Consider the following 288358-nt stretch of genomic DNA (forward strand, 5'->3'; position numbering starts at 1 on the left):
TTAGCAGCTTGCAAGTTTCACACAGAGAGGGAGAGAAACAGTACCAAAAACCAAGAGACCTCTTAATTAGTAATGCCCTGGAATTTAAACTCTGGGGAATCAAACTCATTTGTGATTTTAAAACAGAACTTCTTTAATATGATCCAACAAAACAATATTTCACTGAATGTTCTAAGAGAGATGCAGTTCATGTGCTTGCTCTTGTAAAGTATTCTACTAGAGCAGTGGCAGCATCTCTTGCTTGCCTTAAATATGTTCCTAGTGGGGAAATCTGTAAGACTGCTACTTGGAAGTCAGTCCATACCTTTACCATACTAAACATTATGTTTTGGATTTTTCTTCAAAAGTGGATGCCAAAGGTGGTAGAACGGTGCCTCAATCATTATTTGATGGGGGCTCCATTGCTTCCTCCTGAGTTTTCAGCACTGTTTGCTAAACTACAGATAAGTGGGAACATGCAGAGCCACTCAAAGAAGAAATAAAGGTTACTTGTAAGTGGAGTTCAGGATGACTCTTCCCACTCACCTTACCCACTTTCTCCGAGTCCTACCTTGGTTCTCCGGGTTAGTGGAGGTAGGAACTTGTGGTAGAGAACACATGACCCCCTTATATAACCTCCCTCTCAGACTGTTCAAGGACATTTGAGGGGAAGGATAGGAGGGGGTGCACTTGCCCTAATGGTCACTATTTGAAGAATGTTCTACCATTAGACACCATCTGGCAGTGCATAACCCATAACTGAATATGCAGAGTCATCTTGAAGAACTCCAGTTACAAGTAACTTGTTTTTAAAGGTTGTCTCTCTTGAGTTGGCTCTTCCTTTTCTTTCTCTCTATCTTTCTAAAGGACATGATTGAACTATATGGGATTCCCCAGGTGAAATTTCGAGAGATGGAGGATGTTTCCCATAATAACCCATCAGGTTTGTCTGAGAAGGAGTCAAACCATTTTCAGGTGTTTCTATTCACCCCTGTTATCTCTTGGTGGAAGCACAGGAGAATTTAGTGATCCACAGTTCACCCAGCAGGAAGAATAGGGATGTGCTTCCTCTGTCTATGGCTCAGAAGTGGCCATCCATCAGAGCAATAAGGGCTTGTTGTGCACCATGCTCTGGCTTGAAACCTCTCTGTGAGGAATGCAGGAGACTGGCTTCTGACAGATGGCACTGTAAACCATTGAGCTGTGAAGGACCTCAGTGCTTTTCACACTGCTGATCTGAATGAATGACTGAGTTAGGGTTGGTTTCTTCTGCCTGATCAGCATTCCATTTCCTGGCAGAGGGAGAGGACTGTAGATCAGACAATCACAGTAAGGGAACAGCTTATGCTTTGTCTACATTAGGCACAGTAATCCCAGTACAGTTTGCCCTAAGGGTATGTCTATACTGCAGCTGGGAGCAAGCCTCCCAGCCCAGGCAGACAGACTCACTCTAGAGGGGCTTGAGCTAGTGCACTAAAAATAGCAGTGTGGACATTGCTGCACCAATGAAGGCTTGGACTGGCCACCCAAGCTCGGACCCAAAGGGTTGGGTGGGTCTGAGCTTCTGACAGTGCAGCAGTGTCCATGCTGCTATTTTTAGCACACTAGCTCGAGCCCCCCCTACTGTGACTCTGTCTACCCCCAGGCAGGGAGGCTCACTGGTTCCTCTATGGGCCTGATCAAACTCCCATTAAAGTCAATAGAAGTCATCTCATTGACTTCAACAGGCATTAGGTTAGTCCTTCAATGCACTTTCTCCAAATACAGCAAAAAGTTGGTCGTGCTTTATGTGAACATAAGAATGGCCATTCCTCAGTCAGACCAAAGGTCCTTCCAGCCCAGTATCCTGTCTACCGACAGTGGCCAATGCCAGGTGCCCCAGAGAGAGTGAACCTAACAGGTAATGATCTAATGATCTCTCTCCTGCCATCCATCTCCATCTTCTGACAAACAGAGGCTAGGGACACCATTCTTTACCCATCCTGGCTAATAGCCATTCATGGACTTAACCTCCATGAATTTATCCAGTTCTGTTTTAAACCCTGTTATAGTCCTAGCCTTCACAACCTCCCCAGGCAAGGAGTTCCACAGGTTGACCGTGCGCTGAGTGGAGAAGAACTTCCTTTTATTTGTTTTAAACCTGCTGCCTATTAATTTCATTTGGTGGCCCCTAGTTCTTATATTATGGGAACAAGTAAATAACTTTTCCTTATTCACTTTCTCCAAACCACTCATGATTTTATATACCTCTATCATATCCCCCCTTAGTCTCCTCTTTTCCAAGCTGAAAAGTCCTAGCCTCTTTTTAATCTCCCCTCATATGGGACCCGTTCCAAACCCCTAATCATTTTAGTTGCCCTTTTCTGAACCTTTTCTAATGCCAGTATATCTTTTTTTGAGATGAGGGGACCACATCTGTACACAGTATTCAAGATGTGGGCGTACCATGGATTTATATAAGGGCAATAAGATATTCTCTGTCTTATTCTCTATCCCTTTTTTAATGATTCCTAACATCCCATTTGCTTTTTTGACTGCCATTGCACATATGAAACATATAACATCTATAAAACATATAACAATCTTACACGTCTGTTACTTAATTTTCAATAAACATTTTTAGATTTTAAGGTCAGAAGGGACCATCGTGATCATCTCCTGCACATTGCAGGCCACAGAACCTCAAACTCCCACTCCTGTAATAGACCCCTAACCTCTGGCTGAGTTACTGAAGTTCTCAGATCAGGGTTTAAAGACTTCAGGTAACAGAGAATTCACCATTTACACTAGTTTAAACCTGCGAGTGACCCATGCTGCCGAGGAAGGAGAAAAAACCGCAGTGTCTCTGCCAATCCGACCTGGGGAAAAATTCCTTCCCCACCCCAAATATGGTGATTAGTTAGACCAGAGATCGGCAACCTTTGACACGCGGCCTGTCAGGGAAATCTGCTGGCAGGCTGGGCTGGTCTGTTTACCTGCAGTGTCCTCCTGTTCGGCCGATCGCAGCTCCCACTGGCCGCGGTTTGCCGTTCCAATGGGGGCTATGGGAAGTAGTGCAGGCTGCGGGATGTGCCGCAGCCCCCATTGGTTTGGAATGGTGAACCGTGGCCAGCTGGAGATCGGCCAAACCTGCTGGAGCTGAACTTTGTGGATCAGACCCTAATTCTGGTACTCCATGGTAGTGCTTGTTGACATTGTCCTAGGTCACCTACTACAATCAGATGGTGATTGTATGACGGCTTGGGAGAGTGACTCGCTATGATATAACTAACAACCGTACTATCCAGGAACAATACTTCCTTATCCTGGTTTGTGTATCAACAAACATAGGTGGAGCTGAGATCCAAACCAGCTGTCACTGTGACAACAGATGTTTTATGTGAGAGGGGAAAAGGCAATTAAATTACTAAGTCCTTGAAGCAAGATTTACACTTTTTTTTAGTTTGTGGAATTATCCTCTGAGAATCCTCCATTCCAGTATACTTTGTAACTGGATTTACCTGTGATATTTGATAGATTCCTTTTAAAGTTTGATATGCCTTGAATGACATTCTTCTAATATTGCTTAGCATTGCCACAAACATATTTTCATATCATTTTATGATAATGCATACAACTGTGTCTTATATGGTGGGCAGTTTACAAAGTTTATTTTTAACATTCATACTCTTTAGTATATTTAAAAAAGCTTTGCACAAGTATTGTAATATATAATAGGCAAGGTATTTAGCTGATTTTCTCCTGCCCATTAGGCAGGTTTCAATGGAGTTCTGTGGTGGGTGTGGCCTCACCCTAGCCTACTGCATGCTGGAGCTTTTTTTTTTAATGGTGAAGTAGATTTGAAGCATGTAGCAACCGCCAACTATAATTCCTCAATACTTAGAGATTTTTATTCTCAATCTTCCCTGTGTCTTACATTACCTGAAACTGCATTTTTAATAATACCCCATTTCCCCAATGTTTTTACTAAATAACATAATGTAGTTTTTGTTAACTTAGGATGTTGAATTTCTCAAAAAGCTTTTTCCCTTCTTTGTCAAAGCTCTTATATACCCATACAAGGTGATCAATTGTTTCTTCCACCTGGAAGAGCGCACATAGTCCATCTTTTTAAACCACAATGGTTAGCAAGCACTCTAAACAAAAGTATTTCATTAGTTCTGTGCAGGCCCTGAAGTATGTCATTATCCTCAACTCTAGGACACAATTCAAAAAATCTTCTTCCACTTTTTTTCATTAATCCAGTGTTTTTTGCCATTCCTCTGTTACATTTTTTCTATACTAGGCTTTTGAATTCCTTCTATCTACTGAGAGACACTTTTTTTATTGCCATAAGACCTGACATTGAATCCAAAAACATGACCACCACTGCTGGGCATACATCCAATTTAATTCTAGCATTATTGCTGCTAATTTGGCTGTCATGAGAGTAATTTAATTGAACATTCTTCAGATGTACTAATTCTCAAATATGGCTTACAATATGTGGTCCCCACTCTTCCTGTTTTTTCTTGTTTGGATCCATTTTTATATAGTTGACAAAACAGAATCCACTTTTCATCTATAAATCTTTTCTTAAACTTACTGTCTTTTTTTTTTTTTTGCCTTAAGTTTATAAAATAAATCTACATCCATGTTTGGACATGCAACTTTCTATCTATAACTAATTTTGCCATGACCAAAAGTTTTGACTTCATTCAGCTTTTCCTTGTCTTTCAACTTCTGCATCCACCTTTAGTAGTGTGTAGAGTTCTAACATTGTGTGCTATGGTTTGCCTATCGAATTCCCAACAATCCTCATATTTTTGTTTGATACTTTAACCATTGCAGTTCCCATTAACTTTGTCCCAGAAAGTTAGGCCCAGTATCCAGAGGCAGATTAGGGGTTTGTGGGGCCCTGGACTAGAGAAAGTGAGGGCCTCTCCCAACCCCTTTCGCCTGCATTACCTTCCCCGCCCCCCCCCCCCACTCCAGAAAAATGGGTTCAGTGGCTAATCCACCACTGCCAGTATCATCCATAATGTAACTGGCATTTCACCAGAAGGTATGTGTAGCTGCTTATAGCTGTTGTAATAAATACACTGCATGCAATTCATAGTGCCTGGGCTTGTATTAAGTTCTAATTTTGATGCTGACCCAAAAGCTTGGTAGCCATAGTCAATGTAACTGTTCTGATTAATTTCAGGTTTCAGAGTAGCAGCGGTGTTAGTCTCTAAGGTGCCACAAGTACTCTTTTTCTTTTTGCAAATACAGACTAACAAATTTATTTGCATCCGATGAAGTGATCTGTAGCTCACGAAAGCTTATGCTGAAATAAATTTGTTAGTCTCTAAGGTGCCACAAGTACTCCTTTTCTTTTGTTCTGATTAAGGCTCTGTATACCATCAGCAGTGTTTTCTTATCTGCCTTCCACTTAGTCTCAGCAAGACTTAAGCAGGTTAATCCTCCTGTACATTTATCTTTAACATATTTATATGATCTTTCCAAAGTAATTTAATATCTAATATTACCCCTAAGAATTTAAACCTTGTAACTATATCTGTTTGTTCTCCATATAGATACAGTTTATATTCCTTTGCAACTTTCCTTTTTGTAAAGAAAGCTCAATCCTTTGGTTTTATCAACAAAGAACTAGAAACCCCATGCATCTCCCCAATCAGAGGTCTCTTGTAATGCTTTGCTGATTCTCTTTTTCTGCTATCTCCGCATTCCCGCTCCGAATCCACAGAGCAAAGTCATCTACGAATAGTGACACCTGCCCTGGCGCTTTTTCATTTTTGGAGATCGTTTATCATAATATTAATAAGTCAGGCTGCTGATACTTCCATGCAGTAGACCATTTTTAACATTTGACATAATTTTCGCAACTCTCATATGCCTGGTCCTTTTACTCAAAAATTCTCTAATCCACCCATGCATTCTTCTCCTTATCCCTAGTGCACCTACTTTGAACAACAAGCCTCTCCTCCATAGCGTGTCATGCACCTTTTCATAGGTAGAAAGACGGCTAACTTGAAACCTTTGTGCCTCATACAAAAAAAGTATTTCCATTTCTAACTTAATGTGATAAGGGGTGCATCTTCCTCTCCTAAAACCACTCTACACCTTATCTATACTACCATTGTTTTCCACATAGGCAACCAATCTGTCATTCACCATTCTCTCCGTACTTTTACCCAGACCAGACGTAAGAGCAATTGGTCCATAGTTTCCTGGATTTCGTATTGGAATTACTACTACATGTTTTGTGACAGGGCAAGGCCAGATGGCTATAGAAAAGTAGTGGGAGATAGATAGATATATTAGCTCCAGGCTAAACAAATCCCTGGTACCAGGATAAGTTAAATGGCAGCTGCTCCAGGTCAATTAAGACACCTGGGGCCAATTAAGAACTTTCCAGAAGGCAGGGAGAATGCTAGGTTGATTGGGACACCTGAAGCCAATCAGGGACTGGCTGAAACTAGTTAAAAGCCTCCCAGTTAATCAGGTGGGTGCAGATGTCAGGAGCTGTGGGAGGAAGTTGCGCTGTTGGAGAGACGGAGCAGTATACACCATATCAAGCACAAGGAAGGAGGCCCTGAGGTAAGGGTGAAGTGGAGCCTGAGGAAGTGGGGGCTGCTGTGGGGAAGTAGCTCAGGGAATTGTACGTCTCATTTTTCTAAAAGGTCAGCTACCATAGCTGATACTATTAGGGTCCCAGGGCTGGAGCCCGGAGTAGAGGACGGGCCCGGGCTTCCCCTTTTGCCCTGCAAACCCCCAACCCTCCCCCCCCCCGATTAATCACTGAGACTGGGAGACAACAGAGACCGTGCAAGGGAGGATAGCTTCTCCTCACCTCCCTCACTGGCTTATGATGAAAATGGCTCAGTAGACTGTGACCCTTGTCTCTAAAGAGAGAAGAGTTATGTGGAGGGTCACAGTGAGCCTCTGAGACTAGCAAAATCTACCAGGAAACGCAGGACCCACAGAGACAAGGACAGAGCTTTGTCACAGTTTCTTCCCTACCAGTATCGCTCCTTTTTTCCCTATATAGCATTATAATTCCAAGAGAACCCTCAAACTGCTTCCAGAGAGAGATTTAAACATTGTTACATATATTATCTTTACCTGGAGATGTATTCTTGCTGATATCAATAGCTTTCTAAAATTCCCTCAGCCAAAATCACTCATTTGGTGTAGTAACTTTGTGTTTACCCCCAACTACATAATAGATCATGACTTTCTTCAGTGAATTGTCTTTTAATCTGGTGGAAAACTTCAATGTGATGTTCATCATTACTCGTCCCTCAGAAATTTTCTGCTAAATTTCTGCTCTCTCATTATCAGAATTTCTAACTCTATTGTCAGTCCCAATAAGACCTGGGACGGGACTACTCTTAGTCAGAATTCCCTTCATTCTTCTAATTTGCCTGTATATTTCTGATTTCCTGTTACCTGGGGTAAGTGACTGGTTCCTTGGGACTGGGAATATCCTGAATATTGTTGTGATATTTGATGTAAGGGACCATCTACCACAAAGGCAAGTTTGTCTGGGTGGTAAGATGGACTGGACTGTGAGGGGACTGCCTGTGAGTACATGGTTAGGCTGCTATAGTGCTTGAGGAGTTCACACTTGATACTTGGTTGGAGAAATGGAAATATAGAATTCACAACCAGTCAGGGGTTTGTGCCCTGCTTTTTGATAGTCTGCCCTGAAGTTGGCACTCTCAGTTGTGAGCCACTCCAGACAGCGTGACAAACTCCTAATTAGCTTTCTTAAAAAAATTAGCTTTCTTAAAATCCCAGGTAGGTAATTTTCTATAACCTTCAATCTTACTTTGTCCTTGAAAAATAAGAAGTGTAGGGAAATGATCATTCCCCATTGCTTCTTCCTTATATATTTCCCAGGGGCATTTACTTGCAATATCTGCTGTAATAATTCCCAGATCCAGGAAAAACTGCCATCTGCTGTATTACACTAGTAGGAGTGCCATCATCTAAAACCATTAGATTGTTTTAATTAATTAAGTTTTCTAAGCATGTACCATTTTTATCTGTTGTCTTACTTGCCCACAAATTTATGACGACTGTTTAGGTCACTGCATATAATATATGGTCTTTTATAATTCTTTGCTATTTCTTGTCGCTCCAAGCTTCCTAATTTCCCACACGGGTTATAGATAGTATAAATCCTTAAAGATGTATATTTCTCCTTCTGTATTGGGATCTCAACAGCATCATATTGTAAGCTTACTTCTTTGTTCTCTGCTACTATGTAGTTTAATCCTTCCCTTACGGCAGTATAAAACCATCTTCTTCCTACTTTTCGGTCTTGTCTGAAGACAATATATCCTGGAATTTTAAAAGCAAGCTTTTTAACCAACCATGTTTCCTAAATACATATGATATCTGGTTTAGTTTTCATTTCCGGGATATTTTCTTTTAGTTCTTGACGATGTGCTATCCAGCTGTGCGCATTCCAACAAAAGATTTTGATCCCCATACTAGTCATATTTCACCATTAGCCTCATTCAAAATTGCATGAATACAGTCCATTGATAAATTGCTAACATACAAGTATTTTTCTGCTGCCCTTGCTATAATTTTCATTTTTTCTGATTTTTCTGATTTTTGATGTAGTTTATCACCTCTATCATAAATGTACAAAACCTTTCTATTGTATTATAGCCTATTCTTTACACAGTGTTTATCATATTCTTTATAAAATGAGTCTGTCTGCATTTCCCCTTCTATTGTGCTCTTTGTCTCTTCCTTCTCCACCTGATGCTTTGAGAGTCTCCTTATAGCTTCCACATAAGAGATGTTATTTTTGTCTTTTTGTATCTCTTTTTAGTTTGTCATGCAGCAATACTCCCTCTATATGCTAGTCTGTGATTACCACTGCAGTTACTATATATGACCTATGTCCATTCTATACAATTTTCATAGGAATGCTCTCCCCTACATTCACTGCATCTTGTTTCCCCTTTACAACCAGTTGCTACATGCCCATGTCATTGGCACTTAGAACACTTTAGGAGAGGGAGGATATATGGCTTTGTTCTGAGTATCTGAAACCCTAGTGCTTCTTTCTCATTCTGGCAGGTCTACACTTAATATACTGCATTGGCGCAGCTGCACCCGTGTGAGCGTCTCCAATTGGCCTAGTTAATCCACCTCCCTGAGAGGCAGTAGCTATGTCGATGGGAGAAGCCCTCCAGCGATGTAGTTCTACCTCCACGGAAGGTTAGGTTGGTACAACTACATCGCTAAGGGTGTAGATTTTTCACACCTTTGAGCAACATAGTTATATTGATATAAGTCTGTAGTATAGATCTGGCCTCAAGTAGAGTCCCTCTCTTAAATGTAATCAGCACTGCTGCTGATGGCTTGCTTTCTGCTAATTTACTAATTACTAATTTATTTACTACTATCTAACCCTTCTGCCAGGTGGACCCAGCAGCAACCAGGGCCGGGTTCAATATCTAGGGGTTCCTTTCCATCGATACAACACAGAATTGGCTCAAGCCTCCACCCAGTAACCTGGGAAAATTACACACCACCCCAGGCGCCTCTGAGAGGCAATACTTCCCCACTCGCAAGCACAGAGTCTGAGCGTAGAAAAGAAACTTTTAATAAAAGGAGGGAAGTAACTCGGAGTTACGTTGCGAAAACACAATAAACAGGGTTCATAAACATAAACCATGAGTAAAAGACCCACCCATGAGTAGGTTGGGCAGTGCCCTTTCCCCCTCAGGTTCTCAAGTCCAGCAACCCAAAAGTCCCTTTCACATGCCTGACCCTTCTCTGCACCCCACTCACAGTTGCTCTCCTTGGTCAGTGCAGGCCCAGAGTTCAGGGGTGCATCTGCAGAGTTCACCTCCCACCCTGAGTGTGGAGTAAAGAGGCATCTTACTCACTCCGCTGGCTCCTCACTAGCCACCTGATCACTGCTCTCCTCGCACTCCACCACCAGCCACCCAGCTGGCTGCTTGTCGCACCTCTCTGCCGTCACCCTGCTGGCCGCTCATCATGCCTCTTCACTGCCACCCTGCTGGTCACTCATTCACCAGCTGACTGTCAGTCACCTTCTGCCTCTCTGCTGTGACCTCTGCACATCAGTCTCTCAGTGATTTTCAGCTCTTTAGTAGGCTGGGCAGAAACACTGCCCCATCTCAAGTGATTTCAGCTCTCAGTGATTTTTAGCTCTTAGCAGGCAGGGCAGAAACACCGTCCTACCACAACTGGTTTCAGCTCTGATTGAGCAATGAAAATAACAAGAGATTCCTAATGAAGCCTATTTAGCTCTATTCTTTGAATAGTGGGGAAGAACAGGTTAAGCTAGTCTAGAGGGGGCAGAGTTGTGCAGTCTCCTGACCAGGACTTCTGTCCCCACCACTCTTACTTTCACAGGGCTTTGGCAGTCAAACCCCTGGTTCAATGAGGTCCTCTTGACTCTCCCCCCCCCCCCCCCCGACCTCATTTGGAACAGGTTAAGCACAGTCCTGCTTCCCTACATTCCCACAATAATCACAACATTAATAACAGCATTTCACTACCCCTGCATTCAGTACTAACGTGATTTGTGACTCTCACCAGCCAAGTTGATTACAATGAGAAAAACACCGCTCCATCTGCCGAATATCTAAGCAAAGCAGGAGCAAATTGTATTTACATAACTACACCCAGAGTCTCTCCCCCTCCCAGCTAGGTGTCAGGGAACATTCATTCAGAACCTGATTACAACTACTTTACCTTCTACTATGCTTTTGGCAATCTCATTATTGGTCAATTCTAATGGCACTTCATATATTGCTCCTTTCATTTCAAATACTTTGGTAGCTGGCAACTCATTTTAACTTTCCCTAACATTTTAAGGTTTAGCAGTTTGTCCGCTTGCTCTTTGTTCTTATATTCAACTGAAAGATCCCCATCTCGCAGCCTCCTGACTCTTAATATATCACCTGTGCTTTTTTTATCCAGTCAGCTACTTTCACAGGGTTAACATCACCTAATCTTATTTCTTTGGCTGAGGAATCTTAAAGTTATAACATTTTGGTTTATTTCTTTCCTTAGCTTTGCTTTTTTGCTGATATCATCATCTGGTTCTGATTTTTCTCTTTTCTTTTTTCTCCTGCTTTGTATCCGTTCTCCCTTTCTAACAGGCTCTTCTTCAGTTTCCAGAGTGACCTCATTTGGATCAGAAAACCATCTCCCACAAAAAAACCCAAAAAACAAACAAACAAAAAGCCTAACCCTTTTTCAGCCCCGCTCCTTCAGCCCAGTATAGGCGCATCCTGGGGAGCAAAAGCATGTGACCTCAGAGAGCCTTAAAAAATACTATGGAGGACGTAGCGAGTTATAAAATTGTTTACGTGCTGAATGTCTTTCTTAACCTTGCTAGTTGGAGCACTCAGTAAGTAAATAATATTTAGCATTTATAACTGCTTTTTTTCTTCAAAACCCTTTATAAATATTAACTAATCAGTCCTGTAAGCTAAGCACTATTATCTGTAGGGGGAACTGAGCCAGAGAGGCTCAAGTGCATTTCTACTCTGTAAAGTGCCCTAGCAGAAATGGCATTGTCGGGTTATGTGTTTATTGCATCTCAGTAAGCTGGGATGACTAACTTTTCTCCAGCATTGACGTCAATGAAGTTATTCCAGATTTACACCAGCGTACTTTGAGAAAATTATTCTGCCTTATGTCCTTCCAGTTGGAGAATGACTATTATTCCTGGGGGGAAAGATGACAGTTTCTGAATCCAGTTTGTTTATTGGAAAATCAGAAGAGTTTTCCTCAGGTGAAGATGCTGAAAAGATTAATTGATACTAATTCTTATTAACAGGTTTCAGAGTAGCAGCCGTGTTAGTCTGTATGCACAAAAAGAAAAGGAGACTAAGGTGCCACAAGTACTCCTTTTCTTAATTCTTATTGGAATTACTTTTTACAACATTGTGGGAAACTAAGCAGTCTATATACACAGCACCAAATTCTGTTCTTTAATTATTCCCACTTTACACCAGGGTAACTCAGCCCAGAATTTGGCCCAGAGTGTGCACCTTGTATTTATTCTACTTTCAGAATTAAATGGCAGAATTTTATTTTTTTGAAGAATGGTGCAGCTTAACCTGTCTCCTCGCCCTTCTGCTCCTACCATTCATCATGTTCTGAGTTATGGGAGCTCCTTGAATCCGTGCACCGTGAGTTTTATTTAACATGGATGCACTGTACGGACATCCACAGAGCACTCATTAAAACTCCCTAAATTCTGTTCCAGCAGGTGCTGAGTACTGTGTAAAGCATGAGACTAGTTCTTCAAAGACTTCTAACAACCTTAAATTAAGTAGATTGCCTCGGCAGCATGTATTGTCCTCTGATCATAGAACTAAGAGTTCTTGTCACTCCTAAACTCACATGGCTTGCTGCTGCTGAGAGACATGAGTGGCTTTTCTTTTTTCCCCAGAGATCAACACATTTTTCTGTCTTGTATTGACGAAGACATCCTGTGCCTACTGGGAGTGATTAAGTCTTTATTAAATGTCTGAGGGATGTTGCTGATTTAGCAGTACAATCTGTTTGCCATCTCAATCTCCATATGGTATTTTGCACACACAACAGCTAGGTTGTAATAACTCAGTATCTTTTGTTTGCTATGATTATCAAAAAGGCTTGGCACTCACTTGTGCTGGATTACATGCTGTTTCTCTCAATCTCCTTTCACTCATGGAAGGTGGATCCCCCTATCTGAGACTGCCTCTGTAGCTACTGTGTCCCTTGGCAGGCCCCTTCTTTTCGGATCCCCTGTGCCTCAAGGGGTCCCCAAAGAACTGTGCTGGAGGTGCTGGGCCTTTTCTCTTCTTCTCCTACCTCTTCCAACTAAACTTACCTCAACTCCATTCCCACTCCTCTGCCTCTTTTGAACAACACTCCATTGAATCTACTGTCATCTCCTACTCCATTTAGCTGTTGTCTACCGTCTTCCCCTAACTCCTTCTCAACTTCCTTCATCTTTCATCCTTACACCTTAATCTCTCACTCTTCTTTATCCCACCATCCCCCAGCTCTATCTTTGGTGACTTCAACTTCCATATTGATGTCTCTTTTGACCCATTGTCTCCTGCCTCTTCACCCCCTTTTCTTTCGATATTTAAATTTGAATCCGCACTCTTCCTCACCAAAACAGCCACTTGCTTGACCGTGTCTTCCTTTAAACGCTGCACTTTCTCTACCTTCTGTCTGCCCACCACCACCTCATCTCCTTCATCATCACCAACTTGCCTCCACCAAATCTTTCCATAACTTTTTAATCCATCATTGTCAGTGACATCTCACCTCCCTCTCTTCCACTGACTTTTTTTGTTGAATCCCTCCATTGCTGTCTCTTTTCCATCTGTGATTTTTTTTTGTTCTGCCTTGTCTATATGAGAAAATTGCAGAGATTTAACTTAAACCTGTTTTTAAACCAATTTAGTTTAAACCAGTACAGATCCTTGTGTGGACACTCTTTTTTTATTCAGTTTAGGAATGGCTTATTTCAGGTTAGCTTACACTGTTTCCTAATCAATTTAAGCTCAACTGAACTCAGTCACCTTTAAACCAAAATAAATGTGTCCCCAATAGGGGTTTGCACTGGTTTAACTAAATCAGTTTGAAATCAGACCTATAGTTAAACCAATGCAACTTTCACATGTAGACAAGGTTTTCCTCTCTCCCACTGCAAAGTTTATTTCACCAACTACCAACCTTGGTTCACCCCCAATATCTGATTCTTTTGCCCCTGCTCATGTGTTCCTGAGTGCCATCTCCTCAAACACTGCACTTGTCTCAGCAACCCTATCCTTGCACCTCCTGACCAACAGATCTGGGCAACAAATTGAATAATTTAAACAAAAGTTGGCTATCTCTAGAGTTGGTAGTCAATTGATTTATGATTTACTGAAGTCACAGGGCCATTATCTCTGCGTGCCATAGTTTACAGTAGTTTTTATTGATATTGCTGATCTGATGGGCTGATTTTAATAATTTAAAGTAGTTCAACTTTGTTGCCACATCGGTAATATGAATTTTCTTGGTAGTCAGTTGAGCTTTTGCACATCAAAGACATTTATTCTTAATTGTTCTTAATTAATACTGTTAATTAAGTCAATGTTGGGGAATTGGTCCTATGGTTCAACTCCAATTAAGTATAATAAAGGTTTAAATTAGCATAGAATATCAGGGTTGGAAGGGACCTCAGGTCATCTAGTCCAACCCCCTGCTCAAAGCAGGACCAGTCCCCAGCTAAATCATCCCAGCCAGGGCTTTGTCAAGCCTGATCTTGAAAACCCCTCCCTAGGTAACCCATTCCACCCCTCCCTAGGTAACCCATTCCAGTCCTTCACACCCTCCTAGTGAAAGTTTTTCCTAACATCCAACCTAAACCTCCCCCACTGCAACTTGAGACCATTACTCCTTGTTCTGTCATCTGGTACCATTGAGAACAATCTAGATCCATCCTCTTTAGAAGCCCCCTTCAGGCAGTTGAAAGCAGCTATCAAATCCCCCCTCATTCTTCTCTTCTGCAGACTAAACAGTCCCAGTTCCCTCAGCCTCTCCTCATAAGTCATGTGTTCCAGTCCCCTAATAATTTTTGTTGCCCTCTGCTGGACTCTCTCCAATTTTTCCACATCCTTCTTGTAGTGTGGGGCCCAAAACTGGACACAGTACTCCAGATGAGGCCTCACCAATGTCGAATAGAGGGGAATGATCATATCCCTCGATCTGCTGGCAATGCCCCTACTTATACAGCCCAAAATGCCATTAGCCTTCTTGGCAACAAGGGCACACTGTTGACTCCTATCCAGCTTCTCATTCACTGTAACCCCTAGGTCCTTTTCTGCAGAACTGCTGCCAAGCCATTCGGTCCCTAGTCTGTAGCAGTGCATGGGATTCTTCCACCTTAAGTGCAGGACTCTGCACTTGTCCGTGTTGAACCTTATCAGATTTCTTTTGGCCCAATCCTCTAATTTGTCTAGGTCCCTCTGTATCCTATCCCTACCCTTCAGCGTATCAACCACTCCTCCCAGTTTAGTGTCTTCTGCAAAGTTGCTGAGGGTGCAATCCACGCCATCCTCCAGATCATTAATGAAGATATTGAACAAAACCAGCCCCAGGACTAACCCCTGTGGCACTCCGCTTGATACCGCTGCCAACTAGACATGGAGCCATTAATCACTACCCATTGAGCCCAACGATCTAGCCAACTTTCTATCCACATTATAGTCCATTCATCCAGCCCATACTACTTTAACTTGCTGGCAACAATACTGTGGGAGACCGTATCAAAAGCTTTGCTAAAGTCAAGGAATAACACATCCATTCCTCTCCCCTCATCCACAGAGCCAGTTATCTCGTCATAGAAGGCAATTAGGTTAGTCAGGCATGACTTGCCCTTGGTGAATCCATGCTGACTGTTCCTGATCACCTTTCTCTCCTCTAAGTGCTTCAGAATTAATCCTTGAGGACCTGCTTCATGATTTTTCCAGGGACTGAGGTGAGGCTGACTGGCCTGTAGTTCCCTGGATCTTCCTCCTTCCCTTTTTTAAAGATGGGCACTACATTAGCCTTTTTCCAATCTTCCGGGACCTCCCCCAATTCTCATAAGTTTTCAAAGATAATGGCCAATGGTTCTGCAATCACATCTGCCAACTCCTTTAGCACCCTCGGATGCAGCACATCTGGTCCCATGGACTTATGCTCATCCAGCTTTTCTAAATAGTCCCAAACCACTTCTTTCTCCACAGAGGGCTGGTCACCTCCTCCCCATGCTGTGCTGCCCAGTGTAGCAGTCTGGGAGCTGACCTTGTTCATGAAGACAGAGGCAAAAAAAGCATTGAGTACATTTTCTTTTTCCACATCCTCTGTCACTAGGTTACCTTCCTCATTCAGTAAGGGGCCCACACTTTCCTTGGCTTTCTTCTTGTTGGTAAAATACCTGAAGAAACCCTTCTTGTTACTCTTAACATCTCTTGCTAGCTGCAACTCCAAGTATGATTTGGCCTGCCTGATTTCACTCCTGCATGCCTGAGCAATAATTTTCTACTCCTCCCTGTTCATTTGTCCAATCTTCCACTTCTTGTAAGCTTCTTTTTTGTGTTTAAGATCAGCAAGGATTTCACTGTTAAGCCAAGCTGGTCGCCTGCCATATTTACTATTCTTTCTACACATCGAGATGATTTTTTCCTGCAACCTCAATAAGGATTCTTTAAAATATAGCCAGCTCTCCTGGACTACTTTCCCCCTCATGTTATTCTCCCAGGGGATTATGCCCATCAGTTCCCTGAGGAAGTCAAAGTCTGCTTTTCTGAAGTCCAGGGTCCGTATTCTGCTGCTCTCCTTTCTTCCTGTTGTCAGGATCCTGAACTCTACCATCTCATGGTCACTGCCTCCCAAGTTCCCATCCACTTTTGCTTCCCCTGCTAATTTTTCTTGGTTTGTGAGCAGCAGGTCAAGGAGAGCTCTGCCCCAGTTGGTTCCTCCAGCACTTGCACCAGGAAATTGTCCCCTACACTTTTTCCAAAAATTTCCTGGATTGTCTGCACTGCTGTATTGGTCTCCCAGCAGATATCAGGGTGATTGAAGTCTCCCATGAGAACCAGGGCCTGTGATCTAGTAACTTCTGTTAGTTGCCCGAAGAAAGCCTCATCCACCTCTTCCCCTGGTCTGGTGGTCTATAGCAGACTCCCACCACGATATCATCCTTGTTGCTCACACTTCTAAACTTAATCTAGAGACACTCAGGTTTTTCTGCAGTTTCATACCGGAGCGCTGAGCAGTCATATTTGCTCTCTTACATACAATGCAATTCCCCCACCTTTTCTGCCCTGCCTGTCCTTCCTGAACAGTTCATATCCATCCATGACAGTACTCCAGTCATGTGAGTTATCCCACCATGTCTCTGTTATTCCAATCACATCATAATTACTTGACTCTGCCAGGACTTCCAGTTCTCCCTGCTTGTTTCCTGGCTTCTTGCATTTGTGTATAGGCACTTAAGACAAATAGCTGATCGTCCTGCTTTCTCAGTATGAGGCAGGAGTCCTCCCCTCTTGTGCTCTCCTGCTCGTGCTTCCTCCCGGTATCCCACTTTCCCACGTACCTCAGGGCTTTGGTCTCCTTCCCCCGGTGAACCTAGTTTAAAGCCCTCCTCACTAGGTTAGACAGCCTGCTTGCGAAGATGCTCTTCCCTCTCTTCATTAGGTGGAGCCTGACTCTGCCTAGCACTCCTCCTACTTGGAACACCATCCCATGGTCAAAGAATCCAAAGCCTTCTCTCTGACACCACCTGCATAGCCATTCATTGACTTCCACGATTCGACGGTCTCTACCTGGGCCTTTTCCTTCCACAGGGAGGATGGACGAGAACACCACTTGCGCCTCAAACTCCTTTATCCTTCTTCCTAGAGTCACGTAGTCTGCAATGATCCGCTCAAGGTCATTCTTGGCAGTATCATTGGTGCCCATGTGGAGAAGCAGAAAGGGGTAGCGATCTGAGGGCTTGATGAGTCTCGGCAGTCTCTCCATCACATCGTGAATCTTAGCTCCTGGCAAGCAGCAGACTTCTCGGTTTTCCTGTTTGGGGTGGCAGAGAGATGACTCAGTCCCCCTGAGGAGGGAGTCCCTGACCACCACCACCTGCCTCTTTCTCTTGGGAGTGGTGGTCGTGGAACCCCCATCCCTAGGACAGTGCATCTCATGCCTTCCAATCGGTGGAGTCTCCTTCTGCTCCCTTCCCTCAGATGTATCATCTAGTCCACTCTCAGCATTAGTACCTGTGGAGAGAACATGAAAATGGTTGCTCACAATTATGACAGTCTGTTACTCATTATACCTCTTTGGTACAGCAAAGGGGCCTTAAAATGAATATAAGTATAATGTGTACCAAATTTCAGGTTCCTTCATGCCACCAGAGCAGAGTAATGGGGCCTTAAAATAAATGGAAATCAAGCCCTGAGTCAATTGCCAAATTGAATCATGAAATGGGGAATCAGTACCCAAAACCAGCATATGTAATGACAGCTCAATAAACAATACATGAGTGAGAGCAATTGGTAATTTATATTTGGAGCATTTAAAATGTAGATTAAATGTATTTTTTTTCAAAATGGAAGGAAAATAGCAACATTTTATAGCACAAAGTACTGCATTTACTTGTAAGTGCTTGAAACAGGCTTCAGAGTGGTAATCAAGTGCTTTTTGCCATTGATTATCTTTAAAAGGAATCTTCAGATCTCAAATCCAGGGTGTAGAATTTGGAGTGTACACTTGTGAAGTGTTTTTCAGAGAAGAACTTGTACAGTAAAAATAGGAACTTATTTGGGTTAGGCACCCTCTGAGTGGTGGTTTGTTTGCTTTGCCAATAGTGCAGTTTTTTTTTTAGTAACCGTATCTAGGAAGTGTCTAATTTGCAAGTACATATAGAACACTCAAGAAAGTAGACTTAATTTAATTCTGAGCTGTTCAAAATTTAGTCGTGTTATGCTCGAAGTCTCCAATGGTTGATAGTCCTTTAATATAAACATCTTTTAAAGTTAGTGTCATTCTGTCCTGTAGGAAAACATGGGAGCCTGACTATCCAGGAAGTTGGTGAGAATTTTGGCATTACACCAGGTACCTGTTTTTCTTCTTCCATATTTTTAGAGTAGTCTGCTAGCATAGGATGTTGTTTGGTCTCTTGAGGGAGAAAAGTTTCTTTCTCCATATTTGCAGTGTGGTTCTCTGGGGTAGGATGTTGTCTGATCTCCTGAGAGAGCAAATTGTCTTTGCCATAAATCAGGCTGGAAGGAATAAAAAGAGATAAATATGCTGCTTCCATGCTTTGGCAAGTGAGGCTGTTGCTTTGAGTTTCTGTAAAAAGTAATCTTGTTCCAAACATATTGAATTACAGCTGTCCAGTTATAGAATTTCTAGTTGTTTTCTGTCTTTAAAACCTCGACAACTTGTTTTTGGTCTCCATGCTATAGTATTAAGTAGATATAAATACTAGGTGGACTTTTGAGATGTGCAACACTCAAGAAAGGACATTCACTTTTGTCAAGCAGGCTGGGCCTAACATAGATAATGGTGAGTTATGCCAACTTTTAAGGTATATAAAATGGGTTACAGGTTTAGCATTATTAGTATAAATAGGTGAGGTATTTGGATCCCTCATAGAAACATCAACAAGGAAAATTGAACATTCTTACTGGTTTGTCTCTGATTTGGTCATATTTACATGAAAACTAAATGAGACTTCTAAGATTTCTTTAAGGAATTGAAAAGAGGCTTATGTTTCAATCAGATAAGGCAGATGCCATCCCCAAAAAAAGGAATTTTGCATTCTTTATCATGGATTGTTATGCCCTGACTCTCTGGAGAATCTCTGACAGCTATTGCAAGTGGTTCAACACATAGAGAAAACAGAAGAAGTGACAAAGGGGCACTTTTGCTTTGTGCTGCTCCTTAAGGAGAAAATCCCTGCTTGGTACCTGTTCAGATAAAGGAATACACATAGAGAACAATAGCACCATTTATGGAAGTTATACATTGATGTGCAAAATTAAAGTTCTCCAATACTACAGAAAAATAAGCCTAAAAAATCCTATTAAAAGTTTTCTCTGCATCTAATGCTAGAAGGATGCTGTTAATCATTTGTATTATACGATAAAGTTTAGTATTCACCAAATGTTATGATTTGTTGCTCTCCCTGGAGTAAAGCTACATTGGTCAGTATGATTTGATAGTGGTAGGATCAGAGAGAGCTGATTTTGCCAGTATTTTATTGTGTAGCTTAATGAATGAGATTTGTCAGAATGATCTACAGACTTCTGGATTTTTATCTTTGTTCAGGAGTATAGTTATACTGGTTTCCAAACAGTAACTGGACAGTTTTCCCTTTTCAAAGAAGTTCTGGAACATTTCTTTGCTGCTTGTAACATTGTTGATCACTTCTTCCTTGACAACTTGTCCTCCCTTGATTTTTTTGTTCAGTGTCCTCCCATTTTTCCTGCTTCTTTATCATCTCTTTTGATAGATGCTCCTCTTTCCCTCTCCCACTTTCTGTGGGGGTCCTACACAGTTCTGTCCTTGGCCCTCTTCTCTTCTTTCTGTATACCCTATCTCTAAGTGACCTTACCTGCTAGCATGGCTTTGAGTACCAATAAAAAAAATTTACCTTTCCACTTCTGATTATCTCCCTTCCTCTCTCCTTATTAAAGTGCTCATTTCGACCTCTTTGACAACATTCTTCAATGTCTCACCATCAACAAAAACTGAAAACTGAGCTCCTTGCCATTCTTTCAAAACCCTCTCTACCCCCCATGTTTCTGTCACTATTGAACACAGCACCATTCTCCCTGTCACTGAGTCCTGTAAAATAGGAGTCATCCTGGAATCTTCCCTTTACCTTTTACCCCATGCATTCAGTCAATGTCAAATTCTTACTCCTCCTTTGTACACAACAAGCTAGATTCTGATCCATGGTTCCCAAGGGTAAGGAGAAGTACCTTATCAGGGCAGGTGGGTATTCCTCTGATGTAAGGAAATCGTGGGTGGCATAAAGCCATAAATCTTATGGGTGGCATAAAGTGTAGATGCCTCCATGTCACCTACCTCTCTCCCCCTTCCTCCCAGATAGAGGGGGCATTCCTGGGCCAGTCAAGCTGTTGGAAATAATTTCCCTTCTAAGTTTATTAATGTTTACCATGACTCAGCTTCCACACAAGTATTTCTTTATTAGTCCAAAGGCCACTTGATGCTAATTACATCCAAAATACCAGTACAAGCATATATTTTATATTTTAACAGCAATACACTTACAAGCATTGGCCAAAATACTCACAACAGAATCAAGTTCGGGATATTCCTTCCCAACATGGTGTAACTACAAGGGGTAAGGAAAAAGCTCTGACCAAAAAAACTTCTGGAATTCTTGCTTTTTATACACAACAACAAACCATGTTATTGCTGGTTGTTGGACTTTAGTCAAAGACCAAAAAGGGAATCTTAGGACTAAACTTTGCACCTGATGCCCAGTCAGCCATGTTTTCTATATTTCTATTACTTCAGTTAAGACCATCAATAAGATAATGCTGGTATTTCCAGGATCACTTCACATTTAAACGCAGACAACTCTTTGTTCTCATGATCTTATTCTTTTGGTCACATGCTTTGAGCCTATTGCTCATGCTAAAATTCCAACGCAGTTTAAAACCAGAGTTTACTTAGACCCAGTGTAGGGCCCATACTCCTAGGATTCATAGAATTTAAGGATGGAATATAACAATAGATGATCTGGTCTGACCTCCTGTATATCACAGGATGTTAAACTTCATCTAGTTACCCCTGTATTGAGCCCAAGAACTTGTGCTTGGTTAAAGCATATCTTCCAGACAGGCATCCAGACTTCATCTGAACATATCAAAAGATGGGGAATCCATCACTTTCCTTGGTAGATTGTTCCAGTGGTTGATCACCTTCACTTTTCAAAATATTTTAATTTGAATTTGTCTGGCTTCAGCTTTTAGCCATTTGTTCTTGTTATGTCTTTCTCTGCTATATTAAAGAGCCCTTTAGTACCCAGAATTTACTCCCCAGGTAGTTATACACCACAATCAAGTCACCCCTTAATCCTTTTTTCCCCATAAGCTAAACAGATGGAGCCCTTTAAGGGTTTGTCTACATGGTGCATTAGTGCGCATCAGCTGGGGTGTAAATTCTAGTGTGCACTAGTATGCCATGTCCTAACTGTCCTTGTGGACCTTCTGGCATGCACTAAAAATTACCTAGTGCATTTTGACACAGTACTGTTTGAAATGGGATTACACGAACACAAACTTTCAGTGCTCACCAGCAGGGTCTACACAGACAATTAGTGTGTAACATGCTGGAGCACACTAATGCACCATGTAGACAAGCCCTTAATCTTTAATTATAAGGTATTTTCTCCAGCCCTTGAATCATTTTTGTGACTCTTTTTTGCACTTCTCCAATTTTTCAGCATCCTTTAAAAAATGTGGACACCAGAACTGTACATAGTATTTCAGTATCAATCTCCCCAATGCCATACACAGAGGTAAAATCACCTCCCTACTTCTACTCACTACTTCCCTATTTATACATCCAAGGATTGCTTTTGCCCTTTTTGCCACAGTGCTTTTGTTGAGTTGCCTGTCCATTATGTCCCCTAAATCCTTTTCATAGTCAGTTTCCAGCATATAGTCCTCCATTCTATAGGCATGACCTGCATTTCTTGTTCCTAGATGTAGGACTTTGCATTTGGCTGCATTCAAGTGAACTTCTCTTCTATATGGAGGGAAGGGATTGAATGTTGGGGAGGAATGGAAAGGAGCATCAAAGAATAATTAACATTTTAATTATATAATATCTTTCATATAAATAAATCCCACAACGTCTTAAAGAATTATTTAAATGATAAAATATAATAGAGCAACTTCATAATTACCTAGTAGAAGAAGGGAAATATTAAGAGGCAGGGCATAAGGGAGGTAATAACAGGTAGTGAGATAGAGCAGCATTTCTCAAACTGGGGTCTGTGGACACCCTGGGGGTCCACGAGGGCACTCCAGGGGCCCTGCGGGCCCCGCTGATCAACTCTTCCCCTTTCCTCCCAGTGCCTCCTGCACGCTGGGAAACAGCTGTTCCCAGCATGCAGCAGGCAGTGGGAGTGAGGGGAAGGAGCAGGGACGGGATGCGCTCAGGGGAGGGGACGGAAAGAGGCAGGGCAGGGGTGGCGCGGAGGTGAGGAAGGGAAGGAGTGGGGGTGAGGCCTAGGGCTGAGTGGGGGGCTTAGGGGTCTGAAAAATTTTAAATCAAAGTGAGGGTCCACAGGTTGCTAAAGTTTGAGAACTGCTGAGATAGAGAGTTAGTAAGGATAATAGCGGCAGTGAGGCTAGTCACCTGGTGAGAGCTGCAGAGGAGGTGGTTGCACTAACAGTGGGGAAATGGTGGGCAGGTAGGACAGAGGAATCAAATTTTAGATGAATTAAGAAGGCCTTCTTTTCCAAATCCAAATAACTAAGCATGTATCAAAAAGTCAGTTATTTTCTTTTGTTATTGAATCCAAGTACAAAGTAGATCATTCCTCTTAGTTTCTATAAAACTATAAATACTGCACTTGATATCATCTGTGTTAGGGGAAAAAAAGTTCACTAATTATTAAGAATTTGAAAAACATCCAGTGATATGTGACACACTGAGAATGTAAAATAAACATTAAGTACTGACAACCATGTCACTTACATTAATTCTAAGCCATAATCTTGGTCCTCATTTACCAAAGAGTGATGGTGCTTCTGTTAAGAGTTAAGAAGGGGATGGGGGGAATGACTATTTTTAGTGTCCTAAATTGTAGTTGGATTTGAAAAAGCAACATTAGAGACACATATCTTTTTGGATGGATATTCTAGCACATTGTTTATGAGCCATTAGAAGGGTACAGGCTAGTGCAGAAAGTGCAGATTAAAAAATAATTAAAACCAGTTTTCTGCATGTGGAGTCGGCCAGAAACTATGAGTGAGTAACTGTCTAAACAAGCACTATTTTCTGAACTTCATTCACCTTCTGGGTATCTCATGGGGTTTTTTTGTGGGTTTTTTTTTTTAAATAATATTCATATCTGCTTCTCTACTTTCTTTCACTGCAGTTCTGTTTTATTTAGGATATAGTGAAAAATCACAGGGGGCACAATCATGTGCCAAGTATCAAAATGGACCAAAATTCAGTATTGGCAGATAAAAGCAGCTGCAGGTCACTTAAGAGGGTGTGTGTAGTGTAATGGAAGAGAATTCAACCATGGAAAAAATATTCCAGTATTCCATCATTAAAGCAGCTGTTAAATTAATAGACAGGAAACTCTCTCTTTATGATCCTTGAAATCTTCAATCTATATTATGCTATTCTTTGTAACAACATCTAACTGTATAACTGAAAGGCCCTGTTTATGAACTTTATAACACAGTACATTACAACTAAGAGTAAATTATCTGAAAGCAAATTCTGTATCATTAGATGTAATCATAAGAAGCTAAATTGTTGGAGCTGACAGCCTCCTTACAGAGTCTTCACAACTATCACAAATTGCCAGGCAGCAGCCAATCAATAGCAGCTGTTGAAACTTACTTCTGAAGAGGCTAATTGTTCACCGTAGAGGTCAAAGTTCCACAGGAGTGGTGGTCAGCAATTGATAGTGAAAATGGTGAAAATTGCAATCCTAATGAAAATAAATTTCCACTAGAAACAAAAATAAGTGTACACGTACTCTGAGATTGTGCTTTTCTCACTGTTGTACCATCTTTTCGGCTGTCAAACTCATAATATTTTGTGGGTGGCAAAATGATGTCATTTAATTCAACAGCTTGTAGTAATTTCCACTCACAGCCCTTCATGAGAGGTACAAATTACTGAAGAAAGAGGGATATAAGCTTACATATGGCAGTATCACTTTTCTTTTCCATTGAGATCACAATATCCTTCTTTCTAGCTGAATGACAATTGTGCTGTCACTAAAATTACATCATGCTATCTTCCCTCAGAGGACATGGTTTATGATTCAAGGGACAGCTGTCAAAATATACTCTACTATGGGCTTTGGAAATCTCTTAGGTACATACACATGAGTTTCAGAGTAACAGCCGTGTTAGTCTGTATTCGCAAAAAGCAAAGGAGTACTTGTGGCACCTTAGAGACTAACCAATTTGAGCATAAGTCTCTAAGATGCCACAAGTACTCCTTTTCTTTTTACACATGAGTTTGTTCTTTTTTTAGAAGGGTAACTATGGATTATAGCAAAAGTGGAATGTAAATTGGAATCCTACATGTAAATAGCAAGTTGTAGAATAAATCCAAGATATAAATATCACTGATTAATGTGACTAGTGTTCTTCTACCCTCTGGGTACCCGCATTTTAGGTGTGCATGTGCCCATATGCTTTCCATGGGAGACTTTTCATAGCAGTGTCTGTGGGTCCAGGCTTGTGTCCTATATATTCTCATGGGCCGAACCAAGGGCATATAGGGGAGGATGGACCCACTGCCGCTCAAGCTCCTTCTCAACTGCCTGTGGCTAAAGATAGAGCCTTGCAGTGTCCATTCACTTTTTAATCTTACCTTTTTTAATTGCATTTAATTAATTTTATTGTTCCTCATACATGCTGGGGGCTGCCCCCCATATCTTTTGTCTTTGCAGTACACACACACAATCCAACCTACACCTCTTCTTGTCTGTGGCCTTCTCTTTCTGGGGTATGCCCAGAACCTGAGGCTTCAAACCCTGAGAGATCTGTGACAGGTCTTTCTCCTTAGCGATGGACGTTCCAGCTGCCTCCATTGTCTCAGAGAGTCCAACATTCTATCCGAGTGCAAGGTCTCAACTGGATTTAAAAGCAGATCTAGGAAGCTGAGGGAGGGCAGGTTGCAGCTTATGGAGCATTTCTGGCAACCTGCTACTACTTTGGAGCCTGATTTTCCCTCGTACTTCAGCCTTTTTCAGCCTGAGCATCCCAGCAACTTCCATGGCTCCAGTGCCTGCAACCAGACACCAGAAGGCTGCTTCAGAGACTTTGAAACCTTCTAGGAAGAAAAGAACTAGATTCCCCCAACAGAGTTCCTAAGAGGTAGGAAATGTCACCCTAAAAGTCAGGGAGAAAGGAGACCTTGTATCTGCGTATGGGTACTGCCGAGGCTCCTACTTCCTCCGTTACCAAGATCCCATACCTATGAAGAAAACCTTCAGCGCTTCATGCATTGAAAAGTCTCTCAGAAAACAGCCCCATTCAGAACCAGCTCTGATACTCTTCTCAGTCCTCCAAACACAGGAACTCCTAGAAGAAACCACCTTCAACCCTGACCCCAGCACTCACTTCTGCTGGTACCAGTGTACCCCCGCAGTGGCTGAGATGAAGGCCCTGCTGCCAGTACTGATGCAGCTGTCAGTCCCAATTTGACTGCCGATACTGATGCTGCCACCAGTACCAATACCTTTTCCCTGACAACACTAGAAACAGAGGATAACACCTCTTCAGATTCAAAGATCTCTGTCTAACTTTCCACTGTCTTTCTGTTTGAACTTCCCTCCCCTGAGAAGAATCCTGAGGAAGAGACCCCAGGAACCAGTTGACAACTGACCCAACAACCTCCATGGCAGGAGTACCCTTCCCTTATGCCTCACCACATTGGGTCTTCTGGAAACCTTGGGTACCATACGAAGACCTGTTCTAGAGGGCACCCTCATGATCACCAGTGCCCCAGGAGGACTCCCCTTCCTCAAAAGAACTCTCTAGAAGAACAAGAGCTGAGAGTGGAGGAAGAGGTAGGGCCATCTAATACGTCCTCTTCCTTAGCAGATGAGGCAGTTATGACCCTCTCCCCTGTCCTATGTGCATGACTTCAAAGTCTTCCAGGGACTCATGAAGAAGGTTGCCAAATCCTTACAGATGCCCTTGGAAGAGGTGCAGGAACCACAGCATGCCCTGGTAGATATCCTATATACCGATTCCCAAAGCAATATAGCCTTACCTGTTAATGAGGCTTTGCTGTCACAAGCCTGGGCAATATGGCAAATGCCAGCCACTGTCCCACCAATTTGCAAGAATGCAGAAAATAAATATTGTGTACCTACCAAGGACTCAGAATACCTCTTCTCCTATTCCACCCCAAATTCCCTGGTGGCTGATGTTGTAAATGAGAGAGACGGACAACATTGCTCCAGATCAAGTCCTCATGACAAGAAACTGAAGCACCCGGACCTTCTCAGCTGCAAAGGCTGTTCTTCAGCTGCATTACAATTCAGGATAGCTGGCCACCAGACCCTAGTGGCAAAGCAGAACTACACAAATTACAGCAAGTTCTCTCATTTTATTGCTGCTTTACCACAAGACCAGAAGGACTAGTTTCAGGCTCTCATCACTGAATGTCAGATGACTGCCAAAGCCTCTTTGTGAGCCTCTTTGGATGAGGCCAAAAACTAATTTCTTTCTATGGCATCCACTATAGTTATTCACTATGCTTCATGGCTATTCTCCTTTGGACTTTGTAGGGAAATCCAGAATACAGTAGAGGATCTTGCCTTTGAAGACTTAAGCTCTTCAGCAATGCCACAGATTAATTCCTTCACACAGTAAAGGATTCTAGAGTGACCCGTTGATCTCTGGGCATCCACATCCCTGCAACCAAAAGAAAAAGTAGAGGTCACAGATAGCCCAATGTTCTCAATTAATCCAGTACCAAACCTCCCAAAGATCTGTAGAGCCACCCAACAAGGTCCCATCATCTGCTATCACCTTGCAGTCAGCAGCTTCTTCTGACCTTTCTTTTGACCCTTCTGTTGAGGGTCACAAGTCAGTCCACAGTCGGGATCTGATGCAGCACCACCACCCCTGCCTCCCACCCACCCTACGGAGATCTCTCCTATTTCAAGCTTTATTGGGAGTATATTACATCAGGCTATGGCATTCATGTAATTTCCAACCCCACTCCAACCTCCATTCAGCTTCCTCTTCCCTTTTCAGGGGCTCTCACAAAGATCTCCTAAGACAGGAGGTACAAACCCTCTTGCTCCTGGGGGTGATCCAACCAGCTCCTCCTTCTTTCATCGGAAAAGGGTTCTACTCCAGCTGCTTCCTGGTATGCAAGCAAAAAGGAGGATGGAGACCAAGACTGAACACATTCATCCAAACGTGAAGGTTCAATATGGTAACCCTCGCCGCAATAATACCATTATTAGCTCCACGAGGCTGGTTTGTGAGCCTTGACTTTCAGGATGCATATTTTCAGGTAGCAATACATCCAGCTCACAGACACCGCCTCCAGTTCATCATCACCAATGACCGCTGTCAGTACTAAGTGCTTCCCTTTGGCCTCTCAACTGACGTGGGAGTCTTCACAAAGGTTATCTCAGTTGTCATGGCCCATCTGTGGCAAATGGGAAAAGTCACCTTCCTCTATCTCGATGACTGGCTCCTCAAGGGTTGTTCCCTCCATGAGGTACAGTCAGCAGCAACAAGGCCCTAGCACATTTCTACTCTGTGGGACTCTGGTTCAATGCAATCTTTGACATCTGTCCAACACATCAACTTCATAGGGGTCACCTTGGACTCCACAACTGCCAGGGCATACTTCCCCAGGGACAGGTTTGTCATGATGTCCAACCTCCTCTCCACACTACAGCAGAATCCTCAAACCATCAGAAGGACCTGACTTCAGATTTTGAGCCATGTGGCAGCCTGTACTCTTGTAACATCTTATGGCAGTCTGCACTCTCTGTGCCCAGTGCTCAGAGTTCTCAACTCTCTCAATTGGTGGAGGGTGTCACAGGGTACAGTCCTCGTCGCCAGACTGGCACCTCCTCCTTGTCATGATGGGGATTAGCTCAAGGCCAACGCCCACATCTGCGGTCTGCACACTGGCACACTGTCTCTTTTCCCGCCTACAGCTCCTCTCTCAGCCAGAACCGCAGGGTCCTCATCTTGACTGAGCCATCCGGCCGTGTCATTGTCTATGGTTCCCCACTTCCTGGGGAGAGTATCTCTGTCCAACAGTCCAGCCACTTCCCTAGTGGCGAGTGAGGGGGTCCCAGGCCCAACGACTACTCTGGGCCCCAACCCAAGGACCCTGTAAATAGCAGCCTCCTATTGCTCCTCTGTAACTCTGTCAATACTGCTCTATTTCCCTCGGCCACTTCCCCACAGCTCCAGTACCTTCTTTGCCCTCAGCTCAGGGCACTCAGCTGCTCAGTCCTAAGAACCAGCCACTGCTCTGTCCAAGGTGCTTACAGTTCTCTCAGCCCTCCAGGGATACAATCCTTAGTCCCTGGGCTCCCAGCAGCAACTGAACTATTCTTCCCTGCAGCTCCCTTTTATATGGACCTGCTGGGCCCTAATTGGCTGTTCCTCGCAGTCTGGCTGCTTCCCAGGCAGCCTTCCCACGGCTCTGTTAGTCCCTTCTCTGCCAGTGTGGGGTTGACGCCCCATCACAGAGGGATCCCCACAAGGTTTGCCTGGGAGTTCCATTCTCTCATACCCCCCACAAAGATAAGCACCACAGATGTCTCCCTACTAGACTGGAGAGCTCATCTCCAGGACCTCATAGCACAAGGCAGATGGATCCCTGAGGTGTCTGCTCCTCACATCAATCTATTGAGCTCAGAGCAGTTCAGTACATATGTGACCACTTTCTACCCAAGATTCAGGGTCACTTAGTCAGAGTCAAGAGATAAACAGAAAAACCATGTACTAAATAAACCACCAAGAGGTGTAAGGTCCTTGTGCACAGAGGCAATAAAACTTTGGAACTGGGGCATAATGCACCAAATTGACATCTCAGTGGCATATCTACCTAGTCAGCAAAACACCATAGCAAACATTTCTCCAGCACCTCGAATGGGAGTTGAGTGATCTTATCCTACAGAAGATTCTCACCTGGGACATCCCAAAGATAGATTTATTTGCGACACCATCCAACATGAAATACCAGTGATTTTGCTTGATGGGAGGACACAACCACAAATCATTAAGGGACACCTTCCTTACCAGTTGGCCTTGAACTCTGCCATATGCTTCTCCCCCAACACCATTGCTCCTCAAGGTCCTAAACAAACTAAAACAAGAGAAAACGGTAATCATCCTGACCAAGGGCAGGTAAAGTTCCTGGACCTGATACACCTGTTGGTGACTACCTTTTCACTTCCCTCTGACAGCTGACCTACTGACCCAAGAATTGGGCACAATACGCACACCACAATGCCCATTTCTCCATGCTATATCTCAAGGCTTGGCTCCTTGATGACTCTTGGGTATAGAAATCAGTAGCTGTTTTGAAGCACAGAATGTGCTGCTGAATAGCAGGAAACTCTCCACAAGAAAGAATTACCTGCAAAAGTGCAAGCAGTTCCAGTCCTGATGCACCCGCCAGGCATTATTTGCTGCCGAGTCTCACCTAGAGTCATAGACTTTAAGGTCAGAAGGGACCATTATGATGTTCTAGTCTGACCTCCTGCACAACGCAGGCCATAGAATTTCACCCACCCATTCCTGTAATAAACCCCTAACCTAGGTCTGAGCTATTGAAGTCCTCAAATCATGGTTTAAAGATTCAAGGTGCAGAGAATCCTCCAGCAAGTGACCCATGCCCCACGCTGCAGAGGAAGGAGAAAAACCCCCAGGGCCTCTGCCAATCTGCCCTGGAGGAAAATCCCTTCCCAACCCCAAATATGGCGATCAGCTAAACCCTGAGCATGTGGGCAAGACTCACCAGTAGACATCCAGGAAAAAATTCTCTGTAGTAACTCAGATCCCACCCCATCTAACATCCCATCACAGGCCATTGGGCATATTTACCGCTAATAGTCAAAGATCAATTAATTGCCAAAAATTAAGCTATCCCATCATACCATCCCCTCCATAAACTTATCAAGCTTAGTCTTGAAGCCAGATATGTCTTTTGCCCCCTCCACTCCCCTTGGAAGAGCTTCCAGAACTTCACTCCTCTGTTTGGTTAGAAACCTTCGTCTAATTTCAAGTCTAAACTTCCTGATGGCCAGGTTTTATCCATTTTTTCTTGTGTCCACACTGGTATCTCACTGACATACTCAAGTACTTGCTGAATTAAAAATCCTGGATTTGTCACTGAGCTCCATCAAAGTCCACCTGACTGCTATTACAGCATTTGATCTACCAGTTCAGGGGCTTTCAGTATTCGTACACCCTACAACTTCAAGACTCAGTAAGGGCTTGACCACCATTTTCCTCAAATTAGAGAGCCTACTACATCTTGGGACCTTAATCGAGTTCTCAAAGCATTGAAGAAAATACCCCTCAAGTCCATTTATCTTTCAAAACCCACTTTCCTCATAGCTGTCCCTTTGTCTGGAAGGGCAGGGGAGTTGGCAGCATTTGAGACAGACCCATCCTACAGAGTATTTTACTGGGACAAGGTGACTCTACGTCCCCATCCTTGCTTCCTTACCAAGATTTTACTGGACTTCCACATCAACCAGGATATTCAGTTGCCAGTCTTCTACCCCAAATCTCACCTTCAAGAGAAGAAGCCAGTCTTCACACTCTTGAATGTGAAAAGAGATCTTCAGAATCGTTCTTAGACTCAGTTTCCTTTGCAGACAGAATGAAGGAAGCCCCTATTTCCACCCAAAGACTATTGAAATGGGTCTCAGGGTGTATTTTTGGGGTGTGACAAAGCTTCTGGAGTGCACCAGCTAAAGTGACTACCCATTCCACTAGGGCAAAATCCACCCCTGTTGCCCCACTTAAGAATATACCCATTGCAGGTATTTGTGAAGCTGCCACCTGTTTGTCTGTGTATGCTTTTCCCCCACCACTATACTTTTGTGCATGCTTCCAAAGCAAATGTTGCCTCTGGTGTGGCTGTTCTCTGAACTGTGCTAAATCCCTTCCCTCAACATCCACCTTCAGTGGGACACTGCTCGGGAGTCATCTAAAGTGGAACACACAAAGGAGGAGGAAAGGTTACTTACCCATATAGTAACAGCAGTTCTTTGAGATGTCATGGCTGATCTGGTACAAATATCATCTAATGATTGAATTTCAATCTGTTCAGAAACAAAAGTATCTGAAGTCCGAGAGGAGCACCATAAAAGCCTATATCTTCCTCTCCCATGCTAACCTGGCAGGAGCGGAAAACTTATTTGCATCCGATGAAGTGAGCTGTAGCTCACAAAAGCTTATGCTCAAATAAATTTGTTAGTCTCTAAGGTGCTACGAGCCCTCCTTTTCTTTTTGCGGATACAGACTAACACGGCTGCTACTCTGAAACCTTGCAAACATCTGTGGCTTTTATCAGTTCCATGAGTCCCTTACTTTCTCTTGTCTGCTATGGAGGATGGCAACACTGTGGAGTGGAACCTTCAAAACCTGTGTTGGCCAAGGTCTGCAGAAACACACGTGGACTACATGAATCTCAGACCCACTGAAAAGTCTCCTCTGCGATCTAAACAGGTAATTTACAAATAATGGCAGCATGGCTCTCAAAGTTGACCTGTTGTCCCTATCCTTTATGTATGTGGTCTCTGAAAGCACAGATGGGGGAATTAAGGCTCTTTAGGGCAGTATCTTAAATGTGTTTTATATCTTATATTCTGCTGTATGGAGGGGGATACATGGTATGCAGAGTGGGTTACCCCAACACCCCTCACAAGTTTTGTAGAGTAAAAGCTCTTGTATGGTAACTGCAGAAAATCAAAACAAAAGCCCTAAGGTTAGGGGATACTATTCTTTAGCTGCCATTCCCCATACACTCACATAGCCTGTAACCGTCTCTACACCACTATTTTTAACATGTTAAATATGAACAATATAAACACTATGAATACGTTGAGGTGGGCTTGGAGACTTGCTGCTGCTGGCTGTGTTGTCATACACAGCACCAATCCATATTACTAGTGTCCTCCTATCACCTCCCTATACTGTATTACATAAGCAGAAAAGAGCACATGGGCTAAAATCCTATGGGCTAAATGGCTGTAAGTGTATCTGGTTCCCATGTCACTGGACACACCATTACAAAAAGGAACCTGAGCACGTCAGAGGTTTCTTTCAGAGGCAAAGATCTAAAGCTGGTTTTCTCCACTTACTAGGCATCTGTTACTTGTCTTCATTCCTATTGTTAACTAAGGATGGGCTAAGGGTCTATGTACCTTTTCTTCATGGATTTCCACAAAGAAACTTTTTATGTGATTTAGCAGAATTTCTAGATTTACACTCCTGGTGCAGTATGTGTGGGTGGGTGGATGGGTGTCTTTGCGTCATCTTATTTGTTCATGTAAAAGGTCTGTTAGGTGATTCCAAAAGTGATCACCAGGAACGCCCATCCGCTTCAACCCCACCAGGTTTATAGCCTGACTGGTCCATGGCCCTGACAGAGAGTTTGCAGTGTGAGAGGGAAGGGCGTAAGGAAGGAGTAGCGGAGACGTGGGTGGGCAGCAGCAGCGGGTGCAGGGTGGGCTGGGGAGGGTGTAGATACAGTGAGGGGCAGGAGCGAGGGTGCAGTGAGGCAGAACGAGCTCGGGGCTGAGGTAGGTCACAGGAACGGGTAGGGAGGGTGTCTGGGAAGAGCATAGAGAGGAGGTGGGGGAGCCGGCTACAGGCGGTGGTGGAGAGTGAGTGGAGCAGGAGTAACGGGGGCGACTCTCTCGTGCTCTGAGCCCCCCCCCGTGCCCTTTGACCCCGGGGAGGCGGGGCCGGAAGGCGCCGGGCAGGGGGCGGAGGCTGGCGCCGGCACGGAAGGAGGCGGTCGGCGGACGTGGCCCGGCTTCTCGCTGTCTCTCGTGCTCCGCCATGGCTGCTGCTCTGTGCGGCGGCGCCTCCCCCCGGCTCGGCCCGGCGCGGCTGCTGCTGCTGCTGCTCGGAGGCCTCCTGTGCGCGGCCCCGGCGCGGGGCGACGCGGAGCTGGAGCCGGAGCCGGAGCCGGAGCCGCACGCGCGGCACCGTTACAACGCCGAGATGCTGCGCCACGCCGCCCAGAGCGCCCCGCACTTCGTCATGTTCTTCGCCCCCTGGTAACCGGGCCGGGCGCGCGGCGGCGCGTTTCCCCGGTGACGTGGCAGCGGCCGCTGGGGGCGGCTCCTCGGGGGTCACGCGGGTGGGTTTGGGGCAGGGCCCGGCGCGGAGCCTAGGAGACGCAGCTGGCCTCCCCTTAGCCCCCGGGCCCCCTGCGAGCCGGGACGGGCGGGGGCTGCAGCCAGGGGGAGCCGCAGGCCCGCGTGCGCGGAGCCCGAGGGGAGCCGGGCCCGGTGCTGCCTGGAGGCCGCGGCACGACCCGCCCCCGCGGTGCCTACGTGGCCTGCCCCAGCACAGGCCCCGGCAACAGGTCCTAGCCCTAAATGTGCCCGTTCTCAGCCGCCGCCCCGCCAGGTCGGGGCGCGTCACCGTCCCCATGGTACGGATGGGGGAGCCGAGTCACGGGCAGGTCAGGCGCGGGGTCTGCACAAGGGGGAGTTCACCCGCAGAGCGGGCCCGGTGGGGCTCTCTGAATGCTCAGCCAGAGCGCCCGCGTGCGAAGTGACTTATCCAAGGTCTCACTGGAAGCCTGTGGAAGAAAAAGGAATCGAATCTGGGTTTTCTGAATTCCGGCTTAACACCGGCCCCTGGACCATCCTTCCTCTGGACTTGGCGTAGCTGTTAGTAAAGTCTGTTACTAAGATTGGCTAACACGTTTTTAAAAAATCACCTCCCATCCTCGTGGAGACAGGCCCTAAGAGGACGGTGTAATAACCCTTTTTGTGTGCTCTCAGAGATCCCTCTGTTATCCTGTTTCCTTGAATCACTTTTGAAAGGGGGCTGATGGAGCCTCACTCCTTTTACTGATTAATGTAATAGTAAAAACCATGCTGATAGATTTGACAGCTGCTGACTGAGCTTCCAAATGAAGTTTTTCAAAACTGACTTCTAATGATTCTGTGGGTTTTCTGTTTCCTCCTTTCTCCATGAATATGAACAAAGTAAATGGCATGTGTTTTGTGTGTGGTTCTTAAGAAATGGATATTGTTCCAGCGCACTTTTTTGGTATCATGAACTCCTAAATTCTAATCCAAATTTAGCACTGTGTGACATTGGACAAGTCAGTTAGGGATGAGCAACCACAGTTCCCCTTGACTCTATTTGGAGTTGTGGGTGGTCAGCGTCTCTGAAAAAACTGGTCCTTAATCTGTCTCTTTTTACTCATCAGAAAAATAGGGATAATACCTTCCACATACCTTGGGGAGTATTAATGTTTGAGCAGAACTCTGAAAATACAAAGGGTTGTATAAGTAATAAATGTTATCTGTTGCTTGTGAATACCTTCAGTGGGACGCATCTGTGAGAAAACCTGGATTTGTGCTGGAAATGGCCCAACTTGATTATCATACACATTGTAAGGAGAGTGATCACTTTAGATAAGCTATTACCAGCAGGAGAGTGGGGTGGGAGGAGGTATTGTTTCATGGTCTCTGTGTATATAATGTCTTCTGCAGTTTCTACAGTATGCATCCGATGAAGTGAGCTGTAGCTCACGAAAGCTTATGCTCAAATAAATTGGTTAGTCTCTAAGGTGCCACAAGTCCTCCTTTTCTTTTTGCGAATACAGACTAACACGGCTGTTACTCTGAAACCTATCTGTATTTCATGTTGGTCCTGTTGGGTATTCATATTTGGCTTACTAGTTACTTAATTGAGAAGTCCCCTGGCACCAGTTTTAGTATATGACATGTTATAGCTCTAGTTCTGCAATGAGATCCATACATGTTCCTTTCAGGGAGATCCCAAAGAGGAGTTGTGGGGAAATAATGTTTGTCCCCACACTCAATTAAGGGTGGTCAGTTGACTGGTCAAATATTGTCAAAAATGGTCAAACCACTGATTTATTAGAACAGTAACAGCAGTCACAAAACAGAGTAAGACATTATGGTCTCCAGTAGGATTAGCCGTAGATAGGTAGGTAGATAGATAGATACACTTAATTACAAAATACAAGTTACTTACCTGAGTTACGTAACTCAGAAAAATGTGAACCACGTGGGGATGTCTGTGTGTTTGAGGGATGCATTATGAAGAGGCTTTTTGTTAAGAGTTGAGGAGTGGGAGTTTATTTACATCGGCATTCAGTGTAGATTATTTGTTTGCTTTTTTTGAAGAGAGGGATTTGCGGGGGCGTTAATAGCTGTGATATTAAGGAAGAAGTTTAATGGCTAGACATCTTTTCTTTTTGTTTTAGGGGAGGAGGTTTAATGGTTGTGTACCTTCCTCTCCCTCCCCCACTCCCGTCTGAGTTAATTTCTGTATATTTGTCTAGTCAGGTTAGATTGTAAGTTTTTTCAGGGCAAGAACTGTGTCTTTTAACTTGTGTGTTTTGCTTTGTAAACCACCATGTGCATTGATGGTCTGGTATACAAGTAGAGATACGCATACATATGATCTTTGTTCTAGAAGATTCCTGTCAATCAAGATGTTCCACTTTCATTTAGTTAACCTTTTTCCCAACAAGTGGGATTAGCATATACAAAAGTGAGTGATCAAGACACTTAAGTAGATGTGTTAACAGATGGCACTATGGTGAAATCCAAAAGGTAGGCTGCTGTCTACATCAGGGCATTCTTGCTGGGATATTTGACAATATTTTATCATGATCAGATAAGCAGCAGTCAATTGACATTATTTATCAGGTCAACTAAATGGTCAAAATCAGACCAAGTCAGCTAAATCAGAGAATTGAGGAACATCTGTGTAATGTGATGTCTTAATATTAGAATATTTGTTTATACATATTATCTTATGGTACACATTGCCATTGCATCTGAGTGCCTCAGCTTTAAAAACAACAATTAAAAAAACACATAATTTCACTGCCAAACTGCTGCCTTCTTGGCTTATTGTTTGTGATTTCAGTGACCCCCTCCTGAACAACTTATATAAATGTTAGCCAAAAGCTTGAGCAGATATTTTTCACTGTTCTCCCGAGGTCACCAAATCTTGGCTCTAGTGAGCCAGATGAGGAAGTGCATTCTACATTCAGACCTTGGACTGAGAGTGTTGTGATGTGGGTCTTAAAAAATCACACTTAGGAACAAAGAGCAGAAGCATTTCAGTTGCTGTCAACCTACCCTCCTCTAGTAATAGGGGAAAGGGCAGTTTTTCAAGTAGCCAGACTTCTTAATGGCTTATAGATCATAACTAGGACTTTGATTTACATTTGTAAACAAGTGGCAAGTCATTGCAGAGCACTGAGAGTAACAATCGTGCTCATAGCATCCCCGCCCACGTAGGAGGTGAACAGTAGCAATCTACACCAGTTGACACTTCTGGGCGATCTTCAGCGGTAGCACTAAGAGCACAATGCTCAGTAATGCAGCATGAAAATGACAGACGCATATGACCATATAAATACATGAGACTGATCAGGATAAGCTTTCTTGAATTTGTGGACTTTTCTGACTGGACGTATATTGCTTCTTCATATTACAATCTGTGCTAAAAGCATTTCAGAATTCATGGGAATATCTGGCCAAAGAATGATTAAAATCCATCAGTGAGATACCACTACTCCATGTCAAAATGAGGCTGCAGCAGTCAAAAAACCAGAGTCTGCAGCAGTCAAAAAATCAGTAACATTTGGAGAAGAGCAGGAAAGAGGTGGATGTAAATTTGGGCCCTCAATTTATCAACCAACTCCATAAAGTTACTTTCTTGTACTGGATTGTCAGTGTGTATGAACAGCTACTGTTTGGTTAATTTTGGTTTACTGACTCAGAGTTGAGCATTGCTTTCTCCTTCCTTTATACAAATTGAAATTTTGAAGTAACTTTGAAGGGGAGAGCATTTAGGAATAAAGACATTAAAAGTAGGGGGGTTTTGTGTTTGTTTTTTCCAAGGCCCAAACATTTAGAATTATGGAAATGCAAAGTTTAGGTACCTCACACAGTATCAGCTCTGTCCTTATATCTGTATATACCTTCCACTCATTCATAAGATAGGCTTATCACTTGTATGCCTTGCACTTTCAACATTGAGCCATACACCACTAGTACTGTCACAATACTATCTTACACTTAAAGTGCTAATAAATGAACTAGGCATCCACAATGCAAGTGTCATCTTTACTAGCAAATTCTCTTCCTCCCCCAAAGAGCTAGGTATGCCAATATCATATTACTTGCTCTTCTTCAGACCACCAAAAGCGTGTCCTAAATCTAACCAATCTTTTCAAGAAACCATAATGTGTGTACACACTCAGCCACCAACATCATTCAGTATAAACTTCAAAGCGGCAGAAAAGTTATCCTGTCTTACTCCGCAGTTTTACAAATTCTTGAACCTACCTGATTGATCCTTACTAGATGAATTCCTAAGGGAGTACATCACTAAAAAACAACATAAGCCAGTGTTGAATCAGTGCATTACAGCAGTGGTTCTCAACCAGAGCTACACCAAGGTCTTTTAGGGGTAAATCAACTCATCTAGATATTTGCCTAATTTTACAATAGCTACATAAAAAGCATTAGTGAAGTCCGTACAAACTAAAATTTCATACAATGATTTGTTTATACTGCTCTATATACTATACTCTGAAATTTAAGTACAATATTTATGTTCCAATTGATTTATTTTATAATTATGGTAAAAATGTTACAGTAAGCAATTTTTCAGTAATAGTGTGCTGTGACACTTCTGTATATTTATGTCTGATCTTGTAAGCAAGTAGATTTTAAGTGAGGTGGAACCTGGGGGTACAAGACATATCAGACTCCTGAAAGGAGTAGAGTAGTCTAGAAAGATTGAGAGCCACTGCCTTACAGAATGGGAAAGCACAGTAGAGAACTAAAGTTTTTGGGATACCTTTGCTATATTTCCATACTCAAATTCTTCCTTAATTACCAAACCTCATATGACATTTGAAGTGTCAGGCCTTTTTTGGATTACTTTATAGTTGAGTCCAGAATTAGCCTTCTAATTGAAGCCTTGTTACATACAGTTTTAACTATGGAGATACAACAGTCTCTCTGCAGTAAAGAGTAATTATTTAAAATAAATTTTGGATTACATTCTACTTCTGGGTCTTGATGACTACACAGCCACTATAACTTCCTAACTTTAGTCCGACAAAAAAGTTAGTTTCTTGGGCTACATCTACACTACAGCCAGGATCCATGCTCCGAGATCGATCCGCCAGTGGTTGATTTAGCGTGTCTAGTGAAGACCCGCCAAATCGACAACAGATCACTCTCCAGTCAACCCCTGTACTCTACCCCCGACGAGAAGAGTAAGGTAAGTTGACGGGAGAGTTTCGCCTGTCAGCCCCCCCTTTCCCCCCAAGCGGTGTAGACCCTGCGGTAACTCGACCTAAGGTACGTCGACTCCAGCTACATTATTCATGTAGCTGGAGTTGCGTAGCTTAGGTTGACCTATTGCAGTAGTGTAGACATAGCTTTGGTTGCCTGTTATATACAAAGACACTTATGTTTATATTTAAGTCTGAACTAAGTAGATTCAGCGTGGATAAAAATCAATGATTGTTTTAAAAAAATCAGATTTTTTTGATAAAATGCTTTTTGAGGAATAAACCTATCTAAAGATTGATTTAATTAAGATACATTATAGCTCAAAGATATCTCAGCATGGAATAGGAATTATAAATTCTAATTCTATAGTATGAGACAGTATATTCATGTAATGTTTAAGAAAAGTTTTGTAAATGAGTTCCAGTAGTTCATGGATGTAGGAACCCAATCTTATGGGGTTTTACAGGCTTCTGTATAAATTTAGTTAATCTTTCTATCTACCTAAAGAGGCTCAGTCTAGAAGATACCATCAGAGATGCTTAGTTTTGCAGTTCTCAAACTGTGGATTTGTGTCTCCAGAAGTAACATGCTTGTTAACAGCAAAAATGTTTTAAATAAATAAATAAATATATAAAGGTGAGAAATAATAGACCTCAACTCTATTGTCCCTCTGCAAATTTGTGTACACAGAATCAATCCCTTACCTCTCTCTAAAAGTGAAAAGTTTCAAAAAGTTCAACTAATAGAAGGTTGTTGCTGGCAGAATAGATCTGGACAAGGAGAAGAAGTCTGGAGATAAATGTGAGACACGAGAGACATATGCTTGTTTTGTTAAAATATTATGTGTTTGCTGTTGAAGAAAAAAACCCAGAACACTTAACGTTGTTGTTTTGTTAAATAAAACAATTTAAATGTCTATCTGGTGACGTTCTCCTCCTAATACAGCATAGCAAGAAAATCCTCCAAATATTAATGATTAACCTGTTGAATTGGAGATAGTTTACCTCCCAATGACTTCATAAATATTTGCTTCAATTATCTTTGGTAAATGAAATAACCAAACAATCATTCATTTTCTGATATAGCTGTAAAACTCATCTGAAAAGTTTTCAAAATAAATCACTGTTTAAAAATGTTTAGTGTGTACTTTCTAAAAATGAAACCTACATCTATCTCTGAGTTGTGAAGAATATGTATTAAGGTTATAACAACCAACAAGAATGTACTTTTGTATAGAAAACCGTGATAAAATCGAATCTTCCTGACTAGTGATTTAAATCATTATTTAAATCAGTTGATTTAAATCAAATCCACCCTGACTAGATTTATTGATTATGGCGTTTTCTTTAATTGTGCAGTGTTGGTCTTGTACCTTGATGTTCAATGAGATTTCTGCCTTCTGGCTGAAATGCACACAACCAAAATTTCTCCAGTAGCTTTAAATGTAACATGTAGGCAAAGGATTCAGAGTGGTAGTCGTGTTAATCTGTATCAGCAAAAACAACAAGGAGCCCTTGTGGCACCTTAGAGACTAACAAATTTATTTGGGCATAAGCTTTCGTGGGCTTCTGATGAAGTGGGTTCTAGTCAGTGATGAGATGCCAAAATCTTAACAACTGGTTCCCTCCTCACTCCACGAGGGGGTCGTTGCCCACTCCCACCCCCCGGGACTCCTGCCCCATCCAACCCCCCCCCCCCGCGTTCCTTGATGCATTTCCCCCCCCCAGGATCTCTGCCCCATCCCCCCCCCGTCCGCTGACTGTCCCCAGAACCGGGCAGGAGGGTCTCGTGGGTCACCGTAGTGGGTGCCCACCCCACTCCTAAGAGCCAGAGGGACCTGCCGGAGGGCGAGGTGGGGAGTCCCGGTGGTGCTTACCCAGGGCAGCTCCCAGGAAGCATCCAGCGGGGAAAATTTGGTGGGTGCAGAGCACCCACCAGCAGCTCCGCGCCTGGCCGCAACTCACCTCCGCCCCTGAACGCGCCGCCCCACTCTGCTTCTCCACCCCCGGCTTCCAGCAAATCAGCTGTTCGGCGGGAAGCCTGGGAGGGCTGAGAAGCAGGCGATGGCTAAAAGGGCTTCTAAATTTAACAACCGGTGAGAACCAGCTCTAGCTCACCACTGGTTCTAGCCCACAAAAGCTTATGCTCAAATAAATTTGTTAGTCTCTAAGGTGCCCCAAGGACTCCTCGTTGTTGTTTTTATGTAGGGAAAGGTAATTTGAACTTTGAGGTTTGCATAGAGGCTGGTTAGACTTCTTTAACCTTAAATTCTGGATTATCTACTATGCTTTGCAGTAAAAAGAGATTGTATCATTTCTTCAAAAGCCAGATGTTCATTTGGTTCATGAAAATAAAGGTCTTCATAAGTACCAATCAGAGAAAAACACAATGTAAATGACTCCTGGTGCTATTCTATGCAACTGAACAGATTCACTAACTACCTCATACTTTCTAGTCCTGCCTGAGGTCCTCTCATCAACTTCTAATCGTCCCGGCTACTGTGGTGGTGGCGGCTTCATGATTTTTGCTACAAATGTCAACTAGACTAGGATGAGACACTTTTCTCTCTTCTTTCCTGATTTTTGCTTGAGACCCAACTTAGTCAAGAGGTGAAAACAGGTATCCAGAGGTGAAAATCTTGAAAACTACCTCACCATGCCATTTAGCCATCACAAGCAATGTTTCAGAATATGTAATTGTGGGAGGATTTTTTAGTAGTATATTGGAGAGCCTAGGTTTGAATCAGGTTTTTATAACAGAACTTTTTGAAGCGGGCACGGTGCACTGTAAACTGAAAGGAAGGAAAAATATTTTAAATGTAAAACTCTCATATGCACCAATATATATGCCAAGTCTGGTTACATGAGACTAGTTTGAAAACAGTCTTAAAATCTTGCTTTCTTGTACATGGGATTGTTTTTTAAATGGGAGTTCTGTAGGGAGTAAGAGGTAACTTCCTGCAAACTTCCTTATTGTTGTGTTAATTGTTGCATAAAAAGTAGACTTTGAAGGACTTGTCAAGAGCAAACAAAGTTGAGGATATTTTAATTAATCTAACAACATTTTTCGCAATGCCTGTAAAAATCAGGAACAGCAAGAATGGCCATTCAAGAGAAGTTGGCTTTGGCTCTTTTAAATAGTTTTACCATATTTATGGTGTTAGTGTCTTTGACAACACCAGTTTGTATTTGCCAATAGTATGACGTCTGATTTTCAGTTTTGGGGGAATTAGAATGGTGTTTTCAAGAACTAATAAATCTCTTGATTGGCTGAACATTTGTAACACTTTAAATTTGAATTAGTATGTTATGGGATGCCAAGCAGTAGGAAAGATTACTTGAATAATTAACTGTTCCTTTAAGAGGGAAGCAAAATAGCAATTATTTGTTCTGAAACCTGTTTTAAGTCCAATTTGTGTGCATATGTCCTATTTTGAGACTCATAGGATATCACTATGCAAAAGCAGTTGTTCCTGGTTATAACACATTAAAATTAGCATCTCTTCAGGACTTTGAAACAGAACTGTTCTACTTCACTGACTTAGGTATTCCATGGGTCTCATGAGTCACAATTCTGATGTTAAACGGAAACACAAGTGACCTTCTAAAAAGAGTACAAACCATTATCTCCTTACCAGACACTTAAAAACATGGTGCTTCCAACTGTAAAAGCATAAAGAACACCAGGCATCCTCTTATGAAACTTTCTCTTGGAAAGTTAAGCTGAGTGCTCTCTTTTCAGTATCCTCATTAATTTAATAGTCTTTTACAATGAACCTGGCTAGACTTTGTATTACAAAAGTACTTCTCTAACAGTCAGGGCTGTGTTTTAGATTTTTTGGTGAATTTTGTGTCAAAACTGCTTACAAGGTTAGCCTTCTACAATAAAAGGCAACTCTACAGTATTAACTGTTGCTTAACTCATTCTGCTTTTATATGGAAGAGGTTTCTGATTTTTCATTTCTCTATCATCTTTCAAGTATATCAGATCCCACCAACGTGTATATATACTTTTTCCATAGATTCATTCATATCTAGTCTTTATATTTATATTTAAACACATATTTGTTAAGTATAGAGCATGCATACAAATCAGAACAGTGACCTTATTTCTGAAATTTATTTTATCTTTTGCTCATCCTGTTGTAGGTGTGGACACTGTCAACGTCTGCAACCAACTTGGAATGATCTGGGAGACAAATACAACAACGTGGAAAATCCATCAGTCTATGTTGTAAAAGTGGATTGCACTATAGATCTTCCACTCTGCTCTGAATTTGGAATCAGAGGATACCCCACGTAAGTACAAAAGGATGTGTGCTTCTATTATTTTGTATGTTTTCCACAGTCCTCTGCCAATTTGTTGAGATCAACTTCTAAGTTATGATTTTTGGTCGTTTCCTTTATAGCTCTTCAGTCTTTAGAAGATAAATTTAAGCTCTCATCATGTTACCAAGACAAGATGATCTATAATGTCTCTTTTTTTAGACACCATCTTACAGCTTGGAAGATGGCTGTGTTTAAACAAAGTTCAGAATAGGCCTTCCCCTTCCTCCCCCACCCCAAGAGAACAAGTCTGTGAGAGAGTAACATAACGTATAGCAGTAAAGTACTAGTAGTTCAGGACTATTGTAACTACTTTAAAATCATTTCAGTTGTCTAACTGTGTACAGCACAGCCAATGTAGTGTGTATAAATGGTCTCTCAAACTTTTGTGTGAATTTGGTGCTCATAAAACTGATAGATTAATAACACCATCTAAAGCCAGGCACATATGGATGCTGGCGCTGTGCAAGTTTCTCTACGTGGTTTTACTTTAGCAGGGCTTGACAAACTTAGCAGCTGCTCATGAACTCGAGTACTAAACATATGGGGGGGATAGCTCAGTGGTTTGAGCATTGGCCTGCTAAACCCAGGGTTGTGAGTTCAATCCCTGAGGGGGCCATTTAGGGATCTGGGGCAAAAACTGGGGATTGGTCCCGTCATGAGCTGGGGGGTGGACTAGATGACCTCCTGAGGTCCCTTCCAACCCTGATGGTCTATGATTCTGTTATCTTTTAAACCTTTCCTATTATGATAGATGAGGGTGAGCAGGTTCCACCAGTAAGGGCCAGAGTAAGGTCTTGGTGAGAAGGCTCGCATCTTGCCTCTGAGCTGCAGGAAAAGAATGTGAGCTGAAATTTCTACCAGATAAGCAAGCCTTTGCTTAAAGTACATCAGTCCAAACTCCAGCACTCCTGCTAGCCTGGTGCTGGACCTCTCTTTAGCAGATTGTCAATTGTGTAGCTTTGTGAATAAATGTCCTACAATGGTAGGGTACGTCTACACAGCCAAAAAAAACCCCTAAAACCTATGGCAGCAAGTTTCACAGTCTGGGTCAACTGACTTGGGCTTGTGTTGCAGGGCTAAAAATGTCAGTGTACGTGCTTGGGATGAATCCTGGGCTCTGAGCCCTCCCCACTTGCTGGGTTTCGGAGCCCAAGCTCCAGCCTGAGCCCAAACTTCTACACTGCTATTTTTAGCCCTGCAATGTAATCCTGACGCAGTTGACCCAGGCTTTGAAACATACTGCTGCAGGGGGTTTTTTTTTTGCTATGTAGACGTACCCATAGAGACCCCAAAAGCTTATGGTCAAACCTGAAGTTAGTATTTTTACCCTTTCTCAAGAGGTGGAAAATAATAACAATTCACTACTCTGCCTATTCAGTTGCACAAATATTGATATTTATGAAGATGGACCAGTAGAGGTTAAAAATAGTTTACTGTTTTTGTAGTTCATATTAATATAGACCTTACACCTTATCAATGCCTTTTAACAATTGAGTATTCCCTCTTTTTGAATGAAGTTTGTCATTTCCACGTCACTGCCAGAGCATTTTAATTAGGGGTAGGAATTGCAGCAAATATTTATACAATAAATTTTGTATGTTTTCCACAGTCCTCTGCCAATTTGTTGAGATCAACTTCTAAGTTATGATTTTTGTAACTGTAACCTTGGAAATAATGGGGCAATAGGGCAAAGCCTAATAGTAGTTGGCACAAAGCTGAATCAGGTCTGAGCTAGCTTTGACATATGAATGTAATAAAATGTATGTGATAGAGACTGGCGGGACAAGACAAATACCTGTGGCACCTTAGAGACTAACAAATTTATTTGAGCATAAGCTATGAAGTGAGCTGTAGCTCACGAAAGCTTATGCTCAGATAGATTTGTTAGTCTCTAAGGTGCCACAAGTACTCCTTTTCTTTTTGTGGATATAGACTAACACGGCTGCTACTCTGAAACCACACAAATACCTGTAATACAGGTATCTCCCTCATTCTCCACAGGGTCACATGCTGAAATTTTTAAAGGTCTGAATTTAAAATTAATTTTATCTTCAACTGAGTAACAGATTTAGTTGAAAATCCTCAGGACATTCAGTCTTTACATATTGGTTTCAAGTATCAGAGGGGTAGCTGCATTAGTCTGGATCTGTAAAAGTGGCAAAGAGTCCTGTGGCACCTTATAGACTAACAGACGTATTGGAGCATAAGCTTTCGTGGGTGAATACCCACTTCGTCGGATGCATGTAATGGAAATTTCCGGAGGCAGGTATATTGCTTGCATATTTATACCTGCCTCTGGAAATTTGCACTACATGCATCCGACGAAGTGAGTATTCACCCACGAAAGCTTATGCTCCAATACGTCTGTTAGTCTATAAGGTGCCACAGGACTCTTTGCCGCTTTTACATATTGGTTGTATACTGTACAGTTGGGGAGGAAGATATGCTGTTGTTTTCATACAAAACAAAGAAATTGGATATACAGATCTAAGTGGGGGGGAAAACTGAACCTCATCTTAATAAAATAATAGAGATGCTACTATGCCTATAGGATCATTTAAGCTAACTTCTTGATTTCTGTTAGGTTCTACTCCAGACTGTTATCAGAAGATGTATGAAAGGGAGAGATGATAAGCTATTCAGATTTCATAATTCTTTTCTTTATTTTTTGTTGACTTGTTAAAGGGACAATATCAACTTAAAAACCACACACCTTTCTGAATGTTTTTTAACCTACTATTGTAAAAGCAATAAAGGGAAGATTTTTTCTTATTTTAATTTTTATGCATCGTGCTTTTGAAAACACTTTTGCATAGTAATTTTTTTAAGTTGCAAGGGCACTGAATAGAAAAACAGGAGAGAAACATTTAGAAAAATGTGGTTGTAAAACCAGCACAAAAATTAGCAAGGGAAGTCAAGGGCAGATGTAGTAACTGAAATGAATTTTAACTCACTCTTTAAAAATAAATAAATTTAAATAAAAAGACGATCTCAATTTGATGGTATCCCTTTAAAATTCCAGTATTTAAACAAATATGATTTCCAATTTTAAGTTAGACATATATTTAGTGGGAAAAGATGTAGATATTTTGTTAAACAGATTTTACCACAAGTATGTATTTATATAATCAGAAAGACTGTCTTTGCAACTATCCATCTATTTTCTCACCTTATTCATCTGCTTTAAGCTACCTTTAATTAGTTTAATACAGCATGAGAAGTGGTATCTGATCAAGGACGTTCATATTTGGCATGGCACAAAAAAGTGAAGATAAATTCCTGGAAAATAAACTTTTTGTTTTTGTGCATACTGAAAGAAATTAACTGATGCTTTTTTGGCAAACTGAAAAATAGGATTCACGAGCATAAACAGGGATTAACCTCTGAATTATTCTTTCTAGCATTTTATTCACCATTGCATGTTAATTAAGGACATCTTGGAATGTTAATGCAAAATATGGTATTTCTATCTGTACTAAGTTTAAAGGAGAAGAACAGAATTCTGGTTAGTTACAGCGCCCAGTTCTGCATCATGGAAATCAAAGGAATGTGTGATTTTAGTGATAGGCTTGAGGACTGAGTATGCTCTGAGCTCAGTTATGATGTTATTAGAAAAAAGTTCATTTATTTCCAGATAATGTTTCTTGTTTGTATCTATTCGAAAAGTTTTGCCTTACCTCTTTGTACTGTTTTAATGTTTCAGCCTAAAGCTGCTTAAACCAGGCCAGGAACCTGTGAAATACCAGGGTCCTAGAGACTTCCAGGCACTGGAAAGCTGGATGTTGCAGACACTAAATGAGGAACCAGCTGTAAGTGAACAGGAAATATTCCCTTCTTCCAGAGTCAGACTGATTTCTTGCCACTGTAGGGGTTAGGTTTTGCTTTCCATGAGGAAAACCTCGTAAGAGTAAAAATTGGATGATGATAAACTGGAACAATGGCCAAATAGCAGTCAAACCCATAACTAAAACTGGCATCCTTTGACTTGCCCTTTGTTTCCTGTATTTAAAACTAAAATTCATAATCTTATTTCAAGGAAATATTAGCCTCTTGACATTTAAGATGGGATTTCCTAGTACATGTTCAGTTGACAAGTATAGGCCACAATTACTTTGTCTTGACTAGGAAAAGTGGTTTAGCTAATACACGCTAGGTAAGTCCAGCATAAATAACCTTTTTCCTAATGAAGATGCAGGGCAACAATTATTAGCTGGTCATGCTGTAGTTTAGTTAAGGCTACAACTCAACCAGCAAAATTAAGTTACAAAGTGCTACCCTATATCTACACAAGGAAAAGGCTTGAGTTTAGGTCTAGCTCATCTGGCATATTAGATGATCCTGGTGTAAACTTAACTACTTTTCCTAGTCAAGACAAGCCACAATGATTGCTGAGCTCAGTGGATTAAAATACACAGTTATGCTTAAACAAGTTCCATATTAATGTATCTTTAAAAAATTGAAACGTCAAATGCAAAGAAGTTTTAGCAGTGTAGTTTCTAGTAATGTTTTTTCCAGCTCTGATCTAGTTCCTAGAAAATAGTCTTTTTTCTGTTAAGTGACTGACTTAATGTTTGTGACTATTGCAATTTAGTTATAAGATGACTAAATTCTAGTTTGCTCCTTTTCTAATATTGCTGGTTGTGTGGGATTGGGAAAGAGTACTCAAAGTGGATTCTTGAATAGCTTGTAATTTATAGATAGCTGAAAGACCTCATAAACTTGTGTGATGGCACATGTGGTTTCTGTGACAGGAGTGGGCCTGATATCTGATAATTAGGGCTGCAGATTTGTCACTGCATTTTTTTAAAAATCAAAAAGTCACGGTAATCTTAGTGAAAGTCACTGGTTTGGTGACTGCTCTGTGACTTTTTTTTTTTTTTAATTAAAAAGAAGCCCTGACAAGTGAGGGGGCACTGGTTACCCACATCTGCACCCTTTGCCCCCATACCACAACCCTAATCCCAGCCTGGTACAGAGACAAGGTCAAAGGAGTGAGGGGTAAGGTTGGGGCTGGAGAGAAGGCCTGCCTGCGCTCTCATCCCAGGCACAGGCAGCTCCTGTATCCTGTGGGACTAGGTCCAGGGTTGAGAGGAAGCCTGCACTCACCTCAGGCATGGGCAATGGCAGCTCCTTTGGGGCTGGGCCTAACTCCCTGCTCTGTGTGTTGTGACCATGTGGGCATGGTTGCAGTTCCATTCATGTTTGGTCTGTCCCCGTCATGACGTAGGGAGTCAAACCTGAGTGGTGTTGTGTTCCATACATCTGGTTGCAATGCCTGGTGCAGAGAGCCAGGCCTAGCCACGTGGGACAGGAGCCTCCATAGCATGGTGAGTCCTGGATACACAAATTAGTCACAGACAAATGGGAAAATCACATTGTGACTTTTTGTCCTGCCATGACAAACATGTAGCCCTAGTAGTAGTGTTTTGTAAATAGTGTAGGAGCTATTGTGTAATAATTTAAGAAGATTGAGATGTTACAGTTTTATAAGGGCTGTATGTGATCTGGTCACTCAAGGGGGAATTATTGTATATTCAATTGTAAATCTTTCCTGTATTAAGCTAGCTGTTGATGTAGCTTAATAAGGGACCGTGGGAAGAACAAACAGAAAGGCAGTGCAATGGATGTCCAAATGAGCAACCTACATTCAGACACTTGGGATGGGAATTACAAGACTATATGGCATATTTCCAGGGTCCAGTCTGAAGTGACCCTCCTTTCTTGCCAGACTGGGAGCTACAGAGCAAAAGTACAGCAAACAGTTAAAAGGGACTTTTCAGTAGAAGAGGGGGTTGAGAGTCGATTGTAGGTGAGCTCTGGCAGAGAGACAAGTGAAAGGCAGTCTCTGTGCAGGAGTCTGAAGGAGATGGACCTTCTCATATCCAGGTAATGGTAAGCCTTAGGGGAAAACAGGCATATGTATAGGCTGGCTTATCAGAGAAAAACATATCTTAAAAACAGTATGCTTTTGGTTCTGTATAAATAATACTTTGCTTTAAAGAAGCTGACTGCCACTCTTATTGTGCCCGGAAGGGAACAGAACTGCAGGGTCTGAGCCCAAGTCAGACCTGCTGAGGTAATCACATTTGATATACTGGGAACTGCAGCCAAGGCCCAATTTGAGAGAGGGAGAATCCTGTGGTTCTCCCCCAGGTCAGGTGACTGTTGGAAGTTTGAGGGGAAAGGAAGGTACGCTTGAAGAGACCAGGATGGTGGATCACCAGGAGGAAAGACCAGATGCAGTTTGACCAGTAACTGAGATAGTTGCTTTCTGTGTAATATAATGTCAGTTACAAATAACTGCTTATTAGTGTCCACTTGACACAGACCTTGATACAGAATAAAGATGGAGTAGGAAATATTTTGGGGAATTGGAAAATTGACAAATGGGGATTGTCTTCATTTATACTGCCACATGGAAGCATTATACATGGCCCACTATGTAAGATAGACAGTTCATTTAGTGTACATCTTTTGCATAAGACAGAAATAGTAATTACTTTGTTTCTTTTTAATAGGAGCAAGAATCTGATCTGCAACCACCAAAACTTCCGGAACCTAAACAGGGAATGCATGATCTCTCAGCAGCCAATTTCAAGATGCATATAGCAGAAGGTAATTTAATTATTTTCTTGCAGCTGTGATTGGTACAAATATTTAGATCTAATTAGTGAGAAGCCTGCAATATTTGCTTGATCTTGTGAGGCATATTAGAGAAATGGTGGGTTAGTCTTTAAAAGTATCTTTCTCCCATCTTCTTACCCAAAAATCCGTAACAAGTGGAAAGACAACTCACAAAAAAAAAAATCAGTGTTATTGCATATTACACACAATAAATATATTAAAGACATTAGGGTTGTGAAGTCAAACACTCAAAAGTTAGGAAATCGCAGTATTAAGGTTGCACAAGCAATCTTAAATTCATCCCCTAGTTGCATATACATTACGATAGTCTTCAATTATGTGATTGCATATCATTTTTCCCCCACAGGATACCATCTTCATTTAGTACACAGGATGGACAGTGCTCAATTAATGAGCCACCCTGCACTATTTTGTTTTATGCTCATGGTTCAGTGTGTGAGTCTAGGCTTTATTTACTGTGTATTATTCAAACTCTTCTATGGAAATACAATTATTTATTTCCTTATGGGCTCTTGTATGGTGCTCATCACTATAGTATCTGAGTGCTTCACAAGCATTAATTTATCTGTACATATTCTACACAGTATATATATATTTCAGCTTCTGCTATGAATGAAGCAGAGGTCCTGCAGACAGCAGCCTCTTTTACTCCACAACCCTAATTCATCCCTAGAGTAAGTATATCCTGTGCATTGAATGAGACAAGCATTCTGTGGAAAAATAGTACGTGATCAAGTAATTAAAACTGTATCATAATACCTACACACATGAGGGGTGAATTAAGGTTGCACTGGCAACCTTAATTATGTGATTTTCTGATTTTTTTAGTGGTTGACTTTGCACCTTAACATTCTTTCAATAGGTTTTGTGTGTATAATTTCCTAGGATTTAAAAAAAGCAAACTGAAAAAAAACAGAAATTCCATCGTGGGATTATATTGACACTCACATGGTTTGTTGGTAGAGTTGTAATATTTAGATCCACCACACAGATTCCTGCAACTTGAGATAACAGAGTAACTGATAGCAGTAGTAGATTGTCATCTTATATGTAGCCCAGCATTAAAAGGGGATGAGACATGCTCTTTGCCAGTGGGTTTCACAGGTATTGGCTGACCGCAGAGGAATAGTGAGACTCAGGAATCTTGGGTTCCATTCTTGGCCCTGAAGGGGAAAGTTCTCTAGTGGGCACAGACTCTTTTGCCCATTTCTGGCAAGCTTGACCTCTTCTTCCCCGTCTCCTCTAATCTGGCCCTACCCTACTCCTGTCTCTCCCCAGCTCAGGCTTCTTATGCCAATTCCATTCTTCCCTACATAGCCTCTGCTTCTCATTCCAGTCTCATTCTCCTTGCCTAATCAGTCTTAGTTTCCCCTCTCTCTGTTTGCTCTCAGGTTCCCAGTGTCCCCCCTTCTTCTTGCTTAAGCAGTCCCACCTCCCAGCTTTTTGTCCAGTCTGTCTCTCCTTGGCCCCCTCCTCTTCAGTTAGCTCTGAGTTCCACACTCCCTTCCTAGGCTCCCCCTCCAGTCTCTCTCTCTCTATTTCATTCCTGGCTTTTTGTCCCAGTATCTTGGTTCAGCAAGCCCCAGCTCTCCCCACGCACTACAGCCCTCATCCCATCTCAGTGTTCCCTTGCCTAGCCAAGTAGTTCCCAGTCTCCCCCGTCTCCAGTTTCCCTCACCAGCTCCCAGGGTCTCCACCCCACGTTTCCCTTACTGGCTCCCTGGCTCCTTGCCCAGCTGGTCTCAGTCTCCCCTCCAGTTTCCAGTCATAACACTGTGGCCCGCCGCCCTCCTCCCCCGTGCCACTCTTTCCAGACTCTTTGTGCAAGTCTACTCCTTTCCCTCCTCACTGGTCCAGTTCTTGTCCAATCTGCATTCAAATCAGAAGGCTTGCTTTCCTACACTGGTTAGGGGCCAGCAGGGTTGAGTCATTGGGACCACAGGAAAGGCAGATTCCCAGCTTTCACTTCTAGTGCCTGCCACTACCCTGGTCCAGAGCAGTCATTATAGGGAAAGTTTATTCTGTGCGCCATTGCTCTGTGCTAGAGCATGCTCAGTGGATGATGTATGAGGAGTCCGGTCACATGTAAGAGCTGCGATATGGTCAGTGAGGATGGAATCTTCAGAGATTTTAACGCTCTCTATATTTAGGTTGCATAATACTTCCAGTTATAGAAGATTCTTGTAACTTTACGAAACTCTCTAGCACCTCCATTGTTTGGAACAGACCTTTGAAATTCAATACGAACAACACCCTGGGGCTGGAGACGTAACTTTTTCTTAACCCATGGAATTCCATTCAGGTAGCATTCGAGTGGGGGTCATGGAAGGAGAACTAGGTCAGACCTCCCCCTTCCCAATGCAGCCCATTGCCCCCGTGGTCCATCTCTGCCCTCTGGGACTATCACATGGGTCAGGCACTCCCCCAACTCCACGGTTTGGAGACTGGGCTCCCCTCAGTCATCCCTTGGACCCAGCATACCCTGAACCCAGTGCCCCACTCGGGGATAATAGCCTTCCTCTGTTGCTAAGTAATGCAGTTATTTCCATAGTTCAAGTGATAGCAGTTTGTGATGCAGTGCTGAAGGTTCTGGATTCAAATCGATTTCAAAAACCTAAGAAATTGTAACCTAAATTTTTTTGGCATTTTTTTTTTTTTATACAAAGTTCAGTATTTGAAAGTGAGGAGATACCAGATTTAAGATTGCCTTCTGGTACATATGCATTATAAGACCGTTTTTAATTATATGATCACATGGTGTTTTTTCCATTGGATGCCTGTCTCTTTCAGTGCAGAGGGTAGACACATAAGGGGGCAGAATTAAGGTTGCATGGGCAACTCTTAAATTTGGCATTTCCTAACTTTCAAGTGCTCTGTTTTGCAAACTACATAATCTTTTTCTGTAGTTTTGTATATCTAACATTGTGCATACACCATACAATTTTGCTGTTGTTGGATGAATATTTGGAATTTAAAAAATTAATAATTCTGATTGTATAATCTACATCATCATTGCATTAGCTACCTATTCTAAATGAGAAACGTCAACTTAATAAACTTTAAAAACTCTAATGTTTCAGCTTGGAAACCACATACTAATTAAACTCCCCTATTGTCTGGACCAAAAATATAAGTTAATAGTTTTCCAGTAAGGATTGAAATATGCCTCACAGTAATGGCATTGTTTTTTGCGTGCGATTTCTCATCCCTTTTTAAAACACTAAAGCACATTGAAGCTTTCACTTGTTCATCATTTTGTGGGGACAACACAGAGTGGTGTGAAATGTCAAGTTATTTGTGGCTGATGGACCACAAAAGAGAGATCAGGGGGCAGCAGTGATAAGTGGTGGGCACATTTGCTGCACTTGCCAACTCAGAGGTTCATTGGAGATAAAAAGCTGGACTGAGTCATTAGGATTCCTTACTTTTTAGATCTTTGTTTATATGGTTCCTGGTTAAGAAACTCGACTATAGAGTAAAAATATGAAAAAGGCAACAATCCCAGACAGAAAGTTGTACCAATAAATCTTATTTTCATCAATCTTTCCTTCTGCCTCTCAAGTTTTCTTTCAAATATTTAAACTGGAATGGAATTACAGTAGAACCTGCCTACAGTGAATCTCCATTTATAGTGAAGTTCTGTTAGGAATATTTGCGGGAGGTGAGGGAGGATGGGGGAAGCAGTGAAAAAGACTTAATTTTTATAAGAGGTTTCCATACTTTCGTTTCTCCAGTGACTATACTTTTTCTATGTCCTTGCATTAAAAGCATTTGACATTCTTTTCTCTGTATTTAGTTCCTTTCTGTTTTGTGTTAATATGGCGTTGCCTTGATGTTGGTAGAGTGCTTCTGACTTGACTGCTACATCTACACTAGAGAGTTTACAGCGGACGAGCTGCAACAATGCCACTGTAAGCTCTCCCAGCCGACGGGAGAGAGCTCTCCCATCGGCTTTATTGCTCCAGTCCCATGAGCGGTGTAGCTATGTCAGCGAAACGCTTAGGTCAGTGTAACTTATGTTGCTCATGGGGGTGGCTTTTTAACACCCATGAGCTACATAAGTTATACCACAGTAAGTGCTAGTGTAGACATAGACTAAACTACTTAGGCCCAGTTTTTTAAAGTTATGTAGGCATTGCTTTGCTGTCACAATGCCTAACTGATTTAGGAGCTTAAATATCATTTTCAGAAGGGATCTAGGCACTTAGGAGTCTAAATCCCATCAACAGCCAATGGGGATTTAGACTCTTAAGTGCCTAAATGATTTGTTAATGACAAATCCATGTTTGCTATTACTTATAATTCTAGCTATTCCTCATATCTTTTAGGTGCTTACTAATTGATTGATTGTTGATTTTTTTCCAGCATCTTTCCAGGTGTCAAAGTTAGGCTGCCTGATCAGTAATTCCCCAAGTCCTCTTTTTTTCCCCTTTTTAACGATAAGAATATGTTTGCCTTTCTCTAGTTCTGTTTATCTAAATAGTTTGTAACCTGTTCTTTCCCCATTTTGACTTGTGTTCCTTCCCCCATTTTTTAATATTAATCATGTTGAGTATCTGGTCGCTATTAACCTTTTTTAGTGAAATAGGCATTAAATAGCTTAGTCTTCTTGATGTCATTAATTATTAGCCTTTCCTTCCCTGCTGAGTGGAGGACCTACACTTTCCTTCATCTTTCTCTTGCTCCTAATATACTTAAAGTTCCATTTGTTACTACCTTTTATGTCTCTTATTAGGTGCAACTAATTTTGTGCCTTAGCCTTTCTGATTTTGTCCCTACATGCTTGTGCTATTCTTCTGTACTCTTCCGTAGTAATTTGTCCATTTTTCACCTTTTTGTGGGATTCCTTTTTGATTTTCAGGTCATTAAAGAGCTCCTGATGGAGCCATGTTGGCCTCTTACTATGCATCCTATATTTCTTTGCATTGGGATAGTTGGCACCTGTGCGTTTAATATTGTCTCCTTGAGAAACTGCCAGCTCTCCTGAACTCCTTTGTCCCTTAGGTTTTGTTCCCATCGAACCCTATCTACTAGGATTACATGACAAAGATTTAAAAAGTCCTTGTCCCAAAGAGCTTGCAATTTTAACTTAGATAAACACAAACATGAAGATGACAGAGGATCAATGCAAGGAAAAGAGAAGAGTTAATTCAAATAAAGAGTTTTATAGGAATTGAATTCCCATCAAGTCTTTATTTAGAAATGTATTCAGTGTTCGAAGTTTCTCTTTAAATTATGCTGTTTACTTTTTTCTTCTACTGGTTTCCACTCTTCAGCAGCATAGCTGACCCACGTAAATTCTTGTTAGAATAAGAAAATTTAGCAAATGGTTAGATGAAAATTATGCTTTTAATAAATATCTAACTTTGGAGGTGGTTTTTGTGAAGATGGATGGATGGATGAAAGACATGAATTATGCACTGATGTGCTTGGATATGACATTGAAAAACGAGTTCCTGAAATATTTGTGGCCATGTTTAGTTTGTGACATTTCAAACTAACTGTAAATATAAGTGAAGTACTGTACAATGGATATCATTTAAAAATTAATGTTTACTGCACCACACTATTTTATTTTTACTATTCTATTTTCAGAATTACCTGTACTTAAGCTGGAAAATACCATGATAAATTTATAATTGGTGGTAAATAGCTACTCTTTAATGACCGCCACTGTTTCAGGTACATATGAATTAAGGCTTTTTTTTTTTTTTCTTTCTTTCTTTTAAAGGTAATCACTTTATCAAATTCTTTGCCCCTTGGTGTGGCCACTGCAAGGCTTTGGCTCCAACCTGGGAACAGCTGGCTTCAGTTCTTGAACATTCTGAAACTGTCAAGATTGGCAAGGTAGGTTGAAAGCTCTTATTAAACTGTAAATATACCTCCTTTATATTAATCAAGTAGCACGCTACTCATCCTATAGTCTCTAAGCCAAACTTTATTTACACTATTTTGTATACCACTTGATAAATCATTTCACCTTCACAGATCCCATTTCAATTTTGAGCTGGCTATTTCTCTGATATGCCACATAGACCCAAATATTTTATTTATCCTGACGAGATGAATTCCCAACGCTGAATTGACAAGACCTATTAATTGTAAATAAGGGCATGCCAGAAACTTGTCTGTACCCAGATTACTGTGTTTCAGAGGTATGAACAAACAGAGAGGGCGAATACAGTAGATGATGAGAGGAATATTTTCAGTTTCGATTTTTGTATTGCATTGCCCTTGTCTGTTGCCAGGGCTTCATAAATTTCAAGACTTATTTTCCGTAGTAAAAATTACTCTTCCTCTTCCAATATACTGTATACAGCTGGATAACTTTTTGTAAATTTTAGACCCAATAAAGGCATTAATGATGGGTTGTTTCTCATTATTCACATCCTCCTCCCACCCATGCCCCACCCCCCAAAAAAAATAGTTTAAACTTCTGGGAGACTTCTGTCTTAAAAACTGATATCTTGTCCTGCTTTACTATTTCCCTTAGGGATGATAACCAGATTCTGTGGTGTATTTACCATGGGAGCTTATTATTTGTTCCTGAAGTGACTTCTATGCAGAGGTATGCAGGTGGTCTGGCAACTGCAGTTACTCACTTTATTTGCTGACCCATGCTGAAGTCATGCTGGTGGCTAACAATCTGAATCCCTCAGTGTTCTCTGATGATGCTAAATGTATAGAGGCTAACTTTTTTAAACTCTTAAACCTTCAAAGGTATTAACTTGGTATTTAAAGACTGCTGCCATTAACTTCTAAGTAAAACTGTTAATGACAAAGAAGCTGCAGTCTCTCCTTTCTCTAGCTTAGTAGCACTTTGGGTTGTCACTGGTGATAAGTTAGCCTTCTTATGTGAAAAGCTCTTGGAAAGTTCTTTTTCGCTGTAAGAGTAAACTTCTCTTATGGTGTAGATCAGAGTGAATCTATTGAGAAATTTAAATGTTTTGAAATCTGGCAACACATTTGAGATTGCTCAGAATAAAGTACCAGAGGATTTTTGTCCTTTGGTACTCTCTGTATTAAACAATGATTACTTTGTGAGCATCTGGAATGTTTGCATGAGCTATCTGGTGCAGTTATTGCTTGGTTTAAGTATGTTCTTACTACAGTATTACCCAGTCTTTCTTCATGGAGAGAGTTATAAGTCCATTGTTTTCAAAAGTCCTGTTTTATCCAGTGTTCTATCTTGCATGTTTTAGCATTTTTTTCCTAATAAAAGCAGTTAGTCTTGTCTCAATGTCTACCTAGTTTTGTGTGACAGGGTACCATGAAACTATTGGAAACTTGTTTTGGCTTGGACTGTGATTCCCTAAGTAGGCAGGAAACATGACCTTCATGTAATCCAGGTGAATGTCAGTAGCACCTTTTTATTTGTGTCTGTAGTCTGTTTACTTGTCCTCACTTCAGTGATCTGTGGCAAAGAATTCCGTATGTTAACTTTAAAAATCTAAGTGCTGTCTCAAGCAGATGCTGAAACCATGCATGTGACATGTAGATTATTTATTTGCTTATTAATCAGATTTGTAAATTAAGGTATGCCTACACAGGGATTAAAAAAAATTGCTGTCCCAGGTCAGCTGACTCAGACTACTGCTTTGGCTCTGGGGCTAAAAAAATTGCTGTGTAGACATATGGGCTTGGGCTGGAGCCTGAGCTCTGGGACCCTCTGAGGGGGGAGGGTCCCAGAGCTCGGCCTCCAGCCAAAGTCCAAATGTCTACACAGCAATATTTAGTCCCACAAGCCCAAGTCAGTTGATCTGGGCCATCCACAGCTGTACTGCAGATCTTTTATCCCTGTGTAGATGTAATCTCTGTCCTTACAAATTGGCTTGTGGCAACATTAGAATCTAATTTGAATTCCAGTTGCTCAGCATTTGGAATTTCCCTTGTACTGAAGTCAAGTTACTAGCTGTTTGATTTCTGATTTCAAAGTACTTCTATATGATTTAAAAAATAAGCAAAATAATAAAACAGACCAGTAAATCCTTGTACTGAAAATTTAGGTTTCAAATTCTTAACATATGAGTATTGGGTGCCCTCCTGCCCAGGTTGTAATTTTTTTCACTCTGCGAATACTGAATACTTGTTTTAACTAGCATATTAAATCTTAGGTCCTTTGTTCTTTTCTGCTCCTACCTCTACTTTCCCTGAACAGCTTGAGAGAGATTTGGAACACAGACTTAAATGGCTTTCAAGACAAGACTTGTAAATTATTCCAATTAGGTTCTGACAAACCTTGCATTTCTCTGTAGATACATATTGTGAAATATGAAATATAAAGGGTATGATGCTATGTTTGGAACAGGATGGATTTTATTCCATATGAGTGAATGATTATAACTATTTTAAACTTTAGGTTGACTGTACACAGCATTATGAAGTCTGTTCTGAAAACCAAGTTCGTGGATATCCCACCCTCCTCTGGTTTAGGAATGGTGAAAAGGTAAGGCTGCAAATACAGTACAAGGTCAAACCCTTTATTCCTCTGTGAAGACAAGCAGGCTTATAGAATGTTCTTGCATGTTGGGAGAAGTTGGCTTATTTGAATATATTTTAAAACCTCTTTATAAGAGATGTAAAGATGGACAATATGAATGGGGCAGTGTCTGGGATGGGGTGGTGACTGCTTTCATTTGTGCCACAAATAAAACATCTAACATAGTTGTGCATCCTGGTCTGCAAATAACCAAAAACCATACATTTGTTCATAAACCAGGGATAGATATCTCAAAACATACCAACTTATGAGAGAACTCTGGGTATATTTTCATCTTCCAACTTTATCCTTACATGTAAAAGTGTCTAGAAATATAGATGAAATAGACCAAATAGAATCTCCCCCTCGCCCCTGATGTTGCCTCTCCAGATTCACATTCATGGGTATTGCATGGCCTTGGAGCCATCAGCTCAGAGCAGTGCCTGTTGAGTTCACAAGTCTGAACATTTGAAGTGAGGTTATAAGAATCCTGTGGCTCCAGTTGCGAAGGACTCTGAAGAGGTTAGGGAAATGAGGAGTGCAGATCTGCAGAGGCAATACATTTGAACAACACCAAATAAGCTTTACTGTAAGTAATATTTTCCTCCTAAGAGAATTGCCTCTGAAGATCTTCACATTTGGGAGATTTACCAGAAGTAACTCTAAAGGGGGACTAATTAAACAAGAATCACAGAACTGCTTTCAAGTATTGGGGTAAGATTGAAATTAGTGAGAATAGTGCTGCATATGAATAGAGCTGAAAGTGCTAACTTTACCAATTAAGTCATGCTTACGTAGTCTATTAAGTTAATCTGCCTTAGAGCTAGTGGAATGAGCTCTAAACTTGTTATTTAGGAAGACATCAACTCAACTGCAACAAGTCTAAACACAAAGAATAACCCATTTCTGAAGTCTTTCAGGTAATTTGTTACCGGACTATCACAAAAGAGTGTGAACAGCCTCGATAACTTTCCAATGGGTGTCATTGTATCTAAATAAGTTATCACTCTGTGTCCAGTTTACGCATCTATTTCCCCAAGTAACTGGTATTAGGAAGAAAACTGGAAGGTTTGTGTTGCAGTGCAAATTAGCCTACAGCCACCTTAAGTAAAAAGTTTGGGGTAAGGATGTGAATCTTTGTGGAACATAGTCACCAAAATGGCCATGAAAGCCTGTAACAGAATTTTCACTTCTACTCTGAACTTCTGGCAGGAGAACTACAGTTGGGAATGGTGATTTAAGCTGACTGCTGTCTCCACAGCCTTAACAGCAGAGAGCAACACAGCAAAGGCTCTTAAGCACAGGGAACATTCTGACCTTCCAAAACAATTTCCAGGATGCTTTATGTTGTTGTCCCAGGAGACTATTGGTGGCCCCAAATAATAATGTATTTCGTCAGGAGCACCACACATTAATAGCCATTACAAAGAGCTATGGTCACTTCAGAGTAGGCTTTCCTGACAAGATGAGTATTTTTTGAACTACTTATCCATTAGTGAAGATAAAGTTGCTCCTATTCCCTTGGACCTTTCAGCTGCTTCCAAAACCAGAACCTGAGAAGAAAAAAAATAAAAACTCTACTGTTATGCTGGGTAAAAATGAGTCTCCTTTTTAGCCACTGCCCTGGGGAACTACGGATCTGGCAAGGTCAAGTTGGCCTTTATCAACATCCTGCTATTCCCTCAGCTGGACTCCCCTCAGAATCAGAAAGATGTTTCTTTGGACAAGTGTGACATCCAGAAATAAAACTTCCAACCATTTGACCCAGCAACTCCTGGAAAATTGTATAGTTGTCCAATGGGAAGGTCATGATACTGTTCAATAAGGGGGGAACTGCTTCAGCCAGTTGAGCATTGTCACCATCGTTGTCATCATCTTACTCCTCATAATTGAAATTTGGCATGTCATCAGTACTGGAAAGAGGTAGGTAAGGTCTCCAAGGGTGGTGGAGGAGAAAAAAATGGGCAGAGCTCTGTCCTGCTGAAATGGATGAGAATGAGCAGGTACAGACTTCTTGGGATCTTGGAGCTCCCTGGTTTAGACTGGGGGTGTCGGGGAGGGACAGAAGCAGCCACAGCTATTTGGACATGGATCATATGAATGGCAAAGATGCGAAGTCTGCAGTGTTCCCCAAAGGCGTAGGAGATGACTAAAGAGGCATGTCTGTCTCACTCAGAAGGTGTAGGAAAGTTTGTAAACAGTACGTTGAAAAGATATTTCAAATCTAAGGTACATCTCATAGCTCACACCTGAGGGGGCTGAAATTGACCCCAAAGACTTCTGGGACTTACTGGAATCTGAGATTCCAAAACTGAAGACTTGTCAAAGGAAGTACTCGATTTAACCAACAGAACACATTGACAACAGATCAAACTAAAGCATAGAGACTAAATCTGATTGTTTACTGTATTTTTTCTTACACTGTGTTTAACACACTGAAGAGAATCTTTGTGATCCTGAGAGCTAGCAACAAGGGCTAACTTCCTTTAGAAATGAGGGGCCAAGATTTTGAGTGCTTCTAATTCCATGTTTTACTCTAGACAGCCACTTTTTAAAGTCTTGAATCTTTCTTTTAAATGAAAGTTTAGGTTCTAAAATACAAGGGAAGGATTCCATGGCAAATTCTGAATCCTTGGAGTAAACTTAATCCTGTACATATGGTTACAGATCACAGAGCATTTTATTATGAATATGCGTATTACATGATCTATTACAGATATTTACCATGTTTATCTTTAGATAAAATCCAAAACCCCAGAAAACTCTATTTGCTAAACAACCAATATGTTTTTTCACAAATGGTTTAATTGTAGGCTGACCAGTATAAAGGAAAGAGGGATTTGGATTCATTAAAAGAATATGTAGATTCTCAGCTACAAAATGCCAAGAATGCCCCAGAAGCTGATAAGCCATCTGAAGTTCCACAACAGCCTACAGAACCCACTCATGATGAGGTAAGTGGACTGTGCTGTAAAATTGTATCAAAAATCTGTATTTCAACAGATCTACTGCCACTTCCTGTCATTTATCGTAAAGTTTGTGGTGGCTAAAGTGGTAACTTAGTAACCTGTAAACAATAACTTTCTAACCTTGCCAAACATGTTTGCATGCAAAGCTTTTAATAAAGTTAGTATTAGACATTTTAGGTTAGCAGTTGCTGTTGAGGAACATAGAACCTTAAGCCTTTCTAATGCTTTTACTAACCTGATGCATTGGAAAACTTTGGGGGAAAAAACAAAACTGCCCATATGTCATTATAGTCACGGTAAATTGTTTAGAGGGTTGCATGCATATCCATCTACAGATAGATTTTAAAAACAACTTCGTTTTTTTTGTCTACTAAATTTAGCATGTTGTGTGTCTTTCACATAGTCAGAATCCTTGTGACATCATATTTGGTTGTTTTGGAGATGATTGTCACAAACAGGATTCTGACCTGAAATAGGAAAGAGACAGCAGGAACAGGTGAGCATCTGAAAAATAATGATACTGTATTTATAGGGAAAGAAAGGATGGAGGGGAAAAATCCCGCAAAAGGTGGGGGAAGAGCAAGAATTGGGGAGGGAAATATGAATGTGATAGTGTGGGAAATTATGACAGTAAAAGTTTTGAGTTTGGAATGACTGCATTAATTGTGTGTTGGAGCTACAGGGAGTTATGCAGATTGCCAAGCAAATGGTAATAAAACAATAGTACTCTACGTGGTCACACTTCATCACTTTAGGTTTTTGTCTTAAAAAAACCCCACACACTTCTGCTTTTCATCTTTGGTTTTTATTGCAACTAATGTTCAAATACAATCATTGAAAAATTGTAACATCAACAAGTACAGCCTAAGTTCAGTTTATATAATATTTGTGGTTTGCAAAAGAAGTGTTTGTTATGCCCACAAAATGTGGTATGGTAATGGATGTATAAAATTAAAATACATGTGAGAGATAATTTGTTCCTCTGGTAATTTATAGTAGGTCAAAGTTTAATATCTAATTTTCAGATAAAATCAGTCTTAATAAAATAATTACATTTAGTTTCATGACCTAACAATATTTTTTGCAAATGTTGTTAACCAACATCTTTAATATTGTAATGTTGAATTTAAGTGTTTTATCTAAGATAGGGCTTTAGTGATTTGACTTTTTCATTTTAGATTTGACTTTTAATATAAAACTGAGAAATACAGAGAAGTTTTTTAATTAAACTTATTGATATCTTTTCCTCTTTGATTTTTGTTCTCTGAAAGTAAAAAATCCTTTTTTATTGGGGTAAGAAGTAGCAGTGTCAGTTCCCTCTTTCATTTATTCCCAGTTGTAACTTGAGGCTTTTATAGAAAGTAGATTTGGTCATTCATCACAGACTTCTCATCTGAACTTTCATTTGAAGCCCGCCCTCTCCCACACACAATTTTTTAGAGCAGAAGTTTAATCCTTATTTGGTAGACTGAACTCAATTTTATGTCCATTCAAATGACTAAACTGCACATAAAATGTTGTCCTTTTTTTGGTATAAAATACATACTTAGTTGGTATTCTTGTTGGTGTTCATGCGGTGTTTTTTGCATTTACACTTGACATGCACATGTTTGTTTCTGGTGACAAGTCTGTTTACTTTACATAGAGTAACGACACAGTAGGAGAGCTTTTAAAGATATTATCAGAATGGCCTAGATAGCTCATTTAATTTACACATTAGTATTTTTTTAACTGTTCAGACTAATTGTTAGCTCAGTGATTCCATAGGAAGTTGCATGACAGCATATGAAAATGAAGTTGAAGGTTCATTAGCTGCTAGACACTTAGCCTTTCAGATACTACAAAGTTACATATTTGGGTACACTATTTTTCAACAAATGGGTGAAAATGACCTTGAAATATTTTAATTTCTTGGCATATAAGGGAAAAACATCATTTGGGGGTTGGCAGTGGCATACGCTGCTAATCTGATTGAAGAGATCTGGCAGTGACAGCAGCAGTTTTGAGAGTTTCTCTTTAACATATTTCAGGAGTTCAAAGAACTGACTTCTTATACAATTTTGACTTGTGTTTCTCTTGACAGGCTACAGTCCTGTCTCTCTCTGAAAAAGACTTTGACCAAACCATTGCTAAAGGGGTTACCTTTATTAAATTCTATGCTCCATGGTAAGTAGTTTTTGTATAAATTATCCTGAATTATTGGTATTTAGCTTTTTATTCATTATTTGGTGTGAGTTTTGTGCTCCTACATAATTTTTATTTAGATATATAAAATGCATTAAATCTTAACTTGTGTACAAAGCTTGAATAAGTAAATATTTATAAACAAGCAGAGTGGCAGCAAAATTCTCCTATCTATTGTCCCCTGAGAGAGACTGGCAAAACCCACCTTGCTGCATACCCAGAATCAAATCCAGGCACTGGCAGACATGAGGGGAAAGGAGGGAAGTGACATTTCCTTTGAAGACTCACCACCTAAGGATGACTTGACTTGGTTTAAACTGGCTGTTGCTTGAGCACCTCTGGTGATCTCAGTTTTCTTGGAATCATACAAGGGGAGAGGTGCTCTCTGCATCAGAGCAGGGCCCAAACTGTTTAGGACTTCTGAGGTTAGAAACTTCACCTGGAAATCAGTTGGGAGTCAGTGCATCTGATGAAGTGAGCTGTAGCTCACGAAAGCTTATGCTCAAATAAATGTGTTAGTCTCTAAGGTGCCACAAGTCCTCCTTTTCTTTTTGCGGGTACAGACTAACACGGCTGCTACTCTGAAACCAGTGCAGACCATGGAGCACAGGTATAATGTGCTACTACTGGAGTCCTATTTAATATCTTGTCACCAGAATGCAAAGCACTAGCTGCAATTTCCAGGTGGTCTTAAGGTGAAGTTGCATGTAATGCGTGTTAGCTACAGTGACCCACCCTTGATGTGACCAGCATGGATGACCGTGGTGAAGTCTGCATTAGGGTTGCCTGCCAGGTGTCCAGTTTTCGACCAGAATGCCAGGTCGAAAAGGGACCCTGGTGGTTCCAGCCAGCACTGCTGACCAGGCTGTTAAAAATCTGGTCGGCAGTGCTGCAGGGCTAAGGCAGGCTAATCCCCACCTGTCCTGGTGCTGCGCTGCACTGGAAGTGGCCAGCAGGTCTGGCTCCTAGGCCAGGGGCAGCCAGGAGGCTCTGCACACTGCTCTCACCTGCAGGCACTGCCCCTCCCCTCTTCCCCCCCCCCCCCCGAGCTCTATTGGCTGCGGTTCCTGGCCAATGGGAATGTGAAGTCAGTGCTTGGGCAGGGGCAGCCTGTGGAGCCCCGTGGCCGTCCCTGCCGAAGCACTGACCTCACATTCCCATTGGCCAGGAACCGCAGCCAATGGCGCTTGGGGCGGGGGGGCAGTGCCTGCAGGTGAGAGCAGTGTGCAGAGCCTCCTGGGTGCCGCTGGCCTAGGAGCCCGACCTGCTGGCCATCAGTGTGGAGTCGGGACAGGCAGGGAGCCTGCCTTAGCCCCGCTGCCCTGCTGACTGGGAGCTGCCCACGGTAAGCCTGCATCCCACCCACCTCTGCCCAGCCCTGACCCCTCCCAAACTCGGAACCAGCCTCCTGTACCCCCAGCCCAGAACCTGTATCCCAACCCTCAGCCCCCCCTGCACTCCAAACCCCTCATCCCCAGCCCTACCCCAGAGCCCTCACCCCCTCCCACACCTCAACCTCCCACACTCTGAATCCCTTGGCCCCAGCCTGGAGCCCAACCCCCTGCCTCAACCCCCTCCCTCATTCCGAATCCCTTGGCCCCACCCCCCAGCCTGGAGCCCCCTCCTGCACCCCAAACCTCTCATTTCTGGCCCCACCCTGCAGCCCCTCATCCCCAATTAGAGCCCACCCTCTCGTGCACCCCAACCTCTTGCCCAATGAAAGTGAGTGAGGGTGGGAGAAAGTGAGTCACTGAGGGAGGGGGAATGTAGTGAGTGCAGGCGGGGCCTCGGGGAAGGGGATGGGACCTAGGGGAAGAGGCAGGGCTTGGGTGTTTGGTTTTGTGCGATTAGAAAGTTGGCAACCCTAGTCTGCATTCAGTGGAAAAATTCCCAAATGATTAATTTATATTTGGTATGTGCTTGTTACTGGAATGCCCAGCATAGCTGGTACATGCAACAAGACCCCAATGTTGCAAACCTGTGTAACAAATACATCATTGCTCCCCACACCCGAGAGGAGTGACAATTTCATTACTTTCTTCCACAAACTTCAGTCATACCTAGATTGAGCCTCAGGCAGCTAGCTCTCCTTCCTACCCCGATCTGTTAGTGGGCTCCACCTCACTGGCTGTGTTGGAAGAGATGGAAAAAGCTGAATGTCATTGTGTGCAGAAGACAATGTAATTCAAATTTCCTCACCCATCCTCTGATTAACCCCCAAGATGCATTGAACAGGAAGGGGTGATGGAATAGAAAACTGTTATACTTGTATTGAAGTGCTAGTATTTCAGAGCAGTAAGTTAGCCATATGTAGTGCAGCAGTACTAGGCAAAAGCAACCAACAATTTAATATGTTCAGCAATCTCAGATTTTACTATGGTTTATTTTGAGATGGGGAAATGCTATTCTTACCATTTACAAGAAGTATCATGGAATTTTTAATTTGTACCTAGCAGAGTGAGTGATCATGCCTCTCAGCATAGCACTATTCCCTATTTTTAAACTGCAATTTCAGCCCTGGCTGTGAGCCCAAGTCATGGTGTGGGATCCATAATCTACTGACTCTGATGTGTGAGAGCTATCCCTGAGCCATGCTGAGAGTGATGGGGTGCTTCTGCTAGAGGGCCACTAATGTTACCCTATTATGCATGAGAGATACTCTGGGGGAAGAAGAGAAACACAGTAAATTAAATTGTAAAATCAGAGTAGAACTGCTAGAAGACTTGTCATGGCTTTTTCTTACCCAAAAGATCAGCTTCTTATGTCTAGTCAGTATTAATATTGATTTTTGTATACTAAAAAACAGTGCTTGCCTTTGCCGTGTTGCCTTCTGCGCTCATTCCCAGCATACTCTGCTGCTACTTTCTTGATTCCTGTCTAAAAGCAGATTGTATGCTTCCACTGCAGTACAGTAATATTTATACAGTGGTGATTCTTCGCATACTTTGGGTTCTGTAAAATAACTTGATTTCATTGTCAAAAATTAACTGCTTTTTTACTCATCACTGTAGACTCAATGCAGCTAAGAGGAAATGAGGTGAATTCTCTTTAATATATATCATAAGTGGAATTGTCTGCTGTTCACTTTATACCTGTGCAGCGCCACTGAAGGCAGATGTGGTTGCACAGGCCTGGATTTTGCCTACACAACCTTTTACAGGCTATGATGCACAAGGAGGAAAGAATCTGGCTTGATTCAGAACCCAGATGTAGTTTGCAGGGTTGGGAATTAGTTTTCTGAGCTCAATATAAAGAGAATTGAGAGACAAAAGTGGAATCCCAATAAGCCCTTTTCGTTAATTTTCAGAGTAGAATTACACTTTAAATACCTTCCCCTCTTCTCACTGGATTCTAAAAGGGTACTGGTACATGGGGCAAATTCCAGAAGAATGCCAGATGGCAATTGAGGAAGGGTGTATTAAACACAGAACCAACCTATTAGCTGCTGCCAGAGAGGATAGATTGGTTATCACAAAGCTGTAGTTTAGGAAACTGTTTGCTACATTCATGTAGTTGGTATCCTATTCTTAGCTCAAAAATCATGCCTGTGTATACAATTGTAGTTAATTGTATATAAATGACCTTTTCCCTTTCCGAGTAGATTAATTTGTGTTTGGCTAAGCAAACACTATTAGGTTGAGATCTACTTTTGCCCTTCAGTTTATTTTAGGTAAATATTAACATTAAGTTGCACAGTAAGTATGAGACCATCTTGTCTTAATTGTTTTTGTGCGTGGTCAGTAATGCTTTTACACTCCGTGTATATTAACAGAAGAGTTCAAATATATACTTGTTTTCTGAATTGTAGAATGAAAACTCTGGCAGAGACTTGTCACCATCTTTGTCGATGCCTGAATCAAGCCTTAAGATACTCATGGGCTTCTGTAACCACCAACCTAAGGTGCAACTGAGGCAGAACAAAATGAGAAATGCATAGATCTTTAAATTCTAAAGTACTTTTTTTATGGATTTATTTCTTGGAGGCAACTATAGAATTAAAGTTCAAAAACCTACATCTAGAGGCCCACATTCTAATGTTATGATACTGCAAATTAATAATTGTGGTGTAAATCATCCATGGACCTGTCCACTCTAAGTCTCACTTGAACGGAGTTACTCTACATGTACAACTGTGTAATGCAGATCAGAATCTGGCCAGTATGTTGTGTTTGTCTGTAGAGAGCAAAAATCACAGGCAAACAAACTACTTATTTCCAGATTTAGCCAATACGTACAGTAGTAATGGTAAAATAACAATGGAAGCAAATGCTATGTGACTTGCCTGAGGATGGTAAGGGAGAAGAGGACAAAGCTAATGTGTGAAGGATTGTTTTTAATTTTCAGGAAGTTTAAATTTAAGATGGAAAATACATTAAGCTACTTGAGTCCCCTTTATTGCAGAGTTCAGGCTGTGAGAAACATTATGCATTTTTCATTAGCATTAATATAGGAACTTGAATTTTATAGTGCCAGGAGGCTACATTATTAAAAGGGGGGTGGGGTTGGGATAAAAACTTTTGCCAGGAAAACGGAAGTCTCATTTTATGTCATAAATTTTGTGCAATATGACTTAAAAAACAGACACACCCCTTGAGAAGTGACTAATCAATCAGTGTCTTGGGTTAGCTTTGGTGGGAGAAAGGGAAGTGACATGATGGAGAGAATTAATGTACTGTACATGCCCAGTAGCTTATTTAAAACTTTAAAAGTGTAACCTTTTAAACAATTTATCAGTTTGTGGCTTGATACAAGCAACTTTATTTAAATATATTCCGTGATCTTTTTCATGTTTGCTTTCACAAGCTTCTGGTGGGTGAGAGATGTTAATACACTATTTCACACAATACTGTATCAGAAGAGACTACATAAAAGCCAGAAACTATTTTAGCCTTCAAATCATCTGGCTCATTTCAAATACACGAGTAATCCACCTTGTCCACTTACATAATTGTCATTTTGGCCCATATCATTAAGGAGGTAGGAGAGAGCACATTTTATGGATGTCATAACAAAGCTGCTAGGGCATACACTGGAAGATGTCTGCTGAACACATGTCTGTCTGTTTCTAGGTGCGGTCACTGTAAGAACTTGGCTCCAACTTGGGAGAACCTCTCCAAAGAACAATTTCCAGGTTTGACAGATGTCAAAATAGCAAAAGTAGATTGCACCATCGAACGTAATGTCTGCAACAGATTTTCTGTAAGTGTGGATGGTTTAAAATTAATTAGATAATCTTAAATAATTTGTACCCCAGGTTGAAGTCTCCAGTAATTTGCCCAGGTGGCAGTTCACTGTAGAGTGCAGTGATCCTGTCACTGCACTCACTCCAGAAGTTACTCTTCTCATGAAGGGGGGAAAACAGAGGGATGGTTACCTGGTGGTTAGGAATGTCCCTGTGCTAGTGAATATTTAAATATCTTATATAAAGTGGAACAGCTTCAACAAGAGACCCACTGCAATGGTTAGGGCGCTCACCTGGGAGATGGAGATAGCAGAGCAGGGATTTGAATGCCTTAGTATGTTCAGTTCTTTTTCTTAGGTACCCAACTCTCTGCAGCAATTTACAGGGAGCCTGGGTGCCTAACACAGGGCCGTTCATCCCACTTGGTGGCAGAGGGCCTAAAGTTAAGCACTGCTAAGCATGCTGTTTGGGGTTTGGCCCCTAGTCTTTAGGGTGGCTGCTGGTGTTGTAAGGATGCTACTGAAGATACATGATTTTGTTTTTTGTTCCCCCTCTTAAAGGTGAATGGTTATCCAACACTGTTGCTTTTCCGAGGAGGGAAGAAAGTCAGTGAACACAATGGAGCCAGAGATCTTGAAACACTGCATAAGTTTGTTTTGCGTCAGGCAAGGGATGAATTGTAAAACACACATGGATACTTCTGCCCTGACTGTTCTTGTACAGTAGTGGGGAGAGTTAAATCAAGTTAATGCTATTGATTTTCAAATGGTGGGATTGGTTTTTTGTTGTTTTTGAAAACTGAATGTACTGACTTGTGGTATCTTCCTTGTGTGTGTGTTTTAAAGCCACACTGTACTGACTTTTCCATTGTTTGTTAAGGAAAACTGGTAACAAGTAGTTACTGTGCAAATTGAGTATTTTCAGCATCAGTATTTCTACCTTCCCCTGTTGAGATCTAAATGGTTTCCTTTGAGCCTAAAATAGATGAGGAAAATCAAGTTAAGGGACTGGGTAAACTATTTTTGTCTTCAGGTTGAATTTGGGTAAAGGCTTGCTACCAAAGTACAGCTTACAAAGTGTCCACCATTACTAGAAAGGTGCAAGCCACAGCTCTGCTAATAAATGTTGCCTTTTTCAACTGAAGCTAAAAACTATGTCTTAATATAGCAGCTGGTCAAGAAATGGGAGGTTGAAAAAGAAAAAACACACCCCTTTGGAAGATACCAGGCACCTACTAGCTGCTTGTTTCCTGTTAATATTTCTTTAGTTATGGGAGGCCCTAGCCATAGTGGTACTTTTACTATGTGCCTGAATATTACTGATGCCATAGCAGATGAGGGATTTTATAACAGTTCATACAAGACATTTCTCTTCAATACGAGAGGAGAGGACGCTATCATAACAACCACTTAATTATTTTCCAAGAGATGTCTACCTCTTTAACATATTTAGGAATAACTGGTTGCAAACAATTTTCTGTACCATATTTCTCTTGCCCCAGTTTACTGCTAGAACCACTCATCTGACTTAAGCAGCAGGAGCAGATGAACTCATGGTTTATTTAATAAGCAGACTGATACTTCAAAAGTGTTTCTTGTTCCTTAAAATGGAAGCAAAACTCTTCTACAATACCAGTTCAGTTCCTCTCGAGCGCTTCCAAATGTTCCTGTTGCTACCTTTGAATGGGAGGACCATACGCTTCGTTGCCTTGAACGATGACCTGATTGTGTGAGGTGTTCTAATACATTAAAGCCAAAGAATTTACAATGCAGCTACCGTTAGCTTGCTAATGTAGTTGTATCTTTTCTTCTAAGGGGCTAAATTCTGCCCACATTCATGCATCAAAATTCATGGTCATCTCTGGGAATTACATATGTCAACACTTTGCTCTAAGTCAAGCTGTTGTTTTGTGTCCATATGTAATAGTAAAAATTATCTTTACATCAGTAACTTACTCCTTCTGGCAAGGATCACAGGTTCTGTTCAAACTAAAAACGATGTGTAAGCATGGAAAGTGTACAATGAGGGCTAAATAGTGTCTGGCAGATGTATTAGATAAAATGTGTATACATCTGCCTTAAAGGAAGCCTTTATTAATGTTTTTTAAAACTGTTGTGAAGCACAATCTCATGAGTAGCAGCCCAAGCGTTGGCTCATGAGTTTCTTGTATAAAATCAAAGTAGTACAATTGTTTACACTGAGACTTTCGAAATAAAAACTTTTTTTTAAAAAGCCCAGTCTTTCTATAAATGTTACAGCACAAGGATGACAACTGTAATAAATTATAGCTTATATTTACAAGAAGCCTTTTTAAATGCAAGAGTTAGAGGTAAGTGTATTTAATACAAGTTTTAACATTGATCAAAACATTCATTGTTACTATTAATGTTGGGAATAAAACTAGTCTATTAGAAGCTATGGCTAAAATGTGAATATATCCTTTAAACCAACTTCTTAAATGCAATTTCCTTTTTGGCCAGATAGTTTTACATTAACTGCATATCCACTCTCCAGCACAGGAGCTGCTTCTAAATTTATGTATAAACTTACAGTTGTAGAACTGTCCTGATTGCAGCCTCCTCTGGGGTGGTACAGTTTAGGAGCAAAGAATGTTTTGGACTAAAACAGAACAGGCTTAGTTGATGCATCTTGCAGGAGTTATAGAATCTAAACAAGGTGGGAAGCTGCTCAAGAACAAATTTAGAAATTCACTGCCTAGTTGGAACATTCATCTCAAAGCACCAGGTAGGGAGTGGCTTTCTCCTTATGGAACTAATACATGGTGCAGTTAAATATCTAGTCAAGTCTATGGTTCAGCATATGTGTTTGGAGAATGCAGAGGGTCAAAGGCTTGCTTTGGCACAACTGAAGATGCTCTTTATCAAGTTGGCCTCTGGAAGAAACCACTCATATTGATGTAGCAACTATATTCTTGAAATAGAAGGCACTTCCTAACATGAAATGCATGATAGTAAGGTATTAAAATCATTCATTTCTATATTTTACTACTACAGCTTTGCTTTTTGTCTACAGGAGACACTTTTTCAAGGCTTACATGTAGCAAATGCTGGTTTGGTAAAACTGAATTGCAGACTGACCAACTGACAAGGTCAAGCTCCTGTTTTAAGTTTCTGCTACTCTCAGGGGACTTTAATACCATACAGAGAATGATTGACGCTAACAAAATTTGTCAGGACAGATTTCTTTTTTTGCAAGCCTTGCAGATCAGAAAGACTGCCATGCTGTACATCCATTTTTTTTTTTAAAATCCAGCACCTGTTCCCATTACAAAGTGAGTGTATGTCAATGAAGATGTATCCTGCTGTTTCCCCTAATAAGGCGCACACATTGTGTTTTGGAAGTCTGCTTCATCTCGACTTTCTCCAAGGTCAGGTAGGTATAATCTAGAAGTTCATGGTAGAATTGCACAGTAGGTCTGGGTGAAGAATGTTTGTATGTCAGTGACACCCACACGCTCTTACTACCATATTCCTATATTTTTTCAAAATAACGTTGGAGTTATCATCAAAGTAAAGAACGGATATGGCATTTAGTTTGGTAGGTGCACAACAGGGTTTGGGAACGTATTCAGGATTCATAAGATGAACCTGTTTCAAAAAAGAAAACAGTTTGATTGTACCAACTAATCTGATCTCCAACTTCAATGTAGTTTAGCACAAGTCTTTCTATATACTCACCAAAGTTTGTACAATGGCATGATTGGTGGCATTCATGTGTGCATTGAGTGGGAAAGAGCATTCTCCATCACAGTAGTTTGCTGCATAGCCTTTTGGTGCAATTATCCAATCCTTTGTTAGGAAATAAAAAGAAAATATTTCAGTGGAATTAAAGTTGCCTGTTTGATTTTTGTAACAGATGGCATATAGGGGTAACAGTACACAATTAGGCCTGTTGTTGGGGTTTTGTCAAAATTGTGATAAAGTGTCAGCTTTGCATGGAAAACATTATTTTGATCAAAAACTAAAATTTGGATTAAAAAATGGCACCACAGTGCCTTACACTTTCACTCTTGGGGTTGGGCTCTCTAGCTGGGACTGCATCTCCCATGATATACAAAAGCCAGGGACTCTGATGCTACACTCCCTGTACTCACCAAAAGGGCTAAAAATGTATCTAGGGAGATTTAGTCCTTCCAGAAAGCATCCATAGAGAATGGGAGCATAGGGCACCCATTAGCCACTGCGGTGCTGTTTTTAATTTAAATTTGTCCATGGAAAACTTCCCACAAGAGTCTGAGTTTTCTTTGAAGTGCTGCACACACAAAAAAAGTTCTCACCACTTCTGTAATCTGGTTGAAAATTCTGAGAGCCCTGATACGCTACAGAAGAGAAGGTAATATATTTGGCATTTGAAATGGTAGCATATAATTTGAGTGCTGTAGGAAAAAAACAAAACAAAAAAACCTTATTTTTCTCACCCTTGAAGAAACATGACTGAAGTACAGAAGTACCGCTTCCTACCTATATCCTATTTGCTTAAGATGTTAACATTGTACATTAAGTACACACACCAATGCTATCTTTTGTTCAACATTCTGGAATGCTGCATTTAAAATGAACGTCATCACCTGTCATCAAATTTTAATGCACATAGTATGACTTTCCTGATGCACGTGTTTAAATTCAAGTTGTGAGATTGTTTTCCCAGCAACTAGCTATTCCAAATCACTGTATCTTCAACTAAAGTAGATATTAATACTTATTTAAAAGGACAGTTACAGGTACTGTGGAAGCTACCTGTTATAAATTTGATTGTTGGGTGCTGAATTGCCAAACATGCAATTTGAATTAAACCTTGGGCTCAAGGTTTAGAATAAAAATAGTGATGCCATCGTACGTGTTACCTCTTTGAGTAATTACTTGTAGATGTTAACCACTGGCACATGCTTGATCATCATCTTTTAGACATAGCCATGGGTAGGGCTTGATTAAGGTATATAGCATTAACTCCCATCATGTGAAGAAACCAAAAGCTTTCTTTGTGAAAAGCAAGCATCTAGCCCTCATGCTTGTGAAGAGAAACTTAAAAACCATGACCTAAGTATAACAGGTGCCGTGGGAGAAGCAGCAGCCTCCATGAGCCAGTGAAGAAGCTACCTGACCTACATTCCCCCATAACTCCGAGTATTCAATCTGGTGGGAGGAGAACAAGCTTGAAGGCCCTGCTGCACTCAGCTCATCTGCCTTCCCTTGCCGCCCTAGGGTCTGCTTCAGCTCCACAGATCAGATTGAAGGGGAAAGGAGTGGGTCTCTTGCCACCCACCCATAATGCTTCATTTACAATGTCACTCTTGGTAACTCTGTTCTTCATATTATAATCCCCCTCCTCAGCTGGTTTCGAGCAGCAGTGAACATTAACACTGACCTTTAAAACATCATGGGGTATGGGTTAACAGGACAGTGAGATGAGTTTGGGCAGTTCACACCTCCCAGAGCTACTGTTTCAGGTTGGCTGCAGACTCAGTATATTGGTTACATGCAGGTCCTATGCTGACGGTTTTCTGACAACTTTACTTTTTTTTTAAAAGGGACTCTGAACAGGATGGCAGCCTCCAGAAGTAGTTCTGGGTTGTGATCCATTTGAATTTAAGCCTTGGCTACATCTTAGTAAATTGGCCAGCTTCCAGGGTGACGCAGTGCCGGTTGTAGAACTATGCTGGAATTGTGTGCAAGCTACACAATACCCCCCTTCTGTGCTCCCAGGATGAGTACACTTGTGTATGGGGTCAGAAAGGTTTGAACTGAATTATAGTCTCAAAGATTTTAGCTATCACCAACTAGCCCTTGATTTACATTAATTCTTTATCTGTTACAAAAGTGCTCCAAAATTTCAAACAGATGAGAAAAATCTATGAAAAAAAATAATTCTTTGAAAGGGTTCCAGTTTGACATTTTGTGGCCCAGGAACAGCCCTGCTCACAAAAACTTAGTGGTTTAAAAAACAATTTTAGATCAATCAATTTAGTTAAACCAGTGCAAACCTATTGTGTGAACACACTTTATAGCCGGTTTAAACCAAACTGGTAGTTGCACTAGTTTAACTAAAATCAGTTTTTCTATGTGCACACTGGGTCTCAGACTGGATCTACAGGCCTCATTACGATCCTGCTGTCCAGCAATAGGGCTGCATAATACAATACCATGTGAAATATTAAATATCTTAAGATACACCAAACTCCCTTGGGGATCTATCGAATCCCAAAGCTCTCAATATTTGATCTCCCCAATGACTAGTTTTAATGTGGTGGCACAAGGGTCATTTTGAAGCGTGCCAGTAGTGTCTACTGGAATTACCATACCATTGTTTAGATAATATTTCATAATAAGTATCTAGCTTACTCAGAGAGAAACATCACACACCTGCCATCCCAAATCTTGGAAGCTAACGAAAAGTTCGTGCTTTCGGCAAGCTGTTTTTAGGTCACTGCTGTTGTAATCTGTCAGGAGAAAGAAAACAACCCACTTAAAGGTAAAATTTAGGCAATCGTAGCACCATTCTAAAGAGCTACTGGATACATTTTTCCTTGCCCTAAGTGCCGAATTGTGAGAGGTGATGAACACCCTCAACAAATGAGGAGAAGAAATTAACAGAATTGGATTGGGCTTTTCAAAGGAGTGAGGCACTCAACTCTGACTAAATCGGGATCTGGGTGCCTAACTCCTTTAGCCTCAATTGAAAATCTCAGCCGTGTTTCCAAATTCTCTTGACCCTGTGAAACACTTTTGATAAGTATCTGTTCCTACTCGTAAACACAGCACTTGGTAAGCACCTGTTTTGTGCTACCTTCTCATTAGAGCCTCTGGTTAGCAGATATGTTCATGCATTTTATAGAATGCTTCAAAAAATATTCAAGATCACACAGTAGTTGCATCCATTATGATTTTTATAAGTGTCAATCACAACTTCTAATAGATCAATATTTGCTTTGCATATCCAGGATTGCTAAGCCATGAGACAGCAGTTCTCTGTCTTTGAAGAAATACACTACAGCTAGCAGCAGAGACAAGTTTTCCTCCTCCCCACTGTGTGTCTAAACCCAGTCTTGATAGAGAGCACCTCTTCGACTTAAATAGTTTACTCCCCATCTCACCTTTGGTCTGAAAATAACTGTCCCAGCTATGGGATTCAGCCTACTCCCGAAACCTCACAATGCTCTTGTTCGGTGTCATCTAGGCTGTAAATGACATAGTATTTAAAGAACTTAATATTAAAGTTCTAATTGCTAATATAAATTGCAGCTGCAGAGTGGCTGAGTAGCTGTGACACTGATCTTAGTGGCACAAGCTGTAGAGACACAATTTTGGCTACCTACAGGAGGCTCAAAATGATTCTACAAAATGCAGGTTTTAATTTCCAGTGGAGTTTCACGATTTATATTTTGTAGGACATGCTTTTCAGCATGTGAACGCCTGGAACTGCAGCTCAAAAGAGAATGGAAGAGTCAAGCCCTGACCGAGAGGCCTTTCTCTTCCAGCTTGCCAGCACAAATCCAGCCTTGGTTGGAAGCAACTGAAAACCACCAACCTCTGATGGCTGTTTGGCCCTACTGTTTGGCATCCATACCCCAGAAACCAACTTCACAACTAGAAATCTCAGCAATGACGAAAGCCAGAATGGGCCATGGAAACTGAACTAACCTTTCCATGTAAGGTTGGGACACTTTATGCTGCCCCAGTTACCTGGAGAGACAGAGCACTTCAGGTTCCAGCCCTGCCCAGGCAGCAACATGGCTAACTCATGCATTTATTTTTTAATGAAAATGACACAATACTGAGCTGCTACTGCTTTCTCCTGTGGCTACATGCAGCTTGTTGCCAGGGACAGATAAGGATAAAAAATGCAGTACTATTTTCATTCTCTTACAACAGTAGCACCTAGAGGCCCCAGCACAACAGCCCTGGTCTGAGCTAGCACTGTACGATATTATAAGCTCGTTGGAACAGCCACTAAGCTAGGGCAGGGAAAATTTTCCCCCTTTTACAGATGAGAAACTTGCAAAAAGAAACTGGGGGTAAAATTTTCAAAAGTTACTTAAGCCCTATTAACTTTCAATAAGACTTAGATTCCTAACTGCTTAAGTCATTTTTGACAATGGGCCTTACAATAATATCTTCAAAAGCACCTAAGTGATGTGCCCACGGTCACAGATTCAAACTGTGGCAGACCCAGAATTTGAAACGGCTTCTGAATACCAGTCCACTAACACTGTCTGAAAGGCGAATGCAGCTTTCCATGCACAACAGCTGGGATAGAAAAATATTTTACTTACTGTTTCCTTGGCTCTGAAGAAGTTTTAAAAACTACAAGTGCAAATATTTATTCAAAAGAAAAACTAGAATACTAAAGCACATCCTCGTGACATTAAGGCAACATTGCATCACAACTGTGTCCTGTTAATGCTGAGGTCTCAAAAACCCTACACATCAAAACAAACCTAGCCTACAAACCACCTAGAGTTGTTTTTAGTTGCAGTTTGGGTTTTAACTTCAACGATTATATTTCAGACATTCAATAGTTTCACTTCAATCAAAAAATTAATCAAGTTATTAGAGTCCACTAACTGGCTTCTGTAGAATAAATATACTCTATTTCAGCAACACTTTATAGTGAAGACTGAGGTGGCGTTTCTATACAAGTCTCCTCTTTTCAAATCAGACAGACTCACTAGAAATAATCCATTTATGATGAAGCCTTCCTAGAGCAAACTCCTCATCACAAAATGGTTTTGAGTTAACACATCATAAGCGGGAGGTGGGGAGAGGAGGGACTTTAAGATGATTTTGGTGCTCAGCATTAGTCTTCAATGAGAAATAATAAGCTCTTTGCTTAGGAAAAATTTGCAGGGCTTCTGCTGGTTACAAAAGAGCAGGTGAAGGCAGTCATTTTTGTGACATTTGTGTGTGGAGAGAAATGAAAACATATTCTTGCCTTTTGTCAAAAGTAGAGAGAAGATGGGCCTGAATCAAATGTAAAAAGGTGGAGGTCAGGAAGAGTGAGAGACTATGAATTAGAACAAAGGCAGAGTTCAGGCAAGAGGAGGGCAGAAGCAAGAAATGCCAAATAAAACAATTTTGATGAAGCACAGGCCATCCTGAATTTTCTCTCTTACTGGATGAGGTCGTCACCACATGATGCCTCACTTACTGTTTATAAACCTATGTCACTCTACAATGACCAATAATGCATGTTATCTGATCCATATCCCTGAAACAACAACCCCCTGACTGCAAACACAAATTGTCCTATCTTCCTTCCTTTTCAAAACCTATTTTCTCTTGATCTCTAACAATGGCTTCTATTCCTGAGCCCACTCCCCCGCCCACACACACACCTAGTTTCTATTTTAAAATATCAGAACATTTAAGATTTGCTTGGTCTGGGATTCACATTTCCATTTGTTTAACTATCATCCCACCTTCCCCAGCCTTCTTACTTTCTCATCTCCATATTTTACGTTTGTCTTATTTGCAAGGTAAGCACTTCAGGGCAGGGATCATTTGTTTTTTATTCTCTTTAAAACATCAAATAAATGATAATACTACATAAAACTAGGGTGATGAGATGTCCCAATTTTTTAGGGACAGTCCCAATATTTGGGGCTTTGTTTTGTACAGGTGCCTATTACCTTCCACCCCCGTACCAATTTCTCCACACTTGCTCTCTGGTCACCCAACGTAAAACTTTTAATAGCTAGCAATTCTCAAATCTATTGTCATTTAATAGTGGCAGTTTAAAGGCTGGATCAGGGGGTTGGAAGCTCTAGACCTATTGAGCGGGTCCTCTTGATAAGAGTACTGTGGATTGGTCCACCCCTCCTTTCTGGGAGCCCTGTAGCAAAAGCACAAGATGTGGAGTCATCAGATTGGGTTCTACTCCCAGCTATGCCTTAAGTTTGCTGTGTGACCTGGAGCAAATCACTCAACCTCTGTGCCCCAGTTCCCCATCTGTAAACTGAGGATTCCACCACTTACATAATCTTAGCATGTGGGGTGTTGTGAAGCTTGATGAATGGTTTGCAAAGTGCTCTGAGAGTTTATATGGAACACACAATTGAAATACACAGGAGTGATCTACTCCCCTCTTATGCCCCAGAGTCACACATTACCAATTGCAGGTGAGAAAGACAGGACCTCATAGGGTAGAGAGAGAGCCACAGGTTTGGATAATTTAGGAAACCTTTAGATAAGTATCTACACATTTGGATGGTTTGCTAAACAGGCCTCCATGCCAGAGTCTCGTCAAACCTTAAAACCCACGTAAGTTTGGGGCCCTGCTCTTGCGGGTTCATCTAGGCCCCCTTTGGGTTTAGTGAGTCTGCCCTTGTGGTTTAATAGTTAATGCCAGCTCAGTACTTCCAATGTGCTGTATTTTATCGCTTTGCAAGCTATTCTGTCTCAAACTGAAATTTATGAAGCAATTTGTCATTTAAAAATACCTTCCAAGACAGCACAGTTGAGCAGCAGAGTTGAGGTGGCTTGTTTGCACTGAATGCTCCCTTAGTTCAACCCTAGAGAAGCCAAACACAAAACCAACCTTCTGCGAGCACAGATGTCTCTTTTAAAGCTGGACACTGACATTTTTGTTGTTTAACAAGGAGGGAGTATATAGTCTAACCCTAATGATCTTCCTCCTACAAATACTTATGCACCAATCTTAGATTTCCTATAACTTCTCCCACGTTAAGTGCTGGCAGAGAATATATAAATATTTACCGAGGTTAATCCTTCTAAGAATACTCTGACTGCTCCCAAGGTGCCAGTTCACTGGATTCCACAGGATTATTAATTGCCACTATGCTTCTAAATGGCTTTGACAGAGGTCTCCGGGCCAGCCTCTTTCTCTCAATGTTTGACTTAGGTGATTTGCCTAGATAAAGCTGGTGTAAACTGATCATGCAGTTAATAATAACCACTTAACATGAAAGCCATCTGCTTGGGTGGGATAAGAAAAGATGACAGGTTTAAGTACACACGCACATACACACACACATCAGAAGCAGAGAGGAGGTAGGAGAAGTGCAAGCTGTTCTGACTGTGCAAGGCACTCCAGCTGTAAGGCAGCTTTCTCCATTGCATGGCTCTCTCTCTCACACACAGTCACCTCCAGTCTGACACATGGATGAATGTTATGCTAATGGAAGATTCTGGTGCGAGGCAATCATGTTATTCACAAGATGATACATCTGTGACATCCTGGAAATGTCCGGCCTTATTTGTTGCTTTTATTTAGTGCTGCACTAGGAATTAAGTACAAAATTCAGTTCTCAAACGTGCATGCATTTTTCCTCCCGAAAGTGAAAGGAGCCGTGCGGTTCAGGGGCACTGCACTGGAAATGTGATCCCTGAGGATCTAATGTTCCCCAGAGGGTACCTATCTCATGGATCCTCATAGCCTCTGTGCCTGAAACAGAGGAATGCCAAAAGGGGTGTCACATGGGTTAAATTCAAGGCAGGAACTATCAGCAATAGCCAGACAAATCTTGGCACACTCAAAATACTTATTCCTCACCCCCCACAATGCATCCTCTCTTCTGCAAAAGAATAGCACTTGGCCCCAAGCGTAAATTGATGGAGGATCTCATGTCAAAGCAAATACACATCCATGTACATTAGGACTTTCTCCGCATAAATTCAGTTCTGCTTTATAGGTCAGTCATAACATGTTTATAATACAGGGGAACTAACATTCCTGGGGTAAAAATACATACTTTTCTTATTCTGTTTAGGTTCTTATACTATACCCATCACCTGGGTGCCTGAGCACTGGGTACTGAATCCTGAACAACATATGAACATCAGAGAAAGCACATTAAGGCTCCAATCCTGTATTTGACAGCACAGGGACAGACTGCTGTGCCTGCATGGAGCCCCACTGATTTCAATAGGGCTCAGTGCCAACACAGCCGTGCACGTCATGAACTATCAGTTGCAGGACTGGGGCCTTGAGGAGTCAGAAGCAGGTGACAAAATCATTATGCACTCTGATTGAAACTGACAAGCCCCTTGCTAGTAGTGGGGGTAAGTACAGGAAAAGGTGCAGTCCACTATAAAGACAACAAACCAAACATGTTAAGACTGAGTTGTTGAACGTATCAACTTCACCAGGCCTGACAACTTCTCAGCTTCCTTTTTAAACACAGATCAGAAGTTGCAGTAAGAGGGTGCAGGGAAGCAGAGAAATCAAAGGGGAGAATGAGAAGAGAATCACAAGAGGAAGACAGCAACCCCAAAGACAATACACTACCCTGAAAATGGACAAGAAGGAACAAGCCTAGTAACATGAACTCACCATTACGTCCAGATGTCACAGTGCTTTACAGTGGAGTATCCATAATGCTAGGAGATCTCAGGATAGCAGGAGAGCACAGGATGGAGAGGAAGCCTTGGCTCTGAAATCTCCTGAACTTTGGTCCATTTACACCATAATCTTTTCTTTAAGAATTTAGACCTAATTCAGCAAGGTGCTCAAAACACGTGCCTAACTTTAAGCAGGCGAGTCATTCTAGTGACTTCGGTGGGACTGATCATCTACTTACATCACTAAGGGTATGTCTATACTATGAAATTAGGTCGATATTACAGAAGTAGATTTTTAGAAATCGATTTTATACAGTCATTTGCGTATGTCCACACTAAGCGCATTAAGTCAGTGGGGTGCGTCCTCACTACCATGGCTAGCATTGACTTACGGAGCGGTGGACTGTGGGTAGCTATCCCACAGTTCCCACAGTCTCCGCTGCCCACTGGAATTCTGGGTTAAGCTCCCAATGCCTGATGGGGCAAAAACATTGTTGCGGGTGGTTTTGGGTACATGTCGTCAGTTGCCCCTCCCTCCGTGAAAGCAACGGCAGACAATCATTTCGTGCCTTTTTTCCATGCGGACGCCATACTGCTTTCAGCAGACCGTGTAGTCGGACTGCTAACCATCGTCATCCACTGCTTCCGCTGCAACTCTGCTCTGCTGCTATTGTCTCAATAGCGAATTTCTCCATGTTGTCTGTCATGGGCTCCTGGGTACGTGTGTTCTTCCTCAGGAAATGTGAGAAGTGCTAACCATTGTCCTCCACTGCTTCCGCTGCAACTCTGCTCTCCTGCTCTCATGAATCCACCTCACAGGTTCTCTCATCATTCTCTATAAATATCTATTCTCATGGCAACCGTCATCAGCCACCGCTTCCGCTGCAACTCTGCTCTCCTGCAGACACCATACCACAGCAAGCATGGAGCCCGCTAAGATCTCCGCGGCAGTTATGAGCATTGTAAACACCTCACGCATTGTCCTGCAGTATGTGCAGTACCAGAACCTGCAAAAGCAGGCGAGGAGGTGACGGCAGCGCGGTGATGAGAGTGATGAGGACATGGACACAGACTTCTCTCAAAGTACGGACCCTGGCAATTTGGCCATCCTGGTGGCAATGGGGCAGGCTCATGCCATGGAACGCCAATTCTGGGCCCGGGAAACAAGTACAGACTGGTGGGACCGCATAGTGTTGCGGGTCTGGGATGATTCCCACTGACTGCGAAACTTTCGCATGCACTTTCATGGAACTTTGTGACTTGCTTTCCCCTGCCCTGAAGCGCAAGAATACCAAGATGAGAGCAGCCCTCACAGTTCACAAGTGAGTGGCAATAGCCCTCTGGAAGCTTGCAACGCCAGACAGCTATCAGGTCAGTCAGGAATCAATTTGGAGTGAGCAAATCTACTGTGGGGGCTGCTGTGATCCAAGTAGCCAATGCAATCACTGAGCTGCTGCTATCAAGGGTAGTGACTCTGGGAAACATGCAGGTCATAGTGGATGGCTTTGCTGCAATGGGATTCCCTACCTGTGGTGGGGCGATAGACGGAACGCATATCCCTATCTTGGGACCAGACCACTTTGGCAGTCAGTATATAAACAGAAAGGGGTACTTTTCAAAGGTGCTGCAAGCACTGGTGGATCACAAGGGACGTTTCACCAACATCAATATGGGATGGCTGGGAAAGGTACATGACACTCGCATCTTCAGGAACTCTGGTCTGTTTGAACAGCTGTAGGAAGGGACTTACTTCCCAGACCAGAAAATAACCATTGGGGATGTTGAAATGCCTATAGTTATCCTTGGGCACTCAGCCCGCCTCTTAATGCCATGGCTCATGAAGCCATACACAGGCAGCCTGGACAGTGGTCAGGAGCTGTTCAACTATAGGCTGAGCAAGTGCAGAATGGTGGTAGAATGTGCATTTGGATGTTTAAAAGCACGCTGGTGTACTTTACTGACTAGGTTAGACCTCAGCGAAACCAATATTCCCATTGTTATTGCTGCTTGCTGTGTGCTCCACAATCTCTGTGAGAGTAAGGGGGAGACATTTATGGAGGGGTGGGAGGTTGAGGCAAATCGCCTGGCTGTTGATTACGTGCAGCCAAACACCAGGGCGATTAGAAGAGCACAGCAGGATGCACTGTGCATCAGAGAAGCTTGGAAAACCAGTTTCATGACTGGCCAGGCTACGGTATGACAGTTCTGTTTGTTTCTCCTTGATGAAAACCCGCCCCCTTGGTTCATTCTACTTCCCTGTAAGCCAAGCACCCTCCCTGCTTCAATCACCACTTGCAGAGGCAATAAAGTCATTGTTGTTTCAAAATCATGCATTCTTTATTAATTCATCACACAAATAGGGGGATAACTGCCAAGGTAGCCTGGGACGGGTCTGGGTGAGGAGGCTATGGAGCTTGGGGAGGAGGACGGGCGGTTACACAGGGGCTGCAGCGGCGGTCTGTGTTCCTGCTGCCTTTCCTGCAGCTCCACCAGATGCCAGAGCATATCAGTTTGATCCCCCAGTAGCCTCAGCATTGCATCCTGCCTCCTCTCATCATGCTGCCACCACCTCTCCTCTTGCTCCCACAACCTCTCATCTTGCCCATCCCTCCTGTCCTCGCGTTCATTTTCTGCTTTCCTGAACTCTGCCATTGTTTGCTTCCATGTATTCTGCTGAGCTCTTTCAGTGTGGGAGGACTGCATGAGCTCAGAGAACATTTCATTGCGAGTGCGTTTTTTTTTGCCTTCTTATCTGCGCTCGCCTCTGGGACGGAGATGATAGGGGGAGCATTGAAACATTTGCAGCTGCGGGAGGAAAAAAAGGGAGAGTAGTATTTAAAAAGACACATTTTAGAGAACAATGGGTAGACTCTTTCACGGTGAACCAAGCTGTTAACATTACATAGCACATGTGCTTTTGGTACAAGGTCACATTTTGCATCTTATATTGTGGGCTTAATGGTTTGGTGTGAGAGATCACACATGCAGGGTCAGGCAACAGAATTCAGCTTGCAGGCAGCCATGGTAAACCACAGTCTTTCGGCTTCTTCAACCTTCATAACATGTGGGAATGATTTCAAACAGCAGTGCCCTCCTTTCCCATACCAAGAACCCATTGGGTTGGCCATTTAAAAGGAGGGGCTGCAGTTTTCAGGTTAACGTGCAGCACAAACCCAGCTAAACCCCCCACCCACCCAATTCTCTGGGATGATCGCTTCACCCTTCCTCCCACCGCGTGACTAGTATCAGGGAAGATCCCTGCCAGCCAAACACGAACAAACGTGAATGGGCCTCCCCCACCACCACGTGGCTAAAAAAGGGAATGATTTCTTTTCAGCCACAGGCAAACAGCCCAGCAGGAACGGCCATCTCTGAATGTCCCCTTAATAATGTCTCTGGAGGATTTCCACTACATCCCCAGACACGTTAACAGACTTTTCCAGTAGCTGTACTGGCCATGAATGCATCCCAAGTATTCAGGGCAAATTAATCATTAAACATGCTTGCTTTTAAACCATGTATTATATTTACAAAGATACACTCACCAGAGGTGTCTTCTCTGGTTTCATGGTCCGGGAACCCGCCTTGGGAGAGTTGGGAGGGTATTGGCTGCAGGGTGATAAACAGTTCCTGGCTGTCGGGGAGAAGGGTTTCTCCACTTGCCTGTTGTGTGCTATCCTCCTCCTCCTCGTCCCCAAAATCCTCATCCTCCCCCCTTGCAGGTGTTCACGGACAGGGGTGGGGTAGTGGTAGGGGCACCCCCTAGAATTGCATGCAGCCCATCATAGAAGCAGCAAGTCTGGGGCTCTGACCCGGAGCGGCCATTTGCCTCTTTAGTTTTTTGGTAGGCTTGCCTGAGCTCCTTAATTTTCACGCGGTACTGCTGCGGGTCCCTGTTATAGCCTCTGTCCATCATGCCCTTGGAGATTTTTTCAAATATTTTGGCATTTCATCTTTTGGAACGGAGTTCTGCCTCCACGGATTCTTCTCCCCATACAGCAATCAGATCCAGTACTTCCCGTTCGGTCCATCCTGGAGCTCTTTTGCGATTCTGGGACTGCATGGTCACTTGTGCTGATGACCGCTGCATGGTCACCTCTCCTGATGAGCTCACCACTCTGGCCAAACAGGAAATGAAATTCAAAAGTTCCTGTGCTTTTCCTGTCTACCTGGCTAGTGCATCTGAGTTGAAAGTGCTGTCCAGAGCAGACACAATGGAGCACTCTAGGATAGCTCCCGGAGGCCAATACTGTTGAATTGCATCCGCACTACCCCAAATTCGACTCAGCAATGTCGATTTCAACGCTAATACCCTTGTCGGGGAGGAGTATAGAAATAGATTTTAAGAGCCCTTTAAGTCGACAAAAATGGCTTCATCATGTGGATGGGTGCAGGTTTAAATCGATCTAACGCTGCAAAATTTGACCTAAACTCGTAGTGTAGACCAGGGCTAAGACTCCTCACCTGCTTAAAGTTAGACATGTAAGTAAGTGTTTGGTGAACCAGAGGCCTTAGTCTGGTGAACTAACTATTCTGTTCTCCTCACAAGCCTAATGAGGTTCAATACTCTCGAGAGCCACTAGAGTTTAACCGGCTAGGATGGTAACCCTCAAAGTTTGATATAGCACCTAGGGTAACAGCCAGGGCTACATTCTCCTTCAATACCCATGGGAATTCTCCCAGTCTCATTGTATGTCAGTACATGAGGAAAGTGCAGAGGCATGATTACAAAGATTTTTTTTTAAAACCATAGCTTTTAAACCTTTCACTATTAATCATGGACCAAACCATAAAGCACTCCCTGTTTAGTCATTAGATTCCATCATTTTAACACAGGCTATTAAATCAACCCTGGATTAGGGACAAATAGACTAACAGTAAAACACAGAGAATGCACCGGCTAATTTCTCTCTTTCTTTCTCAAATAAGCCAACCAACATCTCAGTTTTAATTTTCTCCTTTTTTTAAAAATCCACAAAAGTTCAACATTACCTTGTTGACTAGTAGTGTGCCAAACCCCAGGTTTTAAATTAAAGTTGGCTTTGAGCTAAAGTGCTCAAAAAAGCACTTGAAACCACAAAATGACTAGTTATTTTTTTCCTTTTGTCATTTTATAATCTGAGTGGTTATAGTCAGAAAAGTGATTATGTAAAAACATCCCCCTTTTGCCCAATATATCTGCTCCCTCTGGGGATTTGAATTGTATCTTCTGATTTAAAAGTAGTAAAAGCTTGTTTTTGTCAACCAGCTCTGCAGAGTTAATGGAAGTGAAAGTGGAGTCTTATTCTGCCTCAAATGTCATCAGCACAAAATATCAGCCAATTTCCAATTCTAGAATGAGACTCTGCACTTAACATTTTAAATGTGCTGTACAAACATTAACAGTCTTCACATCATCATTGAGAGGGAATGAAACACCGGGCTCTGTCTGAATATATTAATTATGCACTTTGTGCTAAATGGCTCAGCATACTGCTTTTAAAATCTGTATGAATAAGATGTGCTTACTTATGTTACTGGGAACAAATTGATCACAAGGATAACCTAGTGAACAAGCATGACACATACCTTTGCAAACAGTCACTGAGGAACTAAAGCTGGTCCCAATGGAGCTAAGTCCAATGATTATATCTGTGGGATTGGATGTGGCTTCTTAAAGGGGATACAGCCTTACAGCCCTGCATGGTGTGGAGCTAAAGCATAGCATGCAAACTAGTTATGATTATCAGGGCTGATGAAATACCAATATGTTAATGCATTCTTGAGTGAGTGACCCCAGAGAGAAAATTCTTGGATTCACACACACACACTCCCCCTCCATCCCTCCAGAGCACTAACACCAGATGGGCTGGAGGCAGCTGGCTGAGAACGTTCTCACCTTCTGATACAAAGCTTTCATTGTACCTAATCTGTGTTCCTGTAAGTAAGCTTTCAGTCATGTTAGCTCAGCTTTTCACAGCAATTAGGCTTTGTTTAGGATTTATCTCATTATCTGTATAAACATTGCTTTTATTTAAGTAACTGGAATTGGCAGAGCACATTATTACATAGGGGATGCTTACAGTCTGGGGTGGGTGTGGGTTGCTCTATGAGAAGGAAACTGGCTTTTGACATTAAGGGAGGCAGAAGCATGAGTGCACAGGCAAGGGAATTGCAATGCCCTTCCTCAAACAATGCAGCTGCAAACCTATGGATTCCCCCACAGCCTACAGACGTCCCAATTCTCCTACCAGTCTGCAAAGAAAACACCTAGTCTATGAGGAAATCCCTGTCTGATTGTCTGAAGTGGAAGAATAGGGGAAAGAAGCCAATCAGAGCTCCTGCACATGCTGATGGATAGCCTAATTGTCATTAATAGTAATGATAATGGCTACAACCCTATTGCAGGTCACCTTTTAATAAGGGTGCACATGCTTTTAGGTTTCTAAAAGTTAATGTAGCATGTGGGTTCATCCAAGCAACTGGCCACAAGTTACTGGGCTCAATACAGGGTAACTGGCTAAAATGTAATGGCCTGTGATATTTAGGAGCAGATGAGCTAGTGGCCCCTTCTGGCCTTAAACTCCATTAATCTATGAATTACATTTTAAGCACAAATTCAAAACCCAGTCTAGCTGTTACAGCAGAACAGGGAGTATATGGACATTTCTAAATCACTATCGTGTGTGCATGGTTGTCTCCTAGGATCCCACTGACTGACATTAGTTACGTTTCAATAATATTCACGGTTTTTTATGAAGATAAATGGATCTGCTGTGAGTTTATTTTGGAGTACAGTAAAAAAAAGCTAAGGAGTTTACTGTGAAAGAAGGGGGAAGTATAAGCAAAATAATAAATCTCAGTTGCTCCAGAAATGTTACATTTTGATCAGGGAACAAAAGAGATGCTCAGTAATTTCACCAAAAATATATCCCAAAAAGGAAGGACTTTCAGCTTTATGATACGATGCAGAGCTGGTTGGAAAACAAAAGATATTTCCACAATTTTCATCCAAATTTTAGAATTTTCCAACCAGCTTCAATGAGACAGCAAATGCTTTTCTCTTAAGCCTGTTCTTCAACCATTCCTATGTGGCTTATGACTCATGCCAGTTAAGGGGTAGGCAAGACTGAATGTGTGTTCTATGATGTTCAAGCTAGACTTTTTTAAAATGAACAAAATACCATTAACTGATGGAAAGATGGGGATATATTGCAAAATTTAAAAAATAAAAAGTCAGCACTGGGGATAAGATGCCTGAGATCAAATTTAAATCTATCAGCTCTGCCTTTGTATCATTGAGCAGCTCTAACAAAAGTTTAAAAGGCACACTCCATCCCTCCATGCGTACCACTCATTTTCACACTGAGAAACCTAGCAGGATGTTGCCTTGAAGTCTAGCCTAACAATGTGATTCTTAGGGTAAAAACTGCACTATGCTACTGTGCTTTTTCTGAATCAAAGAAGAGAAGCCATCACCACTTCTTAGTCAGGCCTGGACTAAAAATGCGCACTACATGTAAATGTTAGTGTTTCAGTACTTAGAGATGTTTGTTAAATACCTGATATTTCATACCAACAGCATACTTCTAGGCAAATGTTACTCTGCAGCAGATCACTGGTCCAAAGGATCTGAGGTGAAATCGTGACCTCATTGAAATCAATGGCACTAATTTAAACGAGGCCAGGATTTTACCCATGGACTTAGGAAGACTCTAGTAAAAGCAAATTTTACCAGTACCAGGTTTACCTTGGCGCCATGGTGCCAGGCCCAGGCTGCAAAGGGGCCTCAGCCCAGCCTGCTCTGCTTGGGCTGCAGTAAGGCCCTGCTAGCCGTTCTCAACCCCCAGCCCACTGCTCTCTGCTGCGGGAGCAGAAGCTTGGTTCGGCCGGCTCCTGGGGCTCCTGCTGCAGGGCAGGCTCCACCCGCACCCACCGGCAGCCAAGCTCCCCCATCCCTGCCTCTTCCCCAAAGTGCGCTGCATTCCCGCCCCTCCCCCTCCTAGCACTTCCTCTGCCGCCAAACAGCTGTTTGCCGGCACGAGGAAAGAGGAGGAGCGGGACTGCAGTGCACTCGGGGGAGGAGGTGGAGAAGAGGTGGGGGCAGGGCCTTGGGGAAGAGGGTAGAATTGGGGCAGGGTGGAGCTAAGGCAGGGCCCCCGCACTCCCCTACACATACCCCCTCCAGCCCCCTGCCGTGAGCTGCTCAGGGCAGGGGCTGGGAGCACCCCCATGACCCCAGCTCACACCCCCAGCCTCCTGCCCTGACTTCTGCACCCCCTTCACACACTCCCATGACCCCAGCCCTGACTCCTGCACCCCCACACATACCCAGCCCCCCCACACTCACACGCTGACTCCTGCATCCCCCCCATAACACCCTCCACACCTTGAGCACCAAAAGGGAGCTCCTGCACCCCCCAACACACACATTTCCACCTGCACCCCTCGCACCAAACAGGAGCTGCCCCAGGTAAGCACTCCACACCCAACCTCCTGCCCCAGTCCTGACCCCCTTCCTGCATCCTAACTCCCGGCCAGACCCTGCACCCCAACCCCCAGCCCTGACTCCTGTACCCCCTCACAGCCCCCCAGCCACCTGACCTCCCTGACTCCTGCACCCTCCTCACACACTCCCAGTCCTGACTCCTAAACTCCCTCACACACTCCCAGCCCCCTGCCCTCTCTGACTCCTGTACCCCCTCACACACACACAGCCCTGACTCCTGCACTCCCTCACACCTCCCCAGCCACCTGACCTCCCTTACTCCTGCACCCCCCTCACACACTCCCAGCCCTGACTCCTGTAGCCCCCTCACATGCCCCCAGTCCCCTACCCTCCCTGACTCCTGCACATCCCCACCTGCACCCCCCACACCAAATGGGAGCTGCCCCAGGTAAGCGCTCCTCACCCCAACCTCGTGCCCCAACCCTGAGCCCCCTCCCTTACCCTAACTCCTGGCCAGACCCTGCACCCCAACCTACTCCTGCACCCTAACTCTCTCCCAGACCCTGCACCCCCAGCCCTGAGCCCCCTCCCGCACCCTAAGTCCTGGCCAGACCCTGCACCCCAATGTTTTTTTACATTATTTTTATAAAGCGCTCTTATCCAAAGTGCTTTACAACAGTTCGCTAACAGTACAAACAATATTTGGAAAGATCATTAAGTGGTCCGCTGAGACCCCCAGCAATTTTCAAGTGGTCTGTGGAAACATCAGTTAGACTACAAGAACAATCAAGGTACCTCACTTTATTTTCATTTACTTGCTATAACTTATAGGAGGAGGATAAAGAAAAAAAGAATGAAAAACAGGGGCAGGGGAGGAGATAAGAGAGAATGTTCTTTTTCTTGGCTGGGTCCCAAGGAAGGGCCCCAAAAATGAAACTGAGCACAGGCCCCACTAACTCTAAATCCACCACTGGGGCTGACTCCTCCCCCACAGCTCCCCATGCTGCAGCCAGGGGCTGACCCCCCCACTCCCTGAGCTCCGCATGCCACTGCCAGGACAGGGGCTGACCCCTCCTTCGCCCCAGCTTCCCATACCACTGCCAGGAGCTGGGGCTGACACCCTCCCCACACTGCTGCCAGGGGCTGGGGGTGGCACCTAACCCCCCCAAGCTCAATTCTGGTTGTGGCTAAACCCCCCCAAGCCCTGCTGCCTGACACCTCGCCTCACCACCACCCCCACCACACATGTTCCTCCACGCCAGGGCGGCGCACCAGATTTTTTTGGTAAACTGGGCATTTGTTCATTTGCTCTTGCCAACTGGTCAGTCGGCAAGAGCAAACGGGATAAATGCCCGTTTTTGTCAAAAAAGTCAGGATGACCAGGACAGAGCTTAAAAAAACTGTCCCGGCCAAACGGGGATGTATGGTCACCCTGTCTCCAGGCAAGTGGGTCCTGAGGGAGTCCGGCCAGGGTGGGGGCAGACCCTGGCTAATCGTGCCACTCCCGAGAGGCTGGAGTGATTCCCCACCCTGGCACTGGACCGGCCCCTGGCCACACTGCCAGCTCAGCCTGGCAGATGCCGTCACCTTCCAGCAGGGCCAGTGAGTATGGCCAGGGGGCAGAGTGTAAGGGAGTGGATCTCTGGAGGTGTGTGTGTGGGGGGCTCTTGGAAGGCAGTGGGGGAGGTCTATGTGTTGGGATGCTGGCTAGTGGGGGGTCTGAGTGGAGTGCTATGTAGTTGTGGTGGTGGACTGTGGGGAAGTGCATTGGGCAGTAGTGGTGCGGCTGTGTGGGGAGGTGCTGGGCAGGGGTGGTGGTGTGCAGACCGCCATGCATTTGTGGTGGAGGGTGTGTGTGTAGGGGCTGCTGGGCATAGCAGTTCCAGGGGATGCTGGGCATAGGGATTTGGGGGTGGGGGGTGGCATGGCATGGGCCCACCCCCGAGGGGAAGGGGCATGCTGACAGCACAGGGCTGGGCAGGCCAATGTGCGTCTAGCAACTGACAGTTTGCATACAGTGCCCTTGCTCTGGGCTGGGTGGAGCGGGGCCGATCCTGCCATGCTATGCCACATTGCCCCTAGCTGGCCCCTTGCTCTGGGGACTGACCTCTCTACACCATGCTCCTTTGCTCCCAGGGGGGCCCACAAATATGTTTGGTGCCGGGTTCACAACAGGTTAATCCGGCCCTGAATGTTACATGAACATTCCCCTCTCAGGCCCTTGTAAATGTAGTGTGCTCCTCTGTGCTTATTTTATTTTGTCCATGCTCTTTTTGTGCTTTTTCACATATCAAAGCAAATGAAAGATCTTAGAAGAGAAAAGATGTCTGATCTCCAGAGAAAATAGATGTTGCAAAATTACCTGTAATACTAGATACCCTGGAAACATCTTGAGCCTGAGTGGAGCGGTTTCGATTCTGCTGCCTGCGCCTGCTTGTGGCTGACCTAGTGGTCCGAACATGAACCTCACTCACTTTGAAAAAGGCCACCATGAAAGGCTGCTTGTCATAAGGGCCATTTCGGCCTATCAGGCCTGCTGCTCTAGGGTTTATATTGAGACCTTCAAATGGAACAAAAATAAATAAATAAATAAAAAGGTGGGTTAAAAAATCAACACAGTCTTGAATAGTTTTTGCTAGCAACACACACACAGCTGCTCTCCCACAAGTAGCATTCCCTTTCCCCTTCTTTTCTGTTCTCTCTCCTCCTTTACCCCCTCCACCATAGACTGTTGTCTTCTTCATGATGTTCTCTAACTTGGACTGTGAGCTCTTCAGAGCAGGGAATTTTTGAATTCTTATAGCATCTCTAATGCTATGTATACACATTGGTATATTACACATATATAATTAAATGCCTAAATCTGTTGTAAAATTAGTGATGCCACTTCTGAGCCACCAAGAATAGAGACATTAGGGAAAAAACCCGGGGAAATTTTGAGGGAAAAGAGGCTGGATACCTTTCCCATAAAGAGCTTAGAGTTGGGGAATAGAGTCATATCAGTAGCTCATACAGATAGGTGGACACTAGCATCCCACATTTCTTTTGGCAAAACAGACACTGGACAGTCTCTGATCTCTTGCTTGAGTTTTATGGAGGAACTCCAAACAGGATGAAGAAAATGGAAAAAAGTGGAAGGCAGACACAATTCCACACCACTCCATGTTGTCCTTCCCTTCTTACATTCTCCTTTGTCTCCTCCTTCCCCATCTTCCATCCTTTTCTTCCACCTTCCCACCACCAACCTCCCTTTTTCCATCTTTCAAAGTTGCCATGGATTGTAAATGTTACTGTTTCTTCTGCAGTTCTCAGTCCCACAGTCTGCAAAGCCATTCTCACACGTGGAATCTGATAAATTGCATCTCAGGGTTAGAGTACGACACTGGGAGACAAACTCATGGGTTTTACCCCCAGTTGTGCTACTGACACTCCATGTCATGCTGGACAAGCTGCATCTGTGCATCAGTTTCTCCGTCTGTAAATTGATTATCATAATACTTCCCTACCCCACAGCACTACTGCAAGGCTTAATTAGGATTTGTAATGTGGATCACAATCCTTCGTGCTTTTCATTCATGTTAGTGAAAATTCTGCTGCTGCTTCTTTCTGGAGGCAATGCTTTTATCAGCAACTGATAGATTGAAGGCAGTGGGTGAAACCCTGGCTTCATTGGAGTCAATGGTAGATGTGCTTTACCCTCTGATGTTTTTAGGGACAGCTCAGTAGTAGGAGGGATTCTGGGGTAGCAGAAACAACAATTGCAGCAAATCTAGCATCAGTTTTAAAGCCATTGTACATCTTAAATGTGGACCTCTTTTTAAAAAAAGTTACACTGGAAAATGTTTCCATGAATTGAAAAAATAAAAAAATAAAACTTATTTGGCTGGATTTTCAGAGGCGTGGAGGTCAATGGGAGCATCAGAAATGTAGAGCATCTGCAAGCCAGGCCACTTGTGGCGTTCCTATGAGCTATCCATGACAGGATCTACATATGGAATACATACAACAGGCAGAACGGGGTACTCAAAGTATTTTAGAGAGATACATAGAAGGCCATCAGACAGACAGTAAGTAGCCTTCCATCTGTGCGCTTGAATGCATTGCCTAGTCTATCACATAACAATTGTACGCTTGGATACATTACCCAGACCATCACATTAGGGCTGATGCTATAAACAATTAACAAAGACAATCACCTGCCAGATGAATCAACTAAGGTGGTCTGTAACCTACCATCCCTGGTCACCACACTCAGCTGGAGTCCCATGTTATGCTGAGGGTTCATCACCCACATGTTACTGGTGGCAGTGATGTCAAACTCCAGCCAGCCTTCTTCTGAGGCCCACACTGCTCTGGTATCCAGCAAAAACAGATCAGAATCTCTGCAAAAGAAAACAGGAACATGGTCAGGCGGGGGTTCCAGTATTCCCCACGTGCTTCCACTATCACAGTAGTGGGAAGAGTCAAAATTAAAATATTACTCATTTGTTACTTTAATTTCACCATGAAAAGGCATGTGCTTCTGCACATATAGTTCAAAATGTTACAAAAATGTAGCTGTTTTCTAGGCTTGTGGAACCCACACCAGCTACAGAAATGCTAATACTTAGGACTGTATGTTGGTAACTGGATTTTAAGCCTTACCTCAGTGAGGCCTGGGTGTAAATATAGTCTAGAGTGTACAGTGGCCAAAAGTTATTACCATGTCTCTCTGTTTCCTAATATGTATCCCAATTTATGTAAAGGGCTACAATTCTTATGTGTGATGAGCCAATATTGCAACATTAATAGGGGTCTCTAACACCAATCCTATCACTATTTCTTTTGCAAAAACACATTACGATTAATAAGAACGTACGGAAAATGAGAAAACAGGTTACCTGTTCCTTTTCTCCCATCAAAGATTAATTACAGAAAAAGTTTTGTTTGAGTTACATTTTATTTTTGGCCAAATGCTATGTCATATTGCCCAGTAGTTTGGTTTACATGAGATCACACATGGAAAAATAAGTGCGTCAGTATATTAGGGCTCTTAGTGCAGCTCCTTTTTATAGTGGAAAGGCTTTGCTCCTCTCTCAGCTAGTGACCACATTCTGTGGTTGACTCAGCAGCCTTTCCCACAGGAGTCTTTGCATCCTCCCTTCCAATGGGAAAAGTGTTTCAGGGGAAATTCTGTGACCCTCACCTCCAGGAGCAGCAAGTGGTGGGGCTGGTTAGCTGCTGTATGCTTTGGAAAAACTCTCTGATTGCAAGAGTTGGGCTTCACCAGGCATGCTGTGTACCTTGGAGCACCACTACTATTGAGGGATTAACTGCTGAATCAGCCCAGAGTCTTGTAATACATCTTCCAGATTGCTCCCTGGCACCCTCTGAAGTGGGCTACACATGTGCAAGAGAGTCCTCTTAGTCCGTGTGCTGTCTTTCCTCTGAACTTCCCTCCTCAATCTGCTTCCTGTAAACCATCTCTGCCCTCTTCCACCCTAACATGCTTCAGCCTGCCTTCCTCTAATCCCCAAACCCTAAATAACTGACACATTACCTCCACCCAAAACAAATGTGTTTGGTCACAAAACTCAGAACCATGTATGGAGAAAACCTACACTTTCACAAACACTCATAAAGTATCAAATTAACAAAGAGTATGAACAGATCAAGTTGAAATTCAGGGCCTGATTCGCCACTATCTTGCATTTTAGAAAACCTTTCACATGTGTGTGGAGTGAGTGAAAAGTGGTGTAAAATGCGACCAAATCAAAATTCTCCACTTTACACCAATGCTTGCTTTTTACACCCACTTTGCACAGGTATGAATGGCCACATACGATGAAAAAAACACTAGAAAAATCATGCTTTTCAATTCAACTATTGTTCACAAATAGGTTTACAGACTATTCAATAGACCTGGGTCAATTTTTTAAATTGTGAAAAAAAAATTCCTCTAAAAATTCTCACCATTTTCCAACCAGCACCACTATTCCACTAGCTTTTCTCCTTGGTACAGATTTATGAAGCCAGCTATTGAAGTATTATTCCACAGATGTTATAGGTGACGCTAGCAGAAGCACCTATAGTTAAGGTAGCCTGATACCTACCACTATAAGGCCTGTTTTCAGCTGTTGTAACTTTATCAGAATAACTACTTGTGCTGAGATTTTAATTTTCAGGAAAACAAAAATGGCTTAGCTGTTTCCAGGAGCAAAATTAGGAGACAATGTTTTCCTCACATTAAAAAAATGTTTGCAGTCATTTCATAGAGAAGCCCTAGCACTCCCTGTTTTGGAGCAAGGGATTTGAAATTTGACAGAAGCCTGCTATAAGTAGGGATGTGCCTTTTGCTATCCCAGTGAAAATTTACCAAAATTTGTTCATGCTCAGTAAAGACTCAGAGTTCAGCAGCTAAATTCTCTGAAGATTCCATCTGCACCGAGAATGCTCCATCCCCACATAACTCCTACATGGCAATCTGACCGTTTGTATGCCATCCCCGCAGAGCAACAGAGCATGCACCATCATATGGTTACATGGCAGAGCAGAACTTTCCCTGCAATTGCTCCTCCTGCCAGCTGAAGGCCACTGCAGCTCCAGGTCCCAAAACTACAAGCAGCCTCTCCTGTGCTTTCAGGCTCCTCTGCTGGCATTCAGGCAGCATGGAGAAGAAAGTCTAAGTGAAATGCAGAAGGGTGAGGAGTGAGACAGACTGAGAAAGGGACAAGCTGGAGTGGTCAGGCTTGGGAAGGATGGGAACAGAAAGGGGTTTGTAACAACTACAGCACACTCCCCTCCAGAAACCAGTATTAAGCCCAGGATTCCCAAGTCTCAACATTCCTCTGCTGTCTGAAAATATCCGTGAAACCCACTGGCACAATATGCATCTGTCTAATCCTCCTCCTGTGGTCACAGACCCCCGCAGAGGATAATAACCTACTACTATTACCAATTATTCGGTTAGCTCAAATGGCAGAGGTCTGTGTTGCAATTCTAAAGGTTCTAACCCTACTGATAGCTCGTGGGGTGAGGCGGGATAAATATGGTTCTCCATGAGTAATTTTCTAAATTTTTGCAAAAGCAAACTGAAAAACTTCACCAATGTTAAGATCATACAATCAAGCACTTGAAACTTAAGAAATGACAAAAATAAGGTTGGCTGCGCAGTCTTAATGTTGTCCCCATCTGTGTATGCATGATGATTGCTCAGGAATTAATCAGGGTTGTGTAGCTAACAAGGCTGTTGCCCGTAAACTCCCTGCCTCATTTACTGAAGAAGTTGGAAGGTGTGCAGTGAATGAGGCAAGGGATTGCAGGAAGAGAAAGGAAGCTCTGATGGTTAAGGCAGCTGAAAGCTACCCTGGGGAACAGGATTCTATCCCTACCTCTGCCTCAGAATAGTCACTGAAGCCAAATTTTTCACAGGTGGTCACTAAATATGTTTTCCTCATTTCTTGGGTGCCCAACTTGAAACACCTGTGGCCAGATTTGTGGAAGAGCTGAAAACTCACAGCTGCATTAGAAATCAATTGAGCCCAGTTCTGAACCTATGAAGTGCTGTAAAATGCTAAATATTCAGAAAAGTTAGGCCCTTAACCATCTCGAATTGGGCACCCAAAATTAGTGGACATGTTTTACTTTAATCTGTCTGTGCCTCAGTTCCTCAATTGTAAAATGGGGGTAGCGAAGATTGATTAAGGTTTGTGAAACACTCAGATTCTATGGTGTTCCTCATGATAAAAAAAGCCCATGAGAAATATTAATTCAGTCTTCAGAGCAGGGTTGAATAGTGTGCCATGAGTAAGGCCTGGCGCCACACATTGAACAATGAGGATAAACAAAATATTTACTAGCTAGCCTTCAGTGAGCACCATTCATCCTGTGCAGTGAATGAGGTAGCGGTCCTGTGGAAAAAAATAGTTTGTGACTATATTATTAAAAACGGTATCATACTTTTTTCATATAGGAGCAGCAGAAAGGTAGGAATGGATAAGGGACATGGACCAGGTAGAGAAGACTGGAGGGGAGCGAAAGAGAAAGAATGTTAGTGGAAGAGTCAGAAATGGGGTGGTCTGAGCAAGCTACCTAGGACCTGACAGGAAAGAATGTCTACAGCATAGACTCAAGACAGACAGAATCTGATGCTATCACTGATTTACGCACAAACTTCTCTTCATTTCAAGGATACTACGTAGCCTCCTACATATGTAGAGAAGAGAGGACTTTTGCATTCAGTATATAGAAGTGAAGTTCCAACACCATAATGAACCATTGCTTAACACTTAGTTAAACTGTCCCTGGTATTTTATATCCACAGACAGTTCTCTTTTTCTGCATTTACACTGTGCTCATCATCACTGTGATATCTGAGAACCTAATCAAGATTTTAATCATACTTAATACTCAAACTCCTGCAAGTAGTTAATTCAGTAATGTTTGTGCAGCACATTAAACACTGTATAAGTGATAGGTTTGTATTATTATGGGGAAGTAAATAAATGGGGGGAACTGAGGTAGTGAAGTGAAGTGATTTTTTCCCAAGACTACATACAAGCCGACTGGAGAGATGAGAGTCAGGAATTCCTCACTCAGTTAGGAGCTCGTTCCTCTAGACCTCATTTTATGGGTCTGACTCAAAACCCACTGAAGTAAATGGGAGTGTTTCCATAGCCTCCAACTGACTTTGGATAAGGCCCTGAAATCAAAGGTCAAGACAACAATTGCAAGTGGCTGAAAGAATCTCACAGTCTAAGGGAGAAGTATGATTTGTCTGTGTGAATCATAAATTCTGCCCTAACTCCAGTACTCTGGAAAAGGATCCATTTATAAATATCCAGATATAAATATCAACTATAGCTACTATTCTTAACACCAGCATCCTGGCCATGTAGTCAGGGCATTTATGGGAGGAATAGTTTGCATCTAATTATGGTGTTTTCCCCTGTAATTAAATATTTCTTTAGCTAAAATCTCAATAAACCTTTCAACAAAATGTCTGTGGGTGTTAATTCATTTTAATTATTTAACTAAACACTAATTAGCTTATATTTTAGTCAAGTGGTTAATTTTTGTTACTATAATTAGTGAAATCGCCAGATTACAATAATTTCTCTCTGTCCTGAGTACACATTATAACCTGGAATTTTGCCACAGGAAAAACACCAGTGCTATAAAAAGCTAAATTTTACAACATATATATTGGAAAAAGGTTTTCTATTTTCCCAACAGTCTTCTTTCTCCCTCTACCCCCTCCCCCAAACTAGGCAGAAGTTTTCCCAAGAAAGCAGTGAGAATAAACAGAGCTCTCACTTTCAAACGACTAAGTTAACGGCCTCTTATTTTAATTACGGATGAGGAACAACATTTTTGGCTCAGCTTCAAAGCTCCCAATTACCCAGGTGTTTAAGGGATTGTTACGCATTGACAGCCATTTACTGAGGCATTAGTTACTATAAGTCCCTAAAACTTTCTTCAGCTGAACATTTTTGTTTACTTTTCTTCAAAGACAAGTTGACATAATAGTCTAGACTGCATAACGTCAACCTCAAAGGAGATTTTTGCACAGAAATGTGAGGGGGTTTTACTGCTTTATTTTTTAAAAATTTAATATCCTTTCTTAATACTTTTTTGTATATCACACTCAATCTATAGTTTGCACTACTTCAGATCTCCAGAAAAATTATTCTGGGTGTGATGCTGCTGATTCTGGGTGTGATGCTGCTGATCAAGACCTTTTCTTCTGAACAACCAACACGAATAGAGTGAAAAATTGTACCCACCATAAAATGTAGTCTTACAGAGTTAAGATTTTGAAGGTATAGCCTAGCCCAACTGTAAATCAAATTCTTTCTGTATGTTATTTTTAGAGTTGCCTAGAAAAAAGATTTTGCTGACATGCAGGACATACTGTATAAATTGTGTGTAGAACATGATACATGCAAAGTTATAACATGGAATATTAACAACATTGCAATTTTAAAGCACTTTTATTCAACAGATCACAAGGAACCTCACAAAAGTTAGGAAATTGGAACTGGATCCTGCAAAGAGCTCAATGCAAGGGAACCCCTGTGCCTGTAAGAAACTAAAAGAAAGTCAACGGGCTCCATGTGGGTGTAGGTTCTCTCCACATGGAACTCTTTGCAGGACCAGGTCCTTAACCCTTATAACCCTGATAGGTAAGTATTATAGTATTATTTCCATTTTACAAATGGTTAAACTGTGAAAAAATATTGCCCAAGCTCACATAAGCAGAGTCTGTCTCTCCGGACTCCCAGTCCAGTGCTTTAATCACAAGACCAATATACTCTAAATAGACCATATCGCATCTCAGAATTCAGTTGATTTTGCACCAACAGGGCTTTTCTTTGTCCTTAAAAAAGAGCGGGGTTGGGAGGGAGCTAAAGAAGTTTCCTTCAGATTTTGGAGGGAAAGATAATTAGCTACAGGACTGAACATTTATCTGCTAAATTCACCCCAGAACAATTTTGACTTTTAAACCACTTTAAACACACACTCACACCCACCCACCCTCCCCTTCCACTCAGGAGTAAATATATGCACACTATATACAAATCTGACCTTAGCTTGAGACAGATTGACGTTAGCTTTGCCATTTGTTTTGAACAAGCCAATTCCAATCCAGTTGGGGACAGTTATTTTCTAAACTATAAACACTGCTTGCAAATCAATTTTCCCTTTAGATTAGAAACTCAGACAGCATTTGTATAAATATCCTGTTGCAAAGAGAAAGACTTTACTACCACTAACTGACAGCTAAAAATAATGAGAGTTTTAACCCTTAACGGAATGATGTTCTGTTGCAGAAGAACACACTATATAAATGGGAGAAATGAAGGACATACCCCACCCCGATTTTATCATGTGGGAGGAATCTTTCTACGCACATCAAGTTACCATATTTCATTCTTGATATGAATGAAATTGTTTAATAAATGTTGACCATTAAAGCACCATATCCTTCTTTTGATCTTCAGCTTAAGCCATTGCTTCATTTTTTTTTAAATAGATTAGCTGTTTGGACAGTGTAGGAGGATTCTGAGGTCTGTACTAACAGGATATTTACACTTGAAAACATAATAATCATCCCAACCAAGGGTTGACATCTTTGATCAACCACAAACCCCCTCAGTGCTCCCACTCCTGACCCAACACCTCACCAAGAGAAAGCAAGAACGTTTCTGAGCAAAAAATATACATAATGGTGTGTTTCTAGAAATAAATCTGTTTCTTCCCTTCACTTTTCATGTCTCTCTTAAATGAGTAACCCACTTCCAAATAGCATTGGAACTCAAATTCCCTCTTCTGCTTCCACAAACTCAGCATTCTATATATATTTGGAACACAAATGTAAATAGGGTTGAATTCCTCTCTGTTCTGCCTCAGCATCATAAAAGGCTGCATTACTACAGTCTGCCGTATTTTATGAAGGAGAATGTCTCCCCTATTTATAATGAAGCTGGTCACAAGCACTTGAAAGTCAGTGAGACTTGTAACCTCTACATTCTTTTGGTGCTTTTGACAATCTCTCTTATTTTGTGTATTTAAAAAATGTACACGCTGGTGCTGAAATAACCCAGGGACAGAGAATAACCTCTCAGAATATGTCTGCACTCCAATCACAGGATGTAATTGTAGCTTAAGTAGACATACCTGAGCTAGCTTTAATCTAGCTAGCTTGGGTGGCAGAGCTGTGAAGCCTTAGCACAATGGACTTCAGAGCAGGCTAACCACTGAAGTCCTGAGGATTCTGGGCAGGCTTGTACAGACAGCACGGAAGCCCATGCTGATGACGCTTCAATGCTACTGATAGCTGAGCTAGCTAGAATCTAGATTATAGCTAGCTCAGGTATGTCTACATGAGCTGCAGTCACATACTATGATTGCAGCATAGACATAACCTCAGTCTTTGAAAACTTAAAGGCTGAAAAGAAGCAGAAGCTGATAGATGCATTGTTTTATAAAATGTTTCATTTCCACCTCCTAACCTCAGACTAGCCCACAATTTGTTTCAAACTTTTAGACTGCTACATTCAAAATAAGTCCAAAGATACTTCAAATCTGTTTTACAAGACTGTTTTTTACACAATCACAAAATCTGTATAACTGTTCAAAGGGGATGCTTAAGGTAGGTCAAATTTCTGGCCAAACTTAAGTTTCATTAATCTTTCCTCAATGTTCTGCTGAAGACATCAGTGGTTTTTGAAATGAAAAAAATTAGTCTGTAACAATGATTTGATTTAAATCAGAAATTCAACAACTAAGCACTGTTTTTAACCATACAAAGGACAGGAAGGGGAACCACCACATTGCTGACACTATTGAGTCAGTATTAAAATGTTTTCTTTTTAAAAAAGAAAATATGCTTCGATCATACTGCCCTGAATGACTGCCTCAATGTCTCCAGGTGCCATGAGTATCATTTTTACTTTTTGATTGCTTTAAATAAAGACAATGTGAAATCGTTCCATAATGATTTTATGTTATTTTAAGAACTGATATGATAATTCACTTCCTTTTTGTTGCTTTCTCAGTACATGCCGAAATACAGAATTATAGAGCATTCATCTATGAGAATTTCAGTGCAAGGTATATATATTGTAACATCTGTAAGCTTGTCTTCAGCCTTCTCTACAATGGCAAAAATAGGACCCATTATTCAATACCAGTACAGTTCCATCAATAGTAAACAACAGAGTACAGAGTACAGACAGGGCTCAAGAGTAGGGTATTTCTGTTTTTTTTAAACCCCTATGTCATCTAACTCCACTCGGGAAGGGTTATTAGCACTGCCGTAAGGTCCTAATAAGCGAAACCTCTATGAAGTCAGTCAGTGGGGTGTTTTTTTTTTCTCCTTAAGAAGAGCTGAATAAGAGTTTTTATTACATGCTTCTGAACCAATGGACACCTTCCCCTTCCCTGCCCCCTACCCCCACCCCACAGCATCCAGTGGCTTATTCTTTTTCCTGGTAACTTCAGGGACACCTTTTTGGAGTGATGCACTTATTTTTGTCCCCTTCCCAGGTCTCTTCCCTGCAGTTTCCCCTTTTCTGTTTCTTGAGACACTCAATATTCTAATCTGTTTCATTCATTAATGGAGGCTTCATCTCCCCAAATTCATGTATTCATGGATTCTCCCTCCCGGTACAGTCATGATTTTTCTTGCTCAAAGACACACAGAGCTTTTCACATTTCAGTGACTTGTTCAAATCCAACGCAGATCAGTAATCACCAAGAATTATCATTGTGACGTTGTACCCCATAATGCTTTCCAGAAATATGTTTATGCGTGTAAATATGACATGACTGGAATATGTTTTATGCTAGATATGCCATGTAACATATTTCTGCAAAGGTTATGATCTACTGGATATATTCATCCTATTTACATGCATGTATCATTTTTGTATTCAAAGTTATGAGTATTGGCTATGTACTTGTTTGATTTTAGGTAGCTTCAGTGAAGAAGTTGGTCAGCTTCTTGAGAAAAGACTATTCTCAGTAACGACAGGTTTCAGAGTAACAGCCGTGTTAGTCTGTATTCGCAAAAAGAAAAGGAGTACTTGTGGCACCTTAGAGACTAACCAATTTATTAGAGCATAAGCTTTCGTGAGCTACAGCTCACTTCATCAGATGCATATCATGGAAACTGCAGCAGACTTTATATATACACAGAGAATATGAAACAATACCTCCTCCCACCCCACTGTCCTGCTGGTAATAGCTTATCTAAAGTGATCATCAGGTGAGCCATTTCCAGCACAAATCCAGGTTTTCTCACCCTCCACCCCCCCACACAAATTCACTCTCCTGCTGGTGATAGCCCATCCAAAGTGACAACTCTTTACACAATGTGCATGACAATCAAGTTGGGCTATTTCCTGCACAAATCCAGGTTTTCTCACATCCCCCCCACCCCCATACATACACAAACTCACTCTCCTGCTGGTAATAGCTCATCCAAACTGACCACTCTTCAAGTTTAAATCCAAGTTAAACCAGAACATCTGGGGGGGGGGGTAGGAAAAAACAAGAGGAAACAGGCTACCTTGCATAATGACTTAGCCACTCCCAGTCTCTATTTAAGCCTAAATTAATAGTATCCAATTTGCAAATGAATTCCAATTCAGCAGTTTCTCGCTGGAGTCTGGATTTGAAGTTTTTTTGTTTTAAGATAGCGACCTTCATGTCTGTGATTGCGTGACCAGAGAGATTGAAGTGTTCTCCGACTGGTTTATGAATGTTATAATTCTTGACATCTGATTTGTGTCTATTTATTCTTTTACGTAGAGACTGTCCAGTTTGACCAATGTACATGGCAGAGGGGCATTGCTGGCACATGATGGCATATAGCACATTGGTGGATTCTCAGTAAGTGCCCAGTCAAGAAACACTTAAGATAACAATGACCTTTAAGAGACACCAATCCACATCTGAGCTTTCCTGGGAATGTGGCAGCGGCTGGTAAAGTTCTGAGTCATGCATGGACATGTGACTTGCCCATGTGACTCCAAAACTCCATCTTGCAGTTGGATTCTGCATAGGAGAGGAGAACGGGTTTCCACCCACAAGAGAAGTCTATTTAAGCCCCTGAAAACTCCTCTATTTTGTCTTCATCTGGCTCAAGAGATAGCCTCTCCACCCCCAAAGAGATGCCTGAAAGAAAGAAACTGGAACAAAGGACAGTAACTATAGGGGTGTGAGTAATTGCTGGACCCAGACTAGAAGGAGGCTAGCCTGTCAAAGAAGCTTATTGGAACATCTCTGAGGGTGAGATTAACCTGCATTTAGTTTCCTACTATATTAGGCATAGACTTGTGTGTTTTATTTTATTTTGCTTGGTAATTCACTTTGTTCTGTCTGTTATTACTTGGAACCACTTAAATCCTACTTTTTATACTTAATAAAATCATTTTTATTTATTAATTTACCCAAAGTATGTATTAATACTGGGGGGGTGGGGGAGGAACAGCTGTGCATATCTCTCTATCAGTGTTATAGAGGGCAAATAATTTATGAGTTTACCCTTTATAAGCTTTATACAGGGTAAAACAGATTTATTTGGAGTTTGGACCCCATTGGGAGTTAGGTATCTGAGTGCTGGAGACAGGAGCACTTCTTAAGCTATTTTCAGTTAAGCCTGCAGCTTGTGGGGGACGTGGTTCAGACCTGGGTCTGTGTTTGTAGCAGGCTAGCGTGTCTGGCACAACCAGGCAGGGCACTGAAGTCCCAAGCTGGCAGGGAAAACAGGAAAACAGTGCTGAGAGGTAGTCTCAGCCCATCAGGTGGCAATTCCCAAGGGGGTTTCTGTGATCCACCCGTCACAATCATCACTCAAAGGTGTTTCATCAGCCTATAGAAATGAATTGTTCCTTTTCCTAGCAGATTTGTGTCTGCATCTTAAAAGCACCGTTAAACTGGCACCCTTGTTGGCAATCTCAAGAGGAAAGATCAATGACTGAATGGACATCTTATCTCAGATCTGAAGGTGAATCTTCCTGATCAGGGTTGAGGAATAATATCTGGCAGCAGAGCAGTATCCTGTGCTGTATCTGTTTTAGATGGATAGATAACTACTGTTCTGTCAATCCACCGCCTTGCACACAATTCACTTTTGTTCACCCCAAATCCAGCTAGAATTTCCCCATACTTCTCTTCAATTTAGCTGCATTAAAGATCAGTGGCTAGAATTCAGGATGTCTACAGACTCTTCTTCATTTAGTACAATGTCATCAAATGTCAGCAAATATCAGGTCCTTATTCAAGCCATTAGTCTAAAGGAAGCAAAAGACAGCTGTTCTTTTTTGGCTTATAAGTCAGCTGCTGGAACTCAATGCAGGTCTTACGAACGTTTTGTTGGCTCCTTTAAAAAAAAAAACTATTGCTTTTTTGCTTTTGAGCCATAAAACACTGTTCCCAATAGGCAAAAAAAACCAATATATTCCAAATGAATCACTAAAGCAAAACTTTAGCCACAACTTCCGCAGAAGTATTTTCATCACAAGGAAAAGAAAATAAGCGGACTAATGATCAAAGGATAAAAAGTTATTCAAACCAAGTGTGTTTCAAACTTCACGTAGGGCATCCAAAGAGACTTCAAGGCAAGAAGATGGGATGTGTTTAAGTGTGGACTTTCCTAGGTACAGATGTTGGCAAGCACCTGTAAACAAGTACCTAGTGTTTCCCTTTAAGAGAAGCAAGGGACAACAAGGGTACACATTACACTAACCTGGTCACACATTAGGCAACCACACCCTACAGTGTCAAAAATGTAAATAGAAGCTAAAGTTGCAGAGTGGTCAGAAGCTTGTGTTTCTTGCAAAATAGTATCTATTTTTTAAAAAATGAAAAAATCCACAACTACTTAAGCTAAGAGTAGAAGAAATAAAGTTTTCTCTCTAATGACGCTGAGAATATATGGGCCTAATTTTGCCCTTGTCATCAGAAGCCCAATCTGTGTAGACAAGTCCTGGGCATGCATCCAAAGTGCATGTTTCTTTAGCTAGAACCCCCCTCCGCACCCCAACATAAACACACACACATATAAAAATAAATAAATTCCCTAAGGGAACAGATGAGTAAGGGATTAGTAAAGAGCTATGGAGATCTGCGTCACCAGTTCAAATCTAGCTCATGTTAACAGTGACTGAAAATTGCTGTCTGTTTGGCCTAGATGAAACTTCTTTAGGATTCTCAGTTCAGATTCTAGCATGCACCTCACTACAGGCACCCTTGTCGGCAGTATCAACAGGAAAACACAACTGAATGGAGAGACTTGAATTACTTTCTTGAGGTGATCACTCCAATTCCGAGTTGAGGTGCTGCTGGCTTCAGGGTACCAGTTCTGTGACTAAACAGAGGGCTGCAGTATCCAGGACAGTCAATCTTGCATGAGTACTAAATGCCCAATAAAAAGGTACATTTATCTCCCAACTCAACAGTGCAACTTATGTTCATTAATATATTATTTGAAATACAGATATGGCTTGTCAACAACATCATATACAGAATTACTAACAACTACTTTGAAACAAAGACTTCACCAACCTCTAAGAAATGGGAGTATTAATTGCTATGGGCCATATCAGAGTCCCATTTCTCTTCACCCATTTTTAAGTTATAATACTTTACTCAATTCACTGTACTATAATGTTACATACAAACAAAAGTTACCAATGCCCTGTAGGGGAAGGAATGTCAGACCTGCTGAAATATGCATTACTATGGCTTGCTCTAGGGACTGGTGCACAGAAACTATATTGAAGGCCTAAAACTACATTAGTTAACAGAGATTCTTCTTCAGCTCCAGTGATGGAAACATGTATTTGTGGAAAAGTCTTGGGATTTGGTCTTTAAGTCTGTGTGGTCACAATGAACAGAACAGCTGACAACTATAAAGTCTACACACACGTCCATATCAGCTCATATATACTTCTAGCTAGCAAACATGAGATTTCAGCAGACCACAACTTAGAAAACCCAACATTATTCCCTTCCAACATATCAAAATCCTCACTGATATTATGCATCCAATTATTTCACTCCTTTTCTACAAATGCCACTCCTCTTAGCTTCAGTTAGTGAATGGTTGCTTGGTCTTCACAACACTTATTCAGCTAAGGCATGGCCCCAAAAATGACATCAATGGAAAGTCTGAGAAAGAAACATCACAAAACATCACCACCTTGCAAACCATCATAAGGAAAAGAAAATATTTCCTTTTAATGCTATAGTTTGCTGCATCTTCTCATTTCTTTTATTATAGGAATAGCATCATTAGCCAATAAATTGCTTGTGTGGCTCAGATTTACTCTGACATTTAACTGACCATTAATTTCATTTTTGTCTTGATGCTTCCCTGACATGAATGTTATTCCTTAAATATATCAAATTGTTTCATATTTCTTATAATTTTTGTGCCACAGGTTCTATCTTCCCTGTCTTTGCCCTCCACATCTTATTTGACACCAGTGGCCTACCAGCTGTCACCGTACTGATTGCAAATGTTGCTGAGTATCAACATGCAGCAAAGTCCAGGGCTTTCTCATAGGCAGTAGATTGTCTATATCACTATATTTTGAATGTCCGTTTGTCTATTAGATTCCAGTTATACAGTAGTCAAAGCCTCATATAGAAAGGAGAGCCTATGGCCTGATACAAAGCCCAATGAAGTTAATGGAAAGACTACTATTGATTTCAAAGGGCATTGCATCAGGCTTATATATATATATATATATATATATTATGGTCATATTTGAGGCCCCAAATAATAAGAATACACTTATATAGCAGGAGACAAAAGCCCATAGGTAAGTCCAAAACATTGAGACCTAGGTGTAGGGTCAGAATCTGGGGCCAACATGGACAATCACGGCAGGAGCAAAGGAGAGACAAGAGGAAATACAGATGGGAAATCTAATGATCATAGATGTCTGTATACTAATGTAAGGAGTATGGGGAATAAACAGGAAGAATAAGAAATACTAGTGAGTAATCACAATTACATCAAACTGGTACCACAGAAACTTGGTGGGATCATTAACATGACTGGAATACTGGTATAGAAGGGTATAGCTTATTCAGGAAGGACAGGCAAGGGAAAAAAGTGAGGAGGTGTTGCCTTGTATATCAAAGATGTATATACTTGCACTGTGGTTGAGATAGATGTGGGAGGAAGACCTGTTGAAAGTCTCTTGGTAAGAATAAAAGGGTTAAAAACAAAGTTTATATTATGGTAGGGGGTCCAATATAGACCGCCTAACCGGGAAGAAGAGGTGGATGAGTCTTTTTTTTAAGCAATTAAAAAAAAATCATCCAAAACACAGGACTTGGTAGTGATGGGAGACTTCAACTACCTACACATCTTTTGGGAACATACTACAACAAGGCACAGATTATCCAGAAGTCCATGGGATGTATTGGAGACAACTTTTTATTGCAGAAGGTGAAGAAAGAGACGAGGGGAGTGGCTGTTCTAGATTTGATTCTGACAAACAGGTAGGAACTAGTGGAGAATTTGAAGGTGGAAGGCAGTTTGGATTAAAATGTTCATGAAATGATGCGTTCATGATTCTACAGAATGGTAGGAGGGAAACAGCAAAATAAAGACAATGAACTTCAAGAAGGCAGATTTTAGCAAACTCAGAGAATTGGTAGGTAATATTTCATGGGAAGCAAGTCTAAGGGAAAAAAGAGTTCAGGAGAGTTGGCAGTTTTTTAAAAAAGAAACATTATTAAGGGCACAAAAGCAAACTATCCTAATGCATAGGAAAGATAGGAAGTATGGAAACTAGGACAAATTATGAAGGATGAATAAAAAACCCAAAACCCCACACCACAAGCATGTAGGGACAAAATTAGAAAGGCCAAGGCAAAAAACAAGATTAAACTAGCTAGGGACACACAGGGTAACAAGAAAACATTTTAAAAATACACTAGAAGCAAGGAGAAGACCAAGAACAAGGTAGTTTCCATTACTCAATGGAGGAGGAAGAGACAATAATAGAAAATGCAGCAATGGCCAAAGCGTTAAATGCCTTTTTTGTTACTGTTAACTTATTTTGTGAAAACTCTGATTGGATGATTAACATAGTGAACTTCGGTATAAATGGGGTAGGATCTGAGGGTAAAATAGGTAAAGAACAAGTTAAGAATTACTCACAAGCTAAATGTCTTCAAGTTGGCAGGGTCTGATGAAATACAACCTAGAATACTTAAGGAACTGGCTGAAGAGATCTCTTAGCCATTATTGATTATCTTTGCGAATTCCTGGAGGACAGGAAAGTTACCCAAGGATTGGAAAAAAGGGCAAATATAGCACCTATCTATAAAAACGGGAATAAGGACAACCCAGATTGTAAGCTTAACTTCAGTACCCAGTAATATAATGGAGCAAAAAATAAATTTGTAAACATCTAGAAGAAAATAAGGTCATAAACAACAGTAAACATGGATTGTCAAGAACAAATCATGTCAAACCAACCTAATATTCTCTTCTGACAAGGGAGAAAACCTTGTGGGTAGGGGGAGAAGCAGGTGATGTGATATATCTCAATTTTAGACAGTGTCAAAAGCCTTACTCTCATGAGCTTCTCATAAACAAACTAAAGTAATACAGCCTACAGAAATTTACTATCAGATGGGTGCACAACTGTTTGGAAAACCGTACTCGGTAGTTATCATAGGTTCACAATCGAGCTGGAAGGGCACATTGATTGGCGTCCCACAGGGATCTGTCCTGGGTCCAGGTCTATTAAATATCTTCATAAATGATTTGGATAATGGTATAGAGAGTTCACTTGTAAAGTTTGTGGATGATATCAAGCAGGGACGGGTTGCAAGTACTTTGGACAACATGATTAGAATTCAAAATGGTCTTGACAGCCCAGAAAAATGGTCTGAAATAAATAGGGTGAAATTCAATAAGGACAAATGCAAAGTACTACAAATAGGCAGGAATAATCAACTGCACAAATACAAAATGGGAAATGACTGCCTAGAAAGGAGTACTGCTGAAAAGGATCTGGGGGTTACAGTGGATCACAAACTAAATATGAGTCAACAATGTAAATGCAAAAACAAGTGAACATCATTCTGGGATATATTAGCTGAAGTGCTGTAAGCAATACATGAGAAGTAATTTTTCCACTCAGCACTGATAAGGCATCAGCTGGAGTATTGTGTCCAGTTATGGGGACTACACTTTTGGAAAAATATGGACAAACTCGAAAGTCCAGAGGAGAGCAACAAAAACATGATTAAAGGTCTAGAAAACATGACCTACAAGGAAAGACAGAAAAAATTGGGTTTCTTTAGTTTGGAGATGAGAAGATTGACATAACAGGGGGACGTAATAGTCTTCAAGTAAACAAAAGGTTGTTATAAAGAGTAGGGTGATAAATTGTTCTCCTTAAACACTAAGGACAGGATAAGGCACAATGGCCTTAAATTCCAGCAAGGGAGATCTAGGCTAGACATTAGGAAAAGCTTCCTAGCTGTGCCGATAGTTACGCACTGGAACAAATTACCTAGGGAGGTTGTGGTATCACCGTCACTGGGGAGGGGAAGGAGGAAGGAGTTAAGAACAAGTTACACAAATACCTGTCAGGGATGATCTAGCTCAGTGATACGCAGACCGATGTTCAGGAGCCACGAATGGCTCTTTAATGTGTCTCCTGTGACTCCTTACAGCCCATGATATTAAAATATTGTGTGATTTAATTATTAACCCATCCAAGTTAGTAAAAGAATCCTGATTGGTCAATATGTTATTAACCAATTGTAATTGATAAAATAATAATACTTGGTCAGTCATTTTGTTGTGAGAATTTAGATTAGATACATAGATGCTCAATTAGACAATAAATGAAACAATGAATGTGGCTCTTTTGGATAATGTTGATGGCTAATTTGGCTCCTGAACCACAGATGTCTGAGTATCACTGGTCTAGATAATTCTTAGACCTGCCTCTCTGCAGGGGGCTGTACTAGATGACCTATTGAGGTCCTTTCCAGTCCTACATTTCTATGATTCTGTGATTATATTATCAACTAACCTTTAACAGAGGGATTTCCTGGAGAAAATAGCCTACATAGTTTTCCAAGTGCATTGAATTTGATCTTCCTGTATAACTAAAGCATTTTTTTCAACCTATCAAGATATAAAGTTCAGCTCCTGTAATTCTGGGGCTGTCTTCTTCTCCTTCTCATTTTCCTTGGTGTAACTCCCCTAAAGTCAATCAAGTTACTGTACTTCTGATTTACAAAGGTGCAACTCGAAGGAGAATCAGGACTACAATGCTTAGCAATGTTTCTGTAGCAGTTTTACTCTAAATTTCCAGGATAAGCTCTATTACATATCCATTTAGTATCTATTTGAAATGGAACATACCCATTTTAGTGTGCATGAATAATGTTAGCAATGCAGAATCTTTAGTCTAAAACTACATGGCTTCACCCTAGACTCTTGTCTCACTTTAAGTCAACAAAATCATATTCCCCAAATGACATTCTGGACTAAGTTACTGCTGAGTTTCTTCAGTCCACATCCATTTTATATTTTATAAAGTCTACTTCCTAATAAATGAAACTTGAACAGTAACAACCTCTATTAACCTGGGCAAAAAATATTCTAAGTGATTTCTGCACCTTCCGAATATTCCCACCTCCTTAAAAAAAGAGTCCTCCACCCCAGGCTTCACAGTTGCCGTAGTTAGTGAAAAAGAGTGACCGTCCCTTATTTACCTGTTCTGATGCTCTTGCAGAACTTGATAGATGCTGATAAGAAAGGTTTGATTTTTAAAACTCCCCACGACACAGTCCTTGTAGATTCGGAATTCCGCAGCAGTAACCGCCTCCCCCTCTGGGATCTGGGACAAGTTAAACTTGAACTCTTTGTGGTGTCGCTGGTGAGGTGTGAACTCCTTGTCATATTCAACTACAACATTACCAAAACAAAACAAAACACAACAGATTGTGACAAACTGAAATTAACAAGAGTTTTCTCACATTCTGTCATTTCACAGCTCTTTACAATATTCATTAAGCTCCATGTTAGCCTAAGAGGAAATTACTTTCATTATTTTCTCCATTCTGACGATGGGGCTATTGAAGCATAGAGAGGGACAGATACAATTAAGTGAGCCCAGTAAGTCAGTGGCTGACCCACAAACACATCCCAGATCTCCTGACACCCAGGTTTATGCTTTAGGCTTCCAATCAAAATAAAATAATATTTGTATGACATTATGTCCAGGGTTAAAGTTAACCAAAACCACCAAGTTCCTCTTCCCTTTGTGGAAGCTTGCTTTAGCTTGAGAACTGCAAGCCAGTGGCCTCGGTTTTATGATGCTCATAAATAGGTATGAGATATGTATGGTAAGTGAGACCCAAATCAGGCCACCTGCATTTATTTAAAGAGGTTTGCACCTTAGGATTTGCATTTTCTTCTCCAGAGGTTTTTCTTTAATTTCTCTTCCCTTGTATACCTTCATTGTGCCTTGTTTGGGTTTTAACTTAATCCACTGTCATTTTGTCTTTGTTCCCTGGATTTTAATTTTATAATAATTTGTTTTAAAATATTTATAAATTACAAAGAATTAAAAAAAATCCAGTAAAGTTGCTCTCACCAATGGAGCTGAAACAGGAATTGTGTCGGTAATAAATAAATCAACATTATGTTATCAATGTGAACATGTAATTATGGATCAGTGGTGAGGGGAGGATTTTCCTTTTAAATCAGCCTGATGCTTTTTCTCCTTAACATGCCAACTTGCTCCTGCTCAGGAAGACAGACCATACCATTCCCACCACCCCATCTTCCATCATCTTCAGATTACTTCCTACCTACGTTGGAATTTATATGGCCTTTACAACAACATTTGAGTGCCTCAAAATGTGCATTAAATTATCCTCACATTATCCTCCAGAGTTAGGAGAGATGCCCATTTTACAGATGGGAAGCTGAGGCAGAGAAGATTAAATGACTTGTCCAAGGACACAGGAAATCTGTGGCAGAGTGGGGAATTGAGCCCAGATCTCCTGTGTCTCAGTCTAGTGACTTTACCTCAAGCCCACTAAGAAAAGAAAAGCCACCCCGGTGTTCTCATTACACACAGTTAATGGATAGACACTCCTCAGCCTTTCATTTCTGTCTATTTACCCCCTCCACCTCCAACTCCAATCTTGGCTTCCTCTCTGTCCTCTCCCTATTACTAATTTGCAGTTGGAAGCTGTTCTTTCATTTGTGGTGCCGTATCTAGCTGGAACTTTACTGTGGTTCCCTTCAAGATATTTAGTCATTTCCTTCTCTTTGAAGCTTCCCTGGAAATCTTTTCACCTACAACTAACTGTGTGCAGTGCACTTTGTTGTACTATGCACTAAGGATGCTTTATAAAAGTTACGGCATAAATAGGTGAATTTGCAAACTGTGGTCATAGATAAAGGACTATTAATTTTGGCACCTCTACATCATTAAATATTGGCTTGATCAGTTTAGAATTTACACAAATGAGAGTACAGGCTATTGAGTCTAAGACAATGGTTTTCAACCTTTTTACATTTGCAGACCCCTGAAAATTTTCAAATGAAGGTGTGGACCCCTTTGGAAATCTTAAGACAGTCTGTGGACCACCCAGGGGTCCACTGGCCACACGTTGAAAACCACTGGTCTAAGAGCTTTCAGAAAGAGGGCTGGGTTGCCCATTGTATTCCTTTATCAATTTTACAAGTAGTGGTATCATTCCCTTCTAATGCTTCAGAATACATTTGTTCAATGTACTGTATCCTTCCGGTCTTCTTTATTGGCAGGTGTTATTTTTAACCAAAAGTTTCATTACACTATAGGTAGGAATTTTTATTTGAGATTGCAATTGCTGTATTTTACTGATGGTCCATGTTGCCACAAAGCATCCCATCTAAAATCAGCTTTCAAGGTGGAATGATATAAGAGATTGAAATTCACCAGTATTAGTAGGCCTTTATTTATTTTGTATGTACTCTGTAAAAGGGGCTGGAATATCTAGTTATTTCTAAGAGCGTTGCATCTATTTTCATCCACTGAAGAAAGTGTAACTGAGCATACTTTTCTAAACACTATGTTGGCATATTTCATAAGCAAGAAGAGTCCAAGCAATAAAAAGGCAAGGGTTAAGATTAAAGAGACAGAGACCAACTTCTGAACATCTGCTACAAGATATGCAGATATATATAGCGATTGGTGATGGAACGATCTGAATCAGCTATTGGGAGGGATGGGATGGGGAAGAATGAAACAATAATTCTTGTCTAGGAACTTATTAGACCTGCATGTCTCATTTAGCATGTAGCTTCTATACCTCTACAGGTTCCCAGATTCTACCAGTGCAACAGATCTGGGCTCTACTCCCCACTCTGTCTACTACACTTGTCACATAGTGTGGGACTGAATCAACATTGTGCTAAACAATGCAGTGTGGGGGGAAAAAACTACATAGAAAGGTCCCTTTTTCCAAGATTTGTTGCAGAAGATGAGGTTGGACGAGCAAAGGTAGATGGAGAAAAGAATGGTATGGAAATACGAAGAAGGAATGGGAAGAAAACTAACAGGACAAGGAAGAGCCCCAGGAAAGGATGCTGAGGGAAATGAGAGAGAACAGGAGAACAAGAAGGAGACAGAAAGACTTAAATCAGAAAAGGAGAGAGACAGACAAGAAACAAATGAAGGAAACATTCCATGTCTCTTGCTAGTCACAGACAGGAAGCCCTGCCTCAAGATCTGACTCAGCATCAGTAAGCGTAGGAGCACAATGAAAGTGCTGTCCCACCCGACAAGTGGTAGGAACACACCAAATATGAAGGGGGTCATTTTTTTCCCATTAAAATATCTCCAGATTTCAATTTGGAGAAGTGGTATGGTACTGAAGTACCTCCTCTCCACCTCAGTCCAAAATGTGCACTTAAAAGCGATACAGTCAATGTGAAATCTAATCAATTTTTAAAAGAGTACAAAGTAATTTCAAGTGCAATACATGCCCCGAGTTCCTCTCTCAGTTTTTATGATCTGAAAAGCACATTTTAAAAATATCTTTGTCTTTCACTGTCATGGTGCAAAAGACCCACACAAACAGGGGAAGTGGACAAAAATTACTATAGGAGAAATGATTAAACTGACTGTACTCAAAGTGCTGTCAGAGTAAAGTAATTGAAACAAAGAAAAAAAAACTTTTGTTCTCCAATCTCTTTCAGCTACAGTAAACATAGGTGTTAATGGTTACAGCAGCAGGTACAATAAATTCAGAAAGAAGTATTATTTTAAGTTGATTTTGTCCCTCTAAAATTAGTCCAGAAAGTGTCCCTACAATGTCACAGGACTAGGAAAAAAAATAAATCAAGCTTGTATGAAACTAGCATAAAAGTTTAACTGTTTGGTTGGAAAGTTTTTCTGAGCTCCTGGCCTGGGAACCTAGCCCCCGGCCCTCCCTGTGGTGTTCCCCCTCTCCCGCTGGCGCAATGCTCTGGGTGGCCAGGCAGCACAGCTGCAGAGCCCCAGCCTGACCTGATGCTCTGGGCAGCACGGCTGTAGTGCTGCCAGCCACCAGTGCTCCAGGCAGCGTGGTAAGGGGGCAGGGGAGTTGGGGGTGGTGGTCAGGGGGCGGGGCGGTCAAAGGGCAGGGAACAGGGGGCTTGGATGGGGCAGTGGTTCCAGGGGGTCAGTCAGGAAGGACAAGGGGGGGTCTGGATGGGGCAGCAGGGGGCAGTCAGGGGTGGGGGGTCCAGGGGTGGTCAGGAGACAGGGAGCAGGGGGTGGTGGACGGGATAGGAGTCTCGGGGGGGCCCATCAGGGGACGGGGGGGTTGGATGGGGCAGGAATCCCAGGGGAGCCATCAGGGGGCGAGAAGCGGGGGTGTCGGATAGGAGGTGGGGGCTAGGCCACGCCTGGCTGTTTGGGGAGACACAGCCTCCCCTTACCGGCCCTCCATACAATTTTGGAAATCTGATGTGGCCCTCAGGCCAAAAAGTTTGCCCGCCCCTGTTCTAGCTGCTGGTATTACACTGCATCAGGTGACCCATTATTCAAAGAACAGATAGTGCACACCAAAACACCAACAAGCAGTCAGAAGGAAAAAACAACTTCTTACACTGCTTTCCAATCTTTTTTCAATGTGAATTTGTTCAGGCTGATCTGATCAGTAGTTTGTGAAAGTCCAAATTAATTTCTAACCTAAGGCTTCTGTATGTATACAAGCTTTATAAGCTGACGACAGAAGAAAAAATAAGGGAATCTTAACAGTCAACAGGTTGAAAATGAGCTTCACATTGCTGGTCATCTTCAGGCTCTGAGTCTAGCCAATGTTAGCAGAGAAGAACAGAAGAAGATACTGCAGGACTATGACAAAAATTACAGCCTTATACAAAAGTTATCCTCTGAGTCACAATATATTTTTCTATTATTACTCATTTATTATGGAGTTTCTTAGGTACAGTACGGACCTGTAGTATCACAAGTAGAAATGGGACTGAGCTGTGAAGTTTGGGAGTGTTTGCATTTGGGATTTTGGTTTGGACTAATTTCTGGACATGACTATTGTTACAAGAAATGTCTATATGTGTATGTGTGTGTGTGTATATATATATATATATGGTTAATAGAGAAGGTGCCAGCAGCATGTTATATCAACTCTTAGCAAATAGTTAAATTACTGTATGAATACAACAATATGAATAAATATTTAAAAGTCAAGAAATTCAAAGTTAAGGTTTTTGTGGATTTGAATTGTGTGCATTTTAATTCTAAACCAATGTTTCAATAGCTATTTTTGCAAGAATTTTCTTGATTTAAAAATAACCAACCACTTGTAACACACTTCCTAATTTTAAAGCACTATATAAGGAAGCTGATTAATTAAATCAAAAAAAGAAAGAACAATCACACAATAAAAGAATCTAACCAAATATATTTAAGTGATTGTACCATTATACTTTCATTTGAATGTCTCACATGTATCTTGCAGTGTAGTAGCTGCATCAGTCCCAGGATACTAGAGACACAAGGTGGGTGGCTCTGTGTGGCTCAAAAGCTTGTCTCTCTGACCAACAAAAGTTGGTCCAATAAAAGAGATTACCTCACTCACCTTGTTTCTCGCACCTATCTTGGAAGACAGTGAAGAGAAGAATAGTGACAGTCATTTAAATAAATTCTCCTTGGGTAACTGATTTTCAAGTGCTTCTCTATTTCTCCATAAAATCATTTCAAACATAACCAAGGCACTAGGCCTGACTGAATAGAGTTGCCAGCTCTCACTATTTTATTGTAAGTCTTGCCATATTTGGCAGGGGGTTTTTGTTTTTGTTTTTTTAAGTCCCAGCTCTCGGAGGCAGGTGATTATGTGACAGAGAGCTCTTTTAAAATAAGTTTCTAGCCCATGTGGTTGCAAAGAAAAGCATGAAGACATGAACTTGAGTGCACCCCACAAGCTCAGAATTCAGAAGGCAAAATGAAAAAGGAATCTAAAAAAAGTAATATATTTTAAAAGTCATGATTTTTAGAACAATGTCAAGACTTTTGGGGGCCTAGACTCATGATTTTTGAACACTATTATATCCAAAGACTGAAATCTGAAGTTTTTAAAAAATTCCATCCTGACAACTTTAAAGAAATACTTACTCCTGTATGTAAAATCACACTTTCATATTTAATAAATGAATATGATTTATTAAAATTTAATTTAATAAACCATAATTTAAAAGCACGTTTCACTTTTTGTCCGGTTACAAACATAAGGAATCTCAGCTCCAAGAGGTTCCCCCTTTCCTCTCACCCCACAAAATTACAAAGCCCATGAAAAAGAGGCCACTTAAAATGCCACAACTATAGCATTACTATCAAATTGAAGGGCCAACTCTGCACTCCATTACACAAGTTTTATGCACTAAAATCAGTGGGGTGACACTGATGTAAAACTATCATAATGATCAGGCCCTTAATATTTTAGCATCAGTATTCCTCATGAAACACACAAACTATGTGGCTAACACATATATACAACACGTACATACGGAACCATACAACCATCTCTGACACCTTTACAATAATGGCTTTCAATGGGTTTGCACAGGATCAAATTAATTGGAGCTTAAGAAAAAACTTGTTAGATTTTGTGCAAGATGGAACAGAATCCACCTCTCTCAGCCATGGTTATATAAGTAGATGTAACAATGCATAACCCCCCCCACCATCTGTTAAGTAAAGAGATGCTATTTTTAACATAAGCACTCCGCAGAATAGGGAAAAAAATCAAAGGGGTTTTACCTCCATTTTCCATTTGTGAAGAAGCAACTTTGTGAACATCTACATGAGAACTTGCATGCAAGTGTTAAAATCTACTAACTGGACATGCATGTGTAAATGACAGAAGAGTAGCATGCTTACAAGTAGAGGTCACTTAGAACATATGACTCATAGCAAACATTTACATTTACTTGTTTTTGTTGATTTTCATGCCATATTTTAAAAAAATATTTAGGTTTAATTAGGAGTTCGCTTAGAAATCAGTTTACATCCAGAAGAAACCACTAGAATCATCCAGTCTGACCTCCTGTATATCACAGGTCACCAATACCACTGTGACGCTACACTCCATAATGCTTTATAGAAATATGCTTATGAGTGTAAATATGACATAACTGTAATATGTTTTATGCTAGATATGCCATGTAACATATATTTGTAAAGGTTACTGTTCTTCTGCATGTATTCATCCTATTTGTATGTATGTATAATTTTTATATCTGAAGTTATGAGCGTTGGCTCTATGCTTATATTTAAAGTGTTTACTATAGAAAGCACCTAAGGCAGATTTGGTCAACATAGTGTGAAGGGTTTATTCAAGTAATTGGTAGTACTTGGTTAACAATGGACCTTGATAGACACCAATCAACATCTGAGCTTTCCTGGGAATGTCCTGTAGAAAATTGAGTCATGCATGGACATGTGACTCCAAAACTCCGTTTTGTAGCTGGATTCTACATGGGGAGAGGGGAGTTTCCACCCACAAGAGAAAAACTATATAAACCCCTGGATACCCCTCCATTTTGTCTTCATCTGGCTCAAGAGATAGCCTCTCCACCCCCAAAAGAGATGCCTGAAAGAAAGAAACTGGAACAAAGGACAGTAACTACAGGAGTGTGAGTGATTGCTGGACCCAGACTAGGAGGAGGCCAGTCTGTGAAAAAAGCCTATTGAAACATCTCTGAGGGTGAGATTTACCTGTTTTCAGTTTTCTCACGGTATTAGGCTTAGACTTGCATGTTTTATTTTATTTTGCTTGATAATTCACTTTGTTCTATCTGTTATTACTTGGAACCACTTAAATCCTACTCTTGTATTTAATAAAATCACTTTTTACTTATTAATTAACCCAGAGTATATATTAATACTTGGGGGGGGGGACAGCTGTGCATATCTCTCTATTAGTCTTACAGAGGGTGAACAATTTATGAGTTTACCCTGTATACGCTTTTTACAGGGTAAAACGGATTTATTTGGGATTTGGACCCCATTGGGGGTTGGGTATCTGAGTGCTGGAGACAGGAGCACTTCTTAAGCTATTTTCAGTTAAGCCTGCAGCTTGCGGGGGACGTGGTTCAGACCTGGATCTGTGTTTGCAGCAGGCAAGCATGTCTGGCTCAAACCAGGCAAGGGACTGAAGTCCCAAGCTGGCAGGGAAAACAGGCTCAGAGGTAGTCTAGGCACATCAGGTGGCAATTCCCAAGGGGGTTTCTGTGATCCACCCATCACAACCACCCACACACTAAACCCAAGAACTGAAGAGACACCAAACTATTAAAGCCCACAGGAGACTAGACTATTATGTACCTCAGCCAAAGAACAAGAAGGATCAAGGCACAAGGTCACTGCCAGTGTGACCTGGAGGAAAATTTCTTCCCGGCTCCACATAAGGTGATCAGCTAAACCATGAGCATGTGAGCAGGAACAAGTCAACCAAGCACTTTAGAGAGAATACTAGGTGCCCCCTCAGAGCCCTGGTCCACCACATCCAATGTCCTATATCTCCAGCCATGGGCATCTGTGATGAGCACCATGGGCAACTGTAAAAAACCCTCCCAGAATACACTGACAGTGGCTGACCCTGAAGCATGAACTTTAGGAACACAAGACAAACTGGAAGTGAGCCTCATGGCTGTTAAGCCCTGCCTCCTACCATCACAAGCAAGCCTGTGATACAATTGCGCTTATAAATGTATCCATCTCTTTCTTAAAACTAATTAAGGGGTTTGCCCCCACAACTCCTACTGGGAGGCTGTTCCAGGACCTCACCTCTCCAATGGTAAGAAACCTTCCTCTAATTCCAAGACTGAATTTGTTCATGGCCAGTTTATATCCATTTGGTCTTGCGCCAACATTGTTTTTTATCTTAAATAGCTCTTCATCCTCCTTGGTATTTACCTCCCTAACATATTTCTAGAGAGCAATCATATCCTCTCTCAGCCTTCCTTCTGCAAGACTGAACAAGTCAAGCTCTTCCAGTCTCCTCTCATAAAGTTAGGAACCCTCTGTGATATTATCTGATAAAATATGACCATGTAGATCATTGTGCTACCACTGTTCTATAATTTCTACAAATCTTGTACAAAGTATGTCAAGTAAGATGTCTATGGAAGGTTATGATTTGCTGAATATGACTAAGCTATTTGTATGTACGTATCATTTTTGTATCTGAAGTTATGAGTATTAACTATGTACCTGTATGTCGAATGTCTGCTGCTGTGGTAACACCCAAAAGGGTGAAATCTTAGCCAGCAATCTTGAAGGGACTATTCAAGTTAAATGGCCCATCAAGGAACACTTAACTCACAATGGACCATGGGAGATGCCTATCTATACTTAATGGACTTTCCTGTGAACATTCTAACTAGAGTATGGGTGATGGTGTCTACGATGACTAAGCGAAGCAGGCATGGACATGTGACTTGCCTGCGTGACTCCAAACACCATCATGTTCCCTGTAATTTTCCCACAGTGAGAACAATGGGTTTCCCTTCACTTGGACGAAGCTATAAAAGGCCCTGGGGACATCTCCATTTTGGCTTCTTTCCTGATCAAACCTCTCAACTATGAACTTATTCCAAAGGAAAGAACGAGGAGTACTTGTGGCACCTTAGAGACTAACACATTTATTTGGGCATAAGCTTTCATGGGCTAAAACCCACTTCATCAGATGCACGGAAGTGGGTTTTAACCCATGAAAGCTTATGCCCAAATAAATTTGTTAGTCTCTAAGGTGCCACAAGTACTCCTCGTTCTTTTTACTGATACACACTAACATGGCTACCACTCTGAAACTTATTCTAATGGGAGCATTCTAACCAAGGGGCTGAGTACCTCCAATGATCTGCAAGCAACCAGAGACTTAACAAGCCAGCAGTTTATTCCATCACTGCTACAAGCCTGAACCAAGAACTTTGTAATTACTGTATGTATTTGATTCCTTTTACCAATTTTAACTCACACCTTTTTCTTTTTATAAATAAATCTTTAGCTATTAGATACTAAAGGACTGGCAACAGCATGATTATTGGGTAAGATCTGAGTTATATATTGACCTGGGTATGAGGCTGTTCCTTTGAGATCAGAAGAATCCTATTGTTTCATGAAACTGGTTTTAAATAACTACTCATCATTAAGTCTAGTGTCTGGGTGTTGAATCCAGGACTGAAATACCTAAAGAGGCTGCAATTCTGACTTGTTAGTCAGTGTGGTGAGACAGAAATTTACTTTTGTTGCTGGATTGGTATAGCTTATGGGAGAATAACCACTGGTTTTGGGGTGTGTCTGCCCTATTTCTCAGCAGCTTGTTCTGAATTTGGTATTCTCAGTTGTGACCGCTGGAGACACAGTGACACCGTCCACTCCCCTAACCATCCTGGTAGCTCTTCTCTGCACCTGTTCCAGTTTGAATTTATCTTCCATGATGGGTAGGACCCTTAGTTTTCAGTTTTTATTTTATTAATTTTTTCCTAAGAATGTATTGGTGTTCATTACAACATCAAAAAGAGCTAAAAATCAGTGTAAAAACTATTAATAATTTTTCTCGGTAAATATTGGGGTTTATTTTGGTGGACAGAAAGACAGATTTTCATTTTCTTCCCATTTTAGTGTCTCAAATTTTTAAGCAGTTATCTGCTAACAGCTTGAAATGTGTATGTGGTGGGCATGAGATTCATCGGTATGTTCAGATGTGCACGCACTTCAGACCTTGCATGCATGTCTGTTTGTTTATTGTACGTGTCTTCTAGACTAATACATGGTCTTACTTCAACAGGTAGATTTGCATATACACACAGACTAATGTATTATCATAATATTTAGTTTCTCATGCAATGTATTGTATTTTCCTAATAAAACAAGTTATTTTTTATATATTTTAATGATACAAAAGTAGGCTGAAAAATCAGAAAAAAAAAGAATAATACTTTTTGTAAACCCAGGAGGGATCAGTAAAAATCGGTTTAAACTGAAAACGAAGGGGCTTAAACGTGGGTGACCAGAATTGTACACAGTATTCCAGATGAGATCTCACCAAGGCCTTGTACAATGGCATCTCTCTCTTTCTCTCTGAAATGCTTCACCTAATACATTCTAGGATGACATTTGCCTTTTTCACAACTGCATCGTAGTGGGAGCTCAGTCATCCTGTGATTAGAGCATACACCCAGGTCTCTCCCCTCCTCTTTCACTTCCAATGGAGTAGACCCTACCTTTGTGACCTGGCACTTAGTACTATTGAATTTCATCCTATTTCTGTCACTCCAGTCTTGAAGGTCATCCAGCTCTTCATGTATAATATTCTGATCCTCCTCTGTATTGATGATGTCTCCCAACTTTACATCCTTAGCAAATTCCAATAGCACACTCCTACTTTTTGTACTAACGTCATTAATAAAAATATTACCTAAGATTGATCCCAAAACTAATCCTTGAGGAATTCCACTAGTAACCTCCCTCCAGTCCAATAATCCACCTTTCAGCAAAAACCATTGCCTTCTCTCCTTTAGTCAATTCCCTGTTCATTTTACAATGTTTTATTGGTCCTCATCTTCCCTAATTTAACTAATTTCCCCTGTAGTACCGTCAAATACTTTACCCAAGTTCAAGTATATCAGATCATTGCACCTTCCCTTATCTTAAAACAACAACAACAAATAACCATTATTTCCTCAAAGAAGGAAATCAGGTTAGTCTGGCATGATTTACATTTGGTAAACCATATTGCATTATATATATTTTTTATCATTTACCCCTATACTTTTAATTTTTCTTGTTGTTGTTGTTCATAATTTGTTCTAAAACCTTGCCTACTAACATTATTACCCAAATCACTCTTCCCCCACCACACCCCCTTTCTTAACTATAGGTACAACGTTAACTATTCTCCAATCACATGGTACTACACCCAAATAGACAAATTTATTAAAAATCCTTACTACCAGAATAGCAATCTCATGTGCCAGTTCTTTCAGTATTCTGGGATGGAAGTTATCCAGCCCCACAATTTGAACACAGTAATTTCTTTAAGATCTTCTATCTCAGATGTGGTAATTTCCATTTCTTGTCGCTCATTTCCATCAGCTGTACTGCCTTTATGCCCATGTTCCATATTATCATCCTTACTGAAAAACTAAGACTGAATGAATACTTTGTTTTTGGGCCATACCTAGATTATCTTTAATCTCCTTCCCATCCACACTGCATAGCAGCCCAATCTCATCACTCCTTATTCTCTTTTTATTTATATAACTAGAAACTCTCTTATTTATTTTAATTACCTTGGCAAGAGCTAATTCAGCCATTCTCACTTTATCCCTACATTTTCCAACTGCCATGATGTAGCTTTCTTTACTAATCGAACACCTTTTTCCATTCCCTATCTCTCTCCTTACTCTGCTCTCTGTTTACTCCTAATACCCTTTTTGAGATGATTATCCATCCAGCTGGGTCTGGAACCTTTCCCTATAAGTTTTTTTCCCCCTTTCTTGGGATGCAAATTTTGGACAGTTTTTGTTTAGGTGATTTGAAGAAATTCCAAGCCTCCTCCACATTTAAGACTTTGAGCTCTTCAGTCCAGCTGACTTCTTTACCTAATTCCCTTAATTTCCCCAAATCCACCCTTTTGAAATTAAAAACCTTAGTTGAAAAGAAACCCAGCCAGTGAAATTTACTGGTGAGGAAAACCTTTTACTTTTAAGTTCACATAGTTTGTTAAGTTAGGTATTAGTTTGCATTTTACTCTTGTTTACTTTTTGTAACCAATCATGACTTTTATGCATCATAATCTATCTTTCTGTGGTTAAACTTATTCTATTGTTTTATCTTAACCAGTGTGTTTGGATTATAGTGTGTGAGAAACTCAATTTGGGATAACAAGGCTAGTGCATCATCATTTTCCTTTTATGAAATGATGGATTTTCTATGAGCTTGTACTGTTCAAAAGGGTATTGAGCAGTACAAGGCGCACATTTCTGGGAAACAAGGCTGGGACTAAGAATTTGCGGGTTTCTACCTCTGTGTAATTCAGAGTACTGGTCAGAGTACTCATGTGTTTAGCTGGAAGTGAATTTTCATGCTCAAGGCTGTGTGACACCACTGTTAAACAGCCCAGATTGTATGCTGGAAAATGTCACAGAGTCTCCCATTATGACAATTGCCAAAAGCCATTCTCTCTCTAATATTAAAAGAGATTTCTACTCATATCCGGGTGTTACCCTGAAGGTCTATAGCAGACCCTTAGCACTATCCCAACAGAACCTCTTTTACAATCCTTCCCCAAATTGATTATGATCTAAACAGATTCTGTTTTGGCCATTGTGTCACTTTTATTTCTTTACAGTTTACTGTTGCACTGATATACCACAGTATCCCACCACCTTTACCTTTATTCCTCTCTCTCCTAAACAGCATTTTATTTTTCAATGTCAGTATTCTAGTCATGTGTGGTAGTCCACCATGTTTCTGTAATCCCTATAAGATCTGGTAAATCCCTGTAAGATCTGGTACTCAGAGTTCCAGTTCCTCCATTCTATTGCCCAGATTTCCTCCACTCGCGTACAAGCATTTCAGTTGTTTCTTCTCAGACCTCACCCAATTTTCTAGCTTGTGGTGTTCCGTAATCCCTTACTATATCTTCATTTAGCTGATTTTCCTGCTCCCACATATTGAAACCAGGTGTGAAGATTTTGTGAGTCTCTCCCAATCTCCTCCCCTCATCTCCTAGTTTAGAGTCTTCTTATCAATCACGCCAGCCTTGATCCTAGAAGAGTAATAGCCCAGATATGCAAGTGGTGTCTATCAGTCAAGAAGAGTTGTCTTTCTGTAAATATCAAGCAGTGGTCAAACATCCCCAAACCTTCCTCATTGCACCAATCCTTGAGCTATCTGTTGATCTTCATTATCTTGTCACGCCTTAGCCCTTCTTCTCTAGGGACAGGAAGTATTCCACTGAAAAATCACCTGAGCTTCCACTTCTTTAAGTGTCTTATACAGCCATGTGTGGTTATCCTTGATCCATTCCAATGGGAATCTAGCCATGCCGTTCATTCTGACCTGCAGCACAATTGGTGGCTGCATCTCCACTCACATGAGGATCCTTTTCAGTCTCACATCCACATCTTGTATCCTTGCTCCTGGCAGACAGCACACACTGCTGGTTCTGCTCTGGTGCAAGCCTGTTGAGTCTTCTGAGCATGAAGTCCCTGATCACATAGACCTGTCTCTTCCTGAGGTTGGTATGAATCTGTCTTATGTTCTCTCTCACAGTCCCCTATACACCATCCTTATTTTTCCTTAGGCTCTGCTCCCTGGCTATCCCCACCATCTCTTCTACAGGGGCTAGCTTCCCTTCTTTTCTTCCTTGCCACACCATCTTCTGCCAGTTTCTCCTCATCATTCCCCTGGCACAAGCCTGTTACTCAACTTGATTTCATCACCACTAGCTGGCCCCTTTCTCTGCCTTGTCCTCATGGTCACATTCTTCTATGGATCACCCTCCTGTTCTGGCAATTTGTCCTCCACATCCTTGTGTTTGGCAAGTGTCTGCAAATCTTGAGTTGTCTGTACCACCACCTCCTCTCTCCTCTTCTGCACTAAACCTTTAAATCCTCATCCGAATTCTATCATTTTCTCCAGCTTCATCTCTAATCCTTCCATCTTCTCCACCGTGAGCTCTATCAGGTGACAGTTCATAGATAAGTAGCTTCCCTCAGATACTCCCCCTCAAGGATGATACATATCCAGCAGCTTCCGCATCTTCAGCGCCTCTCCTCGAGTCACTTCTAATGCTGCTTCAGTAGCCATCATAGTCTTCTCTCCCTATTCTTGAAAAAAAGAAAGGGAAGGAGGGGGAAAAAAAATCTCCGATCTGCATCCTGCAGTGAAGCCCTAATGAAGAACGCGTGTGTCAGGAGCAGCAGCAGCTAAGAGTATTCAGAATTATGCTGGCCACAAATATGAGCTTTTAATATTAAAGGCTCTCATCATCAACATGCATGCTGAAAAGAATGCCCTATCTTTAGGATGAGAAAAGCAATGAAATTCAGATGGCATTTCATCTTTAGCTTACCCCATTGTGTCCTATCTAGAAGTTTTTTTCAGTGCAGGGGAGAGGGAGTTTCCACTTTTTTAACAAATATCAGAAATGTCAAATGATGTCTGTCTTGGTCTGACAGAAAATTCCTCTACTGAGGTTGAAGGACCTATGCCAATTTACATCAAATGAAGATCTGACCCTATATGAAAAGCTGGAGGTGCTAGAAAAGAATTATTCAGACTATAACCAGTGATTAATTTGACCCCAGTACAATTATGGAGATTACATTTAACAATAGCAAAGCAATCTCTTTTTACACAACTTTCTGTAACATATCTTGAATAGGGGATGAGCCTTTTTACCATAGAAAACATTAACTGAGTTGTTCCTCTGTGCTGGGAAACAAGCTGGAACCAGCTAATAAAAACAAGATTAAGATCAATACACAACAGCTTACTTTCAGATTCCTGAATCAGACAGACAGTTTTAAAACAAAATCATGCACCCATCAAATTCACAGCATCTACAGGGTACCAGAAATTATGAAAAACCATTTGCATAGTATCCACTGAGATGCTTACTCTACAGTCAGGATGCGGCATATTAAAACCCTGTCAACATCTTGGACCAGTTTCACTAAAGCTGGCACAGAAAGACCTAAATTACCAATGAGGGAGGTCAGGAGAACCAGCTGTAACTCCTGTTGGAAGCTCCATAGTAGCTAAGCAAATGGAAAAAAGTCACTGAATCAATAGACTTCAGCAATACCCTCTTCTCAGACAGTGTCATGCACTTTGGGGGCTCCCTGGCTCTCTACAACCACAGCAGCATAGCAGAAAAATGAGACCGCTCTGAGACCACGACAGTCCAGTCTGAGGCAGACTTTCCACAACAGGGACCTTTGTCAGTGTAAATATAGGTGCCCTCTGGCCAACTTTCTTCTCAGCCTTTGAACATAACCATTAACAAAACCAGTCTTTTTCATGCATTGGATGACCACACCTACAAAGGATCTGCACCACACTGATACAGTGTAAATACCACCGTCTTGTCTCCATGTACAGTTGCTTCTGAGGTGTCCAATTGGTATATCAAAAGAACCATTGTTTGTATTTTTATAGCAATAGACCAGCTGCTACTTTCCCCATGAGTTTATTAAGATTGGTTATTTATTGGATTGGAAACTTTTTTCTATTCAGTTTCAAAATTAAATGTGATTAAATTACTATTACTCCGTTCAAATGGCATATCTATACTTCATATTCAGGTTTCATATAATGTTTCTTTAAAGAATCATTGTCAACCTGATGATACCTATTAAGATAAGAAGCTCAGAGCTGCAGCCAGAGACACAAAGGTCAGGAGAACATTTCTACAGCTTCTGTTTTTTTCTGTTTTTTCTTTATTTGCTTCTGCACGTATATCCATATAATACTTACATATCTCACCTAAAGCAATCTGTGGAAAGCTCCTACTGTTCCCCACATTTCTCCTCCTCCAGGCTTGTTACATATCATGCTGTATTTCCTGCTAAAATCATAATTAAAATGACAGTTCCCTGGGATTTCACAGCTGCCCAAATCATATCAATAGGTATTTTGAAACATGTTCAGGAATTTTTAAATACTATGTTGCAATTTCCTGGTTTACCTCACACTGTCTGTGAAACTCTGTAAGAACTTAAGGCAGTCCAAGTAAGTCACCACAGTTTTGATTTAAATTTTAATACATCCGTTGTGCAAAGCAGAAAATGTTTTGTTTATGTCCTTTTCTCTCTCCCCCTAATTCACTAGGGAGCTTTAACATTATTAGTGTAACTGTGAATCTAACAGCAGTAAACAGGAAAGCCAGCCGTATAAAAAATGTTTGCAAATTAAGTTATACGCTTTTCATTCTCTTGCACACTAAGCTCTTGGCACTGCATGCAGTTTTGGGTTTTTGTTTAATAGCCCAGCTGAGAGAGATAATTCTAGGACACAATACAGTCATACACTGTAAAAATACTGTAGAGGGTGTTTAAGATTTTATAAATTACTGCAAATGTTTAATCCAGCATTCAAGGAAAAACATCAGTCAGTGGAGTAAGCACAGAAACTATGTAGGAACAAGATATTATTCTTGAAAATTTGCTAAACTGTGACAAAAACCTGTCCCACTGTCTACATGGAACTGGAATTGTAATCTTCAATATAAGGTTTGAGATTCATCAAATCACAATCTAATTCTTTGCTAGATTTTTTGACATTATTAACCTGTATAAACTTGACCCTTCCTGATATAATATCCCATTTTCAAAGATGACTGTACTGCAAATGTTTTCAACTCACCTAACAGGTATATCCCAACAATACAAGACAGCGAACATGGGTATATAAGTGGGTGAGATGCTTTGTGCAAAATAGGCAATAAGAGGAGGACACAGGGAAGGAGCAGGTCAAAGAAATCCAGGAGTGAGAGAACAAGAATCAGCAATGACAGAAAGAGAAGTAAGATAAGAATGTAGGAGACAGAAGACAGAAAAAAAGTCATCCCTCAAAAAGACAGGATGCAGAAAGTGACAGGAGTGATAAGAAAGGCTAAAGTCACCTCTGCTTATCATGCCATAGATGTCACTCCCTTAACATTTAGGTTCATAGATTACAAAGTCAGAAGGGATGTTGGCTTTTTTTATTTTATAAATTTATAATGGTTTTTTTCTCAAATACAACAAATATACCAAAATATGATATTCATCATGATACACAAAGTAAGCAAAGAGGGAAGGGAGAGGGAGCAACGTATCTATCTCAGGGTCTGCACTAGTCATAGACCTTTAGAAAGTCAGCCCAAATTGCTTTGAAATTTTCAAGCATTCCCCTTCGGAGGAATGCCAGCTGTTCATTAGCTGCGAGGTCAGCCATATCACTGACCCAGGCATCAACGTTTGGTGGAGATTGACGTTTCCATTTTTGTGGGATTCATTTTTTTAGCAACCAAAGCTGTATGTTGGAACTATGGCCCCTTGTTACCTAGGTAACCTCCAGGTAGCAAGAATATATCCAAGAATGAAGTTTTAAGGGGAAGGGCTCCAGCTCAGCATCTAATATCAAATCAGTCCTTTGACTCATCTCATAACAGAAATTCTTAATACAGGCACTCCCAAAACACATGAGCTAACGTAGCTCAAGGGAGTTACATTTCCAACAGCAGTCAGAATGTATGAGGCCCATTACCATTAGCTTGTATGGGAACCAATATATTATTTCTAAAAAGCATCTCTTGGTGAATAAACTGTAGTCTCAGGTCTATAGTTGCTTTTTCAAACATTAGATACAATTGTATTCCATTGAGTCAGAAGTAGTTATATACCTAAATCTCTATTTCAAGCAACTCTCAAAATTACCAATCTTTGGCAGAATTTTTTGGGCCAGAAAATTGTAGAAGGATACCACTGTCCAAGTAAATCCAGGAAGTTTCCTCCAAAATATTGAAAGTTCTGGAGGCCCCCCACCCATGCCTCTAGTCCAAATACATTCATAAGGTGATACTATAAGTGGTGATATTTACAGGCTCTGGAGCAGAGCAAGTCAAATTGTTGCTGAAGAGCTACAGATAGTTTACATTTATCATTGTCTATCTGCTGTAACAGCTGTAATTCTGCTCTCCATCCAACCTTTCCACATCAAGTTTGGTCATCAATTTTAAGAAGAGGATTACTCCATAGGACCCCTTCTGCATGGAAGAATGGACGAAAACAGAACTTTCTAGCCATGTTTGACCAAGCTTGCCTCACAGACCTTATATTGGGGGACCTCTGGAATCATAAAATCTATAATAATTCAATTCTACCATGCCAGAAAGTGGGAGAGGAGTATATAAATTCTCATTCAATCTGAACCCAAGGTGGGGTCTGTGCTGTCATATCTGACAACCACAAAGAAGCCTGGCTTATCAAAACAGGAGACCATTTTGTAAATTGGAAAAATGAAATCCCCCCGAGAGATAGGGAGAGCTGTAATTTGTTCAGAATGAGTATAGGTTTCTTCCCTGTGCCGCAAAGGAACATTCTGAATTCCTTAAAACAAGTCTGAGGACTAGAAATAGGAAGATAAACAAATTGGACATACAAATTTCTGGGAAGGACATTCATTTTCAGTAGGAAGGGAAAGAGATTTCAGGGAAGGAAGTTGACACAACTGATTAAAAGAGCTTTAAACTAAGAATTCGGGGGAGGTGCCCATGTAATCTCCACACCTGATTCTAATATTGAGTGGGAGGAAAATCAAGTAAGAGAGGATACAACAATGGAAAAAGGAACAGCAGTGGGTAGGAGAATGGATATTATCATTGGTATTTGCACTAACAGTCAGGTAGGCGATACTGACAGTAGAATTAACTGTACCCAATCAGGTGAGGAATCTGGGTAAAGCCAAGCAAATCCAGCTACAGATGTACACCATTGAAAGGAGCCTGGGTAACAAAATGGAGGAACTAGAACTACTGGTGCAGGAAGTGAAAGCAGATATTATAAGGATAACAGAAACATGGTGGAATAGTAGTCATGACTGGCGTACGGGTATTGAAGGTATGTGCTGTTTAGGAAAAATAGAAATAAAAGATAAAGGCAGTGGAGTAGCAATGTATATTAATGATGAGGTAAACTAAAGAAATTAGATGTGATGGAATAGATAAAACAGAGAATTTGGGTCAAAATCACTTTGGGGAAGAAAACTACCAGAAGCTCCCCTGGGATAATGCTTGGCTTATACTATAGACCCCCAGGATCCAGTATGGATGTGGATAGAGACCTCTTTAACAATTTTTATTTAAATAAATACTACTGGGAATTGTGTATGGGAGATCAATTTCCCAGATAAAATTGGAGGATAAATTATACTAATAATGGTAAGGCCCAGATTTTCCTGGATGTGATTGACAGATTTCTTCACCAAAGAGTCACCAAACCAGTAAGAGGTGATATCATTTAGATTTAGTACTGGTGAGTAGGGAGGACCTCACAGACAAATTGGTTGTAAGAGACAACCTTGGTTCGAGAGACCATGAGCTAGTTCAGTTTAAACTAAATGAAATGATGAACAGAAATAGATCAGCAACTAGGGTTCTTGATTTCAAAAGATTTTAAAAGATCATCTAGGCATGGCCCACCACTTAAATGAATGCTTTCCTTCACTTTTTAATAAGGCTAATGAAGAGCTTAAGGTTAGTGGCAGGGTCGCTAATGAGAACGAGGAAACAGAAATTACCATATCTGAGATGGAAGTCAAATTCAAACAGCTTAATAGAACCAAATCAGGGGGCCCAGATAACCTTCATCCAAGAATGTTAAAGGAGCAGGCACATGAAATTGCAAGCCCAGTAGCAAGGATTTTTAATTACCGCATATACTCATTCATTAGCCCATTCATTTATAAGACAACCCCCCAAGATGGATAGGTAAAAATGGCAAAAACCGTATGACCCTTTCATAAACTGACCCTATATTTCAGGGTTGGCAAACTTTGGCTCCCAGCCCATCAAGGAAAGCCACTGGCGCACCAGGATGTTTACCTAACAAAATGTCCCGGCCCACCAACAGCTCACCCTGACAGGCTGGGAGCCAAAGTTTGCAGACCCCAGTTGTAGATTGCTGATGATGGGACATCAATTCTGGATTCGCTTCTTTAAAAAATTGCTAAAATTTTATTTTTACTTAAATTTTCCTAATACTAGCTGTTTGCTTTTCCTAGTATTGTTCTACTACAGGACTATATAATAATTATTTTTATTGCGCATACTTATATTGATCATAAAAAAATTATTGATGTCAATACTGCAGCCATTTAAAGTGTCAAAGGCTTTGTTTAGTGGACTAGATTGGCTTGAAATGAATGCCAAAAGAGCAGTGCTGCAGAACTGCATGACATTTGACCCATGTATTTCACAAAATGTTACACCTTACAAGTCAATCAGAAAAATACAATGGCACTGGTGTCAGTCCACTATTGTGTAATTTGATCTCTTTGTGCATTTCTACCAATGGAACTTCTAAGTTTCAAGCCAATCTGAAAATATAATGTGCAGAATCGATGGAATCTGTAATAAAATTTAAATACCCTGTTATTGCCACAGACATGCCCATCTACAGTGCTGCTTTGAAATAAACAATGAACAATAATTTGACAGTGATAAAGCAGGTGACATTGCTATATAAAGTCCTACAAAATCTATAGTTAAATTATTATTTTCTAAGATTTTCATACTAGTATTTAAAATGAACAATGGGGTGAAATCAAAAGAAAATGGTCTGCTTATCACGCAGCGTTCAAACTTAAAGTTGTTGAATATGCAGAAGCACACAATAATTGCGCCGCTGCTCGTGAATTCTGTATCAATGAGAAGCAAGTAAGAGAATGGTGAAAAAATAAAACAACACTAAAAGACATGCCAAGAAGCAAGAAAAAATGTCCAACGAGGTGCGTTTCATTTCCTGAGCTGGAGAAAGATCTCAATAATTGGGTTGTTGAATGTTGACAAATTGGGTACGTCATCACTAGAACTGGAATTTGTCTGAGTCCTCTGCAAATGTCGAAAGACGACAAATACAAATCAATAAAGCCGTCAATGTTTGTCACATCAGCGGGTTGATGTACTCGCTTCATGAACTGTCGTGGTCTCCATCTTCATCAGCGAACAAAAATAGCGCAAAAGCTGCCAAGAGATCTGGAAGAAAAAAATTGAATCTTTCCAAAGGTTTATTATAAAACTTTGAAAGGAATATGCATTTGAGTTGTCACAAATAGGAAATATGGACAAAGCACCGATAACATTTGATCTCCTGAGCACCAGAACGGTAACCGGTGTTGGTGAAAAAACATTTTTAATTAAAACCACTGGCCATGAAAAAATCCAATTTACAGTGGTTTTATCATGTTTGGCCAATGGATCAAAGCTCCCTCCTGTTATTTTTAAAAGAAAAACCTTGCCTAAAAACATGAAATTTCCTGCTGGTGTCATCGTACGTGCACACAAAAATGGATGGATGGATGAAAGTGGGACTACTGAATGGCTGGAAAAAGTGTGGAATAAGAGACCAGGAGCACTTTTCAAGAAACCTGCTATGCTCATTTGAGACATGTTCAGGACACACAAGACAGATGAGGTGAAAAATGTGGCCAAAAAATGAAAACTACTTTGGCTGCAATACCTGGAGGCTTAACTTCTGTTCTACAACTGCTTGATGTCTGCCTGAACAAACCCTTTAAAGACAGGCTATGCAAAATGTGGTCTGAATGGATGTGCTCAGGCATGGCGAAGTTGACAAAAGGCGGGAATCTTATGAACCCTGAAATCAATCTGGTCGTCCAGTAGGTCAAGGACGCAAGGGAGTCCATTCCCTCAGAAATGATAGAAAAATAATTTTGGAAATGCTGTATAAGCAATGCGCTCGACGGGTCAGAAGACAATGCCATAATAGATGACGACACAACAGAGGCTGATGATGAGAAGGAATCTGAGTCTGAAGATGACACTGCCGACATCTGCAACGACAATGCAGGTGCAGCTGTGACTGAATCAGAGTTTAATTAACTGTTGGTGAATCGGAGACTGATTCAGACTTTGAAGGATTTTAAAACTTTTTAAATAATGCGCGACTTTAAAATCAGTAAATGGATATTTAAAACATTGACTGTAATTTTGACAGTGAATACATATTTGTTCAGTTATTATAACAGGTTTGTCATTAGATTACATTAAAATAATTCTAGCAAAACTTTTGAGTGTTTCTTGTGACATCAACTTTCAAAATATAGCAAGGGTTGGCAAACTTTGGCTCCCAGCCTGTCAGGGCAAGCCGCTGCCAGGCTGGGATGTTTTGTTTACCTGGAACGTCTGCAGGCACGGAGCCCCACAGCTCCCAGTGGCCGCGGTTTGCAGTTCCCAGCCAATGGGAGCTGAAGGAAGCGGTGTGGGCCGAGGGACGTGCTGGCCACCACTTCCTGCAGCTCTCCTTGGTTGGGAACTGCAAACCGCGGCCACTGGGAGCTGCGGGGCTCCATGCCTGCAAATGCTCCAGGTAAACAAAACATCCCAGCCCGCTAGCGGCTTACTCTGCTGGGCCAGGAGCCAAAGTTTGCCAACCCTGATCTATAAACACAATGTATTAGACATTCAATTCAATAGAGCTTAAAATCATCAACTTTTGGTGTAGACCCATTGATAAGCCGACCCCAGCTCTTTGATGCTTCACTTTTTTACCAAAAAAATTTGGCTTATGAACGAGTATATACAGTAATTCGTAAACTTGGGGGTCATAGCAATGTTCCAGGCATAGGGTAATATAGTACTTGTTTTTTAGAAAGCAAAAAAAAAAGTGGTTCAGGAAACCACAGAATTATTAATTTGAAGTCAATTGTATCCAAGGTCTTGAAACAAATTTTCAGAGAGCAGGTGTTACTGATCCACAGGTCCTGTGCTCTTGCACACCTGTGGAACAGTCCTTGGGAGGACCCCTTTCGAGTGTAAACCCCATTAGGGTCACACACACTCACTGGAGTAAACCCGATGGCTTCACCATCTCCTGGGATTGAACCCTGAAGCCTTCAGCACCCTTGTTTACTCTCTTAGCTCTCCTCAGTGAGTCCATTCGAATTGGACAGCTGACTGAGGCTTGCACACCCAAAGGGAGCAATGCACCCCTGACTTTCTTTGGCTGGAGTGACTGTCAGGCAGTGTGGCAAAAGCAGAAGGGTCTATGTCTGGAACACAGCATAGAAAGTACTGGGTTAGCACAGAGAACAGAAAGTTACAGCAAAGTCCATCTGGGTTGTCCAGAGCCCCAAGCTCTCTCTGACCCCCCACCCCTTGAGTCCCAGCCAGAAGTGTATGTCCTGCTTCCAATAGCCCACACTATACAACCCCCAAAAACCCCTTCTCCATCCTTTGTTGTTCTTCTCAGGCAAAACAGGTCACCTGGCCATCCACCTTAGCTCTCTGTTCTCCAGCTGGTGAAAACTGGCTGGCTTCCTAAGTGTGGAGGGGGCACATGGCAGTCCTGGGTCATTAGTTGCCAGGCACCAGATGTCTGGCCCTCAGAGTGGCCATTGTCTGCTGAGACTCTGCCAGGAGTAAACAACCCTTCCTACCACCTAGTTAAACATGCAGCATGCAGGGGAACTGAGGCACACATAATGTTCATACAAAATATTAAGAAAAATTCCCACTTCATCACAGTACATAGTTAAAGACAGAGGTAGATGGTAACTGGGATAAAATACAACATGGTTTTACAAAAGGTAGATCATGCCAGACCAACCTGATCTCTTGCTTTGAGAAGAGAACTGATTTTTTAGACAACAGGAAATGCAGTACATCTAATCTACCTGGATTTCAGTAAGGCATTTGATAGAGTTCCACATGAGAAATTATTATTTACATTGGGGAAGATGGGGTTTAATATGAGAACTGAAATGTGGATAAGGGACTGGTTAAAGGGGACACTACAACGGGTCATATTGAAAGATGAACTGTCAGACTGGAGGGAGGTTACTAGTGGAGTTCCTCAGCGATCGGTCTTGGGACCAATTGTGATGAGTTGCCGCTCTTTAAGGTGCCACCTGATGTACTGGGATACCACTGAGCCCACCTGTTCTGCCAGGCTAGGCCCCCTTTACCCTATCTTGCTGAGCCAGGCTCTTAAACCTCCGTTAGCACATACACAGGCAGGGTTCCACTCAGCTGCAGAAAGACACAGACACTAAGATCAGCTATGGGAAGACTCAGCTTAAGGAACTTGCCCTAGCACTCAGGTGCTCATCTCCCTTGGAGTCCAGACCCAAAAGTATATTGTCCTGTGCTGTATAGAAAAATCTTCACAGCGCAAGCTCATAAAAATTCGCCCTCTTCCTCAATGTGAAAAGAGATGTGCACAGCTTCTTGCCCCCCCTCCAGATATGGATTGCACAAACTGGGTTATGTTATAAACAAGAAATAAGTTTATTAATGACAAAAGACAGATTTTAAGTGATAAGGGATAGCAAACGGAACAAGGCAGATTACTAAACTAATAAAACAGAAGACGCAAACTAAGCTTGAGTCACTAAAGAAACAGGTTACAAGATGTAATTTCTCACCCTAAATGTGGAGTTAGGCAGGATGCAGAGTTTATGTAGCTTAGAGTTCCAGTTATCTCTTCTTACAGACTGGACCCCTGCCTCAGGCTGGACTCACCCCTCAGGTACTTCCAGCAGTCTTTCTTCTTGGGTAAGCAATGGAGGAGAGTCCAGATCAACCCCTTCCCCAGCCCTTAAAAACGATTTACCTAAGGCAGGAATCCTTTGTTTGATCCCCATCCCCCTAGAGTGAAAAAGTACCAGCAGTCCAAGGGGTATTTTTTATCTGATGACATTATCACCTGACCTTGTAGTGTCAATGCAGCATCCTAGGAAGGTGGGAAATTAGCATCTTCAGAGTTCTATTGTCCTTCTTAAATGGGTCATTCAGGAGGACTGCCTACTGTCTGCTGGGCATTCCCCCCAAGTACACACACAGTTGTAATTATTACATAGTCAATATTCCTAACTTTAGATACAGAAATGGTACATGCATACAAACGGATACTCACATTCAGTAAATCATAACATTTCCAATTATATCTTACATGAGCCATCTTGCAAAAAGTATACCTTAGTTATGCCATATTCATATCTTCAGCATATTTTTATGAAGAATATGAAGTGTCACGCCACACCAATCTTATTTAGCACTTTCATTAATGACCTTGACATAAAAATGGGAGTGTGCTAATAAAGTTTGAGGATGACAAAGTTGGGAGGTATTGCCAATAGGGAGGAGGTCTGGAAAGTCATACAAGATCTGGACAACCTTGAAAACTTGAGTAATAGAAATGGAAAGAAATTTAAATAGTACAAAGTCATGCACTTAGGGATTAACAAACAAGAAATTTTTGCCATAAGCTGGGGACATATCAATTGGAAGTGACAGAGGAGGAGAAAGACCTGGGTGTATTAGCTGATCACATGATGACTATGAGCCGCCAATGTGAGGCAGCTGTGAAAAAGGTGAATGCAATCCTAGGATTCATCAGGTGAGATATTTCTAGTAGAGATAATGAAGTGTTAGTACCATTATACAAGGAACTGGTAAGACCTCATCTAGAATACTGTGTGCAGTTCTGGTCACCCATGCTCAAGAAAGATTAATTCAAACTGGAACAGGCGCAGTGAAGGACTAATAGGATGATCAAAGGAATGGAAAACCTACCTTATGAGAGGAGACTCAAAGAGCTTAGCTTGTTTAGCCTAACCAAATGAAGGCAATGAGGAGATATGATTGCTCTCTATAAATACATCAGAGATAAATATCAGGGAGAGAGAGGACTTAAGTTAGGTTAACCCTAACCCAATATTGACAAGAACAAATGGATATAAACTGGCCATCAGCAAGTTCAGACTTCAAATTAAATGGTTTCTAATCAACAGAGAAGTGAAGTTCTGGAACTGCGGAGCAGTGCTTCAAGACTGAGCTTGATACATTTATGGAAAGGATGGTATGATTAGGTTGCCTACAGTGGCATGTGGACCATCTGCGACTGCTAGTAGCAAATATCTCCAATGGCTGGTGATGGGACACCACATGGGGAGGGCTCTGAGTTACAACAGAGAATTCTTTCCCAGGTGTCTGGCTGGTAGGTCTTGCCCACATGCTCAGGGTTCAACTGCTTACTATATTTGAGGTCAGGAAGGAATTTTCCCCCGGGGTCAGATTGTCAGATACTTGGAGGAGCGGGGAGGAGATTCACCTTCTTCTGTAGCCTGGGGCCTGGGACACTTGCAGGTTTAAATTAAAGTAAATGGTGGATTCTCTGGAATTTGAAGTCTTTAAACCATGATTTGAAGACTTTTGTAACTGAGCCAGACATTATGGGTCTATTACAGAAGTGGATGGGTGAGGTTCTGTGGACTGCAATGTGCAGGAGGTCAGACCAGACGATCATGATGGTTCCTTCTGGCCTTAATGTCTATGAGTCTATTAATTTTACCCCACAAACTGAGGATTAACAAACTCTGTATCTCCAAAACATTAGCCACTTGTGCAATAATTGGTTATAGATCTTAGGGATGTCCTGAATATTACTGGGAATCAGTATATTTGCTTAAGTCTAAATGTGAACAGCTTGCCAGCTCTCTTGCCAGAATTTCCAATAGTTTTGCTTAAAAAGAATAAAGCAAACTCAGCCATCCAGGGACAGAAGACAGAACCATCCAGGGACAGAAGTATGGTGATTGGGTATGTCTACACTGGCAAGTTTCTGTGCCACAAGTTATACCACTTTTATTAACATTCTGGAATTAAACTTTTGTTGTGTGTCCACTCTGTGCTCTTTGTGATGCTGCAGTGCATCCACATTAGCAACTCTTGCAATGGCAAAAACAGCAGTGCACTGTGCAACTGGCCGCAGAGTGCTTTGGGAGAAGTTTGCAATGCCTCCTGGGGCAGGTACAGCATCACATGATGCAGGTTTCCCAATCCCATTGTTCTATGGGCATCCTACTACATTGCCAGCTGCTTTATAACTGAAAATAGATATAACGGGGATGGGGGGAAGAGTGTGTGTGACAGGGAGTGTGTGGGGGGGCAGAGAGAATGTTTTGGGGGACAGGGAGTGTGTCAGCATGCTGTCTTGTAAGTGCAGACAGCAGCAGGAAGCAACCAGTCCTGAGGCAGGGGGAGGGGGAAACCCCGACATCAGCCCCTGCCTCCCTCCCTGGGCTCTCTGCTCAGCAATCTCACACACACACACACACACCCCTGCCTCTGTGTTCAACAGCACGAGCATTCCACATTAATGGTTTGCTTTGTGTCCCTGAGCGATCAGCACAGCGCACAACGGCTGTCAGAAATGGTGCTTTGAAAGGGGAGGGGCACATGTCTCCAGGGCAGCTGAGTTCAAAACAATGAGCAGAGCAGTCACTTGAGGCATTATGGGACAGCTCCGGAGGCTAATTACAATGCAGAAAGCAATCAAGTGTCTACACTGGCAATAAAGCGCTGGAGCCTCTGTGCAAATAGCCTTACGACTCTCATCGATGTGGATTTTTTGCAGCACTGCAACTGAGGAGTTTCTGCGCACTAAGTGGCTTGGCAGCGTGTACACGTCTGCAGTTTGAGCACAAAAAACTGCTTTACTGCACAGAAACTTACACGTGTAGACAAGCCCTTAGATTGATGAGGATTCTGAATTTCTCTGCAGTCAGGGCAGAAGCATAGCCTACATCAGGTGAATTAATTCTATTACTCTCACTGTTAAATACTTACACCTTAGTTCCAGTTTAAATTTATCTAGCTTCAACTTCAAGCCATTGGATTGTGTTATACTTTTCTCTGCTAGATTGAAGATCCTATTATTAATTATCTCCCCCATGTAGGTACTTACATAAAGTCACCCCTTATAAAGTCACCCCTTAACCTTCTCTTTGTTAAGCTAAACAGATTGACATAGTTGAATCTATTCTAATAAGGCATGTCTGCCATGGGCAGCATGTAAACCCCCCTTCGGGAGGCTAGTCTCCTGGTCCTGCCTAGGGTTGCCAACTTTCTAATCGCACCTCTGAGGTCCCACCCTACCACACACTCCATCCCCCTTCCCTCCATTGTTCGCTTTCCCCCACCCTCACTCACTGTCACTGGGCTGGGGAAGGGAGTTGCGGTGCAGGAGGGCTCCGGCTGGGGATGTGGGGTAGGGCAGGTGATGAGACGTTTGGAGTGAGAGCAGGGATTCAGTGGGGGAGGGGGCTCTCGGCTAGGGAAGGAGATTGGGATGTGGGAGGGGGTGTGGCTGAGGGGTTCAGAATGTGGGAGGGCTCCAGCTGGAGGTGCAGGCTCTGGGGTGGGGCAAGGTGTCATAAATATAAAGGGAAGGGTAAACCCCTTTAAAATCCCTCCTGGCCAAAGGAAAACTCCTCTGACCTGTAAAGGGTTAAGAAGCTAAAGGTAACCTCGCTGGCACCTGACCAAAATGACCAATGAGGAGACAAGATACTTTCAAAAGCTGGGAGGAGGGAGAGAAACAAAGGGTCTCTGTCTGTCTATATGCTGCTCTTGTCGGGGATAGACCAGGAATGGAGTCTTAGAACTTTTAGTAAGTAATCTAGCTAGGTATGTGTTAGATTATGATTTCTTTAAACGGCTGAGAAATTAAGCTGTGCTGAATAGAATGGATATTCCTGTCTGTGTGTCTTTTTGTAACTTAAGGTTTTGCCTAGAGGGATTCTCTATGTTTTGAATCTAATTACCCTGTAAGGTATCTACCATCCTCATTTTACAGAGGGGATTTCTTTACCTCTATTTACTCCTATTTCTATTAAAAGTCTTCTTGCAAGAAAACTGAATGCTTTTTCATTGTTCTCAGATCCAAGGGTTTGGGTCTGTGGTCACCTATGCAAATTGGTGAGGCTTTTTATCCAACATTTCCCAGGAAAGGGGGGGTACAAGTGTTGGGAGGATTGTTCATTGTTCTTAAGATCCAAGGGTCTGGGTCTGTAGTCACCTAGGTAAATTGGTGAGGCTTTTTACCAAACCTTGTCCAGGAAGTGGGGTGCAAGGTTTTGGGGGGAAAGACGTTTCCAGCTCTTCCCCAGTAACCAGTATTTGTTTGGTGGTAGTAGTGGCCAATCCAAGGACAAAGGGTGGAATATTTTGTACCTTGGGGAAGTTTTTGACCTAAGCTGGTAAAGATAAACTTAGGAGGTTTTCATGCAGGTCCCCACATCTGTACCCTAGCGTTCAGAGTGAGGGAGGAACCTTGACACAAGGTATGAGGGGTTTCAAGTGCAGGAGCAAGCTCAGGGCTGGGGCAAGAGGTTGGGGTGCGGCTGAGGGGCTTGGAGTGTGGGAGGGGCTCTGAGCTGGGGCAGGGGGTTGGGGTGTGGTTGGCTCTAGCTGCGGGTGTGGGCTCTCAGGTGCCACTGAGGATGAGGGCTTTGGTGCAGGAGTGGGCTCCGGGCTGGGGCCGAGGGGTCTGAAGTGTGGGAGAGGGTTCTGACCTGGGGCCAGGGGTTTGGGTGCAGGTGGGAGTTCAGGCTCCAGCTGTGGGGGTGCTTACCTCAGGCGGCTCCCGGTCAGAGGTGCAGCAGGGCTAAGGCAGGCTCCCTGCCTGCCCTGGCTCTGCACTGCTCCAGGAAGCAGCCAGCATGTCCGCCTCCGAGGCACGGGGCAGCCAGGCAGCTCTGTGCAGTGCCCGCACCTGCAGGCACCATCTCTGCAGCTCCCATTGGCTGCAGTTCCAGATCAATGGGAGCTGCGGAGCCAGCACTCGGGGCAGGGGCAGCGCACAGATACTCCCTGATCACACTTGCGCTTAGGAGCCAGGGCAGGCAGGGAGTCTGCCTTAGCCCCGCTGTGCCACCGACCGGACTTTTAACAGTGCTCACCGGGGCCACCAGGGTCCCTTTTTGACTGGGCGTTCCATTCAAAAACCAGATGCCTGGCAACCCTAGTCCTGCCGCTTCCACCCGAGCGCACTTCTCACCCCCCGGCCACCACAGTCCCTGGCTGACCCAAGCAGTCCCTGGCCACCCCTTTGAGCGAGCGCCTGTCCTCCCACCATGTGGCCAGAGCCCCAGCCCACCCGAGCCCCGAGCTCCAGGCTGCCAGCTGCAGCTGAGCCCCCACTGGCTTCAGGGGAGAAGGGGAGCGGGGCAGAGCCTCGGGGCAGAGTGTGGGCGGGGTGACACCCTGGTTTAGGGGAGGCTTAGCCTCCCCTGGCCTATGACACCCGCTACTCATAATGTCTGCCAATCCGTCAGTCATTCTCCTGGCTCTTCTCTGAACTCTCTCCAATTTTTCCAACATCCTTCTTGGACTGTGGACACCAGAACTGGACACAATATTCCAGCAGGAGACATCAGTCCCAAATACAGAGGTAAAATAACCACTTGACTCCTACTTGAGATTCCCCTGCTTTTGCATCCAAGGATTGCATTTTCCCTTTTGGCCATAGGGTAGCACTGGAAGCTCATGTCCAACCACAGACCCACCACAACCCCCCCATTTTTTCCAGAATCACTGCTTCCCAGTATAGAGTCCCCCATTGTGTAAATATGGCCTGCATTGTTTGTTCCTAGATGACCACTTAGGCATGTTAAAAACATATTGTTTGACCTGGATCGCTTGGTAAGCTGGGTGCAAGCACTCTGTGACCTGTCCTCTGCATTATTTACCACTTCACCAAAGAGGCTTTCAGAGCAAATCTCGTTCTTGGGATACTTGGGACAAAGTTTTCAAGAATTACCAAGACAGCTTCTCCGGGACTACAGAGCTCACAAAGCCCAGGACAAAGCATTTGTGAAGAGGAGAAAAATCATTCTTGGCTGTGGAAGGTTGGCTCCAGAACCATTTGCCTCCAGAGATCAGAATCTCAAGTTTGATCACTTTCAGAGTCCACTGCAGAAAACTTTCCTCTCCAGCAAAGCTTTTCTGCCCTAACCACATTAATGAGGGGAAAAATATAGACCTGGAGGAAGAATGGGAAGAGCCATGTATCTCTCATACATAACCTCCCTCCACTAGGGAAGACAGAAGACTCAAAGTCCATTAGAGACAGCACCACGCAACACTAATTTGCCGGGGAAGTGCTCAGATATTACAGTGACTGGAGCTATAGATAACTTTGAGAGAAATTCCAGAATGTATTACAAAGCCTATATTAGTGTAAAGTTCTTAGAAGTTATCAACTCCTTTCACAGAACAACAATTCCTCAAGAAAATGCCCTTAGTTACCTTTGGTCCTAATTCTGTGGTCAAATCAGCTGGGGCTGAGCCCTAAACCCCCACCCCCAACAGATCTGATTGCAGGATCACAATCTGGGTTTCCATCTAACAATGTTCCAAATCCATACTTAAAAAAAGTAAAGTTAGTGCACTTGAAAGTTGACAAGTTGAGAGCATTAGGGCTTGTCTTCACTGCAGCATTAGCTTGAGGTATATAGTAATTCAAGACTCTCGTGCACACACACACACACGTCTGCAGCTAGAGTCACATGGTACTTTAAACTCAAGCTAGCTGGACTGTTGGAAGGTACAGGTTAAAGCTGAAGTTGATACTTGATCCAGTAATGAAGTGGGGATACAGCTACTCTGTGCTGCTAATCCAATTACTCTGTGTCATTCAAGTGCTGTTTTGCAGTGCAACCGGTCTCACTCAAACTAGGCTAACCTGATCAGAGTTAGCTTGAGTGATCCACACTCTAACACTGCAGTGAAGGCAAACCCTTAGAAACAAGTATTCTCTATTTAGCCACAAAATAGGAATGATTTGGCCAGCAGCTGTCAAGTTTTCCCTCACAATTCTGTGAACAAATGCCTTAGTCTTGAAATGGAGAGCACCTTACCCTACTGTACCTAGTAGAGTGGAGAATTCAGTCTTCACGTCTATTCCATCCGTTAGCTTCCTGCTAATCATATCTGCAAGGATTCAAACAGTGGTGGGGGCTTTGTTCTGTGAAAACCTGTCCACCAGGAACTGAACCAAGACAACTAAAATCATTTTACATGGGCAAAATAGACATCAGACCTTAGCAACTTTCAGTCATTACTGCCTTGGGCTGCAGTTGAACTAGTGAGCTACAGTAGAGGTAAAAGGATCATTAATTCATTATGTATCCCTCAGCCATCCAGTTCCCACCCAGATAGATCTTTTAAAAGAGACATCACAAGTTAAGGATGAAATTCATCCCCATGCAGAGTTAGGAGTTAAGTGGTACATGGGCCTTGTGTAGGGCTTCTGCATGGGGGGTGATTTTCACCTTAAGAACAAAAATCTTCCAGATTTGAAAACAGGAAGACAAATTTTTGTTAAAAATAAATTAATATCCCCCAATTACTAGAAACATACTTAGAATGCTTCTATCTATCTGATAAAGAGATCTGGACACTGCAGTCCAGTTTCAGATACTCTTACTCTAAGATATGTGGGCTTCTCTTTCCAGTTGAAGCTCACTATTTCCAACTCCATTAAGAGACAAGGAGAGGATGCTTTGGGAATAAATAATAAATAATCTTGAACTGGATGTAAAGTTAATGGATAAAATAGCATCTGGGAACAAACTACCGCTAAATGTTACTAAAAGAGGATTCACAGACAGATTCTTAGTCCAAATAATTGGCTTAATTTTAATACAGTAGCATAGTTGGGTAGATCACTTCAAGAGTATCCAGCAGGACAAGAAACAGTCCCTGCAAAGTTCCTACTTCCTCTCTCTCCCTCTTTTGTATTTGGTGAATGGAAAAACAAAAAAAGTTACACTTCGAAGCCAGATGATTAAAAATAAAGGTAACATACACAGTCTTGAAATAGCAGCATAGACATTGACCTGGAAAATCTCAGGTTGGCTAATGGGAAATTAATAAAACTTGGCTGGTTAAAAATAAAGATGAAAGTTCCCTAAACACCTGGCTTTCAATTTATCTAGATCATTTTTCCTCAATGATCAGGTTCCTGAGGATAAAATTTAAAAGGAACAACCACCCCCCCCATAAAACACTGTGTGCTAAGATTCATCACAAAGCTGCTTGTCCACGAATTAGTCTTTAGACATTTGCCTTGTATATTTTTGCTTTGCACATCCCAGCTGTTTGGTGATTTGAGCATTTTTCTGCCACACCCAGTTCTTATAATTTAACTTTGTCATCAGTGATCTTATTTTTCCTCTCTCTCTAATGCCCTCATCTCTTGCCTTGGTTGGTCGCCTGCCATCTTTTTCCAAGCTTTTTCCAACCTAAAACTATTTATATTTTTAAATAAGATAACAATAGCCAACTCCAACCTTTTGTCTGTTGTCAAACGTAAAGCGTCCCAATGTGTCAGCAAGTGAATTGCCCAGAGATTTTAATTTTATGACTCAATGGCAAACACATTGGTTGTAAACAGTATGGCTTTTTAAAATTGTTATTGCAACATAGTAATACTATATATCTGACGGGGATGGAAGGACTCCAGTGAGGTGGTGAACAACACTTGCTTACTTTTTTTTAACTTAAAAAAAGTATTTTGAAAGATTCCAATGTTTAAAAAGCCAGCCCATTTGTCTATCTTCTCATGTTATTATTCCTCCCTCCAGATGCTTCTTATATATAATGGTTTGATTACGTTAAAGAAAAAGGTTTTTAATGCATATTTATAAATTTCTCTTTACCTCTGAGTGCTCAGTCTTATTAAACTACTCTGCTGTTTCAGAACGGCAATAAAAACAGATGTTTATGGAGAGCAGAGCTAAAGCTTTATACTGTTGCACATAAAAAAACAAAAACAAAAAATGCACAAACCAGTCTGGAAGCATTTGCTACCCTCTGCCTCAGTGCTGCCTTCCGCAGAGAAACAGTCAATTACATTGCATGCCACAGTGAGGAACCTCCTCTAGTTAGTATTGGAGAAAATGATCTTAAAATGTATGACTTATATAATTCATGTTATTAGCTCCAGCTGCTATCATGCTTGGAGGAATCTGCAGTTTAGAAACAGCAGTGATGAAATGCTCTGAGAGTGGCAGTAATATGCTTGATAATAAGGGGAGGGGAGAGTGAAAAGGATTCTAAAATATGTTCTTTCTGGCATAATGGACTCCTAGAGTATTGCCAGTTATAAGACACCACAAGATACTGAAACAAAACACACCACATCTAAAGTGTTCTCCAGTAAAAAGAAAAAAAAAACATTTCCTTAATCTGTGTGAATGATTATGCTTGTGTGTGTTGTAACAAGACTGGGGACATCGAAAGCTCTAATCAGTAGGTGTACGAACAGTTATTTTTGATTCATTCCAAGTCTTTGTGGTTTGTAAATCTCTCAAGGGGCGGAGGGGGGAGAAATCAGCAGAGCAAACTAGTCTAGACCACAGTTTTTGGTTATTTTATGCTATTTAAAAAATTACAGGAAATAGGCAGACTACAAAAAAACACCCAGGAATATCTGATGTACATCCACTTGTGTGTAGTTTACATGGAATCTTTTAGACAATAGCCAGTGTAGTACAGAATCCCACATTCTCAATGTTTTAATGAGATACTGATACACACCCCTTTTTGGGTTTTGTTGGCCCTTACTTTATATCTATAAACACCAGCAACAGCTAAGTAACATTAGTTTTATACTCTATACATAAAATGAACTTTAAAAAATTCTAAATAATTCTGAGGATTTTTTAGAACCATTAATACCAACCCAGTTATCTAAAAGGGTAGGAAATCACTTATTTTTTGACCAGTGTCAATTTGGGACTGGGGAGAGTTCTGGATGGGTTGTCTCCCTTACAGTGAAGAGTTCCTATCTTTAGGTGTCCGATAGCTTTTACTTCCAGGCTTGGACTTTCTTTTGGAACTCAGCTGAAGTAGCTGGGCTGTAACAGAGGAAGCACAAGGCAGTATTGCTCAGATCCTTACCAGAGCCTACACTACATGGTTAGGTTGATGCAATGCAGCATACATTGACCTAGCTGTGGATGAGTCTACACTTAAATTTCGCTCCCGCTAACCTAACTGCCCCGCTCTGCTGACATAATAATACCACCATCCTGAGTGGCATAGATTCAAGGTCAATGTAGTTAGGTCGTTGCAGTGTCAGTGTCAACAATGTTACTTACCTCCTGGAGGCCAGTAACAGTTGACGAGTCCCCTAATGCCCCAGAGTGACCGCCCTGGTCACCACTGTGAACTCTGCTGCCCAGGGGCCGGGAGGATAGGAAGCTACTACTCCCTATTAGAGCCCTGCCAAATTTTTGAAATTCCTTTTCCTGGTCTCCCTGCTTGGTGAGCACACCTACCAACTCTCCATTGTTGTGTGCAATTACCCAGCTAACATGTCAGCTACGTGCTGCAGATGTGCTCCTGCCTGGAGTAGACAGGAGATATTAGATCTCCTGGGCCTGTGGGGAGAAGAGGCTGTACAGGCACACCTCCGATCCAGCCATGAAAATGTTGACATCTACGAGAAGGTTGCTTGGAGCATGCAGGGGAAGGGCTACAGCAGGGACCAGCTGCAGCACTGCGTAAAAGTCAAGGAGCTGCGGCAGGCATACTAGAAGGACAGGAAGACCAACAAATTGATCTGGTGTAGAGCCACAGACCTGTCATTTTTACAAAGAGCCACATGCCATCCTTGGCGGAGGTACCTGTACCACCACCCACAAGAGCACCATGGATAAGCCTGAATCATAGGTCTCTGACATGAGCAGCGAGGAAGAGCAGGAGGAGGAGGAGTATGGGGGACAGGCGAATCAGGAGATCCAGCTGTGCAGAGAGCCAGGACAGATTTGTGACTCCACCACAGTCCAGCCAGTCCCTACAGTCGATCAGAGGCGAACCTGGATGCAGGGGAAGGAACCCCTGGTAAGGATGCAATTTGCTTTGAAATTACAGGGATGGAACCCCCACAGTAGCAGAACACCCATGTTGATTTATTCTCTTTTACTTGTGCTCCAAGAGGTAGTGGAACAACCAAGAGAGGTAGAGTTGCTATCTGCTTTTCATTTCCCTCTAGAGTTCGGAAGAGGGGGCCACCCGGAGCAATTAGTTTATGTGCACCAGGATGTCCCATCAACCCTCAGCAGAGATCTCAATGAAATTTTCATGGAGGTACTCTACAATCTTCTGCCAAAGGTTTCTGGGGAGGACTGCCTTATTTCTTCCTCTGCCAAAGGGCACTTTCCCATGCAACTCCGTGATTCCCTCATCAGGCAGCATTGCAGCACACAGATTAGCAGCATACAGGCCTAGACAGCATCAGGACGCTAGCAGCAGCTGTGGTCTCTCTGCCTCTACTACCCTTAGGAGTGAGATATCAGCTAAAATCACCACCGCCTGTGGAAAACAGTGCCAGTATTCAGTTCCATTGCCCTACGCTCAATCACACACACACACACCTGTGAGCCATCCCTTGCTCATTTCCCCAACCTTCTCCGCCCCCCAAGGTCCTTACTCACCATTGCTGGTGCTGTGATTGGAGCAGTGTTGTGTCAGTCCCAAGGAGATGTGAGAATGTAGTGCTCACAACTTTCTGGGATCAAGGGGAGTGAGTTCAGTATCTTAAGTTTAGATTTGTGTTGTGAATACACTGACACTGGTACCTGTGTGTGTTGTATCTGCAGCTGCTTAGATTATGTCCTGGAAGGTCTCCTGCTCCACACCTGCAGAACACCTGAGCCAGATAAGGACAAGAAAGAAGAGGACTCGGGATGACGTTGCAGAAAACGTTTCAAGTCAGTGCTGCATCAGAGAATGAGACCAGAGCCTGGAGAATGACCCTTGCAGACAGCATGGAGAAGGAAGAATAGAGAGGAGAAAGGCCTGGGAGTCCATGAAGGAATAGGAGAGGGAGATGCACCAGGACATAATGTGGCCCCTCAGGCAGCAAACAGAGATGCTGAGGAATATGGTTGCCCTGCAGTTCCAAGAATCCCATGCTCACCTCCCTCTGCACCCCATAGACAACTCAGTGTTGGGACCTCCCTATACCCCCACCTCAACAGTTCACATGGCATCTGGGGCCACTGCACTACCCTTACCACTTTGCCCAGGAGACGTTAAAGACAATCACAGCTGCATGTACACCAACCATGTCTTTCACAGGTCTGTGCATGTGTACCTGAAATGGAAATGACTGTTCTTTCACCTTCATAAGCTGTGTTCCCTTAATTTATTCAGTTTTATAAAGTTCTAAATGCTTTTTTATTTGCCTGGTTCATGTTACAGAATAAATTCTATTTTTTGGAACATAATTCATCTTTATTAGTTCACAACATGTGCGGAGCAGATCTGATACCCATCAATTTACTGTTACTTCATTTTGTCACAGAAGCCATAACACCATTCTCAGACAATATCAATAGGTGCACTGGCATTCCTACACACACAGCACTCACTGCAAGATTCAAAGCAGGCTGCAAAAGAGCAAGGCCTGGTAGAGCACACTACTTTGGCTCACTATTAAAATGACCTTTCAAAGCCTCCCTGACCCATAGAGCTCCCTGTTGAGCTCTTCTTATAGCTCTTGGATCTGGCTGTTCAAATTCAGCAGACCGCCACTCGACCTCAGCCCACCACCCCAACAGAAACTTTTCCATCTTTGCTTCAAAGATATTATGCAGAACACATTAGGATAACCATTGTGATATTTTTTCTACTGAGGTCCAATCTTGCAAGTAGACACCCGTCAAATGACCAAAGGCATAATTCAACTGTTATTCTACACCTGCTGAGCCTGTAACTGAAGTGCTCTTTGGTGCTGTTGAGTTGGACAGTGTATGACTTCATGAGTCATGGGAGCAAGGAGTAGGCTGGGTCTCCCAGCATCTCTACTGGCATTTCAATATTCCCAAAGGTAATTCACCAGATGAGAAAAAAAGTCCTTGCTTGCAGCTTTCTGAACAGTCCTGTGTTCTTAAAGATGCATGAGTCTTGCACCTTCTTGACCAGCCCACGCTGATGTCGGAAAAGTGTCCCTGGAGATCCACCAACGCTTGCATTACCATAGGAAAGTAGCCCTTTCTGTTGATGTACTCTGTGGCAAGGTGGTCTGGTGCTAAAATAGGGATAATGCAAGCTATCACCCCACTGCAGTTTGGGAACCCCAATGCCACAAAACCATCCACTATGTCCTGCACATTGCCCAGGGTCACAGTCCTGTGTAGTAAGAGGCAATTAATGGCCCTTCACACTTGCATGACAACTGCCCATGTGGTGGATTTCCTGATTCCAGATTACTACCAGTCAGTTGGGAATCAATCTGGCATTGCAAGTTTCCAGTGTGCAATCACCACTCACTACTCAACTGTCAGCATGTCTCTTTTGTTGGTGTCCCTTCGCTAAAGGGCTGGGGTGAGTTCGGCACACAGATCCAGGAATGTGGCCTTGCGCATTTGGAAGTTCTGCAGTCACTGATCGTTATTACAAGCCTGCATGACAATGCAATCCCACCAGTCAGTGCTTGTTTCCAGGGCTGGATTAACTTTTTGTGGGCCCAGCGCCAAACATAGTTGTGGGCCCCCCGGGGAGTGAAGGGGCCAGGGGCAAGAGCACAGCAGGCAGGGTTGATTTGATTTAAATCATGATTTAAATCAATAGTCAGGAAGACTCGATTTAAACATGGTTTTCTACATAAAAGTGCATTCTTGTTGGTTGTTATAACCTTAATACATATTCTTCACAACTCAGAGATAGATGTAGGTTTCATTTTTAGAAGGTACACATTAAACATTTTTAAACAGTGATTTATTTTGAAAACTTTTCAGATGAGTTTTACAGCTATATCAGAAAATGAATGATTGTTTGGTTATTTCATTTACCAAAGATAATTGAAGCAAATATTTATGAAGTCATTGGGAGGTGAACTATCTCCAATTCAACAGGTTAATCATTAATATTTGGAGGATTTTCTTGCTATGCTGTATTAGGAGGAGAACGTCACCAGACAGACATTTAAATTGTTTTATTTAACTAAAACAACAACGGTTAAGTATTCTGGATTTTTTCTTCAACAGCAAACATAATATTTTAACAAAAACATGTATACCCCTCGCTTCTCATATTTATCTCCAGACTTCTTCTCCTTGTCCAGATCTATTCTGCCCCCAACAATCTTATATTCATTGAACTTTTTGAAACTTTGCACTTTTAGAGAGAGGTAAGGGATTGACTCTGTGTGCACAAATTTGCAGAGGGACAATAGAGGCGAGGTCTGTTATTTCTCATCTCTATATATTATTTATTTATTTTAAAACATTTTTGCTGTTAATAAGCATGTTACCTCTGGAGACACAAATCCAGTTTGAAAACTGCAAAACTAAGCATCTCTGATGGTATCTTCTAGACTGAGCACTGACTCCCATTGGGTAGATAGAAAGTTTAACCTAAATAATCTACACAGAAGCCTGTGGAACCCCATAAAATTGGGTCCCTAATCCATAAACTATTGGAACGCATTTACAAAACTTTTCTTAAGCATTACATGAATATATTGTCTCACACTATAGAATTAGAATTTAGAATCCCTATTCCATGATGAGATATAATGTATCTTAATTAAAACTATTTTAGGTTGTTTTTTTCTCCTCAAAAATCCGATTTAAATTAAAAAAATGATTTTTTTATTTTTTTTAAATCATTGATTTTTATCCACCCTGACAGCGGGGCATGGTGGGGGGGAAGGATTGGTCCCCAGCTGGAGCAAGGCAGGGGACAGGGGCAAGATGAGCACAGTGGGGCATGGGGGGAGGATTAGCCCCTGCTGACTGGAGCAAGGCAGGGGCAAGGGGCAAAAGTACAGTGGAGCGGGAGCTAGGATTGGTCCCCGTAGCAAGGGAGGGGTGGGGGTAAACTGCAAGTGTAAACAGGATCCCGCCCCCTGCCCACATAGAGTGGATACCTACCTTCTCTCTGGTTCTAGCCCATTCTCTTCATCTCTCTCTGCACTGAGCTGAGGGTGGGGGTGCACTGAGCACAGGGCTGGGGGTGCAGGGTCTGGGAGGGAGTTAGGGTGCAGGAGCAGGCTAGGGTTGGGGTGCAGGGTCTGGCCAGGAGTTCGGGTGAGAGAGGGGGCTCAAGGTTGGGGCAGGAGGTTGGGGTGTGGAGCACTTACCTGGGGCAGCTCCTGTTTGGTGCGAGGGGTGCAGGTAGGAATGTGGGGGGGTGGGGTGCAGAGCTCCTGTTTGGTGCTCAGGGTGGGGATGTGGGGGGTGCAGGAATCAGGGCTGGGGGCTGAGGGGGGTGCAGGAGTCAGGGCAGAGGGCTGAGGGTGCTCCCAGCCCCCTGCCCTGAGCGGCTCACAGCAGGGGCCTGGAGGGGATATGCCCCGATTCCATCCCCTTCCCCAAGGCCCCGTCCCCACCTCTTCTCCACCTCCTCCCCCTGAGCGCACTGCAGCTCCTCTCCTCCCCCTTTCTCGCACCGGCAAACAGCTGTTCGGCAGCAGGGGAAGCGCTGGGATGGGGAGGGGCGGGAACATGGCACAGGGGAAGAGGTGGGGGAGGGGGAGCTTGGCTGCCGGCAGACCAAGCTTCTGCCCCCTGCCCCCGCAGGAGAGAGTGGGGGCGGAGAAGAGTGGGCCGGGCCAGGGCCCCTTTGGAGCGTGGGTCTGGTGCCTTGGTAAAGCCGGTACTGCTTGTCTCTGAGGCCTAGAATCGGCACTCCCCCATCTGCAGTTGCTCTGTGAATGTCACCAAAAACCTTGAATTGTTTCTTTCTTTGTAGCACAACAATCCATTCCGCCAAGGAATCAGGTGTCCTGTTTGTGCAATGCTCGTGACAATAGTGCAGGGCTGTGCAGGCTCCAGGCGTCCATCAGCGATGGTGGACAGCCAGGAGGAATGCCTGGATTTGCAGGAATGTTGAGAAGAGGAGAAATGCATTGTGGGATGCAAATGGAATTATGGGAAGGAGAATACTGCATTATGGGAAGTTGAATCCATTCTCCCAGTCACTACTGCATGATTTGTTGCGGCCCCATGAGCCATTGCAAAAGCTTCCCAAAACACCCTCTGCTGCATGGTGGCGAGTTGCACAGTGGGATAGTGCTACTTACAGTGCACTGCATCCATAAAAACGCTCCTGGTGAGAACGCGCACTGCAGACACAAAGAGCACAGTGTTCACGTGCACAAGCGATGCAATACCTGTGGCGGCTGTATACCAACGTAACTTCGATCAACGTAATTTTGTACTGTAAGCATGGTCTGTGATAGGCACAGAAAGATAAGGTAGGATGTGTTTAAGATATAGGTAAATGCTATGAACTTTCCACTAAAAATTTTGAACAAGATGAAAACAATAGTTTCATTTGAATTTTTCTTAATTTTTCAATTAAATGAAAGCAAAATGAAAAAAAGTTGGTTTCAGATTTCCTCCTCCCTCCCCAATCCTTCCCAGAGAAGTGTTTATTTAAAGGAGGCTCAGCCGAAAAGGAATTCTGTATTTCAGTTGAAAAACAATTTTTCATTGAAAAAAGTGTTTTGACCAAAAAAATAATTGGTCTGCTCTAGAGACAGCCCAAATACGCCACCACCCCCTGTGATTTACAGTAGTCATAAATGATGTCCCTCTCTCGGTTCTAGAGCAGAGTCCTGCCAGGATGATGTGGCAGTACACCCTTGTAAACACCGCTTGTTCTGGACAGACACTTTAAGCAGCGAGCATCGAGAGAGGGTTGTGGAGATGCTGTGTCCAAATTATTCAAAACTAAAAAAACTCATCAGAAAAAAATATAAATAAAAATTTACCGATTGTAAGAAAAAAAAATTTTTTAAGTGCTGTATTTGAGTTTCCAGTTTTCTGATGAAAAGTCACATTTTCGAGGAAAGGCGACACTTTCCACAAGTTTAATTTGGTCAAAAATGCCAGTTTTCCATTAAAAAAAGTTTAAACAGAAACAGGAGGTACCCTACTCTAAATATAGTTTCATTTGCATACATTCAACATGGGAAAAGTCTTGGTATACAGGCTGTCCCGTTGATCACCTTACACTGCCCAAAAGACTTGTCCACACCTTCAGTGGGCCTGGCCATAAGGAGCACATTTTTCTAATATTCTGCAGATTTCACTAACCTTTTGTTGCCTTCCACAAGTTGTTAATATTGAGCTTTGAAGCCCTATATGGTCTGGGTCCTAGCTCCCTAAGAGAGCATTTTTATCCCCATTCACCAGTACAGCACTTGGGACCAGCTGAGACCAACTTTACTTGACTTTGAATGTCTGTCCCCAGTGGCAGTGTTTTCAGATCAAGTCAACCATAACATTAAGAATTTGCTTCCCTCGTTGGTCTGACAGAGCCCAAGTTAGTTAACTTTCAGGGCACAGGGGCAAGGCCTATTTTACTCAGACTTTTGCCTGAAGGCGTGAGGAAGAGTAAATTAATCTTTTTAATGGACTTATTTTTCCTTACATTACAGAGCAGCAGCAGCTACTCTACAATTAAGGTTGCAACTGAACTTACATTATAAGCCTGTTATTCTTTCCCTGTTCCCTTTAAAATCCAACAGAAAAGTCATAAGGTTCAAAATTGGTAGAATACAGCAGATCTAGGGCAGAGACAGAATTTTTCTACCAAGTACGGTGTGAATGAGAGAAGGGGGTTCATGAACTGTAGTAAAAAAAAAGGGGGGGGAGACAAAACTCACATTGCTAGACTTCCTTAATTGACATGTAGTGTACAGAATCCAATGTTACTTAATTAAATCAAATATGAAAGATTAAATTATTTTAAATAGAAACATTGTTAACGATCATAAGCATCAATAATGTTATTTCTTTGCAATATAGTAGCGCACCTAGCAACCCCAGAAAGGTCAAAAGCAGAAGTCACAGGAAAAAAAGGTGAAAAGTCACCCCATTTGACATCAAATTAAATTAATTAAAATTATGTATGTACATAAATTATAAAACCAATGTTCTGTCATGCACAATTTCAATACTCTGCATACAAAAGAAGGGAAGATGCTAGACTGGAATTTCTGTAGGAGACACTAAAGACACTGTTTTCACTATACATTTCCATAATCTCAAAGTTTTGAGTTCCTTGTAAATTCAACCTAAACTCTGAGTTTGCTGCATATATAATTTTAATTTTTTTTAAATCTAACATTGTTGGAAAGTTAGTATATACACTGTACTCTCAAATCGCTGATATGTGCCTGAAATCTTCATTTCACCTTAACTAAGCATTTGTGTATGAGACCTTTTCATGTGTTCCAAGTCCATTGAGATGGATGTATTTTAAAATTTAGAATACAAAGAATATATTCTGCATTTTACTCTGTATTCTTTGCTCAATGGGATATGCACTAGAAAGTCACAGCTACCAGCTTTAAGGGATTAAAAGAAATTGCTGTTAAAATCTTTCCAATTTAACTTCCTTTGTGACTGGAATTAACAGTTCTCTGGTTTCCACATCTTTAGAAAACATGGTTCTTTCTTTATACAGCAGTATTTTCTTCGTCTTCCTCCAATTAGTTTTATACATTACAATGCTCATAATTTGTACAGATTTGTTAAATCAAAGAGGTGTTAATAGGATGCCATATCGTTCCAACCAGTAGCTAAAAATCTTAAATACTGTGAGCAAAATTTTCAAGAGTGTTTAAATTTAGGCTCCTAAATCCATATTTAGGCATTTTAAAAAGTTTTCACAAGTGCTGAGCAGCAGCAATTCCAGTAAATTTTCAGATTTAGAAATGTAAATTTAGGCACTCAGTGTTAAGAGCTCTACGTAAAAAGCTGCATACAAGATGACATTTGCCTTGCACAGCAGCAAATGTATTGGTCTTACAGGACCTATGCTACATATTCTTGATTACCATCTATTGACACCATAGCTATTTACCTATCTACCTACAGACAGAGCACTCCTGTAACACCCACTTTGGAATATCTTGGCCTGTATAGTTAAAAATAGCAAGACAACACTAGCTGTTAAAAACACTGGCATAGGGATGTGAAAGTTGTGTCATTTGTTCCTCCTGTACTGTTGTCTATCATGCCTGCACTCAGAAAGATGGTGGGGGAACTTGCTGCAGTCCTACCAAAGAAATGAACTCAGTTGCAGACAAGAGCCAGAGTTTAGTGGGACAGAACCACAGGTGCCCATGCAGCATGCATATATCCAATGAAGCAAAAAGAAAAGGAGTACTTGTGGCACCTTAGAGACTAACCAATTTATTTGAGCATGAGCTTTCGTGAGCTACAGCTCACTTCATCGGTTGCATACCGTGGAAACTGCAGCAGATATTATATACACACAGAGATCATGAAACAATACCTCCTCCCACCCCACTGTCCTGCTGGTAATAGCTTATCTAAAGTGATCATCAAGTTGGGCCATTTCCATACAAATCCAGGTTCTCTCACCCTCTACCCCCCTACACACAAACTCATTCTCCTGCTGGTAATAAATAGCCCATCCAAAGTGACAACTCTCTTCACAATGTGCATGATAATCAAGGTGGGCCATTTCCAGCACAAATCCAGGTTCTCTCACCCCCCTCCAAAAACCACACACACAAACTCACTCTCCTGCTGGTAATAGCTCATCCAAAGTGACCACTCTCCCTACAATGTGCATGGTAACCAAGGTGGGCCATGTCCAGCACAAATCCAGGCTCTCTCACCCCCCCTTCCCCCCCCCCGGGACACACACACACAAACTCACTCTCCTGCTGGCAATAGCTCATCCAAACTGACCACTCTCCAAGTTTAAATCCAAGTTTAACCAGAACGTCGGGGGGGGGGGGGTAGGAAAAAACAAGGGGAAATAGGCTACCTTGCATAATGACTTAGCCACTCCCAGTCTCTATTTAAGCCTAAATTAATAGTGTCCAATTTGCAAATGAATTCCAATTCAGCAGTTTCTTGCTGGAGTCTGGATTTGAAGTTTTTTTGTTTTAAGATAGCGACCTTCATGTCTGTGATTGCGTGACCAGAGAGATTGAAGTGTTCTCCGACTGGTTTATGGATGTTATAATTCTTGACATCTGATTTGTGTCCATTTATTCTTTTACGTAGAGACTGTCCAGTTTGACCAATGTAAATGGCAGAGGGGCATTGCTGGCACATGATGGCATATATCACATTGGTGGATGTGCAGGTGAACGAGCCTCTGATAGTGTGGCTGATGTTATTGGGCCCTGTGATGGTGTCCCCTGAATAGATATGTGGGCACAGTTGGCAACGGGCTTTGTTGCAAGGATAAGTTCCTGTATTAGTGGTTCTGTTGTGTGGCATGTGGTTGTTGGTGAGTATTTGCTTCAGGTTGCGGGGCTGTCTGTAGGCAAGGACTGGCCTGTCTCCCAAGATTTGTGAGAGTGTTGGGTCATCCTTCAGGATAGGTTGTAGATCCTTAATAATGCGTTGGAGGGGTTTTAGTTGGGGGCTGAAGGTGACGGCTAGTGGCGTTCTGTTATTTTCTTTGTTAGGCCTGTCCTGTAGTAGGTAACTTCTGGGAACTCTTCTGGCTCTATCAATCTGTTTCTTCACTTCCGCAGGTGGGTATTGTAGTTGTAAGAAAGCTTGACAGAGATCTTGTAGGTGTTTGTCTCTGTCTGAGGGGTTGGAGCAAATGCGGTTGTATCGCAGAGCTTGGCTGTAGACGATGGATCGTGTGGTGTGGTCAGGGTGAAAGCTGGAGGCATGTAGGTAGGAATAGCGGTCAGTAGGTTTCCGGTATAGGGTGGTGTTTATGTGACCATTGTTTATTAGCACTGTAGTGTCCAGGAAGTGGATCTCTTGTGTGGACTGGACCAGGCTGAGGTTGATGGTGGGATGGAAGTTGTTGAAATCATGGTGGAATTCCTCAAGGGCTTCTTTTCCATGGGTCCAGATGATGAAGATGTCATCAATATAGTGCAAGTAGAGTAGGGGCTTTAGGGGACGAGAGCTGAGGAAGCATTGTTCTAAATCAGCCATAAAAATGTTGGCATACTGTGGGGCCATGCGGGTACCCATAGCAGAGCTGCTGATCTGAAGGTATACATTGTCCCCAAATGTGAAATAGTTATGGGTAAGGACAAAGTCACAAAGTTCAGCCACCAGGTTAGCCGTGACATTATCATGGATAGTGTTCTTGACGGCTTGTAGTCCATCTTTGTGTGGAATGTTGGTGTAGAGGGCTTCTACATCCATAGTGGCCAGGATGCTGTTATCAGGAAGATCACCGATGGATTGAAGTTTCCTCAGGAAGTCAGTGGTGTCTCGAAGGTAGCTGGGAGTGCTGGTAGCGTGGGGCCTGAGGAGGGAGTCTACATAGCCAGACAATCCTGCTGTCAGGGTGCCAATGCCTGAGATGATGGGGCGCCCAGGATTTCCAGGTTTATGGATCTTGGATAGTAGATAGAATATCCCAGGTCGGGGTTCCAGGGGTGTGTCTGTGCGGATTTGATCTTGTGCTTTTTCAGGAAGTTTCTTGAGCAAATGCTGTAGTTGCTTTTGGTAACTCTCAGTGGGATCATAGGGTAATGGCTTGTAGAAAGTGGTGTTGGAGAGCTGCCGAGCAGCCTCTTGTTCATATTCCGACCTATTCATGATGACAACAGCACCTCCTTTGTCAGCCTTTTTGATTATGATGTCAGAGTTGTTCATAGAATCATAGAATATCAGGGTTGGAAGGGACCCCAGAAGGTCATCTAGTCCAACCCCCTGCTCGAAGCAGGACCAATTCCCAGTTAAATCATCCCAGCCAGGGCTTTGTCAAGCCTGACCTTAAAAACCTCTAAGGAAGAAGATTCTACCACCTCCCTAGGTAACGCATTCCAGTGTTTCACCACCCTCTTAGTGAAAAATTTTTTCCTAATATCCAATCTAAACCTCCCCCACTGCAACTTGAGACCATTACTCCTCGTTCTGTCATCTGCTACCATTGAGAACAGTCTAGAGCCATCCTCTTTGGAACCCCCTTTCAGGTAGTTGAAAGCAGCTATCAAATCCCCCCTCATTCTTCTCTTCTGCAGGCTAAACAATCCCAGCTCCCTCAGCCTCTCCTCATAAGTCATGTGTTCTAGACCCCTAATCATTTTTGTTGCCCTTCGCTGGACTCTCTCCAATTTATCCACATCCTTCTTGTAGTGTGGGGCCCAAAACTGGACACAGTACTCCAGATGAGGCCTCACCAATGTCGAATAGAGGGGAACGATCACATCCCTCGATCTGCTCGCTATGCCCCTACTTATACATCCCAAAATGCCATTGGCCTTCTTGGCAACAAGGGCACACTGCTGACTCATATCCAGCTTCTCGTCCACTGTCACCCCTAGGTCCTTTTCCGCAGAACTGCTGCCTCGCCATTCGGTCCCTAGTCTGTAGCGGTGCATTGGATTCTTCCATCCTAAGTGCAGGACCCTGCACTTATCCTTATTGAACCTCATCAGATTTCTTTTGGCCCAATCCTCCAATTTGTCTAGGTCCTTCTGTATCCTATCCCTCCCTTCCAGCGTATCTACCACTCCTCCCAGTTTAGTATCATCCGCAAATTTGCTGAGAGTGCAATCCACACCATCCTCCAGATCATTTATGAAGATATTGAACAAAACCGGCCCCAGGACCGACCCTTGGGGCACTCCACTTGATACCAGCTGCCAACTAGACATGGAGCCATTGATCACTACCTGTTGAGCCCGACAATCTAGCCAGCTTTCTACCCACCTTATAGTGCATTCATCCAGCCCATACTTAACTTGCTGACAAGAATACTGTGGGAGACCGTGTCAAAAGCTTTGCTAAAGTCAAGAAACAATACATCCACTGCTTTCCCTTCATCCACAGAACCAGTAATCTCATCATAAAAGGTGATTAGATTAGTCAGGCATGACCTTCCCTTGGTGAATCCATGCTGGCTGTTCCTGATCACTTTCCTCTCATGCAAGTGCTTCAGGATTGATTCTTTGAGGACCTGCTCCATGATTTTTCCAGGGACTGAGGTGAGTCTGACTGGCCTGTAGTTCCCAGGATCCTCCTCCTTCCCTTTTTTAAAGATTGGCACTACATTAGCCTTTTTCCAGTCATCCGGGACTTCCCCGGTTCGCCACGAGTTTTCAAAGATAATGGCCAATGGCTCTGCAATCACAGCCGCCAATTCCTTCAGCACTCTCGGATGCAACTCGTCCGGCCCCATGGACTTGTGCATGTCCAGCTTTTCTAAATAGTCCCTAACCACCTCTATCTCCACAGAGGGCTGGCCATCTCTTCCCCATTTTGTGATGCCCAGCGCAGCAGTCTGGGAGCTGACCTTGTTAGTCAAAACAGAGGCAAAAAAAGCATTGAGTACATTAGCTTTTTCCACATCCTCTGTCACTAGGTTGCCTCCCTCATTCAGTAAGGGGCCCACACTTTCCTTGGCTTTCTTCTTGTTGCCAACATACCTGAAGAAACCCTTCTTGTTACTCTTGACATCTCTTGCTAGCTGCAGCTCCAGGTGCGATTTGGCCCTGATTTGTTTCTGAGGCTGTGGATGGCATTGCGTTCCGCATGGCTGAGGTTATGGGGCAAGTGATGCTGCTTTTCCACAATTTCAGCCCGTGCATTATGCAAGGTAGCCTATTTCCCCTTGTTTTTTCCTACCCCCCCCCCAGACGTTCTGGTTAAACTTGGATTTAAACTTGGAGAGTGGTCAGTTTGGATGAGCTATTGCCAGCAGGAGAGTGAGTTTGTGTGTGTGTGTGTGTGTGTGTGTGTGTGTGTGTGTGTGTGTCGGGGGGGGGAAGGGGGGGTGAGAGAGCCTGGATTTGTGCTGGACATGGCCCACCTTGATTACCATGCACATTGTAGGGAGAGTGGTCACTTTGGATGAGCTATTACCAGCAGGAGAGTGAGTTTGTGTGTGTATGGGGGTGGGGGGGTGAGAAAACCTGGATTTGTGCTGGAAATGGCCCACCTTGATTATCATGCACATTGTGAAGAGAGTTGTCACTTTGGATGGGCTATTACCAGCAGGAGAGTGAGTTTGTGTGTAGGGGGGTGGAGGGTGAGAAAACCTGGATTTGTGCTGGAAATGGCCCAACTTGATGATCACTTTAGATAAGCTATTACCAGCAGGACAGTGGGGTGGGAGGAGGTATTGTTTCATGATCTCTGTGTGTATATAATATCTGCTGCAGTTTCCACGGTATGCATCCGATGAAGTGAGCTGTAGCTCACGAAAGCTCATGCTCAAATAAATTGGTTAGTCTCTAAGGTGCCACAAGTACTCCTTTTCTTTTTGCGAATACAGACTAACACGGCTGTTACTCTGAAACATATCCAATGAAGCTGACTCTTGTGCTGTTGTGCAGGCAGAGGCAAGGAGCACAGAGAGCCCTGTGCAATTTCAACAAAAAAGTGCTCTTATTACAGACAACCCAGAACTTAATCATCAGTACGACATAGTGTGCAGTGAGACCTTCCAGATTAACCTATTAGGAGCCTACCTGCACTCTGACAATTACCCTAAACATAGAGAGACTCAAATGCCAATCCTGCACCCAGCTCTGCTAAGGCACAAAGTTTAGGATCAAGACAAGAATGGCTTAATTCAAGCAGTTCCCTGTAAGTAGGTACACTTCAACAGAAAGCACAGCTTACCAAGTTGCAGTATAGCTGATGTAACACCAATACACTCTGCAAACCTGAAACAGTTTTATTTAAAAAAATAAACCAACCAACCAAACCATCAAGACACTTGTTAAACCCTATCCACCCAAAATAATCTCCCTCCAATTGTTCTTCTCAACTCTCTGCAGAATACCCTTGTGTTTGTTTTTGACATTAAATATGCTAAGAATTCTGAAATCCAGATTGGAAAGTACTTAGTGTAAATGTTTTGCTGAATTCCCATTATGCTTTTCCTTTTTAAAAAAAACATTTTTGGGGGATTTTTGACAAATGTATATTTTAAACAGTAGTAACATGCTGTGCAAGCAAGACAAATTAATGATAGAAATTATTTGACTTGATTTCCCTCATTTCCCAGTAAAATTAGCTGAAAATATCTTTGAGATTTTACCATTACTGCACATTGCTGCCAAGCGAAGTTTGACATTTTTGCCTTTTGCACTGTGTGAGTTACAAATAGCTTTGAAAGGATTCAGTTTTATTTAAATTTCATTTTGCATTTCAACAGATACTAGTGGGTCAGCGTTCATGTCATGCTCCCTATTAGAACTGGGCTTGGGAAGCTAATAATCCAACCAGCGGATCAAATTGGATGATGAATCCTGGTCATGTACCACCTAAGGCATGTTGCGCATATGCCAAAAAGACTGATATTAGTGTTTATTTCCAAACAATTTGAAAGAAACTTTGCAATTGCAGGAAGTAAAATTCTGACCACAAAGTTATGTGAATCAAAGCATATTAACTGTAGAAGTCAACATTCGTAACAGGTTTTTTTTAAAAGCATATTTGATAACTGGATACTGCATAATACATTTCTGTATTAGCAAGAAATGCAAGGAGCTTTGCTTTGCCGAAGAGCATCAAACCACAATGACAGAGAGGAGATGCACAGGTTGCAACTATCTCCTCAGTTTTAGTCCATTCTTAAAACCCACATCTGCTTCAGTGACTCAAGAAGTTAGTAGAGATATCTATTTTTAAAACATTTTTTAAAAAAATACAACTCTCCTCCACCTTCACACACCTTCTTTTATCATGTTATGCACTAGCATTTGCCAAGTATCTGAAACCACTGATCTTAGTACCTTTTATCTCCCTCTTCTCTCTGTCTTTTACTCCCTTGTTAGTGTCCAGTACTTATGGACATCAGTAACTGTGCTGCTCACCTGAAGTTAGCAGCACTTCTCAAGTGTTTGCTGGATCAGGCCCTAAAAGTTAAGTGTTTTGGGAGTGGAGGGAAGCCATCACTCTGTTTTGGGTGCATTAGAAGCAATGCTTCCACTGTTACAACACTTAGAGTGACATACAACAAAAAATCTTGCTATGTCATTTATGTTCTTTTGAGACATGAATGCTAGTGACGTCTGACTTCTTGTCAGTGGGTATTTATACTCCGACTCCTAAACTGGCCCCAATGGGCATTTATGCATGTGACAACTATTCCTTCAAAGTAAGTTATTTTGTTTAAAAGAAATATGCACCATCTCTCTCACACACAGAGAGAGAACATAGGGGGATTTTTTCCCCTAGTCAGGGTTTGTGGTGAGAGAGAGAAATTGCCAGTTATGATTTAAAATGAGTCTTTCTAAACTAGAAGTAAGAGTACAACAAAATTATTTCAAACCTTTAATATACTGACTTCTGATCTCTCAGTACAAGAGTAATTTGTGGTGTTAGGGTTTTCCCTTCCCCCTTCCCAGGCTCTTTCTATATTCTCAGTTTCAATTAACCTTTATTTCTATAAACAGTTTATTTCAATCCTTACAGACAATCCCCAAGCATTCAGGATAGTTTGGCCACTCTGAATATCAAATCTCTTTCTGCTTTCCCTGTAAGTCCAAACAAAGTTCCCCTAGTTCACACACAAATCAATTAATCATCTGCAAAAGTATAAAAATATACCCATAATAAACAGCCCTTCAGGAAACAATCTCTTGTCTTAGCCTTTCCTTATGGATTCTGAAAATTCCTACTGGGTGGTGGGTGGAATGCGGTCAGTGCTCAGTAGTGTCTCCTGCATTACTGTTTTCTGTGCAGTCCTCAGAGGAGAACAGCAGTTGTCTGCATTTAAATTTTTAACCACATTTCATCCTTTGCTGCCTTCACACAACCGCAAAGGAAAACAACATTCATGCTGTGCATTCTTTTCCCTAGTCTCGGGCTATTCTTCCATTTCTGCTAAGGACAGCCAATCTTCTACAACACTGGACAGCAAGAGCTACATATACATCTCCAAAACTTGAATAATATAGATCAACTAGGATGTTAACCATTGGAGCACTGGCACTTTTGGACTGCCAGCTAAATTAATGCTTGTGGGGACGGAGATCTATTTCTGCAGTCTACAAAGAGTTATACATTTAAGCCACTTCTGAAAACCCAATTTAAACCAAAGTGGGGGAGGGGGGGAGGAGAAGAGTGGTTTCTAAAGCCTTTCCCAATGTACGCATCAAAGAGCATCATGTATATCCTGTAATTGTTTGAAAGAGAGGGAATTTTTGCCAAATACTGTGTGGTTTTCAAAACTGACTATAAACTTTCTTTATGGTTTCAAGATTTCAGAAGTTTAAGGAAGCATCAGAATTAATGAAAAATGGATGATGCTGGTTACCGTGGTTCAGCCCGTTGTCCAATTCTCTCAGTCTCCCAACATAAATAAGAATAGACATGCCGGGGGACGGAGAATATTAAAACATTTCTTACCTCTCCTATTTCCAAAGAAAATTTTTTTAGATTCAAAACAGAGAATTAAAAATGGAAGCTAAATTGAGTTATTTGCTGCATTAAGGTCCAGGCAATAGATTTTGACACACTGGTTATAGTTTTAAGAAACAGAGCAGTTTCTGAAATAAAATACTTGAAATGTTCATATCCTCATTTCAGAAAGCCTACATGATAAGAATTCTCTCTCTGACACCCAGACTAGTGATGAGGGACAATTAAGAACTAAGACAAAACAGATTAAATTTGTTTCAAAAATACATTTACAAGGCCAGTGTTAAATGCTAAAGTTTAAAGACCTTCGTTGATTATTCACAAAGTTTCCTTTTATTTCTCAATTTAAAAATAAACACACTGCAATTTAATTCATATATAGTAACTTAACTTGTCACTCTCCTGCTATAGACATTGTAAGTGGCAAGTCCTGTCGCTATCTATGACTTTTTGAAAGAAAAGTCTGTGGGCTGATTTCTTTTGGATTTTTTTTTTTAAACAAGTTGTGCATAAGCACTGTCAAATCTATCACTTTCTAAAAGCCATTTGCTGCTTCTCACGTTTTAAACTGCACATAGTCTTTTAAAATTATGAAATTCCTTTGATTCTCAGTTGCATCTCCAAAGAGGTGATTTATTACTTTTACCAGTTTCTTATTCATTCCGTTTTTTCTGAATCAATGATCTTCAGTGATATCAACACCACACTACTAAGAAAACATTGCTGTTTCCCAAGTAAGCCATGTCTCACTACTAAAAAGACTGAAAGATTTTGTTCACCTTATTTATTGTTAATAGATACAAAAAACTTGGCCTAGAGATTTTCAAGAGTGTTTAGTAATTTTGGTTGCCTCCATTTTTTGGTGTCCAACTTGAAACACTTGAAAAGGGTCTGATTTTCAGGAAATGCTCTGAAAATAAGGCCCTATTGAATCTCAGATGAAATACTGAAAAATCACTAGACACTTTTGACAACCTTGGCCTTGAAACTCAAGTGGTTGTACTGCTTGAGACAGGTCCTATTGGACTAGCTTTAGAAAGTTTTAGAGTCCAGTTATGCCACCTTTAGAAACATTTATTTAGTCATACTTTATTTTACAAGTAGACCCATTAATTTCAAGGGGGCTACTTAGAATAGGGGGCTACTCAGTGTGTGTAAGGGTGATAGAATTGGGCCCGTATGTATCCAAGGAAAACCTATAACTTTTTTCAAAAATTCAGTTATCTACTGGATTAATTTTCCAATAATTTCTACATCATCCAGAACTTATTTAATAAAATCAACAATAATTCAGCTAAAACTCCTGTAAATAGATCAGACAGACAGGAGTTTCTCAAGTGTAAACTGACTACAACAAATTGACTATGCAGAATTGGGGCATCCAGTGTCTAAAATACACAGACTATTGGGACAAGTGGCAGTCACCCCACTCTTTTTCCTTGTTAAGAAACTGTATTCTTCTGTGCAAACAAGGAGTCACCCATAACCAGAATAACGTGCCCTTCAAATACACCAGTTGTGTTTGCTCTGGGAATTAGATTCTCTGTTGTAGGTTGTAAGACTTCATACACTGTTGTAGCAATCTTTGGGCCTATCAGGACACGTCTTGTAACATTCTCCAGTGAAGACTGCAGTGAGACATACTCTAGAAATCTCTTTCCCTACCCCAATAACTTTCTCTCTCAGGTTTTGGTAATTAGAAAGAAAGATTTGGAAGGACACAACTTTTCCCTGTTTGGCTTAGCTTCAGCACTTGCTCTCTCCTTATTCTCCACACCTGACACATTAGTAAAATATCATTCTTCTCGGTAGTTTGAGGATACAAAAGCACACTGCCAGGAGTGCTTTGGGAAAAACAATGAGATTCAAGAAAAAAATATGCTTTTGGTTTTGTTACCACACCTCCCTGCCATCAGTTGTTGCACATCCTATTCCTTGCAATGGGATGAATACTACAGAATCCCAACTTCTGATATCAAGGGGGTTAATTTTGTATTTTCTCAGACTTAGCATAAAATGTATTAAACATTAATCCTGTACAATGCAGTGAGCCATAATGCTGACCTGGCCCATTAAAATACAGCAATTCTTATGGGTGACAAGCCTTCAGTCTTTCCAAGCTGACACTTTACACTTCAGCAGTAATAAGACTAAATTCTAATATAGTCATGTGTCACTCTGGTGATAAACAGACCTAATTTTGCTGTACTTTATAACCTACCATAGTGTGGGAAGGCTCACTCAGAAATGTTTCACATATGAACATGTCTAAGACATTGAAACACTTGTGACATTTTTCATTGTATAATATTTTATGCTCTCAGTTGAGCTATTTGATTATCTTCTCTGGGGTTTTATTTTGCCTTATGAGGCTCTGCGAATGCTTTTCTGAAAACAAAAAGACTTTTGAAGTGAATATTGATGCCATGTTTGTTTTCTTCAGTCATAATGAAATATATTGTAATTGATTCATATTCATTCTTGTTACATGAAACTACAACAAAAACCCTAATTAGGGAAAGATCTGGTTTCCCTCCAGAGTATCTGATACATCTGCACAAAATTCCATCCATCTTGAACCATTTAAAATAAGACAGAGATGGGTTCAATTTTTATAGCCTAACTGAGGAATGTGAAAAATATTAGCATCTGAATGTCCCAACTGTGTAAAGCTATAATGGGACACTAGTTAATTCCAGTCTACTATTTAAGTTAATTGCTGCTCAGATAACAATCTCTTCTGTGTTGAATGGATGCAGAGCACTTCTCATACCTGTATGTCAGTACATGATTTCATAAGCCCTCCGCTCCACACACACACCCCCAAAAAAGGGTATGAACTACATTGTTTGAGATATTTACAATGAACTCAGTTGAAACATTTCAGCACAATAAGGTGGAGTGGTTCAGCATTGACAAAAGTTTGTTTTTAAAGAGGACCATACATTTACCCCCTCCCACCTCTCATGGTGGTAAAAAAGTGCCTATAGATACAAGTTTTAAGAGACATTTTGAAGTTTTTGCTATCAGAGGTGGGGGAAAAAACTCTGCTGTAGTACCTTCTTCCACTAAAGTAACCATCAATGTCCAGTGCCTTCTTTAGAAAGGATGAAGGGATCACTACTTATGAGATACTTATCACTGAAACATTTAAATTATTTTTGACACACTATGCTTCTGAACAATTCCTTTGACTAGGTCACAACTCATGAGGTAGACCGCTATTGTGATGCTAGCACTGTTGTGAAAATTAACATGTTTTAAAAACATGATTCACATCGGTGCATGGGCCATAGTCAAGATTATGAACTAAACGCTTTGAAATGTTATTCTTGTTTCCTAAAACTAAGAGGCATTGGACTAGATTCTCTAGCCTCTTCCACTCGTTTTGACGTCTTGGAAACTCCCTAGTCAAAAAACGAGCAGAGAGTCTATTAACTCAAAATGCTTAGTTCTGTATATAAAGAAGTGTAGCTATCCCTAACTATGATTGGAGTGCCACATACTCAGATTTAGAATCAGGACAAAAACTAGGGAGGGCAATAATTTTATTCTAATGGAAACCTGATAGTCTTTGCGATGAGATCTAGAGCAGAGTGAAGAACCACTGTATTTTTGTGAATTATTCCCAAGGGAGGTTATAAGACAGAGTGGCTAGATTTCCAGCCCACATAGAAACAGCAATAGAATAGCTACTAGGAAAAACTAAAGGTTTTATTGGAAAGTCAGAAAGGAGACAAGTCTATCTGCTGTAGGTTCAAAAGGGGAAGATCCAGGCATTTCTTAGCACAGGTAAGTGACTTACCCCAGGCCACAGTGGGAGTCAGCGTTAGAGCTAGGAGAAGACCTCAGGTATTTCTGGCTCCTAGTCTTCTGATATAGTCTGATCAGAAGAGACCACAGGATTTTGTCTTTAGGTTTCTCCAAGCTAAGGAATGGTTGGCTAACAATGTGCCCTTGAATTCCTCTCTTCTTCCTCCTCTCACAGCATTCAGGGGCAAGTTTTCCCCAGGACACACCATATACCCATAATAGTTGAATTGGTGCAGCTCCATTGCACCCTAGGAAGGCACAGGATGATAGGCTGCGTAAGGGATTGTACCTCATGTAGGTTGTCTAAGGAGGTCTGTAAGCACCCCAGAACCCAAGGAAACATGGGGTCAGGCCAGAGATAAGGTAGGGCCAATGAATCTTCAACACACAAATCCATGGCTAGGCGCACCATGGAAATGCAGGGGTGCGCAGCAGCCATCCAAGGCTGCAGTAGCATCTGCAGGGCAGTTCTGCAGCTTAAGAGACAAGGAAGGGAAAAATTCCTTCCCACCCTGGATGCTGGCAGAGCTCTTCAGCACACACACCACATACTCTGGCTCTGCACAGCAGTGAGGATTTAGCCCTATGAGCAGAAGCCCTTACCATACCATACCAATGCTAAGAGCTAGTTGCTTTTTAAACCTTGGTGTACTACATATCCAGAATTTTGGAAAGAAAAACTTTTTTCTGGGAATTTTCTTGCCAAAAAAAAAAAAAAAGTGTTTGCTATTTGGAAAAAAAACACTGCCCACACCCTGCAAGGGATTTTGGATGTGGAAGACTTCCTAGAACTTAATAAAGTGGAAAATGAGTCTCTTTGGAAAAACCTAATCTCTTCAGTCTCAGCAGCCCACATGCCAGTCCATCAAGGCTAGAGTTCTTGGGATTTGAATGCAGCACTCTGCAGGTGAGGAGACTGGAAGTTAGCAGATGGGTAAGAGAGATTAGTCCATAGCACCTACTGCTCTCTATTTAATGGCTGTAATTCAAAGTCTTACTATTAGTGTTTATTTGTAAGAGGTTCAAATGGCCAGGGAACCTGAGGGGACCATTTAGCAGTGTATGTCCCACTACTGCAACAAAAAGTAGCAGAGAGAGATTCCCCGGCTACGTCTACTACAGGTGCGACACAGAAAATTGAGAGCCTGTGTCTGAGGGTCTGGTTCAGGAATGCTCTTTTTCCTCATCATTCAGAGTACAATCTGTAACTTTCAACTGGTCTAAAAACAAGCCTTTATTTCCTTTTCAGGCTGCTCATTTGGACAAGGAGGAGGAGACAATGTTGTTTATAATGGAGTGTGACTACAGCACTTCTTTTCTACTGCTCTTGTACATTATTTCAGTAAGTGTCCCTATGATCGGACAGATCATGGAGCGTCTTTCTGCGCTAGGAAGAATTGATGACAGCCAGTATGAAATCTTCCCTGTGATTCTATCATTTCCACTGTGGAGGCCATCTCTCCTGGATTTTGGAGCAGACCACATAAGGTTGCACTATCAGGAGATGAAGTGTCTCCCAACTTCGTACTGAACTTCCCCAAGATGTACCAGCTTTTGAATTGACTCAGACTTTTCTCTAAGTTTACTATTTGTCCCAAATTATGAAACATTTGCAGAATTGAGTTATTTATAGTGTTGCCAACTGGAAAATGAATATCAGCAATTGCTGATATAAGGTAGAATGACTAGAGTCTTTCTTCCTGAAGGCTTCTGAAACCAGTAACAATAATTTGGTAAACACTTTCAGAGCAATGGAAAGACCTAGTACTGTTGTAGATATCAGAGAGAAACCAGCAGGACTAGAGAAAGATACCATCCTGCAAGCCCAGAGGTGAAATGCAATATCCTGGACCTGTAAGAAAGATCACTGGGTTAGGAGCTTCCATCTCAAAATATTTCTACATAAGCCATTTTATGTCACAGATGGATTGTCAAGTCTTTTGTTGTTTTTGACACAATAAAACAAAAGGAATATAATGCATTATCATATTTCCATGATTGGAAGGAAGTGAAGAAGGGCAAGGTAGACGGCACCTTTTGATCCTGCAATTTCCAGACAAATTCGCTATGACCCACTTGGCTGTAGTGACCTATACCATTTGATTTTTGGCAGAAACACGTGTTGCCTTGTAGGCAATACCTGTAGCCCAGGCTTTGTTAAACAAGCAATTATAAAATAACTTCTCCCATTGCCACCTATAAAGAAGAAAGTCATTCTCCCCATGGAATCCTGTACTTTCCATGCAGGAACTATCACTCACTGGGTTTGCAAGAAGTTGATAGTAGATTTTTCTATGCTATAAACATATTTCAAAACTTGGTCTTTTTTTTGGGCTGGGGCAATGGTGAAAAGAGAGAGTCTAACCTTAATGCAGTAAATCATTAGATTTGATGAGCACAAAGTTAGAAAATTATGAACATCTACAACAGGAATGTATACATTTGTACTCAAACAGCAATGTAAGAGGCTGGACTGAAAAAATATCCAAGTACCAAGGCATGAGGAGTGTAGGGTATCACATGAGTTGCATGTTTTTCTGCTTCTTTCTGGGTCTATGCAAATGCCGCTATAACTAGACAACAGGATTCTGTCCCTCACTTAGATATGGCATCTGGGATTGCTTGAAAAGAATAGCATAGCATAGGATAGGATACTAATTCTCCATTTCTGACTAAGCTAAACTATCTAATTTAGTTCTTTCCAGGAGAAAAGGCTTCTTTTATAGTCTTGGAAATTCTTGATGCTGCTAGTGATACTAATTTACATATACAGAATGTCGTCCTCTTTTGTTTTTGGTAAAGAGCAAACAAGATAGCTGTCAGCAACAATATTTACAATCAGCTCCTAACCGTCAATGACCAAGGAATGTCAAATGACCTATGAATTCAAAAAATGTGTTTCCCATGATGCTACCCAATTACTTTTATTAGTCTACATCTAACTTCCATCTGCGCTTGACAATATCTATGACAGGACAAAGTGAAGATTCCATCCAAGACCTCCATTTAAAGGTCTGAAGTAATCAAAAACATTCCAGAAGACTGTATCCTCTTCAAATTCCAAACAGTGTTTCTTCTTGATCCAGATTAAGCTAATCCTGTTCAATAATCCTGTTACTGAAACTGCTGCAAGGCATCCATGGTATTTTTGTGATGTCTCATAGTCCTATAGCCCCTCTGCAGGTGCTGCCACTGATAGCAACATTCATTGAAATAGTTTCTACTGCAAATTCGACTTACTTCAAGGGGAACACCATCAGCAAGTTTTCTTTCTGTAAGTGCCAAGCAGTTGCAGGTGATGTGAAAGATAACCATGCAGGGAATTAAGTACTGAAATTCATCTGGTCATTTCTAAATTATATCTAGTGTTTTGGTATAAATTGCCTGAACAAAACAAAATCCACTATGTCATCCTAATGGAGCTTTTCAAGCCATTTCTTGCAACCACTTGAGAACATTAAAGAAAACAAGTCTGTAGCTGAAGCATGACTTGGCAGTATCTATTTGTACTCTGTCTCAGTATTTAATCATTCGGGATCTCAGCACTGAGGCCCAAATTCTGCCCTCAGATATGCATGCAAGTCAAGGGGAGTTGCACATGTGTATCGAGGGTACAGTTTAATCCTGAAAGTTGACCAAGAGGAAATGATTTCCTGTTCACCTGGATTTGTTTCTAATTAAGAAGCATTCAGATCCAACTAGGCAAGTGCAGCTTTGCAGCGTCAGTTCTTGCAGATGTGTCTCTATCAAGTTTCAGTGCCTCTGTAACCAACGATGAACAGCTTGATTTAAGTCTAGCAATGCACAATAATGCCAAAAATAAGAGTATTAGGGATTTAAGAGAACAAAAACAAGGTGACTTATAGCAGTTGCAAGACAGATTTATGAGAGGACATGCTGCCCGTCACTTCAATACACACAATCATAAGATTGATATGAGGTTGCAATATTAGTTGCGCTACATTATATTTGTTTATACAGGATTATATATGCAAATTGCCTACTTTCATTTCATGAGGTGTTTCACACTTGACTGATGAGAAAAATATATTTCTAAAATATTTTCTACAAAGTGAGTCTATGAAGCAAAAATTGTTTTTCCTCCCCACCTCTTTTGGGGGTGGGGAAAGAGAAAAAAAGTCTTAGGTTTGGTCTTCATTTGGAGAACCATAAAAGAAATTACATGTGCTGAATTATATTTTCTTTGCAGTCATTTAGGGGCTGAAGATGGTGTCTTTTCTCCTCCATAGGTCACTACACTGCAATGTTTTAAATGAGACCTCCTCCCCCCACTACTGGGCAGATAAATACAGTGGGCATCTATAACATGTAAGTTTTGGGATAGTGCCCAATATCCAGGTGTGTGTTATTTTCGGGAATTGTCATTCTCCTAGGCTTTCAGTTAAGCGACAGGTGGATGCTGTGCTAGGGAGGCCTTCAGACTACTGGAAGGCAGAGAAAGATGTGGAGTCTAATTATCCCCTGGCCTGTCCATCTTGTGTGACCCACTTTCCATCACTGCTGGTTCCTGGTTCTCACCTCTAAGGTCCCATTGACTTAAAAAAGTTAAGTTTGCTCATGCTCTGCTTCATGAATGAGTAAGAGGGGACCACCCAAGATTTAAAGAGACAACTTCTGTATCAACAAGAGAAAAGTACATGACAATTGCAGTGAGTCTTGCCTTTGGTTTCTTTTAGTATTGGCAAAATGTGTTTGCCCATGTTTTTAAATATTACTCTGATCTCCAGTTATTACCTTGAAGCATCTTTATGAAATCTCTCTCAACAGTATATCATGCTATGTTTAAAAAAATTATTTAAAAGGCTATGGTGAATATGAGATTTAGCAGATACATCAAGTAATGTGAAATTTCCTCCTCTTGTCATCTTCAGCATACCTACATGACAAACAACCTGAAATTACTGGGAAATTTCTAGCAGTTCTCACAAATATACATAGTTATTGGCATTGCTATATCAAAACATGTCCTGAATTAGTAACCTGCGGTTAAAATGTTTGTATCTAATTAAATGTGTAGTATGTGAAATGGGATTGGTGTTCTCAGTCCAGGGTCAAGAAGAAATGACAACTTCTGGAAACCAACACAGGTGGAATCTTGTTGCCAGCCTCAGCTGAAAGGCTAGGCACTAAATAAGCACAGAGACTCAACTACCTTCTGAATCCTAAAGGTGACATCTCCAGGTCAGGGTTACAGAAGACTGGTGGAGCAGTGCAGGGAAGCTTGGGCTGCTGCTGCCCAGGCTATACCTGTTCTGTGGACTGATATGTAACTTCATTTTTTGGGGGGTGTCAATTCAGCAACTTTCCTGAATATATTCACTTTTTTAAAAGTGGAAACATTCAGATAGTTAGGGCTTGATTCATGTCTGCTGGTGCCACCAGCTGCACATTGCACATCACTGAGCCAGGATGGGGGATTCACCTCTGGGAGAGAACACATTTAAATTGTGGTCAAGAGTAAACGGGGGTGCCACTGGCAAGGACAATCAGAGTGGTACATGAATCCGGTGGCCATGCTCCTTCTCCAAACTGAAACACTCATTTTGGAGGCTGCAATGTCCAGCTACAGAACCCCAGCAGAGTGGGCTACAGTTGACTTGTACTGGTGCAGCCCCTGACCAATTGGTCTGTCTGCCAATGTAACCAAGGGCTAAATGTGGCCCTATAAATCCTGTAGCTAGATTAACCCAAAACAGACCAGCAAAAACAAGCATAGAGCAATGGATTCCAAAATACCAGAAGGTATATTTTTAAGACATTTGTTTAGAAAAACAAGTATAAATCTGAAGACAAAGTACTATATTTTACCCATTCCCAGTTCCTTCTGATGGTTAGATAAAATCTAGACTCAGTACACGACTGTAACTCTGTGTCCGTACAGCACCTAACACAACAGTCCCGATCCTGATTGAAGCCTCCAAGTGCTACCGTAATACAAACAATGTTTACGTGTAAATGTTTACATGGGTATGAGTAATGACTAAACAGATGGGTAAAGTTCTAAAGGGCAAAAAGTTATTTGTACCTAAACTTTTTTCACATATTTAGCTAGGAAAACTTCTGCATTTGCAATTGTATGCCTCATAAAAGTGAAGATATTTCTTAAGAGTTTCTTGAAGACTTGGTAGTGGCACTTTACCCTTCATAATTTTACAATTGTCAGATGAAGTGTTCCTAGCTAGTTAGGATGGATACAAACCAACATAAATCAAGCATATTGGAGCATACATCAAACTTTAATGAGCTTTCAGAATCAAGTTGTTTGGAAATGTAGCTTCCAAGTTTATATTTAATATACTCTAGTGTTTCCAAGAGGGAATAATATTTTTCTGCTCTAATTCTATTATATAAAAAATAAATTTTCTCTGCCAGTAAAGCATATGGGACAGTTTTTATGTTGTTGTTAATAACTAAAGTCATGCACTGCAGATTTTCACATTTAGTATTTTCTATGTAAGCCCATTTTGGTCTGAAGCTTGGCCAAAAATAATCCCAAACAGAAGTAAAATTAATTGCTTTCCAATCATTTGCATTAGGTGCGAGTTTACATAAAGTAAAAATTTTTATAAAGTAATGAAAAGCAAATATTGAGGGCTACAAACCTTCTGTGTGTAGATCTCCTACAGAAGTCAGTCAGTGGCAGTTCTGTGAGCAAATAGTTTGCAGAAACAGGCCCTAGGGACACGTTTTGTTTCCCCTTCAATTAAGAAGAGGTCATCTGAACCTTTGCAAAGAAGCAGCACACAGAAAGAATTCCCAATATTTGCTCTGTCGGTCAATTAATGTCTCAGTCCTGCAAAGATTTATTCATAAGCTTAACTTTATGCACCTTGAGTTGTCCCACTGAAGTTATGCAACACTATGAGCAGGGTGTAGAGTTAAGGACATGCTTTTGCAGGATCAGAACCTAGATCAGCAGTAGCTTCAGTGACTTGAGGAGGGGGAGAAGTGGCAAATAAAATTCAAGCTAACATATGTGGAAGCTGATATGTAATAATAACTTTTGAAAAATCAAGCCACTAATTTAGGAGCCTAACTTAAGAATTTTTAAAAATTCTAGGCCCACATTATTATTCAACAAGACCATCACACAAAGTTTTGCTTTACAGGTGAATTGCATCATACATGCATTTAACTTACGCGAATTCAACTATACACGCTTGGCAAAAAAAAGAAAAACAACAAGATATCTGTAAGTAGTGCAGGCGATTCCGCCCACCATTCCACTCAATGAGTGTATGCCCTGGAGTGAGCGTATGCCCTGGAGTGAGCGTGAGATGGGAGACGTGAATCTTCTGTTCCCTCAGTTGGTCTCAGTTCCCACATGCCTCTCACAGTGTGAGCATCTCGCCGTGCTGAGTGTGATTCTAATGTTTAAAGATACTGTACGTATTTTTTGCACAACATGGCCCCTAAACGCAAGCCAACATCTTCATCTGGTGCTCAGCTGAAGAAACAGCGATCTGTTCCAATGCTGGAGGAAAAACTGGCTGTGTTGGGCTTATTGAGAGATGGTATGTCGGTCTCCAATGTGACACGTAAATATGACCACCATCAGTCTAGCATCCGTGCCATCAAGATTCGAGAGAGAGAAATTCGTCAAGCCGTGGCATCAAGTGCTCCAATAACTGCTAAGGTGACGAGCCAGGTGCGTGATAAGACTTTAGTGAAGACTGAAAAGGCATTAAAACTTATGGCTGGAAGTCTTGAACCGTAAACGTGTGCCTATCGATGGCAACATGTTGCGAGAAAAGGCTCTTAGCCTCCACGCGCTGTTCAAACCTCCCGCTGAAGAGGGACAGCCTTCTGATGAGAAGGAATTCAAAGCCAGCCAAGGTTGGCTTAACAGTTTTCTGAACCGCTTCAACCTCAAAAACGTGCAGACTACTGGTGAAGCTGCATCTGCCAATGAAGAGGCAGCAAAAGCCTACCCCAAACGATTAATGAAAATCATAGAAGAAAAGGGCTATCTTCCGGAACAAGTTTTTAATGCTGACGAGACTGGACTCTTCTGGAAACAAATGCCTAACCGCACTTACACTTTGAAATCAGAAAGACAAGCCCCGGCTTCAAAGCAGCTAAAGACCATGTTGTTTTGTGCCAATGCGGCTGGGCATTTAATGAAGCCGGGCTTGCTCTACAGGGCTGCAAATCCCAGTGCCCTAAAAGGCAAGAACGAAAATCTCCTACATGTGTTCTGGCAATCAAATAAAAAAGCTTGGGTGACGGCAGGATTATTTCTGGATTGTTTCTACAAGTGTTTCATTCCAGAGGTCAAGTGGTACCTCGAAGAGAAAGGACTTGACTTCAAAGCGTTGCTGATTGTAGACAATGTTCCTGGCCACCCTGTAGCACTCCAGTTTGTGCATAACAACGTTGAAGTCATCTTTCTCCCCCCACAATACCACCTCCATTCTCTCGACCAAGGCGTGATTCGCTGTTTCAAGGCCACGTACACAAGGCTTACGTTCTCACAGATATGTAGCACTATGGATGCTGATCCCAATCTTAATGTGATGGAGTGTTGGAAGTCCTTCAACACTGCCAATTGCATCACTTATATTAAACAGGCAATGGATGCAACCAAGCCTGAAACAGTCAATGCATGTTGGCGAAACCTATGGAAAGAATGTGTGAATGATTCTGAGGGTTTCCCGACCATTGACAAAGAAGCGAAACGCATTGTTCAGGTGGTCAGGCAAGTGGGTGGTGATGGATTCATCTACATCCTTGAGGAAGAAATTGAAGAATTAATTGAGAGCCATAGAGAAACATTGACTAACGAAGAGTTAGAGGAACTGATAAAATCATCTACAGAAGACGAAGATGATGACAATGAACAGGAAGAGCCAGCAACTTGGAATCTTCATAAATTTGCTGAAGTGTTCCAAGCAGCGAAACACTTGAATGATTTAATTTCTGAATACGATCCCTCTATGGAACGAAGCCTCAAAATCACACGTAGTATTATGGACTATTTGAGACCGTATCAAGAAATGTTTGAGCAGCTCAAGAGACAACAGCGACAGTTGCCGATCACCATGTTTTTCAAGGAAAAACAACCAGCAGCAGATGAGCCTATGCAATCAACTTCTCGAGCTGAACCAGAGCCAACCACTTCGTCTGCGACTCGCTCTCTGTCACCTCCGTCTCCTGAATCGACATCAAGCCCTGACAACCCCCTGTAATTAAAAATACAGTACTGTAAAATTATATTTTGCATATGGACTCTTTATTAGATGCTGTACATTACTGTATACATTATACATTTATACATATTACTGTACAGGGTTGTATACACAAAACCATGTACAGTATACTGTACTTTATGGGCGATTTAAGGGATTTTCAAGGGTAATTTTGAATATACGCAATTTTCACCTTACGCGCTGACTTTAGAACCTAACCCCTGCATAAGATGCAACTCCACTGTATTTAAAAAAAAAAACTCTAAAAAGGTATTGGGGTTCTGTATTTGCAGTTTTACAATTTCATACCATATTTGCTAAGATTACAAATATAGTACTGTATAAATTACAGAAGGAAAGGACCAGCTGATCTCCCCCTACCAGTACAGTATTGTACGCTCTGTGCCAACTCTCAAGAGTTTGTAGCAAAAGTAATAAAGCTGTGAAACAAATGTATTGTTATAAATTGTGCTTGAAATGGGGAAGGAGACCTATAGAAAGGGATAACAGCTACTGCCAGTACACATCTAGCTAAGTACACAGTTGAATTAACTGGCAAGGACAATAGAGGTTTTTAGACTTCATGGCTAAATATGCAAAATTAAATTGTATTTATTTGCCTTAAAACAGCTCAGGACTCTCCTGGGGCTCTGTATGAACCAAAAGGGATTTGGAATTTAGGATCAATAATATGACGGCAGCAGCTCACAAAGAAAGCCTTAAAGATACATGTGAAGCATTTCAAGAAATGCCAACTGCAAGCAAAATGAAATTGGGAAGAGAAACAACTAAGCCTGGGAGCAGAGGGATAAAGGCCAAACAAACCTATCATGACTTTTTTAAAAACAAAAATCCTGTCAACCGGAGGTAATGATTTTTAACTATCGCAGTCCTTTTTAGAGTGCACTCTGGAGCCTGATCCTGGATCAAGCCCCTCAAAAGGTATGCATTATGACAAGTGTTCAAGTCTCACTGCAATAGAGTGCGGCAAAAGACAGCAGAAAGGATCCAAGAGCTTTCTCTGAGCCCTTTCTCTTCTTACCCTACAAAACTGTGCGTTCCCTTAATACTAACAAAACATCTCAAAAGCATGGCCCATCTGCATTTGCAATAATAGACAGCGGTAAGTTAAAATAAGAATATATACATTAAACTAGAAGAGTTTGGATAGTGGGGTGGGCTATTTTTTTGCTTTGTTTTTAAGCATTTAAGTTTTTGTGGTTTCAAGCCTTCCAACTCCAAAAGCTCACCCCTGGTTATTGTGGTTAGTTCATAATAATATTTACTTTCCAGGACTGGACTGACATTTTACTCCATGTAGGAATTCAGCCAAATTCAAGCCAAAAGTTCAATATGCACCTTCACCTAAATAGTCTTCCAAATATTTAGTGGAAGTCAAATACCATGGGTATTCATAAAGCTTCCTTTTAGTTAGCAGTATCCTCCATTGTAAATACAGGGACTAGCCACTCATATGGGCATAAGAGCATAGGATGAGAAGGGACCTCCTGGGTCACTAAGTCCAGCCCTCTTCTGTCACAGGCAATCCAATCATATGATCCCATTAATAAACTTATCAAACTCCATCTTAAAAATAGTAAGGCTGTTTGCCCCAACTGCTGCTGTTGTAAGGCTGTTTCAGGACGACGCCTTACATAACGGTGAAAGGAAACATGTTATGGGCACCAGCGTAGTTAAGGAGGTGATGTTTCTGCCCCATATTACCTGTAACATGGCAGGCTTGGCCATTTGTCCTTCCCTCTTTCTCACACGCAGTTCTGATCATAGCCCAGCAAAAATCAGAGGAAGTTATGAAGAGGCTCCAATCCCTTCTGATACCTCACAGTGTTACTAGATGTGTCTTCTCCCCTTCACCTGGCCAGTTCATGCAAGATCCTCCCCTGCTGCTATTTATTTTTGGGATGGGAATCTGAGTGATGATGGAAGTTCTTCCAGGGATCTAATTGTTTTCACCACTTTTCTGATCACTCTAATACAGAATTCCAGGTGCCAATGTATATAATCGGATTATATTTTCTTTTTTTCCCCATCCCATTGTTTATACAGAGGAACACCTTATAGATCTCCTCCAGCATGAGAACAATGGCAAATTAGTGGTTATATTTCTATATTAATAATGTTCTGTTTTGTGAGATTAACTTGGTACTGGATTTTATTACTGAAATCCTGCTACAAAAAAGAATTACTTATAATGCAAGTGGTTATATCATTTGTTGCTTTATTCACAATACAGTTAATTCAGGTACCTTCTCCAATTATTTGGCAAAATACGGTTAGGCATTTAATTTGCTCCTAGTTTATACTGCTAGATTTTTTTTAAATAAAAAAAATTAACCTTATTAGAGTTGCAAAATTGTCATAAAAGGCATACAAATTTTTCATCCACCCTGCACCATGACGACAACAAACTAGCTAAATAGATTTAGAGAAGCAGATAGATATAGGCTGACCCAAAACACTACATACAAACACCTTCAGATCTTTCATCATAATATAGCAACAGGTTTAATGGCCTTACATGACATGATTAGAAAACAAAAACAAAAAAAAGTATAACTAGACTGAACTCCTTTAAGTTGAAGGATAAGATTTAAAAGGGAAGGAGCAGACCGAGCTATTCATTTTCTTCCCCCCCCCCCCTTTTTTTTTTTTTTTTTTTGCACACAAGCAAATAGCACAGTGGTAACCTAATCAGAGAGGGAGTGGGAACAGGGATTCATCTTTGGATGTATTTATTTTTTAAGTCTACAGAAATTTGTCTGTTGAAGAATATGAATGGGAAAAATCCAGCATATGAGCCAAGGACTCGGTCACAAATACCTTTGAATTTTTGACAGCTGGCTAAATAGGTCTTCATGGCTTCTTTTCATTCTTCTTTGTTTCCTATTACCTGGGTTCTAAACATTGTATACCCATTTGGAGCAAATATCTGTACTTTAGGGAACAGCTAAAAGATTTACAGTGTCAGAGTGCGAGTGCACATTTTCATACAAGATGACAGATGTGGTGGGGTGGGGAGGGGAGGGTGAGTCTGAATACTCTAAACGATCATTTAAGTACCCGAAGTGGGATAAACGTTATTAAAGCGGCATGCCTTAAGGAAATGCTTGGCTTAGATCCTTGTGCAGGGATGCGGAGCCATGGCGTCTGCTACACTGACTAAACATTTTCTCAGTTTGTGAATGAGTGCTTTTCCATCTTTTTCTAAGTTGCTTTATGAAATGCTAGATATGTCAGGCTTTTCACTGGGGGCCGACAGTTCTGAGGCTGATTGAATCCACAGAATCTTGACACACAAACAAAATCCCTGAAGCTCACAAGGACAGCAACCTGTTAAATCAATAAACCTACTGTAGTAACAGGTGCTGCTTGTGAACATGCCACTGTGGGGTATGCAAAGGCTTTCACTGAGGAAACAATTGCCAGGGTTGTGAGCTGAGAGCCTTCCTGAGGGATTTGATAAATAAAGGAAAAAACAGACTAAAGAAGGGAAAAAGCAGCTGTTTGGAAGTGAACTGTAAAAACATCTGTAGTGCACCATCAACCTTCTCTAAATCCAGTCATTAAGAATTTTAGAGGGACATTACCTTACCACAGAGGAACTTCTATCAGTCTGACTGTAAAGACACACACCAGTAAAAAAAATGTCAATGTTAAGCGGTTTGATATAAAGTGAAGGAAGGAAACTGAAACTGAAGCCACTGTTTACTCATGTTAAGCCATGCACAAGACGACAAAAACTTAACTTTAGATGAAGTAGTCCATCATCATGCCACAATGCATCTATACCAAACCTGATTGTTTTACACCGTGACCCCTTTAAACTGTGCAGGCAGTTTAGAGAGTTCTTATAGTGGGCTTAAAATGTATTGTAAGTTTACTATTGCAGAGAAGCTGCTCTGACCACTACCGGAAGTGGTTAGTTCACACACAAATGAACTCCATAGCTGACTGCCCTATGCTAGTTTGACAACACACTAAAGAAACATTAAAATCAGTTTTTTTGGCTTCAGCATGCATCATTCCAACTCAATTTTATGCATTAGCTTGAGACTTGGCAGATTTGGGGGGCGGGGGGATTAAGGTTCAAGGGTTTAAGTAGTTCAATTTATTTTTCAGTAACTAAGTTACCAGAAACTTGTAGCAAGATTTTATTTATTTTCTGAACGAGGCTCCAAGTTGGCAGAGATGTCTTTGGAAGTACATATTTCTTCACGTTCTCTTGATCTCAGTGCGTGGAGATTTGCTTAACAGCTGTTTTATGTACAAATGTTTTTTCAGGCATGTCCTCCCTGACCATGAACAGATTTTTAAGAAAATGGTCTTAAAAGAAGTTAAGAAACAACAAATGGCTGAGCCTCTTCGCACCTAGTCCCACAAACTGGAGGTAGGTAAAGCCTGGCAGAGCCTTCAAATTGCACAGTTTAATATGTATTGGGATAATGCTTCCAAAACAAAAAGCAGCGTTATGCCCTCTGTATTCCCCCAAAACAATGACCACATTCACTGAGAGGGTCAGTAAACCCATGTGTGTGATTTTATGTGCCAACAATTATTACCATCTTTATACACTCTTGAAATAAGAAAAAAGATTTTTGGCAATTAGAAAAAGGACAGGAGATACTGTAATTTTCGGTTCAAGGGGGTGTGAAAAACAAACTGACAGCACATCAGGCCAAATTTCTACCACAAAAATTTAGTTTATGAGAGAGAAAAAAAAGTCTAACAGTGCGGAGAACTTAAATTCAATGTTTTTATGGTTTGGTAGGACAGAACTTTTCCTCCACTCCCACAATAGCACTTTTGATAATTTTATAAACACCTTGCAAACACAAGAAATCCTACTTAAAAATAACCCTGTGCATAATGCTTATAAATTTTGTTTAAGAGAGAGACTAGAAATATAAAATATGCATAAACTCTTGGGATTTTTTTTTAAATATATGAGAAAAACGTGAGTCTTGACTTCAAGGCAAACAGATAATTTGTTAATATAAGGAGAGAACACCATTAATTCCAGCAGGGGATAATAATGACATACGCAAGATTTTTTTTTTTTTTAAGTACCAAAAGGAGAAGAGAAGGGTGGAAGCAGGTCATATTTTGGAAAGCATGGTAGTCAGCAACAGAAGACACCCATGAGATCACCTGAACACTGTGCCTCTCCCTATGCACTGCCTCCAAGATAGCCAGGATCCAATGCATAGAGATGCTTTATAGCTCAATGTCGACATTTTGACTTGTGAACTGAAGTGAACAAGTAGCCAGTGCAGCTGACAAGGAACTAGTATAATCTGTTTTCTGTATTCATATTGTTACTGCTTTTGACCTATGCAGACTGTTTTGCAGACTGTTTCCATTAGGAGGAGAAACTGATGAGAGAATCAGGTATTTCTTTCATGCAACAATTTTTATTTACAAAGAATATATACAAAGTCCTGTTTCCCTGAGCAAAGTAGGACTCAAACAGGAGATAATTTCCTTGCTCGATATTCCAAGCCCCTTTTTTCAGCCAGTACTCTACCCAAAAAGCTCTCTCTCAGGGTCAGCTTCTTCAGCTATCCTTTACTTTCTGTCTGCTTGAGTGGTGTTTCTGGCTGAGTCCCCATCTCCCACCTCCCCAGTGCCCTCTCCACCACAACAATACTCAGCCCTCTGTGTTTGCATTCAGCCACCAGTGAAACCCCTCCACATTGCTGAGCTCCTGACTGACCTTGCATTTAACACGTGTTAGGGATGGTGGCTCTTATTGTTTCATCTTTCTTAATCCGAAAATGAGATTATCTGCTTCTTACATTTATCCAAAAAAAAAAAAAATGGGGCAGCTGTTAATGACCACAAGTTTCAATGAGAGATTACCCAACCACCAGCACAATGATACAATGAAAGGGGCAGCCCTGTTTTGCCCATAATGCCACATAATCCACACAGTATAATTTCAGTGTGGCCCTCATAAAAAGACATGCAGGACCACAACAAGACTCAAAGAAACAAAGAGAGAAACAAATAAGAAACCCTTACTAGGTACAGATGGAGGAAAGAATTCTTGCCACCTCACATTCCAACAGCAGATCAGTGGAGGAGAATGGGCTATAATCAGGCTTTGGTGAGTAGGAATCTTTTCCTGGTGACTGTGGGTAAGGACGAGAGCAAGTCATTACAATATAGACTTTTGACCAACAGGTTGAAACCAGACAGACAATCATTACGCTCCCAAATGAGCTTCCACCGGAGGGGGGGGGGGGGCGGGGGGAGGTGGAAACAAAAAACAAAAACACACTATATACCTCCGGCTGAACATTTTTCACAAAGCAAATAACTATATCTGACCTCTCATCCCTCATCCTCATAGAAAACCTGCCTGACCCCTTCAAAAGACAAGCCTGGGATCTTAAAGTATCCCAACTATGGAGAGGGGTGCACAGGAGATCAATTTAGCACAGTTCAGAGAACAGCTGTGCCAGAAGGCTGCATCTGCCCTGGAAGCATGAAAAATAGCATAGCGCTGGGGAAAAGAGTGCACAGATGACAGCTTGACAAATATCTGCAATGGATGTGCTCTTTAGCAGGGACAACAGAGGTGGATGGTGTCCTAGTGGAAAGGGCAGTGCCTTTAGCTGGGAGATGCACTCCAGAAACTTTGTATAATTTCAAAATACACCCTGAGACCCATTTTGATAGCCTTCAGGTGGTATGAGAGTCTTCATGTGGAAATAGGAGCTCCTTTTATACGGTCTATGAAAGGGACAAAAAAGCTTGAGGGGGGCTCTGAAGGGCTTAGACCTCTCAAGGTAGAATGTAAGCATCCTTCTCGCATCCAGAGTGTGAAGATTGGCTTCTTACCTTGAAGCATAAAGTTTGGAGTAGAAGACTGGCAACTGAATGTCCTGGTTGATATGAAAGTTTGATGAGACTTTGGGAAGGAAGCAAGGATGGGGACGTAGACTCATCTTGTCCTGATAGACTACAGCATGGGGTGGAATTCCCCCACCCTTCTAGCCCAAGTGATGGCTACATGGAACGAGGTTTTGAAGGATAAGTGGAGAAGCGAACAGCTTCCCAAGGGTTCAAAACATGGTTTCCTTAAAGGGTTGAGGACTAGATTAAGGTTCCAAAAGGAGAGTAGGCTCTCTGACATGAGGAAAAGTTGCTCACACGCTAAATGAACCTTGAAGTCATAGGATGTGCGAACGCTGAAAACTGCTCAACTGGTAGCCTGATGTAATGACTTCTAGTCCTTTTGCCTAATGTGATATGCTCTCAAGCTTCCTTGGAATGGGAGATATGATCGCCGTAGAATGGGTAGAGGATGGAAAGGTTGAGCGGGATAAGATCCATACTGTGGAATGGTTTGAGACTGATGGTTCATAATGGTCACTCAGAAGAAATCGCGACCATAGGTGATGGGCCCTTCTTAGGTTGTTCCATAGTTCTTTGCAAGGGTTTGGTACTGGAGCAGGATGAGACGGTTGAACTGTCTGTGAACTGCTGAATTTTCTCTTGGTTGCAAGCTTGTAGATGCCCAAAGATCGGAGAGTCACTAGCATCCCATAACTAGCATCCATAATTCCTGTGAAGGAATTTGCCCATGGCATCACTGAAGAGCATGGGCCCTTTGAAGGGAACATTCTCCACTGTATTCTGGACATCCCTAAGGGTCCAGAGAACTGTAGCCATGAAGCACAGCACACAACTAAAGCAGTTGCCACACGAGAGGTTGCGTCAGTAGAGCCCTGCAAATCTGCAGATATCCACTTTCTATCTGCATACCATGTCACAGATCAGGTGCGGATAACGAATTTTGTAACTGTGCAGGGCTCCATGTACAAGTCACATTCAAAGAAGCTTTGGCAATCATATGGCCTTTGATAATGAGGACTTGAAACTGGTTCTTCTGGTTTTGGGGCATATATTCAATGAAGAGGGAGAACTTGTCATAATTTGTAGTCATACTTCGCCAACAGGACACAATAGTCAGATACCCTGAATAGTAATGTGGCCAAAGAGTGGCTGTTGCAGCCAAGAAGGTCCAGGCATTTAAGCTTCTTGTCACAAGGAGTTAATCTGGAACGTTGTGAACATAAATGATTGATATTAGGCATCAACTACCATGGAGTTTAGGGTGGGATGGGAGTTTGACAGATACATAGTATTTCTTGTTAGCCCTCTTGCATCTGGGTGGGATGGTCACCAACATTTGCCATATTATTTCTCTTTGGAAGTCTTCAACATTTCTGATGCAGCACCCTATCTCTTTGTTCACTGGCATCAAAGTCACAAAAGTTGCCAGAGTGCTTGGGTTGGCAGAAGCTAACATATGGGATGGGACAGGGGAAATCAGGCCCCAAAAGCAGTAACGGGTCTCCATGAATGCTCCATAAAGGAGCAACTTGAGCTGGTCCTCTCTCAGTTTCCTAGATCTGCTCTTAACCAGTGCAGACCCTCACTTCTACGGGCTGTGAGACTCAGACAGCTGGAATGCCCATCGCTGAGGGGAAGAGACCTGTGGCAGGTCTGTCAGGGTTTGAAGCCTGGGGTTTGGGGCATAAACTAAGATGGCCACCAACAAAGAGAGGCCAAGAGTAGTGGGGAGGGAAAAGTAGGGGTGACCATGAAAACAAAGACAAAGTGGGAGGAACACTCCCCAGAAACACACAGCAGGTGGTGCGGGGGTGGATTAAAAACAACAAACTAATAAAAGAATTGAGGAAAAGGGAGAAAAAGTAGAAGCTAGTCAAGCTAAGCAAATGGATACTGCAAGACTCCGTCTCTAGCCGCAGACAGCTGAGAAGGAAGGGGAGAGGCAGCAGGTTCACCCTCCTCTATATGCCCTTGGACCGGGGAACGAGGATGTGTAGGGGACAGGCACAGACATAGCAACACTGCTACCTATAAATCTCCAAATGAAAGTGCACAGGGGCGTGCACGTGTCAAGTAGAGCACCTACAGAGACAACTACTTGAAGAATGGTTTAGTTTGAATTGACACAGATCACATGGACCTCAAACCTACAAACATGCCCTGTTTAACTTTAGTCACTGATGCAGTCCCATTAAAAAACACACATTCACATAGCACATCTTTAGCACACACAAGACTTTGCAGGATCATGGACATGTTATACTTCCATTCCTGGATTCAGGGAGTAACTCATCAGGTTTCCAGTGCAAATACTCATTCTTTCACATTCAAAATTCACTTTGTGCAGTTGTTCTCCAGTATTCCCTTAAATGTCACACTTGCCACAAATATTCCTACCAATATACTTATTTGACAGAAAATTTGTGAACACCAAACTTAAAAGGGGCACACACACAGTTGAAGTAAGTTTCCTTAAAAATATAGTTATAAAAATGTATTCTGCAACTTTACCCAACTCTAGTTTCAGCCACTGTGGTCAATAGCAAAGTATTTTTAAAAAATCATTATTAATATATAGCAACAACCCCTAATGCCATTTTCCAGAGCAAGATTATAATTCAGAATCAAACTCCCAGCAACTATAGAAGGCATCAGCGCAGTGGCATTTATCCGTGCAGATGCCTTACCATTGGCTCATTTGACTAAAATAGTGAATGAATTAGTCTCCTAGGACCAAGAAACTACACAAGAGATAGTCTTGCCCGCAAAATACAATGCACAGTGTGTGGACTGAGGCCAGTTTAAACAGACCTACTGTACAGCTTGAACTTTGCAGACTCAGTGGGACTGTTCTACATGGTCAAAGTCGGTGGTAGCGGGAAGTCAAAACAATCAGAACTTTACATACACATTGGGAAAATTCCATTCACTGTGTGATCTGGCCAAGACCCCAGCCTGCTCCAAAATGTAGCTTGCAACCATAGGACAGTGGTATCCACAGGTGCGACCATTATACTGTGTCTCAGCATTTCCATTACAAGTCATTTTCAGGGCTTTCTAATTCAGCCTTGAATTAGAACTTGGCATATAAAACCTTAAACCAGCACCAGATATTTTTATTTAAAAAACAAACAAAATCTGTTTGTATGTTTCTGAGTTGTAGGGGAATTCCAACAAAACAAAGAAGCCACAAAAAGTTCCTAATTCTGTGTCTTCTCATAAAACAAAACGAGCATTAATAAATGCAATTAAATTTTACAACCTATAAACTGGGTATGTGACTGAAAAAAACCCACACCAAAAAACCTGTGTCATTAACATTTAAATATTGGTTGCTAGTGCTCACATATAGTAAATGCTCTCATCTGCACTGCACCAGATCCTCAGGTGAGGTGTGGCCAAACTGCTTACTGCTGCCAGTGTATTACAGCGGCAAAACCTGTCTAAGGCTATGTCGAACATTTGAGCGGGGAGCATGGTTTCCAGCTCAAATAGATATACAAACCTGCCCAGTCTGCACGGGTACATACTCAGGGCAGGTAGCCCATGCCCCCGCTCACCACTGCCACACTACTATTTCTAGCACACCAGTTTGCTAAGACCTAATGCGAGTAGGTCTATGTGAACTGGGTATCACACACACAGCATAGATGTAGCATAAATGACCCAGGGAGAAACCCAAGGGCAAGGGTGATCCTATAGTGGTGAACAGCTGCTGCAGGCGTTTGTTCTTCACACATCCGCTCTCAGCATTACCAAGTCCCGCAATTCTATCATGAGTTTTTTGATGTTTGGTGTTCTTCTGAAAGCTCAACTCCTGGAGCTAATTACCTAAAAATCTCAGTTGTCAACAAAAACAACAAATAGTAAGTGTCTAGCCTTCTTGGTTGCCAAGAAAAGCATGAAATTACAACCACGAAAGGCTCAAACATCAGAAGGCAAATAAAAAACGTGAATGTTATTCTTCATGATTGGTTTAAATATCTCATGAATTGGGGGGGGGGGAGGGCCTACATTTTTTTTTTTAAATTAAAGGAACACATAGGTTGGCAGTACTGCCCTCTGCAGCCAGGATGGGGGCGGAGAAGGGGAAGAAGTCACAATTAGGATGTCCCTATACAACACTGATCCTGAGCTTTCTGTCACCATAATCAGTTACAAGCTGGTGTAAATTAGGCTGCTTTAATACAGCACAGGGAAGACGACGTGCACAGAGCAGCACCAACTGGGCAGTACAAAGGTGAGCTTTAAGCCACCTACGCATGCACTCACTGACATGTGCTGTGTATATGGCCAAAATACACAAGACTTTTGTCCTGTTTTAATATTTCTATTAAAATACACTTTCAATGAATGTGTCTAGTTAGTACAGCAGGAAGTAGAGTCAGAGCTCATCCCTAGGCTCTTTAGCTAGCTCTGAGAACAATCTATTACACCACATTGGGCAAGCTGTTTACAGGCAACCTCTGTGCCTCAGTTTACCCATCTGTAAAATGGATCTCAGTAAATATTTACATATTAGGGCTTTGAGATTCTTATTTATTTGTAAAGAACTTTGATATCTATCCTATCACTGCAGAATATTAACTATCACCTCTATTAAGCAGGGTGAATAAAATTGATGTTTTTAAATAAAAAAAACAGATTTTTTTTCATTTAAAGCATTTTAAAAAAAAAGATAAACCTATTTAAATTTGAAATTATGACCATCTATATTAGGGCCTAAACCTACCATACTCTATTCAAATCCATTAATTTATAAAAAGTAATCTTTAAGCAGTCCATTTGATGCCAAATCACTGGCTCAGCAGTTGGACCCAGTCTGTTGAAATGCTAAACTACCTTCTGACAGCAGTAACCCCTTCTGCAGGTGCAAAGAGAATATTTTTCTTCATTTCAGTTTATTCAACTAGTTCAATTCAATGTCTAGTTCATTAAGAAGCCAGCTGGGAGTTGAAAAAGCAGAAAAGTTGTTTTCCTCTTCCAATCTATGATTAAGAACTTAGTATGAGAAAATGACATCTACTAGCTCTAAAATCTTGAAGGACATGGTGACCAACAACCAGTTAAATTCACTAACTACAGATAGTACTTCCTTTGTTTAATAAAAAAAATTAAATGCAAAACAGGTTTTAATAAACTTTCTGATAAGAAAAAAATATGTATCCAGCAGTTTTAAAGAATAAACATTTTAAAATGCAGGATATGTGCTTTTTAATTGAATTTGGATTTCCATCCAAACAGAGCTTGACACAAACAAAAAATTAACGTAGTGAATTCACCGTACACCATTTCACAATTCACATTCACAATTCACCATTTTCTAACATAATAAAAATGTAAAAATTAAAAACTATATAATTGCTTAAATAAATGTGTATATATTTTCCTGGTTAGCAAAAAGCAGCACCATGTTTCGTGTAAGGGCTATCTTAATGGTTAAAAGAAAAATAATGAGAATCAGCCTCTCTTTGGGGGGTTGGGGGGGAACTAAAAGTTACAAAAGCTAAACAAAATTAAAATTGATTGGTTCCCTGCTAGCTGATTTAAATCATGATTAAAATCAGTGATTTAAGTCATGGATTTAAAACAATCCACACTGCTATTAATCATTGAAATGGTTCATAATACAAATGGACAAGACAAAATAGGCTAACTTCTACCCTCAGATACACAATCAGTTTCCAGGGATGACCTGCTTTCATATCTGAGGACTTAACAGAACCCTAAAAGTAGACTTTTGTAGTAAGTGTAATTATAGCTTTAAGCTCTTACAGTCTCTAATCAGTAACTTAATAAGTCCCTCCCCCACTTTAGAAAAAAAAACCCAACGAGAGTGAATTTGGTGCTGAAGTAAGGGACTGATAACATCATCCTGCAGTTTTGTACCCTCATGCTGCCAACAAACCTCTCAAACTGCTGCTGTACTTCACTACTCCTACTATTAGAGAGAGTCCTAGACTTCTGAGCAAAGAATTACACCAATCTGTAATAAGAAAAGGAGTACTTGTGGCACCTTGGAGACTAACCAATTTATTTGAGCATAAGCTTTCGTGAGCTACAGCTCACTTCATCAGATGCATTCAGTAGCATCCAATGAAGTGAGCTGCAGCTCACGAAAGCTTATGCTCAAATAAATTTCTAGTCTCCAAGGTGCCACAAGTACTCCTTTTCTTTTTGCGAATACAGACTAACATGGCTGCTACTCTGAAACCAATCTGTAATCTTATTTTGTAATGCACACCCATGCTTAATTGCATCAATCTCATATATGAAAAAAATATTTTGATGCCTATAAATACAAACTGCACGCAAATACAGCCTAACACAATGACATATGCATTGCAGATTATAAAGTAAATAAAAAGTAGTAAATATATCACAATTGATACATAATCCATGAAATTGATACAAACACTAATATATCTAAAACGAAGTGCAACAATTTTCAAACAATAAATGATACAGCGTGATCAATATTATGGAACAAGTGGTCATATAGAAAAGACCAATATTCCAATCACTTTTAATATGATCCAAGAAATTCCACCAAAACAGCATTTGTATTCTTGTAGCTTATCTTATATTATAAAATATTTTTTCAGAACATGAAGCTTCAGTTAAATCAAGGTAAAGAATCTTTGCCTTATTCATTACACACCTTCGCTAATTTCTCATTGTGCAACTACATTAGATGCAAATTCCCTGCAGGATCTTGTCAGGCTGCATATTTTACAAACTTTGCTCCTCATCTTGCAATTCACTATACATGTACACTCTGCTGCAAGTCTTTGCTCCCAATACCGCAATTGGATCTGCGTGGGCAGACCCCATGCTCCTGTGCAGGACTCTGTACATGCTCAGTATATTTTAGATGGTTCTCCCACTATGGCTCCACCTGTGCAAACAGATCTAAGATGACTCCAACGAGAGGCTGCTGAACTGGAATTAATTTGCAAACTGGATACAATTAACTTAGGCTTGAATAAAGACTGGGAGTGGATGGGTCATTACACAAAGTAAAACTATTTCCCCATGTTTATTTCCCCCTCTCTCCACCGTTCCTCAGACATTCTTGTCAACTGCTGGAAATGGCCCACCTTGATTATCACTACAAAAGCCCCCCCACCCCCACTCCGCTCTCCTGCTGGTAATAGCTCACCTTAAGTGATCACTCTGGTTACAGTGTGTATGGTAACACCCATTGTTTCATGTTCTCTATGTATATAAATCTCCCGCCTGTATTTTCCACTGAATGCATCCGATGAAGTGAGCTGTAGTTCACGAAAGCTTATGCTCAAATAAATGTGTTAGTCTCTAAGGTGCCATAAGTCCTCCTTTTCTTTTTAAGATGACGTTGTTATCCATTCAGACACACTTTGACATAAACAGGGCTCTGCACAGATACAAGGGTTCATCCATGCAGACCCAATTGTGTGATCTGGGCCATAGTGAACAAAACCACCCAAAATATAATAAATAGAGGTAGGTAGGTAGGGTGTGTGTGTGTGTTCGTTCATTTGGCCAAACCTTTTCTTGACCAGTTAGCTTTTTTGAAAAACAAACAGGTTTTAACAAAAAACCACTAATCTTTTTTCTGACATTTCAAACAAAGGGGAAAAAAGACCTTATTTTTGAAATAGAAAAGTTTCTACTTATTCAGTTCTATTTTTCCCTTTTCTCCCCACTTTTCTTCTCTATTTCCCTCTTTCAAAGGCAAAGTGAAAAAAAGGAGGTAAAAAAAATATAACTAAAATCAACCTTAACACTTGCAGGTTTTTTTTAAATAAAAAATTTTTGAATGTTTTCCATAAAATATAATTTACCATTTTTGACCAGCTCTAATACAGAGCATGCAGAGTGCAATTTTCAACAGGTCATAACTCTGAAATCAAAACCAACATTTGCGAGAACACATCAGAAAGGCACATCCCACCAATGAAGGTTATTTCCAAGCTAAAGTTTCAGCTTTCTACTGCCAATTGTTTCTGTACCAGGGCTGTTCAGAAAAAGGTCACTAGTAATACTCACCTGGAAAAAAAGATCAGCACACCTGTTTTGCTGGGTTGTTTTTGGCGGGGGGATAGGGGGAACATATTAACATTTGATAGACAAGTCTGGTTTGTTAAATATCGTAATCAGAGATTTCACTCAATTTATTAAAGTCACCAGGAATTAAATGTAGTATAAGAGCGCTCACTCTGTAATATAATATGCTGTTAAATTTGGAAATCTGATTATTGTGTTACTGTATAATGTTTCTCTAAGCAGGAGCTCATTGTTGTAATGACTATTGTTTTGTCTCAGATACCTACATGGCAAGGATTTGTAAAACATTAAAACTTCCTAAATGAATAGTAAAAAGAGTCACAAGTATTTCTTGCGCCTACTCTCTGAGCTAAAAAACTTAAATAATTTTTGCTTAAACAAATTTAAAAAATAAAAATCATCAGGAAGACACCAGATTGTGAAAATTTAACTCAAAAGGAAGAACATTTCACAAAGTCATAAGCAAATAAGAACTGACCTTAACTACAGGAGATGGTCCTATTATCTCCAGCAATAATAGATAAAAGTCCTTAGATAGTAAATTACAAAATTGCTCTGTAGGAAAGGTGAAGGGCGGGAATGAAGGGTAAACAAACGGTTCCAAATTCAGATTTGGTGGATGTAATGGGCAGAACTTACCACTACTGCAGCCGCTCAAGGTAGGAGGCAGCATCACAGGGGTTGTTCTACTCTAGTGCCCCCTATTGTCTGCTAGTCTGCAGCTTCATGGCCCAGCCAAATCACCTTTCAAGTTCAGGCCACTTCCGGAATAACAGAAAACTCAAAAAAAAAAAAAAAAAAAAAAAAAAAAGTCTAATGGCATGTATTCTTGGCCTTCAGCTTCTTTGTCTCTTCTAATCCTAAGGCTTTTACTTACCCTCTTGCTGCGGGACGGGGAGGGAAACCCAGGCCCACCTTCTTCTCTGGGTTCCAGCCTAGGGATTCTGTGTTTGGCAACTAATGACTGCTCCTTACAAACCCTGGCCTCGCTGTTTCCCTGGGCTGCTACTTCCTCCTTGTTCATCAGTGTCCCTCACAGGTCTGTGGCCTCCACTTCTCTCATTCTGGACTTCTGTCTCCTCGCGCAGCTTCTTCCCCAGCCCACTATGGAGCAGCAACTTGAGGCCACCGACAGCCTCTCTGGCAGCCCCCCAACTCCAGAATCCTCCTTACTTTGCTTCAGGCCTGTCTTTATGGAACCCTGTCCCACTCCTCAGCTGGACCTGACCCATCCGCCAGATATAACCTAATAGGCTAATTATGCCCTAAGATGCCTGTTAACCCTTTATTTACCAGTGTGGGGCATATACCCCACCACAGTGAAAGCAGTGAGGTAAATGCAATTTCACCTGAAGTTGCACCTGCTAACACCAGGCCTGAATGTAGACCCATGAAAATTAAATGCAAACAACTGTTCCTGGCTGTTACCTAGGTGTAGAGCATACGGAGGGGGCAAAGGATTGGTTCAGACAATCCCCTCCACCTATCACAGCCTACCTTACAGATCAGGGAGAATTACAGACACTGAGCACAAGGACAGCTCCCTTCCTGCTCCCCTTGGATTTCTAGTGTTCCTGAAAAATGCAATTTTAAGTGAAACGATGTTAAAGGAATCCAATTTTCCCATAAGATTTAATGTAAATGCTGGGGGTTAGGTTCCAAGGAAATTTGGGGGGGGGCAGACAAAAGGCATTATATCAGGGGTCGGCAAACTACAGCCCGCAGGCCGGATCCAGCCCCTCAGGGCTTTGGATCTGGCCCGCAGGATTGCACCCCATGGTGCCGCAGGCCCCACACCACTCTCAGAAGTGGCTGGCACCACGTCCCTCGAGCCCCCCAGGAGGCAGAGGGCTCTGTGCTTTGCCCTTGCCTCCAGGTACCGCCCCCCACAGCTCCCATTGGCCGGGAACGGGGAACTGCAGCCAATGGGAGCTTTGGTGGAGGTACCTGGAGGCATAGCAAGGGCAGCGCACAGAGCCCTGTGGGGCCCCCCGACGGGCCACGCAGGGACGTGGTGCTGGCCGCTTCCCGGAGTGGTACGGCACAGCATGGGGCCAGGGCAGGCAGGCAGGGAGCCTATCATGGCCCCGGTGCACGCTGCTACCACCCTGGAGCCACTTTAGGTAAGCGGCGCCAGGCCAGAGCCCAAACCCCTCCTGCACCCCACCCTGCACCTCCCTGCCTATACCTCACACCCCTCCTGCACCCCAACCCCCTTCCCTGAGCCCCCTCATATACCCCGCACCCCTCCTCTGCCCCAATCCCTTGCCCTGAGCCCATTCCCGCACACCGCACCCCCTCCCACACTCCGCACCCCCTCCCGCACCCCAACCCCTTGCCCCGGCCCTGCATACAATTTCCCCACCCAGATGCAGCCTTCAGCCCAAAAAGTTTCCCCATCCCTGCATTATTTACTGTACAGTACTGTACTGTGGTTGGGAAGTGCCCTTGGCTTACCCCACACAGGCACAGCCTGCTGCAGGCAAGGATGCTAGGAATCACCTTTGCAGCAGCAGCAGCTTCCCCGGAGAAGAACAGGCACTGACTTTGCTGGGGGATGTTCCAGGCCCACTTCTTCCCACCCCCACTCTACCTCCTCTTGGGAGCACACCACATCCCCGCTCCTTCCCTCCGCCCCTTCGAAAGTCCTAAGCACTGGGAGGGAGGGGGAGGAGACGGAGAAGAGGAACTTGTGCAATGCTTCCACGTAAAGTCGCTGCTCTTCTACAGAATCTTACAAGCAGTGGACAGAGCAGACAGCCAAACCACGTTATAAGGGAGCACTGCACAACTTTAAATGAGCACGTTCCCTAACTGAGCAGTGACGTAACTTTGAAACAACGTTAAGCAGGAGGACGTTAAGTGAGGAGTACTGTATATTTAATTCTTTACAGAATATGGTTACCACGTATTTTACTCCCGAAAAGGCATACCTGAATTTTTATCTGTCCTGTGCAGCAGTCACTGTTGCATTTGGCGACGTGCGGTGCCCTTTGTAAGATAGGCAGCAGCAGTCTGGAACCCAGATTGAAATGTAACCTGCCTAGACACCACCCAATCAAGCTACTTTATTCATTCTTCCACTCAGTTACTCATCCATCAAGGTATTCATTTTGCAATGTTCTTTTGTCTCCCACTCATTTACTCATCTGTTTACCAACCCTGTCTACACAGACACAAAACTTTCCCATTCACTCACTCACCCAACATGGGTGCCTGACTCCACTCCCTGGCCAGTCTGTAAACCTGGCTCACCACAGCTCTCTTTACCACTATGGCATGTAGACCAGATTGTCACTGCCTGGATTCCACTAGCTTCCACACCACAGGAACACAGTTTAGAGCTGTCTGCCATCCAGCCCACCTCCCAAAATCCACAACGGCCATGCGGTTAGTCAATGCAAACAACAAAATGTGCTGACCAGACTAGGGAACACCACCTAATTAGGCTCATCTTGAACTCTCACCAGATTGTGGTGGATGATGGCTCTCTTTCTGGAAGTGAATCCCCACTTGGGTGCTCCCAAAAAATGCCAGGGGTACAAACTAGACTCCATTGTACACAACAGGGGCAATTCAAGCTCCTTGTTCTTTAGATTCACCTTAGATCTAAGAAAAACCTCAGAGATTGTATACTAACAAACAACAGTCCAATCTCCTAAAACAGCAGATTATAATGGCACTGCATGTTGTACAGTTCCTACACTTACCCACAACTGTGCAGGCCCTCCAAACAGTGGGTGTACTGTATCTGGAGTCATGCCCCATGCACATTAATGGAGTACCTGAGCAAGACAGTGCATTCTCTCTCCACATGCTGTCTAAAGGCAAAGAAATTCAGAGTTAAGACTGAATACACTGGGCCCAGTTTTGCTGCCCTAAGATACACAGATGCAATTTCTTTCAATCTCACTGGCCAAATTCCGTGTGTACCGGCACAGAACTGAAATCAAGGCCACTGCTCAGTGGTGCAAGGCAATAACAAAGGTACACCTAACTCCACACTGCACATGGCTATCCTGGGAGCATTCATTCAACATAGCGGGTTCTCCCACATGGTGCAAAGCCAGCTTCACTAGCTCAGATATTGCCCCACAAAGCTCCTGCATAGGGGGAGCATTCCAGAGGCAGGAGGATCATGACCAGGATGGTTCTGTGCCCCAGTAGTTCCTTGGTGTCACAAGGTTTATAACAGCTATTGCAGCAAAGGGGAAAAGTTAGGGCAGGCTGCAGGGTGCTCCAGCATGGTCTAAGGGGCTCCTCTGGCCCCATGAGCCCTAATTTAAGGGAGGTACAAAGGCTCCCTTCTATCCCTGCTCAGGCTTTGCACTGAGGCAGATATGAGCCCCTCACCCAGTGTTTTTAATTCACCAAACTGTGAACAGCTATGGCAGGGATCTCCAAACAGTAGCATAGCATCCCTACAGCCTACATTCTATATAAAAGATACAACTATGTTATTGCACAACTGAATTTGTGCCACCACTCTCCATTGTTTGGGGAATTTTAAGCATTTCTTAATTTACTTTTTCTATGATCTAATATTATGTGTCCAAGATAAAGAGGGTGATACTTTAGACCATATGATTGACTTCTACGTGGCAACATTTGCTCTCCGTGCAGAACTGGGAGTCAGAACTCCTAAGCTCTCATTCTCACTTTGTCACTGATCTCTTTAGGTCACCACCTCACTACCTCGGGTTCACCATCTGTAAAATGATGATAATACATACCTGCCTCACAGCAGCATTACAGGAATAAATCAGCTAAGATTTGAAAAGCATTAAATATTACATGCTCGTAACAGTGAGACCCACACTATGTGTATTCAAAAGTGTGCCTGATTTACATTCTTGGCTTTTAAGGCCAAGAAATCTACTTTGATTCTCTCTCTCTCCGCCCCCCCTTCCCCCCCCCTTTCTTTCTTTTTAAATAGTCCAATCTCCAAATCTGAGCTGGAACACTAACGTAAAATCTTTGTGCACCTGTATGAAGTGTATATGTTAATGACACTTCACTTACTATGAGTGTGAGCAGACATCCATGTCTCTGCTAAACTCTATTCAATTTGTTATCTTGTCCTCCTACCATTTCCTACCCCTTTTGTCTCCCTGCTGCATCCTGTGAGCTTTCTGGGTCAAAGACTTTCTTCTTTGTTATGTATTGGTACAGCACCTAGCACAATGGGGCCCTGATCCTTAACTACGAATCTTAAGTACTATAGCAATACAAATAGGAAAAAAAACTACTAAAGAGGACACAAAACATACATAAAGACAGAAATATATAAAAATGCTGGTTTCAAATTGTCCATTACTGCACATAGTAGAGACCCAAAGAGCCTTTACTGTTTTATTATAGATTTCTTTATGGTATCCTCAAACAGGAGAGGAGAGATGATATCACTGGGAGTCCTTATTCAAGTGCATATTCACCTACAGGGCATAGATTAAATGACTAGCAACTCACATTAGCAAATATTCAAAATACCAAAATGTGTGTTGTTGTTTTCTAAACCTCAGTTCACCTGAATTTCAAAAGACTTTAGAGTCACACAATTGTGCTTACTCATCTTTTTTCTGTTTCTTGCATATTACCAGTATGTGCTGCAATTCCAGCTTTCCTGGGTGGCGACTGATCACTTCTGAGACATTTCTCCACAGCACCCACCAAACCTATTTCCATCAAGAAAGTTTATTGTGATGAATAGACCTATTAATACCAGCTCAACCCCACACCACTTCAGCCTACCAAAACTTAATGGAAGTACCTGGTTTGGCTCTATGTTGTGGTTGTCACTCTGGAGTTTTACAACCGGAAGACAGAGGAAACATATTATGTATTTTATTGTAGCATTCGGGCACACGTTCCATAAAGAGGAAAATCCAGTTGATCAGAGGTGTGATTCTACAGCCCTTAAAAAGGACATAAGGTCTGGTGAGTAATTCCTTCACACAACCTTTTACTTCCTATTTGGCATCTTCTCCAGTGTGTGTGTGTCTCACTTCCCCACCCCCAAAACACACACACACACCCTTGTACTATCAGCCTGATTGTCACTGTGCCTAGGATGTCACTTCTTTTTCCTGATCATTCTGCCTTCTAATAGCCAGATGCCGAGATCTGGACCACTGCCACTCTGAGGGTACATCTACACAGCAATTAGACACCCACAGCTGATATATGCCAGTTGACATGGTGTCATAAATAGAAAGGGAAGGGTAACAACCTTCCTATATATAGTACTATAAAATCCCTCCTGGCCAGAGGCATGAAATCCTTTTACCTGTAACCGGTTAAGAAGCTCAGGTAACCTGGCTGGCACCTGACCAAAAGGACCAATAAGGGGACAAGCTACTTTCAAATCGGGGCGGAAGGTTTTGGTCAGTCTGTTCTGTGTGCTTGCTGGACACAGATCAAGGAAGCAAGCAATCCAACTCCATTAGAATTAGTAAGTACTAGCAAGGGAATGTGTTAGCTTATTTTTGTTTTGGCTTGTGATTTTCTCTGTGCTGAGAGGCAAGTGTATTCATGGTTTTCTTTTTGTAACTTTAAAGTTTGGCCCAGAGGGAAATCCTCTGTGTTTTTGAATCTGATTGCCCTGTAAGATTATCTTCCATTCTAATTTTACAGAGGTGCTTCTTTCCCCCTTTTTTCAGTAAAGTTCTGTTTCTTTTAGAATCTGATTGGGTTGTTTTTTTTTGTGTCCTAAAAAAACCCAAGGCTGGTCTGTGCGCATCTTATTTATTCTCAGGCCTCCCCAGGAAAGGGGGTGTGGGGAAATATTATGGGGGAGTAGGAACTCCAAGTGGTCCTTTCCCCGAGTTTGTCTAAATCACTTGGTGGTGGCAGCGTACAAGGGAGAATTTGTGCCTTGGAGAGTTTTTAACCTAACCTGGTAGAAATAAGCTTAGGGGGTCTCTCATGTGCATCCCCATATCTGTACCCTAGAGTTCAGAGCGGGGAGGGAACCCTGACACATGGGCTCAGGGCCTGTTTACCTGTGGTATAGATGTTTAGACTTAGACTAGAGTCCAGACTCTAGGACCATGCAAGGGAAGGGTCCCAGAATCCAGGCTCTAGCTCAAGCATCTAACCCACAGTTAAACAACCCTTAGCCCAAGCCAACAGGCATGGGCCAGCCATGCGTGTTAATTGCAGGGTAGACATACCCTGAGTAAGCTGCAGCCTAATGGTTTGCCTAGGTGCATTCCCAGTAACAAGCCAGCAGGGTCATTGCAGTATTTTAGGATACGTCTACCCTGATGTGAGGGAGAGAAGGACCTGTAGCAGCAAGTCTCAGAGGCTGGGTCAACTGATCTGGGCTTGCACCAAGGGGCTAAAAAGAGCAATGTAGACATTCTGGCTCAGGTTGCAACTCTGGCTCTGAAACCCAGCTGCTGGGGGAGGCTCAGAGCCCAGGCCCAAACATTTGCACTGCTATTTTAGCCCCACAAGCATGAGCCCCACAAGCCCAAGTCAGTTGAGCTGAGCTCTGAGGCTTCTTGCCCTAGGTCTGTTTTGCAGTGTATCCTAAGACTGCAATAAGCTATCCCAGGGCACTTCTCACACTACCCTGTGAGCAATTCTACTTAACCTGTTTCTGTAATACCCTTATAGCCACAAGCACACACAGTCTGTTTCTTTTTCCCCACATGTACCTTTCGCTTCAGTATCTCAACAGAGCAGGACACAGCCCAGATATACAGCAGGAGGAACCTTCTACAGCTTTCTGAGCTTCCCTTTTACTTCTTGTTCCTTCCAATTACATATCCTCCCCATTACTAAGCCAATTAACTAATTAGCCCAACCATTGCTACCAAGTGTTCATAATCCCCACCAATAACAGGCTGATTGATCCCAATTAAGCCTGTAGCTTTCTCTGTGCTGTGGCAACTTCAGTGATCAGATGTTACAACTAGCACTCTGTCACATAATCAATCTGTTTTACCATCATAATAGTTTAATGGCTCCTTATTACAGACCAACTCATACAATACCTTCTCCCCATTCCTCAAAATTCCTCCTTAGCATTCACTTTTGTGAAGGCCAAAGCTGTTAAAATGCTGTTTCCCACTGACATAGAAGTAACCCAGAAAAAAGTTGTGAGATTTTCTTTGTCTCAATAGACTGAAAGCAATTTGGGATAGGCACTGCGTTGTCTTCTGACTAAACAGTGCTTAAAAAGTTTTACTTGCATTGCAGTAGCCTCCAGAGGCCTCAGATTGGTTGAGCTCCATTGTGCTACGCACTGTACATGCATACAGCAAGAGACAACCCCTCCTTCGGTATGTGTTTTGTCTCTTTCACCAATTAGACTATAAGCTCTTCAGGGAAAGGAAAGAGGCCAAAGTAACAACAATTCATAAAATCCTAATGAAACATTGTACTGGAGAATTGTGATCATATGTCGCAAGATCATATGTTGCATTTGCCCACTCATTTCAGTCTTTTTGTTTGGGGAGAAAATATACCATACATTTTTCATTAAGCACATATTTGACTTCCAGTACTTTTCAATTGTGAATGCACCAGATTTTAAAATAGCTAGATAGTTGGTTAAAAAGAAAGTCAAAATATTGCAGCTAAAAAAGCCCCACACAGTAATCACTTCATGAAGGACATAGACAAAAAACAATGGCTTATGCTCTTGTTTACCTTTCTCAGCTCTCAACTGCCCCATTTCATGGAGCAAAGAAAATCAAAAGTAAATGACACAGGGACACTGCAACAACAATGCACTCCATTCTGTAGGAGGAGGGAGAACAGATGCTAATCTTGTTCTTGTACAACACAACTATAGGCTCAGTATAATAGTGTGGGAGAAAGCAAATATAACAGGAATTTTTTTAAAAAACCCACACACATGAACAACTATATATAAATCTGTCATTACAGGAAAATGAAGCAGTACATTTCCTCTGCTGAAGGTCAATTGAAACTGCTACCAAAAAGGGTCAGATACAAATCCCATTAGGGTCAACTCCTATCAACTTAAAAGGTTAGAGCCCAGAGCATGTAATTTGGAACAAACAAACAAACATTACAGCCTTGTGTTGTCATGCTGCCCCCTTGCTCTCCTTTCCACTCAAAGTGAGGTAGAAACTGCAATACTGTGCTTTAGTGATTGGCTGATGTGCACTAACGTACTTGAATGGAATATTATTTCCAGGACTTAAGGAATTCTCAGCAATGCATTCCAGTGAACAGGCTGATTTTAGCATTACCAGAAAGCTCATCCTAGAGTGGTGAGCAATAGGTCTGCATACAAATCCAAGAGTTTTGCTTATTCCTCTTTTGTACAGATATTATAAAAATTAAGATCTGGACACTTAAAACATTAGTAGCAGCTGTTTAGTTTTAAAGCATGGCTCAGCTCTTCTTATTATTCCCACTTGCTGCAGCAACATCACCACCTGTTCAGCTTCCCTCTCTCTCTTTAGGTAGAAGGTAGTGAGCATTAGATGTCAGGGAAGGCAGCATGAGTGAGCAAAACTCAAATCCTGTATTTTAAGAGAACTATGAAACAGCCAGGATCCAGAAAAATTAAGGCTGTGACTACTTCACTTTTTCTAGATCATGCTACAGTGCCATTAGTATTGTTGGCTCTGAGCCACGGAAGTGAGAAAAATTGCAACTGAACACTCATGAAGAATGACCAGATAAAACTTTTATATCTACACAGACAGAATAAAACATCTGGCTGGGATCACTGTATCAACTGCACCAGTAAAAATTACAATGCTATTCAAACTATTCCAACAGGGAAAAGCCTCAAGCTCAGACTGGTTCCAGAAGTCTGTAGACATTTTGTGGACATTTTGGCCTCTTTCTTAGCAAAGTTCTTCAATTAATTTTAGACTGCCAGCATTTTCTAGAAGGAGTTATTGGGAGGCCTGTAAAATTAACTTTTCCCTTATCGTTTCAACTGATAGTAGTCTTCACTTTCTGACTTCAGTGTCACTGCCTGGTCTTATAGAGAGGTGCTGCATGGCAGGAAGGCATAAAATTGACAAGTAATGCACCTTAGAATAAGAGAGCTATTGTCTCACTGTTGCTGGTACCATACACTCATCTTACTTGGGACATACCAGTGGAGGGCCTATTACTGTCCAGATTAAGCAAGTGTCTTAATTAAGAGATGTCTCTTTAAAATAACTCTTAAAAGGTTTAAAAGATTCTTTCCTGAGTCAGGACCTTAATAGTGTACATATTCACCGCATTTCATCTTCACAGTTTTATTTGGCAGCTTCTGTATTAAAAGACTAGTGGCAGTTAAATGTCATACCTAGTTATCATAATTTATTATTCCACTGGTGTATCTCCACAGAGCAGATATTTTGTTAATACTCTTTCAGTTAAACTCTAGGTATTGCCATTAACTATCACTAAGTTACACTGGTTCCCTGGAAAACTTCCCAGTTAAGCCAGCCACACTGATACAGGACATCTAGTGGGAACATTTAGTCTTTGCACAATATAGAAGGTCTTTTGTGTTCATTCTAAATGATGGATGCCATATAAATTTTAAGCAATTATTCAGAATGTAATTCATATATCAGAGATATTTATTGGTCTGTGGCCCTCATTGGCCAGTAGTTCTCCAAATATTAATTCAGACACCAACATATTTGCATTGGTGTTACAAATATAACTAAAAAAGCTGAACTCCAACGTTGGTAAAGTCAGATCACAGAGACAGGCAATATGCAACACCTGTATTTTATAGCTCCTACAAGTTGCCTCTAACATTTTGTATCCACAAACTTCAAATTCTTGAGACATGCTCTCCTTCCACAGTGAAAAAGCTTACTTTTTACTTGAATTAGTATGTATGGTCATGAGCATGACAGGGGAAGGATCTGGACGTTTTGTCTATTTCTCCACAAACTGAGTATCACTTTTCCTTTCCTGACTAGATCAGGGCTTTTGATGCACCATTTCTAATAAAAAAAAAACAATGAGTTTTCTGCTTTGATTCACCACCATTGCACTCAGACCATCTCTACTGCAGGCAGTATAAGCAAAAACAGAGAAAAGGGGACATTTAAGGATATCATATAAGCTCCCTTGTGATGCTGAAATTCTTTTTATAGATTGTAAAAGCAGCTAAATGAATTCTTCTCTAGTTATGCTGAAGAGTAGGTGTAGATATAGATGGTCCAACTGTGATGATGTGTGGTGATGTGTTTAATTTGTTCAGGTGACAAGTTTACAAAGCAAGCCTATGAAATGAACATTGCATGAACAAACTCTCTTAAATATGAAGAAAACAAAATCAAAGTGCATCATACATCTCAGTCTTATACAAAGGAAACTCTGCATGCTTTAGATCGGGGATCTCAAACTCAAATCACCGCGAGGGCCACATGAGGACTAGTACATTGGCCCAAGGGCCGCATCACTGACACCTTTTCATACAAAGATACAAAAGCCCCCCTGTCTGCCCCTGGCCCCACCCCCACTCCACCCCTTCCATGAGGCCCCGCCCTGCCCCACCTCTTCCCACCCCTTCCCCATCCCCATTCCAACCCCTTCCCCAAAGTCCCCGCCCCAACTCCGCCCTCTCCCCGCCCCTATTCCAACCTTTTCCCCAAATCCCCGCCCAGCCCCGCTTCTTTTCCACCTCCACCCTTGAGCATGCTGCATCCCTGCTCCTCCCCACTCCCTCCCGGAAAGTCCTATGTGCCACCAAACAGCTGTTTGGCGGCGGGGAGGTCTGGGAGGTAGGTGGAGGACTGGGGACACGGTGCGCTCAGGGGGGCGGAGGTGGGGGGCAGGGAGCTATGACGGGCTGCAGGAAATAACTCTGTGGGCCACAAGCAGCCCGTGAGCTATGTGTTTGTGACCCCTGCTTTAGATCAAGCAGTAATTTGTCTCCCTTGCCTTTTTAAGGGAATATTTTGTTGTTGTTTTGAACTGCACTTATGGTGCAAATGAAACCACAGCAGTTTTATTAATCTACTACCCAGAACTAGCTTATTTCAGCAGCCTTTTAACATGGACTCCAAGCTTGAGTCTATATTCTGAAATACTCGTTTAATGAGAGAGAACAAAGAACATTATGATCAGCTGAGAAGTATATTAACATCATTTCTTTTTAGACAGTTTTTTCAGCCTTCCCTCCCACACACCTCACAACAGACTCTATTCACCACTTACTCATGTAACAATCAAAAGAGCTTGATGGGACACCACCCAATTTATCTCTGTGGTACAGACTCATTAGTCTGTCTCAGAATGAGGCAACTATTTCCCTGTGCTCTGTAGGGAGGGGCAAGACACACACCCATAGGCACCGACTCTGTGGGTGCTCTGGGGCTGGAGCACCCATGGGGAAAAATTGGTGGGTGCTCTGCACCCACCCGCAGCTTCCCAAACTGCCCCAGCTCACCTCCACCTCCACTCCTGCCTCCTCCCCGAGCATGCTGCCATGTCCTGCTTCTCCCCCCTGCCTCCCAGCGCTTGCGCCATGAAACAGCTGTTCCGCGCGGCAAGTGGGAGGGAGGGGGGAGGGAGGAGGGAGGAGGAGGAATGCAGCTCGCTCTGGGAAAAGGCGGGGATTTGGGGAGGAGTCCAATAGAGGCAGGGAGGGAGTGGAGTCAGGGTGGGGCCGGGGGGAGGGGCATGAGCCTGTGCACACACCTGTCTGCCTAGCTAATCAGGTCAAAAAAGCTTAATCCACAAAGGAATGATTGTCTTTCAGTGTGATGCTTCCCAGGGGTACCCAGGGTTGAGAGGCACTTTGCTACCTTGTCTGTGCCTACCAGGAGTCAGTTTCCCCACCTCCACTGGCCACAGGCAACACAAGCACTCCCCTGTAGGCCTCATAAGTCCTGTTGTTACTCCACAGGCTATCAATAGGTACACCCAAACCCTCAAGCATCTCCCTGGAGTGTCCAATCCCTGTTCCACTGGACACTCACAGTATTCACAAATTCACTCTTTCCATAGAAACAATACATCCCAGCTCTGGCAATTCCACTTCAGATCACCACTCTGCTTAACATACAGCACTTAGACATGTTTACAGTGAAATCAAGTGTACATTTATTTAATTAAGCCTAGCGATTCAAGTAATAGAAAGTAGACATATGGGAAATAAATGGTTACATATGAAACAAAAATCATAACACACATTCTAGAACCTAAACTTAATCAACAAGACCTTTCATGTCTTGTAGAATATAACTCACCCAAAATCCTTGCAGCATTTTACAGCCAAGCTGGCTGCAATCCTCCTTTCATGAGAAAAGTACCCTGCCAGCTTGCCTCTCGTGAAGGATTCAGTGTGTTTCCTTACACTCCAAAATACACCAGAACAATCCTTTGGCATCTTTCAGAAACAAGACACCCCTTGCTGTTTGTTTCATCTTGTAGATTTTTCACTCCATTCTGTATGCAAATAGGCATACAGGGAGAGGCATACAATACGCAGTACCCAAATGGCCCGACAGGGAGATAGGTGTCCGTTAGCTCCTGCCTCAAAGGAACATGTTCCAGGCATGTCACCTTCTGGTGACCTACTACTTAACTCCAAGACCTTAAGAACATAATCTTCAGTACAGAGATGTAACTCCTTAAATATTATCCACACCTACATTTCACAATGATTATGACCAAAAGGGGGTTACTGGCTCTTGGTCAGAGACCTTAGATCAGAGGTTTTCAAACTGTGGGACAGAATGTTCAGGGGGGTGGGCAATGACGCTATCCCTACCAGGCAGGGTTCAGGGGAGAGGCAGCACCACCTCCAACCCAACTCAAGCCAGTGGGTCACCAAGCCTGTGGGTCAGTGTCAACATCTGCCGCCACAACGCCAATTTCCACTCCTGGCAGCCGCCCCCCAACCTGTCAATCCAAGGGGGTGTGGGGCAAATATTGTGTCTATTTTCGTCTGGGTTGGGGGGGCACAACCAAAAATTGTAACTCAAAGGGGGGTGGGGGCTCACCTCAAAAAGTGTGAAAACTGCTGCCTTTCATGCTACCCTTTGGTGAACAGTTGTGCAGCTATCTGGCCCAGAGGATCCCTGTAAAACCCTAGGCACTGCCTGTGCTCTCTGCCAGTTGGCATCAAGGGGTCCCTGGGTCACACGCACGTAACGAGGTTCTGAAAAATGCTCTCTAAGAGGAGACACACTTGAATACGATGCAGTCAGAAAATGTTTGTTTATATATCATTAGAAGGCCTAGATAATACAACATTAAGGATGAAGGCATATATAAAGCAATTGTGTTACTCAAAATCATCTACTTCATGCTTCTGAAAGCTTAGTTACAGAGAGAGAAAGTCTTCTAAGCACCATCCTTAGACACATTCCCACTGTGTACAAGAGACCAAAAGCACACACAACACCCTTCACTTTTTGGCTCAACTTATTTATCGTGCCCCTTCGCCGTTTACCCTGAATCCTCCTCCCTTTCTCTGTGGCTGCATCACCCATATACCTGGCTATCCCAAAACACATATTTTAAACACATGATATAGTTAGTACTTATGCACTGCTGAAGAATTTCAATTCCTTACTTGTGGGTATGTCCATTATTATAAGTGAATTTTCACTTCCTTCTGTGCAGTTTTCACATTAGAACTCCACAATAACTTTACTCTTCGGTAATGGAGACTGCTTCATAGTCAAACTGCCCAAACACACACCTTTGATTTTTCTTCCTGAGAACAGTTTTGGTCATCCAGGCAGGAAGCATACAATGATATGTGACTTAGCTAACCAATCACCCACTATGCATAGTGAAAGGAAAATATTCAGTATCGGGTGGCCAAACATACTGACCCTCCAAGCCGCATATGACAATCTTCAGAAGTTTGAGAGCTGGGGCGCTCCTGCTGAGGCTCGGGATGTCAGCCCCACAGCAGGTGCCTACTGGGGCTCGGGACTTCAACCCCGCTCCTGCTGAAGCCCTGAGCCCCAGCAGGTGCGCCCCGCTGGGCTGAAGCCCCAAGACCCTCCTTCCCGGTGGGCAGAAGCCCCTATCCCACCACCCTGCTGCAAGGCACAGGTCCTGAGCTCCCCGCACCCCACAGTCTGGTAGGTGGAGAATGGAGGGAGGGAGAGCGGTGTGTGCTCCACAGGCCACACTTTAATGATAATGGTTCGCAAGCCACAGTTTGGCCACCCCAAAGAGAACAGGTCACAGGCAACTTTGATTGAAATACATTTGCCTGGAAATTTTCAAGTAATTGACAACTGATAAAAATCAAAACCTTTTTGCTGACAATTCACAAAGAGATTAAAGGGTCAAATAGGTAGATAGTCTTCAGTTCTACTCAGGATTTCTCTCTCTCCTTCTAAATGGTTTCTTTAGATCCCCAGTGAGTCTGAATGCCATGGAGCCGATACAACCAGACAAATAGGAGGCTTCTCCTTGATTCCCTTCAACTTCTCTGAAGTTGCTGGCACAGTGAGAAATAATAAAATTAATCCTGACAGGAGACCGAAGTAAGGTCCATGACTGCATGAAATTCTGAGGCTTCACCCATGGTGGATTTCTGCTTCCTCTCATTGTCAGTAAGAGGGTAGGGGGAGAACTGAAATGGATAAATAAAATGATTTCTGAGGATGAGAAGGACTAGCTTCTTCCTGGTCAGTATTATCTGGAAATGGTAGATAAAAGCAAGGTAGGGATTTGGGTTTGTTTGCACCTGTTAAGGTTCTTCCACTCTTACTCATATTATTACTTTATTCCTCAAACAGCATCAATTACGTCAATGGGTTACTTGCATGTTTTAATGGTTATATCAACCAATGAGAATGCACCTTTCTTAGAAAGTAGCTTAAGTACAAATGGAAAAGCTGATGAAAATAAATGATTTAAGTGAGTCCACCCTGCCAGGCTCCCTGCCATCTTGCCTGGCAAGAGACAGAAGAGCTGGGATGCTGGAAGTCCCACTCCACAGCAGCTGCTCGGGTGAGGTGCAGAAGAATCCCAGCGCCTGGAAGCCACGGCTCCACAGAAGACCACCAGGTGAATTGTTGAGGAGCCTGGCAGGTTTCCAAAACCTGCCTGGTTTCTGTTGCAACTTTGTCTAAAATCAAACTATCTCAGTCAAACATTTCTATTTTGATTCATCAGCAATCCATCAGAGATTTTTCAACCAGCTTTATTTCAGGCTCTACCAGTCTAGGCTGGATTTGACCTGGTGATCTATAGCCTGCCATATTTACTCTCCATTTCCCTCTAACTGAATTATATAGTCCCCAAACCTCCTTAGTTTTCTTAAACTAAGTGAGGAAACACAAATTAATATCTTCAGTCTTCTGTAATGAGAAGAAATGCACAATGATACAGCACATGCATTTTATCATTATTTATAATTGTCTTGTGGTAGCACCTAGAAGCCCCAGTCATGGGCCAGGGTCCCATTGTTCAAGGTACCGTAAACACATAATACAATAATTCCTCTGTAAATAACTGAGGTGGCAGGAAAAGAAAACCTCTTTTCTACAGCAGCAACTGAGACCATCCTCAACTTTTTCAGAGCAATTAATCAGTGCAGGGATGTCAAAACATGTTACTGGGCTACAAGACAAATTACAGTGTAAGTGCTGTTGCATTTGCCAGTGACCTTGCAGACTTGACCCCGAGGCTTCTAATGCTCTAATTCTCGTGTCATTTATTTGGTGACACAGGATTTTCAAGGTAAAATGAGAAACGAAAATTACACAACATACACACACACACAGAGCACTTGGGGGGATAAGGGGGTGCAATGAAGCAATGAAGAATGAATTGATAGCATATTGGTAGAAGAGAAATAATTTTAAAGGGCCTCTAATTCAGACCTTCTTCAAAAGTTCAGAATTATCAGCTCAGTCAATACTGAGTTAATACTCTGACAGTCTCAGCTGAATGACCTGGAAAATATAAACATCTTCACAGTCAAGTTAACCTATAGTATTATAAATATATGAAAACATATAAACAGACATAATTAATCAGAACTGAGGATAGACTAGAGCCGTGCTGCAGCCTCATATGTTACATATTTTTTCTGCTGCGATCTCACTAGCAATGCATCACTGTTTTTACCACTTTGAACACTCATCCTACACTCAGCAGCTGTGTTTGTTTACAGAGCTACAAATTAACACAGGACAAATGGACTTCATCCAACAGATTTTTCTTGGCATTTTCCACTACACTTTACAATATATTGGTCCTCATAGTCCAATTATATATTTGCCACTGATGCTAGCCAAAGAGGGTGGATAAGCAAAGATGGTGTTCACTAACAGCACATGGGGAAGCTTTTTTTATTTCTTCAAATAAAGGTCCACTAATTACCAAGACGGTGTAGTCATTTACAGTCAGATAAGGCATTACTTAATTGCCCATACTTTACTTTTTTCACCACAAACATAAAGAATGTCATCATCTCCCATCTTGCAGTTTGCACTATGCCAATCTAGTAAAAGTGATGAAATGCAATGGTATTTTATGTGAAAAGACCTGCCAGTGCCATCCACACATATAATGCAGATCCCAAACACCAATTTTGAAAGACTGTAAACCAAACTTTCATACTGCATCTGACAAATCAGTCTTAAAATAATTTTCTGTTTAAATCCCTGCATGGTTTTCAGCAGGAGTGATGTGAAAAACAGAGACAAATCAATCCCACACCCAAAAAATCCCACTATATTGACTGCAGCCTATATATTTTTAAATTAAACTATTATTTTTCCAAGCCCCCTAATTTTTCACTGTATATCAAGGCGAAAAAGGAACCTGGCTGCTAAGAAAACAAACAGTCAAGAGGGGGGGTTACTATTTTTTAAATCTTTGAGTGGTATGTGATAATGAACAGTCCTGCCACTCTCCTCACATACAATTAGAGTAAATATATGTATTTTAAAAGTCTGTCTTATTTATTCAAACTATTTTTGCAAAAAACCTCTACTTATGCTAGAAGTTACAGAACAGATAAACAGAATCTGCATTAAGTTGTAGTTTGCAGGCTGTTTATATCTTCCAAGCTATTAAAAATGTTTCAGTTCCCTCTTGTAAACTGTATTGTACAGAAACTACCAAACAGTCTCCTGGACAGCTGTAGCATTCTGGTAGTCAAGCAGCTTTTCCATACAAATATTCAAGACTAATCAAATACCTACTAGCAGAGAAAAAAATAACAGCGTTGACCCAATCTGGATTCAACATTTATTTGGGTTTTAAAGAGCTAGTTTTCAGTAGTTACAGGGCATTTAATTCCATTTTAACTGTATTTTATATATGACTTTTTTTTCAAACTTGGTTTCATACAATGAGGTGCATATTCATCTGAAAACTTAAAAGAGGAGTAATTCTGATGTCTTGCCATTATCTTATAAGATGCATGAAGAACTCTGTCAAAGTAATATATTGCACTTTTCTGTGTAATTATGTTATGTTGGATGAGAGTGTTGGAAAACTTAGTATAGTCATTAGCTGAGTGCTGAATGTTTTGATTGTCAGACAGGTTGTATATGATGCAAATATATGACTCAGAAATGATTTCACATAAACATTTTGGTAACAGTAATCTGACTCATAACCTCCAACATAGAAAATAACAAGCTTCACAAAACATCTGTGCACTACAAGCAGTTCAAAGTCCTTAACAACTCTTTAGAAATGTGCAGCATACAGAATAAGGATTTCTGGTGTTCAAGGGCTCAATCCTGGGAGGTGTGAAAATTGCAGCTTCACATGACGTCAGCCTCTCTGGATGAGGGTACAGATCCTCAGCTGATGTAAACTGTTAACTCTAATGGAGTCCAACAGAGTTATCACAGGTTACACCAGCTGAGGATCTGCCCCCGAGGTCTTTATTTAGATTATATGAACACTTCACACTGATTAAATATATTGTTAAATACTCAGTATTACTCTACTCAGAGTTTTTAAGGTTTCAACTAAGTTACAATCAATAACTTACCTTCCATTCATTTTCTCATTCCTTAGAAAATGGCCATGTCTGCATGGGGTTGGCATGCATCTGAATCTGAGCAATTCAAGGGGCATGGGATCTGAGAGCTTCTGCCACCCAATATAAGGCAGAATTCAGGAGGGACTGAGGAAAGGCATCCACTGAGCTGAGCCGCCACTTATTCTCATCAATTTATCTGCTGTTTTCCAAGGAGCCCTTTGGTGGTTTGAGCATGGGATGGAGCAGTGGGATTCCTGGCTCTGCCACTGACTCACTGTGACCACGCACTGATCATGTCACCCATTGGTCCTTCGGTGTCCCCAGCTATTAAACAAGACAAATGGTACTTGACTTGGTTCCTGGGGCAGTTGGGTAATAAGGGTTATCATTAATGTCTGTAAAGTGCTTTGAGATCTCCAGAGAGGGTCAGAGTTTTCATTTAATGTGTAACATTGTCCATTACTCCCTCAGCTGCATGTGTCCCTCAGGGATGCCAAGTGCCATCACACCACCCTAACGGAAAGAGCAGCCAATGCAAATGTCCGGGGACAAGTAAAACCGTGATATTGACTTCCTAAACTGGAGTCAATGTAGGGTTTTTCTTTAAGCCAAATGCTGCTTTCTCCCCATTCTTGTCTGCTAGTGGAACCCTGTGTATCCATGTAAATGAGAACCCGCTACTAGCTATTGTATTTGACTTTTTGTGTGTGTGTGACTATTTTGGGTTGGCTTTCCAGGACCCTTCTAGTGCTTTAGCTCTGCTAGGGAAAATACTCAAGAGTAATCAGTGTTTAGCTCCCAGGTAGAATAGTATAATTAAACAACAGTGCAAATCTGACAGGAAAGTCTGTAATTCAAAATTCACTCTTGATTAGTTGCATAACTCATCCAATCAGGAGACTGAAATGATGGCATGTGATTTCTGTAGCTAACCAGCTCAGAAGGTATTTGGCAGATGAAATTCACTGTTGATAAATGCAAAGTAATGCACATTGGAAAACATAATCCCAACTATACATATAAAATGATGGGGTCTAAATTAGCTGTTACTACTCAAGAGAGAGCTGTTGGAGTCATTGTGGATAGTTCTCTGAAAACATCCACTCAATGTGCAGCGGCAGTCAAAAAAGTGAACAGAATGTTGGGAATCATTAAGAAAGGGTTAGATAATAAGACAGAAAATATCATATTGCCTCTATATAAATCCATAGTATACACACATCTTGAATACTGTATGCAGACATGGTTGCCTCATCTCAAAAAAAAGATATATTGGAATTGGAAAAGGTTCAGAAAAGGACAACAAATATGTTCAGGGGTATGGAACGGCTGCCAGTTGAGGAGAAATTAATAAGAGTGGGACTTTTCAGCTTGGAAAAGAGACAAGGGGTGTGATATGAGGGGGTGATATGATAGAGGTCTATAAAATCATGACTGGTGTGGAGAAAGTAAATAAGTGTTATTTACTCCTTCTGATAACACAAGAACTAGGGGTCACCAAATGAAATTGATAGGCAACAGATTTAAAACAAACAAAAGAAAGTTTTTTTTTCACACAACGCACGGTCAACCTGTGGAACTCCTTGCCAGAGGATGTTGTGAAGGCCAAGACTATAACAGGTTTCAAAAAAGAACTAGATAAGTTCATGGAGGATAGGTCCATCAATGGCTATTATCCAGGATGGGCAGGGATAGCGTCCCTAGCCTCTGTTTGTTAGAAGCTGGGAATGGGTGACAGGAGATGGATTACTTGATGATTACCTGTTCTGTTCATTCCCTCTGGGGCACCTGGCATTGGCCACTGTTGGAAGACAAGATACTGGGCTAGATGGACCTTTGGTCTCACCCAGTACGGCTGTTCTTATGTACCTTTATAATTTGTCTCTGAAGACAAATGTAATGTTTTGAGTGACAGCAGGGATTAATTTTTTTTTCAGATGAGTTTTGAAGGGTTTATCCTGGAAAGCGCTAAGAATTAATGAATTATCTTTTCAGGTTTTAGGGAATCAAAGCTGCCAACTCTACAGATTGCTGCCAGGAGCAACAACATGGTTTTTTGGGGACCCCATAAAATTGTTTTTACCGAGCCAGACAATAGTGAAAGTATCAGATGGCCCCAATTCGAATAGTTCCTGCAATATAAAGGAATTATTATTTTGGGCTCCAGTCATTGTGCTATATGTTATTTGCAATAAACTTTCCTATAAAAAGTAACAGTCAACACAAAACTTATTACTATACTTCAATTTTTAATCTTCTTTCAGCATGAACATTACTTTGTCTCAGTGTGCCTCTTTCATTGTCTTCAAAATTAACAAGACCTTCAATTTAACAAGACCTTCAATTGGGCTGTATGTATAACTCCTCACTCAGTAAGAGTTTATCCAATACCTTTCAAGTTTAAATTGTTTGTTCAATCAATTACCTCTTCTAGTTCTAAATTCAGCTCTTCTTAGAAACCAAGATACTCTTTTGTAAGAAAGTTGCATTTTAAGGAGTATGTAAAAACAGAACTGGCTGGAAACTACAGTTCAAGTAGTTTGGCATCAGAAACAGAGACTAGATAAGGCCAAATTTCAAGTCTCCACACATTGGTATCCACCAAGAAACCCATAGGGAAGAAGATGTCCACCCTGAATCTTACTTCTTCCATTCCAGGATGGGTTCTAGCAGGCAAGGCTTCACTTTTACATGCATATGCCCTGTGACCAAGCAAATGCACTTGTAGACCCTGTACAGATTACTCCCATAGGATATACAGGGGACAAAACATTAGAGCACACTGATGCTGCTTCTGTAGCATATACTTATTTCTGGTTTTGTGGCTAACCTGCATGTTTTCAGACAGTGGCTCCCAGTGAGTATTGAAGTTCATCACTGATCTGGCACCTATCAGCATGAATGGTCAGGCTGTCCCTACAGAGGTGCAGGGCCTGGGGCAGAGGTGACAGATTTGTCTCTTTTAGGACCGACCGTGCAGTCAATTGCACCAGCCCACAGGGCGCCCCCATTGTGTGAGGCCCAGAGCAGTTGCCCCAATTCGTCCTACCCAAGGGACAGCTATGTGAATGGTTAATATCTACTTCTTCCTTCAAAAGTTACCCATGACCCATATTACATTTGGCCAACATTTTGTTTCACTCTGTAATTCAGTTTGGGATGTTTTGCATATGAAGAGCACAGTAAAAAATGTATTATTTACTCCTCTAAGCTTCCCTGATTACAAAGTCTTTGCTATTCTTTGCATTATAGTAACAACTAGAGACATCCTCCCCACCCCCGACCAAGATCAGAGCCGTATTATATTAAGCAGCTATTCCCCTGGTAATATGGGGCAGCTTCCTTGCAACTCTCTATTTTATCACTTAGAAAATTGGCACTTTTGGCAAATTGCAGTAATCAAATATGAATGGACTTTGATATTACGATAGTGCCCAGAGGCCCACTCAGGATCAGATCTGAGTGCAAAAGCAATTTGTAAGACAGCCTCTACTCCTATCAGTCATGTCTAAGAAGTAGTCATAGTTTTCATATAGCAGGTGAATAGACTGTACACCACTTGCAATAGTGCTGATAAATGGTTTGCAGTGCAACTGGAGTAAGGTGTGTATTATCTCCCCACTATTGTTTGCACTGGTCACTGACTATGTCATGAGGAAAGTAACCACAGAAGGTAACCAAGGAATTTTATGGACTAATGATAAAGCACAACTGAATGACCTTGTTTTTGATGGTGATATTGTCCTGCTTATTGCAGTGTTGTTGTAACCATTTTGGTCCCAGCATAGGAGAGAGACAAGGTAGGTGAATTAATATATTTTATTGGACCAAATTCTGTTGGTGGAAGGTAAAAGCTTTTGAGCTTCACAGTGCGCATGATCCAGGAGAGGAAAGCTATGGTAAGTGATCTTTTGAGTAGATGCTGCTTGGTCATTTGAGGTAGAGCTGCCCTTTCCTCTGAATAGTCTAGAAGTGGGTGAAGGGACAGAAATGTACAAGACTAGCTGTGCTTAAGTGTGCTCCACATTCCCTTGTGCAGCTAAGCAGTGCGGTGGAACAGTGTGTTAATGCACACTGAGTTTTCACAGGAATCCTCCAGAGAGATCTCTAGGAAACTTTCCTGGAGGTACTTGCCAATCCTCTACCGAAGGTTCCTTGGCAGAGCTGCTTTGTTCCTTCCTCCATTGTAGGAAACTTTTACGTGCTAATTGGTAATCACTTGTGCAGGGACCAAGGTAGCACACAGGAAAGCAGCATAGGGAATGGGTCCAAAGCTGCACACGTGCAGGAGATGCACCCTTGCATCCTTGCTTACCCTCAGGAGAAAGATATCGGCTTCAATGACCTTCACCTGTGAAAAATGGTGGCAGAATTTACAAAAATGTCCCTAGTTTCCTGCAGTGATCCCCTTGAAAAACCACTTAGACTGTTTGCCCCATCTTTAGCGCCCAACACTCACACACACAGCCATGGGCCCAACTCACCATGTTTAGGGTGTTCGCCAACATGTGTGCTTGCCAAGGGACAGCAAGAAAGTGATTGTTATGTAAAAAAGAGGTGCATTTTACTATAATGATTCAATGTTGTGCGTGAACTAACAATCATTCTTCTGTGCATTGTTTCTTATGCTTCGACAGATGTGCCCTTCAGGGGAAGCCCCTATACAACAGCGGAGCACCTCTGCCAGATAAGGAAGTGACCAAGGAGGAGCGAGGCGGACAAGTTCCAAGACGTACTCCAATCCTCAAAGGCCAAAAAAAGAGAACACAGGGAATGGAGAGAGACCCTGAAGGAAAAATTTCAAATAGAAAGGCAGGACAGAAAGGAGAGTGAGGAGCACATTGTAAAGGAACAGAAGTGGATGATAAAAGTGATGGAGGAGGTAACAGAGATGTTGAAGTTCCTAATCACGCTCCAGCCAGAACACATGCATGCTCACCTGCCCTCCTACTCCTGCAGTCAATACAGAACTGCTTTCCATGCCCTCCCCAAACTCCTCTCACGCATTACTTGTAACTTCATGGAACGTCTCGGTACCCCATTCACTCCACCCCTTCGACAACTTCCAAAATTACAGCTAGACTTAACCACAGCTATGAGAGTCTACACTGCCCTGCACTCTTATCTTCTTTCCCACCAAGCCTTTTGTGTGTGTTGTAAATTGATATTTAATAAAAACAAACTCTGTAGGAGACAAATAGAGATTGGTTGTTGCTGCTGTAGCGATTTGATAATTTGCTGACTACAAATCACAGTCAGGAATCATCACAATTTTCAAGCAAGGCAGCAAGTTAACAAAGCATGGCAAAATGCTGTATAGAAAGACACATTGCTGGTGCTCATTGTCAAAATGGTGCCTCAAAGCCTCCCTGATTCGAATATCCCCCTAGTGTGCAGCTCTCAGCGCCCTGGTATCTGGCTGCTCAAATTCAGCAGCCAGGCAATCCGCCTCTGCGCTACAACCCAGGGAAACTTTTCACCCTTAGCCTCACAAATATTATGGAGCACACAGGAGGCTGCTATGACCATAGTAATATTTTCCTCTTTTAGATCTAACCTGCCATACAGGCAGTAACAGTGTGCTTTTAATCTGCCTAAGGCACATTCAACTGTCATTCTGCACCTGCTCAGCCTATTGTTGAAACACTCCTTCCTGCTGTCCAGGTTTCCTGTGTAAGGCTTCATGAGCCATGGGAGTAAGGGGTATGCCAGGTCTCCCAGGATGACTATGGGCATTTCAACATCCCCCACTGGAATCTTCTGCCCTGGAAAGAAAGTCCCTGCTTGCAGCTTTCTGTACAGGCCAGGGTTCCTGAAGATGCATGCATCATGCACCTTCCCAGACCAGCCCGTGCTGATGTCAGAGAAACACCCACAGTAATCCACAAGCACCTGCAGTACCATAGAGAAGTACCCCTTCCTATTGATGTACTCCATCACAAGATGGTCCAGGGCCAAAATTGGGCTGTGTGCCACCTATCACCCTACTGCAGTTAGGGAATCTCATTGCCACAAAGCCATCCACTATTTCACGCACATTGCCAAGAGTCACAGTCCTTCGTAGCAGGAGGCGATTAATGGCCCTGCACACTTGCGTTAACACAGCCCCTTCAGTGTACTTCCCGATTCCAAACTTATTCGTGACCAAATGGTAGCAGTCTGGGGTTACCAGCTTCCACACAGCAATTACCATGTGCTTCTCTTCCGAGAGGGCAGCTCTCATTTTGGTGTCCCTGCACCACAGTGCTGGGGTGAGCTCCAAGCACAGTGCCTAGAAGGTGGCTTTCCTCACAGAAAGTTCTGCAGCCACTGCTCATCATCCCAGACCTGCATAATGATGTGATCCCACCACTCAGTGCTTGTTTCCTGAGCCCAAAACCGACAGTTCACCGTGTTCAGCTGCTCCATGAATGCCAAAAGTAATCTGAGGAGTACTTGTGGCACCTACTGTGGATATGCTCCGCCGACAAAAGGAGCATTGTGTGAACATGCACAAGCAATGTAATTATATCAGTTGACAAAACTGTGTAGTATAGACAAGGTCATAGCAAAACAAGGCAATTTGTTCATCAGCAAGGAGAAGACAACATATATGCCTATCACTCTCCCAAAACCAACCATCAGAGTAGATGGAGGAACATTAGAACTAGTAGGCATTTTACAGATCTAGGGAGTGAGATGTGCAATGATGGTAATACTCCATGCTTGATGTCAAGCAACAAATATCAAAAGCAGCAAACAATTTTCATGAACTTGAAAAGATTTAGAAAAGTAGCGTGATTGGCACTGATACAAAAAGTCATTGAAATCTACAATGGAAACTGAAAAGAAGAAAATGAACTCATTCCAAAGTAAATGCCTCCAAAAGATCTTCAAAGTCATTGGAAAGAGTTTCTTGCAACATCAGAAATTCTAAGGAAAGCAAATCAACCTAAAGAATCAAACATGTAAGATAACAACAGATATATTTAGGACATGCTTTAAAGGCACCACCAGCACAACTTGCACATCAGGTGATAATATGGACACCACCTGGAAGAGAAAAAGAGGATGATGTAGAGAAACATTATGCAGAACAACAGAGAAAGACTTAATCCATCAACAGGACACTCAGAATCCTTAAGAGACCAGCACAAGACTAAAATAAAAGGTGGAAATTGGTGTATCCCCTATGCGCAGGAGGAAAAGGATGTAAGAATGAGTCTAATGAGAATTCTTGGGTTTTTTAAGACCTTCCAATAAGTGACATTAGGAATTGAAGGTAGATTTTACAGTTCCACTGGCTTGCCATTGTTTACAAGTCTTTTGCATACTTGCCAATACAATAATGGGGAGTGTGGATCAGTGGTTAGAGCAAGGACTGGAAGTCAGGACTTCTGGGTTCTCTCCACTGCTCTGCTACCAATTTTCATGGGTGACCGTGGAGAAGTCACAAATGCCATGCCTCATATTAGCCATTTGGAAAAGGAGTATAATAGATATTTACCTTCCTCAGAGCAAGTTGAGGCTTAATTAAATGTTTCTGAAGTGTTTTGAGAACCTTGGATGAAAGAAAGTAAGATCCTTAGACTTTCTAGTAAGTAATAAACTTTCCATACACTGCAGGGTGGAACATTTTGGATTGGATTGCTGTTACAGTCACTAAAAACCATAAGCATAAAAACCACTACACACCAGAAACGAAATATAGACATCTCTAAATGTGAACTATCCTTTATCGTACTACATGCATGTATATTTTGTTTCTGGCTATCCCCTATAGCATATTAAATAGAAATCTCCTTAAATATGAAAGATTTTTCTCCTCTGCAATTTGTTTTATTTTTAAAGGGAGAAACATTTGAAAGGGGAAGCCAAGAGACTCAATCACTGAAGCTTACAGAGAACATAAAGCAAATGTTGGCAGGACACGCATGTTTATCCTTTTCATATACTGTTTAAATTATTGTTATAAACAAATCATTATCTTGTATAGCCACTGCTTGGTCCCTTTCATGTCAAAGACTTCTGATGTTACAATAATTAACTAAGAAGGTCTGTAACTTTGCATTCAAAAGAATGGCCATGAGGATGGAAGGGGTAGAGGGTTTGTGGGAGACGAAAAATTGCCTTTTTGCAACTGAGACTTCAATTTTCAAATTTCATTGTCCAAATTAGGCACTCATATTCTATGTCTGGGAATCAAGTCTATGCTTAGGCATTCAGATATCATTTTTCTATACATAACTACTGATTAAAATGTCCAAATTTTAAAACTGTGTTTGTGGTATTTTGTATTAAAATCAAATCTGCTAAATATGTAATGTGAGAATGACAGCACTCTTGATGATCAGAAGCTTTACTAGGTCAGTTCCAACTTCATTGTGAAGAAGATGCTTATAAAGAAAACCAAGCACACAGAGAGATACACATCCCTTTTGTAGTTCAAATATGCAACTTGGATTGGGAATTCTATTTTTCCAAAGCCATTATTGATGTAAAATAATAATAATTAATAATAAATAAAAGTTGGCCTGGTAGCGCTATGCTTTAGTATTCTTTGCTGCCATGCAAAAGACACAGGTTTGATCCCTTCTCCTCCACCGTCCATGCTGGACTGGGAGCATTACTGTGACAGCATGATATTTCCCTGGGAAAGGGAAAGCCTGGAATTGCTCCGCAGCAACCTAGTGGCTGTGCTAGATGTTATATTTATGGGTTTCAAAGGGAGTCTCATTTAGCCTTCCTCATTCAAGACAGGTCACCATAATGCAAGGCCTTGAGGGAGAAGTTGTCCATTCTGGAGGAGCCCCTTGTTCACAAAGCTAGATGAGACGTTTCAGTCAATGTTGTGCAATAATGAAAATCTGTATAAATAAAATGTGCATAGTAACGCTGCATTGGTAACTGTTTGTCTCTCTCTCTCTTTCATTATTTAAATACACACACACACTTTGTCAAGATTAAGTGGGATTGAAACAGCATAATGGGAATCAGTAGGAGGGAAGAAACAGTGCTGAAAAAAAATCTACAGTGAAGTGATATCAAAAAAATTACCTTTTCAACTCCCCTACCCCTTTTAATTTGTGCATATTCATTTGGTAACATCCAAATCCACCTTTCTCAAGAAGAGAAATTCTGCTGATCAAAACCACATTTAAATGGCACTAAAAAAGCAACTGTTACTTCATTCCAAGGCACAGGTCTATATTGCAGACATTTCACTATGTCTGAAAAATATTAGTCACACTACAATGAGTGTCCAATTCTAAACAACTTCTATACTGTAGTCTATAAAAAGACAGGCAGACTAGTATTTCTCATCTTGTATGAGCTTGCTACAATTTAACCTTTTTCTTAATCTATTTGGACAATTTTCAGCAGGCTTTTTGGATTTGCTGCTAAAAAATTTATTCTCACAGATTCATATCTCAAACAGTCTGGAAACTCAAGGGATTCTCGAGATACAGTCATGCAATTATGCACCTCTGTTTCAGACAAACTAGAGCCCCTTTTCTCCAACACCTCTTTGCTCATGGCTGTGAATATCGCAACCTTTCTCGGAGCTTTGATCTGTTTTCATTTTTAAGTGCTCCTTGTAGCCTAGTTGGGAGCTCAGTGACTTTGCTTCAATAGACATTATGTCACCCTTTAGCACATATGTAAACAGAGTGTCTAACACCTTTATAGTATAAGCCAGGCAAGTGTAATGCAAAGAAACTGACAAGATAAGTATGCATCTGCACCTGCATAAAGCAATATACTACTAATATGAACACTTATGTTGTATAAATTTTTAATGTACTTTATGACAAAGAAATTGTGACTCATAAAGCAAGATTTTACCTTGATTAAATATATCTTATGTTTACACAGAGGCTACAAATAACTGATACATTCTTGTCTTCTTATTGTAAAAGAAACATTAGAAAAAAGATGAAATGATACATCCTTGCAGTACTGTTTAAAACACTTTCTTCTTTAAAACTGGCAAATCTTGATTCCTGCAGCACAAGTGTTCAAACTGTCTTGATTAATTTGCAAAGCCACTCAAGCTGTACAGTACATTTATACACTGCACAGATTGCAAACACTGTGCTTCTGTATTCTAAGTAGGCATTTTCAAAATGATTCTATTTATACACAAATATTTGATCGACCAATATTCTGAGTTTATATGGAGCCAACTGTTCTGAACTCTGGTTAGACTGGGCATTAGTGCAGAACATCAGGTGATACCACTGGAAGTTTTTAAGGGGAAGTTCATAGGGAAATGTATTCTTGAGATTAACACTACATTGGATCAAGACAGTCATGTGCAGAACTCTTAAAAACACAGCTACTGTTTCAATTTGCAGAACACTTAGGCCGGAGGTCAGCAACCTTTCAGAAGTGGTGTGCCAAGTCTTCATTTATTCACTCTAATTTAAGGTTTCGCGTGCCAGTAATACATTTTAACGTTTTTAGAAGGTCTCTTTCTATAAGTCTATAATATATAATTAACTATTGTTGTATGTAAAGTAAATAAGGTTTTTAAAATGTTTAAGAAGCTTCATTTAAAATTAAATTAAAATGCAGAGCTCCCCGGACCGGTGGCCAGTGTGAGTGCCACTGAAATCGAGTGCCATAGGTTGCCTACCCCTGACTTAGGCTATGTCTACACTAGACTTTTTTGCCAAAAAAAAAAAAAAAATCCCACTGTTGCTAGCACTAATTCAATTCTATCATTGTTAGCCACAGTGAGTATGCTAGTATAGGAAGGGCTCCAGGAAACCACTGAGTTGATTAACTGTGCTCACAGTAGGTACAGACAACATTGGATTAAAACACCATGGCTGCCAGCCATGGCTGCCAGTTACTTACTTGGTTACTTAGTCATCCCACCATTTCTGTCCCCAGTGAAACTGAACTCAATAAGGTTGCAGAGGGGTAGCTAACTATCTTCACTGGAGTTGAGCAAAGGAAACTGAAGGTAGCATTTGGCCCTGCAACTGGAACTGGGTTAATAATTCTGTGGGAACAGAATTCTACTCACTGTCAGAACTGTTCTATTTGCTCCTGTTTCCTATCACTACAGAGATGGCAGATAAAGGGTAAAGTTTCCACAAGTGCCGTTTCAGACACTTAGGACCCTAAGTCTCTCATTGTGTTTGAATGATTCAGGCTCCTCAGGCTCTGATCCAAAGCTCATTGAAGTCAATGGGAATTTTCCTATTGAGTGCAATGGGTTTTGGTTCAGACCACATATGTCCAAGTCATTTTTGAAATGGACTTCAACTTCTAAGTTACTTACACACTTCTGAAAATGTCACCCCAACATTTATTTATGTCACCAAAGGAAGCAATGCTGAATGCACAGATCACAGCTCTGTTAAGCAACAAGATGTCCCCATATAACACAAACTGCAATTTAAAGGGGAAATATTTACATTCTCTCTCCAAAAATAAATAAATAACCATGCACCTCTCTGCCCCAGCCTTAGATCCTATACATACTCCCAAATAAAAAGGGGCTTAATCCAAACAAAATGCCTGGCCACCAAAACATCAAAATCTGTTCTTGAACACTACAAGCCTCAAGCAAGTAGAATGGTCCTTAATGATTTCGTGGAGGTCAAAAATGGACAGTTCAGACAAATCAGGAGACATGGACCCATGAATTGGCAAACCAGAATTTGTAGATCATTTTAGAAGTGTTTGCAGAATAACATGACTTAGGTCAGCAGCAAATTTGGTCTACAATATGAGTGAATACTGTGACATTTTGGGGATCACCCAGCCCCGTAAAGAGTTCTGTTATTGCCTGCCTTTTCCTTTGGGTGCCTTAATGCTCTGCTGCTATAGCTCAGAACTTTGACACCAGTAGCCAGCCTTCAAGCATGAAGGTCTCATCTTGGCTTCCATCCACCTACTTACTCTTTGCAGGATGACCTCAATGACCCCTTCTGGTCTCATGTCTCCCCAAATGCATCCCCCAAGTTCTTAACTACCGGACACTCAGACTTCTCTCTTCTGATTCATCATTCATCTCTGAAGGAGTGAATCCTGCCCCCAAGTCATCAATCCACTCAGGGCTGCACACTGCACTCAGGTTGCACAACAGGGACTTGCTTCAGGTAAAAATAAATTAAAAGTTTATTTAATAGATAAATCTCACAGATTCAAAGGTGAAATAATAAGGAAAAAATGCATACAAGTTACATAGAAGACCATAAAGACAAAACTTCAGGCTTTACACTTCTATGTTAGCTAAATTCCCTGCTCTAATACAAGTTACCTACTGCCTCTGAACAGTTTTCTAGCATGGCTTCTGTCCTAGAGGATATCCAGTGTTTCAGGGACCACACCCCGCTTTGATGCTGGCCCTCAGTTTCTGGTTAGCCTTCACTTCAAACCTCTTCCCTTTTAACAGGGTTTGCAGGTCACAGGGGGAGGGAATTTGTTTTTTTCCTTTCTCTCAGACATGGTAATTCATGGTTACACAGAGGAGGAAAACTCCCTCCTCCCTTAGTTTTCCAGGACTGAGTTTTTCTTTTCAGGTTCAATGTCTTTCTATTAATTTTAATGGTCTACCACTGACTTTCCCTCGGTTGTACAATGCTACATGCGTGGAGTTAGTTTTATGTAAACAACTAGACTGGGAGGTGCTCCTCCTTGCCTGATTGCTTCCCCACATTGCTGTGAGGTGATGCTGTAGCTGCACCCTGGTTACAATAACAATTTTCTATACATATATACACATGCATAACCACAGCCTGTACACATCTCCTAATGACCATCAAGTTCAGAGTATTACCCACTTCCATAAAAGACCTTACTTAACATATATTTATACACAATAACATTGTATACAGCCAGCTGATTCAATTGCTTATTCTTCGGGGTTCAGATCCCTTGTTCTCTCCTTTAGGCATCTGGACTCTGATTGTCACAAATATTAAGAGCACAAAAGCCATGAACAATAGCACTGCAACTATCAAGCCCATTTTTAATAAATGAGTAGAGTTAAGAAACAGCTCCTGATGGCTGATACTGCCACCTTAGGGCTTGATTCTGTCACGTTTACTCAATTTGACCACACTTCTGAAAAAATCAGGCCACTTATTTAAGTAACAGTTCCTTGAAAACTTGCACTTGAGTCCACCAAGCAATCCCAAGATTCTCAATGGAAACAGCAAACAAGAGACCTCTCCTATCAAACTACAAGCCACGAAAGCTAGAAATTTGGGCCTATAAAAGACACATCATAACAAATCTTGCATCCAGCCACCCAAGAGTAAATTTCAGATAGGCAACTTGACAAGAAGGTTATTATTCCAACATATTGTAAAAAATGACTAATTTAAGAATCATCTCCATAATGGCATCAGCCCAAATCATGCCACCTAATAATGGCAAAAGCAAAAGGAGTTGGAAGGAAATCTAAATTGGGAACAATTGCAGTTCAGTACTCAGTGGCCAACTATTGGCGTAGCTACATCACTGCTGATCCCTACATATAGACAAGAGCAAGCTGGGGTTTGCACTAATTTCGTTATTTGAGGCTATTCTCATTAGAAGAGTGCTCTGCTCTATGTTAATAGATATGTAAATAGTCCATAGATAAGGTTTAATTAGATAGTGCTCAAGAATATGTAGCAAAGTTCCTGGGTTTTCTGGAACCAATAAAACTTGATGTTGGGTATTGCAAATGGACTACTTTTGTGCAGCTCTTTACATCAGCTCTTAACAACAAGGTTACACAAGTGTCGACAATTTGCCTGGAGTTAGACAGTTTCCAGTTACATAAAATTTGTTGTGTGATGGTAGAACAATAAAAATTCATTGTTATAAATAATCAAATAGAGGTGCTTATTGGTAGTAGATTAATCATACTTAAAGAGGTCTACTGTTTGGGAAACAGCAGAGATAATCAATGGGGCTTTCTTCTTTCTCTTAAGGAATGAATACTTTGCTCTAACTTCTTAAATTGTTCAAATTAGTAAAGATGTAAGATTCCGTAGCACTAACTACCCCTCTCAATTACATGGGTAGTCTGGGCATCTCTCTTTCCTTATTTAAGTTAAAAACACAATGTACAATGTTCACATTTTAAACTAAATGCAGGAATATTGTTGTTTTGATGGTGCTGGACTAGATTCAACAAGGACTTACACCAACATAAACCCTGGTGCAGTTCCCCAGCGGCAGAAAGTCACGTAGAGCCAGGTGGCTTCAGCACAAGACATCCACAATCTCCTTCATGGCATAGCAGCCATAAGGGTCCAAGACAGTCCAAAAAGACATCAAAGCTGGCCAGGAAATGGGCTTGACCAGAGCAGCCAACAAATGTGAAGATTCAGTGCCCCTCCTCATTGTGCTCCTGAACCTTGCCTCCTCCCCTTTCATTTTGGAATGTCCACATGTATAAAATGTAATAAAGAGCGTGAAGAAGAATTTTTTTCACAGGACTCGTCTAGTAGAGGTGTTTGAAGCTCAAAGAAAAGTAACATGTCTGACACTGTCCAGGTTCTATCTCACTGCCACAGACAGTAAGAGGGATCTGAGGGAGGGCTGTGGCTGCTCCACCTTCTGTGCCCTCACACAGGAGCATGAGAAGAAGGAACAGGGCGCAGGCATTTCCTGATGGACACTGTTATTAAAAAAAAATTAATCTTGCATGCATGAGACATGTGAGCACCTACAATAGGATCCACACTCACAGAAGAATTTATATTTCTGATTCTATTAAAATGACTCTAAAGAACACTCCAATTTCTTTTGTAGTCACTACTTTACCAGTAGTCAAAAGACAACACCTTTAAAAAACACTGACAATGCTGTTCAGAAAACCCTGGACTTCAGAAAAGCAGACTTTGACTCCCTCAGGGAACTGATGGGCAAGATCCCCTGGGAGAATAACATGAGGGAGAAAGGAGTCCAGGAGAGCTGGCTGTATTTTAAAGAATCCTTATTGAGGTTACAGGGACAAACCATCCCAATGTGTAGAAAGAATAGTAAATATGGCAAGCGACCAGCTTGGCTTAACAGTGAAATCCTTGCTGATCTTAAACACAAAAAAGAGGCTTACAAGAAGTGGAAGATTGGACAAATGACCAGGGATGAGTATATAAATATTGCTCGGGCATGTAGCAATGGAATCAGGAAGGCTAAATCACACCTGGAGTTGCAGCTAGCGAGGGATGTTAAGAGTAACAAGAAGGGTTTCTTCAGGTATGTTGGCAATAAGAAGAAAGCCAAGGAAAGTGTGGGCCCCTTACCAAATGAGGGAGGCAACCTAGTGACAGAGGATGTGGAAAAAGCTAATGTACTCAATGCTTTTTTTTGCCTCTGTCTTCACGAACAAGGTCAGCTCCCAGACTACTGCACTGGGCAGCACAGCATGGGGAGGAGGTGGCCAGCCCTCTGTGAAGGAAGAAGTGGTTCGGGACTATTTAGAAAAACTGGACATGCACAAGTCCATGGGGCCGGATGCATTGCATCCGAGAGTGCTAAAGGAATTGGCGGATGTGATTGCAGAGCCATTGGCCATTATCTTTGAAAACTCATGGCGATCGAGGGAAGTCCCGGAAGATTGGAAAAAGGCTAATGTAGTGCCCATCTTTAAAAAAGGGAAGAAGGAGGATCCTGGGAACTACAGGACGGTCAGCCTCACCTCAGTCCCTGGAAAAATCATGGAGCATGTCCTCAAGGAATCAATCCTGAAGCACTTGCATGAGAGGAAAGTGATCAGGAACAGTCAGCATGGATTCACCAAGGGAAAGTCATGCCTGACTAATCTAATTGCCTTCTATGATGAGATAACTGGTTCTGTGGATGAAGGGACAGCAGTGGACGTGTTATTCCTCGACTTTAGCAAAGCTTTTGACACGGTCTCCCACAGTATTCTTGTCAGCAAGTTAAAGAAGTATGGGCTGGATGGATGCACTACAAGATGGTAGAAAGTTGGCTAGATTGTCGGGCTCAATGGGTAGTGATCAATGGCTCCATGTCTAGTTGGCAGCCGGTATCTAGCGGAGTGCCCCAAGGGTCAGTCCTGGGGCCGGTTTTGTTCAATATCTTCATTAATGATCTGGAGGATGGTGTTGATTGCACCCTCAGCAAGTTTGCGGATGACACTAAACTGGGAGGAGTGGTAGATATGCTGGAGGGTAGGGATAGGATACAGAGGGACCTAGACAAATTGGAGGATTGGGCCAAAAGAAATCTGATGAGGTTCAACAAGGACAAGTGCAGAGTCCTGAACTTAGGACAGAAGAATCCAATGCACCGCTACAGACTAGGAACCGAATGGCTAGGCAGCAGTTCTGCAGAGAAGGACCTAGGGGTGCCAGTAGACGAGAAGCTGGATATGAGTCAACAGTGTGCCCTTGTTGCCAAGAAGGCCAATGGCATTTTGGGGTGTATAAGTAGGGGCATTGCCAGCAGATCAAGGGACGTGATCGTTCCCCTCTATTCGACATTGGTGAGGCCTCATCTGGAGTACTGTGTCCAGTTTTGGGCCCCACACTACAAGAAGGATGTGGAGAAATTGGAGAGAGTCCAGCAAAGGGCAACAAAAATGATTAGGGGACTGGAACATATGACTTATGAGGAGAGGCTGAGGGAACTGGGATTCTTTAGTCTACGGAAGAGAAGAATGAGGGGGGATTTGATAGCCGCTTTTAACTACCTGAAAGGTGCATCCAAAGAGGATGGATCTAGACTATTCTCAGTGATAGCAGATGACAGGACAAGGAGTAATGGTCTCAAGTTGCAGTGGGGGAGGTTTAGGTTGGATATTAGGAAAAACTTTTTCACTAGGAGGGTGGTGAAACACTGGAATGCGTTACCTAGGGAGGTGGTAGAATCCCCTTCCTTAAAAGTTTTTAAGGTCAGGCTTGACAAAGCCCTGGCTGGTATGATTTAGTTGGGATTGGTCATACTCTGAGCAGGGGGTTGGACTAGATGGCCTCCAGAGGTCCCTTCCAACTCTGTTATTCTATGATTCTATGATTCTATGAAAAGTAGCCTTTCTATTTAGTTAGCATCCACTCATTGGAGTCCTGATCACATGCAAGTACCAGGAATCATTTTGGTGGTGATTGCAGGTGAAGAGAATTCAACTATGAGTTTTGGCAGTTTTTTGGTATATACCTCATAGGAGCATTGAAAAACACTGAAATCCTGTACATTTTTGCTGCTTTTTCCTAGGATATACCATACCAATACCCATTTTCATAAGCAGCAATTCAGGCTGGTCTTTCTCCCATCAGAACTTGTCTCTATCTTATGCTATATCAGTAAGCTTCCTGTTATTTTGCATTATAAATTATCATTCAGTTGAAAAGAGTAGACATTAGTACATTTGCAAGAGACCAAGACATCCCAAGAGGCAATAAATGCAACACCAATTGCTCAATCTCAGTCTGTTGATCTATGAACAGTTTAATAACAGACAACGATTATAAGTGTCATTATCTTTTATGACTAGCAACTTGGATGTTGGTGAGAAATTTCTAATGTTGATTCATACTTCCTGATACTCATAGCTAGCATTTTAACTGTTATTTCAATATATTACATGAATAATTTCCCCTGGTCATTATGTAAGTGTCTGGATCCAAATTATTTGAACTGATTTGAACCTAATGAATGCTTTGGCTCACAACAGAAAACAGTGCTTTTACTGTACAGAGGGGAGTATCAATCTCTCCAATAATTTTCCTCAAAGGCTTTATCCAGCAAAGTGCTAAACAACTTGCCCAAAGTGCCCATTGAAGTCAATAAGTGTTGCAGGTGCTCAACGCTTCTGGGAATTGGTGAGCCCCTTGCAGGACCAAACCCGTAAGCCAAAATGTATAAAAATAAGGTGGTGGCAGCAATGTGGCATCCTCCCCTCTATTCTGCAAAGCTCACTTGCCTGAACTACATGCAGTCAGGCTTCTGTGGGTTTGGGAGAAGCCCCACTGGTTGGAAAGTAGATGGAACTAGAAAAGCGCTACTCTCCACAGCATCCTTCTCCTGGAATTCCTAGAGTAAAATAACCCTGTGCTCATTAATTTACACACATTCCTGCTATATGCCCTAGAGAACCCTAGTGGCAAGGAAAAGAGCCAGCAATAGTTGGGAATGCCCTGGCAGCTGACAGTGTTGCCAAAGCAAACTGGGCAGGCAGAGAGTGGTGGGGAAGCTCTGAGCCACTGCATATTTGCCCAAGGTTCCATAGAATTTCCCCACCAATTTCAGAGCATCCAGAGTTTAAGGCCATGCCCACTGTCTGCTCCTTTGGTGGCCAAACTCTGACAAGCAATCACATAAGGGGGCAGAAACTCCACGGTCTTAAGCCCATTGATTTTTCCATCTAACTTTGGCCCAAGAGTTTCTATAAGCGTGCATCATCCAGGCCTTGATTCAAAAAACACATGTACCTTTCTGTGGTAATAGTTTGACAGCTACGTTTTTAAATTTTAGTTAACATATCATTGCTATAGATTAGGAAACTTGTGGAATGCTCAACAACACAATCTCTGAAGCAATCTCTTCCTGGATAAGAGTCATAGTTCTGCTACTTAATTCTAGGACCAACATTTATCAAAACATCTATTTTAAGATGACTTTGAACCATCTTACTGTGAAGTCTAAACTTTACAGAACTTCATTAAAATGGAAATCACTTTGCACATTATCGTATTGGAATAATATTGGTGTTTCATTCTTCTTCACATTAAATGGAGTTTCACTATATCAGTTCCTTACAGTTGCATTCCACTGTATAAAACTTATTAACAAGTGTTTTCTGTTTTTCCATTGAAATTCTCTCTTTCGTGCATGGCACATTAATAACATTATGAAAATGAGATCTGTTTAAAAATAAGGTTGATGTCTAACAAAGTGTATTTTAGCATCACCCCATTATATATATCTTCCTATTGTGTTCCCAAGTGTCAGTCAGCATTCTTCTGGCAGAGGACTGGTACTCTTCATAGCCGGACCACAGCATTTTATAACCAAACAGAGGGATTGCTGCTGAGCAAGTCAAGGCATTCTTTGCTCCTGCTGCAGGACTATGCATGCACTGCCTGTGCAATACTGCTGGTTCCTGCCACAATTTGGGTGCAATTGACTACCATATATTTCATACAGTCAGATCTAACTATGTCTTTGTTCAGCACCTAAAACAAAGTGGTTTCAATCCAGATTAGGGCCTTTGGACACTATCATAATATAGATGTGAAATGATAATAAGCGATATTTAGTTATTTGAGGCCTAAGACTACAGGATACTACTCAATTCTGTTTGTTTTTATTAGAAAAGATGGTGTTGTATCCATACAACTCTAGTCTGTCACTGTTGTATCACTGGCCAAAAACTTTCAGAGGATGGGCAAGCGTTATACAGATGTGCACCACAGCTCTGCCAGTGCAATCCTAACCTGCAGAATGACTCTTGCTATTCTACTACTGGAACAGCTGTCCTAAACTGTGATTTAAATTGTCCAAAACTTTAAGGGTATCTTATGTCCTTCCACCTCACATTATTTTGCACTTATTGAAAACAACCAACTAACAGCAAACAAGTCTCTGAGCGGAAAAAGTTAATCATCAAGTTGGTGCATGTATCAGATTATCCAAATGTAATTTGAAAATCATCTTCAAAATTAAGTGAAATAGCAAAGGCCTGTTTAATCTTATTGAATTGAAAATAATTATGATTTGGCCTTCTGGATTATATCAAGTGCAGCATCACTTTAATAATACCTCATTTCTCTGGGGATATACTGTGCACTTGAAGTGAGATGGATTCAATGATCTGTTAGAAACTTTCCACCTTTATCTGCTACAATCCTATGTTAGTAACACAGTGCACATTCAATATAGCAAATGATGGGCAATTGGGGGGAAGGGGTTGTGTTTGTTTTTTTGCTTTGATCCCTGACAACATATTCATGTAGGCGGCTGTAACTAAACAGTAACTTGGGAACAAACATTGGTTTCTCAAGAATCAACACATTCATCCATCCAGGACCTCACTGCAAAATAAATAAATAAATGGGGCAGCGTATGTGTGCACATTCACATGTACAACAGACAGCCAAGCCTGACTCCCCTGCTCCAGGCAAAAACTGTCAAACAAACAAACAAACAAACAAATGAAAAAGCGCCTCTCCCTACCAACTCACAGTCACTGAATGTTTTGCTGCCCTTAACTAATTAGCATTTGAAGATGCAAAGTGCTAGGTGAGTGCTCTCCTGCAGGGGCAAAAGAGGGAGAGCCCACCATGGAGCAGATTCCAGGGAGCGCTGAGCGGGTGCTTGTAAGAGGTTCAGGTAGCACCTTGCCCTGGGATGCAGTAAAGGGCCAGTACCGTGTCTAAGCAGCGGGGCCGTCTAGCGATTGCTAGGGAGAAGTTGGGTCAGCTCCGGTAAGATCTCCGCCACCCCGGAGAGAAGCGCAGCCCACCGCCGAGACACACCGATGTTCTGATCCCGGATTCACACCCAAGAGCCTCCAAATGCGGCTGACGGCTGGCTCTGCCCCCCCCCCCCAGCTCTCGCGCGGTGCCCACTTTCCGATGCCACCTGCTTCCACCGCCCAGATCACGTCTCCCCCTTGGCCCGCCCCTTACCCCAGGCGGCCGCCTGACACTCACCCAGGTTCACAAAGCTCATGACCATGTCCGCATCGTTGAGGAAGGCGCTGTCCTGCGAGCTGGCCGAGGGGGAGCCGCCGCTGGGTCCCGGCTGGGGGATGAGGGTCTTGCGCTGCAGGGTGTGAGCGGTGTGGGGCTGCAGGCGGCGGCGCTCTGCCCCCGGCCCCTGCTCCTCCTCGCTGGACAGGGCATTGTACAGATCCAGCATGAAGAGAGGAGCCGAGTTGAGCCTGCCCGGCGGGGGCAGCAGCTGCTGCTGGGGAGGAGGCGGCCGCGGCTGCAGCCCGTGCAGCGGCCGGGGCCGGTGCGGAAGCCCCAGCACGGACAGGATCTCCTTCTGCATCTCCCGCTTCTCGTGCGACTTGAGGCGCCGGTAGAGGAATCCCGGCGAGGGGGAGGCTGGAGGCTGCGGCTGCTCCCTGCTGCCGTCCGCCAGCAGCGCCCCCGCGGCGGGCAGCAGGGGCAGCGCGGGCGGCGGCGGGGAGCAGCAGCAGCTGCACAGCAGGCCCCCCCACCAAAGCCAGGCGAGCCTCAGAGGCATCGCTCCCAGCCGGGTGCTGCTGCGGCTGCTGCTGGCTCGCCTCTGAGGCAGACGAGGGATGCCCGGCTCCTTCTGTCCCCGGGCTCTGCTGCTCCCCCCCTCGGGAGTTAATTCATGAGTGTGTGGGGGGGGGAGGCGAGGGGGTTAAACCTTCCCTCTCTCTCGCATGGTCACTCTCTGCCCCCTCCCCCGGCCGCGCAGGCAGACCCCGAGGAAGGGCTGCGGTGGTAATGCGGGGGGGGGGGGAGGACGGGGCAGCTCAGGTGCAACCGGTGTGCGCCCGCGGTGGGGGTGGGCGGCTTCCCGCCCCCACAGGCAGCAAACGCGCCCCGCCGCTGCCCCGCTCACACAGCCCGCGGGGACTCAGGGCCGGGAGCCGCCGGCTGCGCGCGGAGCAGCCCCCGCTGCCCAGCCCCGCGGTGGGACACGCGCGGCTCGCCAGCCCGCCCCGAAGCCCCCGGCGCGAGCCAGCTGCGGCGTTGGCAGGGGCAGGAGCCCGCTGCCCTGGGAGGGGTCAAGAAAAGCGGGGGGGGGGCGGATAAAATAAAAGCAAACTTTCTCCAGGAGGCAAGTCCCTGCAGGGGAGCTGGAGGCTCCTGCTGCTGCTGCTAAAGTCCCCCGGGGTCGGCTGGAAGGGGTGATGGTGGGGGGGGGGGAAATCACATGCGCGGGCGCTGCTCCTCCTCCGGGGACTGGCAGCCTTGACTCACTGAGGAGAGCCGCGCTCCGCCAGGTACCACACTCCAGCTCCCCGAAGCGCCCGCCCACCCCCTTGACAGACAGCGAAAGCCGCTATTAAAGAGGCTCCTCCCGCGTCCATCGTGCGAGAGTCTCCCCACCCCAAGCCCGCTGCTAGCGGGGGTGTTGCCGTCTGCAACCACTGGCTCTGGGCTTCCCCAGCTGCAGGCTGGAAATAAGCCGTGGAAGGGAGGGGGGTGTCTCGGAGGAGGAGGGTGTGCGGGACACAAGGGGTGGAAGGCAAGGCCCTGGCTTTGCTGCTGCCCTGGCTGCAGTTTAATCTTTGGCAGGAATACGTGGTTTAGGGTGGGAGGCAGGGGGTTGTCTTGGTTTTTTAATTGTTGCTTCCTCTTCAGTTACTGAAACTTCGGCTTTGGGCAGGAAAATGGTAGAACCAGATGAAAATACCATGTAGCCTCTAATTGGTATAAGAGAGTGATGCTCACCGGCTTGTATTCACAAATACAAAAGGATTCATTTGGTTTCCTTTGATATCCTCACTGAACTGAAAGGGCAGCATCATTTTGGTTTATTTGGGTTGTAAAAGGGCCCCAAAATGATGCTATCACAACTGGTTCAGGCCTCATCCTTGTCATCAGTCCCTTCCCCACAAAGGGGCTGATGTCTGACAACTATGTTGTGTTTTATTCAGGCCTGCAGTTAGACTCTTGTGCTCACAGAGAGCCCTGATGGAGTCATTATTTTGTTCTTAAATGATACTGAACAAAACGGAATCAATCCTTTTATTTATTAGCAGTATTCCATTGGTACCCAGGAGTCTCTCTCATGGTCCAGGATCCCATTGTGCTAGATGCTGTACAAACACAACAAGAAAGACAGGCCCGCCCCCAAAGAGCTTACATATTTAGAATGTTTAAAAACCTAGTCAGTTAATGGGGCTCTGCAAGGGTCCTCCGCTGCAGATCCGACTGTGGGATTAAAACATTGTAAACTCCTCAAGGCAGGGATTGTGTCTTTCTAAATGTTGTAAAACAGATGGTACTATAATAAAACCTCTGGCTGTATACATCTATACTGCACTGTGATTACCCTTGTACTGTGGATTTGCCAGTAGGTGTGGGGTTGTTTTTTTAAGTTTTTAATTTGTTTTTTGCAGGGTCAAAGTACAGTATTAATTTCTGTCTGAATCTGGAAAACACCTTCCGCAGGATTCAGAATGTTGACTGGCAGACATATCAGGAAAGAGAGAAACTTTTCACCAATCAGACCTAAGCTGCTTATACACTTGCATAGATAGTCATGAGTTTTCCCTCATTAATTTTAATGGAGACCTTCAAACTAAAACAATGCATCTGTTATTTCATAATTACAGTAATTCAGAGGAATAGCTTCTGAATAAATTAATAAGAAGGAAGCTCGTGTACAGTCGCACTTACAAATTTTTAAAATAAACCAAGTTGTTGTTTTGCTCTGTTGAAAGAGTTCTTTCATATAATAGCTAAGTTAGCTCTACTTGCAAGGCTTATAAAAAAAATGGTGAATTGAAATTATCACCTGCCTTTTTTGTTCATCCTTTCTCCAATTTATACAACCTATTTAAATTGTTAATTTAAATTAACTTAGAATGTAAGTATGTTACTTACAGTACAATCAAATTTACTTTCAAAGCATTTTGGTTCTTAAAGCATGTCATATCTATGATAATTTTAACAGGGTACAATGTAGTACAATATTCTTAGAAAGAGACTTACAAAATGGCACATACAGCATTATTCAGGTGGTGGTCAAACCAAGTCATCCATAATGGTCTCTTCTGGCCTTAATCTATGAATAAGTAGTAATATGTACACAAACTGCTTGAAAACCTTATACGAGCTTATAAAAAAACTATTTCAAACCTTAGAGCAATGGCTGAAGAACAATTCTAACTCCAGCCCCTATTTATTATTGAAAACAAAATTTATAATCCGTGTCAAACAGACCAGTGGTAGACATTCTATATACTGATCTCTATCCTTGTGGGTCATAGCATGCTCTCAGTTACAAAATTCAGGCTCATTACACTAGTACATCCAGGCTACCTCCACTGACGTCACTGGATTTATTCTGTATTTACACTGGTGTAACTGAGTAGAATTTGGTCATAGGAGTCAAATGCTGATCCATTTGAAGTTACTGGAAATATTTGTTGACTGTTTGAGGATCAGAATTTGGCACTATATTCACATTCAGTCTCCCAGAGCATTAGTTGGGACTATTAAAGACAGAAGACTTATTTTCAGAAGTTTAGAAGACAATTAAAATTTATTCTGAGGAAAGCAAGCTTTAACACTCATATTTTATCTATGATAATGAAGGAGAATCCTTTATTAACATTAGTTCTGTTCTCCAAGAAAGACTGTGCCTCTCAGGATGTGCATGCACAGATTTCATCTTAGTTGCCTTTGCAGCCGCCTATTGCAGTGGGCTCCTCACAGCATCAGAATCCCTTTGGAGAGAGAGTGGGCATGTACTAGCTTGAGGCATGGCCCAGAATGAATCTTCTCCTCCCTCTGCCTTCATGGAGATTGTTAGCTGTTCTGTGGCCTCCCGTACATAGTGTGAAGATTTGGGCTAGAGGAGTCTCTAATAACATGGTTCCAGTGCAGCTGGGGGGTGCTAGGGACCAAAACTAGTGGCCTTTTGCATATCTCCTAGGATCCATAGAAATCTCTGGTGATTATCCAGGTTTGGCCCTGTTGCTTGTTCCATGGGTATGCAAACCACACTCCCTCCTCTCCCCAGTGAAAAAACAGGAAGGCTGGGTAGGGGATCCTCAGAAACATCTTCCTCTTTAGCCCCCTCCCCTGTGTTTTAGTGTGTGGGGATGAGGAGGAGGGTAGGGATGATCCAACCCCAGTATCTTGCACATTTCCTTTTTTTGCATTGCTAGCACAAGCAGCTGGTGCCCTCAAAGGGCATGCAAGCTGCAGTAATATTGTCACCACTGTACTCCATTATGCATCTGTTTTTAAACTGTTTCTTTGTTTACACTAATCTTTCTAATTTGTCTGTGTAATTTTAGTTTAGAGCAATGATGCTGGTTTTTACTACACAGCTAAAAATCCCAAACAAACAGCTCTGAGGTATGGTAGGTGCTGGTAGATTTCTGGTATGGGCAGGTGCAAGAAAACTTGCACCCCAGGGGAAGAAGCATAGAATGTAAGTTGTCTGTTCTAATTCTGGCTTCCCTCCCAAAGCCATGGAGAGGTTATTCTGTATGCCTTTTATGACAAACTACAGAAGGGCATTCCAAAAGCTGATGATGTAGATGTTAGGGACTGTGATTTGCATGTGTAGTTACCCAAACCAGTACCTACAAACACCCATGCAAGTAATTATTGAGGAGGTGGGCTCAGAAAGGAGCAGCTACTTTCACAATGTTAATTTATTGGGCCTGATTTTTCACTCTTAGGGTATAACAATGGACCTGACTTTCCACTGTATGTTTGCAGTGCTCTTGCCGTGTTGGACATTAGAGAGACAAGGTGGGTGCGCAATATCTTTTATTGGACCAGCTTTTCTGTTGGTGAGAGAGACAAGCTTTCGAGCTTTCACAGAGCTCTTCTTCAGGCCTGGGAAATGTATTCAGAGCATCACAACTAAATCCAAGATTGAACAGATTGATTAGCGTAAGTAGATAACACATATTTCAAGGGACCATTCAAGGTGAAGTATCCTGTTTACACCTCTGCAGTCACTGGGGGGGTAGGGTGGGAGAAGGGAGGGAACAGGTTCGTGGGCTATAGATAGTTTTAATAAGCCATAAATCCACTGTCTCTGTTCAGTCCATGATTTTTAGTGTCTAGCAAAGTTATGAATTTAAGCTCCCAGGCTCGTCTTTTGAAGGTGTTGTGCAGGTTTTCTTTGAGGATGAGAACTGAGAGGTCAGATATGGAGTGAAGATTTTGTGAAATTAATGTTCAGCAACAGGTGATGTGGTGTTTTTGTCTTTGATCATTTTCCAGTGTGAGTTGGTTCGAGTTCGTTCAAGGTGATCGTCTGGTTTCATTTCACCCATGTAGTTGTTATTGGGGCATTTAGTACACTGGATGAGGTACACCACATGTTTTGATAGGCATGCGCAGGACCCAGGGATCTTGAAAGGTATGTTGTAGGGGCGTGTTGATCATTGTAGCAATGCAGATCTGTCTACAGGTTTTGCATCCATTGTTCTGACAGGATCTGGTGCTGCTTTGAGTTGGTGTGTCCTGGTCTACAGGGAGCTTGCTTCTGATGATCTCAGAATGCCTGCGGGGTTGTTTGAAGCCCAGAAGAGGGGGTTCAGGAATGGGGTCCCCATTGAGTAGGGTTGTAGTTGTTTGATACCCCATATAGGTTCCAGTTTGGGGTGGCAGGTGACAACTAGGGGTGTGAGGTCAGAGGGGGTTTTATTTCTGTATTGAAGCAGGTTCTCTCAGGGTATTTGGGTGACCTGTTTCAATCTACTTCGCTAGCAGAGTGTCCTTGGTTGGTGAAGGCAGTTTTAAGTGTGTTAAGATGTACATATGTGTTAAGGTGCCGGACTTTCTCCTCTGAGCATATTCTGTGGTATCTGAGTGCCTGGCTGTAGATAACAGATTTCTTGGTGTGTTTGGGGTGGTTACTGGATCTGTGAAGGTAGGCGTGGCAAGTGGGCTTCTTGTATATAGTTGTCTGTAGGGTTCCATTGCTGAAGCTGATCGTGACATCCTGAAAGTTGTTCTAGAGAGTTTAATGGATGGGTGGCAGTGGTTGAGTTGTGATGGAAATCCGAGGGAGTTTAGGTAGTCTGGTACTGGGGAGCCATCCTAGCACCTATGGCTGTTCCCATGGTATGGGCAAAGTGTTTGTTGTTGAATTAAAAATAATTTCGGGCAAAGATAAAATGAACGAACTTGGTGATGTGTTTGGGGTGGATATCGGAGTGCTGTCCGTTACCTTGTAAATATTTGAGGCAGGCAACAACACAATCATCATGTTGTTGGTGGTGAGAGATGTTGGTGTTTAGGGAGGTGACATCCACGATAGCAAGGATGGTGTTCTGAGGGAAATTGTGAATGTTGTGGAGTTTCTGGAGGAAGTTGGCAGTGTCCTAGAGGAAGCTGGTCCTTTAGGTGGTGAGTAGTTTGAGGATGATTTCTATGAGGGCCGATATTCCTTTGGTGACAATACAGTGGTCAGATATGATGGGTCTACCTGAGTTCCCTTGTTTGTGTATTTTGGGAAGCACGTAGAAGATCCCTGGGATGGGTTTGTGGGGGATGAGGTTGTAGAGTTTCTCTTAGAGTTGTTTAGGGAAGGACTTGATTATTTTCCTCCTCCTCCCCCCATCCCTCCCCCCCCCCCCATGACTGGAAGGTGTTAACGGGCCACTTCACGTTGAATGGTCCCTTGAAATGTGTTCTACTTGTATTTAGCTGTGACACTGAGTACATTTACCAGAACTGAAGAAGAACTCTGTGTAAGCCTGAAAACGTGTCTCTCTCACCAACAGAAGTTAGTCCAATAAAAGATATTACCTCACCCACCTTTCCACTGTATGTCTGTTTAGGGGCAGTTTACATCACTTTCTCCACAAGAGACTTATAAATTCTGCTTCATATTTTGGATACTACAGAAGGAAGTGTCACGTTTTAAATATATATATTTTCCAGAGTTAGCTATGTAGAGTGCCCTCATCTCTTCTTGAAATCAACTTGATTTGAAAGCGTTCAGCACCTTTTAGGATTGAACCCTACGACAGTTGTCATGGTAGTGAACATTGCTTTTCTGATGATCCATAACAAGCATACATCATCTACGCTTTTTTATTCTTAAAGTAAAATATTTGAAATATTGAGTTTTGAATGTGTTATTGTAATATAGCTATAGAAGTGTCAGGCTTTGGGCACCCCAGGACCAAGGCAGTGTCAGGATATGGATACACTGAACTTTCCAGCACCGCTCTGCTAAATTACTTCAGTCTTATTAAGGTAGACTTTCTATACAAACCAGCATGACGACTTAACCTCTCCATAACAAATAACGTGCTGTAGCACAATCTCTAGCCTTTCCTTTAGTAGTTCTTACCAATGATGTGGACTACTGCCCTAGGGTTCCTAAAGAGCTGCCATGACCACCTGAATCAGAATGCCTTGTTTTGGATTCTGGCCATGTTGTCAGCACTAGACAAGCCATTATGTTGCTTTGCTTCCTCAGTAACTCATTGGAAGGAATGAAAGATTTATGTCTTCTTGAAGAGATTATACCACAGATTCAAATTTCAAACAAAAACATGTTACCATTTGAAATTGCACATTTCTAAAAAGGATAAAGAACAGAGAACAAGACCTAATTCTCTGGGTGAAGGCAAAAGGAAAGGCATGTATGTAATCTGTTGCAGACTAGGACAAATACTTTAAGAGTTAAATAAATACGTTAGTGCTACTGAAATAATTTTTCACCTGCCAGAAAGCCTCCACAACACACACACCATCCAAAACTCTGTGGTAACATTTGCTTTCACTCAAACTTTCCTTTCACTGTCATATCTTCAAAAATGTTGTAGACTCAAGCTTCAGAGTATCTTTCAGGTCATCATATTTTCCTACTCCTGGAGGACATCTGGTGGTGAAATGAAAAGCTCATGCATAACTGTTTCTGAAAGACATCCATACTGGAAAGTTAGCAATAAAATGGTTTAATTTTTTTTAACTTCTTTTAAATTCTTGCCCATAAGCCAAGATCCTGGCTGTATGAGAACTGAGCAGGTGCAGGTTCTCTTTGTCACTAATATACTGTAAATAGTTCCATGAACAGATCTGCTACCAGAGGAACTGTGTTTCAAGATATGGAGTTTTGAAAATAAGAATTAACTACAGTAGTTAATTTCTTCTGGCAGCTGTAGTGTTTAGGTTGTAAGTAAATAAAGCTGTGCTACCTAGTCCTAGCCTAAAAAATAAATAGCTGGTTTTTGGTTGTCTTCATTTGGCAAATCAATCAGCTTCGTTTATATAAATTATGTTACTGCCATGCATTTTTAGTAGTTTTATACACAGGTTATGGGAAGCAATTCCTTTTTCTTTTAATAAAGACTAATGACTAAAATATTCAAATAAAAAAATGTAAAAGAATTAGCTTTATTTCAGGATTTCAGAACAAAGGTACAATAAAAATTGAAATTTTTCATCATGACAATGATTTTTAGGTATAAGATATATTAACACAGGGTATCCTCTCATCTCCATTCACAAGGATTTATGTACATAACCCTTGCTAACACAATTATGTATGCAACTTCCCATACATCAAGATTATGTACCCTAGAGTAAATTATAAATTTTGAATTTATATAATAATTTTTTCAGGAATTCCATTATTTTTGTAAATTTAGTAGACTTCTACAATTTTAATTATTAGAAAACCTTTTCTACAGGCAGAAAATATTTGACTTTTAAAACTTTCCTCCACGTCCCACCCCTAAGCTGAACTTTTTAGCACCAGGGAGAGACTCTTTTGAAATCACTTGCACACCGGCATCAAACTCAAACTGCAGGGCTTCTGTGAATGAGGTGGCATCAAAGACGCTGTAATAAGCAGAACTTCGGTCTCCTCGCATGCATTGTTGAGGAAAGGCAGAGATTTGGTTAGCAAGCTCAACGGCACTCTGAAGGGCTACAAATAGAAACATAAAAGAATATTTTAATAGTACTTAAAAAAAATCATACACAAATTGCAGATATAAGAAATAACAGGTATGTGATATGGGCTGTTTATAACATGCTGCATTTGAAAACAGGATATTAAAACGGCAAAATATGAGCAGTAAATTTAATATTGGCTTGCAAGGTCTACTTATGAACTGGGGAAGAGTGGTTTAGCGCAAACTTAGTTCAAAGATGGAAGCAGACTAAAACCAATATTTGCTATGTATGCCCAAATTTTTTCCTCTCATTTGATGAATGCTGTTTCTTTAGTGCAAGTATTCTAGTAGAGACATTTAAAAAATAGTAACATCTTATTATTCACATACACACACACCCCCGGGACACAGACCCACTACTTTCTTTACCTAGAAATATTTTCTAAAAATATGTAATACAAATTTATCAGATCCAAATCTTTGTGAGAGAAATGGTTGTATATAAATACCTAATTCAATAACAACATTACTACACCACTATCCTTATAAAAACAAACATCTGAAAGTGAAGAAATTCATAGTTAAGGTTCCTCGAACAATCACAACTCTGTTCCAATCTTCATGTTTACCATCTTCACCTAACAGGAATATACTTATATCCTAATGATTACTGTTTAAATTTATTAGTCAGGAATTCAAATATTTTAAAGCCACAGCTTTATCCTAGAATCTAGTCAATTTAAAGAGTTAAAAGTAGTTTGATACTACATTTGCCCCGACCCCTTCAGCCAATACTTGTGGGTTTACAATAACATTTTCTTATTTCAAAAATGTTTTTCTCTCCCTTGTTTGTGTATGCAAGATGCAAGGTAACAGGAGAAATTAAGTAACTGACTATATATGGGAAAACACCTGAAACTCACTACATAGTGCTGTGAAATGTCCTTAGTAAACAAATTTGAAAAGTGACTTAGACTCTCTCAGTTAAAGTAATCTAGAGGTGTTACTTGTAAGGATGAAACATTTAAGACAACATGGCATTTTTAAGGCAATGGTGTCCTTTTAACATGTCTGTAGCTGTCTAGTAGAGGCTGTGACGTATATGGGTTACATGAATATGGAAGGTACAGTAGGGTTTCCAGTTTAATTAGAGAACGTTGATAGGTCTCTTACTCATAATGGATTAGCAGAGAGGAGACTATGCTATTTCTGGACTATGAATAAGATGTCAGATGCTGAGGGAGAGGGCTGAATTTCTCACAAGCTCTCTGCTGCTTAAGTGAGTGTAATTTCAATGAATTTTTACCCAATCTCAACAGCCGGCCTGCTGAACAGAAGAAAATAAATTATCATGTTTTAGCTCATAATAGGAGGGTGAACTAGAAGATTGCCTGTGGGCCCTGTTTAGTTGGTGGTTTGTAGCCCCTATTGAGCATATATAGGGAGATATGGTAGATGGATATAAAAGGCCTTCAGGCTATAGGTTGAACCTGGGAAGAGATATGGGGCACACGCTTAAACTACTAATTTTCCTCACTTTAAAATGTTTGCTATAACTTGTGTTCTGAGTATTTGATTTCATGAACACTTATTTAAAGCCTTAACTCCAGTTTAAGTTTTTATTTGTGAATTAACTTCATTTTTAATAGAAGCCAGAAGGCAACAGAAAGCTCTTCTGTAAGGTCAGTAGAGCTTTAAACCCCATCAAATGCAACAATGGATAGTGTAACTGAAAAGCTCTGTTTCAAATGTTCCATCCATAACAGCTATCATTTCTGCCAGATATTGCACTCTTGGAGCTTATAAAACTATCTGAAACTAGTAAAGAAACACAAAAGATGGGGGGAGGAGAGGACTTTGCATGCTTTTAAATATTGTTGGCAAACTGCAGCATATTCTGGGTTTGTCAAGCAAGAGGTAACTTCAGCAGGTTTAGGGGAATGTTTCATGGCGCACAGTCCCTCCAGATCACCACTCCTTTTAATAGATCCCAACTCCCACTTTAAATGTTGATATCTGCTGGGTAAGAAGGTGAGTAGCGGTCAGGATAGTCTACAGCCAATATTTTTCCCCTCCTCCAGTGTCTCCAGGAGGCATAAGCTTGCCTCCTTGGCTATGACAGGGATAGGAAAGGGACGCTCACCTATACGTGAGCTGTAGCTCACGAAAGCTTATGCTCTAATAAATTGGTTAGTCTCTAAGGTGCCACAAGTACTCCTTTTCTTTTTGCGAATACAGACTAACAGCTGTTACTCTGAAACCTGGAAGAAGGGTGAAAGTTTTGTTGGGGGTAGAGTCCTGCTCCAAGGATCACATTTACCCTTTGCTCGGAGACGGTCATAGGAGCTGCTCCATGTCTGGGACTCAGAGACTTGGGATCGGAATCCTCAGGGGCCTACTGTAACTTGAGAGAGTAAGGAGCGCTTCAGAGTGCCCCATGATTCTAACGGCAGTCTCAGCATTGGGTTGTCTTTTTTGTTTTGTGTTTAATGCAGAGAGGATAAATGATGGTGTGGTGCAGCATAAAGGTTTTATCAGCATGAGTTTGGGATCACAGTGTTTTCTCAAATACCTTGTGAGCTATCCAGGTCACTCCAAATGATTGCTAATAGCTACATCTCTTACAGTTTATTCATAGTCCAGAAACAGTAGAGTCCCCTCTCTGCCATTCCATTATGAGTAAGAGATTTATCAACATTCTCTTATGAATTACTCATAGCTACATCTCTATCCTACATCTACACACACTACAGAAAATCAACTATAACGTATTTTAGCGTTCTCTCTCTTTATTTGATCCCTCTATGACAACTGGTAGAGATAGACATCCAGCACACCAGGGCTGGGGAGAATGCAAGACTATCTTTACTGCCCTTTTTACAGACCCACACCTCCTTGCTCTCCGCCCCTATGTTCACAACACACACAAACATTTTTACAGGAACTACTAGTGAGGAATTGTGGGCCTTGAACCTGAGCCTGTGGGTCACCAGACAGAACTCAGGCCATGGTGGCTACCTGGCAGCTCACCCAAACCCCTAAAGAAGGGGTTTCTGGAACTTTAGCTCACAATGGGCTGTGCTCACAAAGCTCCTGACTGGGCGAGACACCAAGCCCCACCGATTGGCTGGGTTGCACTACTTAAGCTAGACAGAATCATGGGAAGTTGTGCGAGCAACTAGGTGAATCCCTGGCTGCCTGCTACTACAGACCCTGCCTAGTTGTCTGACTCCCGAGCCATGACTCCCAGCCTGTTCCTGGTGCCTGACCTCCTCATCCTAGACCCCTGTCTGCTCCCAGTTCCTGTTTTCCTGCCTTGCTTCAGGTCTCTACTCCTACATCCACCCAGACACGGACCCTGACTTCAACCCCTGGCTTGACTCCTGACTCTGTCTTTGGCTCTGACCCTCAGCTTGGACCCTGACTCTGAGCCCAGCTCTGACCCTGGATCCATTTCCAGGCATCTGACTAATCATTAGGCTTGACTGTCCACACCCCAGACCCTCCACTACTTTCATTATTGTGAAGCCAGATGCCTTAGTTACCAGTCTGATGGCACAAGTCTCAGAAGGGCCCTAAAAACCTCTAAAATGCACCTAAATAGCTTTTCTGTTAACATTTTAGGTATATGGTTAAGGTCTGATATCTTGCAACCTCCCAAGCCTACAAGCAAGTGCTGGGTCCCATTGGAAGCTTGGATTCTCCCCTTTCCAATGGCGTAAAGTTATGCAGGGCTTCAAGATATCAAGATACCTTAAGCCTGTCACTGGAGCAAGATTGAGTACTGCCTGTCCTGGATCAATAGCAGGTAATTTTTAAAGGGGAAGTTCCATATTTGGGAGAAAGGGGGAAATATGTTTATGGCAGGTTTATTTATTCTTTAAATTGAACAACTTCACAGGTGCCAGAGATCTGGAATGTCCGGATGAGTCTACATGAGATGGACTAGAGGGCAGAGAGCATGAGCTGGTCAAAAGTGCATGATCAAGTATACAACCAGGTAATGAATATTATTGGTTCTGCAATCAATCATATGTACATCACCACTACACATGTGGCATTTTAGGCTATTTACAGTAGGACAGAATTGCCCCAAGCATACTTTGAGCACACACTGATTTGTAGGACTCTGAATTGACCTCCCGTATTGTCTCTGAATGCTGTTTCTTTTAAATGGATGAAGGTGTGAGACCCAACATTAACAAACTAGATTGCAATACAATAGAAATATGGCCTCCCCCCACTTTCCAAAAAACAACAAAAAAAGTTAAGTCGTAGGCACACATAAAACTAGCTAACAATGTTAGGGTAATGAATGGTTGTGCTACTGAAATAAAGTAACTTTCTAAGTATGTGAAGAAATTTAACACAGTATATTTTAAATACTGACTAAGTATTACTAGGAAAATTCACATGAAATATAAAATGGAAACCTTTTTCAATGCTGAAAAGAATAAATAAGCAAAAAATTAAGGAGCGAAAATGGCTGCTAGAATTGCTAACAAATATTGCAAGATGAGACTGGAAAATCTTTTTGATATAGAAGAGGCAAGAGGGGTGCCAGAGTGTTACTAAGGGCTTGTCTACACTTACATTTTATAGCACTCTAACTTTCTAGATCAGGGGTGTGAAAAATCACCCCCCTGAGCACAGCAAGTTTGTGCGCTTTAAAGCGCTAGTGTGGCCAGGCTCCGAGCGCTGGGAGCCACGCTCCCAGTGTTCAGAGCTATTCTCCTCATGGAGGTGGATTACCAGGAGCGCTGGGAGACCTCTCTCCCAGCGCTTATGCATGACCACACTCACACTTCAAAGCGCTGCTGCAGGAGCTTTGAAGTTTCCAGTGTAAACGTAGCCTTAGAAATACTCTGATATGCTCTATCACGCCAATGCACCTTCAGCGAGCAACAAAACCATAAACCTATTCAAAGACATTTTATCATAGTATTGTGATAGACCGAAACAGCACTAAGCCATACAGGTTGGTTCCTACATTTTCCCTCTCTGCCTTTAGCCCAAGGGCATAGCCAACTTCCCAGTGACCTTCCGCTAGCATATCAGTCTTCTGGGGCCCCAGGCAGACATTAGAGCAGGCTGCTTTATTCTGTTGCAGGGAAGCAGATCAGGGAAGAATTGCTCTAAGATAGAGGGAGTGTAAAGACAGTTTGTGTACCTCTTCTTCAGCTCAGCCAAGCACATCTCAGTTGTAGCTGAGGATCAGGCCCAACGTCTTTCACGACACTAGAAAGACCTACCACCAGGTTTTCTTTGCTTTACATCTAGCTCTGTAATCAACAGGTTAATGCTAACTGCCAGGGTAAAACACACTTTATAGAATTCTCATTTGCTTACAACAACACATTCAATAAATAAAACTTGGTTTCTTTCGCATTCACTTCTGAGTTACATCATCCAGCGCCAACCAAAACACTCATGTTTGAAAAAGGAATCAGGATATCAGAACGCACACAGTGCGACAGCAAGTCTATGGAGACGTTAGTCACTTTTTGGACTTGAAAAACAGCGGCCGCTTCGGGAGGTTTGAATAACCTCCTGTGTTATTACTGATCTCCTCTCCCTCCTTTCACACTCCATGATCAAAATAACCTACTTTTCTCTCTCTTTCTCACACACACACTCTTGAACATTTGTACCTTTTTGTCCTAGCTAAAAGGAAATTAGCCATGAGTCAATTAAACACTCTCAGACTCACAAGCTAAAAAAAAAAAAAAAGCCATTTCCAAAGCCCATTTAGATTTAAAAGTACATGTTGTAATCTTTTTGCTAACTAGTCAAGAGAACAGGCTACGGTAAGCAGCAGTCATATCAGTTTAAGTTGAAGAAAAGCAGCTGCTACTGTGCATTAAACCAATTTCCAGGCCAATTCAAAATGAGGTAACTCAGTAGAGCGTCTTCCTTTTTCCTTCTACAGGAAATGTTAGAGACTGCCTGAAAAGGTTTTCTACATTTACCTTACGGAGGTAGTTCCCTATAACGGACACAGGTTAACAGTAGAAATGTTTTGTTTTTATTACAGGATACACCCCTGTTATTGGAAGGAAACCTCTTAAAATCTATTTCCATGTTTTCAACTCCCTTTAAATTAACAAAAGAAACCAGGTTATACTTACTAAATTGAGCAAAATTGATAAATAGCAGCAGATGTCAGTTATGGAGAGCTTAAAGTTTTTAGAACAATAAAAGGCACACTTGTAACACAGGGCTCGTTTTCACTGCACTGTTAGCTAGAGTTATAACTTGAGTGTTACCCAACAGACTCCACTGAGCCCCAAAAGTCTCTAGCTCAAGTTAAATGGTACTTTAAACATGAGCTAGCTGGCCCATCAATGCAGCGGGATGAAGCCCAGATTCTGCTGCCATTCGAGCCAGTAGCACAGTGGGTATGCAGTCAATTTGTGCTGCTGATACAAGCACTGTCCAGCTCAAGAGTCATTTTGCAGCGCGAATGCTCTTTCTCCACTAGGCTAACATGACGCGAGAGGTGTTAACTCCACTGTAGATACCTCAAGCTAAGCCTGCAGCGTAGACAAGTCCACAAACTTGCTACGTGACTCTGAAAGGGTCCTGGCCTCCACAGACCTTTCCACGTAAGCAGTATGGGTGGAGCCAGGCAGCTAAGTGGCTATGGTCTCACTAGCTCTCAATATCAAAGGAGAGAGGACAGCACTTCCCAGGGTTGGAAATGGTAGGCATTCTGAAAGTGTTAAATATGAAAATAGGAAAGAGTTACATACATTTAAAACAAACAAACAAACAAACAAACAGAAAATAGGACTAGTTTAAAAACAGAGGCCCAGTTCCTCCAGGGTATAGGAATACTTTAGTTCAACTCCCCCAGTGCAAAACTGCCTTAAAGCAAGTTTACTGGATCACATGCGGCTACTCCCAGCTCAAGGGATCCCTAAGGGTTGGGGAACTACCATAGTAGCACCTACGCCACTCTCTCCTTGTGGATGTATGGTGAAAGTGGGTGTAGCTGGAGTGTCCTTGCATCCCAACGATTCCTGGCTGATGTAATGGCCCCTTTGGGCTAATGCCTAATAGCATAAGATACAAATTAGAGTGGTCTTTGGGCTGCTCTAGCTTGTGCCTGGCACTCCCACTGGCAAAAAGCTGCCCCAAGATCAAGCAACTGCAAGGTTGCTTAAAGCCACTTGCACACACACTTTCCTGAACTGCACTAAGTGTTCTTTGGCCAGACACCAGGGTACGGCCCTAACAAAGAAACTAACCAAGGGTTATAATATAAAACAAAAAGTCAGACAAACCTACAAAAACCCAGTAAACTGTTAGAAACAAGTAAACAAAAATGCAAATTGGCATGAGTTAAAAAACAAAGGCAAATAAGTAAAGACTAAAAAAATAAAACCTACAAGGATTAACAAAAGAGAACGCTAGAACTAGAAGAGGAAGTCTTGGGTTGCATGCCTCCTCCCACCACCCTTTTCTGTATATATGTATTTTGTCTATTAAGATTTCAGACCTGCAAGGTGCTGAGTGAACTCAAAATCTGGTGAGCCCTTAAAGCCTGATCCAGCATATACTTACTATTAGGTATAGTGCTTATTTCCATGAGTGGCCTGGCTGATTTCCATAAGCATTATACTTAGTAGTAAGCATTTGCAGGATCAAATCCTTAGACAGTAAACATCTGAATATTACATAATATTTACTCAATGCAACTAAGCTCATCTTTACTGGCGAGACAAGTATAAAATGATACTACAATATGAGAAATATTTGAGGATAATGAATTAAAGGCGTGGAGGGAATAAAGGCAAGATCCTGAAAACCCTTGATCACTCACACAGCTACTCCTATTTAAATAAGTGGGATCAGCTGCCCAAGGAAAGACTACTCATGTGAATAAGTGCTTGCAGATTTGGGCCCTGAGTGAGCTGCTGTTTGAGTTCTTTAGATTCTAGCTTGACGGAGTCGGAAAGCATTGCTTCTCTTGGGCCAGAGCTGTGATTCATGTTGGCATGGATCAAAAACACCACAGTTGACTGCAAAGGTTCCCAGGGTTTTTGGCCAGCTTTTTATGACTGCACAGCAGCACCTTTCTTTTGAGTGGAAACATAACATTTAACTTGTAAAGGAAATCTCTTTCTAAACTAGATTCTTGCCTCAAGTAATTTTAGTTCTTCACAATATCTTTGTCTCTAGGCTTTGGAGAGATGGAGTAGGCACCTAATTAGCTAGAAAGGAAATAAAAAAATCTTCAAGGAACTGTACAATGGCAGGACAAGACTGATTCACAAGCAGAGAAACTGGAACATATGCTTTTTTTAAGTGTAAAAGCAAGTGCTACGTCTGACTTCCATTAGAAAAACTTCTATTCATTTCCCTTGCCCAAAATATAAGGAAACCCATTTCATTTTTTTAAACCATACAGCAACATTTGGAAAGTTTTGTTTCCCTCCATTTAAAACAAAATAAATTACTAAAATATGATGGCAGCCCATCAGCTAACATTCTAGTTTCAGCTATGTGATGTTACAAAACATTTACAATAAAGGGAATGTATAATTGGATGATGTATTATTGTTAGCAGCCTGCTTTAAGATCTACTTTAAACACGAATAATAACTTAATAGCAGTGTAGCAGTAAAAGCAAATGTGACAGATGTTGGATGTCCTCTCTGCAGTGTGTCAATCCTGCGCCAGATGTATATTTTAGATTATTAATTGTATCACGATAGCACCACAAGACCCCTGTTTAGGAAGCAGAGTAGGGCCCCATTGTTCTAGGCACTGTGCAAATATATATTAAAACATGGTCCATGACATAGGGACCTTTTACTTTTAATCAAAACCAATCAGGGGCGTGTGCAGGACTTTAAATTTGACTGCTTTTGGAGGGGTACATTAAACACATACAAGTGAAAGGGTCATGTCTCTCACACACACACACACTTCTCAGGACGCCTCTGGCAGGGACGCCCAGTAGCGCAGAGGCAACAGCACTCTCTGTGTCCCTGCAGCCTTGGGAGGGAGGAAGCAGCAGGACCGCTGGCTGAGCTCCTCCTCCTCCTCCCACCCCTACAGCTGCTGCTTCTCCTTCCCTGCTGCTGGAGTCCCAGCACTGCAGCCTGGTTTGCAGACCACCTAGTGAAGTGGTTCAGCAGATGGAGGCAGAGGCAACACCTGGGACTCCAGCAGCAAGGAAGAAGCGGCAGCAGCTGTAGGGGTTAGGGGAGGAGGAGCTCAGCCGGCAGCCAGCTGCCCACTGCTTCCTCCGTCCCCGGCTGCAGGGACACATGGAGAATTTGGGGTGGGGGGCCATGCCCCTGCTTGCCCACTCTTGTGCCCGCCCCTGTAACCAATTCTGTTTATTACAAAAATCATGATTACTTTTGTGTTAACTAGTCTTCACAAAGACAAACGTACAGATAATAACACTATCAAAAGATTCACATTTAGAACCATTTCCTACATTGTTCATTAAGCACTAACCTTGGCCATTGGGGACTATTCGATTGGCTAGCCCAAACTCATATGCTTCTTGTGCACCAACAGGACGACCAGTTAGAATGAGATCTAAGGCTCGTGAGAGACCAATCAGTCGAGGTAGCCGTACAGTGCCACCATCAATCAGTGGAACACCTGTGAAGACAAAAACCACAGGATTAAAAGAAAACCCAAATGTTTATATTTTAAAAACAATTTTTTGGCCTAATCCTGCATGACTTTACTCAAGTGAGTATTCTAGGCTGCTTCTTTCCGTTTAATTAATGTAACTAATGTAACACAAAAGACCCATTTCATTAGTAAAGGTTTGCAGGATTCTCCTTTTAATTTCACAACTGAAAGACAGTTATCTAAAACTGTAAGTGCAATTTGATCTACCCTGAAAAGTGACTCTAAAAACAGCACTCCTGGCTTCCGTGTTTTTTCCTTGACGATTTCTGTATCAAATGTGCTCACTTTACAAGTAAAAAGGTTTTTGTTTTGTTTTTTTTCTCTATATGTCAGCTCTGCAAACTGCCTGGTCTCTGAGAATCAAGCTAGCCTCTTTCCTACTCTAGCTTCATCACTAATAAATATGCTTTTATAGACCAAATTATGCCCTCGGTGGCACCTGTGTAAACCCGGTGCCTTTCGTGAGGTTGCACAGTTGTTACTGGATGGGCCTCTAATTTAAGTCCTGATTGGACCATAATTTAGTAAACAGTTCTCTAGATGCACAAGGAGTACAAAAATCCAGCTCACTCTCTTTTAGCTGTGTTGACTCTGCAGGGATCTCAGAAGTCAAGAGTAATATTTGTCACAGAACAAATGTGACTAAGGACAGGGAGCAGATTTACTTTTACAAGTCACTTTTCAGAGCAGACCTGCACTTAAAGAAGTGACTTAATGTTGTTTACATGTTTATCAGAAATGTGCTGATGTTGTCAGAAACAATTCCCCAAGAAGAAAAAGCGTGAGACCCATCATAGTAGTGCCGGCAATTTGCCACAGTAGCTTGTCCAAGGTCACACAGGAAGTCTGTGGCAGGGTTAAGAACTGAACGCAGGTTCTCCAAATCCCATACCGGTGCCCTAACCATAAGTCTATTCTTCCTCCATAACCGGGTGCTCTCCCCTAACAGGTTTAAGATATAACAGGATGTTGCCATATGAATTTATTTCTATGAAAGGTTTTTAAAAATATTCACATTTAGCTCAGACATCACCGCAATATTTCTTCATGGAGATGCTCTAAACTGGTTTAATGAAAATCAGTCATGATCTGAAATGAACGAAAAGGGAAATTTGTTCCCAGATCTTTACAGCCACCATGTGGATAAGTGGTCAGGATCAAAGGATAGATTATATGACAGCAGCAGCAGCACAAAAAGCCGATTTTAAGAGTGGCGTCTTCTCTGCAAAGACGCACCACCCACTCACTCAAAAAAAAAAAAAAAAGAAAGAAAAGCACCACATGAAGCACTGTGTTCAAGTATTTAAAAATGGGCCAAACTACAACAAGCATAATACTGCAGCAGATGCTTAAAGAAGCATGGTGCAAGCGTGTTGCATTCCCTAGACATTCTTAGCACTGCTTTTTCTCTCTCAGCAAGGGCCAACAAACTATTAGGGTAAACCATGCTATTACAAACGATAGTTTGCATGCCCCTTGTTCAACAACTTGCTTTACAAATAGGCCTGTCTGTGGAATATACCAGAATGTCAACAGTGAAATCTACAGCTACTTCAGACAAACTATCAGAGCTATGAAAATCCAGTTGCAGCACGTCCACTATCTGCAAGAATTTTAGCACAAGTTGTGCATGAGTCAACCAGAATTCAAGTAAGTGAGACCAGTAGAGTCACTGCAGCTGTTAAGGGCTGAAGTTTAGTATTCCCTCTCCCTGCCATACCCCTGCAAGTCAGAGGAACTTTCCAGAACAAATACTTTGCCATACTCCCCCTTCTTGATTGTAATAAGAAGTTATTACTTTGGAGATACGTCTACACAGCACACCCTTTCAGCTACCTGTAGAGTACCTACACTACATATCCCCCTAGTAGGGGTATAAATAGCAGCATAGACAGTGAGGCACTGCTAAGGTGAGTAAAGATGGGCCTGAACCCTGCAGGTATGTACCCTACGTTCAAGACTCTCTACATGCCCAAGCAGTGCTTCCCTCATCTACTCTGCCGTCTTTAGCAGTGCAGTGCCTTGCTGCTGGAGTCTTTCCCCAGAGCTTTTCCTCACTGCCTTCCCCTGGCTGAGCCTTTCATGTGTATCTACACTCTGCAGCATGGGTGCGGCTTGCTTTTCACTGCAGCATGTAGCTATACATACCCTATATGCTGCCGCAAGTGGTGTGCAGAGTAGACAAAGCCTGAGCATCTCAAAATATGGTTAAAAGACTTATAAAGTTTCCCATTAAATTCTTGAGATGGCAGGGACCTTTTTGGAAATAGGCTATTAGAGGCATCTCATAAGTCATCTGTACAACTCTAGATATAGATTGGTAGAGGCTGAAAGTTACCATCATCGTTGGCAGCCTCACTCCAGTTCCTGGCAAAAAGGTCTCCACATCACAAAAACAGCTACCATGTTTTGCAGTCTTTGCAGAGAGGCCAAGGATCTGAATGGCCACGGAAACTCAACTACCCCAACATCAAAAAGCCTGGAAATGAACAAGCAGGGATCCAGTCAGTTCCCTGCTGCCACAGGATCCTTCAGCACTCACTAGCACACCACTCTAGTAAGGCACTAATCCTGCAAACAATTAGGCTACATCTACAGTATAGCACTTACCGCGATTCAGCTACATTGTGGCTAAGATTCTCTAAGCCGATGGGCAAGAGCTCTCCCATCAGCCTAATAACTCCTGCCTCCAGGAGAGGCAGTAGCTATGTCAGTGGGAGAAGCTCTCCCGTCAACATAGTGCTGTCTACACCAGCGCTTAGGTCAGTGTAACTTACATCGCTTAGGGGTGTGAATAATCCACACCCCCGAGCAACGTAAGTTATACCAAAGTTCCCTGTAGTGTAGACAAGGTCTTACTTTTGCTTAACTTTATTACTATGGAGTAGTCTCACTGAAATCAACAGAACTGCTCTTGGTAGTAAAGTAAAGCACATGTAATTGTTTGCAGCTGCACAGTGTGCACGTCATTTGACTTTTTAACTTTGTAAACCCTTTTTAGGCATCTTCCCTGCCTCCCAGGCCTAGAAAAAAGTGCCTCTCCTCAACAAGGCCAACAAAACAAAATTTGGAAAAAAGATTTGATAAATTTATTAAATTTCCCAGGAAAACCTCTTCCCAAGACTGATGTGGTATGTGAAATTTCAGGGCAATTGATTTGTTTGTTTGTTATATAGGGCTTATAATGAGAAGCGAGCTTTCATTTTAGCTATGGAGGAGCTATCATTAGCCTTCATTCTAACTAGAAAAATATTTCATAGCTCTACTTCATACCTTTATTCCACACTCTTCTATCTAAATACATTGAAAAAAAACTTGCTTTATTAGGAGGAAAACAATAACATCTTAAATTTAACAACTGTTTTATCAGCAGGAACTACAGTAGATATTTATGGCTTTATTAAAATTTAAAATAATAACCATTCATAATGATTATTTACATAAATGAACACAACAACAGCCACACTGGGTCAGACCAGAGGTCCATCTAGCCCAGTATCCTGTCTTCTGACAGTGGCCAATGCCAGGTGCCCCAGAGGGAATGAACAGAACAGGTAATCATCAAGTGATCCATCTCCTGTTGTCCATTCCCAGCTTCTGGCAAACAGAGGCTAAGGACACCATCCCTACCCATCTTGGCTAATAGCCATGATGGACCTATCCTCCATGAATTTATCTAGTTCTTTTTTGAACCCTGTTATAGTCTTGGCCTTCACAACATCCTCTGACAAAGCGTTCCACAGGTTGACTGTGCATTGTGTGAAGAAATACACCTTTACCCCGATATAACATGACCTGAAATTACACGAATTCCGATATAACGCAGTAAAGCAGTGCTCGGGGGGGGGGGGGGGGGGGCTGTGTGCTCCGGCGGATTGGCGCGTCAGCGTGTCTAGCTCCGACACGCTGCTCTGAGCGGCGTGTTAAGGTGCTGGGCTGGGGCTGACGGATTGGATAAAGGGCAGAGGGCCTTGGGGGGTGGTCAGGGAGCAGGGGGGGTTGGATGGTTTGGAGGTTCTGGGGGCGGGGCGGTTAGGGGATGGGAAACGGGCATTGGATAGGGTGTGGGAGTCCCGGAGGGCCTGTCAGGGGGCAGGGGTGTGGGTGGGGTCGGGGCAGTCAGGAGACAGGGAGCGGGGTGAGGGGGCTGGATGAGTCGGAGGTTCTGAGGGGTCAGTCGGGACAGGAAGTGACTATTAATAACTGAAATGCTCAAGGCCAAAGTAAGTTCGATATAACGTGGTTTCACCTATAATGTGGTAAGGTTTTTTGGCTCCCGAGGACCGCGTTATATTGAGGTAGAGGAGTACTTCCTTTTCGTTTGTTTTAAACCTGCTGCCTATTGATTTCATTTGGTGATCCCTAGTTCTTGTGTTATGAGAAGAAGTAAATAACACTTACTCACTTTCTCCACACTAGTCATGATTTTATAGACCTCTGTCATATCCCCTCTCAGTCGGGGGCCACTCCGCTTGCGTGTGCAGTGGCTCCCGGAAGCAGAGGCATGTTCCCCCTGCAGCTCCTATGCGTAGGGGCAGCCAGAGGGCTCCGCATGCTGCCCCGGCTCCAAGTGCTGCCCCCACACCTCCATTGGCAGGGAACTGCGGCCAATGGGAGCTGCAGGGGCAGCACATGTGGACAGAGCAGCGCACAGAGCTGCCTGGCCACGCCTCCACATAGGAACCAGAGAGGGGGACATGCTGCTGCTGCTTCCAGGAGTTGCTTGAGGCAAGCGCTGCCTGGAGCTTGCACCCCTGAACCCCTCCATGCCCAAACCCCTGCCCCAGCCCTGATCCCCCTCCACCCTCCAAACCCCTCAATCCCAGCCCAGTGCACCCTCCTGTACCCCAAACCTCTCATCCCCAGCCCCACCCAAGAGCTAGCACCCCCAGCCAGAGCCCTCACCCCCCCCATGCCCCAACCCCCTGCACCAGCCCCAATTCCCCTCCCGCCCTCTGAACCCCTCAATCCCAGCGTGGAGCACCCTCCTGCACCTCGCCTCACCCCAGAGCCTGCACCTCCAGTTGGAGCCCTCACTCCCCACCCCTCTGCCCCAGCCCAGAGCCCCCTCCTGCACCCTCAACTTCTCATTTCTGGCCCCACCCCAGAGTCCGCACCCCCACCCAGAGACCTCACCCCCTCCTGCACCCCAACCCCAATTTCGTGAGCGTTCATGGCCTGCCATACAATTTCCATACCCAGATGTGGCCCTCGAGCCAAAAGGTTTGCCCAACCCTGGTGTAGACACTATCTTCACCAATGGGAGGGATTCTCCCGTCAGTGTAGGTAATCCACCTCCCCAAGAGACAGTAGCTAGGTCAACAGAAGAATTCTTCTGTCTGTCTAGTACTGTGTACACTGGGGGGTTAGGTCTGCTTAACTACATCACTCAGGGATGTGGATTTGTCACACCCCTAAGCAGCGTAGCTATGGCGATATAAATTCCCAGTGTAGATGAGCCCTTAGTTAGCTAGCAGTTTTCTAATTTCCAAACTTTCCTGTAACATTTGGCTATAAAGAAAGCAGACAAAGAAGCAAAGAGAAAGAGACCCCGAGAGATCAGGGCCCAATTCTCAAATCAATCTGTAACCATGTGCCTGCAAATTGCATGCATACAAACCAGAAAATTGTGGATCTATGTACCCAATTCACATATACAGAGATAGGTTTCGCGCTTGCAAGAACTGGGAGAGCAATTCTAAAGACTTTTTTTTTTTTAAATCTGGTCTCTGCTATCTCTGTAGAGATTTTGTATGAAAACATACCAAAGCGTCTGCAGAACACTCCAAAAATGGCACTCTGCTCCACAACACGCAGGTCAGCCAAAAGAGAGAGCTCAAGACCCCCGGCCACTGCATATCCACTTACTGCAGCAATCACTGGTTTGGAAAACTTCATTCGGGAAGGACCCTATCAAAATAAAAGATATATTAATACATTCATACCACAGTATACATACCAAAGACCCAATCCTGCAAACACTGTTGGGTGTAGTGCTTAATATAGGATGGAGGTTTATTGACTTCAGCGGGACTATGCCTTGTAATAAGCATTTACAGGATTGGACCATATCTAGGATGGTTGCAACCAGCACATCAGCTAATGCACCCACATATACTAACTTCCATTTATTATCTTGGTTTTGCTGTGATCAATTTACCTTTTTATTAATACAGTCTACTTGATTTATTCGGGATTGCTTTACTGGGATATATCCCTGGGTACCTAATTAGCCTAATGAGACTGAATGACAATGATTGCTGTTTAATCAGGACAGCAGTAGGAAAAATTAATAAGACATTTATCCAGTGCCAGTGGGTTAAACTGGTGTTAAAGCAGATGTTCACAGTCGTGAAATTCTAAGCTTCCATCACAGAAGTTGCCCTGTATAGATTATGTAAAGATACAAACCAAATGATGACCTCAGATACATCTGTACGACTCCATGGTCTTCCAAACTTTACTTTAAATTTGAGCACGGACCACTGAGGCATAATCTGAAGGCAAAAAGGTTATACAGGTGCAGCCAAGGGCACAATTTTGCTAACAGAGCCTTTATTACTGGTTATGATGTTCAAGGTAGAAAGAACCCAGCTACACTTTCAGAGCCCATGTTGAATTTTTAGGGCTGACCATATGAAAGACATTTTACTTGTCAGCTGAGCAAGTTTTGATATCAGGGAGACACTGTACATATGGAAGGAAGGAAATTCACTTCTTAAAGAAGGCATTTCATCCTTGATTTGTTTCCAATGTGTTCAAATTTCATGATATACACTGCGATCATATAACATTTGAATGCCATAATTATGCATATTAGGACTGTATTAAGGATCAAGCATCAGTAATTTAGAGAAGTAGTCAGTATGCTAACAGACCAAATGCAACCCACAGCTGTTAGCGTTAATACAAAGGCATGCCTCTGAGAGACTATTGGGCTCAGCAAGTGAAAGACACAGGACTGCATACTGTGACCTATAGCCTCGTGGCTGTCTATTAAAAATATGTTGCACTTAAATCACATCTTTCATCAGAGGACCTCGAACTCCTTTAGAAGGGCTAAAAAGTTTTGTTATTTATATTATAAAGATGGAGAAATTGAGGGACAGTTAAATAAGCTATTTGCCCACTCAAATTACGACTCTTTCATGAACACAACAATTCAAACAGCAGGATTATTTTGCTTGTATACGTTGAGTCTCAGACAAGATTCTCAAAAACACTCTAGAATAACTTTCAGGAAGAAAAGATTTCATTCTATTTGAGTTATACACCCTCATCTGTCAAAATGCTAAATAAATTTACAGATATGAGAAGCAGCAGCAAACTTCAGACAGGAATATGCACTACTCTATCCAGTGAGACTGACACCTTGTTTTCATCTCAACTGGAGAAGCCTAGTGATTTTATTGACCCTCACTCTATCTAAGATAAGAACAAAACTGACAATGTATGGTGATGACAGGTTTCAGAGTAGCAGCCGTGTTAGTCTGTATTCACAAAATACAGTCTCTAAGGTTAGTCTCTAAGGTGCCACAAGTACTCCTTTTCTTTTAATGTATGGAGAATGAATTCTGATACCCAAGTATCTAATTCAACATTTTGTTTTCTGAGACTACTGATTTTATCAACATGTCACCATTAATGTACTTCTGGCGAACGTGCTGTATATGGAAACATAAATCTCTCAGTGCCCATATAAAGTGATGTTCAAAGCATTGAGCACAGCTATCTAACATACTGAAAAAAAGCACTTACCTAACACCTCCACCTTACAAGTGGTCTGTCTTTAGCAAGCTTCCCCAGTTAACCTGAAGTTCTTATGCTTTCATATGTACCTCTCCTACATCGCCAGCCTTAGCAAGTACGAATATAAAGATACTCATTTTTAGGAGGCAGAAAGATTCTTCTAACTTCATAATCAGTCTGTTTCTGAGCAAAACAGTGAACTCCTGCACCAAAGTCTTCATGGTAGAGATACCATGCAAATGGAGAATGACTGGAGTCATATTAACATTGGTGAAAATCCTGCTTTCCAGATGTGACTAAGATACCTACATATGATACTGGGCCAAAGTTTTCTTTACCACTCAACTTAAAGAAAAAATATGATATACCATGTTGGAAAATAGTTAATAGATCTTTGGATCCTGTCTATCCCTCAACAGTCTCTGCCTATTACATTTTCATTTGAACTACAAATGACCCTGTGCCACAATCATGTAATTCATATTTATATAAACAGAGGGTACAGTATATATAATTTCCAAGATGTCTAGGAGGTGATGCATCATAACTAAACTCCTACTTTTCCTTTGGGGAAACAATCCCATTTGTTTTTAGTTAACTTCAAAGAGGACAAGTATATTTTCCCCTTTTTGTGTCTGCAAGTTAACAGAAATTTGTCACTTGTTTCCATAAATCAGGATTTTAAAGTTTTCTTGTCTATCAAAAACAAAACAGCTGCCTCTCACACATATAGCAAAACAAACTGAAACACAACGATCTGGTCCTGCAGCAATTTCAAGCCATGAAAATTGACTTTAGTTTCACTGAATTGCCCAAAATCTCTCCACGCTGCACAGTTCTGTTTCCAAGTACATACCATGGGACCAGGACATTTGGTGACATCTTGTTCCAATTTGATTGAGGTTGGGTTGTGGGCCAGCTCTTTCAAATCATAACCAGCGCAGAAATTACCTCCTACAAAACACCGCAAAAATTAGACTCCGCAGCAATGAATCCAGGAAAGCACCAGTGTGGGGTCAGTGGAGCTCCAAATATTCACATTTTTTCCTTGAGGTTTGTCCAAAGAGCTGCTTTTGGAGTGGCTCAAAGGACCATTTTCTTTTATTCAGAAGCTTATTTAACCCTGAAAGCCTTGTTGAGAGTCTGCATCAGACAATTTATACACACATCTAAGGAACAGATCTGGATCAGAAAATGTATACGTATATCTCAGACAAACATCATTTCAATATTTCTGTCCATCCATTTAGTGACAGCAGCATTTTGCTACAATGTGACTTTCAAATGGGATTATTGATAATGAAAGTGTAGCCACACCTACTGTCAAAGTTGCATGAAAATTTCCATTGTCAAGGGGTCATTTTCAGCTCCTTACCCAGTGAAGCTGGTTTCAGGGCACATTATGCCACACCAAAGTGGCGTATAATGTATAGTACATCCATCCAGTTTTATGTGAGAGACTTAGGCCCAGATCCACAAAGATATTTAGCCCCTTAACTTCCATTGATTTCAATGGAAGTTAGGATCCTAAACAGCTTTCTGGATCTAGGTTGTTTATTTATTCTACCTTTAAATTTTTCTGATTCATTTTGAAGTTAATATTCTTGTCAAGTGTAAGACTTAGCAGAGTTCTTGTCCATGACTAGGGCTCCTATATCCTAGGGTGATACAAAAAATAATAATTGTTATTATTACAGACACAGGGCCAGATCTTCAGCTGACATAAATTGGTATAGCTTAATTGAAATCAGTGTAGTTGTACCAATTTACACCAGCTGAAGATCTGACTCATCAATTTTAAATTATATTTCAACAGGAAGTAGCACTTCCATTACACCTGTCTTTTTCAGTTGTATAAAGGTAAGTCAATGAAGACAAAGGATCTGATTCTCATTTATACTCCGATCCCTTTTCATCACTCTGGCAGCACAAAAGGGCCTTGAAGTGGGTTTAAAACCTATCTAAGACGGTAGAAGAAAAAAGTTGTATGATATTCTAAGGAATTTGCAAAACAATGTAAGGCCCAACAGTACCCACTGCCTGAAAGGCTACAACATGCCAAATGTGTCCATAAGATTGTCTTTTTAAAAGTACATTGAACTATTTGTTTGAAAGCTAGTGGGTGTCATATTTTAAAACATTAAATCTAACACATCTAACACACAAAAGAAGGCAGGGTAAAAAATTGTCCAGGCAACCTTAATTTTACCATCCCACGGCCTGAGTGCTTCCCTCTGGGCTCTCAACATATTTTTAACTTCATCGTTTCTATTGACTAGACTACAGCTTAACCAGGTACTGTTGAGTCACATCACTAATGAGGGGGAAAGACTTCCTAATAGTAATGTAAGTTGGTTCTCCAAATGGTTTATTTCCTCCATAGAGGCACATTATTAAGCTCATGTTATCAATACATGGGATGTGGGATCCATGAAACAGACTTAGAAAGCTTTAGTGTGCATTTCAACATACGTCCCAAGCAAACAGTTATTTTTTAAGTGTTGGGCTAACATCACCAACTCAGGACCATATCCTCATCCGGTCCTCCATTAATGTCAATGGAGCTACACCAACATTCAGCAGTTGAGGATCTGGCCCTCAGGTTGTGTACTGAGATCTGAATTTAAGATCTGAAGCAACAAGGAGGAGGAGGGAGACTATGAGTGTGTGGAGAGATAAACTTGTAAGAGAACTTCATTTACTGATAAATCAGCCTATTTTCTCTTTAATGGGTTCACCTCCACAGATCTCATCTGTTATCAGATCTGTTATCTGTTCTGAATTGCTCTGTGGAAGAAAGTGTCCATGCCAGGCAGCAATGCTTACAGAAAGCAGAAAGGGAGAGTCTAGGTAGCAGGTCTCCTGATTCAAAGGGGCTATGATAATTCAAATAATAAATAACAACAATAGTCAGAGAGATGACATCTCACATGAGCAGCACACCAGAATTTGGGAATGTAGGCTATAAATAGCTGATCCGATTGATGAAAAAAGAACAGGTTTAGGGTGAGGTGGAAGTCTCTCTTTATTTTATGAGGAATGACTTCACCAATGGACAAATGATGCCAGGGAAAGAAAGCAGATAAAGGGCTTAATTGTGCCTTATCGGCACAGCCTTGCATTGGGAAGGCATTGCAGAGCCACACTGCCCCAAAGAGAACCCAAGAGGCATTCTGCCTCAGAGAAAACATTCTTCCTGTGTATACAGAGATAGCATGTACGCTGCTATAGGGAGCTCCCCTAGTCAGTGTGCAGGGATACAGTCATGACCCTGCCTAGTCCCTGTGCCCTCTGGGGCACCATGTACATTGCGAGTAAGGATGGAGCAATCTTATCACTCCCCTAAGCACAGGGAGTGCAATGCAGGTTGGACCTTGCAAGGGTAGTGGAGGAGTGGGGAGAGGATATTTGTGGCACTGTGCACTCAGATAAGGCTGGGCAGAATTTTCCCTTTAATTTTGAGATGATTTTGTTGGAACTCCAAAACCTGCTTGGTAAAGAATCTGGAAGGAAGAGAGGGGGGAAAAAAAACAGGAAACAGTGAGACGATCTCTTGCATACGCAATAATCTAATTATTTTACATTAAGGTAGCGTTTCCCTTACAAGAAAGGCTGCATGACAGCAGTTAACGCAGAAGCCTGAAAGGAGGAAAATATAGTAACACAGGATGAAATTTAGTTCCCAAGGAAGAGTTAGACACCTGACTAATAAATGAATATGAAGAAGCTCTCATGAAAGCTGTTACTGTGAGATACAAGGAAGGAGGAGTCACTGAATGTGGAAAGCCAACAACTACTGTATAAACACATATTGCTATCCAAAATCCAGTCTGAGCTATGGTTAGAAGATAACTGAGAATAACATTTTCATAAGTGCTAAATTCACCTAGGAGTTACACAAAATTACCTAGGAGTTACACTGACACAAAATTAAACTCTTTCTTCATTCAAGTTAGCTGTGTGAGTGAGATGAAGGAAATACCAAGTCTAGAAATCTAAAAGAAATCCATGTCAGAAAATGAACTCTTGGGAGAAAAGTTTTCATACAGGTTTGAATCAAACAATCCATGTTCTGGTTAAGGAAATCTCCCAAATCATTGTTGTAAAAGCATGACCCTGAGTATGAATTAAAGTCCTATCTACAAAAGCCAGATAACAGCTGTGGTTAAGCAGGTTTTAAAAATGGTTGTGGCTGAACTGGGCTATAAGCCAGTTTGGCCAGCCAGTGTGGACCTTACCCAATTATGCTAAAACTAGGTTAAAACATATGTTCTAGCCACAACCTCTAAAGTTTCTGTAAGATTCCTCCAAGGGATGCTGCAAAACCTATTTCTGTTTTATGTTCCAAATCATTAGTCAGTGCAATAGCATGTAATAGTGGGTATTAAAGACTCTTAACATAAACCAAATGAGTGTCATTAGCTCTCTAACACTTTATCCAAAAAAATAGTTTATGTGACGCTGTGTAAGTTAAGCATCTCCATGACAATTTTCAAAACACATTTAATATTGGGGAGATGAATAATGAATATAAATAAGTGCAAAGTAATTTTGTTTTGAAAATTAACCTCTGTTAATGGGAATGAGGAACAAGAACAACTATGCTATTAATGCTGAAAGAAACCCTGTGCTCTCTGACAAACATGAGACAAGGTCTCCCAAGACTAAATCATTTGTGAATGAGACATGAGGACAGCTTTCTGCAGTGCAGTATGACACAAGTTATTGCACTCAGGGCAATATTAATACAGTAGTCTTTACAGTTTACTAGGGTAGTCCTGTTTGCATCTCAGTTTTCAAATAAACAAGAGAAAACATCAAGTTACTTCACAATACACCATCAGCTTTTACCTATAACAGATCAAAGTTCCTTGGGGGAAAGAGATGGGGACACTGGTGGTGTTCACTATTCCAGAAATGGACTTTGAAGAAAAAAAAATCTCTCCCCTGCACTAACTCTCCTGGTCTTAGTTCTATTGGGGCAGAGGGCAGGAGGGAGAAGAAGATTCTCTCACAGATGTGGGCAGCAACTAAACTACTTCTCGGACACGACTGCGATCTCCAAGCTACAATAACTTCTGCAGCACAGACTCCCTTAAGAAGGCCCAGCAGATTCGTGTAGCCAGGGATCAACTAGCAAACCTCCTACTCCTCCCCTGTGTGCTGGGGCACCGTGTGCTTCCAGGAAGATGGGCTTTGTAAGGCACAAGAGCTTCACGCCCATGGCATGGAGCCCAGCCCCGCTCCAGCCCTGGGGAACCACGCAAGTCCCGCTGCAGGCAGGCCACTCTACCTCCTCAAAGGAGTGTGTGGGGAAGAATTTGCCTTTATGTCATGTAATACAATACGTGTTATTCCTATATTTAAATCTGAGGTTCTATGAAGAGCAGCAAGGCCACCTAATCTCACATAGGTGCCCAGAGGCCACAAGTTGCATGTTTAAACCATTTGGGCTGTGGCAAGACTAGACAGTGGTATCATATGCTAGCTGAGATTATGAAATAGCTTCTTAAAAAGTAAACATAGAAATAAATATCTTCTGATGGTGAAAGAAAGTGAAAAAAACGGTCTTTTGGCACTGAAGATCCCGGTCTAATATCAGCATTGCACTGACTTTTTAGTAACTCTCCATATTCTCTTCCTTTGCAGATGCCAATTTTATGATTAAACACTGAATAAAGGCTGCATTCTATACGGATGTGTCATTTAAAAGAAAGTGAAGACGAAGTAAACAGGAATTCATTTCCAGGGTTCTCACTGGTGCATGCCAAAAACCTATTCGCCCTTCCGCCCCCTCCACTTCCTTATCACTGAAAGTATGCCTCCTCCACACAGCTACTCGCAGCAGAAAGAGTGAATTCAGACCATTTCTTGCATGACTGAGGTATCGTTTCTTCAGAGTTCTAGAAGTAGTAGAAAGCACTGCTGCTCACTGCTCCACCACAATGAAAATCAAAACATTGAAACCCACCACATTTACTTTAATATTCAACTGTACGACGTACAGAAATCCCCTGCTGTCTCTAAAACATAAAAGGCCACAGAGCAAGAACCTCCCTGATACAGTTTAACAGATGGAACCACTGTACTAGGCTGCAAAATTCAGTGTTCTAATTCTCTCTGTTAAGTCAGTTAGGGTGGCATAAATAACCCATGCATATGTCCTGGGGATGTAAAGCTTTAAAATATACACACAACTTTCCTTTTTTAGTCGACAACAATTTCTGTAATTTTCCCAGGACTTCAGTAGTACCACTGACTCCAGCCTAACACCTCTTTTCTATTTGAATAAGAATGGTCATGTATTAATATTAAGAATGTATTAGTTTTGTTAGCATGTATTCAGCTTCATAATACTTAATACATACAGAATGATCATCAGTCTGGAGACAGAGGACAGAAAAAAATCCCCCAAACACTCCTAGGCTGAAGTTTTCAAAAGTGACTTGTGATTCTGGGTGCCCAAACTGCAATACTTTAAAGGGGCCTGATTTTCAGAAAGCAGGCTCAGCACTTTCTGAACGCTAAGTCCCTTTATGGTATCTCAATTTTGGGCACACAAAGTTTGAAGCACCAATAATAATAATAATAATAATAATCACAAGTCGCTTTTGAAAATCTTGTTTTTTCAGAAAAAACAAGAAAGACAAGGAATATAAGTGTTTGCCAGTAATACATGGTAGCGCCCAGATATCGGACAGTCATTGCTTTTGTGCTGATACTTGGTTTGGGAGTTAGGATGCTGAGTGAGAGGAATCATATAAAGGCAAACTGAGAAGTCAGAAGAGTGAGGCTAGAGAAACTATGAGATGTATGAACAGAGCCAATAATCCAAAGTCATACCCACTGTAACTCTACTGAAATCAGTGAAGTTACACCAGGGGTAGATGTGGCCCAGTGAGTTTTTCTTGTAGTGAACAACAGAGACTGTTTTGTAAAATGGGTAGGTGAGTCTGTTCTTGCTGAACCTTACACACCTAAGAGGTCAATCGTTACATATACTGGCATAAATTAAGTAAATACCACAGAGAAATCCACAAGCCCAGTTGCCTTTGATAACTCATTCCCAGCGGAAGACTGAGGCCTGGTATACACTGCGGGGGGAAATCGATCTAAGTTACGCAACTTCAGCTACATGAATAACATAGCTGAAGTCCATGTACTTAGATCGACTTACCGCGGTGTCTTCACTGCGGTGAGTCGACTGCTGCCACTCCCCCATTGACTCCGCCTGCGCCGCTCGCGGCGGTGGAGTACAGCAATCGACGGGAGAGCGCTTGGGGGGGGAGGGGGGTCGAGTTATCGTGTCTAGACTAGACGCGATAAATCAACCCCCGCTGGATCAATTGCTGCCTGCCGATCCAGCTGGTAGTGTCGACATATTCTGAGCGTCATTGATTAAAATTTAGTGAATCTGGGCCAGAGATGATAGATTAAATTAAAGAAAATACAAACGAATGAACTCAGCCACTAAATCCTATTATAGGCCCATGTCAAAGTGAAGGCTGATCTAATTTTACAAGAGGAATTCTGCTCTAGGAAACTACCTGCATGGTTTGGAAAAGTGTGGGAATCTCCAAATACAAAACTCTAATGGCAGGTTGGGTATTTGACTTGTTCCTCCCCTGAGAAAAATAAATGTCTTCTCTCAAAAACGAGACACTATAAAACTTTAAAGTGTTTTGCATTTTGTTTGCTTGTTTTTTTAAGGAACACGACCTAGAAATGAATTAATTTGCATCAATGACATCTAAAATCTCACCATTTAAATGGTTACAACTTTAGAGTCTTGGGTGCTGAGCTATTTATATAATAAGATACACATGCATGTGTGCATTTTAACTAAAATGGTTAACTAGAGCAAAATAGACAGGGTAGATTTGATTTAATCAAATTGATGTTACGTCTGGAGACACAAATCCACAGTTTGAGAAATGCAAAACAAATTAAGCATCTCTGATGGTATCTTCTAGACTGAACACTGAGTCCCATTGGGTAGATAGAAAGATTAACCTAAATAATCTATACAGAAGACTATGGAACCCCGTAAGATTGGGTCCCCAATCCATGAACTATTGGAACTCATTTACAAAACTTTTCTTAAGCATTACATGAATATATTGTCTCACACTATAGAATTTGAATTTATAATCCCTATTCCATGATGAGATATCCTTGAGCTATAATGACACACAGTATCTTAATTAAAACTATCTTTACATAAGTTTTTTCCTCAAAAAGCATTTTTTCAAAAAAAAAAAAAAAAAAAAAATCATTGATTTTTATCCTACCTGAAAACAGATCTCCATACGTAGTGGTGATAAAAGCATCTCTGACTACTGAGAGCTATCAAGGCAGGCCAGATAATAGGAAATAACAGAGGAACGCACAAAAAGTTATTAAAATAATAGGAACAGTAAGTTATAAATACTGATCCTGTAGAAGTAAATGGGAGGTGACTTGGCCAGGATTTGACCCTGCAAATGTAAAGTGTCTTTAAACTGGTGTGGCAGTCACTGCTAGGAACTGCTGGAATTGCTACTAAATGTTCTGACTGTAAAAAACTAACATGATATTTCCACCATGAATGTGAATGTTTTCCTCCTCTCTGGATAATGACAAGACAGCTACTTCTAATTAAAGTTTAGCAATGTGTCTCTTCTTATTTTGCTACCTCCATCTGACAATTCACACAAGTACTTTCATATACTCTTTGAAGTTTAGGGGGAGGTTGTTTTTTCCAAGTGCTGGGTTTTATGTCTCAATCATCCTAAATTCAACTGCAGCGCTTCCAAGATAAATGAATAAAGCAAGAAAAAACTGCACATGCATCTTAGATAATATGCATGTTCTCATTTCCTGTTTTGATTTTCAGATACATGTGCCTTGTCTTACCCTAGTCCGTGGGCACAATAAGTCATTTGTATTGGACAAAATAAGTCATTGGGAGGTTTTCCGTCACCTAGAGTAGAATAAATTCAAAATATAAAGGATTTCTCAAAAGTCACACAGCACCTGAGCAGTATAATTACAATAAAAACCCTCCAACAGTCAGATTCTCAGTTAATGAAAATCAATGGAGATTTATACCAGCTGGGTATCTGACCCTCAATCATAATTATCATGATATTATACCTATTTCAAAGAACAAAAACAGGAATTTGTCTCAAATTTTATTAGCTTATAAACAACTATTACTCAAGGGCACATTTTACAACAAGCATCAAATGAATTCATTTAGTTGTATCTAAAATATTTTACCTCTTCATAACTTTAAGTTCAGTGTATAAGTGAACATGTACATTGACACAGTCAAGAAAGCATGAGTTATAAAGCTTAGCAGCATCTGGGAACAGCTGCTATTTTGCTGAAAAGGCAGCAATATAAACAGTGATGTTTATTAGAAAAAAGAGACCCTGACCAAAATCAGGTTATAATTAACCAATTCACTGCTTGTGAAGGTATATCGTTGCCAAAATGTTCAACAGTGGTCATTTATTTTGGGTTCCTCCATTTTTGAATGCCAAACCTAAGACAACTTTGAACTGATTTTCCAAAGCGTTGAGTATTCACATCTCCTCTGGAAGTCAGCATGAGCATCAGAAGTGTGAGTAGCACCTCTGAAGTTCATGACCAACATGTCTCAAGCTGAGCACACAAAATATGAGGCATCCAAAAATCAGTGTCCACTTCACTGTCTGTGAAACTATAGTAGGAGTCCAAAAAAAAAAAAAAAAAAAAAAAAAAAATTTTCATAATTAGGGTCCTGCTCCTACAGACTCACAAGTAACTTTGATCCTGCAAACATTTTACATATAAGTTATTCATGGGCATAAAGTTACTCACGTGTGCAAGTGTTTGCAGAATCATGCTTTTGGATGTAAATCATACTTCACTATTCATTTATTCAGTTGTGTGTTTAGACTGATAAGGAGACATGGCATGGGTTAAATAAACTCAAGAAGGCCTTTTCGTCACCTACTGTTCAAACAAGGTAGAGCCGTCTACCAGACCTCTCTGTAGAAATTAATGCATTCAATTTTTTTCAAAATTGTAGAAGATTAATCTCAGGAGGAAGAGAATAGCCTTGTGACAGTTTGGGGAATATGTTTGTGTCAACATATAAATCCCTAATATCATTTATGGTTGTAACAGCCATTATGAATTAGATCATCCATTTGGTGGCAGGGACCTGGCATGTAGTGAACAAACTATGTCTGGAGAAGTTAAACAGGGCCATCAACAACTGAATAGCTTTGCCCTGAAAGGCCAATGGAGGTTGCTACCAGCAGAACCACTGAGTTTTAAAAACTCTTTGCGTAGCAAGCCTTGGGAATTGGGGGACAGAAAATCCCCGGCACAAGGACAGAAAAAGAAAAGATGTTACAGATTGCTTTTTAAAAAGAGATGAGCACTTTGGGCAAGATAGTCAGCCCGTCACAAGAAATAGAGGACACAGCTGGAGAAGTGGGCACAGAACAGGCTTTCCCTTTCCAAGGAAACTGACCAAAACCCTAAGAACTCTCAGAAGCAGTGAGGACTCTGGCCTCTCGGGGGCAGGAGAGGAATTGCATTCATGTGTTTATTGTTTTGCCTACATCTGTAATTCTGCTGTGCTGTCTATGAGTAAAGTATGTGTGTTTAAGAAGTTCCTTTATAAAGTCTGTGTTCCCTACTTTAACTGCCACGTTTCCCCAAAGAGTTAAACTATAAACTAAAGTGCCCCTGGGGATGGAGCTATGGGGAAACCATGCACAGACAGCAGGGGAGCTTCAGCACTGGTCTCTAGGCTGAAGGCAACTACACTGAGGAGTCCCACATCCCAAAGAAGAGGGCCAGACAGGAAGTCTGCATGCCAGGAGCATGTCCTACAGGCTCAGTCAGACAGTGACTGGACTCTGCCCTGACCCAGATGGCTGGAAAGCAGGTTGGATTCAAATGTTGGGTCTGATTATAACAACCTGGTGACCACCCACTGTGGGGGAGGGGGAAATAAGGCAGGGCTATAACAAATCTCACCTATTCCATGAAGTACAGCAACAGTTAGTGAGGTATCATCTTCAAATGAGGTGAATGCCTGCAGAAGATTTGCTGCAGTCTCCTGATTCACAGCATTCCTAGCTTCCGGCCTGTTGATCCCAATTGTCATGATGGTTCCATGTCTTTCAGTGACTACATTTTTCTTCCCTGTGTGGGGGGGAAAGAAAAACAATCAGCGTAAAAGTATATTTACATTCCTTTTAGTAAGTCATTAATACATTAAAAAAGGGGTCTGAAAGGCTTAAAATGTTTTACTATTAGACAACAGAGACATTTAAAATAAACAGACAGAGGTAAATCCAACATATTACTTTTACCACTTATCATTCCTTCATGAACATTTTTAAACATTTTAATATATAGTATCTTTGCCAGGCTTATATTTAAGCAACAGTAAATAAGGACAGAAGGTATTTCCTGAGAATTTATACAATGACCAGCTGTGACGAGTGGACTGTCTCAAGCACAGCTGGGGATCACTCTTCTGGGTGAAATGCGCTGTGGTGTCATTGTTATTGCTAAAAAATGAAGGGAAAAAGTTATTTTTAAATGCAAGAGGTAGTTTCAACTGGTATTGGAGGTAAAGGAATTTCTACAGAATTAATGTTAAGCAAAGCAGGCAATCAGGTTGCTTAAAACAGCCCTCAATAACCCATTTTACAATAAACATTAGCTTCTAATTAGATAACTACCAAGAATGTTTAATGTAGTAAATAATCATATTTACCTCAAGATACAGTAACTCTCTCTTTCTACCAAAATAGGAAACCAAGGGTACAATTCTGCTCTCAGTGTAAGTAGTTGGATTATTTACTCTCTGCAGTTTCTTACTAAGTGTGCGTACTGTACCCAGCACAATGAGGTCTCGGTCTTAGCTGGGGATTCTAGGCACTGCATGAATTTACAAGGAGCTATTCCAGAACACAGCAATGAAACTAGGAGCAGAATTTGGCTTAGTACCTGTAATTTTACATATATTCTAAATGTTTTCTTTGTACTTAATTGAAAATCTAAGTTTTTCCTTTAAAGCAGTAGTCTACAGGACCCTGAAATCTGAAGTCCAGGAAAAAAAAGTAACAGATTCTCATTGGATTTGGATCTTTTGTTGCTTGCGTGTCACAGCACTTTTCAAGTTACCACTGGTGTATGAATCAGTAGAATAAATATCCTAGATTAACTACTGGGGGATGGGAAAAATCTTGGTTAATGATCTGTTATTTCTACAGTATTGTTTTTATAGTTATGTTTTAGTTCTGCCATAGCTGTGCATGGTGCTTTACAGTTAAATGGCGTAAATTGGCCTCATTTCCCTGCTCTCGATAGAACAAATCCAATTTACAAAAGCTGAAGTTCTGGCCCAGTTATTCACTTCTGATGGGACAGTCAGGAAGACCTTTATACCTAAGAGATCATATTTTTCCATGTTCCACACTATCACAGCTGTAATTGGCAGAGGTTCTTCCATATAAAGGAGAGAGGGGAGTCTCCCAGCAGGATATTTGCTGTGAGGAGCCCTCAGCTTTGGAACCCAATTCCCCCATTAGTGCAAAACCACCTGAGTCTGTGGACAGTCAGGGAATACTGCATAGCTATCTATTTACACAAGTTTGGGGGGATATAAGGGATGGTGTTTGTGCAGAAAGGGGCACTTGGGGAGCTTTATTTTATTACTATTTTGGGTGGAGGAGAAGCTGTTGGCTATGCTTCTGAAGTTATTTTAAGTTATTGGCATAGGCTCGTAGAGTCCAGGATAGGTGGTATACATTTTACATTGAAAGAAATAAGAACTGCTGTCGGATTGGCTAGAGTCAGATAGTTTTTACTAACCTCAGATGCATCCACTCAGGATGCATTTATTTGTTTGACATATGTGATCTGATTGATTAATATTACTCTAGATCTTAATATTGCTCACCGCTAAGGAGCCTAGGCAGCAGAAGTCTACTAACTCATCACATCACTGTTTTAGCCAATTATGAGCCAGGATTTTTCCCTTCGGATGTAACAGCAGCAATAAGACACTCCACTTCCCAGGGACTGATCCATTCCTAGGGTGATTAAAATAAAATCAGCCTTTATTCTCACGTTTTATTAAACATATTTACGGCAGTCTACAACCACCCCAAATTGCACAGATAGCATTTCATTTTAAATGCATGGTCATCCATGTATACTTCTAAAGCTTGACTCTTTCTGCGTGAAATTCATCTGTGTGATGGGTCAGCACAAATCCTCTGACCCATACAAATCCCCTGACCCATACAAATCCCACTTAAGGTCTCAGAACAGGACTTCACCCTTCATGAAGCATAGGGATTAGAGAAGAGAGCAGACTGGGGCTTTAGAATCAAGAAATTCATTAAAAGCAGCAAAGAATCCTGTGGCACCTTATAGACTAACTGACGTATTGGAGCATAAGCTTGGGGCTTTTACAGATCTAGACCAACACGGCTACCCTTCTGATACTTGACACCATGCAAGAAATTCACTGCTATTCAAAAATGAAACACCAAGCTAGTGTTGGGGCTCAGTCAGTAGAGCATTGTATCCAACAGCAATTCTTTAAGAGTGCAGCACCCTAACTTAAAAAATAAATAAAAAGTTTAAAAAAAATTGAGTCACCTGCTGTATAGTTTACCATTTATGCATCAGTTTCATTTTGTCCAGTGCAAGGTGAAGACCACTCTCAAGGCGAAGCATCTATCTCATGAAGGAAACATAAACAGAGGTCCTGCAACCATCACTTCTCCAACTAGGATGATAACAGTCCTTGTCTAAAGAAGAGGAGGACTTGTGGCACCGTAGAGACTAACCAATTTATTTGAGCATGAGCTTTCGTGACAAAAGCTTTTCGTGATTAGCTTTTGTCACGAAGGCTTATGCTCAAATAAATTGGTTAGTCTCTACGGTGCCACAAGTCCTCCTTTTCTTTTTGTGGATACAGACTAACACAGCTGCTACTCTGAAATAATTTGTTGTCTGCTATCCTTTAGTCTCCATTCTGTTGTATGCCTCATCGGGGCAGATTCACTGGTACACTCACCAGCTCTGTGCCACTCCGATGACACAAGGGGGCCATAAACCTGGCTGAAGTGGGTTATCAGCTGCTCTGTAAGGGGATAAAGCAGGCAGAGGGCAACACTGAATCTGGACCATTGTCTTCAGGACAGGGAACAGTGCTGTTTTTCATGCGGAGGTCAAATTTCCAACAAAAGAAATGGAATGTCATCAAGACACATGAAAACGTGAGGTCCCCAAATAATCAAGAATTTCTGTTTTGGTTTTCAAGTCTAATAAATCAACTGCTCAGAGCCCCCTATAAATCAGCAGCTCCCACCAGACGCCCCACCTTGGGATACATTACTCAGAATTTAATGCTGATCCTTCCCTAAAGAAGGATTCGTCCTAGAAACGGACATTTGATATGACCCGAAAGCCTCTCGAAGCGAAGGGAGCTATTACTGCTCAGCGCGTAAACCGTGACATTTACTGAGGCCCATGGGGTGAGCGGGGCCGCCTGAAAACCACGCAGGCTCCGAGACGCCTGGCAGCGCTTGTAGTCTAGCGGCGTGGGCGCGACTGCAGGCGCGAAGCAGCGGTGAGGGACTCCTGTACTCTAGCGGCGAAGGGCACGGGGTGGCTTTGCCGCTCCCTGGGGAGTTCGCCTCCACATCGCACGCTCCGGCAGCGGCAGCCGGGGCGGCGCTGCTCCTCCCTCCCTTCCCCGTTAAGTGTTGTCCCGTCAGCAACCCAGTGAGCACTGCCCTCTGCCGGGGACACAAACCTTCGCCTCCCGGTGTCCCTGCTCCTGTTGCTGTTGCCGCCCGGCGGCTGCCCAGGGCCCCCCTGAAGAGGAGGCGCGCAGGGTTGCGCAGGAGCTGCCCGGACATCCCTTTTCAGCGACCCCGAAGCCGCGCCCCGCTGCAAGGCGCAGCCCGACCCAGCTGTGGCCCGCACGCACGGACCAGCCTCCCACGTGGCCTGAGCGGCTCCGGCTCTCTACCCTCTTTCAAAATGGCCCCGGTCCCGTTGTTCCCGCCCCCCCCCACCCGTTGGTCTCGCCACCACTGAAGCCGCAGGCTGCCCCCAGGGAAGGTAGCCGCCTCTTCAGCTGTCCGCAGGCGGGGAGGGTCACTGGGGAGGCAGCTGCCATTGGAGCCAGTGGGTGCTGATCTCTGGCATGTAACAGGAGTATCGACCATTGTTAGCCCCTGGACCCAGATCATGCGACCGTCCTTGGGCCGGGAAGTCCAGGGTCCAGTCTTCTGCTGGGTGTGCCAGACCCTTGTTCCAGCCCGGCTCTGTGAGAGAGCAGGGGAATGTGCTCCCTGTCCTTATCCCCGGCAGAACTGCCCCCTGTTGCTGCTTTAGGTGCCCTCTTTGTACTAGGCACTATCACAACTGCATGCCACCACATTGGTGGCAATGAGTCTTCATGAATTCTAGGAAAAGTGACCAGGATTAAATATTCATTTTTGCAAATCAGACAGACATTACTGGCTTCTAATCTCTGTTTGTATTGCCCTCTGAACCTTTACTTGATGAAGGGGTTATGCCACCGTAATTATACTAGGAAAGTTAACGCAGTGTAAGGCCACCCTCTATTGTAGACACAATTATTCCAGTATACAATTTCCTCTAATAGAAGAGAAATAAGACATAGCAGTAAAACAGCACCTTTGCACCGCTATAACTACATAACACCAGAAGTTGCATTAGTATCACTATTCCAGCGGGGCGCTGGAACAATTTTATAGTATGGGTGCTGAGAGCCCTTGAACTAAACTGTAAATCCTGTACATGATGGAAACCACTTCAAGACAGGGGGTGTGGCAGCACCCCTAGTTCCAGCACCTATGTTAATTCCAGTAAAAATCACACTCCTAACACATGTAAAAAGAACAGGAGGACTTGTGGCACCGTAGAGACTAACAAATTTATTTGAGCATAAGCTTTTGTGGGCTACAGCCTACTTCATCAGATGTATAGAATGGAACATATAGTAAGAAGATATATATACATACAGAGAACATGAAAAGGTGGAAGTTGCCATACCAACTCTAAGAGGCTAATTAATTAAGATGAGCTATTGTCAGCAGGAGGGGAAAAAAAACTTTTGTAGTGATTATCAAGATGGCCCATTTCAGACAGTTGACAAGAAGGTGTGAGGATACTTAACATGGGGAAATAGATTCAATTTGTGTAATGACCCAGCCACTCCCAGTCTCTATTCAAGCCCAAGTTAATGGTATCTAGTTTGCAAATTAATTCTAGTTCAGCAGTTTCTCATTGGAGTCTGTTTCTGAAGCTTTTCTGTTGCAAAATTGCCACTTTTAAGTCTTTTACTGAGTGACCAGAGAGGTTGAAGTATTCTCCTACTGGTTTTTGAATGTTATGATTCCTGATGTCAGATTTGTGTCCATTTATTATTTTGCGTAGAGACTGTCCGGTTTGGCCAATGTACATGGCAGAGGGACATTGCTAGCACATGATGGCATATATCACATTGGTAGATAACACATGTAGTTATCCTGATTCAAAATCTGTGCATAGACCAGACCAAAATTGTGTTTTGTCAAGTGTCAGGCATAGGAGAAGATTTAATCAGGTATCTAGCTGACTTCAGCTGGGCCAATATGCCCTGTAAGTTACCTATGAATTTCGGTTTGTTCAAATAATTACATGCAACAGTTGGGAATGAGGGGTTTTGATGTGTATCTGTCCGTAATCACTAAGATCATTCAAAGTGACATACTTTTTCAAGAGCGTGCTGAACATACACTCATTACAGTGTTACAGGTCAAAACCAGGAAAGTGGTAATATTTAAAAAACTTTGTAACTCTTGCCAGTCAAAAATTGTATGCTATCTTCATGTCTTCTCTAAGATCAGCAACATAGTCCTCAAACACTAAATTTGAAGCTTTGTGCCAGTGTTCTTGCACACTGGATGTTAATCGCATATCTCTATTTTCTGTTTAACTCCGAGTTTTGAAATGGCATTAACCCTGAGCACTCATACCCATTGTGATCATTCCCCACACTTTCCATTTCTGCTCGTCTGTTAGATTGATCAAGTCATCCTTTCCATACTACTCATGTCTGCATCAGTCATTCAACTACTAGCTCCATTACAGTCTATAAGTAAAAAGAACAGGTGTACTTGTGGCACCTTAGAGACTAATAAATTTATTTGAGCATGAGCTTTCGTGAACTCCAGCCCACTTCAATGGATGCATAGAATGGATGTTCTATTCTGTATATGTTCCATTCTATGCATCCGATGAAGTGGGCTGGAGCCCACGAAAGCTTGTTCTTTTTGCAGACACAGACTAACATAGCTGCTACTCTGAAACCAGTATTTCCTGCTCCCCATCTCCTTTATCTTACTTTTATTTCCCTAATGTGCTATTAGAGCTTTGCGAAGTCCTTGGTTTCACCTGTATTAGCCACTGTGGATCGCCACAGATCCAGTTCCACAAGCTTTATTCTTGTGTAGTCATTGAAACAGTTGCAGAAAGGACTACAGGAAAGTCCAGCTTTTCTTTCCTTTGTTTTTCTCCCATCTTTGCCATAAAACAGTGCTTCTGTAGTCAGAGATAGCCAGCTGGAAGCTATCTCTGAAATTTTTAACAAGTTTAGTGTTACCCTGGTTACCCTGCTGAGCTTTGCCACACTCATCAGGTGATTGTATCAATCGAGCAGGTGACCCACATCTACCATTTAACTGGCAGGCAGTTGTTCAGTAATGTATTAATTACATACAGAACATTTTAATAACATGTAGGTACATTGCAGCCTGGTTCAATGGTACTTGTTTATTAATTGAAAAAAATTCATTACTTAGTGCAGGGGTGGGCAAACTTTTTGGCCCTAGGGCCACATCGGGTACAGAAATTGTATGGAAGACTGGTTAGGGAAGGCTGGGGGAGGCTATGCCTCCCAAAACAGCAAAGCATGGCATGGCCCCCGCCTCCATTCCAGCCCCCAGGAACTCCCACCCCCATCCAACCCCCTCTGCTCCCCACTCCGACTACCCCCTGGGACTCCTGCATCCTATCCAAACACCCTTGCTCCCCACCCCCTGACCACCTCCCTGGAGCCCCCCATCCAACCCTCCCGCTCTCCCCACCCCACGTTACCTAAGGGGAGGGGGAAAAGGGGGCTCAGTCCTTTCCCTGTGCATTTCCCCTGCTGGTTTGGCTGCTCTCCCTGGCATTCGGACAGGGCTCGCTCCCTGTCTGGGCTTGGCTGCTGGGGACAGGGGCCAAGCATGCTGGAGGTGGAGGGGGGCTCTGGCTTGCTCTGCCCCTGTCCCCGGCAGCAAGGCCCAGGCCTCTTGACAGCCGCCCTGCAACCCTCCCTGCTCCTCACTTGCCCCTGAACTCCCTCTGACCACGCTGCCCTGGAGCACCAGGTCTGGCGGCGCAATAGCCATGCCGCCCAGCCAGAGCTGTAGCCACGCTGGCCAGAGCTGGGGGAACTGTGACTGCGAGGGAGGCAGGGAGGGAGGGGAGCAGAAGGGGAGGGGCCAGGGGCTAGCCTCTGCCCCGCTCACCACGCTGCTGGGGAGTTGGGCTGGCTCCTCTGCAAACCTATCCTGACCCCGCTCCCTGGCAGGAGCTCGGGAGCCAGAGGGAAGGGTCCTGCAGGCTGGATGTGGCCCGCAGGCCGTAGTTTGCCCCCCCTCTGGGTAGATATAGATGACCAGGTAATGCTGTTTTCCTAGGAGCCAAACTGGCTGTTTTAAAGTGTTACTAGTCTTTTTTTTTTTTTTTAAATGATTACCAAATAGCAATTTTGTATATTCTTTAACTACGGGCAAATATTGGTTAAAATGGCTATGCCTTTTAATTATATGCCCGTGTTTTTTCTTAATGGAGAGTGAAAAGGATGGCAGGTGGTCACACAGAAGGTCTATCATACTTGAGTGCATACCCTGCACGACAGTTGTAGATGAGCTAGCTGTAACCTCACACTGGGTTTACACTAGTGTCACTGCCTTGACGACTATGGAATCACTACAGATTTCTGCCAAATAAGTGAAATAAGCACCAAGCACAGAGGGTGCAGCATTTCTGGGGGATAGACCTGAGTGACCTGCTAAATGGAGTCTTTGGGCTCTTTACAAGGCATAGAGAAATTATTACCATGTTTACAAAAGAATCTGTCAACCCTGTCTGTAATGGAAAAATGAGTGGCTAGGGATATACTGTAATTAATGCATTATGTCCTAGTCCTCTCTGTGCCGCCATCTGCATGATTTCCAAAAGCTATGCAGAAACATCTTGAGTATTTTTTCCTCTTTGCCAAAACACAAGCAATAAAAAAGAGGGTTGTTTTTTTTTAATGACATAGGAGGATTTCTTAATATGCTTGGTGTTACTGATTGCCCACAAGTGGTGATACAGACCCCACTCCTGAGATGGGAGGAAACACAGAGAAACAGAAAGCAGTGCTTTGGTATAAATATACATCTGGACAGTGATGATATGCATTTGAATGCAAACCCGAGAGCAGGTTCTTCATACAACCTTTTCATATTCAACGCATTGGCTTAAAAGGCAACTCTCACAGACTGGCCAGTAATAGATGGTTCTAATTATGTTTCCATTAAGGATGACAAGCTTTACGATGCCTGTGAAATCCAAGCAGCTTTGTGTGTTGTAGATTGTTGTTTGACAACTGTGCCCATATTATGCCACTTGGCAATAAGTTTCTTCTAACAGATGTGTACATTTAGGTTAGTGTACCTAGTTATGGTAATTTTTTATTTCATCTTGGGAAAAGTTTGTGAGGTAGCTAGTGTCATGGTTACAGGGCTAGCTGTACCTCTGTCATCTTTCTGGGTGTACTGCCTAAGGCATCATCTTTTTACCTAGTTTGAGGTGGAATTCTGCAGTTCTGCCATGTGTAGACCAGGCCTTTGGCCACAAGTGTCCGTGTCAACTACGGTCAGGTCAAACTGAGTTCAGGCACCTGTGGTTCTTCTACCTAGAGATCTGTGACCAGTGGTGTGCAGAGACAAAACAACTTTCTTCAAACCAAAGTATTATTTACTGTAACAGGAGGAAGAAAGCATTTAGAGAAAGAGGATTTTAAAATAAACAGTCTACATGCATACATTCTCCTCTCTATGAATATAACTCCCTACAGGGAAGCCCCAGGAAGTTGTATATTTTATAACTGCAGTGGGCCGCAATCTTTGGGGCCTCATAAGTTAAAGTGAGGTGTAGTTTTCATGATCTAAGGGTCCCTGTCTTGGTGCTGCCAAAGTCTCTCTCTAGCCGTGAGTCAATTCTGAATCACTAGAGATCAGCATGCACCCCTACTTGCTGATCATAATAGAAAAACAGAATGCTTTCATCAAATAAATAACCATTCAGCTGGTCCTTATAAAGGACATTAAGTTTAGCTAGCACTTCAAAAATGTAAAGCTATTTTCAATATCTTCCTGTAAATGTTCTTTACAAAATATGTACTCTACCATGGGGACAAGTCTGGAATTTTTAAAATCACTGAATATCTTCAGGTACCTCTACAATACTTTTGTAAACCACATTGTAAGTGGGGAACTCCCCACTAGAGCATTCCTTCATGCCAGGGCACAGCATTACAGAAGTTCTTCTATTCTAGCACCTCCTATTGGCTGTTATTCCAATCCTGTAGCAGCCTGCATTGCCCATACCTCCAGCTAGCAAACCTTTCAAGTTCAGTTCCCTTCCAGGGCAACAAAAGACCAAACAAACCAAAGGGAAATACATGGATACAATACATGGAGATACAATAGATGGAGCTATTCTAAGGTGGGTGCATAACTGGTTGGAAAACTGTTTCCAGAGAGTAGTTATCAGTGGTTCACAGTCAAACTGAAAGGGCATATCAAGTGGAAGCCCACAGGGATCAGTTCTGGGTCCAGTTCTGTTCAATATCTTAATCAATAATTTAGATAATGGCATAGAGAGTACACTTATAAAGTTTGTGGATGATACCAAGCTAGGAGGGGTTGCAAGTGCTTTGGAGGACAAAGTAAATTCAAAATGATCTGGATAAATTGGAGAAATGGTCTGAAGTAAGTAGGATGAAATTCAGTAAGAACAAAGCCCAAGTACTCCTCTTAGAAAGGAAGATCAGTTGCACAGATACATAATGGGGAAATGACTGCCTAGGAAAAAGTACTACACAAAGAGGTCTGGGGGGTCATGGATCACAAGCTAAAGATGAGTCAACAGTGTAACACTGTTGCAGAAAAAGCGAATATCATTCTGGAATGTATTAGAAGGAGTGTTGTAAACAAGACACAAGAAGTAATTCTTCTGCTCTACTCTGCGCTGATTAGACCTCAGCTGGAATACTGTGTACAGTTCTGGGCACTACATTTCAGGAAAGATATGAACAAATTGAAGAAAGTCCAGAGAAGAGCAACAAAAATGATGTGTAAAGGTCTAGAAAACATGACCTATGAGGGAAAATTGAAAATATTGGGTTAGTCTGGAGAAGAGAAGACTGAGAGGGGACATAACAGTTTTCAAGTACTTAAAATGATGTTACAAGGAGGAGGGAGAAAAATTGCTCTCATTGACCTCGGATTCTCTGGGGTGGGGTTGGGGGTGAGGGGTTTGGGATGCAGGAGGGAGCTCCAGGCTGGGACCGAGGGGTACGGAGGGTGGGAGGGGAATCAGGGCTGGGGCAGGGGTTTGGGGTACAGGGGAGGGGTGTGAGGGCTCCGGCTGGGGGTTTGAGCTCTGGGGTGGGGCCAGGGGTGAGAGTTTGGGGTGAAGGAGGGGGCTCCAGGCTTGGACCAATGGGTTTCAGAGGGCAGGAGGGGGATCAGGGATGGGGCAGACTGTTGGTGCACCAGGGGTGCGAGCTCTGGGGTGAGGCTTGGGGTTTGGAGGGCAGGAGGGGGTATAAGAGGGGGCTCAGCTGGGATCGAGGGGTTCAGAGGGTGGGAGGGGGATCAGGGCTGTGGCAGGAGATTGGGGCATGGGGTGGTCTCAAGGGTTCAGGCTCTGGGCGGCGCTTACAACAATCAGCTCCCGGAAGCAAGTCCTCCCTTCAACTCCAAGGCGTGGCCATGTGGCTCAGTGCGCTGCCCCATCCGCAGGCGCCACCCCTGCAGCTCCCATTGGCTGGGAACCATGGCCAATGGGAGCTGCAGGGGCAGTGCCTGCATACAAGGTAGCGTGCAGAGGCGCCTGGCCACGCCTCTGCATACTATGTAGGAGCCAAAGGGGGTCATGCTGGGAGCTGCGCGGAGCGGGGCAAGCCCCCGACCTCCAGAGGCAGATTTAGTTAGTGGGGCCCTGTGCCCTGCTTCATTGTTGGGCCCCCCCAACAGGGGGAGTATTCTCTCTTATCTCCTCCTTCCCCCCCCCCCACCACCATTTTTCTTTTTTTTTTTTCTCTGCATTCTCCCCCTGGGGCTCAGGGCTAGGGATGGAGGGTCTGGGAGGGAGTTAGGGTGTAGGAACAGGATGGGGATGAGGAGTCTGGCCAGGAGTTAGGGCAGAGGTGGGCAAAGTACGGCCCACGGGACCGTCCTGCCCGGCCCCTGAGCTCCTGGCCCGGAGGCTGTCCCTCCTCTCCTGCAGCCATGCCGCCGTGCGGCACAATGCTCTGGGTGGCGGAGCTGCAGAGCCAGGCCTGACCCGGTGCTCTGTGCTGCGTAGCACAGCAGAGCTGCCTGTCCTGGTGCAGCTGCGCTGCCAGCCACCGGTGCTCCAGGCAGCGCGGTAAGGGGGCGGTTGGATAGAGGGCAGGGGAGTTTGGGGGGTGGGCAGGGGAGTGGATAGGGGTCGGGGAGGTCAGAGGGGGGGAACGGGGGTTGAATGGGGGCAAGGGTCCCAGTGGGGCAGTCAGGAAGGAAAGGAGTGGTTGGATGGGGTGGCACAGGGCGGTCAGGGGACAGGGAGCGGCAGTCAGGAAGGAGGAGGAGTTGAATAGGGTGGTGGGGGGCAGTTGGGGCAAGGGGTCGGGGGCGGTCAGGGAGAAGGGATGGTTGGATGGGGCACGGGTCCCGGGGGGGGGGGAGGAGTCGGGAAGAAGGGGGTGTTGGATGGGGCAGTGCAGGGCAGTTAGGGACAGGAGGTCTGGGGGTGGTCAGGGGACCGAGAGCAGGGAGAGAGGGGGGATGGGGCAGGGGTCCCCAGGTGGCCGTCAGGGAACAGGGGGTGTTGGATGGGGCAGGGATCCTGGAGGGGGGCTGTCAGGGGGCAAGAAAGCAGGGGGAGGGGTCGGATGGGAGGCGGGCTATGCCTGGCTGTTTGGGGAGGCACAGCCTCCCCTAACCAGCCCTCCATACAATTTCAGAAACCCGATGCAGCCCTCAGGCCAAAAAGTTTACCCGCCCCTGAGTTAGGGTGTGGGAGGGGGCTCAGGGCTGGGGCAGGGGATTGGGGTGCGGAGCACTTAGCTGGGGCAGCTCCCATTTGGTGCAGGTGCGGGGAGCTCAGGTGGCTCCTTGCGGCCCTGTGCTTGCCCCGCAGGCACCGCCCGCAGCTCCTATTGGCCACGATTCTCGGAGATGCCTCCCCCGCACCAGGAACGCAAGGGCTTTAGGGGCTGCAGCCCAGCGCTAAGCGGGCCCTGGAGCCCTGGGCGGCAGCCCCTAAAGCCCTGCCCCCTTTCCGAATCCGGCCCTGCGAGCAGGCGCTGGAGGACTCGGGGGGAGCAGGGGCAGCCGGGGAGAAGCGGGAGTTTCCCTTTCAAAGCCTCGCTTCTCTCCGGCTGGCTGCGCGGCTGCCCTGTGCTACTCCTGAGTCCTCCGGCCGACGTTTGCAGCTCTCCCGCCACCCGCACCTCCCGCCTGCTCCCCTGAGGCTGCGGGTGAGCCTCCCTCCCTGCTCTCCTGCCCGCCACAGCGTCTACCCCCGCAGCCGCCCTCCCGTGGAGCAGCCGCCCTGCACAGGGTGCGCCGGTGCTGAGCTGCCCCAGTGCCCAGCCCTGGGGGAACCGTGCCAGGGCACTGTGTGTTCCATGGTAAATCCGCCCCTGCCGACCCCACTCCCCGGCAGGAGCTGAGAGCCGGATTAAATAGTCTGATGTGCCGGATGTGGCCCACGGGCTGTAGTTTGCCCGCCCCTGGTCTAAATAATACTCCTGCCTTGAGTGCAGGGGACTGAACTAGATGACCTCTCAAGGTCCCTTCCAGCCCTAAGATTCTATGATTCTTCTGCCTTTCTTGAACTATGCTTCAGCCCACCTTCTAGAATCAGTTCTTGACTCCTTCTGGTCTACTTTTAAGCCAGTCCCGCCTCTGCTGTAGAGCACTGACTCCTAGGCTGCTTTCCCTAGAGTCCCTCTCATAGACTATCACTCACTGAAGTTCCCTGTTCTGCACCCCTATTCCCAGGCCCTGCAGCATTCTTCTTTGTTCTTTTATCTGAGCATTATCTCCCAGGGCTTTCTCCCTAGAGACTGTTTTTCCTAGTAGGTTCCCACTAACTCTAGCAGCTTCTCCCAAAGCCCACCTTGCTCTCCACATACCCTACCTCAGAGCCCCTTTGCCAGTCCCAGAGCCTAATACAGCCTATTTCCTGTAGTTCCTCTCTCCAACTTTGCTCAACATTTTTATGAAGCACAGGTGTTTATCAGGCTAACACCTACTTTATTTGTCCAGCCTTCAGGCTGAGAGGCAGCTAATTATGGAGGGGACTAACTGAATAGGACAGTCTGGGCCAAGGCCTCTTGGTCCTTAAAGGGGCAGGCTGCCCTGTTACACACATATTCATCTGACTTAAAGTTATAGGAAAACTCCGCCTCTTAGGATACCTAAAATTTGCTACACGGGTTCAACACATTTTTATTTTAAAATACTAGGGTCCCTTAAGAATCTTAATATGCCTCATGTTAACTTACCTATTTGTCCAGCTGGTCTGGCTAATCCTATATATCCTTCACCTTCTCAGCCTGTCTTGTCTCTATACCCATTCACCTATGAACAAAACATAGATGGTGAAATCCTAGCTCTGCTGAAGTCAATGAGGGTTTTGCCATTGACTTCAATGGGGCCAGGATTTCATCTGGAGTATTTTCTTCAATATGACAAAGAAAGTGGTACAATTACCATATACAGTTAATTGCCTGGACTTACTTGTTTGGTTTGAGGAGACTATTTTAATCTTTTAAAGCAACAAAAGAACACATAGGTTATTCTTTACTGTATAATTAATATCATTACCCTTCTTGGCAAATCATAAGGCCTTTTTAATTACTTCTGTTTTATTTTGGGATAGATTATATGTCTCCTGGAAGACTATCTGGCTAGTTTTTAAGTCTACAGAATTCCAATAAGTAAAGGAGTTGATGATGAATAACAGAGGTGGTTACAGTAGCCTCTGTTCACTGTTTGTAGAAACCCTCAGAGTTTATTTGCAAAGGCCCTGGCCATGATCCAGAGCGAAGCTTTGAAAGCAGGGAGCCAGCTGCATATCTAACTTGGACTAATACTTGGACCCATGGGAAGTGACGTAAGAAAGATATTTACAGCAGTGTTTTATTTAATATGGATATGAAAAATATTAGCAAAGCAGCAATGAAAACATCTCCTTACCAAAAAAAAAAAAAAAAGTGACGGAAGCCCAGGTTTATCAAAGGGATAATGAGTACTGCAGATACTTCTCAGATTGTAATGCAAAGCAAAGTGGTTTTCAGAGTGATGCATGGGTTTTATGTAGCTACTCAGTGTGCAATAAAATCAGAGGAAATCATATGGCTAAACCCCCAAGGCCTAGATTGTGCCTTGCTATCATGCCTATGCAGGGAAGTTGGAGTGAAAAAGGATTCCACCTTATTCAACCCATGTAATAATGACTGTTCAGGTAGCAGCTCCAGCTCTCGAAGAAACACAGGGTCTACACCTTAGAAGCTTCTCCTTTGGAGCAGCTGAGTTGGGGAACAGAAAGAGCTCAGCCATAGCTGCACCTCCATCCCATGGACTGGCCTGGAGAGCTGGCTGACCCTGTGTGGGAATATGCTCTAGGTCTGAGGAGATATTGCAAGAATACTGTGCTGTAAAAGAAGCTAAGTTAACAGCCTAAGAGAATAACATTTTCTGTGTAGCTACAGAAGGGGCAGTGGCAGCCCTTGATCAAAATTTTGAGTGGGGTGCTGTGAATTGCAACTTAATGGGACACACACATGAGTTTATTATTTAAAGGTACTTGTGAAAATGGTCCTCAGCACTCTTCTGTGGTTACTGAGCTATTCATTACAAAGCTGCTGCTTTGGAGTCTCTCACTTGAATGTCCACATTCTGCATGTATGGTCCAGGGCACTGAAAGAGGAGCCTGCCATGGTTCCTTTATCTGGAAAAGCTATTCCATTAAACAGCAGTGACTGGTGAAGAAACTTAAGATTAAAGTAATTTTATTGTACATTAATTTTATTTTCTTGGTCTTTTATGTGGGGCAGTGCCCCACTAGTTCCAGTGTCAAGCTTCCTTTTGAGAACAGCATAAGCAGTACTATGGCAGTGGAAGCGTCCATCCCTCACCCTTGAAGAGAATAATTTTTTAAGTGATAGGAGACTAGTTGAGTCTCAGTGTCCACTCTGTCCTTTCTTTCTCCGCCAAGACAGAAACTAAAAGGATGCCATTAATGAGAATAATTAAAAGGAACTCCATTTTCACTATTTCAGTGTGCAAATTTTTAATGTATTAAAACATTTTTGATCTGAGCATTTCACTGACTTGTTTAAATGGCAAACTGAGTCAATTTTGTTAATTGTTGACGACATTATTTAATGTAAAAAGAAAAGGAGTACTTGTGGCACCTTAGAGACTAACCAATTTATTAGAGTATAAGCTTTCATGAGCTACAGCTCACTTCATTGGATGCATTCAGTGGAAAATACAGTGGGGAGATTTATATACATAGAGAACATGAAACAATGGGTGTTACCATACAGACTGTAACCAGAGTAATCACTTAAGGTGACCTATTACCAGCAGGAGAGCTGGGGGGAAAAAACCTTTTGTAGTGATAATCAAGGTGGGCCATTTCCAGCAGTTGACAAGAACATCTGAAGAACAGTGGAGGGTGCAGGGGGGAATAAACAAGGCGAAATAGTTTTACTTTGTGTAATGGCCCATCCACTCCCAGTCTTTATTCAAGCCTAAGTTAATTGTATCCAGTTTGCAAATTAATTCCTATTCAGCAGTCTCTCCTTGGAGAGAAGTCACCTACTACAGGACAGGCTGAACAAAGAAAATAACAGAACGCCATTAGCCATCACCTTCAGCCCCGAACTAAAACCTCTCCAACGCATCATCAAGGATCTACAACCTATCCTGAAGGACAACCCATCACTCTCACAGATCTTGGGAGACAGGCCAGTCCTTGCTTACAGACAGCCCCCAAACCTGAAGCAAATACTCACCAACTACCACACACCACACAACAGAACCACTAACCCAGGAACCTATCCTTGCAACAAAGCCCGTTGCCAACTGTGTCCACATATCTATTCAGGGGACACAATCATAGGGCCTAATCACATCAGCCACAGTATCAGAGGCTCGTTCACCTGCACATCTACCAATGTGATATATGCCATCATGAGCCAGCAATGCCCCTCTGCCATGTACATTGGTCAAACTGGACAGTCTCTACGTAAAAGAATAAATGGACACAAATCACATGTCAAGAATTATAACATTCAAGAACCAGTCGGAGAACACTTCAATCTCTTTGGTCACTCGATTACAGACTTAAAAGTGGCAATTCTTCAACAAAAAAACTTCAAAAACAGACTTCAACGAGAGACTGCTGAATTGGAATTAATTTGCAAACTGGATACAATTAACTTAGGCTTGAATAAAGACTGGGAGTGGATGGGTCATTACACAAAGTAAAACTATTTCGCCTTGTTTATTCCCCCCCCCCCACACCCCACTGTTCTTCAGATGTTCTTGTCAACTGCTGGAAATGGCCCACCTTGATTATCACTACAAAAGGTTCCCCGCTCCTCCCCCTCCCCCCCCCCCCCCGCTCTCCTGCTGGTAATAGCTCACCTTAAGTGATCATTCTGGTTACAGTGTGTATGGTAACACCTATTGTTTCATGTTCTCTATGTATATAAATCTCCCCACTGTATTTTCCACTGAATGCATCCGATGAAGTGAGCTGTAGCTCACGAAAGCTTATGCTCAAATAAATTTGTTAGTCTCTAAGGTGCCACATGTACTCCTTTTCTTTTTGCGAATACAGACTAACACATCTGCTACTCTGAAACCTGTCAATATTTAATCTGTTTCATATGATGTTCAAGTGCTCAGAGAGCTTGATAGGTGCATTTTACAAACCAAAAGCTAAATAAAAACAATAAATGACAATATGCACCACTGCATAAATTATTGAACACTGCAAAATCAACTTGCTTGTACCTTGTTTCCCTTCTTTCCTCAATCTCCAAGATCCTGCTGGAAAACATCATAATTAAACAGTTGCATTTCAAGTTACTTTCAGTGTCAGTTAATTTATTTTGTTCTATTTTTCTCCCAGCCATATTTCAGCCACATGTCTAGAGCTTTTGATTTCTAAATGACTGTGGTCAACTCCCCCAGGCATGCTTATAGGCCACAAGTTTTAAGGAGAAACTTTTTAAATTAAAGGTAATGTGAGCAGAACTTGGAAAAACATCTGCATTTTGCTTTGCAAATATTCTGTGGTGAGCTGAAATCTTCGGCAAATTTTCATGGGAAAAATCTTTGCTGCTTGAAAGTTTTCCCCATGAAGAGTACCCTTCCAAAGAATGCTAGCACTTTTCAAAGAAACTAGAGAGTTGGATGCTGTGGGAATGTGTCAGCTTCAAGCATGTATTTATAGTTCATGATTTGGTACAGCAACAGAACCAGAATAAAATAATCTCGTCTTTATCCATCTGGCCTCATACAAGTGAAGTGTCTGTCATTTCAAGAGATGTCACTCCTTTTAGTCCCAAAGTTACCTGCAACTGTTGTACCAATAAAATAAAAACCAGCAGGATCTTATTAAAGGGAAAAAGGCAAAATACCACATTTATTGTGAATACAGAAAGAATCATAGTAAGCAGTTAGTTATAGCTATAACATTCCATTCAATCTCATATTTATTCACACATTCATTCATACAAACATACACACACACACATACACACCCACACACACACGTTCTGCAAGGTTGTTATCATAGTTACCAGCCTTAGAGTTGCTCATGCCAAGCCACTGGCCAGGTGGCCTGGACATGAGGAGGGAGCAGGGCCTTGTCAGATGCTCATCTGATGCTCCTGGAAGTTGGTTTGCAGAATCAGACCCCAAAGTTCTCACTTTTTAGAGTCTATTTTTATAGGAATTTCTTCCTATGCCAGTCTATGGGAATTGCTTCATCATGCTGTTGCTGAATCAATCAGCAGATAGCACATTCCTGACGGCTCCAAGATGTTATCTTGTTCTTTGGTTCTCCCATTCTTGAGGCTGTTGGGTGGATTCCAGTCTGCCCTCCGGGTGGGGTCCTCTGGTTATTTCCACTTGACGCCTTCTTCAGCCGATGGACACTGGATTCTTAGGCTGGCACCTCCCTGATCATTCAGTTATTATCCACACCAAGCATCCATCCACATACATCCTCTATCTCTATTTTAATCACAATGGTTAATACAACAAAAGGGCGGGGAGTCTCTGGGTATTGTTTCTGTTGTTAGAGTATTGCTTTGAGTCTCTCTCTCTGTGAATTGCTTTGAGAACAGACTCTGTCTTCGAATGTACTAACACAATTAGCAGCTTGCAAGTTTCACACATAGAGGGAGAGAAACAGTACCAAAACCCAAGAGACCTCTTAATTAGTAATACCCTGGAATTTAAACTCTGGGGAATCAAACTCATTTGTGATTTTAATACAGAACTTCTTTAATATGATCCAACACAACTACACAAATGTGGGTCACCTCGCTTTTATTGTTGAAAATTATATGCATTAGAAATGCATAATAATAAACTGAATTTATAGAGTTATTTATATCTTAGGAATGATTCTCGCAACACTTTGTTTCCTGCTTGAATTATTTTCATGACCTTCATTTTGGGTTTTGGTCACAAATTATGTCATACATTTAGGTCTTGGAAGGTTATGAAGTACTTCTGGCTTCCTGTTACCATGGCATCTGAGTGCCTCCCAAGTTATTAGAAATAGATATCACGACAACATGAACATGTTAATTGTATAAATATTTCTCAATATTATGCCAATAAATGACCCCACACCAGGAAAGCATCCATACCCAGACAAACACTTAAATACATGTTTAACTTAAAGCACATGCTTAAGTGTCATTGA

The 288358-nt window shown here is 42.2% G+C and overlaps 3 protein-coding genes and 1 long non-coding RNA gene across 7 annotated transcripts; 1 reads left to right on the plus strand and 3 right to left on the minus strand.

The window, feature by feature from the left end:
- Positions 1-26887: 26887 nt before the first annotated feature.
- On the minus strand, positions 26888-30997 carry LOC311517125. 2 transcript variants are annotated; one of them, XR_014710600.1, is made up of 4 exons: positions 30958-30997; positions 29523-29589; positions 27543-27906; positions 26888-27158 (listed from the first exon to the last, which is right to left on the minus strand). It is a non-coding gene; the product is annotated as an uncharacterized lncRNA (long non-coding RNA). The 2 variants fall into 2 exon arrangements; XR_014710601.1 differs by lacking the exon at positions 30958-30997 and having other exon boundaries at positions 29523-29883.
- A 2214-nt stretch (positions 30998-33211) lies between these two features.
- Positions 33212-70799, plus strand: TXNDC5 (thioredoxin domain containing 5). Its single transcript, XM_084619684.1, has 10 exons — positions 33212-33523; positions 42928-43077; positions 46811-46916; positions 49626-49722; positions 55484-55599; positions 58112-58198; positions 61045-61185; positions 63284-63366; positions 68454-68583; positions 69127-70799. Exons 1-10 carry the CDS (start codon positions 33303-33305, stop codon positions 69247-69249), a joined length of 1254 nt encoding a protein of 417 aa, XP_084475810.1. The 5' UTR covers positions 33212-33302; the 3' UTR covers positions 69250-70799.
- BMP6 (bone morphogenetic protein 6) lies at positions 58217-232937 on the minus strand. 2 transcript variants are annotated; one of them, XM_084619683.1, is made up of 7 exons: positions 231717-232937; positions 111560-111752; positions 93545-93693; positions 91674-91871; positions 74947-75023; positions 72265-72375; positions 58217-59784 (listed from the first exon to the last, which is right to left on the minus strand). In XM_084619683.1, exons 1-7 carry the CDS (start codon positions 232255-232257, stop codon positions 59713-59715), a joined length of 1341 nt encoding a protein of 446 aa, XP_084475809.1. In that variant the 5' UTR covers positions 232258-232937; the 3' UTR covers positions 58217-59712. The 2 variants fall into 2 exon arrangements, with proteins under 2 accessions (XP_084475809.1, XP_084475808.1); XM_084619682.1 differs by lacking the exon at positions 58217-59784 and adding an exon at positions 69127-72174 and having other exon boundaries at positions 231717-232931.
- Positions 232938-240065: 7128 nt separating this feature from the next.
- LOC311515456 (enoyl-CoA hydratase EchA19-like) lies at positions 240066-273072 on the minus strand. Of its 2 annotated transcripts, XM_084618529.1 has the most exons (8): positions 272832-272958; positions 271670-271747; positions 270963-271095; positions 269027-269194; positions 258864-258961; positions 256024-256168; positions 250073-250222; positions 240066-240630 (listed from the first exon to the last, which is right to left on the minus strand). In XM_084618529.1, the coding sequence occupies exons 4-8, from the start codon at positions 269154-269156 to the stop codon at positions 240410-240412; spliced, it is 744 nt and encodes a 247-aa protein (XP_084474655.1). In that variant the 5' UTR covers positions 269157-269194; positions 270963-271095; positions 271670-271747; positions 272832-272958; the 3' UTR covers positions 240066-240409. The 2 variants fall into 2 exon arrangements, with proteins under 2 accessions (XP_084474655.1, XP_084474654.1); XM_084618528.1 differs by lacking the exons at positions 270963-271095; positions 271670-271747 and having other exon boundaries at positions 272832-273072.
- Positions 273073-288358: the final 15286 nt, after the last annotated feature.

This window comes from Lepidochelys olivacea (genome assembly GCF_965140295.1).
Source record: "Lepidochelys olivacea isolate rLepOli2 genome assembly, chromosome: 2".
NCBI classification, from domain to species: Eukaryota; Metazoa; Chordata; order Testudines; family Cheloniidae; genus Lepidochelys; species Lepidochelys olivacea.

Bases quoted from the DNA above. Each gene is read 5' to 3' on its own strand.
- TXNDC5 (XM_084619684.1), top strand. From the start codon at position 33,303: ATGGCTGCTGCTCTGTGCGGCGGCGCCTCCCCCCGGCTCGGCCCGGCG. The intron at 46,917-49,625 runs GTAAGTGAACAG...TCTTTTTAATAG, and splicing joins CACTAAATGAGGAACCAGCT to GAGCAAGAATCTGATCTGCA. The intron at 61,186-63,283 runs GTAAGTGGACTG...TTCTCTTGACAG, and splicing joins CAGAACCCACTCATGATGAG to GCTACAGTCCTGTCTCTCTC.
- LOC311515456 (XM_084618528.1), bottom strand. From the start codon at position 272,937: ATGTCCGGGCAGCTCCTGCGCAACCCTGCGCGCCTCCTCTTCAGGGGG. The intron at 269,195-272,831 runs GTTTGTGTCCCC...CCCCCCACACAG, and splicing joins AGGGACACCGGGAGGCGAAG to GGAAGAAAAATGTAGTCACT. The intron at 240,631-250,072 runs GTTAGTGCTTAA...TTCTATTTGTAG, and splicing joins AATAGTCCCCAATGGCCAAG to CCCTTCAGAGTGCCGTTGAG.
- BMP6 (XM_084619682.1), bottom strand. From the start codon at position 232,257: ATGCCTCTGAGGCTCGCCTGGCTTTGGTGGGGGGGCCTGCTGTGCAGC. The intron at 75,024-91,673 runs GTAATTTTGCAA...TTCTCCTGACAG, and splicing joins CAGGGTATCTAGTATTACAG to ATTACAACAGCAGTGACCTA. The intron at 72,175-72,264 runs GTGAGTATATAG...TTTTTGAAACAG, and splicing joins ATGCCATTGTACAAACTTTG to GTTCATCTTATGAATCCTGA.